The 288,358-nt window shown below is 46.8% G+C and overlaps 5 protein-coding genes, 2 long non-coding RNA genes, 1 other non-coding gene and 1 pseudogene across 14 annotated transcripts; 8 read left to right on the forward strand and 1 right to left on the reverse strand.

Moving 5' to 3' along the window:
- Positions 1–11,465: 11,465 nt before the first annotated feature.
- Positions 11,466–11,537, forward strand: TRNAT-GGU (transfer RNA threonine (anticodon GGU)). The gene has a single exon. It is a non-coding gene; the product is annotated as a tRNA-Thr (tRNA).
- A 21,925-nt stretch (positions 11,538–33,462) lies between these two features.
- On the forward strand, positions 33,463–104,350 carry LOC149330863 (phospholipid-transporting ATPase ABCA3-like). The gene is made up of 18 exons (XM_089559505.1): positions 33,463–33,657; positions 39,152–39,280; positions 40,790–40,907; positions 46,355–46,423; positions 46,957–47,111; positions 50,461–50,616; positions 54,748–54,958; positions 56,713–56,965; positions 57,927–57,979; positions 59,463–59,910; positions 66,926–67,347; positions 79,534–79,659; positions 86,222–86,410; positions 89,323–89,780; positions 92,444–92,631; positions 94,184–94,357; positions 98,255–98,474; positions 104,093–104,350. Exons 1-18 carry the CDS (start codon positions 33,463–33,465, stop codon positions 104,348–104,350), a joined length of 3,822 nt encoding a protein of 1,273 aa, XP_089415631.1.
- Positions 104,351–116,163: 11,813 nt separating this feature from the next.
- LOC149330864 (glutamate receptor ionotropic, kainate 3-like) lies at positions 116,164–122,010 on the forward strand. Its single transcript, XM_089559506.1, has 5 exons — positions 116,164–116,205; positions 117,490–117,649; positions 118,192–118,409; positions 120,459–120,745; positions 121,788–122,010. The coding sequence occupies exons 1-5, from the start codon at positions 116,164–116,166 to the stop codon at positions 122,008–122,010; spliced, it is 930 nt and encodes a 309-aa protein (XP_089415632.1).
- A 7,696-nt stretch (positions 122,011–129,706) lies between these two features.
- LOC149330865 (glutamate receptor-like) lies at positions 129,707–138,847 on the forward strand (annotated as a pseudogene).
- A 7,937-nt stretch (positions 138,848–146,784) lies between these two features.
- Positions 146,785–169,468, forward strand: LOC149330866 (neprilysin-3-like). The gene is made up of 11 exons (XM_089561562.1): positions 146,785–146,917; positions 148,331–148,396; positions 149,530–149,658; positions 155,295–155,351; positions 155,890–155,913; positions 156,948–156,977; positions 158,492–158,533; positions 158,668–158,816; positions 159,674–159,949; positions 165,391–166,598; positions 168,981–169,468. Exons 2-11 carry the CDS (start codon positions 148,333–148,335, stop codon positions 169,345–169,347), a joined length of 2,346 nt encoding a protein of 781 aa, XP_089417688.1. The 5' UTR covers positions 146,785–146,917; positions 148,331–148,332; the 3' UTR covers positions 169,348–169,468.
- Positions 169,469–201,920: 32,452 nt separating this feature from the next.
- LOC149330867 (uncharacterized) lies at positions 201,921–214,086 on the forward strand. The gene is made up of 3 exons (XM_089561563.1): positions 201,921–201,998; positions 206,849–207,133; positions 212,372–214,086. Exons 1-3 carry the CDS (start codon positions 201,921–201,923, stop codon positions 213,953–213,955), a joined length of 1,947 nt encoding a protein of 648 aa, XP_089417689.1. The 3' UTR covers positions 213,956–214,086.
- A 4,108-nt stretch (positions 214,087–218,194) lies between these two features.
- On the reverse strand, positions 218,195–220,896 carry LOC149330868 (uncharacterized). The gene is made up of 2 exons (XR_016285740.1): positions 220,718–220,896; positions 218,195–219,043 (listed from the first exon to the last, which is right to left on the reverse strand). It is a non-coding gene; the product is annotated as an uncharacterized LOC149330868 (long non-coding RNA).
- Positions 220,897–236,086: 15,190 nt separating this feature from the next.
- On the forward strand, positions 236,087–264,826 carry LOC149330869 (uncharacterized). 7 transcript variants are annotated; one of them, XM_089561565.1, is made up of 5 exons: positions 236,087–236,184; positions 248,719–248,803; positions 249,878–249,983; positions 253,245–253,339; positions 261,064–264,826. In XM_089561565.1, the coding sequence occupies exon 5, from the start codon at positions 261,133–261,135 to the stop codon at positions 264,562–264,564; it is 3,432 nt and encodes a 1,143-aa protein (XP_089417691.1). In that variant the 5' UTR covers positions 236,087–236,184; positions 248,719–248,803; positions 249,878–249,983; positions 253,245–253,339; positions 261,064–261,132; the 3' UTR covers positions 264,565–264,826. The 7 variants fall into 7 exon arrangements, with proteins under 7 accessions (XP_089417691.1, XP_089417695.1, XP_089417696.1 ...); XM_089561569.1 differs by having other exon boundaries at positions 249,937–249,983; XM_089561568.1 differs by lacking the exon at positions 236,087–236,184 and adding an exon at positions 236,206–236,475.
- A 17,856-nt stretch (positions 264,827–282,682) lies between these two features.
- LOC149330870 (uncharacterized) lies at positions 282,683–284,325 on the forward strand. The gene is made up of 2 exons (XR_016285522.1): positions 282,683–282,750; positions 282,901–284,325. It is a non-coding gene; the product is annotated as an uncharacterized LOC149330870 (long non-coding RNA).
- The last annotated feature ends 4,033 nt before the right edge of the window (positions 284,326–288,358 follow it).

The following is a 288,358-nucleotide window of genomic DNA, read 5'->3' on the forward strand; positions in this document are numbered from 1 at the left end:
CCATAGCCGTCACGGTGCCGTGGATTTCAACCCTGCAACAAAGCATTGACGACGTCAGGTTTCATACGCCGAATTTTTTATTGCGAAAGCAATACTACCCCCAAGAACGGCCTTTCGAGTAGCGGCGGCCACTTGGCACGTTTCACCTTTAGAATGACCCCTGACGTCATACCATGCTTTGTGACGTCACAGCGTGGCGTTATATGGCAGCAGTCAAGTGCGGCATCCTGGACCAAGGATCGACCACGGCGCCCAGTGACCCGTAAGGGTCAAGAACAGCAATTTATTAAAAACAATGTTTTTTCCATCCATCCATCCATACCAGGAGCGAGAGAGCGGCTACCAACTCGGGTCGTCGGGTAACGGCGGCCGCTTCGCACGGCGCGCCGCGCTCCTCCCGCTAGAGGCGCTAGTAACGTTATAGCGCTAAAGCCCCTAAACAAACTAAAAGTAGCGACATCTCCTCTCTCCTCCTTCTATGCCGGCGTTCCTTCTCTCGGCTACTCCTGGGCGCCGACGGTGGCGGCACCTAGGCCGGGAGCAGCCAGCAGACGCTCCCAACCGTCGCCTTTTGGCGCCCGGCAGACCGCGCACCCAAATGAACTTTGTGTTGCGTTTTTTGACTTGGCTTCGGTCAAAATGACATCATGAAATGAGAGATTGAGAAATCAGTTGCTGTAATAACTGCCCATACCAAAGTTGGATTGCTTTATAGAAACTTCTTGTTCTTCGATCGCTTTGACTGCGGAGCACACGTTGGAAGTGGCGCGCGCGAGCGAGTTCGCGGCACTAGAGTAACTACCATCGCTCGACGAGTGGCTTTCTCGTCGCTCGCGCTTTGGCGCGCAGCGGACCGCGCGCCCGCATGATTTTTGTTGCATTTTCTGCCTCCGATTCGGCCGCCGCATTGAGATTGTGGTGTGGGAGATACAAGGCACGAAAAAAAATATAGAGCGTGACCTTTCATAACTGAAAAAAAGAATACACAAGTGTTAACACGTCACCACTCCGCATTAAAAGCCATGAGGAGCTTTTCCAATGTCGAACTTTGGAAATGGTCTGGATCATTGCGCGCGCCCCTGCGTTAGTGATTCATTTGACACCACCTATCCAGCTCCACGCAGCGTGATTTTCGCAGGAATTCGCGGCAGCGTCGACGACCTCAACCCAAAATGTCTGAAACTGTTTTACAGAGGCCCTTGCTTGCATTCTCAAGTATTATCCACGCAGATATCGAGCATTCAAGCGACAGGTGCGTTAATGTGGCTAGGCACAGTAACGCCCGATTTCGGTTTAGAACCCTGCTTGAAAAATACGTTCAGCAATGCGCCCAACATGAAAGCTAGACCTTAATCACAAGCAGCATGAGCAGCAGGAGCTTCAACAGCAAGTACCGCACCTTTGGTGTCGAGTTCGTGAGCGAAGGAGTGCAGCTGTAACCAAACAAATACGTCTAGCGATGCGTTCAACATGAAAGCTAGACCTGCACCGCGAGCAGCATGAGCAGAGTAGGCTCAAACAGCGAGTACTGCCCCTTTAGTATCGAGTTCGTGAGCCCAGGAGTCCAGCTGCAGCAACACAAATACGGCAAGCAATGCGCGCAACATCAAGCCTGGACCTGCATAGCGAGCAACGTAAACGGCGGAGCTCAAACAACATGCGAACGAGCCCGACTGAAACCAAGCCGACACGCCGCGCAATGCGAGCAACATTAAACCTGCACTTCAGCACGGCTTTCGTACCCGCTAGCGAATGAGTCTATTTAAAATCATGCCGAACGGCATTTAGTGCGAAGAAAGACGGCAGCCGCTGGCGCTTCACACCAAATCATCCGAAAAAACAAGACTGACAATTGAAAAACGACCACTTATCTCACAAAGACGCGGATCCACAACATTATCGAAGTTTGCCCGGCCGATCCTGTGCTGACAAACCTTTCGGCGAGCCGCGTTGCTTTTTCTGAAAGGTATTACAAAAAAATCTTTTGCCACTGCCACCTCGGTTGTTGCATCTATACGCGCAACAGAAGCTCGGCATCGCCGCAACACGTAGACACCGCCAAAGATGAAAAAAAAAAAACGCTTCCCGCCAAAACTGTCGCACAGAAAGAAAATGAAGCGCGACTCCCAGCCCCGGCAATGGCGCCGGCGTCTGCTGCGGAGCCAAAAAGCGCGCGCTAACACGTGACTACTGCGCCTCGGCCAATGGGAGGCTCGATTCTCCGGCGGCGCGCCACGAGAGGAGGAGTGTCGGAAAGTTCAAAGCTTTTCGCTACTTTTGTTTCATTGAGGGGCTTTATATAGCGCGACGTCATACCAGGAGCGAGAGACGGGCTACCAACTCGGCTCGTCGGGTAACGGCGGCCACTTGGCACGGCGCACCGCGCTCCTTTCGCTAGAGGCGCTGCATATGCAGTATAAAACACCTGCTTTCGCAACCTACCAGGCTTAACCAAAGCTAAGCCCCCGCCAATTTTTTATATATTGTAGGATTTCACTATAACAATTAATATACCCGCAGATCTCCCCTCGGCAGGCTTGCATGGTTTTGCTATTAACGTTTCTTCTATCGTCACAAACGTGACCCCTTGGTTTTCTGTGGCAGTCCTGACTGCTCGGTGCGAGCAATGGAAATACTTAAAAAAAGATTTTGTACGCACTGTGAGAGTAGACCATTATATTCAATATTTACATAACAGTACACTACAATATTTTAATATTGAAATTTTTTCTCCAAGAAAGTTGTGACATGAGCCACTGAAACGATGAGTTTATTTTCAAAATCTGAAAGAAAATAGGAGGGAGGATAGACACGAAGAGACAGACAGCGCAGTCTGTCCTGTCATCACGTTCTCATATCTACGCATAGGTTTTGAAAATGAACGATTTGCACTAACTAGCAAAACCCACAGGAGAACTGAAATAATGGTCACTCCCCGCACACGGGACCTCCTTTTGAGCTAATCAATGTTTTTCACTACCACCACTAACAAACCCACAAAAAAACGTTGCTGAAAAAATGTTTTGATTTGGTTTATTGGGGTTTAACGTCCCAGAGCGACTAAGGCTATGAGGGACGCCGTAGTGAAGGGCTCCGGAAATTTCTATAACCTGGGGTTCTTTAACGTGCACTGGCATCGCACAGTACACGGGCCTCTAGAATTTCGCCTTCATCGAAATTCAGCCGCCACGGCCGGGATCGAACCCGTGTATTTCAGAAAAAAAAAAGTTTTTGTTGACATAACAAAAGGTGGCTCATACCGACACTGGGGGCACAGACCGCTATTAAAAAAGATAGTGATAATAAACAAACTAATAAATAAGAGCAGATGAAATGCACGCGGGAGTGCAACGCCATTGGTGTTCTAATTCAAGTAGGGCATGAACTGAAAAGAAAAAAAAGGATTGAATAAAAATAAACAAGATAAATTGAATTAAAGATGTAATAATTGAAACAAAATAAAATATTGGAAGGTTTAGCATGGCAGACGATGAGACTGCCGCAAGAAATTTTGAACAGCGCAACAAACAGATCTATGGCCTAACCCAAGCATGGTGGCGCCAAATGATAGCAACAGTGGGCTGTTCAAACTAAGGCCAAGATGCTCGAAGGGCTTCTCCAGCAACCTTCCTCTTAAAGAGGTGAAGCGGCGACAATAGAGCCGAAAGTGATCGATAGATTCGGGTTCACGGCAAAATGCACAGAGGAGAGATATAGCGCCCAACCAGTCCTGTGGTGATAGAAAAAAAAAAAAAAATGTGCAGCGGTGAACAGTGCCGTACGTCTCGTGCATATGCTGGAACGGAGCTCGAGCAGAAGAAGAAAGAGACGAGGCTGCTGTCGTCTCCAGGGTGTGAACGTAAGTGTGGACGATTCTATTCTTTTACAAGAAAGGCAGCTACTCCCCTTTGAGGACTCGCTCGGGACGGACGAACACCACGTGGTCATGCGGTAGCTCTGGGCTGGGATGCGTCGACACTGAGCCTTCGCGTTGGGAACAACAGAAATTCCGATTACTCGAATGGGACTCACTTTTTCGGTTCCGCTTCTTCTCTCCTTCGGTGCTAGCGCCAGAGGTTTCGCGCTGCATCAAGTTTGCACACGTAACAAGTGGAGGCGGGCTAGTTGGTGGTTGACAATGGCAACCACCAACTAGCCCGCCTGCTTTCGGTCATGTGCAATATGGTGCAGGGAAGTGGCAAAAAGAACGAATGCCGCACTAAGCACGTATACAGGTTCGGTCCCTGCAAAACTGGGCTGGTGTACAAAATACCCCTCACGTGTGGGAATTGCTACATAGGGCAAACTGGGCGTTGCCCGAATGTCAGACTTCAGGAGCATCGCGCCGCTGTTGAATCATTGGCGGGGGGGCGGGGAACTGGCAAAACATTGTCGCCATTGTAGTAATTGCACGCCCAGGTTCCTCGACACAATTGTCTTCAAAAAATTGACGACCCAGCTTAGCAGGGAAATTTTCGAAGCCTACTGCATAAAAAAAGAAAATGACCGTTGCATCAGCTCCACTTCAGTATCTTTATCAAAGAAAGAATTCAACTATCTAGATCCAAACTTGTGCCACGCGTTCCCACGTGCCTATGTTATTGGATGGTGTCGACTGTTTATCAGGTGTGATTACGATTCATGTATAAATGTGGTTTTCCTGTAGTAAACTTTAGTTGAAGTTCCGCGTTTTGTCCTGTGCTTTCCTCTCTTCGTCCTGCGTCATTCTGCGCGGTTGCAATATGCACTCCATTATCAAGTTTGCGATTACCTCCACAATTACATAATTACTACCGGCAGATTCCCTTGCTAATGGTATCCAAGATTTCCGCATTGCAAAATCTCTCACAAATTTTTTTCTTGTATCTAATTGCCTAATCTTTTCGCCCGTTTGTTTTTTGCAATTAATTATTATTTTAGTTTATTTTTCTTTCAATTTACGATTCCATCTTTAATTCCTCTGAATTTTTGCCCAAAGTTACATCATTAGCTTGGCAATCAAAGTTAAACCATTAGCTTGGCCTCAGTTTACCTTCTTTTGGCTCTCCTCACTGAACCTTGGCCTATCCCCCGTCGTGGGTATGTGCCATGCCACCAAGGCAACAACAACAACAACAACAGCCTCAAAAGGGAATAGAACAAACAACAACAACAACAGCCTCAAAAGGGAATGGAACAAACAACAACAAAAAAAACACACACACACACGCACCCCTTCTTTTACATGATTCTGTGTCGGCGTTCATCTCCGAGCTGGCAGCACCGACACATTAGAAAAGCAGCGCTCATGGTGGTGGTTCCTGAACCCCAAAGCAGATACGGGACAAAGGCCAGCCTGCCCCTCCACCTCCAGAGGTGGTCTATAATCAGGGTGAACGGGCGAGACAAGCAGATTGGAACAGGTTCTCGGAGAACTACGAACGTGATTCTGCTGCAGCAACGTTGCAGTAGCACACATGCACAAGCAAAGTTGCTTGTAATGCTGCCGCATTTTATTCTTCGGGTGACCTTAGCGTCCTCATAATTATTTTTACTAGTCCCATACTAATATTGGTCCGCCTGTACTCAGAACAACGCTGACGAGGAACCTGAGAGGTTACCTACCGGTTGAGGTGGAGGCGGACGCCAGGCACTCCCCCGAGTCCATGCGATCTCCGACATTGCAGCTGCTGCAGTGTGACGTCACAAGAGCAGCTCAGTGCTGCTGATCTGCCATAACTGAAATATACGGGGAAAAAAGCACCACTTCACTCATTACTCACGCTTCACTCTAGCTTTGAGCTTATTTGCTTGAATATTACACCATTAAGAAACATTCACAGCAATAGGCCATCCAAAAACTTCGGGCGCATTCACCTGATGTAGGTGTATCTCGGCAGTGCTCACTTATGGAGCAGAAACTTCTAGGCTAACGAAGAGGCTTGAAATGAAATTGAGGGCAGAGAAGCCAGTTACGTAAAGGGGAATGATAGGTGTGACGTAAAGGAGACGGGAAGAGAGCAGAGTGGGTAAAGGAACAAATGCCAGCTAATTATAACCTAACTGAGATTGCACACAGGAAATAGGAATGGGCAGGCCGTATAATACGTAGCCAAGATAAGCGATGGTCGATAAGGGTGACGGAATAGATTTCAGGTGAAGGCAAGCGTAGCAGGGAGCGGCAGAAGGCTACATGGGCGAATCAGATTAGGAAGTTTGCGGGAATAAAATGGCCACAGCTGGAACAGGACACGAGTAATTGGAGAGAGATTAATGCGTAAGCATTGTATGGCTATGTTTGCGGTTTCGTGTCATCACCAGCTTGTCCGCACGATTACGTGCGAACGACTGAGTTTATACGAAAAAGAACGGTACCATCGGATAGAGCATAAAAAAATCTCGTACGGGAAAATGGGGTTTGAGGTGGGTTAATTAATTATAGCCAAAATTTTTCAAAAAGTGGACGGGGCCGGAACAAAAGCGGCGCCAAATTTGAAAACTCCGGAAGTGTGGGCGGAGCCAAGACGTGGTGCCAAATTGGAAAACGAAGCGTAGCGCGAAGTTTGAGAACTTAGATGGGCAATTGATGGAACTTGATTAAATTAGTCAATTGATTGTGATATCTATAAGGTATTGATAATTGATCGGTAAGTGATCGTCAAAATAGCCACGGACGTCGATATAGTATGTGGACGTCAGAACAGCCACGGACGTCGATATAGTATGTGGTCGTCAGAACAGCCAGGGTCGTCGTATAGTACGTGGACGTCAGAACAGCCAGGGTCGTCGATATAGTACGTGGACGTCAGAACAGCCAGGGTCGTCGATATAGTATGTGGACGTCAGAACAGCCACGGACGTCGATATAGTATGTGGACGTCAGCACAGCCAGGGTCGTCGATATAGTATGTGGACGTCAGAACAGCCAGGGTCGTCGATATACTACGTGGACGTCAGAATAGCCAGGGTCGTCGATATAGTATGTGGACGTTCTGCTTTAGCATTGCTCCTGGGCGGGTCGTCGCGGTGATCTCAAAGTTTTTTGGTGAGGGGACATAGACTGATGTTGAAGGTGACCCGATGTTGTTGCCGGTTTCGCAGGACTACACGGAGAACGCTGACGTCAAACCACCGGTTGCACTAGCCACATCTGGTTGCAAGCCCCTGTCGGCAAGCGTTAGCAGCACTGGGACTCCCGTGGTAGCGCCGCAACAAAGACCCAGTGACAGCGACCAAGAGCCATGGGCAACAACGTCACCACTTTCCTGTGGCGCACCCTGTTCGTGCAAGCCGTGTGCCGGCGACCCTTCTCGACGGCGTTCGAGCTGCTGTGGGTGGTGCTCTTTTTTTACCTGTCCCTGCACGGCTCGGGCCCCCCGCAGCCGTTAAGCGAGGAGTCGGCTCCCCAGGACGTCGAAGCTCTCCTGGTTCCTGAAATGCCCCGTCATGTGCTCTTCGGACCCGCCGGAAGCGGCAACGAGAAGCTCATGCGCGCAGCCATGGCCTACATCGAGAAACACCGGAAGAACGAGAGCGAAGGAGGTTCGTTGCACCACGGTGTGGTGGTGGTGAAAAACATTTTGAATACTCAGAGAGAGTTTGGGGATCAGAAGACCCTGCTACATGGTCGGTATCCTTAGTCCGGGACACCGCACGACGAGGCCCCGTCTCGCGCCCGCTTTACTAGAGCCCTTTGGGACTCCAGTGTGCAGCAGTTGAGGAGGGCAGTCTCCCATGCCTCTCGGGTGGGGGTGGGGGAAGGTGAGGATTCTGAGTGCATGCGCACACACCATGTGAAAGATATCTCAGAACTCGACAGTGCGGGCAGCACGGTGCTGCCGTGTGTACCTCCCTATGTCGAGCCAGTCATATGACGAGCCACGCTCGTCATAAGCCGACTGTCGTTTCTGGCTCGCGACGAGTTCAGCTTATAGTGTGTATTTTAAGGCGGAAGCCTTTAATGCGTCATCGTTGTAAGCAGGAGTTGTCGACAGAAATATCACGCTTTTCAATTGGTCGAAACGGTCGTGACGTCACAGTGCGTGAATTTCAGACGGGGCCAATTGTACTTTGGCTAGTAACCAAGCAACCAGTTAAAGGGATCGTATAGGGATGTTCCAAGTAAGTGGGACTGAGTTTAGTCAATTGCTTAATTACACAATGATCCTAATTAACCCTTTTAGTCAGGCAAGATAAATAAATAAAACCGAGTAGAAAATTGGTCGAGTTCGAGAATCGAACCCCGGTCTCCGGAGTGCTAGACGAGCATGCTAACCACTCCGCCATGCCAGCTCGACGATTTGGAGTAACAAAGGCGCGTCTAGTGAATACGGTGTCTTCGTTCACTCCCATCTTCCTCCTTTCCCGTTACGGCGAGGTTTAGGTGTCCACCCAGATATGCGAGACAGACACATTTCCTTACCTCAAAAACCAATTTACCCACGAGCAAGGCGTACAACCGAACGGGTAAATTGGTTTTTGGTTCTGTGGCTCGTCCTAAGTACCTTCTTGGTTAACCTACAGATGGCAGCACGGGTACTAATGGACGATTTTGGTACCATTGTCGCAAAAAAATGTGTTCATTAGAGGTTAAAGGGACAAGAGGACAACATGAAGTCGCCCTGTATCGACAATTCGTCGTACTCTAACAACAAAGAAACTACATTGCTCGAGAACAGCGCTTTTAAGTCGAGAAGAGGCCGAAGAATTAAGTACAGGGGCCGCCATCTACGGCCGATTTCCGCAAGTAAATTTCGTGCGTCGACACAATTTTTTTGCGCTGATCCCTGAGGCTAGGATTCAGTACGGTGATCGCGGAGTCATTTTCCCTGTAGACGTGACGATGTTCAATCGAGCGACGAGAAATTTTTTGAGTAACATTTTTCGGGAATAAATGCGTCTAATGCCGCCGGACAAACGTCAGCATACCCAGAATCCTATCCTCAGTGTCCGCTTGAAACCAGCATGGTTAGCGTCCCCACTGAGAACGACGCAGTATACCGCGCCTTTCCTTTTCTCACAATTTTATCTTCTTCCTATTCCCCACTTGGGGGTGAGGATGAGCGTGTGGCTAAGTAAAGTCACGTGAACACAGAGCCGGTATACCACAAGAACTATATTTTGATTGTATCTATTTTTTACTTGTCGAGAACCTGTTTCCCGTTTACGTGGTGTCGGTGTCATTGGCGCCACACCCCAGGTGCAAAGAGTGTCACTCTCGTCAAATGGAGTGACGTCGTACATGGCGTCATTACGATACGCCATGCTGACTGGTCAGAATGAGGTTACGTCACTCATGACATCAGGACAGCGCACTACGCTATATATATATATATATATATATATATATATTGTGGGAATCCTAGCTTTCCGCCGTTGTCTTTGCGCGGCTGTGCCGGCTTCGCGCGTTGTTTCTCCTCTTTCCCTTGCTCCCGCCTCAGGCGGTCGAGAGGTGGCTGGGTGACTAATCACTGTCATTTGGCCACAGCTCCGCCCCGGCTCCCAAACGGCCTTTGCCATTGGTGCCTTTTGGCGGGGTTTCGGGACCCGCTTTGGCGGCCGCGCACCGCGCGATCGTCCGAGCGGGGCCCAGAGAGAGATCCCTCCGAGACAGCGTAAGGTGCGTACGCTACTGTTTGTCCGTGCCGGCCTTTGCCGTTCGGACCAGTGCTTACTCGAGCTCGCCCGCACGTGTCCTCTGACCTGCAGCGGCTCGAGCCTGTCCAGCGGGGTCCAGCGACCTCCGACAGGCGTACCTTGCGTTGATTGCCCACTCTCTCTCGCAACCGGCCCAACGGTCGACACGAGAGAGAGATCACAGCACTGCCGCGGGGACATTCTCCTGCAGCGGCGTGCTAGCGGCGAGCATTGCTCGAGTCGCTTCGTGCGCGCAGCGGAGCCTTGCTCCTCGCGCGCCCCCGGAACGGGGTGACTATTGAGTGTGTGTGTATCAGCTGGAGGACGACGTGAATAAACGTCTCCTTTGTGAGCTGGGAGGCCTATTTCTTTGCGGCGAATCGCTCTCCTCCCAGCGGAGGTTGAGTGCACCGCATCGGTGTCCCAGTGATGTGTGGTGACGGCTGATCGGGGCCCTTGGCTCGCGTGAAGCTCGAACCCGCGGTGGTTGGTGGCCTGTGTCCACGTAGAAACCCACAACATATATATACATGTATATATATATATATATATATATATATATATATATATATATATATATATATATATATATATATATATATATTGAGAGAAGCCAACAGCCACAGAAACCAAGGGACACACGCGATGTTGAATTTATTTATTTATTTGGTGCTGCTGTTCGATTTTGAATATTACTGCATATGTTATCGCTTAAAGCTAATTGAATAGAAAAGCAGAAGAAAACGCAACCACATGCCGCCGGTGGGATCCGGATCCCACCGGCGATATTCTAAATCGAAAAACAGCACAAAATAAATAAATTAATTAAAAATCCCCTCTTTCCCTTGGTTTCTGTGGCTGTTGGCTTCTCTCAGATTTATAACGAGCCCCTCATCCCCCTTCTCTTGTTTGCCTAATTGCTTAGCGAGGGCCTCGGTTCTGGCAGCCTTGACGCCATAGGGAGCATAAGAGGGTTCTCACGCAGCTTCCACCCTCGCCGTTCGATGACGTTCTACGTCACACCAGCGGTAACTCAGGACGTGCTACGTCCGCCGCTTAAAGGGGCTGCGAAACACTGCCTGGGGGAATACCGGCTATACTTGAGGGGGGTTCTTTTTGTCACACAGATGCTGACTTAAAAAGAATTACAGGAATCGATGCACAGGAACGGGAGTTATTCAGTGAAGAAATTTCAAAATACAAGCAAACAAAACGCTGCCCTCAACTCGATTTTGGCGGGGCTTCCCACTCCTATTTCGCTCTCCCAATGACGGCACCTGGCACAACCAATCAAAACAGCCAGCCAGAGCACGTCGCGGAAGTGTGTACTCCATGGTTGCCTGCTCTCTGTAACTCATTCTTGCTGAGACTGGCAGCGTTGTTTCCATGCCAGAGCGCCCCTGGTGGTGTATTTTTATTTTACTAGCTTTGCAGGGCTTTTATCTAAGACAAGCAAGTTGTTTTTGTTGATCTAATATAAAACGCAGACAGGTGACAAAATGTGTCTCTATTTATTCACACAGTTTGCAGTATATTTACTGTTTGTCCGGTCATCAAGCTCGCGCCAGGTGATGTCATATCCGCTGCTAAAAACCCCCCACTGTGTGGCGACACCATCAGAGCCATGAAGTTGTTTTTTGGAGGACATTAAAATATTAAAAAACGGAATGTACGCGGTATTACCGACGCTAATAGCACCATTATAACTCGCTGTATGCTTTCAACAGGCAAAACAGTTAACTAAGATTGTGTTTCTGGGCCCCTTTAAGAACGTGGGTGGCGCTGATGAACACTCAAGGTTAGGTTATTTGTAAACATAAATACCCCCGAAATCAGAAGATTTGACAGCCGTCGCCGTAGCTCAGCGGTAGAGCACCGGACGGGTAATTCGGAGGGCGTGGGTTCGGATCCCACCGGTGGCATGTGGTTGTTTTTTCTTCTGCTTTTCTAATCAATTAGCTTTAAGCGATAACATATTAAGTAATATTCTAAATCGAAAAACAGCACAAAATAAATAAAGTAATTAAAGATCCCCCCTTTCCCTTGGTTTCTGTGGCTGTTGGCTTCTCTCATATTTATAACGAGCCCCTCATTCCCCTTCCCTTGTTTGCTTAATATATATATATATATATATATATATATATATATATATATATATATTATAAAAGAAACCAAGGAGCACAGGGATTTTTTAATTAATTTATTTTTTATGCGGTGTTGATCAAGTAAGAATATTACTGAATATTTTGTCCCTTAAAGCTAATTGATTATATATATATATATATATACATATATATATATATATATATATATATATATATATATACAGATGTATATATATATATATATATAACAGGCAGCCTGATAACCTCTTGAATTATAATGCAGCGCTGCATTCAGGATTTCGCTTATTCCGGCTCTTTATTCACGCAGTCGTTTTTTTCGTTGCCATTTTCTTGTCTCCAGTTAGCGATCTGGGTTTTGCGCACTTTCTTTTTGACGTTCGTAGTACCTTACTTATTCCTGTTGCTGCCTGCGAAACCTGTCGCAAGCGTCCTACTCCTTTTCCTTCACCGCATCTCCACGTTTTTACTGTACAGATACCTGAAGACTCTGTCTGCACACATCTTCTCGTCCATTGTACGCAGTCTCTCCTCAAATGGTATTTTGCTCTGTGTTTCCCAGCTTCGTTTATTGTATTTTCATTAATCTGAAGAGAAAGCCTGTCAACTGCTATTTGGTGTCTAGTCTTTGAAGCCCTTCGATCGTTAGTACAGTACTTCTTTCCCAAAATTCAGTCCTTGCAAGGATTACACCCTTCCACAGTCCTCGTATTACTTCATACCTGCTGTATTTCTATAGGGCTCTATGCTTAATTACACCCGCACTGCTCTTTACCATCGTCTTGAGGTGTTCCTCATGGGTCTTTAAATAGTCGCTTCATTCATTAATTCAGGCCCCTACCCCCATGTGTGTACTTCTGTGCAGGAGTTGTTTCGCGCCCCTGAGGTGTTTTGCGTCCCTGTTCCAGTCTCGATATGATTAAATACCACAACGCCAGATCATTCGACACTGAATTGAATCCAGCATTTGCTGCTTGCTTCCCGCAAATTTCTGAGAGGAGTTTGACACGCTTTCGCTACCTGCAAAAAATTGGCAGTGGCTTAGCTCTGGTTAAGACTGGATACACAATCGAAAAGCTGCAGTTATGCTTTGTTTGACGTCATGGCTGTCGCAGTTCGCGCACAAATGCGCTGGGAACACCACGGTAGCGGTGTAGATTTTGAGCCCACTCCCTCGCTACCACTTCTGGGTCTTCTTTTCTTCCTTCCATGGCGAATGTCTGCGCCTCTTCTACGGCCGCCGCTCACGCGTGCGTTCTCGCAACGCCTTGCGAAGGAACCTTCTCTTGGGCCGGAGACCGCCGTCCCAACCGTCCCAAGCGGTAAACCGATGGGGAGGAGGAGAAGTAACGACGGAGCGCGCGCCGCGGCGCGCGGCCTCTTACGCCGCCGCCGCTCGAGCGTTATCGCAACGCCTTGTGATAACGCGATAAGAACGCGATAAGAATCGCTAACAGCGCCGAAGGGTAAACAGGTGGCGAGGAGGAGGAAGGGCGCGCCGCGGCGGCGCCCAGGGGTGGCCCACGCGAAGCGCGGTGGTGACGAGCCTAGTGAAGCTTTTCGCTTCAAAAGTGCCGCATCGTGCGCAGAGGGTGCACACAGAGGCGGCACCTGTAGGCGCTGAGTGCAAGCCTCTCGCCCAGTTTTAAAGCGAAATCTTTATTGGCCTAGCAAGAGCTGAGGTCACCGGGAGGCCACATTTGACCTTCAAGTGGAGGAGCGGTGGGGGCGTGTGTCACGTCACTAAGCACGTGGTTCGCCGAAGCTGCAGCCGCGCGTCTGTCGCCGCCGCTGCGCCGCCCGTAGTCGTGCCAGCTGTGGTCCCGTGACTAGACACGTGACCCCGTTCGCTTGAAAAGGCGAAGGCGGCGCTCTCGCGTGCCCGCCTGCCAGTTTCCCGCCATGGACGAAGCGAGTCGGTTGGAGCCAACGTCTTCTCGCAGGCAGCGGGTCGGGTCTGGTCATTCGGCTTTCATTGTCAACCATGCGCGGGATTTATCGCATAATCTTAGTCTCTCTCTGTCTAAACAGAAGCTAATAAAGCATAACCACGGCCCAATAAAGCTTTCGCTTGTATATGCAGGCGCAGCTGAGCTAAGGCACAGGCTTTTTTTATTGCGAAAGCAATACTACTTGCACTTTGCAGGGTGACCACCATCGTGCCGCGGCGGTGACCACCATTGACCTTCATTTGACCTTGATTGCATTAGTTGGATTAGATTGGACTGGATTGGATTGAATTGGGCTAGATTAGATTACATTAGATTAGCGTAGATTACATTGGATTGGATTCGATTGGATAGCAGTGGATTGGATTACATTGGATTAGATTGTATAACCGATGCATCACCACAAGTCTAACCACAAGCACCACCACCAGCTACACTACCAGCTATACCATGGCGTAGGTACGGATATTGCTTTCGCTATTACCGGGCTTAACCAAGCTAAGCCACAGCGATTTTTTTTGCAGAAGCCGTACGAAAAGGTCTATCTTGCTCTCTCTTTGATTAATGCTTTCGTAAACGTGCTTTGTAGGTGATATTTGTGTTAATTTTATTCCACAAAAATTTCAAACCATGATGCAGGTAGCAGCTCGTCCTCCCCACTAACAAGCGAAGATGTGATGTACATCGCGATAGACCAGGCTGACAAGGTTGCCAACTCGTGTGTACAGTACATCTACAACTTCGGATCCTTCATGAGCGACTACGAAGCCAGCCAAAGCAAGAAGGAAGGAAAAAACACCGAAGGCGTCGACAAATCCTATCAGGGCACCAAGTACCCGCTTTGCGTCGTTCTAGGCGGACAGGCCGACGGTGACGTCAACCTTACGTACACCGTCTACGCTCCAACCAGAAGGTTTATAACCATGAACCCTGCGCTGGAAAAGACGAACGACGAAGGGGTGCTAGGTGCGTGACAGCCTGGGCGCCCCTTACGGGACCCCTTTTTAATGCATTTAAGGCTTTAACCAGCCTCCGCGATTGCGTATGTTCTAACGTGTAACATCTGCAGTCACCGTACGCGCCAAACGCACAGGCCAGGTCGACCGTCCTTTGCTAGGCGGTTCCTTAATCAACCGGTGATGAAAAAACGCGGGTGAAAACCGTTCCTGTAAACGTCTGAAAACACACACACACAAAAACGAGACTTAGCATCACGCGATCCGTTAAAGGGCAGGTGCAGCACTTTTTTGAGAATTTCTCGATATTCAAGGATTCAAATCTATATAGGCTGTAGGTAAAGCATGCCAAGTGTTTTTGCACTAGCATTTAAAATAGTGACGTAATCGACATTTGAATTTTGCGCTTCTCCTCAATGCACCGGAGGAGTGCTGAAAAACTCAGCATTACGTCAGAGAAGGTATGATTTCAAATTACCGTTGTCGTCAGCCACACCCTACCCTGACTCGTTAGACGCTGCGAAACAACTCTCGGCAGGGTTCGCCTTCGGTGGCGTTGGTTTTTTTCCTTCAAAGCAGGCGTTTGTGCGTTGGAAATGTACAAATACCTTCAATGACGTCATCATGCGCCCCCCACTTGGCGTTGTGCGCTGCGGAGAAGCTTGAAGGGCGTCCTGATTTTATTCGGCGATTACTTCACAATTTCAAGTGCTAGCCCAAAAAGACTTCGCATGCTTTACCTGCAAGTTTCACGCATTCGACCCTCTTAAGCTCGTTGATTTCTAAAACCTATGCAGTTTCCCTTTAAGGTGATCAGCTTCCACGGGAACCGAGGTGCGCATACGCGGTTGTAAGTGTGCGCCCCTCGTGGTCATCTGCGCATGCGTGGGTGGTGCAGCGAGGAACCGGTTCGCAGTAGCGGGTTGCGGATAGCTCCACGCTAAGTCTCTCTCATTTAAGAACAAGCAAAAACTGTGGTTTCGAGATTCGCTAGAGACGCGGAGCATGCTGCTAGCTGTTAGAATAGAATATAATGCTGCTGTTAGAATAGACTATAATGCTTCTAGAATAGGAGGCTGCGTGCAGCCTTAGGATAGTCGTTAGAGAAGACTGTGTTTCGGGCGCTTGCAACAACTCCCACTGTGTTTGCCAGTTTGCTCCGTCGTAGGCCGCTTACGAGGCAAACGGTCGACGCTCAGATTATATTACTATAAAAGTGGTTGTACAAGGTTGTGCAAAAATCACAGGAAAGAGCAAAACTTAAATAATTTTAAAAGTAGAGGCATCAGCGCGATGCTTTTTTCGTGCACTCGCACAGAAAGACGGGATTTTTTTTAACGACGAACAATTTTATGTTTTTCGTGGAAGAGCGGCGCTGTGGCGCCATTCTACAGAGGACAAAAGTCTTTTCTAGAACACGTTCTGGGCGTGTTTTGGTTTGGACACGCGATATCTAGTGATAACATTTGATTAAAATGGCCTGGATGTGAGCGGGCATAGTTAAACTCATAGGGTTTCAGCGTCATATTTTGCCTTCCTGGTCGCAGCGGCTTTGGGAGCAGCGGAACACACAGTCCGCTCGTTCTGGACATGTGCTTTGCCCTCTGTACAAGCTACTGATACAACTCAATGGCTTAACCGCCACGTTTCGGTGGCAAACACGACTCTTCTGGCACGCAACTTTTCTGTGCATTTCTAAGGGAAACCACACCGCCCTACTGTTCTAACCTTTCTAATGCTTTTGAATCACACTGTATGTAAAAGAATCCAGGACTGCCTAACGGGTAATCCCGGTTAACATTCATAACACCAAAAAAACAAATAAAAACATGCGGACGATGGCGAGGATTCCTCTCCTTTTGTCCACGTCACTCGCTCTGTTGCCCTTAAGAAGTATACTGGCAGACCCAACGTATGCCAATGACAAGCTTAAAAATGATTACACTCATCGCTTTTAGAGCATATATTTTGTCATGATTACAGTTGCCTCACTTCTTAATACTTGCGTGCTTCATAGCTGAACGTTCACATAATTTGATGCCTTAATTCCGTCGTAGTTGTTTTCTATGTAACATAGGTGCAATTTTGTCCATGAATGCGTGCTACTATATCTAATAGTTTTTCACTGCTTATGTCACGTGCTACTTGTCTCCGGGCTGTGAAACTGACGGTATGCCTTCGTTTGGTAATACTTGAGTAAGGCAGTTTCTCGTACCTTTGACGTTTTACGTTTTGTAGCGTAAGCTACACTACGCGGGCTGGAAGGAGCTTCACGTGCCCTCTGCGCTGACCATAATGCACATGCACGGCAGCCGCGTGACGTCACGAGAGGCGCATCTGCGTCCTCACCGCCGCCGGCGCACGCGCTCCTCTCCAACGCTCCGTCGGTCGGCGCATTCCAGAGGCGTGACGTCACAGTCTGGGCAGACGCGCCGGAGCCGCGTGCGCTCGCCGCTGTGTTTACGACTGCCGCATGCGCGAGGAGGGTGCACCGTGCGTATACAATGCGCGGGACATGCGGTTGATGTAGTGCGCTCTTCATGGAGGTTAAAGAGAGTCGAGCCGCTGCCAGTCGGCGGAGGAGACTGGAAAACCTCAATTCCCCAGACACCGAGGTTGTCGCTTGGCGGTTAGTCGCTTATGCTACGTATATCCTGGCATAGCAGAGCTAAGCCACTGCGAATTTTTTTCATCAGGTGATGGCAGGACAGATACACATTTGCACTACCACTAGCTTCCGAGACTACAAAGCAACTAAAGCATACCTATCGACGGGTGCGTTGAATCCTTCCGCAGACGACTCGGTCATTGAATCACTAGATAAACGATGGCCTGATTGCTCTTTTTCAGATAAGGCTATCAAGTATCAGTATGTCATCGAGCAAGCCCATAAAGAATTGAGAAGACAAGCTGTCAATGTCGCGGGAAGCCCACTGCAGGTGAGATTATCCTGGAAGAGGGCTGACACGGGCTGGGCTGGTTGGCATTCTGGGTTTTTCACGGCGTAAGATGGTCAGCGAATTTTTGAAAATAGGCCTTTTCGGTTAGTAGAGCGCTTGTTTAGGCATAGCATTTTCAGCGATGTAGCGCATCCGAATACAGCTAAGACGTGCTAGCTAGTAGGCTGGTTAACTAACATTGAAAACCGCAGCGATGGCTCAGTGGCTATGGCGCTCGGCTGCTGACCCGAACGACACGGGTTCGATCCCAGCCGCTGCGGTCGAATTTAGATGGAGGCAAAATTCTAGAGACCCGTCTAGTGGGCAATGTAGGTGCTCGTTAAAGAACCCCAGGTGGCCGAAATTTCCGCAGCCCTTCACTACATCGTCCCTCGTAGCCTTAGTCACTTTGGGACGTTAAGCCCCCGTCAACCAAACCAAACCTTATTTATTGAGAGGCTTGTAGTCCAACTTAAGTAATATTCATATCGGTTTTTAGAATTTTGAAAAACACAGTTACCTTCGGTGCTGTGGCCCAACAAATTTCACGCCAATATACGTACAAAGCAGCCCCATGAGTGCACGTAACTCGTCGAAATATAGCGTATTCTGGAATGCGTTATTGTGGAATACTCCAAGCAATCTGTCACTACATTTCAGTTCATGGTTAAAGGTGCACTGAAGAGGAATCTGAACGTGTCTTTTTGCCGCGGGAACTCGATCTACACGTTCCGAGCTTTCTTAGAAGCTTCGATTTATTGCCCTGTGTGGTCGATTTCCCAAATTAAATCGAATTAACGTCCGGCTCGCGCCTTTTTTTTTTTAATTCTCCCCCGTACGGTGGGCGGAGTCGACCAACGCGTGGAGCGCCTTTCACCCAGTCCCGTGGCGGCTTGCCGCTCTGCCATCGGCGGAGTAATACGTAGTAGTCCGTAGTAGCAAAATAGTCCGCGCGTATTTTTATTTCTTCGGGCTTATTTTGCGGCTATATTATCTGCGAATGAAACTATTTATTCATGGAAACCTAAAAAACAAAATAAAGCGAAAGCAAAGCCTCCATGGAGCTGGCTGAAAGGCACTTCACGCGTTGGTCGACTCCGCCCACCGTACGGGGAGAATTCAAAAAATAAAGGCGTGAGCCGGACGTTAATTCGATTTAATTAGGGAAATCGGCCACACAGCTAGGGCAATAAGTCACTGTTTCTCAGAATGCTAGGAACGTGTAGATCGAGTTCCCGCGGCAAAAATACAAGTTCAGAATCCTCTTCAGTGCACCTTTAAGGCGCCAGTGTCTTAAGGCATTTCACGCGGCAGATAGAGACTGGCGAAGAGGGAGAGCTTAGAGAGGATAAATTTGAACAATGCCTGGGAAAGAAGTATGCTAATAAACTTTCAAAAAGTGGTTTTCTGTTTTGCCTCGGTAAGTGCGGTGACCAGTGGCATGAATTATATAGGCCTTTCATACCGAACGGGGAGGGCCCTACAGTGAGCGAAAGTACCTGCCACATCGAAGGGATTGATGTGGCTGTGAGGGAAAGGTGTAGGAGAGGATGTTGGAGGGTTGCAAGGTGGCGTGCGGTTGGAGTTGAAACAGTTCCGGTCCTGGCCAGCAGATGGCGACTGATGGTATGGCGGCTGGAGAGATGATCGAAGAATTGGAGCTTCTCTCCTGCCCCTTGTTTGACTTCGTGCTGCTTAGATATTCTAAACCTGGTCTCCGACTTACATGTTTTGAAAGAGTGTTTACTTCCGCACATAACCTGCCAAGCCCCTCATCTCCCTTATTCTAAGTATATGCCGACTTTTACTATAGCCGCCGCGGTGGCTCAGTGGCTATGGTGCTCGGCTGCTGGCCCGAAAGACGCGGGTTCGATCCCGGCCGCGGCGGCTGAATTTCTTTGGAGGAGAAATTCTAGAGGCCCGTGTACTGTGCGATGTCAGTGCACGTTAAAGAACCCCAGGTGGTCGAAATTTCCGGAGCCCTCCACTACGGCGTCTCTCATAGCCTTAGTCGCTTTGGGACGTTAAACCCCATTAACCAAACCAAACTTTTACTATAACACAGGGACACATAGTGGCAGCGCTAAAAGGGAATGCAGAAGCATGCGGTATATGGACACCATGAATGTCAATTAGCCCTCCTACGCACTTGTCTTTTAGCTCTGATTTAGTGTGTTACTGTGTAGCAAATGCTTGCCTAGTCCAGTTGCTTACAATATTTTTTTGTTGTTGTTATGCTTACAAAACACACCGATTTTGAATTGAAGACTAGTGGCTGTTGGAAGCGAAATGCCGGCGTCGATCAATCGCAGTAAAGTGATATTTAAAAATTTAACGGGCACCTAACTACATTACGTGTTGAGAATGCAATGGCATTAAAGTCGAAAGCTCGCTCGGCCTGCTTGTCCTTCGGCGTCATTGCTCTTCTACGCATGCCCAGAGCCTGTGCAACCGCTGATACTCCCCCTTCAGCGACACACTACCGTGGCCGTCCTTTCCACTTGCGGTCATTTTCCCTTGGGGTAGACAAACCGGGCATTGATTCTGAATCTATCCCAACCTGACACGCGGAGATGTCTAGACACGTCTGCACACAACCAAGCACGTTTGCAAACTCGGCCATGTCACGTGGTCCCATGACGTACCACAACCCGGCAACCAGTCAGCGCTCGGCTATATTTATTTATTTATTTATTTATTTCATAATACTGCAGGCCAATAGATTGACCCATGCAGGAGGGGCTATACAAGGCAGTGAAAATGACAAATACTAAGAAAATACATGGGGTTACAAACAATGAGCAGAATAACGAAATACAACGCTCAATTACTCGAGAAAATGCTTCTCAAGAGCTTTACTAAAATTTGAGGACTGGAAAATGGCCTCGGGAAGAGAGTTCCAGTCGGAAACAGTCCGTGGAAAAAAACTGTGCTTCAATGAGTCAGTCTTTGCAAAAATGGGTTCCAGCAAATGAATTCGTGAATGGTGTGTTCGGCGCGACAAGTGTTTGAGAATTACAGGGTATGTTTAGTTTATGTGTTCAAGGTTATGCATAAACAACAGACGGGAAATTTTTTTGCGTACTTCAAGTAACAAAATATGGTTGGGTTTCATTAGTGCTGTAGGTGAGTCTAACCTCCTGTATTTGTTATAAATAAACCTAACCGATTTCCTTTGCACCATCTTTATCTTGTATACGTCTTTCTTCATGAATGGATCCTATAATACCGAAGCGTACTCTAATTTGGACCTAATGAATGTTTGGTATGCAAGGAGTTTAACTACTTGGGGCATCTTTAAGCTTCCGTCTTAAGTAGCAAAGCTTAGAAAAAGACGAGGAGCAAATGTCTGCAATGTGTGAAGTCCATGTTAAGTCATGAGTTAACGTTACCCCTAAATATTTATATTGTGTAACCTCGTCCATAGTGCTGACGGTGCAGCAAGATCGGCGCATGGCGACACCTCCTTGTTCCTACCGATACCCTTTTCTCGTAGTGATGGCGCGAGACTTCTCGCTACTAAAGCCTGGCAGACGCAACGCTCTTTGTGGTGTGATCCGCGGCGTCCATACAGACCCCTCTTTCGCATTGACCCCGTTTGTGAATTCCGCATGCCCAGGAATTTAAATAGACGTGACTGTAATTGCCTGCACCGAATTCGTCTGGACGTTGCCTTCACTAAATTCTATCTTTATAAAATTGGTGTATCAAGTAGCCCTCTGTGCCCGACATGTGGTGTGCGCGAAGATATAGAACACTTGATCTGCCACTGCCAAATCTTTAATACTCATCGCAAGGCACTGTTAGGTGCTTTAGGACTTCGCCAGGACGACCCCGTGTACCTGAAGCATGTCCTTGGACCCTGGACTGATGCGACTTCGGCTGAGCGAGGGACAAAAGCTTTCTTCGTTTTTCTAAGGGACACGTTTTAGTGGACATACTTTGATAATCATTGTGTGTGTGAGAGTGCGTGAGTGTTGAGTATGTTTGATGTCACTTTTTTTTCTTCTTCTTTCACCCTCTTCTTTCATCCTCATCTGGAGTAGCATGCCAGGCCTATAACCAGGCAGACCTCTCCATTATCCATTAAAGACTCTTTCCTCCTCCTCCTCCTCCATAGACAACCTCGTCCATATGTCCATAGACAAAAATCTACTAAACGTATATGCTTATAAGTCTGTCGATTGTCTATAGACTTTATTGAGAAAAGCCTATAGGGACAGCCTATAGGCAGTCAAAAGAAATTTTGGCAAGAGGGCGCCTCTTCTAAAGAATTCTTCTTCTGGCAGATGAAAGTGGAAAACCTTACGGGTTGGGTGTTCGACGGCCTCACTGACAACTACCAGGGCACCCTGTTCTCGGCGATATACCTCGCCTTCCTTGTTCCGCTCTTGAGGAGGATCGGCGCCATCGAATACGAATTCTCCTCCGGCCTGGCGGTGAGTGCAGCTTCGGCGCTTTATGCCTACTCCGTTCGCGACCTGAGGAGAGCGTTAGAATCCAGAAAACCAGTTAAATGGGGAAAAAAATTTAGGGGGGCACTTTGTTGACCTAAAGTGCGGTGAGGCGAAAGCCTTAAGCGCGGTGGAATGCTACAGCGGCTTGGAACGCTGCCAGGGAGTCCAATGAGCGCCATCGCCCGTTCGGCTCTACGCCTTGCTCGTCGGTAAATTGGTTTTTGAGGAAAAGAAATGCATCTGTCTCGCATATCTCGGTGGACACCTGAACCTCGCCGTAAGAGAAGGGAGGAAGATGGGAGTGAACGAAGACACATGTATTCACTAGACGCGCCATTGTTTATTCCAAACCATCAAGCTGGCATGGCGGAGTGGTTAGCGTGCTCGTCTCGCACTCCGGAGATTCCCCAACTCGACCAGTTTCTTACTCAGTTTTATTTATATATGTGGTCTGACTAGAAAAGTTATTTATGCTAATTGGTTAATTAACTAATTCACTAAGCTCAGTCCCACTTACTTGGAGCATCACTATACCATCCCTTTAATTGCTTACATGGTTACTAGCCAAAGTAGTTGGCCCCTTTTGAAATTCGCGCACTGTTACGTCACGACCATTTCGACCAAGTAAAAAGCGTGACCTTTCCTGTCGATAACTGCTGCTTACAACGGTGAGGCATTAAAGGATTCCGCCTTAAAATTGGCGCACTATTGGAAACGTATTGGAAAAGACAGGTTCTACAGAGGACTACAGTGAGACCAGCCATTTGTAATATTGGGCCAATTACCTGTGCTGTTTGGGTATTTACAACATTAATTTGCTCCTCGCGGCGAGCGTTAGGAGAGTAATTTGCACTGATATCTCTGTGGAGTAAGTTTTTGAGGGACAATGTATTCCTCGATGATTCCCCGGCGTAATTGCAAATGCGTCTGCTCGGATAACTGGGATAACTTTGTTATCATAGTGTACTCTTGTTTGTTTATGTGCTGGGGACGACCTTCGGCGAAAGCGAATTTTTGCGTTCTTGGACGAGACTACAGCAGAAACGCTAGCACCTTTCCTTTCTTCATAACAACCTCTTCCTCACAATTCCCCTTTAGATATGGTCTATATAGACATTCTTCTTATAGACTCGACTGCCTGCCTCTATATATTATAGGCATTTACTTTTGTCTATTTCTAGTCTTCAGACTCTTTATAGACTTTCTGTAGACAAAAGTCTACTAAAAGTGTGTGGCCACACATCAATCTATATTCTATGGACTGTCTATAGGATTTGCATTGTCTGCAAAGCACCCTATAGGATTTTTCTACAGAAAGTCGACAGACTTACTCTATAGAGCTTCTAAAGAACCTTTTGGAAGAGTGTTGACCGGGATTGAGCTTGAGTGGTCGAGTATTACCGCTACTTTCCTCTCCCACAGAAGCCCGTGTATTAGATCTACCGACACTCCGGGCGACAGCCAACATCTACTCTTTAACTGGAGTTCCGACAAGCGACTGTCACAAATAAAAATTCTGCTGTATTTGGCTGACGCTTCAACACCTAAAATTTCTTGGGTATTGCGTACAGGCACTGAAAACCATTACCTAACGCCACAATTTAAGCATCGGCGAAGAATTTTCCGTTCCTTTGCACTACCAACTATAACTTAAGATGTCTTAAATTCCATTTACGTTTCCACGTTTCGTTTAATTTGTGAATGGGCTTCAAGTGCTGGTATTTTTCACAGGTCCAGTGGTGCTCAAAACAGAAAAAAAAAGAAAGGGGGAGGGGCTGCTAGTCTCGAATACAAGGGACTGCTGCTTCCGCAAAACTTGATGCATGTTTGTTATTTACGACAGCTTGCGCTGCCATTGTAGTGCGTTTTCTTAGGAAATCGAGGAAGGAACCAAAGCTGTTCCGCGCAAGTACTGCAAACAAAGCTCATGGAACGGGTTGTCTGTCTCATGACACGCACAACTTCCAGGCTGCGTTTTTTCCTGGAATGTGTCAGTTGGTAAGCACAACCATAGTATCGGCGATCGCACGCTTTACCCACGAACGCATAGCACCTCGTATACGTCACAAGGCATGATATATGCGTTAGAGTTGCCCGTTTCCAAGGCCTTGAAAAGTCTTGAAACACGGAGAGGTCTGGTAGGTGTGTTACGGGGTCAAGCGTGTCCAGACACTTCTAACTTCAAGTCATTGGTCCATTCCGCCCTGCCCTACCACCTGCTAGCCACCCTGGTTAGGTTAGGTGTTAGGCCGCAGCGGTGACGTAGTGGTTTGGGCATCGGCCTCACATTCGGGAGGCGAGGAGTTCAATCTTCAGTGCGACCGGGCACCCATCGGTGACAGAATGGGTTCAATCTCTCCGCTGCTCTGGCGCTCGGCTCATCTGGGGTGAAATTGGTCTTGACAACACCTTGTGTAGAAAAAAAATGCGTTGTACCGTTGCGCTCTTTGGCACAGATGCCCATGTGCAATAAAAATCACGGAAATCAGCTTAGCTGGTACAACGACTGCTTCGGACAGGCGGGGATTTCGGGTTCGATTCCAGGATGAATTTTCTTGCACTGAAGAGTTTGTGAAGCTGCATAAATTCCATCTGCAGCCACATGGCTGCGCTCACGTGGATAGAGTAACCACTCCCTTATTACTCCACCTTAGGGGATGATGAACATTTCATTATTCGCGTTACATTAACTGCCTTACTGTGTAGGCCACTCATTGAAGTTCTTTTGTACTCCAGGAACACCAGGGCATCATGGGGCTCTCGAGCGGCCAGTTCTTAGCGGGTCACTTCCTCACCGCGATTACGTTCGCCGTGATCGAAGGGGCCTCCGCCATCGCCACCATGTACCTCATCAAGCTGAAGGACTCCGAGATTTCGTACACACACGACATCGACCCCTCGCTCCTGGCAGCCACGTTCGGCATGTTCCACGTCGGCCACACGCTTTTCGCAATACTGCTCGCGTGGGTGTTTCCCGAAGGTGAGCATCGGCGTGGATGCGAGCAGAGTTCTTTAATAGTGCCAGTTACGAGACTGAGCAAAATCTAGCCAAAACTTGCTCAAAATTCGTGCGCACAAGAGCTGTAGAAATAGGAGTTACGAGAATCCAGATACGCCGGGGTGCCCATTTCTGGTACCAGATGGCGCAGCGCTCCCAGATCACATCACATCCCACGTAAACGAAGGGCAGATATACACGGAAAAGCACGAACAGGCTCTTAGGGCAAAAGGACGAAGAGACGCCGGGATAATGAAACATAGGGCATTATGGGGGTACAACAAATATGAAGTACTAAGAGGTATTTGGAAAGGAATAATGGTGCCGGGACTTACTTTCGGCAATGCGGTTCTGTGCTTAAGGGCAGAAGTTCAGTCGAGATTAGACGTAAATCAGAGAGCTGTTGGAAGATTAGCACTAGGTGCCCACGGCAAAACCACAAACGAGGCAGTACAGTGGGATATTGGCTGGGCATCGTTCGAAGCACGGGAAGCTAAGAGTAAAATACTATATGAAGAACGCCTGACGAAATTGGACGATAACAGGTGGGCAGCTAAGGTATTCAAATACTTATACATAAAGAGCGTTGACTCACAGTGGTGGAAAAGAACTAGAAAACCAACCGTAAGTATGCCGGTCATGAGGACGGAGAAAGAAAGAGCACGACAGGTAACAACGCGGAAGTTAAAAATTGGATGAATTGAATGGAAAAGAAACATAGTGTAGAACTATATCGATACTGGAAAAGGCAGATCAGGAAAGAATTTTTCTATGATAACTCAAGAGGCAGTGCCCTACTTTTTGAAGCTAGGTCAGGGTGCGTTACAACGCGCAGCTACAAAACGAAATTTAACGAAGAAGATGACACTTGTGCAGTGTGTGGTAGATCTGTGGAAACAATTGAACACCTCATAATCAAATGTGATGGTATCCATCCGGATGTCGATGCAGGCACAGTCACTCTTCCGGAGGCCCTAGGATTTAAAGATAACAATGGTCATGTAAATAAATCTGCAGTGGAAGTTAGCAAAAAGCGATTGGAGGATTGACGGCTGAAAAGCAGAGATGTGACATAAGGTTAGAAGTGTAGGAAACCGTTGGTAAAGAAGATGGCGAATTCTAATGAGAATTGACAACACAGATGAAAAAAAATAAAGAAAGAAAAGCTGAGCATGGTGGCAATTGCCACCGCCCCGTTTCAAAGGGGGCACTCCTATCCATCCATCCATCCACATCACTGGCAAGTTTTATTTATTTATTTATTTATTTATTTATTTATTTATTTATTTATTTATTTATTTATTTATTTCAGTACCCTCAGGGCCCGAGGGCATTACAGAGGGGAGTGGGGTACAATAGACAAAATGACAAAAGAACAGCAGTCACAAGTAACACAAAATGTGAACAAAAATATGGCTCGCGCAAATCAGTAGGTTACAGCAAATACAATGAAACAAATTAACAGTCATTTAACACGAAATTATGAGCAAAGAATAAAAGTAAGCATACCACGCAAACAAAAAAAAAACACGAGGAAGTTGTTGAAAATGGCAGGAAAACACTGGTGCACACATTCTGTCATGACCTTAAACAGAATTTGTGAAGGGGAAAAAAAAAACACCAGGTCTGTTTAACTACCACATAAGCTGAAAAGAATAAATGGCAGGGCGCAAAAATTACATGTACTGTGTTACCATCAAGTTCGTTAAAGCCTATTTAAACACAGAATGGTCACTTATTTCGACGACCGAAGGTGATTCCATTGTGCCGATGTGCTGGGGATGAATGAGTTGTAAAAGTGGTTTGATTGGCATGAAAGAACACCAACTTTATGACGATTATCGATCCGAGCTGAAACGTAGTTAGTACAACTCTGGCTTCCGCCGGCAATCATTTTATGCGGTAGCATATAAAGCCTTTTTCACATGCGACCGAAAACGCTAGCGAATCCTGGCGCCGCATCGCAAAAACCTCTTTTTGAGCCGTCGCAGCGGTGAGCGGCGAGGTTCCAACAAGTAGGAAACTTTCGCTGCGACGCGCCGCTCAATCGCTCATTCGCTTGCATGTGAACCATACTTTAAGAGCCGAATGTGTCCACACCCACCTACGGCGTTACACTTTGCCACCTGTCAAGGTTGGTAGACGGAAGAGCCAGCTGCGACCTGCTGGAATGTTCAGAGTGGAGAGAGAGAAATATACCCCTGTCCACAAGTATGGCATGTGGGGTCGTGCATGGCAGCTCACAATGAGGTTCTTACGCTATCGCATTGTGCCAGCTATTTGTAATTCGGTGTCCTCCATGCTTTTGCATAGAGAACAAAGTGTTTCCTTCTACAACGACTAGTTAGCAGATTTTACGGCGTCTCTGGCGTCGCAATACCGCTCCACGCTGACTGGGAAGCATACAGTGGCATCACCCATGACGTTACAGGTAGTGACGTCACGAACACTCTAACAGAGGAGACAAATAATGATAGGGTTTTAACGTAGCCAAACCGAGTAGATGTGCGAAAGCATGTGTTTAGTCTGATTGGCTCATTGTTTTGCTTTGCTGGGTCGTCGACACATATGGCGACAAAGACTCGGGTCAATGTCTGTTCGATGCTAAGCTGATCTCATCTGTTCGTGCACAGCGCGTGATAGTTTGCTGCAGTTTAACAGGAGACGTGGTCGGCTGCGGCGATAGCATAGTGCTCTCCAGCTGCAGTGGCCAGTGAAGCTGATCTGTTCGCTCCGCCGCGACTTCGCGTCCCAGTCGCAGCGATATTTATTTTATTTATTTATTCAAGGTCAAGGTCAAGGCTTCAGCGATGGCCCGGCTTTTGGAGCTTTGGTCGTGAAGTAGAGCTTTCGCTCTGAAAATTTCAGGAAAACTTCAGTTCCGCCTTAAGGGCGTGAAGCCACAGCTTTAATGGGTTTATGCGCAGAGATGCGGGATTGGTCATTCTCAACTTTACATTCATACATCCCTGGTAGTACAATCATTAACGCGACCAATCATTAGTTTAGCTGCTACCTGCCACGGGGATCAGTTCACTCACAATACGGTGGACAGGCTGTAGAGGAGCCCACGGAGGAAGGAAAACTAAGGAGAGGCCCTTCGCATTCCCAATGCATTGGCAAGAATGTGGCGGAAGTGACGTCAAAATTTAGGCTTAAAAAGTTGGGCCACTAGCAACGTTGTCGTTGTTGCTAAGAAAACTCGGGCCACTAGCAACGGCGTACGGCGTCGTTGTTGCTAGGGGCCCGAGTGTTTCTCGGTGGCGGTGGACGGGCTTTCGGCACGGTGTGTTCGGCCTTGCGTGTTAAAATCTACATGCCTGACGTTACGCACGCATCTAGGATTGCTTTTAAATGCGGCAAATAACCGCTCATTTGATATTTTGTTCGTCAAACTTGGTGTCGTTACGCGGGGCGATCGATGCATTGAAATGAATATCGCGAAAAGGTGGCCCTCCGGAACCGCGCTTCGACACGCGAAAAAGCGTTGATTGTTTTAATCAGCGAACTTTCGCACCTCACCAAACAGCACAGAAACATGAAGTCGCTCTCGGCGATGCTGAGCTGCGTTTCGAAGGCCACACGGCGTGTGTACGGTAGCCCGAGGAGGATGGTGAGCGGCGCGCAATGTCGTCTTTCTTCGCCTGGCGTCGGAAAAGGTTCACCGCACCTGTGCGCCGGTCTGCGTCTAGGTGCGTGTTTACGGGGAGGGAGGTGTAGGAGTGTAGCGGCGAGCGGCGCGGTTTTTTTTATACCTTTATTTTACGAAGCGCTTGCGAGCCGCGCGCGATCCCCGCCCCGTAGCTCGGTGGAGAAGGCAGATAGTGAGGAGAGCCGAGCCAACTTCCGGTTGCGGGGCGGCTTCACAAAAAGTGACGTCAGGGCCTCTCCTTAGTTCTTTCCTTCCTCCATGAGAGGAGACACAAGGTCACGTGGCCTAGGTGGCCCACCTAAGTCATTTCTCCGACGATTTATCGCCCACAAGACGCAGATTTTCTTTTTTTTTTGCAGCAGGGGAGCCTTAACGCTATCGCGTTGATAACAAATAAACGACATATATTAAGGCGAGAGCCTTTAATGGCTTACACTGTCGTCTGTTAACAAAGCGTGTCGCACGCGTTTAACTCAGGAACTAAAATAGATAGAAGAAAACGGTTGCTTCAGATAGAGGAGAAAAAAGTTTGATCACCGTGGATTAATTAGTTAATTAATTATAGGCTAAATTGTCGAAATTGCGTCGAAATAGCGCGGACGTCGATATAGCCACGGGAACGATGTGACGTCACATCCACCGGAAGTCGTCATGGCATAACGAAAATTGTGAAAGTATGGTCGGAAAGACGTCGGATTTGTGCCAAATTAGATGGAGAAATGTGTAATTAAGCGTAATGAACACTTAAGATCTCCGAAAGATGTATATTTGGGTATCGATATGACCACAGGAACGGTGCGACGTCACATCCACCGGAAGTCGTCACGACATAGTGTCCTCGGCTTTCGCGTCTGAACATTTTAGTTGCCAAAGTGTCCTCGCAACTTTTCACCCCCGCTAACAGCTGTTGGTGGATCTCGCTTTGCTCCGCGCCAACCATGCTGCGAGACGTCTTAGTTTCTGACGCGCTACTTGTGGCGAAGAGCACCTTGTGAGTCGGTGCTTAGACGTTGTCTCCCGCTGTCCCAGGCTGGGCGGGACAGTTGGTGGGAATCCTTGCCATGATGGTGGTCCCTGCTTTCATCGAGTGGGGACACGCACTGGCCACCGTACCGCAGTACATTCTGGCACCTAGAGCCGTCAAGCTGCGGGCGGGGGTGCTGCCGCACACTGGAACAGCCTACATCCTGAGGATCATCTTCCTCGCCAGAGACTACGAAGGTCAGTGAAGGTCCCGGAAAATATGCACGTATTCTAACCTGCGCATGCTGCCCACACTTGGCTCTTTAGCGGATCATTTTAACGAAAGGAAGTGCGCACAACTTGCTCTCTGGGTGAGTGGACGCGTAAATAGGTACGTGAGGTGATGTCAGAGATGTGGGCTGCATGCGTTAGCGCTGACAACGGTAAGTGGACTCGCGATCTTCCATTAACTGCAACCTGCCAGGGTGGCAGGGTGGGTGGGGACTTTAATGTAGATATAAAGACGAACAGGAATTTCTTACCTATATATATGCGGGAAAACATCCCGTTCCTCTCGCTCGTAACGCCTCCCACGTCTGTGGCAACCTCGCGAAAAACTTGTACAGACCTCGTCTTTGAGAACCAGGCATTGGTGCAGCAAGTCGAGCATATATTCATCTATTTCTCCGACCACAAACTTCCTTCATGATAATCAATAACTGTTAGTGGAGTGTTTCTTGAAGAAAAAATATGCGTGAAAAATATGTTGTCTGCAATTCTACTACATGTCTTGCTCGAATTCTTTGCTTCAATATATCGAAAAGCTGAAACGGCTGATGAGCTGCGCTCAAACTTCGCATTAGGAAGTAACGTAATCGTCAATATTTTAAAATTAATTTTTATTTCAGAGCAACGCTGTAAGCACAACCAATGCCACTTGGTGTTTTTTTATATAACAGCAAGTGACAGCGGTAGCGGTCATACTGGTAATATCGAAAAAAAAAACATCAACTTTTCCCTCAGTCCGTCTCACAAGTTGTTCGCAGCGAGCCAGAAGCTACGAGTTAGAATCAATACTTAACATATGCCTGTGTGAGTGACTGGCGAGCGCGTGAAAACATCACGCTAATGAAAGCCGTCACCTTGCGCTTGTAGCTTACAAGCTCCGAGCTGCAGCAGTAAGTGAAAGTGCCTACGGGACAGTGAATAGAAAGCAGTGCGGGCCTGTCGACTCGCATCTGTAAACATCGCCACCATCCCTGCAGAAAGAAAGAGGAATGAGAGGAGGAAGAGGTAACGTCAGACGTCCACAGTGGAGCAGATTCGGATACCACCAGTCTCCTGATCTACTCCGAGCGAGAGAACTTCTCACCTCTGCCTCTTGTCGTCTAAGTCCTATGTCCTGTTGATGCAGAGAACGTATGCCGTGCGATGTCTTAGAGCCCAACGTCCCCACACCCGTCGGCGGTGTGACGCTTTGCAACAATCAATCTGGCAGTTGACAAGGGTGGTACAGCCTTTGTCAAAAGTTTGGAGCCCAGGGGGTTTGCTTCTGAGCCACATTGCGTGGTTCGTAATGCATCTCCAGCGCTCTAAATTTCATGAAAGTAAGATGATTTCTGGTCCTGCCTCCTACAATGGGTAGGGCAGCCACGAATGATCCAGGAGTCCCACTACAAGGCTTAGAAGCAAACCCCCTGGGCTCTAAACTTTTGACAAAGACTGTACATGGGAGAGCCAGCTGCAACCTGCCTTCTTCCACGGCTGGTAGGGGGAAAGTGGAGGGAAGACAATCTCCCTCTGCTCTTATAAGGGACAGGAGAGAGAGAGATTAGAAGTGGCTGCCCCGGGAAGAATCCTGTCACCTGCGGAAGTTGGCACACGGAAGAGCCAGCTGCGACCTGCCACAGTTGGTTGGTGGCAAAGTCAATGGTAATTCAGTGTCCTTCACGTTTTAAGGCGAAAGCCTTTATGCCTCATCGTTGTCACCAGAAGGCTGTCAGCAGAGGTGTCACGCTTTTCGGTTGTTGTTGTTGAAAACTTTTATTGTCCAACAGATAAGGACCACACCGCCTGGGCCGCTCTCTCACCCCCCTTTACGGGGGACCAGGGTTGCCGTTGGGAATTTTTCAAAAAGAGCCAGAACTGAAGCTAAAAGTAGCCAAAAGTAGCCACGCCACCTGATCTTGGCGCCAAATTTGTAGCCAAGTAGAAAAGAACCATTATTATAAGCAACTTTTATTAGTGAACAATATATATTATCATTTTGAATCAACACAAAAGCACAGAGTAAATAAAGAGCACAGAATTTTGGGCTTCTTGCTGGGCCTTCAAGTATCAGGTACGTTGCAAATAAATAAAAGTTCAGTCCGCGTAGTTTATCTAGAGTAGATAGTGTTCTTGCCGGAGTAATTTTGGCACATTCTATTCAATCCCTCAGCAGGAACGTTAAACGATGATGCTGTTTTTTCTTGGAGTCGTAGCCCAAATTTGATTCGCAGAATCGACTGGCGTGATTTGATTTAAAAAACAAAGCAAATCCAGCTTCACTTTGTTACGGATCTCTGTTTTCGTCAAGTTCACGCAAGAGAACACGCGCTCTGCATCAGCATTAGAAATTGGAAGGGTCAAAATTTTCAGTGCTCCTTGCGCCAGGTGTTGAAAAGGGCATTCGCCGCAAGTGTAGAGAACACGCGCTCTGCATCAGCATTAGAAATTGGAAGGGCCAAAATTTCAGCCGCCGCGGTGGCTCAGTGGCTATGGTGCTCGGCTGCTGGCCCGAAAGACGCGGGTTCGATCCCGGCCGCGGCGGCTGAATTTCTTTGGAGGAGAAATTCTAGAGGCCCGTGTACTGTGCGATGTCAGTGCACGTTAAAGAACCCCAGGTGGTCGAATTTTCCGGAGCCCTCCACTACGGCGTCTCTCATAGCCTTAGTCGCTTTGGGACGTTAAACCCCATAAACCAAACCAAACCAAAACTTTCAGTGCTCCTTGCGCCAGGTGTTGAAAAGGGCATTCGCCGCAAGTGTCCTTGTACGATGCCGCTGCGTGCCAGAAAGTCAAACATGATGCGCGATAAAGTGCACCGCTAATTCTCTGCTCCTGGCGTATTTGAGACTCCAGTTCGTTGGAGGAATATATGCGTCGAGGACGCGCGCGCATCAAGGCGACCAGGACAGCAATGAGGACAGCAAAGCTTGGAAATAATTGTTCTTTTCTGTTCTTGCTTGCTATTGTATATGCAATTGCAAAAAAAATGGCTAGTAAATGCGCCAAAATAGAAGTTCAAAGTAGCCAGAAAGTAGCCAAGGAGCCAGCGTGAAATTTTCATCGCCAGACGGGGTTGAAAAGCAGCCAATTTGGCGTAAAGTAGCCACCAACGGCAACCCTGCGGGGGACGGTTGGTCTGGGTTGGTCGAAATGGTTATGACGCCAGATTGCGCGGATTCGCAGTAATGAGGTCACCCACTAGGGTGCCTCGATGCCAGCGCTGGCATCGAGGCACCCTAGTCACCCACGGATGCCTGACGCCACCTTTTGGAGCGCGCGGCAACTAATAAAATAGTTGTCATCCGCTCCGAAAGGGGGCGTAAGGCGTCCGTGGGTAACAGTCTCGCAGTCAATGCCAAACAGTGCGCCAGGGAAGGCTTTCGCCTTGCAGCATATTAGAGAGCCAATGTACCCCTGAATTTTTTTCGCCCCAGTTTTGCATATGATCGGTGGCTTTATCTTACTGTGCCCACGTAGCGGCGTTCTCGATATTGATAGCTCCATTTTCGTAACAACCGTTTTCGCTATCTGGCTCTGCGAATGGCCGACATCGCAGGACGTGCTGGATGGTCCCTGGTTGGCAAGAGGGTGCTCGAACGAGACAACGTCAGCATCTTGGAAATGTGGGCTGTGATGCTGGTATCGGACGTTGTCATGATGTTCCTGGCCTGGTACCTCTCCAAGGTTCTGCCCTGGAGCACGAACAACCCGCAGAGCCCTTTCTTCTGTCTCATGGTGAGAGGAGAAGCAAGGACTTGAAGGTGGATGCGTAAACATATTTTTTTCGGTCTTCCCGTTTATTGTCGGAGAAACACCGCTGGCCTGCAGCTACACACTGTAGCATTCTCGCAGTGTTTAGACGCACAGTTTGAGAGTTTAGTCACAAAGAAACTGAGTCAGCGACTTCATCCAAGTGTTTCGCTCACGAAATGTTAGCTGTGAAGTTTAAGAGAAACCTATTACATGCTCTGATAGCTCCAGTTAAGATAAGCAGGAGATTACATTATATTTGAATGCTCAGGTCAAACGCGCTACAGAACACGTTACCAGTTTGGATTCCCAGGTCCTGACCGTAGGAAGCACGATGGCTCCTTTCGTAGCAGCTCGACGCTATTGAGCACTCCGTGTTCCCGTTGCTCATACACTGCCCTTATTGAGGAAGATAAGATGTTATCGCTTTCTATAATGTTCATTTCCGAATACTAAGCGAACGTTTGACTTTTCACAACATTCTGTTACTGCTCCACCTCTTAGAGTTCCTATTTTATAAATTTCCTCTACAACGCACAAAAACTAAGTAATATGTTGACGCTTATAAACGCGCCAGGCTAATTTCTAGGACAAAATTCTGCCCATTGATGTACAGTCTTTGTCAAAAGTAACCAGGCTGCACGTTTTGCTTCTAGATCGTACAGTGGAGCCCTTACAGCTTCCCTGAGGCTGAAATGGTTGTTAAAGGTAAGGACTGGGGGTCTTCTTACCTTCCAACACCTTTCGGTCCGTGTCTTTTAAGCGCAGGTATATTTCAATATGGTAAACCAACTCGCCCAAGAAACCACTCTGCTACCTTTCGGTCTTTCGGAAAGCCACAAGGGCTCCACTATACAAGCTAGGAGCAATTGATGCAGCCTGGTTACTTTTGACAAATACGGTACTTAGCTATAAACTACACTTGAAAGAAGACAACGGTAACCGAAACGAAGCAACACATAGGAGAACGAGCTCAAGTACGCTAGCACTAAAACCCCTAATCTGAATTGAAGAAGCGTAGCTTCATGGGTCAGTTTGTGCATCTGAAATTACGCCAATGTTTGTCTGTCCATGGCCTCTCTCCGCGACCTTGAGTTTGCTCTGAAAGAGCAATTTGGGTCTCACCGGCCCCACCGGTGGCAGCGCCTGCCATCTCAGGGCAGCGGTGCATAGCTTAACCGATACACCGCTGTGCCAGTAGTCATATGAGGACTCCCACGGATCTATGAATGTAAAGTGTAGAATGAACAATTCTGCATACCGTATTGTGCGTTTTTATCGTAAAGACTTTCAAAAATTTTCCCGCCTCAACCACTCGCTCGTTTGCGGTGAAACTGCACACAGAGCTTGCGCAATACGGTAACTTTTGTATCGTACCAAGTTTTACAACGGTACTTACTTAGTTGAGCCGTGCATGATGCGAAATCGTAGTTGTCTGCGTAGAGATCGTCGAACCAAAACCCGCAGACGCCGTTTTTTCGCTGAAGGGCGGCAGTGGCGACATCTGTTTTCAGCAGTGAAAAGCGTCACGACAAGGCGCAGCGGCGATTTTGCAAATAATATCATCTCAAAGGTAAAGCCTCGTTAAATCAGTTGTTCTGATAATTTTTTTCGCTCAGTTAGCCGAAAAAACGGCATATTCAAACGGCACGCGTACAGCGTAGGCACGCGCTTCATGCAACGCTCACCTCGGCTACCTCGACGCCTTGTCGTGACGCTTTTCACTGCTGAAAACAGATGGCGCCACTGCCGCCCTTCAGCGAAAAAACGGCGTCTGCGGGTTTTGGTTCGACGATCTCTACGCAGACAACTACGATTTCGCATCATGCACGGCACAACTAAGTAAGTACCGTTGTAAAACTTGCTACGATACAAAAGTTACCGTATTGAGCAAGCTCTGTGCGCAGTTTCACCGCAAACGAGCGAGCGGTTGAGGCGGGAAAATTTTTTAAAGTCTTCACGATAAAAACGCACAATACGGTATATGGGCAATAACCCAATAACGCTATCGCGTCATACTCTTAAGACGTAGCTTAAGTACGATTTTGCCGGTCTTGGCCAGAAAATGCGTCGAAATAGAGCGGACGTCGATATAGCCACGGGAGCGGTGTGACGTCACATCCACCGGAAGTCGTCACGGCGTAGTGAAAATTGTCACAGAATGGTCGGAAAAACGTCGGATTTGTGTCAAATGAGATGTAAAAATGTGTAATTAAGCGTAATCAACACTTAAGATCCCCGAAAAATCTATAATTTGGGTTAAAGAATGCAGCGCGAAAAGACAGGGACAAACGAAGAAGTGGGCAGGACTGGCGCTGACTACCAACACATTTATTCAAAGAAACGAGCAGCTTTTATAAATAATGCCATCCAAGACCCACGTGACCAGATAAAGCAGATGTGTTGGTAGTCAGCGCCAGTCCTGTCCACTTCTTCGTTTGAGCTTTAAAACCGAGCCTCGGACGGAAAACGAAGTGAGAGGTAAAGTGCTAGCGCAGGTAATTTGCGAAATTTACACCGAAGCGCCCTCTGTCCCCTGGCCAAATGCAACGTCAGGGGAAGACGCCGCAACATACAAGGAGCTATAGTGGCTAAACACTACAAGAACACCAGGAAAAACCGTACAATTTTACCCCCTCATCCATCACTCAACACAGAACAAGAACACGTCATTCGTAAAGTTCAAGCTAACACTTTCCTCACCCCACTAGTGCTTCACAACTTCGAATGGCGTGAGCCAGCTCACTGCCCCGAGTCTGTCCGGTGATGAGGGCAGATACAGGACGCATTCTGTACTCACGTGACACTGCCATTACCCCTAATTATATGTCAAACGCTCCCTCTGCTTCTTAGAGACTTGGCTTCACTCGGTATCGGCAGATGATCAGCGGGCCTTAGCGGAAGAGGCGCACTTTTTCACTGGGGTTTAGCGCTGACCTCGAAGAAAGTATTTAATTAAGGATTGTATGTAGCGCTGTTAGGCAGACCACAGAGAGGGGGAGACACAACAAAGAAGAACGCTGTGTTGTGTCGTCCCCTCTCTGCGGTCTGCCTAAGAGCGCCACCTCAGTGAATGACCAACCATCCCAGCACCAAGTTCTACATGAAGAAAGGCTTTTTCCTTCTCCCCCTCCTCCTCCTCCGCCGGTTACGTATAAGTTTTAAGTCGCCTCCACGCGGCTGCTTGTCTGTTGTCTAATTTCGGGTCTGGCGTATACGTATCCGCAACCGGTTATGGCTAACCACATGTTCCCCGACCAACTAGCCCACACCAACTAGCCCAGCAAAAGGTACTGTTACACATATTCCCCGAGGCCAGGAGCGATAAATGTAATCTTTGTGGCGCTAGAGCGACCCTCGACCACATAATATGGGAATGCCCGTACTCTCCCGGGGGGACGCACAATATAGACAGTGGAGACACCTGGGAGACCCTGCTGCGCAGCTCGGACCCTGAGCTCTAGCTCCTGCTCGTCCAACTGGCTCAAGAGGCTGCTGGGACCCAAGACCTCCTAGCCTGCATCTGAGGCGGCGACACCCGCCCCCTGACCTGCGTGTCGGGGGATGGGTAGATAACCTTTTCGTTGGACATTTAAAGTTTATTCCATCCATCCATCCTCCTCCGCCCCTGAAGTCTCCCCTTCACTGCCAAGAAAAACTACTGTCGAGTACAGAACATGAAAGGCACCCAAGATACAGTAGGAATGAACTTTAAAGGAAACACACGAGCCCATGGGAATGCGGGTCCATCAGACACATGTGGCTGTGCACCAAATACTGGAAGCGCCCCCGGTTGTGTTTGTGCGCCGTTTACTTTAGAAAGCAGTATGGAAGTAATGCATGACAACGAAATTGTTTGATGCGTTTACCGGTTTTAAAAGTGGAGGCATTTCTCTTAAAGCTCTTATTGTCACTAACACTGAGGACGTTTCTTGATTAAGACGTGCTTTCAGCTCTTGCAATGGCCGAGAGCCTCCGGTCGACCAGCATCGCCATGGCCACGCGTATTATCTTTAATGCTGCTTCGACCTGTAAACCCTGCGATAACTTCCGGATTTTCAATTGATATTCGAATTCTCCCGAAATGAAATGTACCCTGCGTAAAATGGGTGGTTGTTTGTAAAGCTAACAACAACAACAAAACAGCACTGCCACCTGCTTTGTACTTAATTGATACTGTGAGCGAAGACCATGCCAAGTGTTTACTCTGAGCGAAAGCTGTCGCTGTGCTCCTGGCTGTGTTTTACCAAAGCCTTGAATACCTACAATATATGGACAACCAGGGCTACCACGGCGTTTGAAACTGGCGCACGATCACTTGCCTGACGCTGCTCACATGACGGCACACAACCGGATGTTGGCGGTATGCGTGTAGACTGGACTGTTAGCATTCGCCGTTGAGGACGTCTTAAACCAGCTTCCGCTAAAGAAACAAACAAAAATACTGACGAGTACCGAGATGAACACGGACACTAGGCTGGCGGTGTGCTTCAAAAGGGTTGAGAAGTGGCCGAGTTTGTACGAATTCATACTTTCTCTGCTGTGGCACCACAAGGACAAGGATGTAGGCGGAGTGACGACAACACTGTGCGATGTCAGTGCACGTTAAAGAACCCCTGGTGGTCGAAATTTCCGGAGCCCTTCACTACGGCGTCCCTCATAGCCTGAGTTGCTTTGGGACGTTCAACCCCAATAAACCAAACCAAACAAGTGCTCACTAACAACTGACAAAATTTATTAAAAGCATAAAATATATAGAAAAAACTAACGGTTACATGCGCAGTCCAGAACAAGGTTACAAAAGCGCCAGGCAATAATACGTGTTACAGCAGCACGAATCTTCCTGTTATCACAGTTGGATGCTCTTTCAAGGTAATCAACCTCAGCGTCAAGTAGCAACAATGATGGCGAACCGTATATTTGGTGGTTTGGTTTGGTTTATGGGGTTTAACGTCCCAAAGCGACTAAGGCTATGAGAGACGCCGTAGTGGAGGGCTCCGGAAATTTCGACCACCAGGGGTTCTTTAACGTGTACTGCCCTTCACTACGGCGTCTCTCATAGCCTCAGTCGCTTTGGGACGTTAAACCCCAATAAACCAAACCAAACATGACATCGCACAGTACACGGGCCTCTGGAATTTCTCCTCCAAAGAAGTCCAACCGCCGTAGCCGGGATCGAACCCTCGTCTTTCGGGTCAGCAGCCGAGCACCATAACCACTGAGCCACCGCTGCGGCTGAACTGTATATTTTGTGCTTTTAATAAATTTTGTCAGTTGCTAGTGAGTACTTGTATTGTCGCCACCCCGTCTACGTCCTTGTCCTTTCGGTGTGCTTGTTCGCTGTTCTCGCCTGATATGACGTGCTTCGCAGCGGTTCGATTTTGCTGCGTCGTTTTGCGCAGCCCTCGACGCCATGGCGTCCCGCGTCGTTGTGGCCCAGTGTAAAATAATTTGTTCTTGCCTCCTGTATTTCCCTTAGTCGAGCTACTGGAACCCCTCGGCGGTGGACATCACGACCAGCGTCAGTGCCGCCGAGAAGGACCCCCGCCGTTTCGAACAGCTCCCGCCAACCCGACGTCCGTTGATCGTCACGCAGGACCTCGTCAAGGTGCGCGCCTGTCGAGAAGGGAATGAAATGCATAAAGAAAAGCAATACAGAGGTCCAAGTACCACGGCGAAAGAAGCACTGGGTCATTCAAGCATTCTCGTTTGTCTGACGACCACGAACTTAAAAACATAACTCTACCCATTCGCGCTGACAACATCACGTCATGATATTAAGGCGAAAGCCTTTAATGCCTCATACTGTCGTTAGCAGACGCTGTCGGCAGCTGTGTCGACAGACGCGTCGGCAGCGGTGTCTACAGACGCGTCGGCAGATTTGTCCGCCTTTCGGCGTCACTGCTTAAAAAGAAACTGCGCCGAGGGTGGGAATCGAACCAGAGCCTTTGGCATTTGAAGCGGAGACGCTACCACTCCGCCACGAAGGCGGAAGGTTGGAGCATGAATAAAGGCGCATCTAGGGTATGCATGGGTTTCATAAATAAAATAAAAGGAATAAAGTAAAGGAAAGGAAAAATAAAAAATAATAAGAAAATAAATAAAAATAAGATATGCAAATAAAAATAAGAAAAAGGAGCAAAAATAATAATAAAAAAACAAAATATGAAAAATAAAAATAAATAAAAACAAACAGTGCGCCAGGAAACGCTTTCGCCTTGCAGCACTTTAGAGAGCCAAAGTGCCCCCTGAATTTTTGCATTGGCAGTAGCTGAAACAAGTTCACAGCTCCACTGCTGGGAATAACATCGACTGATCCGCCTTCTGCCCCGGAGCGAGCTCACAGGGTTGTGAAGTAGACGTCGTAGACAGTTTGTGGACCGAGACCAGGCGGCACCATTCCCGAAGGTTTCAGCCCTGACGAGTTTGAGCACCTGGTTAGGAACCCTACTACCGAACACAAAAAACCGGAGGTTTCGTCCGGTACATCACTTGGGTACCAGCATCCCTCATGACAGTCTTCTGCCCGGGCATATTACCATTTTAATCCCTGTTTTATACGATGCTATCCGCAGCCGCTATATGTACCTTAAGCGTGGTTTATTCTTGTACAGACTTTATACACGGTCGAATCATGATTCGTAGCCGATTCTATATGCTCACTTTTTTTGTATATGTAGGAAGCACTATAAAAAAAAACATATCCCCCCCCCCCCCTCTCCAGGAAAACAATTTATTAGAAGGCAGAATAAAAGGAATATGTCGTAATGTCACTTCCCTGCTCTTGACTACTGATTCACACTTCGTAGTTAACTGCGTCAAAATATTATTCTCATAGCAACGGTCGCGTAGCCCGTTTCTGCTCACCGTAGCAACAGAGAGCTTTAGCTTAGGGGACACGCATGAGCGTAGATTTATAAAGGACTTTCAAGTGCGTAGTGGCAGCTGGAGCATTGGCAGTTGGAGTGCCTATTTACCCCAGCGCGCGCGCCGCGGACATCCCGTAATGCACTATGCGCCTACTCTTACGTCTTCGCTAGGTCCTAGTGACAGTGAACAACGATTAACGCTGAAAGGTGTCACTCGTGGAAGTTGGGTATCATATCTTTTCTACCAGGCGTACGGCAACAAGACAGCCCTGAACGGACTGGACTTCGTGGTGTACGAGTACAATGTGACGGTACTCCTGGGCCACAACGGCGCCGGCAAGACCACACTCATGAGCATCCTTACTGGCAAGTGCCGCAGTCTATATGCGCAAGTGCAACCGAGCATAGGTAGTTTGACCACAGAGATAGCCGCAGTAGCAGTGCCGTTTTGAAAGAATGTCGTACGCCAAAAAAGGACGAAACAGGAAGGAAAAAACACAGAACAGGAAAGAGGCGCAACTTCCAACTTTAATAACAGGAAAGGAAACCAGGCGCTCTTTTATAGCTGCTGAGCTGCATGAGGGTGCGTGAACTAAAAAACAAATGCGGTGGTGGACGAGTGATAACAACACTACAACACAGCACAACAAGTCATAGGGAGGTCGCTATTACAAAAGGCATGTTGATAACTCATGCGAGCGTGAATGATAGCACAGGTTGAACGATTATGAATAAGGATAAGAACTACCTCTAAGATATTAACAATCATGAAACCGATTGAAGGAAGCAGGCGGACTTTGCAAAGGGCATCTAAACGAAACCGTCCAAAAAAGCTAGTTCACTTCTGGTGAGGAGAACAGAAGGCGTGCTAACGCAGTTGTCTTTTCTTTGATCAATATAAAAAGCCTCAATGACTTCTCTTTCGATTTTTTCTTTTGCCCTGGCTAGAAACCTGGTCTCTTGAAATTTCGGAAAACAATCCTTACACCTGCTACAATGTAAAGCTAGATTGCTTCCTGTCTTGCTTTTTAGGGTCACATTGTGCTGTCGAGCACGCTCATTGAAGCACTGTCCCGTTTGCCCCACATATACTTTGCCACACGTCAAAGGGATCTCGTATACCACATTAGTGGTACATTTTGTGAACACTGTTTGATGTTTAACAGTGCAGGCCTTTTTGACCCGCTTTCCTGACACCATCGGACATATGCTTGCCAGTTTGCAGGGGGCTGAAAAAACCAGCCGCACTCCGTGCCTGGAAGCCACTTTTTTCAAATTGTGCGAAAACCCATGCAGGTAAGGTATGACCTGCACAGGTTTGTTTCCAAATTCCCGCTTGTAGTCCGACTTCTTCATTTTTTGAAGGAGGCTTTCAGACACACTGGTGACCAGTTGCAATGGGTAACCTGCTGACATAACTCTTCTGATCTGATACTGGAAGCTTTCACTGATTTTGTGTGGACAAGAATTTTCTAGGGCCGACCTAATGCAAAGAGAAACTATTCCTCGTTTTACTAATTTAGAGTGGGCGCTATCGTAGGCTAACAGAGACTTCTTTGAGCGAGGTTGATACATCCAACAGACGTGGTTGTTGGTAAAGGAAATCTGTAAATCCAAGAACTGTATACAATCATGATCTGCCTTTTCATGCGTGAACTTCAGGGACGTTGACTTCGAGTTAAATGCGGTCAGTACGTTTTCGATATGCGAATCTGATTCACACTGGGCCGGCACATCAAGCAGAACAAGATAATCGTCAACGTATCTAAAAATGCATGAGACAGCTGTGCCGCAAAAACTGGATTCAAGTCGTCGATCAAATGAAGCCAGAAAAATTTCACACAAAACTGGAGCAACTGACGACCCTATACAGATTCCTTGCTTTTGCACAAAAAAATTTTCTTCGAAACAAACAGCTGTGGAATTAAGATAGAACACTAAGAGTTCTAAAAAGTTCTCTACTGTGAGCCCCACTTCATTTTGAAACTTTACTTCCCCGTATTCTTCCAGTTGTTCTCCAACAGCCGCGAACAAACCATCATGAGGCACAGAGTAGAAAAGGTCTTCTATGTCTATAGAAAATCCGGTAGTAGCAGCAAGCTTTCCTTCTTCTAAGACCTGCACTATTTCTCTTGAGCTTCGGACACGGTAGGGATCCCCTCCCGCTATTCTGTCCAAATGGCGTCGTAGAAATCCACTCACAGCTTTCTGCCACGTATCTCTTTCAGACACAATGCTTCGTAGAGGGCATGCCGGCTTGTGCGTTTTTCCTGAAAAGAAGATCTCAAGGTGTCCTGTCTTAGCATTCTTGACAGCCTTTCCTAATGTATCCAGGTTCATTCGGGCCAGTAGTTTCAGTGCCGCACGTTTTTGCTTCGCAGGGTTAAAGTTGACAGGCCTGAAGCTTTTCTTAATGGCTTGAGTAGCTTTTTCCTTGAAGTCACCGTTCGTCATGACGACAAAACCGCCCTCTTTGTCGGCCTCCAGTACTGTAAGTTCGGATGCTTTCATAAACTCTGCAATCCTTTTCATGGGCGGCTTTCTGGTTGGGATCGAACTAACCGATTTTTTGAGGCATTCAAATCCCTCCCCAATGGCCCGATCCTTGTCCTTGTCCTTGATATGGTTGCCTACATTACGAACCATGGCAATTAAGGCTGAGCGGTTCATCTGAGGTTCAAAGCTGTGCTTGGGTCCTTTTTCCAAGTAGGACGTGATATCGCTTGGAAGATCAACGTCGCTAAGAAAGGTAACCTGGTTCGTGCTCTTACTTGGACGTTCTTTTGGTGGAAGTGAAAGCCTCGCTGTCCGCCATAAGAACTCGGTGACTTCAGCTGCAAGCTTCTTGTAGCCTTTGAACAGGGAGTCGGCCACGAAGACGTCGGTTCCTTCATACAGCACGATGCGAAGCCAATCGTAGTAGTATCGCACCTGTCTCCAGGCTTCCGACTTTAGAACCTTGCAGACCCTCCTTGTATGGCCCCATGATGGCTCAAGAGCACCAAATAGCAGCTGGATGTCCCAAGGAACCATTCTTCGCTTCATGTAGAACGTCAAAAGTTGGGAACGGCAAGTTGTGACCGCGATAAGGTTCACACACAAAGAAGCGGCATCTTGCCTGGATTGTAGACATAGTAAAGAACCCGTAGTAGAAGAGAGATGCTGTAGTAGAACTTTTTGTCGGGTTAGTTGGTACATTGTCTTGAAAGAATGTCGTACGCCAAAAAAGGACGAAACAGGAAGGAAAAAACACAGAACAGGAAAGAGGCGCAACTTCCAACTTTAATAACAGGAAAGGAAACCAGGCGCTCTTTTATAGCTGCTGAGCTGCATGAGGGTGCGTGAACTAAAAAACAAATGCGGTGGTGGACGAGTGATAACAACACTACAACACAGCACAACAAGTCATAGGGAGGTCGCTATTACAAAAGGCATGTTGATAACTCATGCGAGCGTGAATGATAGCACAGGTTGAACGATTATGAATAAGGATAAGAACTACCTCTAAGATATTAACAATCATGAAACCGATTGAAGGAAGCAGGATTGCAGAGTTTATGAAAGCATCCGAACTTAAAGTACTGGAGGCCGACAAAGAGGGCGGTTTTGTCGTCATGATGAACGGTGACTTCAAGGAAAAAGCTACTCAAGCCATTAAGAAAAGCTTCAGGCCTGTCAACTTTAACCCTGCGAAGCAAAAACGTGCGGCACTGAAACTACTGGCCCGAATGAACCTGGATACATTAGGAAAGGCTGTCAAGAATGCTAAGACAGGACACCTTGAGATCTTCTTTTCACGAAAAACGCACAAGCCGGCATGCCCTCTACGAAGCATTGTGTCTGAAAGAGATACGTGGCAGAAAGCTGTGAGTGGATTTCTACGACGCCATTTGGACAGAATAGCGGGAGGGGATCCCTACCGTGTCCGAAGCTCAAGAGAAATAGTGCAGGTCTTAGAAGAAGGAAAGCTTGCTGCTACTACCGGATTTTCTATAGACATAGAAGACCTTTTCTACTCTGTGCCTCATGATGGTTTGTTCGCGGCTGTTAGAGAACAACTGGAAGAATACGGGGAAGTAAAGTTTCAAAATGAAGTGGGGCTCACAGTAGAGAACTTTTTAGAACTCTTAGTGTTCTATCTTAATTCCACAGCTGTTTGTTTCGAAGAAAATTTTTTTGTGCAAAAGCAAGGAATCTGTATAGGGTCGTCAGTTGCTCCAGTTTTGTGTGAAATTTTTCTGGCTTCATTTGATCGACGACTTGAATCCAGTTTTTGCGGCACAGCTGTCTCATGCATTTTTAGATACGTTGACGATTATCTTGTTCTGCTTGATGTGCCGGCCCAGTGTGAATCAGATTCGCATATCGAAAACGTACTGACCGCATTTAACTCGAAGTCAACATCCCTGAAGTTCACGCATGAAAAGGCAGATCATGATTGTATACAGTTCTTGGATTTACAGATTTCCTTTACCAACAATCACGTCTGTTGGATGTATCAACCTCGCTCAAAGAAGTCTCTGTTAGCCTACGATAGCGCCCACTCTAAATTAGTAAAACGAGGAATAGTTTCTCTTTGCATTAGGTCGGCCCTAGAAAATTCTTGTCCACACAAAATCAGTGAAAGCTTCCAGTATCAGATCAGAAGAGTTATGTCAGCAGGTTACCCATTGCAACTGGTCACCAGTGTGTCTGAAAGCCTCCTTCAAAAAATGAAGAAGCCGGACTACAAGCGGGAATTTGGAAACAAACCTGTGCAGGTCATACCTTACCTGCATGGGTTTTCGCACAATTTGAAAAAAGTGGCTTCCAGGCACGGAGTGCGGCTGGTTTTTTCAGCCCCCTGCAAACTGGCAAGCATATGTCCGATGGTGTCAGGAAAGCGGGTCAAAAAGGCCTGCACTGTTAAACATCAAACAGTGTTCACAAAATGTACCACTAATGTGGTATACGAGATCCCTTTGACGTGTGGCAAAGTATATGTGGGGCAAACGGGACAGTGCTTCAATGAGCGTGCTCGACAGCACAATGTGACCCTAAAAAGCAAGACAGGAAGCAATCTAGCTTTACATTGTAGCAGGTGTAAAGATTGTTTTCCGAAATTTCAAGAGACCAGGTTTCTAGCCAGGGCAAAAGAAAAAATCGAAATAGAAGTCATTGAGGCTTTTTATATTGATCAAAGAAAAGACAACTGCGTTAGCACGCCTTCTGTGCTCCTCACCAGAAGTGAACTAGCTTTTTTGGACGGTTTCGTTTAGATGCCCTTTGCAAAGTCCGCCTGCTTCCTTCAATCGGTTTCATGATTGTTAATATCTTAGAGGTAGTTCTTATCCTTATTCATAATCGTTCAACCTGTGCTATCATTCACGCTCGCATGAGTTATCAACATGCCTTTTGTAATAGCGACCTCCCTATGACTTGTTGTGCTGTGTTGTAGTGTTGTTATCACTCGTCCACCACCGCATTTGTTTTTTAGTTCACGCACCCTCATGCAGCTCAGCAGCTATAAAAGAGCGCCTGGTTTCCTTTCCTGTTATTAAAGTTGGAAGTTGCGCCTCTTTCCTGTTCTGTGTTTTTTCCTTCCTGTTTCGTCCTTTTTTGGCGTACGACATTCTTTCAAGACAATGTACCAACTAACCCGACAAAAAGTTCTACTAGCAGTGCCGTTAGGTGGCCAACTCTAGTAGCCGCGACGGTGTGTGCTGCTTCAGATTGTGCGCTTGATGTGAGAGATGTTATAGGTGATCAATGCGAATGGTGAGACAGACAATGCGGTAACACTAGTGTTGCCCCCCTCTCTCCCCTCCCCGCAGGGAGCAGCCGCTGCAGCTGGCAGGTTCAGACCGTGCGAGCGGGTGGCGCGAAACAGTTCGTCAATTGCAGTATGACACGCCATACCTCCTCTCCCCTCCTCACTCGCAACCCGACACCCTCTCTTTGTTTTCCCTCTTCCGATTTCCCTATCCCTCCTCCTTCCCTGAAAGTAGTGAGAGGGATTTCTTTCTCCTCTTTGCCGTCCTCCAGCCGAGGCTTCAAGACGGACGGACAGATTTTTCCGACGTGGAGGCTCTCATGCTAACGCAATAAAAAAATTTTTGCTTCCGAAGAGAGGCTGAAAGTATGGAATGCTTTACGGCTGAAGAACTGGCAGAGCCGCATTGAACCGTGTACACGCAGAGCCTCCACCACTCTAAGTTTCTGTAGTTCGACCGGCTTTGCCGTTGAGGTTCTCACGCTTCGGCCTTGGAACAAGTTTCACCTTTCAGAACTTCCCGATTCTTCTACGTCTTTGCGCAGCGCGGTGCTATTTCCAGTCTGAATAGTTGCTAATACGTTGCGCAAGCATGGAACCTTTGTGGGCGAACGACACTTTTTTTTTTCCCCTCAATTGTCTCGCACTGGCCTTGTCCTGTAGGCATGCAGGCCCCGACGAGCGGCGTGGCCCGCGTATGCGGCTTGGACGTGGCCACGCAGCGAGACGAGATTCGGAAGAAGGTCAGCTTCTGCCAGCAGACGGACATATTCTTCGAGGACCTCACCAGCATACAGAACCTGCTCTACTTCGGATCGGTGAATACAACCTCATAAGCATGAAATGCGTTTCATTGCGAAAGCAATACTACTTGCACTTTCACGAATTTGCCGTGCAGCGGCGGTGACCACCATCGTGCCGCGGCGGTGACCACCAAAGCAACACTACTCGCACTTTCACGCCTTTGCCGTGCCGCGGCGGTGACCACCATCGCGCCGCGGCGGTGACCACCATTGACCTTCATTTGACCTTGATTGCATTAGATTGAATTAGATTGGATTAGATTAGATTAGATTGCATTAGATTAGATTAGAGTAGAATACATTGGATTGGATTGGATAGGAGTGGATTGGATTGAAGTGGATTGCATTGGAATGGATTGGATTGGACTGGATGGGATTGGATTGGTTTGGATTGGATTGTATAACCGATGCATCACCACAAGTCTAACCACAAGCACCACCACCAGCTACACTACCAGCTGTACCATGGCGTAGGTACGGATATTGCTTTCGCAATTACCGGGCTTAACCAAGCTAAGCCGCAGCGAATTTTTAGCTCACGTTGTCGGCTTGCCGCGGGTAACCTTGGCGCCAGAACGGAGGGAGAACACGAGGCGAACCTAAACGAACTTCGGCGAAACTTCCAGTCATCCCCTGGTGTGTACGAGCTATACCGCCATCAGAGTGGCGCATGCTTCTTTGTAGCCCCGTGGCGGGCGAATCCAGCGCGCGGCGCAAAGAAGCCCAAATTCAGACCTGCAACCTGAGAGTTGCAGGCGACAGCAGCGCGCTCGTTGCCGTCATTACGCAATGACGACCGCAGGTCCTGTGGCGCCATCTATCAGCACGGCCAGTAAACAGCTCTAGATTGAGGCTCGGCCAGCTCGGCGCTGAAGCTGGTTTCTGTCCACATTGACGAGACGGGTATGTAATTGCGACGAGCTTAAGTTTGTCTCGGTGAGCTTTCCGGCCTGTGTCGACTCGCGGGCGCGTACGCTAGGGCATCGTTCTGCATTTCAGTGACGTCGCTTTGTGAACAGTTTAAGCCGAGCAATGGAGACGGATCACAGGAGAGCTGGCAGCGTGGCTGGATGCGTCCTGTAAAAAATGGCTGTGGCTTAGCTTGGTTAAGCCCGGTAATATCGAAAGCAATATCCGTAGCGCTGGTAGTGTAGCTGGTGGTGGTGCTTGTGGTTAGACCTGTGGTGATGCATCGGTTATACAATCCAATCCAATCTAATGCAATCAAATCCAATCCAATATGCTAATATGGTAGCTACCGGCCTCGCTACGCGACGGGCTGAAAGTGCAACTGGTATTGCTTTCGCAATAGAAGGGATCGCTCTGCGAGCTATACGTCGGAGAAGATTAATCGACTGTGTGCGACAGCGCCACGATTACGCTCCACTTTCCCGGCTCTCTCGGGAGCAAGAAGTTATTCCCCGAGACTAAAGCGAACTAGAGACACGTAATTAGCGTAATGAGGACAGACACGAGTCGAAGAGCGAAAAGTGAGGCGCTGCGCGAGCTGTCCATTGCCGCTAGGAATGTAGCGTTCGATGCTTGCAGTCTGCGTGCCGCATTCCTTTCCCAAGGCCTTCGCGGACCGCCACAAGACAAGAAAACGTGCAGTTTGCTTCCTTTTAAGGCGAAAGCCTAACGGATAACGGATCATACTGTCGTCCGTTAGCAGAGGGTATCACACCTTTGGCAGCGTTTAACCCGTGTTAGCAGCTCGAAACCAAGTTTGATGACTGTAGATTAATTAGTTAATTAATCATAGGCAAAAATGTCTAAATTGCGTCGAAATAGCGCGGACGTCGATATAGCCACGGGAAAGATGTGACGTCACCTTCACCGGAACTCGTGGCATAGTGAAAATTGACACATAATTGCCGGAGAAACGTCGGATTTGTGTCAAATTAGGTGAAAAGTGTGTAATTAAGCGTAATTAACACTTAAGATTTCCGAAAGATGTACAATTTGGGTATTGATATAGCCACGGGAACGGTGTGACGTCACATCCACAGGAAGTCGTCATGGCATAGTGTCCTCGGCTTGCGCCTCTCAACACTTTAGTTGCCAAAGTTTCCTCGCAATTATTTTTGTATGTGTGTGTGTGTGTGCACATTTTCGGTCCCTTTCCAAGATGCTTTCTTCACAAAGTGCCGTTTGATCCTATCTTTCTTGGGATGGCGTTGCGCACACCAACAAACATACACATGGTCAAACATAATTGCGCTTTTGATAAGACGGGACAAAACAGGGACGACACAAACTCTTGTGCGCAAACTGTCAACTGAAGTTTTATTGCGATGAACACACATATATAAGCTTCACGTCTTGACATAAATCACCAAAAAAAAAAAACGGAGTTAAGTAGCAGTTTTTCAATCACGTCAACAAGCATCAAAAAAAGAGATTTTGTCCCAGCTGATTGCATTACAATCGTTCACACTGATCCAAGAGTTTCCTTTTCTGTTTGGAAAGCAAAACCGAGGGGTCACTTACAAAGGTCCCTTTTCCCGATTCCATACAGTAGCCTTCCCACAGCTCCCTGATTGTCTTACCTCTGGATTTCAGCAGAACTGTTGTCTATTGGAAGTGGGGTTTGCAGCTATCGCACCTGGCGCAGCGCGCCGCCAGATTTCCAGGTGAGTTAATCTGTGGGCCAGACGGGCAGATGCCTAAATGAAAGACTAAGGGAGCACAACCGCAACTGTCGCCAGATTAACTCACCTGGAAATCTGGCGGCGCACTGCGCCAGGTACGATAGCTGCTAACCCCACTTCCAACAGACAACAGTTCTGCTGAAATCCAGAGATAAGACAATCAGGGAGCTGTGGGAAGCCTACTGCATGGAATCGGGAAAAGGGACCTTTGTAAGTGACCCCTCGGTTTTGCTTTCCAAACAGGAAAGGCAACTCTTGGATCAGTGTGAACGATTGTAATCCAATCAGCTGGGACAAAATCTCTTTTTTTTTATGCTTGTTGACGTGATTGAAAAACTGCTACTTAACTGCGTTTTTTTTTTGGTGATTTATGTTAAGACGTGAAGCTTATATATGTCTGTTCATCGCAATAAAACTTCAGTTGACGGTTTGCGCACGAGAGTTTGTGTCGTCCCTGTTTTGTCCCGTCTTTTCAAAAGCGCAATTATGTTTGACCATGTTAACTACCAACTAGCCCAATTTGAAACCCTCTTAACAAACGTACACAGGAAGGAGCAGAAGACAGAAAGAGCGCTCGTTCTGTCTTCTGCTCCTTCCTTTGTATGTTTGTTCGTGTGCGCAACGCCATCCCAAGAAAGCTATGCACCAACTTGCCCAGCAAGAAGTTCTTCTACATTGTTTGATCCTATAACGCACATTTCCGCGCGGTGCAGCTGAAGGGAGCCCGGTCCCAAGAACTGGTCGAATCCGTCAGAAACGTGCTGAGTCTTGTGAAACTGGAGGATAAGGCCCACTGCAAGCCTATGGAGCTATCCGGAGGAATGAAGCGCAGGCTGAGCATGGCCATCACCCTGGTTTCTAAACCCGAAGTGAGTCTCGTTGTGCACAGGGCTGCACCGGTCCGTTCCTCCTGCCGTCACCTAATTATACCGAAGAACGTCGCTACGTCACCTGACAGCCGCAGTGCCCATGAGCAGAACCGGCGCAGGTTGAAGCATTCCTAACAGACCTTTTAATTACTGAGCGACTTAGTTTTCACTTGCCGGAAGCACAGTAGCGCGATTTTTGACCCCAAGAACAAATTAATAATGACAAAAAAAAACTCCTAGGCGATCCTCGTGCATCATTTGAATTCGACAGCAGCTAAACATGCTTTGCAATAAGGGAGTAATTACTCGTTGACATCCACCCGAGCGCAGCCATACGGCTACAAAGGAAAGCTATACAGCTTTCTCAGAAACTTCGTAGTTAAAGAAAAATTCGTCCTGATCCGGGGTTCGAACCCGGGACCACCGCTTCGCCGGAGCAGTCGCTCTACCAACTGTGCTAACCGGGACGGCAACCTTATGGTAGGGCGTGAGCGAATTGATCAATAACTCGAAGTGGGAACTGTGTTGGTCAGATGTTTAGAGGAATCCCCCAAGGTGGAGTAGATTTGTAATAAGAGAGTAATTACTCATTGGCATCCACCAAAGCGCAGCCATACGGCTACAAAGGAAAGCTATACAGCTTTCTCGGAAACTTCGCAGTTAAAGAAAAATTCGTCCTGGTCCGGGGCACGGTGTAAGAAATATGTCAGGTGATACAGCTCACCGCGCCGTCCACACGGCGGCCGGAGAGGAAATTCAGTACCCATTTCCCTCCCACGCCACCAGATGGCGTTAGGGCCGAGGGGGCTTGGCGCCTTACGCTGTGTTCGTAGCGTGCTGCTTTAGCGCTTGCTTTTCACGTTTGTGTCTTGCTTTGTTCGTGATCATTTCACTAGTGTGGTGGTGTTTGCTGCCAAGGATTATCTCCGTCATGCGTGTAGTCAAGTGGTCTCTTTGAAGGCAAGAGAAATGGGGAAAAAGTGTTTTGCGTTAACCCGTGTTTTCTGGTCACACTATGACACGCTATTCGTTGCAGACACTAAGCATGAAGGCAAATTGAGGGTTTGTCCTAAACTCTCATACTCACATCTAAAAATACTGAAAAGATGCCGGTGAAACTAGCAACACGGCTGTTCAGCCTGAGCGTTGCCAATGGGCTAGAGTTCTATTCCAAAAGAGGTACGCCATGTCTAGATAATGTCAAGGGCGCTGTTGATTTTACTGTGAAAATGAGCAATTTATTCGATGCATTGAATCGGAAACATCAAAAGGAAGGGTTAAAACTGCACAGTCAAGATTTTGTTGTTCAGGAATCTTTTCTGAATTGGCTCAATGAATGGGAAAAAACGTGAAGGCAGAAATGTTCTGTCAAATTCAACTGCCGAGGGCTTAAGAGTGACTATTCTCTCAAGCATGCAACTTTCCAAGTACCTGTTGGAGAAATGCAATTTCAAGTATGTTTTAACTGCGAAGTTTAACCAAGATGTGCTAGAAAAATTATTCGGTATTATCCGCCAAGCAGGTGGGCAAAATGAGCACCCGTGTCTACCAACTTTCTTGCAGCTGTACAGCATGCTTTCTGTGTACAGCTTGTTGAAAACTCCAAAATATGGTTACTGCCAGGTACCGTCTTTGTCAAAATTAACCAGGCTGCATGGTTTGCTTCTAGCTCATACAGTGGAACCCTTACAGCTTCCTCGGAGCTCAAATGGCAGTTAAAGGGAAGTACTGGGGGTCTTCTTACATTGCAACAACTTTTGGTCTTTAGGAAAGCCACAAGGGCTCAACTATACAAGCTAGAAGCTAGAGGACTTTATTCACAACGAACCCAACTCAGGTAGTGTAACCGATTGTATAATTTATTATGTGACCGGGTTTCTGTGCAGGAAACTGCTGAAATGCACCGATTGCTCAGCGTGCAAAACTGGGCTAACGGCTTCTGCAAACGTGACCAGGCCTGAAGCAGCCTTAGTTTTGCAGAAAACACGAGGCGGGCTGCTATATGCAAAAGTTGCCTTATTTTCTGTCTTAAACGAAATAGAAAAACAGTTTCAGGAGCATGCTTCTGATGAGAATGTCTACGACATAACTGCATGTCGACTACATTCTAGACAATGATAACATGTCATTTCCATGCGGTGAGCATAAAGTCGACATAATGGCACAAGTCGTGCATTATTACGTAGCACTACGCATGCGTCAGTATTGAAAGCAGCTGAAATAGAATGCTGAAAACAAAACACAAAAGCTGCGCAAGCTATCGAAGCTAGTTTAAAACTGTTTTATCCTCGTTGAAATTTTGAAGTACTCTCTTTTCGTTGCATTGTCACAGAGTAAAGTATCGCCCACGGGGCCTGTTTGTTGTCATAACTGCGTAATGAATTGGTGCATTTCATGGCTTGTGTTTTCAGAGAATAAATTGAGGTGCGTTCTATATGCCTTTTAAATTCTTGCAGCTGCTTCCCTCTTTTTAAACCGAGCTCTACAAACCCCTACCTGTAGTGAAAAAGCCGTTTGTGTGCCACGAGAAAAAAATATATACACATACTACTTGTCAGTACATTTGTGGGCATCAGTATTGCATCCAATACCTCTGGTTTTAAATTCAGTAGGAATGATGACATGTTACCGAGCTATGTACACCAGTGTCTAGCTGTTCTACACACACATGGAAAGCAAAAGTGGCGATCGAAATAGCGGACGTTAGTAGACATGGCTAGCTGTGATATAATTGTTGCAGCTCGATTGTGCTTTTTTATCTACACAATGACAGGCCATGTTAGGCGTTCGTTGCCTGAGGAAAAGCGGACCACATGCCAAAAATTATCGCGGTTTCAGATGCCATCGCATCTTTAAAGTAACATCAGGTCATAACCTGGAAATCTGGCTGGCCAGTTTCGCTGAAAAGTACTATTAAAATCAAGTAAGTTCATTTCGCACAGGTGACGCATCACCAACAACGCTAGAATTGCTGATAGCATGCGTCAATATTTCTTACACCGTGGCACGCGTCACGGCGCACATTTGAAAGCATGGAGGAAGGAAAGAACATGTTTGAAAGCCTCCTGTACAGTAGCGCCATCTCACGGTGAAGCGTCGAAGTTGGTACGAGATTTCCGCGGCCGCGGAGGCGCACCCGGGACCACCGCTTCACCGGAGCTCTCTTATTACAAATCTACTCCACCTTGGGGGATTCCCCTAAACATCTGACCAAGTACAAATTAATAATAATAAAAAAGACTCCTAGGCGATCCTCGTGCATCATTTGATTGCGACAGCAGCCAAACATGCTTTATATCCCAGTTTGACACACTAAAGTTCGTTACGTTTGAGGTAGTACACTAAGGTTCGTTACATCCGTGGTAGCAAACGAAAGTTCACTATATCCGAGGGTAACACTAAAGTTTGTTATACCAGAGATAGCTCACGGAAGTTCGTTGTATCCAAGCTATACTTAGGTTTGGTATATCCGAGGTTAACACACGAAAGTTCGTTGTATATGAAGAGGAATACTAAGGTTCGCTATATCCGAAGTTAACGCAAAGTTCGTTATATCCGAGGTGTTATACTAAGGTTCGGTATGCCCGAAGTACGACACGCGCGCCCCCTGCCGCGACCACTGACAGATGGTCGCGATTTCCGCTCGCACAGACCCTTCTAATGCTGACGAAAATATTTGCAGAGCTAAGGTTACCGGCTTAGCGCATTAATCAGCGAAAGCTGCGGCAGCCGCAATTCGAAGGAGACAATAAGCAAAAAAAAAACGCTTTGATGCTAGTTGTGTGATGTCGGTGTGCTTCAACAAACCAAGTGGTCGAAGTTAACCCGAAGCCCCTCCACAGGGTTGTAGCTAGTTTAGTGTTGCGTTTTTGACATGCAAACATTGTCGCTTTGGCTTAAAATTACGTCTAAGGCCTTGCATCGTAGCGCTGTTGCGTAAGCTTCTTTGCATCCTAAGATCGACGAGTTTCATTTAGCATCGGCCCGTCATACAACTGGCGACATTGTACATATCTAAAAAAAACTGGTAATTATCTGCGGTGGAAGTCACCGCCGTGCACACGGCAAATGAATCACGAAGACCATCAGAGATTTCATGTTTGAATGGACTCAGTGCGCCGCCTGCGACAGGTGCTGATTCTGGACGAGCCGACCACGGGCATGGACCCCGAGACGCGCAGGACAGTTTGGGACGTCATGCAGAACGTGGCGAAGGAAAGAACCGTCCTGCTCTCCAGCCACGACATGGACGAGGCCGACGCCATCGGGGACCACATAATCGTCATGTCTGGCGGAAAGGTCGTCTGCAGTGGCTCCACGGCGTTCCTCAAAAAGGCCTGCGGTACGCCAAGTTGTCACGCTTGAGCAGTGGTCGATTCATTACGAAGACGTCAATGGGGTCCGCAGCGATGGCCTATTGGTTTCAGCGGCCGCCTTGTAGCGGGAAGTGCGGGGTTCGATACCCAGGGCGCCTAGGTACCCACCGGGGACGCAGTGGGTATAGGCTTTCTCCTGGCATGGTGCTCGGCTTATATGGGGCAAACTGCTTTGGAAACGGGTCTTCGACGCCACCTTGCGTGGACGAGCAATGCGTGGTGCCCCGGCGCTCTTTGGCAAAAGTTGTCCTTGGGCCATAAAAATCCACCCCAACACCACTATCATCATCAATCAACATCGTCAATCATCATCTTCGTCAATCATCATCAGCAGCAATCATCATCATCAATCATCATCTTCATCATCAAACATCATCGTCATCAACAACAACAACAATAGTCATCAAACATCATCATCATCAAGACGGCAAAAGGCCGATCCAGAGCAACTAGCTGGTTTCGCAGAGTCGTAGTTCTTTGGGCACGCCTAATGGGAACCGTATTTTTAAACGCCAATTTCATAAAGGCAACGGCGTACGGCGTATGTGCAATAACGTACGTTATTGGCAACGGCGTATGTGCAATAAACGAGGCATTGTAGTGAGATTTCGCCTATCTACAGAAGCAATTTTTTTAATCGCAATTCGGCAACGGGAGGTGCCCAAGTTCTCTTTTTTTATGTCACAAAGAGCCACCGTTAAAAACTTGAGCCATACAATGCTCTAGCAACTGTGGCAACAAAGCACACTGTGTAATATGCATCGACGCGGTGCTTGCCTCTGTGTGTGTCACGTGCGTAAACGCAGCGGTAAACCGATCATTGCCATGAATTCGGGACAGCAACCAGCCAATTCCGCTAAGTCTATATTTTATAGCGCAAGCTGTTTGCAGCGCTTTGAAAGGTAGAACTCTCTCGTCCAATTAGCGTCGAGGAAGACAACAAATAGCCCTTCAGGTATTTGTACAGTGTTGTGACTATTTCTCAAGCAATTATAGCCATGATTGAAAAGATAGTTCGGAAGGGTGTTTCGCATGTAGTACAGTAGACGTTTGATTCACTGGCCTTTTACGATTGGTCCAGATGGGCGGAGCCTTCACAGCGCCGCAAACAACTTGTGAGATGGAGAATAGCAGCGACCACGTTTTGTTCTGCAGCCAAATGGTCGTTCTTTTTCCTTATTACGTCACGGATGATGGCACAACGCTATTCAAAGCTATGCGCCACGTGGGGGCAGCCCAGGTAACCTGAAGCGTCTGTCCCGGCTTCCCTGTAATGGAGGACTTCATGCATCATGGCCCTCGCCGAAATTGTGGGGCGATTTGACGAAACGGTGTGACGTCATGAAAGGCGGGAAAATACGAAATGTTAACCAGTAACAGAACTAGTGCTTAAAACTTCACCAACTACAGAGGAATAGAATAAAGCTAGTATAGAATTACAATAGAGCTGGGATAGAATTGGGATGAATTCAGAATAGAATTGAAATAGAATCGCAATGCTTTCCCAGTACTCGCAGCTAAGTTCCATGAGTACCAGCGGTAATTCATTCCTTACGGCAAAAAAAGACAGGAAATTAAACTACTAGTTTGAGCCCGTCGGCCGTTTTTGCCGCTCGTTGCCTTCCCGCAGTGCTACTTCTCATTTACTGCTTTCACAATCAGCAGTGACTGATCGACCAAGCTTCCTTCTGGTTATGTCCCAAAATACCTATGTGTTCAGGAGTGGGCTACAAACTGACTCTGGTCAAGGTTCCAAACGTGTTCAACCTGAACGGCGTCCACGCCATGGTCAGGGAGACAGCGCCCTCTGCGGAGGTGGACGAAGACAAGCAGGAGGAAGCGGTCTTCACGCTACACACGCTAGACCACAAGCGCTTCCCGCACATGTTCGAGGCGCTGGAGGGCGCGGCCAACAGACTGGGCGTCGCCAAGATGGGGGTTACCGTGGCATCGATGAAGGACGTCTACCTCAAGTGAGTCGAGCGAACGGTGTGCGAGGGCCTGAATAGCTCAAGTCTCAGACGTCCGTTTGGTAGCTTGCCTGTCGCCTGTCCAACTCGCAGAAGCCAAGGGGATTGCAGCAGGAGGCGATGGCTGTACCAAATGTAACTCTTCTGTCAAAAGAACTTCGCTACTTAGAAGCACGTGCAAGCATTAAATTTGTTTTTCGCAGGTCGCCTCCGTGTTGCGAAGAAAGGGGTGACAGTGTTGTGCAGTAGGCAGTCAAAATGTCGTGAAGTAGGCGGTGTAACTGTTAAGAAGTAGGCGGTGGAAGTGTTGGGGTGTAGGCTGTGAAAGCGTTGCGAAGTAGGGGCGACAGTGTTCTAAAGTAGGCGGGGAAAGTGTGGTTAAGCATGCGGTGCAAATGCGAAGTAGGCGGTGGAAATGTAGCGAAGCGAAGCAGGCGGTGGAAGTTTTGCGAAGTAGGGGCGGAAGTGTTGTGAAGTAGGCGGTGGAAGTGTTGCGGAGTAGGGGCGGAAGTGTTGTGAAGTAGGCGGTGTAAGTATTGCGGAGTAGGGGTGGAAGTGTTGCGAAGTAGGCGGTGGAAGTGTTGCGAAGTAGGCGGTGGAAGTGTTGTGCAGTAGGCGTTGGAAGTATTGTAAAGTAGGTGGTGGAGGTGTTTTGAAGTAGGGGCGGGAGTGTTCCGAAGTAGGCGGTGGAAGTGTTGCGAAGTAAGGACGGAAGTGTTGCGAAGTAGGGGCGGAAGTGTTGTGAAGTAGAGGCGGAAGTGTTGTGAAGTAGGCGGTGGAAGTGTTTCCAAGTAGGGGGGCGGAAGTGTTGCGAAGTAGGGGCGGAAGTGTTGCGGAGTAGGCGGTGGAATTGTTGTGAAGTAGGCGGTGGAAGTGTTGAGAAGTAGGGGCGGAAGTGTTGTGAAGTAGGGGCAGAAGTGCTGTAAACTGAAATGCTAAGGCGCTGTCTCTCTTCGTTTTTCAGGATAAACATGGACTGGGCCCCAGGTGGAAAACAGCGTGATCAACCTGTAGATGGTAAGCCTCCTGAGACAGTGCGCTAAGGAAAAGGAAATACTTGGACTTTTCAACCTGTTACTATGAAGTGAAGAGCTTAGTGGATGATACGACCAGGTTGTACATTCTTGGGAGGCGTCATCGCAGCCCTCATTGACCCTACGGTGCAAGGCTACTCTGATAGCATTGTTTCTGATGGCATATTATTGCGATAACATTAGAAGGCTCACCAGGGGAAAAAAGCGGTGTCCGTCTGTCATAAAAATCTAAGAAAGCACATGGCAGCCCCATCTCACGAGCATGCAGCCTGTCACACGCAACGGCGGAAGATTTGAACCCACAGCTTCAATTATCATTAATGTGTCAACGAACCGAGTTATTAGATCCAATGCAAACACATTGCCTACGGGTAATGGCAATTGAGGCACATTTAACGTTTTTAATTGGCCAGCATTGTCGCTGCATAACCCGTACATGTGGGACCCTTTATAGGTCATGCTCAGCCTGCACTGCGCTCGTGTAACAACGCCTGAGCTCAATTTAAAGGTGATCGCCAGTCATGCAGAATAGCACCATCGAGAACACACTAGCCGGCACTGCTGTCGATCGGCGCCAAAAGCGCCCGTCACTGCCAGTACGCTAGCGCTCTTCCCGGCGCTCTGGTTTATGTCTTCTCCCGACAACACCTATACATAAGAAGAGAGAAAGAGTAGAGTAGGTACTTTCTCCCATAGCGCTGAACCCTTACAAAAAAGGTTTTAGACAGTCTATAAAGTATCTATAGACTTCTGTCTATAAAGTCTATAAGACTGTCTATGGACAAAAGTCTATAGGCAATACAAATGCTATAGACAGTCCATAGACAGTGTATAGATTTATGGCCATACACTTTTAGTAGACTTTTGTCTATAGACAGTCTATGAATAGAGAAAATTCAATATCTATATGAAGTCAATACAGTCAATAAGAAGTATATAGACTGTCTATTCATCATTTTTATAAAGGAATATATGGCAAACCACATTCACGTTCTCGCCAATACGAACATTAAGCAGGTCACCCATTGCCATGAGGTGCATCCAGATAGAGGTTGCGTCATTGTTTGTCACCTGATGCAAGCAGGAAATGCCGATAACTCCGCCATCCATTCGCACCAGTAATAAAGAAAACTGCGATCTCATTTTTTAGTGCGCGATGCCTTTCTGGCGTTGAAGATTGCCCTTACTCATCTTCTTCGGCCTTCCTTAGGAAAAAAAAATGAGCTAAGGTTTCGCTCTGGTTAAACCGGGCAAGTTGCGTAAGCAGCGTGGAGCCTGGTGGAGAGCGGCTGAAACGGTTGCTATGGCAACGGCGCTCCATCTGTTTGACCTCGGTGCGGCGAAAGGTCAACCGTGGCCACCGCCGGGACCTACGCGACGGCTCGAAACCTGGCGTAATATTGCTTACGCAATAAAACACAAACTCGCGAGAGAGCAACTCGGCTGCACGGACCCCCTCCCCGCAGAGAATGACATCGCCGCCGTGTGCCGGCCGATCACGAAGGAGCGGAGCCTGCGGCGTTGCTTCTACGCCCTGTGGGCCAAGCGGCTCGTCTACCTGGCGCGAAGCTGGGGTCTCCTGCTGTCCGGCTGCGTGCTTCCGCTGCTGCTGCTGCTCCTGGTGGTGAACACCCTGCCGTCGCCGTCCGGGAAGTTTATTGGCGAGGCCGAGGTGGCCAGCACGCTGCCAATCGAGCTGCGCTTGGCCACGTACTTCCCCGAGGCCACCATCATCGTCCAGGAGGCGCCGGCAGCGAAGGACGTCATCGCCGCACTTCGGGTGCTGATCGAGTCGCAAGGCTGCAGCGTCCGCATCGTCGACAACATCACCACGGAGCTGCGCAAGGAGTACCTCGCCAACTTCGGCCACTACATCCGCACGCACCCCTTTGCGATCGCCTTCGAGACCGACGCGTGAGTTCGAGGTGCCCTGGCTTTTAGTCCGATGTGCTTTGGGGAATACCCTAATGGGGAGTAGGTTTTGGTTTATGGTTTATGGGGTTTAACGTCCCAAAGCGACTCAGGCTATGAGAGACGCCGTAGTGGAGGGCTCCGGAAATTTCGACCACCTGGGGTTCTTTAACGTGCACTGACATCGCACAGTACACGGGCCTCTAGAATTTCTCCTCCAAGAAATTCTAGCCGCCGCGGCCGGGATCGAACCCGCGTCTTTTGGGTCAGCAGCCGAGCACCATAACCACTGAGCCACCGCGGCGGTGGGAGTAGGTTTTGGATAAGGGAGTAGTTGGTAATCCTGGAATGGATTCTTGGGCTTTCCGCGTACTCCGTCCAGATACTGGTTTGGTTTATTGGTATTCCAGTAATATGCGTTGTGAGGCTAGTTGGTTCATTCTCAGAATTCTTTTCTCCGCACACAAAGACGACACAATAAGACAAGGGAGACAGGACGGAGCACTCCGTCCTGTCTCCCTTGTGTTATCGTGTCGTCTTCGTTTGCGCAGAAAAGAATTTTGGTTTATTGTGCTTGACGTCCCAAAGTTACCCAGGCTATGAAAGACGCCGTATAGTGGAGGGCTCCGGATAATTTCTACCACCTGGGGTTCTTTAACATGCAGTGACACCGCACTGTACACGCGCAACTAGCATTTCGCCTCCATAGAAATGCGACCGCCGCGGCCAGGACCGAACCCGCGTCTTTCGGGTCAGCAGCCGAACGCCATAACCACTGAGCCACCACGGCGGGCCTCACTGTAACTAAAATCCATGTCAGTTTTCATAATTTGCAAAACGCGGTTACCCTCGGCGCTGTCTCCCAACAAATTGGATATTACTGATATGGATATCACCTACGGTGGGAGTTAAAAAGTCAGCTATTTAATGTTAGTTAACCAACCTACTAGTTACCACGTCCTAGCTGTATTCTGATATTTTACACCACCGACAGTGCAATGCCGAAAAAAGTGCTCTTCTTATTCAAAAAGCCTATGTTTAACCCTTTCGGCCCTGCCCCGCCGCGGTGGCTCAGTGGTTACGGCGCTCGGCTCCTGACCCGAAAGACGCGGGTTCGATCCCGGCCGCGGCGGCTGAATTTCGATGAAGGCGAAATTCTAGAGGCCCGTGTACTGTGCGATGTCAGTGCACGTTAAAGAACCCCAGGTGGTCGAAATTTCCGGAGCCCTTCACTACGGCGTCCCTCATAGCCTCAGTTGCTTTGGGACGTTATACCCCAATTAACCAAACCAAACGTTTCGGCCCTGGCGGTGTCAACTGACACCACAACACAAATACCCCGCTCGCGCCTCAGTAACAGAAATACTATTAATTTTCGTTGTTCGCACATTTCCATTGAGCTGTGCGGTCTAAGAAAGTAGCAGCAGCAGCATGGCAGGCACGAGGTGAAGAAGCCGAGGTATAGCAAATTTCTATGCTTATATTTTACTAACCATTCGGTCTTTCGCACGCAGGTTTTTAAATGTTTTGTAAAACGACTATCCAAGCTCACATCCCCGTTGTAAATATCATTCAATGCGTAAACGCTTCGCCTGAAGGAAGGAAGGGAGAACTTTATTTACACTAATGGTTTTTCCTGCGGTTTGGGGGCATCTTCAGAGACGTCTTGGTTCTACCCCCAGGAGCCTTCTCTGTCGAAGTCGTCCGCCTCTAATCAGTGGTCGGTTGCCCTCGGTCCAGGGCTCCGCTGGCCACTGCCGCCCGTTGAGCACAATTTTGACATGTGCGATCTTGACACCATCAGGGCTCAACGGTTGCCAACGGTGGCTATTGAGTGATGATAGGCGATCTTCGTAGAAGAGAATCTGCGGTGGCTATTGAGTGATGATAGGTGATCTTTGTAGAAGAGAATCTGCTAGTATTTTTGCGGATGCACTTATATTCATGAGCTTGTTGGTCTGCTGATATGGATGTTCATCGCAGCAAATGAAAGATATCCTATAATGAGCTTCCTGATGAACTGGGAAATGGAAATTTTCGCTATCTTTCAAGGTGAATGCTCGGATCGAGCTTGGGAACGACAATGCAAATCTCGGCGAACAGCAACCGCACCAAAGCAGCAGCGAGAATAAATGCAAGCCTGACCTAGCGCTTTTATTTTTTTTTTCTACCTCTCTGCCCCTCCTGTGAGCATCTACTGTGAGCTGCACGAAGCGACCGGGGTATTCGCACTGTAACTCGCGCCCCACCACTCGTGTAGCACGTGTGGCGCTCCCTCGACGTTGGAATCAATGCAGCGTGTTTGGCTGTTTTTTTTTTTTTTGAGAAAGGCTATTTGGTGTACTCATAAACCGCTTCTGCTATCTCCCAGGCCGAGAGATGTCCGCAACGCGTAAGCCTATGAATGAGAGGGAATTTCTCGTCACCTGTAGAGAGTAGCGCGCATTTGGTCAAGGAACAGACAGGACAGACTATCTTCCAGTTTATGAATTCTATAGTAAACAGCTGGTTTGAAAACAGCGCAAGCAAAATGCATTTCAATCAAATTGGTTTTTGAGGAAAGGAAATGGCGCAGTATCTGTCTCACATATCTCAGTGGAAAGAAGATCTGAGTAAAGAGAGAAAGAGGTGCCGTAGTGGAGGTCTGTAGTGCAGGACTGCGGAACACAAAAGGCACCCGTCACCTTGTGCAAGCTTAGAACTTATATATGCCGAGCTTCGCGCTACAGAAGCGCTTCATGAAGCTCGATAAAGGAGGGTGTTACAGATTTGGGGAAAGCCTTCATCTTGCCCTCCTGGAAGGCCACGCAAGTTTTGAACATGCGTCTTGTTGACGTGACGTACACAAGCTGGAACACAAGCCTGTCAGCAACAAGGATGACTGAGGTATGACACAAAACTCAAGGTAAACTGGAGAGAGCGCCGTCTTTTGTGGCAACAGCAAGATCCATCTGTCCCTCACAAAGTAAAAAGAAAGCTTATTTAGAGGTCTCCACTTTCCAAAATAAGAAGATTTTCCTTCGTTTCTTTGTTGTCGGTTGCGGTAACCAAAACAATCCCTTTAGCATTTTACTCCCATTGAGCCCTGATGTCCGATTTACCTGTAAATCAATTAATACTTTTACCATAAGATTTAACTTTTTACCGCGCGGTTAACAGTCCCTTAGGGTTTGTAAAAACATGGAGCAAAAAAATTACGACCAGAATAAAAAATCCAGGCCCGAAGCGGTTAAAACTTTTCTAGAGCCTTAGGTGAAACATCCTGTACGTTGCTACAAGGTTCCCATTCCACATTCCCTCTCCGGCACACGACCATGCTACCTCGTCTTTAACAAACTGGTGGCAGCGGTGGGATGCTGCTACCTCGTCCGTAACAAACTGGTTGGCAGCGTAGTTCCAGACATGGTTTGTATATCAGAGGTTTCGGTACATACATGAACCACTCAAGCTTATGTGGAACTGAGGCTAAGGACTCAGAACGCAAAGTGGCGGCACATCGCTTCAAAAATAGGTGGATAGACAGCTTTAGGTGTAACAGGAAGAAAAAAAATAGGATGGCAATTCCATTTTCGATAAACGTGCATCGCAAAAACTGCGCCAAGAGGATGCGTTCCATGTAGAACAAACTGACCAGTCCAGGTAATCAAGGCGAAAACTCACTGCAACTGGAAGAGGATGGCGCTATGTGTAACAAGGAGAAAAGGCAGCTAGCTGTTCCACCTACAACCAACGCACTACATGTAAAAAAAACAGAAAAAAGACATTATGGAAATTTGTGCTCCCCATAGAACAAACTGACCGATCAGTAGATGGCCAGCTTTTTTTTCGTCACCTACCAAGTTTCTGTTGACGCTGTATAGCTGTCCTTTGTAGCCATATGGCTTTGCTTGGGTGGATGGGAATTGGGAATTTCTCCTTTATTTAAATCTGTTCCACCTCGGTGATTACCAATACGTAAACAGTACTGGACTATTCTGCCGATGAGCGTCGTTTCAGACAAGATACGTAGGCGAAAGATTTTAGCCGGAACATGGTATGTGAAACCTCTCAAGCCTATGGTGCAGCTAACAGTAGAAGGTCAAGCGGCAGATCGCTAAAAAAGGAAAAATCAGGAGGACGCTTAAGCTTCGCCTTAAGAGTAGACGCGATGGCGCCTTTTCCTAATTTTTTTTTATTACTACTTGCACTTTCACGCCTTTGCCGTGCCGCGGCCGGTGACCACCATTGTGCCGCGGCCGGTGACCACCATTGACCTTTATTTGACCTTGATTGCATTAGATTGGATTAGATTTGATTACATTAGATTGGATTGGACTGGATTAGATTACATTAGATTATATTGGATTGGAGTGGATTGGATTAGATTATACAAGATTACATTAGATTACATTATATTATATTGGATTGGAGTGGAGTGGAATGGATTAGATTGGATGGAATTGGATTGAATTATATAACCGATGCATCACCACAAGTCGAACCACAAGCACCACCACCAGCTACAGTACCAGCTGAACCATGGCGTAGGTACGGATATTGCTTTCGCAATTACCGGGCTTAACCAAGCTAAGCCACAGCGAATTTTTCTTTTTCGATCATATTTATATTTGGTTTTAATTTAACGCGACACTGTTAAAGGTCCTGTTACCCCCAATATTGGCAGTGGCTTAGCTCGGCTATGCCAGGACATACGTAGCGAAAGCTACGTCGCCGTCCATACTGCCGCCTCAACTGTGGGTGGCGGCGCACGCTAGCTCTCCTTTTCAATCCTCCGACATGTTATCAGGCTTTCAACACAGCTGGCGAGGCGAGCGGAGGCGAGCGCCACAACGAGGCAAGCGGTGTTACGTCATGCCAGATGGCGCGGCGAGCGCGCGGCGTCCGCCACAAGACCTACTGAACTACAGACCTGCACATATGGCATTGCTCCAGCGCGCATGTTCTAGTTCATGCCTTTTGCCGCTAGGATAGAAACAATACGGGCGGCGTGGCGCTAATATATACCTGTTGAGAAAATGGCCTCCCCTATTATTTTGTTTTAACAGGGCAGTTTTGTCCTTTGTCCACGTAATTATTATTATTCATTTATCTATACTAGGCCGGGTGGTGCCGACGAAAAGAAAGGGGGCAAAAAAGGAAGACGTTTTTTATACTCTTCGAGACCAGAAAAAGTCGTTATTACGGTTGGTTTCATTGCTGATGTTAAGATAGCAGAGAAAAATAAAACAAACGTATTAAATAGCATGCAAAAAATGGCAAGCGATGATGATGATCATAGCAGACGAACAGGTTAACCGAGCGCCCTCAACGGCCAAAAAGCTAACGAAAGCTGGCGCATGCTGCTCCATAGGACCCCGCCATATTTGCAGGTCTGTAGTTCACTAGGTCTTGGTTCGCCAGCTGCGGCGGTTGCTAGGCAACGGCTCAAGGTCGGTCTCTGTGCCTCCTCGGAGCACCGCCACAGGGAAATCGCAAGTTCGTGGCCAATGTAGCTTACGCTACAAGAGTCTGGCATCGGTCGGAGTTTTTGGCGTTCTCGGCATTGTGAATAGAAAATAGGGTGGGTAGGCGATGGCCCAGTTGGCCACCCGCCGGAGAAACAACTTAGGTGCGCCACCTAAGTCACGTGACCTTGTGGCGTCATCACAACCTGCCCATCGGATTGTGAGCGAACTGACCACCGTGGCAGGTGGCTGTTAAAAAATGCTTTATCGCGAGAGGTTGCTCGTGGACAGCAACTTGGGTTTCACAAGCCCCACCGGTGGCAGCGCCTCCCATAGAAGGGCAGTGGTGCATCGCTTAACCGCTGCACCATTGCTCAAGGAGTGGTGTGAGTATTCCCAGGCACCTACGAATATTAAGTTGAGAATGGCCGATTCCACATATATGGGCATTAACTCATTCGCTCCATCGCGTCATATCAGTTCATAATTGTGGGTTAGAACCCCAATATGTGTTGGTGGGCGAGTTGGTTGAGGTACATCTTGAGAAAAACAGCGCTTGCAGACGAAGGACCAGAACAGCGCAGTTGTGTGTCCTTCTCGTACTGGTCCTTTGTCTGCAAGCGCTGTTTTTTTCACGAAGTAGAACTCCTATGCCTACTAATTTATTTTAATAAATTCCTTCTATATTCTGAAATACTCCAATTAGAGGAACCTCCTCGCCAATTTTGTGTCCATTTAGATCCTCCCACAAGTCGTTAGCTTCATTTTAAACTACTGGGATTTTTCCACCGCCTGACACAGGACAGCGGACGACGACGGCGCCGGGTTTTCAGCAGAACGAGCTCTTATTACTTTATTTATGCCGATCGGGGCTTTCGATATCCAAACTTTGTGAGTCTTGTGGCGAAATTGAGTCTATAGAACATTTTTTCCTCTCCTGCCGGCGGCTCGCTGCTCTCCGTAGAATTTACTTGGAGATCCCCCTCGCTCGGCTTGGGCTTCCTCTATCTATTCCGATTCTCTTATCCTTCGGGGCAAGCGCCAAGGGATATGCCCTGAAACCAGTGTGCGATTCTATTCACGATTATATAATTTCATCTGGTAGATTACTCTGCTAGAATGTGCTTTCACAACTTTTCCTTCTCCGTATTTTTTTTTGTTTTATACAAATTCTAGCTCTGCGTCCCAAAATTTTAAATATACTCCATTCCCTGTACGCCGCCGCGGTGGCTCAGTGGTTATGGTGCTCGGCTGCTGACCCGAAAGACGCGGGTTCGATTCCGGCCGCGGCGGTTGAATTTCTTTGGAGGAGAAATTCTAGAGGCCCGTGTGCTGTGCGATGTCAGTGCACGTTAAAGAACCCCAGGTGGTTGAAATTTCCGGAGCCCTCCACTACGGCGTCTCTCATAGCATTAGTCGCTTTGGGACGTTAAACCCCATAAACCAAACCATCCATTCCCTGTACATAAGTGCGTTTGTATCCGCTATGCACCCTGACCAACCCCTGCCGTGGGTATGTGCCATTCAGCCTGAGGACATCATCATTACGCTATCGCGTCGTGTCGGGTTCGCAGGGTGCGACTGATGATCAACCCGACGCGGCCATCGGCGCTCCCAATGGCGATCAACCTGGTGAACACGGCGGAGCTGCGAGCGGGCACTGGTCAGCCCCTGGAGCGCATTGACGGCACTGTCGCCTACCTCAAGCTTCCGTCGGGCGACGCCCTACTCTTCTCGTCCTTGTCGATCATGTATGGCATCGTGTACTGGCCCCTGCTGCCGGCGCTGTCCTACTCCCTGGTCTTCGCCTGCTTCGCCGCATTCCCGGTCGCCGAGCGCCTGGGTGGTGCCCGAGACGTTCAACTCATGACGGGGATCTCGGGGGCCTTCTTCGTCGCCACGCACGCCCTCTTTGACCTGCTCCACTACGTGGTCATCATGGGCCTTTGGTGCCTGACCCACTTCGTCTTCTCAGACTACCCACTCAAGACGGCCGGTCAGTCAGCTTCTGCATGTGCATTAGTCATCATCATCATCATCATCATCTGACTACTACACTGCAGGGCAAAGGCCTCTCCCATGTCTCTCCAATTAACCCTGTCCTTTGTCAGTTGCCGCCACTGTATCCCCACAAACTTCTTAATCTCGTCCGCCCACCTAACTTTCTGCCGTCCCCTGCTACGCTTGCTTTCTCTTGGAATCCACTCCGTTACCCTTAAGGACCAGCGGTTATCTTGCCTTCGCATTACATGCCCTGCCCAAGCCCATTTCTTCCTCTTGATTTCAACTAAGATGTCATTAACCCGCGTTTGTTCCCTCACCCACTCCGCCCTCTTCCGATCTCTTAGCGTTACACCTATCATTTTCCTTTCCATAGCTCGCTGCGTTGTTCGTAACTTAAGCTGAACCCTCTTTGTTAGCCTCCACGTTTCTGCCCCGTAGATGAGTACCGGTAGGATATAGCTGTTGTATACTTTTCTCTTCAGGAATAGCTACCATTCATGATCTGAGAGAACCTGCCATATGTGCTCCACCCCATTCTTATCCTTCTAGTTATTTCCCTCTCATAATCCGGATCTGCGGTCACTACCTGCCCTAAGTAGACATATTCTCTTACTACTTCCAGCACCTCGCTACCAATTGCGAACTGCTCCTCTTTTGCTAGGCTGTTGAATATTACTTTGGTTTTCTGCATGTTAATTCTTAGCCCCACCGTTCTGCTCTGCCTGTCTAAGTGATTGATCATGCTTTGCAGTTCTTGCCCTGAGTGGCTTGCCAATGTGCATTAGTAGCGGGGGCTCGTTCTAGTGTGCGGCTTTGAAGTAGATCATGCGGAAAATTTTGATTGCGTCGTTTCTGGCCTACTCCGCACCCATTCACTCGTCATTGATCACGATGCGGGATGTGATTTTATTTATTTCGTACTGCAGATCATCTTACAGATCCAAGCAGGACAAATACATATTAGATAACACAGATACACGGGCGACAAGTAAAATAAAAATAAAAACTAAAATAAAAAGGCATGCAGGATCACTATGCGCTTACATTTTATCGTGTCAGAGAATTCCACTCACTGATGGTACGCGGGAAAAAGGAAAATTTAAAAGTGTCAGTTCTAGCAAAGTGCGGGGTAAGTGAACCGGGATGATGGTGACGTGTGATGCGTGTAGCTAGATGTGATAAATAGGGTGCAGGATCAAGCGCCAGTTTGTTATTTATGAGCAAGGAAAGAAATTCTCGTCGAATATTTTTTCTTCTTACCTCAAGAGCTTGGATACGGTTAGATTTCATTAACTCAGACGGAGAATCAAAAGGTGAAGATTTAGAATAAATCTTATGGCTTTTCTTTGGATTCTTTCAATTTTCTTAATATTGGTATTAGTATAAGGATCCCACACTGCGCATGCATGTTCGAGCTTGATGAAAATGATAAAAATTAGCGTGGTAATTTTGCAAAAGCGTCAGCACCAAAAAAAAAAAACAGCACGACGAGCGTGATATAAAAAGACAACGAAAGCGCTTAGTTACAAAATTTATCAGTTAATTAGCACGTCTCGGCTGTATTATCATGTAGTGCGCCGCTGACAATGCTATGGCGAAAAAAGCGCTCTTCTAACGCAAAAAGCCTATTTTAAAAAATTGTGTAATGTCTTAAGTGAAACACCATGTATACAACAGCCATAGAGGAATATCAATAAAACATGGTGCTGGGCTAGTTGGTAATTCATATTTGGTGGGAAGACAGCGCAAAAAACGACAACCACAGGGGAGGACAATACACACAAGAACGCTACTATCAACTGATTAATTTGTCATCAAGTCACATTTATATAACCAGACAGTCACATCACATGTCACATTTTGCGGTGCCAGCTATCTTGGACTAGCAGATATGAAAGGTGCTATCACCTCTTCAGCTGTAAAAGTAGATATAGTCAGATACAGATTGCAAAAAAGGAAAAAGAAAATGAAAGAACCACGCATGACCAAAGACCAGGTAAGTAAGAAAACTGCTACAAAGATTGTTACAAGAATTCTTCAAAACAAAAAAAAAACGCGCTCCGCTGTCTACAGGCTTATAGACGGATCGCTAACGCAGTGGTCCGCCTTCTTGTCGGTATGGAACGCTTGGGCGATAGCTTTGACTATCAGGTACGCAGGCTGGTTTCCCTTGCTCGGTCTTAACGGCTGTGGCTGAAACACTCCTCAAGAAACACGGTACCCGTCAAAAGGCGGCTGCTTCTGAACGCGCGAAAGCCAAACCAGAGGTGATGCCTTATATTCATAAGGTGTCTCATAACCTGAGGAAAGTGGCCAGCAGGCACAATGTTCCGCTTGTTTTCTATGCGCCAAACAAGTTGGCTAAGCTGTGCCTGCTCTGAGGGCGAGCGCGGTTGCAAAAAGCAACATGATGAAGCATTTGTTAGATGTGCCATAGGAGTGGTTTACTTGATCCCCTTGTCCTGCGGAAAATGCTATATCGGGCAGACAGGGCGTTGCCTTAACGACCGCTTAAGGGAGCATTCTCTAAATATAATAAGACAACATAAGCTCGCCAACTTAGTGAAGCATGTTTTGGCATGCAAATGCGTACCCGGCTTCAAAGGGGCGAAGGTTCTGGGCAAGACTTTATCCACAAAAGGAAGACTTCTGCTTGAAGCGTTCCATATCGACAAGAAGGCGGACCACTGCGTTAGCGATCCGTCTATAAGCCTGTACACAGCGGAGTGCGGTTTTTTGGAAGAAATCTTGTAACAATCTTTGTAGCAGTTTTCTTACTTGCTTGGTTTGGTCATGCGTGGTTCTTTCATTTTCTTTTTCCTTGTTTGCAATCTATCTGACTATAGCTACTTTTACAGCTGAAGAGGTGTTAGCACCTTTCATATCTGTTAGTCCAAGATAGCTGGCACCGCAAAATGTGACATGTGATGTGACTGTCTGGTTAGATAAATGTGACTTGATGACAAATAAATCAGTTGATAGTAGCGTTCTTTTGTGTCTTGTCCTCCCCTGTGAATGTCGTTTTTTACGCTGTCTTCCCACCAAGTATAGAGGAATATACATTTCTTCCGTGCCCGCAAGAGCTTCAGCGCCTAGAAAACGGATCTTAAAATAATAATGTCGCTGAGGACAGTGAGAGACCCATTCAAAGTATTTAGCTCAGTTTTCTGGCTGCTGAAGCCTATACGGGCCGCTAGAAAAGAGAGCGCGCGCCTGCGACTCTTCCCTGGTGGTTGGCTTCGCCGAGCAGCACGTGTGCCACAACGCTTCACTGCATGACAGAAGTGTCTTGTGGACAATGCATACGTCATTCAGAGGGCTGCTTTGTGGGGAACGAAAATTGTTTTGCGCTTTCCTTTTCCGCCTTGGCCCCGTACGGCCATTGAGATGTCCATACTGTCGAGCACATAAAGCGCACCCGCAAAATGATTTTAGCCTTGCGACCATGCTGACAAAATTGAATTTAAAGTTATGGAGACGTGTAGGTCATCCCAAGAGTGGAATGCGGCTGCATTAGAAACAACGTTGTTGCCACATGTTTCTGTCCCAGTCAGCTCTTCCACCACATACACAATGTGATCACTCTCACCCTACTTTTATTGGCACACACATAGTTATGCGCTGAGTATACCGGGTGTCCCAGCTAAATGTAACCAAACTTTTTAAAAAGCCGAACTGTCGTAATCCAGTGCAACCAACTGAGGGTTGTTCATAGTAGCGTGGCCTAGTCTTGAGTATTAATTAATTAGTTAAGTTCAATTAGCTAACTTTTTAATTATTGATTTCAGGAAGAAAGTGTCAATGGAAAAGTTCTAGATCGCCTCGAAAAACCGCTAGTAGTGCTGTTTCCGTCAAGTTACGATTTACGTAGCTTTATTTATTGGCCTTAAAAGAAAGTTATCACGTGACCAGCTGCTCGCTCACTTATCTGTACCAATGTGCATGCAAAGTCTCATCGAGGAGAGGACTTCAGAAAAAAACGGATTTTATTCTTTAAGGCGCGTCTTGGGACGTTGAAGTGGCACAGTTGTCATGTGGAAGCTTTTTCTTATTGTGCGCGTTATGGTTAAAGGCCAGTAAAAAAACTACTATACGTAAACATTACTTTGCTGCAAATGTCTCAGTAAGCTGTTTCTTAAAGCGATCTACAACTTTTCCATTGATACTTTGTTCCTCAAGTCAATAATTAAAAGGTTAGTTAATTAAGCTCAACTAATTAGTCAACCTTGAAGAACGAAAAAAATACTGCAGACTAGGTCACGCGACTCTAAACAACCCTCATTTGGTTTCAGACGGCTAGGACATCCCGTATTTTTTAAAAGCTTGGTTACATTTAGCTGGGACACCTGGTATGTCCAATTCCTCGTCATACGTCTCTTCAGTATCTTCGGCAATATCGATGGCCCAGACGCCGTCGACACCTTCCACATAACTGGTTAAAACATGCTTGTCTCAACCTTTTCCTACTTCGCGTAAAAGGACGAGACTAGCATCCTGGTCACGCGACCACCGACTTGAACCCCTCTCTACCAATCAGCCACTTTTATAACGCGGGCGCGAAATCACGTGGTTTGAAGTGCCACGGTGTACCGTTTGCTCACAACTCGGTGGGGTAGGCTGCCGTCTCTTACGGTGGGCAGGTTGTCAAGCCGCGCTTTTTCCGGCTTTTTGCCCATGTTCCCGACGTTGTGTACACATGATGTCAAATAAATCTGTCTGTCTGTCCGTCTGTCCGTCTCTCTCTGTCTGTCTGTCTGTCTGTCTGTCTGTCTGTCTGTCTGTCTGTCTGTCTGTCTGTCTGTCTGTCTGTCTGTCTGTCCGTCTCTCTGTCTGTCCGTCTCTCTGTCTGTCCGTCTCTCTGTCTGTCCGTCTGTCTACCCGTCTGTCTGCCAGTCTGCCCGTCTGCCCGTCCGTCCGTCCGTCCGTCCGTCCGTCCGTCCGTCCGTCCGTCCGTCCGTCCGCCCGCCCGCCCGCCCGCCCGCCCGCCCGCCCGTCCGTCCGTCCGTCCGTCCGTCCGTCCGTCCGTCCGTCCGTCCGTCCGTCCGTCCGTCCGTCCGTCCGCCCGTCCGTCCGTCCGCCCGTCCGTCCGTCCGTCCGTCCGTCCGTCCGTCCGTCCGTCTGTCTGTCTGTCTGTCTGTCTGTCTTCACATACTGACGCAACACAATGACGTCATCGCCCTCTCGACCAGTGAGCAACTTTTGTCAATAAAGGGCGCGAAATCGCATGATGTGAAGTGAAAAGTGCGCGTAGAACCAGAGGGCGCTCGCAGTGGGCCGCGTGTAGCGAGGAAAACGAAGGAACCGCGAGGAGTTTCGCGGAAGAAGTTGCGAAGGCACAGCCACGTCTGCACGTCTGCTGCTGGACTCTGCTTCTCCTGGTGGTTCCGGATTGTTCTTCATTGGTGAGGCCGTTCTACGTTGGGGGGTTTTTGGCCAAGGCTTAGGCTAAGGTTAGGTTAATGTGAACCTGAGGGGGCTTTTCGCTGTGAGATGTCTTTGACCTCCCCAGGTGGAGGGTCGGCAGCTTGGTTTGCCAGCTTGCCAGCCCAAAGCCTGCCGCTTGAGTGCTTCCAGAAAAATGGCATTGAGGCAATTCCTGTGGCTCTCGTCCCAATCGGTGAGGGGGCGATCAAAATGAAAACACCCAAAGTTATTCAACAGGAACTACGATCATTGACAGCCAACTATCTTCAGATCTCTGAAGTGCGCCCATTTGGCCGCAGAGGCATTGTCTGCAAATCCTCCGATATCGCTTGTGTTGCTGACTTGCTGCAGTGCAAAATTTTCAGTACACTACCGGTAAAAGCATTCATTCCCGAGCAGCTTGCATGCGTCAAGGGCATTGTACAGTCGGGGACAAAAGTCTCCGGACCACGTGTTCCTCGAACGAAGCCGATAGCTATGCTATTATTCGGTGGCTGGAGGCCACACTTGTGGAGGTAAAAGTTAAATTTTTGTTCTTGCATCTCCACAAGTGCGGTCTCCAGCCGCTGTCTGATAGTAGAGCTATAAGCTTCGTTTGAGGAACACGTGGTCCGGAGACTTTTGTCCCCGACCGCGGTGTGGACCCAGCATCTTCCCCGCAAGAAATTCTAGAAGAATTTCAGGATGCAGGTGTTCGAGTCCTTTCGGTATATAGGTGCAGTAGAGAAGTAAACGGCTCGCGTGTTGCTACTGAATCGGTAATAACAACTTTTGCTGGCTCTTCCTGCCCTACTGAACTAAAAATCTGGCCAATTGTATACCGTGTAGACACTCTGCAACCGCGCCCACTTCAATGCACCAACTGTTGGCGGTTTGGGCATAGCGGCAAAGCATGCAAGCATGCTGCCTTGGTCTCCCAAAATCAGTTTCAAACGCTCTGCTTTATCTCGAAGCCAGTATGCCCGATTTAATTTCCCGCTTTCAAATACTCACAGTGCGAACTTTCCTCAGGTCGTTGGACCCGATGACTAATGTCAGTACTCCTATTTTTGTGTCTCAGCAGGCCTTATTTTTTTACCATCATTGGCCACGATATCAAATGCCACAAATTTCCTTAACGCAGAAACTTTTAACACCGATTGGTGTTGATCTCAGTTCTTTGCAGTGGGTTGAGGACACGCCGGCAGCAGTGGAATTCCATTTTGACCACATCTTCCCATCTCATGCGAAACATATGCCCACAAACATTTTAAACGGCATTCTTTCTGGTCATATAGCGGAATTCCCCCATCACGTGGTGCTTTCTACTGACGCCTCCGTCAGCTGCCAAAAAGCTGCAGTTGGCATCTTTTCGCAGGATTTGGCATGGAGCTATTCTGTCCGCATCCCAGATTATATCCCCATATTCTTTGCGGAATTTTTGGCTCTTGGAATGGCTCTGCACAAAATTCCGTATCATGTATCTCACGTTATCATCCTGGCTGATTGTTTGTCAGTTTTAGTCTCCCTTGAAACTTCCCAAAAAGATTTTTTGTGCCGCTTCCTGCGATTTTTTGTCCCGTCCACTTTAAAGGAGGTCCGTTTTGTCTGGGTTCCTGATCATGCAGGCATTCATTCCAACGAGGTGGCTGATTATTTAGCAAGGTCAGCTCTTGACGGGCCAGTAACGCATCCCGTCCCGAATTTCAGCCTGCTGGCGATCTCCAGGTTTCAGCGGTTCCCTTACTAAATACTACTGATTATCAGCACTTAGCGTATAAATGGAACGTCCGTTCGTGTAAAACCAGGCAGTGTGAGGTAGTAATGACGCGACTGCGGTGCAGGATTCCCAGTTTAAATTTATACCTATGCAGATGTGGGTGGTCTCCGACAAACCTATGTGACTCATGCGGGGACGTTGAATCTGTGGACCATTTCCTGCTCTACTGTCCAAAGTTCGTACTTCAGAGAAAGAATTACCTGGAGGTCCCTCTCTCCAGGTTAGGGCTCCCGTTATCTCTGCCAGTGTTGTTATCGTTCGGAGCGAGCGCCAAAGGTTTTGCATTGAGTTCAATTTGTGGGAATCTCCATGATTACATAATTGCAACTGGTAGGTTGATTTGCTAACTCCTTTAAAAGTCTCGGAGTTTTTTTTTTTTAATTATTATTCTCGCCAAAATGTTCGTTGTTATTTCACTTCAAATATTCTCCTGTCGTTTTTCATGAATACATTTTTCAAAATTCACGTTTGGCTCCGATATTTTCTCGTAATCCTATGAAAATTTCCTTATGTATACCACTATACCTTGGCCAATCCCCCCACGTGGGTATGTGCCATTATAAAGAGGTGAAGAAGAAGAAGAAGAAGAGTTTCGCAACCCGGTCAAGACGCTGCAACGTGGCATCGTCCAGGAGGCCGCGCACTCAATTTTCGGCCAAGAAACGAGCGCCAGCACAAAAATTCATAGTGCAATTTGACGTTCTCAAGTGCACTAGGCGGTAGTATTGCCACCAACAAGACGACGGCCGTAGGCACACACGAGGCGGCTATGGGGCGACTTAGAGTGGCTGGTCATGACCCATGACTAACTAGTCATGACTGGTTAATGACTAATAAGTCATGACTAACCGGTCATTACTAACCAGTCATTACTAACTAGTCATGACTGGTTAATGAGTAGTAATAAGGGAGTAATTACTCATTGACGTCCACCCGAGCGCAGCCATACGGCTACAAAGGAAAGCTATTACTAGGAAAGCTATTAGGGAAGGAAAGTAATTATTCCCTTATTACAAATCTACTCCACCTTGGGGGATTCTCCTAAAACATTTGGTCAGCACTGCTCCCTCTTAGAGCTATTGATCAATTCACTCTCGTCCTACCATAAGCTTGCCGTCCCGGTTAGCTCAATTGGTAAAGCGACTGCTCCGGTCAAGCGGTGGTCCCGGGTTCGAACCCCGAACCAGGACGAATTTTTCTTTAACTACGAAGTTTCTGAGAAAGCTGTATAGCTTTCCTTTGAGGCCGTATGGCTGCGCTCGGGTGGATGCCAATGAGTAATTACTCCCTTATTACAAATCTACTCCACCTCTGGGGATTCCCCTAAAACATTTGGCCAACACTGTTCCCTCTTGGAGTTATTGATCAATTCGCTGTCGCCCTACCATAAGCTTGCCGTCCTGGTTAGCTCCATTGGTAAAGCGACTGCTCCGGTCAAGCGGTGGTCCCGGGTTCGAACCCCGGACCAGGACGAATTTTTCTTTAACTACGAAGTTTCTGAGAAAGCTGTATAGCTTTCCTTTGTAGCCGTATGGCTGCGCTTGGGTGGGTGCCAATGAGTAATTACTCCCTTATTACAAATTTACTCCACCTTGGGGGATTCACCTACAACATTTGGTTAATGAGTAGTTAGTCACGACTAATCAGTTATGACTAACTAGTCACGATTGGTTAATGGCTAAGCAGTCATGATTGGTTAATGACTAACTAGTCATGACTGGTTAATGATTAACTAGTCATGACTGGCTAATGACTAGTTAGTCATGACTTGTTACTAGTAATGCCTAGTTACGACTTTCACTTCAGATGTAACGGACGGACGGGCAGAGTGATGGCCGCGGGTATGAGCACATAAAGGCTTTCGCCTTAAAATCACGCGTCGTATCTGACCACGGCTGGAGACAAAAGCTGCCTGCTGGCCCGGCTTGGGGCGGGATAAGTGTTCATTAAGGTCTGTGAGGTGCACGACAGAGCAGGTAATGCGCGGTGAGTATAATTTGCATGTAGAATTGGCACGGAAGTGTTCGATCTCACTTACAAATCGACAGTCAGCCCTATATGAGTAGAGAGTTTCCTTAGAGGTTCGTTATAACCTGCTGTAGGAAAGAATTTAGTTAGTAAAATCGAGACATCAAATATGTGGGCTTCTGCGGGAACTTACGAAGAGAATGGCTTTGTTTTTTTTTGTTTTTTTTTTTTTTTTTGCAGCGAAAGCTCCTATGAGCACATTTTATGGAGCTGTAAAAAGGCGCCGCCACCGGCGGACCTACTACCAGTCCCTTCTCTAGAGCGGTGGGAGGCTATACTGGCCAGCTCAGACCCGTTGACGCAAGTCCGGGCCACTGAGTGGGCTCACAAGGTCGCCAAGAGCCATGGGCTCGAAGCCACCTAGTATAATGCCCACTAGGGCTCAGTGCTGACAATAAACGTTTTCCAATCCAAATCCACTCCCGCCGTTCTTCAAGGTCACGTCGGTATGCAAAACGGCCTTGGGAGGCAGCGGTGCGCAAAATAAGAATAATGAAATAAAAATGAAAGCAACAATAAAATGAAATAAACATGTAAAAGTACAGTAATGAAATAAAAATTTAAAAATCACAAGTAAAACAGAAGAATGAAAGAAACAAAACAAAACAAAAATAAAGATAACATAGTAGGAAGCAAAAATAAATAAAATAAAATAGGAGGCGAAAAATAAAATATAAAAAGAATAAAACTAAAATTAATATAACTAAGAAACAGCTTTCGCTGTGCATTAGGGTTCGGTAGAATTGCGACGAACCTGCGTCAATTTCCGACATATCCATTATGTCGTTATAAAGTGTCTTGCTATACGGAGGTTTGTCTGTAATAACATATTGACTCGAACATGAACTATATCGGCCTCTTTACGCCGAACGCTTGCGTGGAAGTTGTAGAGGAGGTTAGCTGTACAAAAAATTCAGGGGCCCTTTGACTGTCTAAAGTGCATAGAGGCGAAAGCGTTTTCCGCAACACTTTGACTAGCTCTGTGGCACTGGTGACATCACCACTGGATAACGTCACACATAATTATTGACTAATTACTAAGTAATAACAGATTACAAATTAATAGATCATTACTAATTAATGTACTAATACTAATTACCGCCCCGCCGCGGTGGCACAGTGGTTACGGCACTCGGCTGCTGGCCCGAAAGACGCGGGTTCGATCCCGGCTGCGGCGGCTGAATTTCGATGGAGGCGAAATTCTAGAGGCCCGTGTACTGTGCGATGTCAGTGCACGTTAAAGAACCCCAGGTGGTCGAAATTTCCGGAGCCCTTCACTACGGCGTCCCTCATAGCCTCAGTCGCTTTGGGACGTTAAACCCCAATAAACCAACCAATACTAATTACCTGCTTATTAATGACGCTTAAGCTTCGCCTTTAGGAGTGGAACGCGACAGTGTGTTGTAGCGCTGCCAGGGAGTCCACGGAAAGCCACCACCCGTTCGGCAGGATGCCTTGCCCTTTGAACGCGGCGCTCTTTGAGGAAAGGTTGGTTGGTTTGGTTGGTTTCTGGGGTTTAACGTCCCAAAGCGACTAAGGCTATGAGAGACGCCGTAGTGGAGGGCTCCGGAAATTTCGACCACCTGGGGTTCTTTAACGTGCACTGACATCGCACAGTACACGGGCCTCTGGAATTTCTCCTCCAAGGAAATTCAACCGCCGCGGCCGGGATCGAACCCGCGTCTTTCGGGTCAGCAGCCGAGCACCATAACCGCTGAGCCACCGCGGCGGCACTCTTTGAGGAAAGGAATCAGTAGTTCTCTGTCATCTCGGTGGACAGCCGAACCGCACCTTATAGGAAGAGGGAGTGAAAAAAGAATGAGAAAGAGGGGCCGTAATGAAGAAAATGAAAATTGCATTTGAGGGCTGGAAGAGGAGAGAGAAAGAGAGAGAGAGAGAGACAGGAAGGCTGTCGGCTGTACGCCCGCTCCTCGCGCATGCGCAGCTCGGCCTTTCCAGAGCTCCGCGAAATGGCTCGGCGACTATTTATTTATTTGTTATTTATTTACAAGTATTGCGGTCTCAAGGAGACCAAGCAGGCGGGCATGTGTTCAACATTTTCATTTCATTAACATCAAGTGATAAGTTATTCTCTTGTGTTTGACATTGGGGGGAGCAGCAAAAAGTGAACAAAAATGAACAAGTTCGCATTTCAATTTTGCGCAATATCGACCTTCGCGTAATCAGAACAAAATGCACTTGCATGCGCTACTGTGCAGAAAAAACACAGAAAAAACACAACTGAATGAAAAGACGGGCAAATGACACAGAATATTACGTTACAAAATACATAAGTAGCGCCTGGTCAAAACTGTCAGTGGAAAAAATTTCAGCCGGCAGATCGTTCCAATGACTAACTGTACGAGGAAAAAAATAATTTTTAAATAAATTAGTGCGTGCGTGGAAAGGCAGCAAATTGTGAGCGTGACGGTGTCTTGATGGGCGTGGCAGGTATGGTTGAATGTACGGCCGTCCGTTGAATTTCAGTGGCTTATGATACATTGTGAAAAGAAATTTAAGTCGTGCTATATATCTTCGTGACTCTAAGGTAGGTATGTGGTTGTCAGCCATGAGTTGTGACGGGGAATCTGTGAACCTGAACTTGTTAAAAATGAACCTGACTGCTCGTCTCTGAACCATTTCAAGTTTACGTTTATCCTTTAGGTGAAAGGGATCCCATACTATTGCTGCGTATTCTAATTTTGGCAATATGTAAGTTCTGTAGGTTAGAAGTTTTAAATCACGAGGTGTTGTTTTCAGTTTGCGACGCAGCGTAGTTAATGACGCAGCGTGTTTTCAGTTTGTGTGTAGCGTAGTATTGCTTTCGCAGTAAAAGCGTTTTACCCGGTGCGCGTTGAGTTTCCCAAAAGCATTTGAGTTTCGATTTTCGCCACTGGGCTGCATTTGCACTGAACCGCGCTCTGAATTCTAGTGCTTAAAGCTGCGCACTTGTTTCCCTCGTTGCAGGGCACATCGCTCTGTCGTTCGCCTGCTACGCGCCTTCGGTGATTGGCTTGACCTACCTGCTGGCCGAGATGGCGGTGTCACCCGGGAAAGCCATGGCCAACACGGTGCTCGCAGTGTACGCAGGCGGTAAGGCAACTACTCGGTTAGGGTACAGTTGATGTGCCCCTCCGACATCCGCGCGAATCCCAGTAGACCGGAAGCTACTCTCTCCTCTTCTGCATTGAAAACAAAATGATTAAAAACAAAAGACAAATACGCAGTTATACTCCCTTTTAGTAGACACGAAAAACTCTTTCGCGCTGCGTACGAAATTACTCTCTCTTAGCCCAAGAAAACCTACTCCCTCGCCGTGGGCACAATATCACCCTCTAGTTACAGAAATTAAAATTCTCTCTGCCCGCAGACACGAAACTACTCTCTCGTCGCGAGCACGAAACCTCCCTTTTGTTGCAGGAATGAGATATGTCAAAATGAAACGGGGCACTGCGCCGGGAAGGGATAAGGTCACCGTCAAGCTTTTGACGAACCTGCCCTACTTGGCATACCAGTCCCTCCTCGACTACATCAATGCAATTTGGCGCGGGGACACCCCCTGCCAATCGACTGGAAAACGGCTCTGATTACTTTTGTTCCTAAAGCAGACAAACCAATTGACACAGATAACCTCCGCCCCATCTCTCTCACCTCATGTGTGGGCAAACTAATGGAGACGATGGTGCGGGATCGGTTATTTGTATATCTTGGACACAAACAAGTCTTTGCGAGCACCATGTTCGGATTCCGCCCACACAGATCCGCACAGGATGTCCTTGACCCCCTCGAATGCCCCCATAATGACCGGGTAGTACTCGCCTTGGATCTTAAAGCGGCATTTGACAATGTAACACACGAGATCATAATCACTAACCTAAGCCAGACCGACTGTGGTCTCAACACATTCCGATACATATTCCAATTTTTAATGGATCGTCAATCCTACATCCACATCCAAGATAGAGAGCATGGTCCGTACCTACTCAAAACTGGCAGCAGCATCCAGCGGAGCCCTGGACTAAGGGCAACCGACCTTTGAGCAAGATGGACGAAGCCATCTCAAAACCGCCGAATAGAACCGAATCCAGAGCTAATAAAGTTTTCACTCACTCGCTCACTTACCTACTCGGCACGCGGGGAACCCCCAAGGGGCGGTACTTTCCCCGCTGCTCTTCAGTCTGGCTATGATGCACCTGCCGGCACAGCTGGATGGGGTTGCCGGCGTGCAGCAAGCCCTGTACGCCGATGACATCAGCCTGTGGGCCATGCAGGGCAGCACGGGGGACATTGCAACCAGCCTGCAAATAGCGGCAATGATAGTGGGCCGCTACGCTCGCCGCTGCGGTCTTCAATGTTCCCCTCAAAAATCGGAATTTGTGCACCTCCGCCCCTCACAGAAGTGCACAACTAAAATCTCTCTTTCTCTTGAGAGTGGTCCCATACGCGAAACTGACGAGATACGGGTACTAGGACTCTACATGCACAAGCACAGATGGCCAGAGACTGCATTGGCAAAACTCCGTAAGGTGGGGGACCAGGTGGGCCGCATGGTCCGCCGGGTTTCCAACATTGCTCTCGCGGCCTCACATTCCAATTCAAAATACATAATCACCGACTCGCGAGGGGCCTGTCGGAACGTCGAACAAGGCTGCACTCCCTTCCTAGCCTATCCAATATATCAAAATTGCATACGGGATACGGACCCGGCACACCGTTACCTTATGTGGGCCCCTGCTCATCAGGGGTTGGCAGGAAACGAGGCAGCAGACGCAGCCGCCCGCGCGCTCTCTCACCGGGCTGTTTTCTCCTCCCCGTCAGATCAGGAACCCGATTTTAATCCGGTCTATACATTCAAAGATATTACAACCTACTATCAAGATAGTCATCGCCTTTACCCTAGCTCATGCAAAGGCATGAAGAAGGCGGATGAGTGGCTCCTTCTCCGTCTTCTCACCAATACACTGCTGTGCCCGGAAGCACTAAAACATTTTGACCCCTCCTTTACCGGCAGCTGCCCACACTGTAGTGCAGTGTCTTCTGACACCTATCACATGGTGTGGGCGTGCCCCTCCAACCCGGCTATTCCCCTTATCCCCAACCCAACCCGGGAGGACTGGGAGGCGACCCTGCTCGGCTGCCACGACTTACAGGCCCAACAAGCCTTAGTCGGGCGCGCCCGGGCGGCGGCAACCGCCACTGGGGTCCCATGCTAGGGATCTCCATCTAGTGCTTGTAAGGATCGGTCCCTTACGGGCTGATTTAAACATACCTCCGGTCCTTTCTTAATGAATGTTTTCACCACCACCACCCACTCACTGGTCGTATACCCCCCGAAATTTTTTCCAACTGTCACGCACCGCTGACCAAATCAACCACCGGCGCCGGGAGGCATTCTGGATTTTGTCACCTACAATGACCTTTTCAGACTAGAAAAGACATTTTGGCACGAACATTGCTAAATCGGCTTGGTTTTCGGGCAACGCCCATGCACCTGGAGTCACGTAACGCAAGGAGTCCCATCCTAGCATAAGCTTTCAAGGGCCTATCGATGGCAAGCGGGCTCGCCGCGGCAACTCGCGGCGGCGTCTTCGGAGCCATGTATTTCAATTCCGAAACTTAGAGGGTATGAAGTTCCCATAAACTTTTGACGCGAAAGCTGCACTGAGATTTCGAAAGTCGTGCTGTAGATTTTCAAATCGAGAACTTCAATTCATTTATTATTATGACATTTTGCATATTTTTGCAGAACTCCTCGTTTATACATGTGACCGCTGTTGCGACTAAACTTCCGGTCCAATTACTCGCAATACATGACCGGTGACAGCTGCTGCTGCGCAGTGCACTGGAACGAAGGACAGCGTCACTGAGATTTTTCACTGACCGTTGCATCTGTACAAAAATGTAAAGGTTCTTGAACAACAAATATTCATTCAAATATTTGTCCTCTACTTGCTCATTTCATGGTCTTTACGTTTTTCATATCAGCGGCATGCACTTTTTGCTCGTTTCGGACTGATATAGCCCAAGACTTCGTGTAATATTTTCTTTGCTTATTAAATAAAAAAAAAACATGAAAGCATTGGTATCAGTTATGTCTGCCACGATTTTTAAACATACGAATACATTCTTTTATTTAAAAAAGTACATATTTCACTTGTCTAGACAATGCGTAGCGTTAACTAATACACAATGACATTTTCAATGGCAATGCATTTATTATTATTCCGTTTGATCTCTCCACAAATTCTATGAGGAGGCCGCGCTGCAACTTGAGCCCCCCCCCCCCCCCCCCCCCGAACAAAAATACGCCACTGGTCGTTGCCACAGAAACTGAACGCCATCACGCGGCGGTTGTGTTTTGACATTTGACTCAGTGTTGTTTGACTGCGCAAGCATTCTCGCCAAAGAGAACTGTATACCGTATTGTGCGTTTTTATCGTAAAGACTTTCAAAATTTTTCTCTCCTCAACCGCTGGCTCGTTTGCGGTGAAACTGCACACAGAGCTTGCTTATTATGGTAGCTTTTGTATCGTAGCAAATGTTACAACGGTACTTACTTAGTTGAGCCGTGCATGATGCAAAAGCGTAAAAATCTGCGTCGAGATCGGCGAACCGAAACCCAAAACCACTGATGTCCACTAGGTGGCTGGATGCCGCATTCCCGCTTTCCGAGACGAGCGCGAGTGAAGCCACCGGAAATTGGACGGCTTGTCCCGGAAGTCGGATGTCTGCTGTGTATTTCAATGCAAAAAGTCGCGTCTTTCGCCCCTTTCGTTCTCCGTTTTTTGCGTTGTTCTCGTGTAATGTCTGCTGTTATATGAAAGGAACAAGCAAGCTGAACGCGAGAAATGTGAGCATTGTGTGCAGAACCCTGTAGGTTCGGAGAAACCGAAGAAAACAGGCATGCGGGTCTCACCCTGCCGCGGCAAAGGGGTACGTGCATTAAACACTATGTTCTTGTCTGGTTCGTGTCTTCCGATCGTGAAGGAGAAGTAGTGGAATGACGATCAGGCTAGGCCATCTTAAAACCGAATTTTCGAGCAGCAAAGAAAAGGCACAGCGCGAGAGGAACGGCTGACAAGAAAGACGAAAGCTGCAGTGCGCGTGAGAAGCGCTGTTAGAAGTGAACTGCACCAAGAACCACGAATTAAAGCCAATTCAGGCTTAACTTGCTACAATACGAAACAGTACATGACACGCTCCGTCGAAAAGGCAGTACCATGCCTTCTGGAGGCGCTAATGTGAACCAACCGAACACCGTCGACACCTCACTAGATAGTTGTCTAGCCCTCGCTCCGGTTCGGTCTAAACATAATTCGGTAAAATGGTCGCTGCAAAGTAAGCTGCCTGGTGAATGTTTCAACCTATTCTTTCTTATATTTACCGCCCATTGATAGCATAACTTGTGCTTTAGCGTGGGAACAAGCATCGCAGTAAAGAGCAGAGTTGGCGAAGTTAGGCAAACGAGACGACACCGAGCCGAGTAGACGAGGCTCCATACTTGCTGCGTGTAGCGACGTCCTGTCGTCTGCTAGTGTCGTCCCATTGCGACGCAATGGGCCCTTATTTTTGAAACGTCTTTCCCGAAGACTTCGCTGGTTTCCTCGCTCAGTTGACGGCGCAACAGGTAGGCATTGTCATGTAAAAAGACGAGAACGACGAAAAGTGGAAAAACAAAACTGGAACTGAAAAACCATGCTGAGGTCCGATTTCATGCACTGCCAAAGGCTGACTTCCGGGACAAGGCCGCTTACTTCCGGTGGCTTCACTTTCGGGCGCCCGATGCGGCATCCAGCTCCCCTAGCGGAGATCAGTGCCCAAAACACCGAGTTTTTGCTGAAGGGCGGCAGTAGCGCCATCTGTCTTCCACAACGAAATTAAACAAGAAAAACGCAGCTCTCACAGGACTTCGCGACGTCGTCCTCCGACGGTTTAGGAGAGCCACGAAAGCAGACGATATAAGCTGAATTGGATAAAGTCATTGGACGAAAAAAAGACGTCAAACAATATTCTTTTAACGGCACAGCCTCGTTAAAATAGTTGTTTCTGGTATTTTTTCCGCTCAGTTGGCCGAAAATGTTCAAAGCGCTTCAGTTGAAGCAGACGAAAAGGCCGGAACGGCGTATTCAAAGTGTCCGCGCTCCTTGCAACGCTCGCCTTGGCGCCTTGTGACGCTTTCCACTGCAGAAGACAGATGGCGCTACTGCCACCCTTGAGCAAAAAAACGATGTTTTGGGCCCAATCTCGACGCAGACGATTACGCGTTTGCATCATGCATGGCTCACCTATGTAAGTACCATTGTAAAACTTGCTACGCTACAAAAATTACCATAATACGCAAGCTCTGTGTGCAGTTTCACCGCAAACGAGCCAGCGGTTGAGGTAAGAAAAAATTTTGAAAGTCTTTACGATAAAAACGCACAATACGGTACAAGTGTAGGAGGTCCAAAAGTTCGTTCGGTGTCACTATACGCTGCGTTTCCCTTAGCTTGTCAGTATGAACCAAATTCCCCCGAGAAAGATGCCCTAGCTGATTGTGTTCCTCTCTTTCCCCCTTCGTCCTTACTCCTCTTTCCCCAAATTGCGCAACCCTGCAAGCGTCAGAACTTCTAGCTAGGCCTTGGAAGCCTGTAGCACGGCTAATCGTTTCCCTTGTCGTAAAATGAAAAAAAAAAAAAACCTGCCGTGGTGGCTCAGTGGCTACGGTGCTCGTCTACTGAGCCGGAGCTCCCGGGTTCCAACCCGCGTTTCGATCGAAGCAAAACGCAAAGTCGCCCATGTGCTATGCGATGGCACTGAACGTTAAAGATCCCCAGGTGGTCGAAATTATTCCCGACACCTCTACTACAGCATCTCTTTCTCTATTTCTTCTTTCACTCCTCCCTTCCCTTACGGCGCGGTGCAGCTGTCTACCGAGATATGAGAGACAGATACTGCGCCATTTCTTTTCCTCAAAAACCAATTTTAAAAATCAATTCAGCTCTTTCAAGCGCAGAGAGTACCACTGTTCAGTGTCCGCTTTCTCATGCTACGCGGAGGGGGCAAGCAATCACACCGGACCGGAATACGAATATGTTTTCCCAACTTCCTTGTTTGCGAATATGATGCTAAGCTAGTATTCCCACTGAGTGTATCAACAACGGATTTTCTATTTATATTAAGGCGAAAGCCTTTAATACCTCATACTGGCGTTACCAGGCGTGTCGGCAGCCGTGTCGGCAGACGTGTCGGCAGGAGTGTCGACAGATGCGTCGGCAGCCGTGTCGACAGACGCGTCGGCAGGAGTGTCGACAGACGCGTCGGCAGATTCGTCCGCCTTTCGGCGTCACTGCTTAAAAGGCTCAAGGTTCCAGCATGAATAAAGGCGCATCTAGTGAATGCATGGGCTTCATAAGTAAAATAAAAGGAGCAAAGTCAAGAAAAGGAAAATAAAAAATAAAAATAAGAAAATGAACAAAAATAAAAACGAAATAAAAATAAGATGTGAAAATAAAAATAAAAACAGTAAAATTAAGAAAAGGAGCAGAAAATAAATAAACAAAATATGAAAAATAAAAAGTAAATAAAAACAAACAGTGGCCAGGAAACGCTTTCGCCTTGCAGCACTTTAGAGAGCCAAAGTGCCCCCTGAATTTTTTTCTCTTGCCAAGCGCAGGAATGATGGCCATGGCTTCCTATGAGGCCATAAACGCCGCGGCGGAGAGCGAGAACCTGCGCTACCTGTTCCTGATATTCCCGCCGTACGCTATGATACGATGCCTGGAGAAAATCACTAAATTCGACATGGATGCGGATTTGTGTCGGCGGGCAAAGGACCTGGCGAAAGAGACGGGAGTGAGCGTAGGTGAGCGCCGTACTGTTTGTATTTTGCTTCCCCGAGAGTTTCCCATCCCAGTCACGCCCTCTTAAAGGGAAACTGAAGAAGAATCTGAACTTGTCTTTTTGCCGCGGGAACTCGATCTGCACGTTGCGAGCTTTCTTAGAAACTTCGATTTATTGCCCTGTGTGGCCGATCTCCGTAATTAAACCGAATTAACGTCCGGCTCCCGCCTATTTTTTTTTTAATTCTCCCGCGTACGGTGGGCGGAGTCGACCAACGCGTGGAGCGCCTTTCACCCAGTCCCGTGGCTCGGCTGCTGACCCGAAAGACGCGGGTTCGATCCCGGCCGCGGCGGTTGAATTTCTTTGGAGGCGAAATTCTAGAGGCCCGTGTACTGTGCGATGTCAGTGCACGTTAAAGAACCCCAGGTGGTCGAAATTTCCGGAGCCCTCCACTACGGCGTCTCTCAAAGCCTTAGTCGCTTTGGGACGTTAAACCCCATAAACCAAACAAAATGCTATATCCACCACTAAGCGGTTGTCTTTGAATTCGTTCGTCGATGGTAACTGTAACGAGAATTCTTTTTTCTTTTTGGAATCGAGCACTACAGACATGCGAGAATGAGCAATGGGTGGATCTTGCGCTGTTTACACGTGTTCGAGGCTGTAGGTGTTTCCCCCATGTAAAAATTAATTGCGGGCATATGCCAGTCACGATCGCCGTCTTCTCCGCCTCTTTATCTCGCAGCGTTTCTTTGACAACGATGAGCTACTGACTTCGCCCTGAACTACAGACTCAGAACTCTGTTGGAAAAAAAAAAAACCTTAACGAAAGAATTATGACCAAGGAAACTCCGTTTCCTTTAGGCTTTTACGTCTATTTAGGCTACCAACCGCAGCCATAACTGGATGGACATCCCATCTCCGCCTTAAGGATAATGACTCGGCACCGTTAATGGTTATTAGCTGTTTTCTTAATCAGTACCTCTTTAAGATTACACAATCTCATTGGCATAAACCAGTAGTCATGCTAGACCCCGTGATACACCGCAAGGCGCGCAAGGTCTCCCTTTAACCAAGGCGAACGAACGTTCCTTCCTAGGATGATAGAGAGAATAAAATAAAGCCTCAGTGGGCTAGCGGTAGCGTGTGTGACTCGCAACCCAGGGGTCATGGGTTCGATTCCTAAATCATTATCCTAATTTATAATGCGACAACGTTCAAGGCCACGTGTTGCAGAAAAGCTGGCGCCGTCGCCGGCGTCGCTGGCCGCGAGCATGGATGGATGGATGGATGGATGGATGGATAGGAGCGCCCCCTTTGAAACGGGGTGGTGGCAATTGCCACCATGCTCAGCTTTTCTTTATTATTTTTTTGTTTACTGTGTTGGCAATTCTCATTAAGATTATCCATCACCTTTGCCTACGGTTTCCTACAATTCTAACCTTATGCCACATCTCTGCTTTTCAGCCACCAATCCTCCAATCGCTTTTTGCTGATTTCCACTGCAGATTTATTTACATGACCATTGTTATCTTTAAACCCTAGGGCCTCAGAAAGAGTGACTGTGCCTGCATCGACATCCGGATGGATACCATCACGTTTGATTATGAGGGGTTCAATTGTTTCCACAGATCTACCACACACTGCACATGTCTCATCTTCTTCGTTAAATTTCTTTTTGTAGCTGCGCGTTCTAAGACACCCTGATCTAGCTTCAAAAAGTAGGGCACTGCCTCTTGAGTTATCATAGAAAAATTCTTTCCTGATCTGCCTTTTCCAGAATCGATATAGTTCTACGCTATGTTTCTTTTCCATTGAATTCATCCAATTTTTAACTTCCGCGTTTTTAACCTGTCGTTTAATGCTCTTTCTTTCTCCGTGGTAGCAAAAGGTTCCCAAAGGCGCCATCTAGGGGCAGACGGGCAACCTAGGTTCAGTGACCTAGTGACGTGGTTGGTACCAGCCCATTAGATTGTGAGCAAACTGTCCACTGTGGCAGGAGGCAGTTCAATTAAAGATTGATTGAGAGAGATTGTTCGGGAAGCGAAACATGGTTCGCACAAGCCCCACCGGTGGCAGCACCTGCGATCACAGGGCAGCTGCGCGTCGCTTAAGGGCTCTACCACTGCGCCAGGAGTGATCGGAGCACTCCCAGGGATCTATGAATGTCAAGTAAAGACTGACCAAATCCGCATATAGAGGCATTAACCCATTACGCCGTTGCGTCGTGTCCTTAAGGCGGATCATGCGTGTCCCCTCCAGTGTTAGTCCGAGAGCGCTAAGGCTCCCACTCACGGATTTCGCTCACCGATTTCACCCTTGCTTGTCTGAAGCTTACTCGCCCTTTTACCCTTTTATTGCTCCTCTCAAAAAAGAGGTAAAAAAACATAAAAGAAAGAGAGAGCATGCCTGGACCAGCAATGCTTTGCCAGGCTTAACGCCAGTTCAAAATAAATGAAAAATAACTAAATGTTCCAAAGAAGAAAAAAAAATTAAGCGAAAAACAGAGCATTAAAAAAAACTCATAAGAAAAGAAAACAAAAATCTCGTCATAATAAGTTAGACGCAGGCAGATAGCCAAAGCACAGCGTGCAGTCCGCGGAATAAATAATAGTAATAAAAAAACAGAGGAAAGCCAAGTCACTGCAAAGTCATTGTCACCGTAACAGTCAAAGAAAGCACTGAGCGCCGGCCACAAAATAAAAATCAGGAAAATAAAAACATAATCAAAACAAAAGAAAAAACCCGAAGTCACAATCACTCAGTCAAGGACACAGTCAGCCGAGCGTAGAACCGAAATGGAAAAACTTAGCGGACTTAGCGGATGGAGTTAGCGGACCTAATAAGCATTAAGCCTAACCACGCTAAGTCGACCGCCATTTCTTTTTTCCTTTACGATGTTTAAATTTATGACTAACTCCGCCGGATTTTCAGACACGGACATGGGCTTTTGCCACTACACCCCGCTTCTGGCCTTCGACGAAGAGAGCATCGGCATCGAACTGCTGTTCATGGTAGGCGTAGGCCTGATCCTGCTCACAGCCATGAGCTTCTTCACCTCGGGCTACTTGTTCCCGGACAGCAGCTTCGAGCCCAAGGAGACCAAGCTGGACGACGATGTGGAGGAGCAAAGGAAGCTCGTGGACAAGCTCAAGGAGAACAGGGACTTCGGGGAGCAGGCGATGGTCACCTGGAGGCTGCACAAGCGCTACGGTGAACTGCACGTCGTCAAGGGAGTCTCCCTGGCGCTACGGCCCTCCGAGTGCTTCGGTCTGCTGGGCGTCAATGGCGCCGGAAAGACGACCACGTTCCAGATGCTGGCCAAGATGACAAGTGCCTCGTACGGCGACGCCTACACGTCCAAAGCCCAGCTCAGCGGGAACACGCGTCAGGTTGGTCCGATGGGTTTAGGGGACCCTCATTAAAATCCTCTATAGACAGTCTATAGACTTCTTATAGACTCTATTGTTTTCCTATAGAATTTCTTTTTGTCTGTTTATAGTCTGTACACTGTCGACAGATAAGAAGTCTACTAAATGTGTATGTCTATAAATCTATAGATTGTCTATAGACTGTCTATAGCAATTGTATTGGTTACATCCTGTTCTCGAGGATATGTCTACAGAGTTTAGAGACTTTATAGACAGAAGCATATGAACAGTCTATAGACAGTCTAAAAAGTTTTGCAAGGGGAGACCCACAGAATAGGAACATATTTCATGTTAAGGTAGGGAGAGGGCAGCAGATGATTCTTTATAATCACAAAGTGAACAAGGTAGGGGAACATCGCAGTGTGCTTGCAAAAACGTTTCCACAAGAGGACCTCTCTTCGCCTAGGCAAGTTCTCTTGTCGAAACGTTGGCAAGCATCCTCAGGCCTTCTCCTCCCTTGTTCGCTTTGTATGTTTCAAGTTAGGGGGTATGAATCATTAGCAACCACCTGAGCGTGGCCACAAGGATACAAAGGAAGGTTAGACAGGTTCTACAGGAACTTTGCAGTGGAATATTCTTCCTATTTCGGGAATTGAACCGCGGATCCCCGCCTGCCCGGGGCAATCGGTCTACCAGCTAAGCTGACCATACAGGCTGTCTAGCAGAGCAGATGGCAGGGGGCATGTCGAATGGATCAGCAACTAAGTTAAGTATATATAAAATTGGAAGTAAAAATAATTGGAAACCACCGGAGAGAAACAATGCTGCTCTAAAAGAAGCGTATGCAGCTTTCTCAGAACCTTCGCGTTTGAAGAAAATTCATCTTGGTCTCAGATACCTTGGACTAGCACCGTTCCAGTTTCCAGCTGGTTAATTCGACCGTGTCGAACAATCTGCTAGGCGTCCTGATTGACTTAAATGGCAAAGCGACTGCCCCAGGCCGGCGTTTGTCTCACTTTCTTGTGCCGTGGATACTCTTTCACAGCGAAAGGTCTTATAGATTTAGCTTAGCCATATAGCCTTGCATCCTACCGTGAAATATAAAGCGTCAGCCGTAAAGTCTTAATTACCTAATGAATGAATTCATTTATCTATATAACACATTTGAACCCAATTTCATCACGGAAACCAACAGTCGCCGAAACCAAAGAGCATAGTGGGTGTTTTTTTTTTAATTCCTGGTGTGCATCTATGGGTGATTAACAGGGTAATCATTTTTTTAATGTTACTTGATTAGAAAGCTGAAGAAAAAACAACCACATGCCGCCGGTGGAAACCGAAACCACAACTTACGAATTTCGCATTCGGTGCTCAACTACGCAATTCAGAGGTCGTGGGTTCGGTTCCCGCTGGCGGCACGTGGCTGTTTTTCTTCTGCTTTCTAATCAAGCGTCATTAAAAAATACCATGCACACCACAACTTAATTAAAAAATACATCCCCTATGCTTTTTGGTTTCGGGTACTGTTGGCGTCCGTCATGTACGTCATAACGAGCCCCTCTTCTCCCGTCCCTTGTCTGCTCAGTCTGATTTCAGCGTGGAAGGCGGCAAAGTGAAAAAGAGAAAATTCAACCCTCTCCACGTTTAGGGAAGAGGGGAAAAGAGAGAGGGTAGGAGGGGACGGATGGCCTCGTGACTTTCGAGTTTATGGCAACAGCGGAGAAACATCCTTAGGGTCGTTCTACGGCAGAAGGCAGGGATGTATATCTATACCAAAAGTGAAACAGGTTTCGCTGATTCTTGCGCTAAGCCCGTAAGCCTAAGTCAACCATATTTTTCATTTAGCAAAAAAAAAAAAGTTATACTTCCTGATCAAACAGTTAAGAGAGCGTTCAACAAGCTATGCCACATGTGCACGTTCACTTAGTGGCTGTTTTCTTCAAAGAAATCACTAGTGTTAATTAGCAGAATGACCAACTTGGCCTCCAACAACGTATAGGCCTGCGGCAATAGAGGCGAGACGAGGCGCAAAGTGTGCGGCTGCTCTACGGCGAAGAGCTCAACACCGAACGGAACTGAGCAGCAGTTGCGGCGGGCTGCACATAGATCGGCGTCAGGTCGAACGTTCACGGGTTGTGACCCCGAGAAACGTTTTGCGCATGGCCGCTAGCACTGCGAGTCGCGAAGCGGATCGTGGAGCGGGCCCGTAGACGGGCACACTCTAAGCACAAATGCGCCTATAAGGGAGTAAAAAAAAGAGTACGTTGTCCTCTAGTGCACTCACTTTTATGAAAGAGAGTGCGCTAGAGGTCAGTTTACTCCGTTTTTGCTCCTTCCTGCTTAAAGTGTACCGCCGGAGTAAACAATGCCAGGAATTCGATAGAACGTGAACAGAAAACTGGGCAAGTTGGAACAGTTTTGTTTCTTCCACTGCGTCCTGTGTTTCGCGCTGCTTTAAGATGAATTCGCGACAAGCACTCTAATTTATTTGACTGCCACCAGATGGCGCACTCAAATATAGCGCGTTGACGTCACCCATGACGTAATAAAGAAAATGACGACCGAGTGCCTAGAAAACTGAACGTGAAGGCAGCTAGGCTTAGTGGCACTGGCCAGGCGCTGTCCTGAATTCCTGGCTATGTCTGTGGAGAGGGTTCTGGTTACACCTTCGACCTGTTTCGCAGTGGCAGTCGCAGATCAGCTACTGCTTCCAGCTGGGGGGGCTCCTGGACCGACTGAACGCGTACGAGTACCTCTACCTGGTGGGGAGGCTGCGCGGGATCAGCGACGCCGATCTGAGACCGATGGTCAACAGCCTGCTGTCCGTCGTCGACCTGAAGGAGCATGCCCACAAGGAGTGCGGGGTTTACAGGTGCGCACTGGCCTTAAAAGGCAACTGCAACACTTTTCTGAAAATTTCGCGATATTCAAGGATTCAAATCTATACAGATACTAGGTAAATCATGCCAAGTGTTTTTGCACTAGCATTTAAAATCGTGACATTATCGACGATTGAATTTTGCGCTTCTCCTCAATGCACCAGAGTAGTGCAGCGAAATTCAGCGTGACGTCACGGAAGGTATGATTTCATATTACCGCTGTCGTCGGCCACACCCTGCCCTGACTGGTTAGACGCTGCCTAACTACACTCGGCATGGTTTGATTTCAGTGGCGTTGGTTTTTTCCTTCAAAGCAGGCATGTGTACATTGGAAATGTACCGATACCTTCGATGGCGTCATCATGCGCCCCCACTTTGTGTTGTGCGCTGCGGAGAAGCTTGAAGGGCGTCCGGATTTTAATCGGCGATTACTTCACTATTTCTAGTGCTAGCCCAAAAAGACTTCGCATGCTTTACCTGCAAGTTTGACTCATTCGACCCTCTTAAGCTCTTTGATTTCTAAAACCTATGGAGTTTTCCTTTAATGATCCGGAAACTCTGCCAGAGTGTGCGCACATCATCTAAGGACGGTGCAGCAGCCACATTTTGTCTTAGCGTTTTTTTGCCGCAGTTCTGGGCAAGTCATCGTACATGGGCCTTTCGCAAGACGCTGTAGTTGCCATCTGGAGTTTGAAGTTTTCTCAAAACATAATTGTCAGGTCAAATGCTTTCCACCCGCGCCTTTCGGGACAGCAGCCGAGCGCCATAGCCACTCTGCCACCGCGGCGGCTAATGTGTAAAGAGTTCGATTGTGTACTGTGTTGTCATGTGCCGTCTATGCATCTACGATTTAGGGAACAAACCAAGGGGATCGCTCCCTCAGAGTAGTCACAAACTACCTGGAAGGTGCCCTCCCTTTCTCCTGGTTGCAACATTAGCCTGCTGCTTTGTCTAACGTGCTTAAAGGGACCGTGGAATAATTTCGAGGGGCATATTCTAGTGCAACGTGTCAGTAGACGTGGTCTTCGTATTCGAGTCGAATTTGAAAGCCCTGCGTGCACCTTATATTTTAGAATTAATTTTAAAAATCGGTGCTCGAAGTAGCTCGCGATCGATTTCGGCGACACACCGCACCGCGCGTCCCCCACCCCGATGACGTCAGTGGGCAGACGGGGCGAGCGTGAAGGCTTTTTCTTCTGCCTACTGACGTCATTGCTGTAGGGTATGCGCGGTGAGGTGTGTCGCCCTAATCGGTTGCGTGCTACTGCGAGCAGCGAATTTTAAAATTTTTTTACAGTTTATAGGGTCGACGCAGGGCTTTCAAATTTCACTCAAATATCCACAAATACCATTTCTACCAATCTGTTGCAACAGAATATGCCCATCTAAAATTATTTTAGGGTCCCTTTAAGAACTCCCCCCGCTGCGATCATCTCGCAAGAGGCATCCACAGGTGCCGCTTCCAGTGGGTGATGTTATCTCCCAGTGCTCTTTGCTTCGCGTACGGAGGACAAAACCTGTTTTGCCGCATGGCGGCGCCTGCAGCGGCGGCAATCGGCGCAAGCTGTCCATTGGCGCTGCGCTGTTGGGCCTGTCCCCGTTGGTGTTCCTGGACGAGCCGTACGCCGGCGTGGACGTGGTGTCGCGCAACAAGATCTTCCGCGCCATCTCGACCATCCAGAAGATGTCGAGCACCGCCTTCGTGCTCACCTCGCACAAGTGGGTGCCCCCTTGTTGTTATACGCGGGCGGCCAGTGACCGCGCACAACAGCGCCACAAGAACAGAGCGGCAAATGCCTTTTGAAAGGGCAGCTGCGCCACTTTTGGAGGATTCCGTGATATTCGAGGATTCAAATCTATGTATAAGCTGCAGGGGAAGCGGGCAGAGTGGGTGAGGGAACAAGCGCGGGTTAACGACATCCTGGTCGGAATCAAGAGGGAGAAATGGTCGTGGGCAGTTGGTAGCGAGATGCTGGAAGTAGTAAGAGAATATGTCTACTTAGGGCAGGTAGTGACCGCAGATCCGGATCATGAGGGGAAAATAACTAGAAGAATAAGAGTGGGGTGGAGTGCATATGGCAGGTTATCTCAGATCATGAATGGCAGTTTACCAGTATCCCTCAAGAGAAAAGTATACAACAGCTATATCTTACCCGTACTCACCTATGGGGCAGACACGTGGAGGCTAACAAAGAGGGTTCAGCTTAAGTTAAGGACAACGCAGCGAGGTATGGAAAGAAAAATGATAGGTGCAACGTTAAGAGATCGGAAGAGGGCGGAGTGGGCGAGGGAACAAACGCGGGTTAATGATATCCTAGTTGAAATCACGAGGAAGAAATGGGCTTGGGCAGGGCATGTAATGCGAAGGCCAGATAACCGCTGGTCCTTAAGGGTAACGGAGTGGATTCCAAGAGAAGGCAAACGTAGCAGGGGATGGCAGAAAGTTAGGTGGCCGGACGAGATTAAGAAGTTTGCGGGGATACAGTGGCCGCAACTGGCAAAGGACAGGGTTAATTGGAGAGACATGGGAGAGGCCTTTGCCTGCAGTGGGTGTAGTCAGGCTGATGATGATGATGATGATGAAGAGGAATCTGAACTCGCATTTTTACCGCCGGAACTCGATCTAAACGTTCCGAGCGTTCTTAGAAACTTCGAATTATTGCCCTTTGCGGCCGATTTCCCTAATTGAAATCCGATTAAACGTCCCGGCTCCCGCCTTTTTTTTTAACCCCCCCCCCACGCAGACAGTGGGAGGAGTCGACCAACCTTTCAACCAGTCACGTGGCGGCTTGCCGCTCTGCCATAGGCGGAGTGATATGTAGTCATCGGCGAAAGCAAAGACACCGCGTGTATTTTTGTTTCCGTGGGCCTAATTTGCAGCTATGTAGTCTCCGACTAATCTCTTTGTTCTCGGAAACCTAAAAAAAGAACAAAATAAAAGCGAAAGCAAAGCCGCCTCGCGACTGCCTGAAAGGCACTCCATGCGTTGGTCGACTCCTCCCACCATATGCGAGAAATTAAAAAAAAAATAGGCGGGAGCTGGATTCAATCCGATTTAAATTAGAGAAATCAGCCGCCCAGGGCAATCATTCGACGTTTCTAAGAATGCTCGAAACGTGCAGATCGAGTTCCCGCTGCAAAAAGACGAGTTTAGATTCCTCTTCAGTGCACCTTTAAGGGTAAAGAAGTGGACTCCAAGAGAAGGCATTTGCAGCAGGGTGTGGCAGAAAGTTAGGTGAGCGAATGAGATTAAGAAGTTTGCGGGTATACCGCGGACGCAGCTTGCAAAGGACAGGGTTAATTGGAGAGACATAGGAGAGGCCTTTGCCCTGAAGTGGGCGTAGTCAGGCTGGTGATGATGATGATGAAGCTGTAGGCAAAGCATGCCAAGTGTTTTTGCGCTAGCATTTAAAACACTGACGTAATCGACGATTAAATTTTAGACTTCAGCTCAAAACACCAGAGGTGGACCGGGAAACTCGGTGTGACGTCACGTATGGTAGGATTTCAAATTTCAGCAGGCATCAACCACAATCTGCCGTACCTCGTTGGATGCTGCCAAACAACTCTCGGCGCGCTTTGCCTTTGGTGGCACTGGTTTTTTTCCTTCGATGCAAGCATTTATGCGTTGGAAATGTGCCGGTACTTTCGTTGACGCTATAATGCGCGCCCCCACTTGGCGCTGCGCGCTGCGGAGAAGCTCGAAGGCCGCTGCGATTTTAATTGGCAATTACTACAACATATCAAATGCTGTCCCAAAAGGACTTCGCATGCATTACCTGCATGTTTCACACTTTCGATTCCTTTGAGCTCGTCGACTTCTAAGACTTTTGCAGTTACCCTTTAAAGAAACCCCGGGGGTCGGAAACCTTTATATGCACCATTGTCCAGGCAATAGAGGTGAGAGCGCCAATACTTCCCATAGCGGCCGTAGGGAAGTGAACTGGAGCGCCATATCATCGTCGTGACAACGGTATTCAGCTGAAAAAAAAATTATCCCGAAGCGGGATTCGAACCACCACCGGCGAAAATAGAGCACCTTCGAAACCCAATGCCTCAAACCACTTCCGTGGGCAGCAATCACACAATTTCAAGAATAAGTGGTCTTCCAGTCACCAGCTGTGCTGATGCAGTTGAAACCGAACCTAACCAAAGTTTCCTGCCCCTGAAAAGGCCTCCTACAAGCGACGTCAACCTGTTATCTAAGTTAGCGGTTAACCACCTTACCCCTAACGGCCACCACCTATTATGCCACGCTAGAAGGTGCAAGGCGATTGATTGCGGCGTCATGAGAATAGGTCGGCAACTTTGGCTGATGATTCTCCTTTGAGGGTAGTTTTAGTAGCTGCTTTAGTAAGCTGTCGCTGACTGCGTTTAAACTACTGCATAGTTGTAAGCACATTGACATACTTCACCATGGAAAGGAGGTTGCTTTTGCGATCACATGGATATGGGATCAGTTGCATCTAAACAGCGTCTCCAGCTATCATCCGTTTTTGTTTCAGTAATTATTAGGACGTTTCAAATACATCCTGCCCATCGTTACCTATTGCAACTCATTAACAATTTTTTGCAAGTTACCAAAGCAGGGTACTAAAACATGACTTCCTGACTTTTTAGCATTCCTGCGCTTCGCTCATTAAAGTTTATTTCTCTGGGGTTAAGCTGCGATGCAATTACGTTTTGAAATTAGTATTAAATTATTTATTCTTAGACACATTGTAGCAGTGACTGAATACGACCAAATAAGGGCGGAATTTCCCAAGTTCCCTCTTCCGCAGAATGCTCTTAAGGGCTGCCCTTTCGTATGTACTCTGGCAACCGGGCGTTTTGAAGGAACCCGTTCATAGGCGTCCGTCAACGAACGACTCATTGGAGAGTTTTAGCCGTGGGCAGTTCAGCGACCCTGGGGGCCATTTGCGCATGTGCAGACAGTCACCCGAGGAAGGGAATCTCGCGAGCAGGTCGTGGATAGCGCTATGCTAAAACTCTATATTGTCTAAAGCGGCTGCAAACGCGCATTGCACCTCGTCCTTGTTGCCAGCACTATTACCATGCAGTCCTATGCTTGCACCTGCTCCAAGGCCGACGTGGATGCCACCACACGGGCTGGCCGGCAGCACACCCTGCCGGGCAACAGTGCCCCCGCTCAGCAGGTGTTGGTGGAAATTGCGTACGCTGTTTGCCCCTATAGAGATCTGCGCTGCAAACATACTCATAGAAAGCCTCGAGGAGCTAAGAACCCTTGATTGCATTCTTCATTAAAATTACGGTTTCGTCTTCGTACCATCGGAGGCTAAAAGTAACAGACCCCCCCCCCCCCCCCCCCCCCCCGCCTGTTAGTTCCGACCCGTGCCACTGTGCATATAGGGGCGCCACCTGACAAAGCACTTCTGACGTCGAAACGGGCCCAATGCGCCGGTCTCCACACCAGAAGTGTTATGTCAGGTGGCGCCCCCACGCAGAGTGGCAAGAGTCGGAACTTGGATGAAGGGGGAAGGGTTACTTTTGCCCCCGACGGTATACTCGAAATGGCCGAGGCACCGACTTGAAAGGGGGAAAATACGTGTTCTTACGGACGCGCGTCAGCGCCATCGTCTGCGCCTCGCCTCGCAGCATGGAGGAGTGCGAGTTCTCCTGCGACCGTCTCACCATCATGGCGGCGGGGGAGATGATGTGCCTGGGCACGCTGCAGCACCTGCGCGAGAAGTTCGGCCAGGGCTACCGACTCGAGCTGGCGATGAGACACGACAAGGCCGCCGCCGCGGACGCCCAGCGAGTCACGCAGGCCGTGCAGCAGCAGTTCCCGGGGGCTACAGTCACTGAGGAACACGAGGTATGTCCGCCGCATTCACTCTACGCGCTCGACCACTAGCGCCGGAACTGGGCAAGCTGGTGTACGATTAGACATAACTTCACAGCGAAAGCAGGAGAACACCAGGAGAAGAAGAACGCAGGAATACGCTGGACTAACAAAAGAGTTTTCATGGACACACAGCCAACCTGCGTCACCAAAACACGCATGTGTATCAGGCGCGCTAAAGAAACAACACAGCTGTGGAGAGTCACCGAAGATTAGATAAATGTTTTGTCGTTTGCCAGAACTTGAACATCCAATCATCGGTGACTCGCCACATCTGTTGTTTTTTTTTTTTAGCGCGTTTGATACGCATGCGTGTGTTTGTCACTTAGGTTGGCCGTTTCTCGATTAAACCTCAGTTGTTAGTCCAGCGTTATCCTGCGTTCTTCTTCTCCTGGTGTTCTCGTACTTTCGCAGGTGAAGTTATGTCTGATACACACCAACTAGCGCACGTGGTTGCCTTGTAGGGAACAGGGCATGACCGCACTAGATGACGCAGGCAGTGAGCTGCACGACCGCACTAGATGGGACAGGCACGAAGTTAGAACTGATGGTTTATTAAAAAAAAATTCGGCAGACACACTTAAGACTGTTTACGTGTCCCTGGGTGCATTGTTTACGCGTAGTGTTTGCACATGCATTAACGTTCTTTAATACATGCTTATGTGTATGACACCACCCGGGATGCTGTACGACGAACGAGTGCATCACACTTTTGATGCGAATGTCTGGAAAGACATACAATTGAAGGTGTATATATCGCCGATTCAAAACCCTGTCGCAAGCTACCCTCCACCTTGACTAGCCCAAGTAAGCTGTATGCAACGATAAATCAAATGACGCCACCTGGAACGCTGTACGAAAAATGGCTGCGTCACAATTTTGGTACGAATGCCACCGCATCAATGGCGCCACATGGAGGTCGGCCAGTGGGGGGTATATGACAAAATGTGTAGCATTGTCTGAAGGGGCGGTGCTCGGCGGCTTGCTGTGTGCGTCATACGTCCGCTTCATGACGACGACTTTTTTCTTGTCATCGCTGGGATTGTCTCTACCTTCTGCGAGTACACACACTGACACGGACACGCCACCGTCTTTTCTCTGAATGGAACTAGTATTTCTTTCGCGTTAAAGAAGACTAGACATACAGACACGCAGAAAGAGAAAGTAAAACAAACAGAAATGGCACTGATACGCAGTTGGAAGCAATTCACGTGGCGGTGACCACAAAAGCCATGAAAACAGTCGTCCTACGAGCAACTAAAACATAAGGTTAACCTTACTAATTCAACCCGCACCAGCAAATTCCTCAAACTAGGCGTACATAACATCCTGGCAGAACTAATTGAAGCCCACCTCAAGGGGCAATGCTGTCGCCTATCTCGAACACCTACCGGACAGAATCTTCTGAAAAGACTCAAAATAACCCTCGACGACCAAATTTCGGTTCATCATAACATTTCTCTAGACCTTGCAAAAAATATTTATATTACACCTCTGCCCAGAAACACCCATCCTGAGAGTGGCAAAGATCGTCGCACAGCTCTGGCAACAGCCCCACATAAGCACTACGCTAGCGATCCAGCAGTCACATACGTAGATGCTGCAGAATATTCTACCACCTCAGCCTATGCTATCGCGGTACTTAACCGCGATCACAACCCTTGCTCAGCTCTAACTCTCAATCGCGTTCAACATCCCGTCGAGGCTGAAGAAGCTGCTAATAGCCCTGGCCGTTACTCAAACAAATGCAACATACATATTCTCGGATTCTAAACCAGTCATACGAAATTTCGCCAAACAACGGGTTCACACGCCAGCACATCCGTGTGCTGAACAGTGTTGTACCACCGAGTCGGCTCATCACACTCATCTTGGTTTCTGCGCATTGCGGACACCCGGGGAATACGACTGCATACAATCACGCCCGAGGACTCGTCGACGGGGCGGTGGACGGCCTCCCCTCGTTCCGCAGTGCTAGGGAACGCATGACGACGTACCATGAAGTCACGCTTCGGGGTTCCTGACTAGTTTACTCCCCTCCCTATAAATCGCCAAATAAGGCAGAGCAAGTCGTTTGGCGACGGATTCAGACAGACACTTTTCCGAACCCTTACCTGTATTCCCTCATGCACCCAGGGGACTATCATCCGTCCTGCAAATTATGCCAACACCCTAAGGCGGACGTTCATCACATACTTAGTTAGGGCTTGCCCTAATACTCCAACTCCCCCTTTTCTGAGACTCGACGACTAGTAGAGATGGGAGGCCGTGCTCCACAGCTCACAGCCGGAGGTTCAGCTCTGGGTGGTGACCTGGGCCACAGAGGTCGCCAGGGCCCATGGGCTCATGGCGACCTGTGATGATTTTTAACGATACAACTGACCGGGTGCTTACAATACAAGGCCACGAAATACCCAAAGTGGCCGAATACAAATACCTCGGGATATGGCTAAACGAAGGGCAGATATACACGGAAAAGCACGAACAGGCTCTTAGGGCAAAATGACGGAGAGACGCCGGGATAATGAAACATAGGGCATTATGGGGGTACAACAAATATGAAGTACTAAGAGGTATTTGGAAAGGAATAATGGTGCCGGGACTTACTTTCGGCAATGCGGTTCTGTGCTTAAGGGCAGAAGTTCAGTCGAGATTAGACGTAAATCATAGAGCTGTTGGAAGATTAGCACTAGGTGCCCACGGCAAAGCCACAAACGAGGTAGTACAAGGGGATATGGGCTGGGCACCGTTCGAAGCACGGGAAGCTAGGCGTAAAATACTATATGAAGAAGGCCTGAGGAAATTGGACAATAACAGGTGGGCAGCTAAGGTATCTAAATATTTATACAGAATGAGCGTTGACTCACAGTGGCGGAAAAGAACTAGAAAACTAACCAGTAAGTATGCAGGTCATGAGGACGGAGAAAGAAAGAACATTAAACGACAGGTTAAAAACGCAGAAGTTAAAAATTGGATGAATTCAATGGAAAAGAAACATAGTGTAGAACTATATCGATATTGGAAAAGGCAGATCAGGAAAGAATTTTTCTATGATAACTCAAGAGGCAGTGCCCTGCTTTTTGAAGCTAGCTCAGGGTGTCTTAGAACGCGCAGCTACATAAAGAAATTTAACGAAGAAGATAACACAAGTGCTGTGTGTGGCAGATCTGTGGAAACAATTGAACACCTCATAATGAAATGTGATGGTATCCATCCGGATGTCGATGCAGGCGCAGTCACTCTTCCTGAGGACCTAGGGTTTAAAGATAACAATAGTCATGTAAACAAATCTGCAGTGGAAGTTAGCAAAAAGCGATTGGAGGATTGGTGGCTGAAAAGCAGAGATGTGGCATAAGGTTAGAATTGTAGGAAACTGTAGGTACAGATGATGGCGATTCTTAATGAGAATTGCCAACACAGTAAGCAAAAAAATAATAAATAAAGAAAAGCTGAGCATGGTGGCAATTGCCACCACCCCGTTTCAAAGGGGGCGCTCCTATCCATCCATCCATCCATCCATCCATCCTGGCCACCTAGCGCGACCGCGAGGGCCCACCTGTTCCTGCAACCCCCTTATCCTTACCCCCACCCTCACTGGCTTCCTTTTATGGGTTGCTTAATAAAAGTTTTTTCCTCCTCCTCCTCACCTTACAAGCCAAGCAAGCCCCCATTAAATTGCAAGAGTGCAATTTTTTCATAAGTTCTACACTCATCCGTTCACAATTATGTTATCAGCCTCTCAACCGCATCTTCAGCCCCCCGAGCACCGAGAAAGCTGACTGCCTTCCTCCTGCCCGGAAATGTGTGCATCCGTGGTCATTTTTTGTTTCGCACTGAAAGTGACTGGAATGACTTGCTGAACGTCGTCGTGCTTCAGTTTGGCTTATCGTCCTTGAGAGAAATCATTGAAAGCGTAAGCTGCTGGGAAGCCCATCATTCATTTAATACCCGTTTAATGGGGCTTTTCGGCACGAATAACTAATTGGTAAGGGTGCGATAGTTAGTCGTTGAAGAAAACACACGAAAAGGCGAGACCCACATATGGATTCAGGCATTGATTTTGTCTCGCTTGAATGTGCGCGGCCTCATAGTTCCGGGGCCTAGTGAGGATGTGGCTAACCCAGTGTTGTTTGGCAGCATTGAACGACGCACGGCAGGGTGTGGTTGACGGCAACGGAAATTTGAAGTCTCACCGTCTGGGACGTCATGCCAAGCTTCTCCGCAATTCTTTAGTGCTGTGAGGAGAAGCCTAACATTTAATAGTCGATTACGGAAAATCTCGGCGCGCTTCACCTACAGCTTATATAGATTTGAATCCTTCAACATCGCGGAGTTTCCGAAAAATTTTGCAGCTGTACAAAAGCTTTTGCTGCTTCAACTTCCCAAGAGGCGTCTCAGAGGACAGAATTCACTTGTCTCTTAAGTGCTGTCCCCGACGGTGTTTTACAGGCGCACTGGGCGAGAGATTACGCCATCTGCTGTCGAGTGGTAGCTTCCTTTTAAAGCTGGTAAATAAATCTGCGTAAAGGTGGCCCTGGTGCGAATATTTCAGCCAGCTCTTTCTAAGGGCGATCTACAACTTCTGAATATACTCTTTGTTCCTGAAACCAATATTTAGAAAGTTAGTTAGTCTTAACAAATTAATTAACTTAGGAGAACGGAAAAGTGCCGCAGACTAAGCCTCGCTACTCACTTATCTCAGTTAGTGCCACCGGGTTAGGAGACTCCGTCTTTTTTAAAAGCTTGGTTAGTTTTAGCTCATACACCTGGTACGGTTTCAGATTGTTCTCGCCGTTTCTTTAGTTTGTACTGGTTTTTCAAGCTAGCCTGACCCAACCTAAAGTTGGTGTCAAATGAGCAAGCTCCTGTGCCCATGTCAAGCTGACGTATAGTTCCTGTCCTTTTTGAGCAGTGTCTCGTCACTGTTAAAGGTTTAAACTGCCACCGGCGGAATGTTTCAGCTGTACTTATGGTGCGTGAAATATAGGAGCGCCCCCTTTGAAACGGGATGGTGGCAATTGCCACCATGCCCGTTTTTTTTCTTTATTTTTGTTTAACTGCGTCCTAGATTGCTATTAAAGTTCGCCATTTTCTTAAGTTCGCTATTTTATTTAAATACGTTTTCCTACACTTCTAACCTTAAGTCACCTTTCTTAAAATCACTTGCTGGGTGAGTTGGTACTTCATGCTTTCATTCACACAGCGCAAAGACGAACACATACAGTCTTTGTCAAAAGTAACCTGGCTGCATGGTTTTCTTCTAGCTCGTACAGTGGAGCCCTTACAGCTTCCCTGAAGCTGAAATGGCTGTTAAAAGTAAGGACTGAGGGTCTTCTCACCTTCCAACAACTTTTGATATTTAGGAAAGTCACAAGGGCTCCACTATACAAGCTAGAAGCAAACCATGCAGCCTGGTTACTTTTGACAAAGACTGTACAAGAGGGGAGACACCACACTCTGCCTTTGAGCCACCAATCTTCCAATCGCTTTTTGCTAACTTCCCCCGCAGATTTATTCCATCGCAAATTACGGGCTAACGATCCCAGCGCCGCCTGGCTGAACGTGCACATAAGCGTGTCTATTGTTCGCAGAACGTGCGGGGCTACCACCTGACCGAGCGCATGCCGTGGAGTGAGCTGTTCCGCAGGCTGAACCGCCTGGAGGAAGAGTTGGCACTGCAGCACGCCATCGTGGGAGAGAACACGCTGGAGCAGATCTTCCTGCAGTTCGCCAAGGAGCAGGAGAAGCCCAAGGGCGCCACCCCTCAGCGGCAGCTGGTGACTGCCGTGCCCTCCCGGCCCGAAGCTGCGCCTCAACCCGCGCCCCCTGCCCCAGCCGTCGCTTCCTGATAGTGGAGGTCCCCGCGGGTGCTTCGCCATGGCCCCCGAGATTATCCGACAGTGCTTGTGATCTCAGAGGCCATGGCTTCGCTGCCGTCGCTTCCTAGGCCCCCGTGGGTGCTTCGCCATGGCCTCCGAGATTACCCGCCGGGGTGGTGATCTCTGAAGCCATGGCATCGCTCTTCGTGATTTTGTGTGCTTGCTCGTGCATCGGAAAGCTAGACTGGCTGCTGTGACTCCCGCGGCAGGCATCGGCCTCCGAATAAAGGACGCGCTAACCTTCCACGCGCTGTATCATAGTAAAACATCATTTTCCCGGTCGCATATTTTACCACCGCCTTATACCTCACATGCCTCGCGCCAACCAGGCTAACCCTATTTTTGTCCGCGTGGGAAAGCCTCTAATCTTGTCAATAGAACAACCGAGCGAGTAACCCTGCGGGACTGCCATTATAACACAGTCTATTGGATAAAACGCGTTCAGTTAAAAAAATCGAAAATTGGTTTCTTAGGAAAGGAAATGGCGCTGTAATTGTTTCACATCCCAGACTCGACCCATTCTAAGCCCCCATAGATTATCGTTTATTACGAAGGAGGTGTATAACTCCGCATGCCTCAATTGCCAGAAATTAGCAACCCAAGATCAGATACTATGGGGATGTGACCACCTCATATGACCGTGCCTGCTCCCCTCCGACCCCGACGATCAGGAACTCGAATTCACTCCAGCTTACTCGTTTAAAGACATTTCTTTATCAATCTGGCCATAGTCTTTATCCCCGCCCGTGTAAAGGTCTCTCAAAGGCGGAGGAGCGGCTTCTGCTTCGCCTATATACAAATACTTTGCTGTGCCCGGCAGCTCTAAAACACTTTGACCCTTCTTTCTCTGGCAGCTGTCCGCACTGTGCGGAGAAGTCTTCGGACATCTACCACATGGTGTGGGCCTGCCCCTCCAACCCTGCTATCCCCCCTCACCCCAACCCAACCCGGGAGGACTGGGAGGCGACCCTGCTCGGCTGCTCTGACCTGCAGGCCCAACGGGCCCTGGTCGCGCGAGCCTGGGCAGCGGCCGACGCCACTGGGGTCCCGAACTAGGGACCTCCACCTAGTACTTGTGAGGGCTGGCCCCCTTTGGGTCAGCTCATACCTCACCTCCCGAAGTTTATCTGTAAATAAATGTTTTCCACCACCACCACCCACCGAAGTGAGCTGGATCAACTGCTGCTGAAGCAGGCGAAAACACAAGAAGCTCTTGTTAACGGGGTCTTGGAGGTATAACCCCTGCATGGGAGTCACATTGAGGTGCAGTCACCCGCGACCAACAAATCACTGGCAATAAAGTTGTCTCTCTCTCTCTCTCTCTCTCGGTGGACACCTGAACGGCGCCGCAAGCGAATGAATGAAGGAAGGAGTGAAATAAGAAAGGGAGAAAGAGGTGCCGTAGTGGAGGTCTCCGGAATGATTTCGACCACCTCGGGATCTTTAAAGTGCAATGACATCGCACAGCACAAGAACGCATTTTGTGTTTCGTGTGCATCGAAACGGCTCAATAGCCGAGCGCTCTAACCACTGAGCCACCGCAGCGGGTATTTCAATTTTCAGCTTTTACTTCCGTACATTCCTGTGGGCACTAACCCTACCTTACACATTGTTATGCCGGGAAACCCGCCCGGATTCCAGTTCTTCAGGACGCAAAATTTCTCCTGCGAACGTCCCTTTGACACGCCACAGTGCTGCGCCGCAAGGCAATGGCGCCCTAACGCTCTCTTGACAAGCCACGGTGCTGCGCCGCAAGACAAAGGCGTCCTAAGGAGAAACATCGGCGAGCAACATGCCCAAACATGCAGCAAGCTGCGACAGAGCGAGGCGCCGGTTTCCCTTTCCCCCGGATGTCACCACCCTCAGCAGGGTTGCCAGGTTTGGCTACTTTGCGCCAAATTGGCTACTTTTTGGACCCCTTGGCGACAAAAATTTGAATTTGGCTACTTGGCTACTTTTTGGCTACATATGAATTCGAAGTGAGGACTGAATAATAGACCTATTTTTTCGCCAATGGTCCCAGTGCATCTTTGCTGGAGTGCGTTACGTAACTCTATTATTCCACGGTGCCTGCCCTGTTGATAAAAATGTACCTGTAATCATCTCCTAGACATAAAATACTTCTCGCTCCTGTCTTCACTTAATGCTCGCAAGACTTGTTCTCCCAGCCGAGACTCCGAAACTCTGGCTCTGCTATGCAATGCGGATATGTAGCTTCCTTAGAACTAGCAATAAGAAATGTCATATCTCTAGTCACTGAATGCACCTCAGGTAAACAGGGAAGTGTCTTGCTACTTATCTGATACACCTGTGTGCTCAATTGGCAACTGGTTCAAAGCGAGTTGATCAGCCGCACATGCCTGCCAGCCCGACAGCCACTTGTATGATGCTGAGAATTGCAGTCCTGATTGAAATTTTTCAAGGCACATGGTTTTTTTTAGCCGATTAGTGGCGAGCGGGGAAGACCAAAAAGTTTTGAAACGTGATGACGAAGGATCTTCGTATCGCATATAGCGATATAGAGCTGGGGAGCCATAAGTGGCTGAAAAGCAACCCATTTGACCTGAAAAACTTTGGCCAAGGCCGCGTGCTTTCTATGCCTTCAATACATATGAACTGTACGTGGCACGCGGCGATCAGTCTGTTTTGCAATATAAAGCTGAAAAAAAGATCGCAGGAGAAAAACCGAACAAGAAATAGGCGCATATGAAATCATGCCCTTGTTTACAGAACAGTGAAAAAATTTCATAAAAGAAAGCCATGCATGCCATATTTAATGGGAATGCAAATTGTTATGAAAGTGGCTTAGGAACCCAAATTATTTCACCTCTGCAGAGAAGGAAAACTCTTCTGGTTACTTTCCCACACTTTCACTCCCTTTGAAATTCCTCGCGTGTTTCCGTTGTCCTGTCCCATGATGTTCATGTATTTCCTTTCATTTGATTTGATGCTTTTATACTTTAGTTATTCGCATCCAGTGTTAACCTGCATTCGGCAAGAATTACAAATTTTTTGTGCTGCTTTTCTGCCACTTTGGCGCTTTTTTGGCTACTTTTGACACTCCGGCGGCACGTTGGCTACTTTTTGGCTACTTTTGCGATTTTTGTGGCGCTTTTTTGAGTTTAGGACCTGGCAACCCTGACCCTCAGCACAATTTGAAGCGGGTTGCCAACGCGGTCGCTGGTTGAACCTCTCGGACCGCCGTCAAGTGCTGCCTTTGGATTGGACCGTTTTGAGTGACAAAAACCGTTTCTCAGGCTTTCTAAGCCTCACCGCTGCCGCTTGGAGGAGGAGACCGGCCCACCGTGAGTCGAGTGCTGCTCACCAGTGGAGTCGGATAGTGTGACGCGTTGAGTCTCGCCGGTCGTCGCTGTGCGAGAACAGTCGCGTTGTGTAGCTCTCGGCCCCCGTGCCGATGTTGTTCTATACTACGCCCTGTATATAGTGTATAAAGCGTTTTTCTTAGTCTCACCGACGCCTGTGCCGCCGCGGTGGCTCAGTGGTTATGGTGCTCGGCTGCTGACCCAAAAGACTCGAGTTCGATCCCGGCCGCGGCGGCTGGAATTTCTTTGGAGGAGAAATTCTAGAGGCCCGTGTACTGTGCGATGTCAGTGCATGTTAAAGAACCCCAGGTGGTCGAAATTTCCGGAGCCATCCACTACGGCGTCTCTCATAGCCTGAGTCGCTTTGGGACGTTAAACCCCACAAACCACAACCGCCTGACTCGGAGTCTTCGCTACCGCCAGGAGAGCTGGCAGCGCAGTCACGAAACGGGTGGCGAGCGCTACGGGAGCAGCTCTATGGCACAACACCCAGTCGACTCATCCGGCGACAGAAGCTCCACATCTTGCTTACAACACAGATCATCATCATCATCAGCCTGACTACACCCACTGCAGGGCAAAGGCCTCTCCCATGCCTCTCCAATTAACCCTGTCCTTCGCCAGTTGCCGCCACTGTATCCCCGCAAACTTCTTAATCTCATCCGCCCACCTAACTTTCTGCCGTCCCCTGCTACGTTTGCTTTCTCTTGGAATCCACTCCGTTACCCTTAAGGACCAGCGGTTACCTTGGCTTCGCATTACATGCCCTGCCCAAGCCCATTTCTTCCTCTTGATTTCAACTAAGATGTCATTAACACGCGTTTGTTCCCTCACCCACACAGATCGGCGTTGGTGTATTGTAAATTTAAAAAAAAAAAAATAAAATTTAAATTTAATTTTGAATATGGTTATTCCAGAAAAGTTCAGCCTACTGTAAATGAGCTGGCACTTTACATCTTTTGTCTTGTATTTCTTTAACTGTCTTTCTTTCAACTGTCGGACAAGCGCTTGTCTTGTCGTCTATGTTAACACATCTTTGTCCCCGTATCTTTTTTTTAATAGGAACTTTATTGCGCCAACAAGAGATACGCATAAACGCCGTCCATTATGCGCTGCCACTTTCCAAGATGAATCACCGACTAGCCGCACCAAGATATTGATTATACCTTCTTGCGCTACGGGGATGAAATCATTGCAAATCGCCCCAGTGGTTGCAATGCAGTCAATCCAATATTCATGATCGCAGAGAGCTGCTCTGAGATTGGTGCAGGATTGTGGTGTCTATTTCACGATGGCCGTAAGAAGCTTCCATTAGCTCACTGCAGCGAGAGACAACATCTGTCTGAACACGTGTTCGGAATGCTTCGATTCAAGCACGCCGCGCAGGGCGGACCACTGTCATCAACCGGTTTTTAATGGTCGTCAGAACTTGAACAGTCAGACGCGGAGCGTATACGGAGTTAACCGCTGATCACCGAACTCGCAATCACCAGAGGCATCATCGCAGCTCGGATGCCCAGTGGTGCCATCTATCGCATTCTGTCATCACTTCATTTCCTTCTCAAAGTTGAAAAAGAGGACATGGAAGCAATTTATTTCCCTTTCTTAAAGGGGAAAGAGGGGAGGAGGGAAGAGAATAACGGTGACATGCTTCATACATCACTCCATTCGTTCTTTCTCATTCAGGAATCAAATACAAAAACATCAAGAAATATGAAAAGATGGATAGGAATCCAAAGAAAGGAAAAAATGCTGCTACTAAAGGGGAAGCACGAAAACACTGCGCAGCATGAAAGGCGCATTTGAGGTACACGTGACTCAAACGACTGCTATTGACAGCTAATGTTATGACTACTCCTAACGTGACTATAGACGGTCATTTTTTTCCTACTGACAAGATGCCTAACGTACTGCATTTTCGTTTACCATTCTCCAGTTGATAACATCTGGTGCTTTGCCTTTTTGCAGGCCATCTCTCTTGCTCAAAGCCGTAAGCGACCCAGGCTTTGCGCAAAACATTACGCCAAACGACACAAATGAAAAAGAATAGCCGTGCAGTGCTCCATTTGTACGAAATGAATAGGTCGACCTGCTTAATCTCTACAGCAAAAACTGCTCTACACAGAGGTTGCTTTCAGTCTTGCTGCGTTGTTCGTTGCCTCGAATCTTATCGGTCACTTCCGCAAAGTACAATAACACGTGTTTTCGATATTCGCGATTCATTTGACTGAATACCTTTCACTTACGCTGTTCCCGAGGGTCCGCAGTCGAACCGAACCAGATAATCGCGATGACTTGGGCGCAGCAATTCTAGATCCTGAAGGTCAGTCTTTTAGCGCAAAATTGAAATTATTTCCATTATCACAGCAACGATTTCGAGGAAAAGACACCAACACGTTTCCATATTCAGTAGATTGATTAGATTCAGCCCAGAAGAAAAAAAAAGAAAAATAAGTTATTCGTATGCCACGTGGAGCATAGCCGATCGAATCCGCTTCACCGGGGACATAATGCAAAAGAAATAAAACGCGCGATGACAACTCCATTCATTACACAAAGAAAGTACCGATTTTATATCGAGCCCTGTCCCACTCCACCTCAACTGCTACATAGCGCTCATCAAAAGGGCAACTAAGGCTTGGACATGCGCTTTAAAAAAATAAAAATAAAAGTGTCTTTCTCCCTCTCTCGCTGTCCCGATTGGCCTCGCCAGTGACCGATATACGAGAGACGAGAGATCTACATCAGATTATTATATATATTTTTTTATTTAGTCGAAAGCAACTGGTTACTGAACTTAGAGAAGCGTATAGACATAGATGTGAGAGTATAGATATAGTAGAACAGAAAGATATGCGTGTTGAGCTTGAAATACAGTAGACAAATCAAATATTAGACATAACACTTCCCATATAACTGCGCGCAGGTCCAGCGCACTTGTATAATTCAGCGCGACGATCGTGCTTGGCTCGGTCTGCGCACAGAAATAAGACATTTCACGTAGAAATAAGACATTTCACAACATCCTCCTCCGCAAGAGTTCCAGCCCTGTTCAGCAGTTGCGTGAACGTGCACTAATCGGGAGTAGCCGCCACAGGTGATGTTCTTTCCAAGAGTCGATGCACCGGCTAACGCCACCACTGACCAGGGCTACCTTCGCGTCGTCTACCAGAACGTGAGTACCTCGTTTATAACAAAATGCGACTACTGACCCCGAACGAAATCTGCGGTCCGTTCCAAGGATGAAGATTGGGTCCTTTCTGCAGCTACTGAAACAGGTTCTACTTTATTTTCAAATGCATGCGGTACTGGATTGATATTTACTGCTCTACATTCATCTAGCTGCGATGCACACGTTAGTCAGGTTTCGTTATAACGACGTCTGTACAAACTGTTCTGATGAATTGCTTGTGCCATAAAATTTACGAGAGGTAGATCAGACGGACTGGATTCCAAGAGAAGGCAAGCGTAGCAGGGGGCGCCAGAAAGTTAGGTGGGCCGATCAGATGAGAAATGCTACGGGGATCAGGTGATCGCAGTTGCCAAAGGACAGGGTTAATTCGAGAGACATAGCAGAGGATTTGTCCTGCAGTTGATGTAGTCAGGCTAATGATCATAATGAGATAAGGCTGATTGTCTAAACACTGGGTTCATTTCGTCATCGAAGCGTGTTACAAAGCCGAGGAAAGGAGAGACAAGGTCGGAAAATAATGTTTCTGCACAGGGCAATTTGACATCTATGGCAAGCAGCTGTTTTGGTTTTCACATCCCATCCCAGATGTTCCCGTTCATCGAGGCCTCGCAAGATGCTCGCGGCCACCACCTGTCCGGACCGGTGGCCGAGATGCTGGCGCTCATCGCCCAAGGACTGAGCGTCAAGTAAGACGGGACAGCCACCGTGGCACTCTGCGAACACCCGACTAAAACCTGATAGAGGTTCTGCCTTTCAAAACTAGCGAATGTTCGACGAGTCAGGCGCCACGTGGCACAGCTAGAAAACTACTCAGCGGTTTTTGGAGGGGGATGTTTTTAAGGACGTTTGCAGATAGAGTACCTACATATCCCTTGTAATCTAGAGTATTACATTCATTCTTTTCCAGTTCTTTTATTCCTTCGTCATGGGCTCAATGTAAGCCAATCCATGCTTTCACAAGGATCGGTCAGGCGATGGATCCTGGCGACTGCGGGGAAATGCTCTCTCAACAGGAAGGAGTGAATAGGCAGTAAGCTGTCTACTAGAGCACTCACTTTAATAAAAGTGAAAGCGCTAGAGAACAGCTTACTCCTTTTTTCACTCCCATGTAGCCGTATTCGTGCTGAGCGAAATAACCTCAGCTATCAGTATTCATTAAGTTCCACACCACTCTCCGAAACAGAATCATACAGGTATCTTGGAATCATCATAAACAACAAACTAACCTGGTGTGAGCACGTTGAAAAAATTTGTACAGACGCTTCCAAAATGCTTGGGATTATCAGACGATCCCTTGCTTTTTCACCACATTCTGTCCGACAGCTCGCCTACGTAACATTCATCCGTTCCAAACTCGAATATGCCTCGTCGATCTGGAATCCCCATCAAAAATATCTAATCGATCAGCTTGAAGCCATCCAAAATCGCGCGGCCCGTTTTATCACATCGCAGTACGGCAGACAACACAGTGTAACTCTTAACAAGGCATCCCTTGATCTGCAACCCCTGGCACTCCGGCGTAAAATTTCACAGCTCTGTTTGTTTCACAAATTGTACTACACCTTCCCACAGCTAAGAAACTCTGTATTGCACCCGCCGCTTCGCACCTCACGACGACTTTTTAACTCTTTAAGTCTGCAGCGCATTCACGGCTCCACAAACTCATTTAATAAATCTTTTTTACCTAGCTCCATTACACTGTGGAATGACTTACCCGATTTCATAGTTATTGAAACAGAACCCATTAAATTCAGGCAGTTATTATCATCACATTTCAAGGGCTGAGTTATTTTGTCGTGTTTTTGAGTTTGTGCATGTGTTTTTTTGTTTTTTTTTCTTATCTCAAGTTGTTCTTGAGCTGCTGTGTCTTTCTCATGTTAATATTTTGATAATGTTAATGTTGACCATGTGCCCTGTACTTTGTATTTCTTGTTGATTTTACTGACCACTGATTATGAAACGACCTTTCCCCCCCCCCCCCCTTATGTAATGCCCTAAGCCAAGGGCCCTTAAGGGTAAATAAATGATGAAATGATGATGATGAAGAGTGTAGGATCTAACAATATTGCAAGAAAGGAATGGGACCTGATAAAAAAAATCCTGCGTCATAGCGGCCTTCCACTATCCCTCCATCATCCCTCCAACATCGCGACCATGGTGCGCCATGCCTGTTCACTCCTGAAGAAAGGACCACATTCGAGCTACCGCACTTAAGATGGCCGCTTAGTAGCAGAAGCCTGATGGAGATGACCATAATTTTATCTTAACCGTTTCAAACAGCCATTATATTCTACTATCCACAAATATCTGAGAATTTATTTTGTTCTACTCTGCAGAAAAATCGTTAAATATCTGTGTGTGTGTATATCTGGAACCGCCTATTTCACAAACATAACATAAATGGCTTAAAAGCTTCATGGAATCACGCCCGCTGCAAACTTCCACCGTCACGGAACTGCGGCCGCATTCCTCAGAAGAAGACATTTATTTCCAAATAAACATTTCTTTTATCATCTACAGCTGCGTCCGCAAGGAAAACTCAGCTGCAGTGTACTTTAATTAAAATTTCCACCGCGTGAAAGAAGGTTGCAGCAACAGACTGCACTTCGTAGGCGGAAGGTAGAACTTCAGGGCGTCAATCTTTATTTCCTGTTTCTGAAAGCGATTCTTTCTTCTAGGCTCTAAATAAACCTGCCATTCTGACCAGCAGCAATTTCAAATGCAGCCGGCATCACTGACTTCGAGAAAGCAGCCCTAGACACCTCAAAAAAAGTTGGAGAAGTAGCGTGCACAAACGCCGCGCCGCAAAGGGTTAAATTACTTCGAGATCCATGAAGCTTAGCGTGAAGCAAAGTGGAGACACCTTTCGCCAGCTTGCACACACTAAACATACAAGAGTAAAGAAAGCTTTCCTCTAGCGCGCATCCTTTTATAAAATGATGAACGCTAGAGGACAACTTTACTTCCCTGTTACTCCCAGATAGGCGTATTCGTGCGTTCAGAGTGCAGACAGACAGAGTCAGTCAAATGTTTTAGGGGAATCCCCCAAGGTGGAGCAGATTTGTAAAAAGGGAGTAATTACTCATTGACGTCCACCCAAGCGCAGCCATGCGGCTACAAAGGAAGGCTGTACAGCTTTCTCAGAAACTTCGCAGTTAAAGAAAAATTCGTCCTGGTCCGGGGTTAGAAACCGGGACCACCGCTTTACCGGAGCAGTCGCTCTACCAATTGAGCTCACCGCGGTGGTCCCGGGTTTCGAACCCCGGACCAGGACGAATTTTTCTTTAACTGCGAAGTTTCTGAGAAAGCTGTACAGCTTTCCTTTGTAGCCGCATGGCTGCGCTTGGGTGGACGTCAATGAGTAATTACTGCCTTATTACAGACAGAGTCAGCCACCCACTTTTAGGGCGCTTAGGGAAAAACCAGCACTGGCTGTGTTTATTTCTTTGTTTCCGTCATTAAAGGTGAGTTGTCTCTGAATAAGGCCCCTTTGTCCGCACAACTGCATCCAACACTAACTGAACATCTTTAAATGAAAGGTCTGGGCAGAGACCTGTCAAAGTGGGTTACAGAACTAGACGAAACAAATTAGTACGTCGAATGTCTCTCACTAAAATTTTTCACACGCTTTAGCCTTAGGACGTCTGGAATTTTCAGTTATGGGAACTGGACCGAATTCGTATCAGCTAGGTAGAGTAGCCAGGATCGAGATATCCATTACATTTTCAATGTTATAAAACTACAATTGCGCCGCGTATCCTAATTTTCACCCAAGTTGAATGCATTTTGGTTCAGTTTTTTTTATGCCTTTCCGAATTCAATACTCAACACTCCTTTCAACGGCTGTGTGGCTCAAAGTAAAAATAAAACTGCCTTTTTTAATGAACAAGAGTAATTCATTTACAGCTACATAAAGAAGTGTGCTTCCTGTGAGGACTCAGCGAGAACTAGGCTACCACGCGCTTCTATGCGCACTGCCCTATGTAGCAGCTCAAAACTTTCACACCTGCGCACTATTGCTTCGATGCCCAGGCCCGTGTTGTCTGTCCCCCGCGACGGTCAGTGGGGCTACAACGTCAACGGAAGCTTCACCGGAGCCATCGGAATGTTGCAGAGGAAGGTTCGTGAACGTGCACCACTGAGTGCGACTCCTAGTCCTTTCATTCGCGCCACTCATGGCGGAAGTAAAAAATCCCAAATGTGAGATTAGCGTAAATCAAAAAGCTACCTTTCACGGATGGCAAATGTGCAGTTTCGCCAAAACAGGGCATTGTTTAAGGATAAAACAGCATAAACTCCAAGTACACTGGCAGACCACCAGACGTTTTTCCGCGCTACAAACAGTAGCGACTTTGTAAAAAGCAAGTTGGTTCACTGCGCTTCGAGGATCGTTTGTAAGAAATCACGAGAGTCAGCCGATGATAAACAAGACACTTTGTGCCTTTTTATACTTGTGCCTTGTTATACTAACAACGGGACAACCCTAGGTGGTCGAAATTTCCGGAGCCTTTCACTACGACGTCCCTCATAGCCTGAGTCGCTTTGGGACCTTAAACCCCCATAAACATAAACCTAAAACGACAAGGCGCTGAGCGCAAGCTAATAAATAGAGTTTATTCGGAGCACGTGCAGCAAACAACCGCGCGCCGGCAAAACACACAATAAAAAACAAAATTCTAGAACGCAAAATAAAAAAAAAAACTTTAACGTCTGTGCGCTGGGTGTCATTGTTTTGCCCCGCCAGCCATCGTTTGCGTGTTTCGGTCATGTTCAGCAGATAGCCTTGATTTGGTGTATCTGGCCTCTCACTTTTTTATTTCAATAAGTACGAGTCGCTGCGGCACTTTGTGAGTGAGTGAAAAACTTTACTAAGCTCTAGATTTGATTTTCATCTGCGGCTGTCAGATGGCTTTATCCATCTGCTTGTGCAAAGGTCGGCTGCCCTTAGTCCAGGGCTCCGCTGGAAGCTGCTGCGGCACTTAAAACATTTAAGTCTTAAATATTTCGCTTCTCAGATGTGGGCACGGGTAACCCCCGAGAACCGCCCTAATTCTTCGCTCAGACAGAGCATGCGCGTGTCCGTAGGAGGCGGACCTGTTCATCGGCCCCGCTGGTCTGATCGCCGAGCGCCTGGAGGCAGCGAACTGCTACCCCTACGTGTTCGGCTACTCCACCATACTGGCGCCGCACCCGCGCAAGCTGATCGACCCCTTCAGCTTCGTCAACGCTTTTCAGGCAGAGGTAAGCGTGCTACCGACAAAACAGCCATGCCTCTATGCGTGGATTGGTCGGCACAGATCATGGGACAGGTAGACTGCGAGTAACAAGATTCACCAATATTTGTTTAGGAAACGATGCGGAAGTTTCAACGAGAACATAAAGAAATCCCCATAGATACGTATAGTTTTCATCAATGATCGGTACGTATAATGTCTTGTTCCCATTGTTTAGTATACCACCCAACCACTAAATTCTGCTCCCACGACATTCGTCAGTTGGGCGTTTCTAAAAAGAAATGAAAATAATATCGCAAAGCTCACACCGTCTGAAGCACAACAGTCTTCTGCTCGCATGACGGGGAGGAGCTATTCCTATCGCAAAACCACGACACTTGCACACTGAGAAGTATAAATTACCTTTTTCCTCTCCTTGAGGATTGTGGCGGAGTCAGTTTTCGTAATTTAAGACGGCTTGATATTAAAAGGAATTCTCTGGAATTCTGTAGGACTTACTTTCATAGCAACTTCATGAACGTTAGTTCCCTCTGCTGTTCTGTTGCTTTGCAAATACTTTGCGAGGAAGCACTTCACCACCCTGACTCTGCGGACGAACTTGAAGTACTGTATGGGTCACACTTAGAGGGAACATGGCAACGCGTGTCCGTCGCGCTATGCGAAGCGGTGCCGACAGCCGGTGAGAATCAGTGGAAAAGGCGCATGCACAGTGAGCATGACAAGGTGCTCTTTCCGCGCATGCGCCTATATAGTGCAGCCAAACCTCGCCGACTCTAGGCGACAGCGCTTGGGGTTCACGAAGCGTGGCGTCCACGCGGCGTCGTGCTCTCTCTAAGTATGACGCATACTATACTGCACGCTGGAGGTGAAGTACAAGCCGGCACGAAGCAACAGCTCTTGACAATGATATCTTCCATCTCTATTTATGTATATTATGCTGTAAACGAGGCAGATCACAAATACAGACTCGAAAACAGAGTTGGTGCCGCTGAAAGTCTGACAACAACATTCTCGGACAGAAATTTTGAAAAATTAAAAATTTTAAGATACTGTCTTGAAAATATTGAAGGTAATGGTCCATTCTTATTATATGTAGCTAAATCTTTATTTTAGAGCGTTTCCATCGATCGTAGCGATCAGTTAACACTGCCATAGGAAACCAATGGGGGACGCTTTTGACGATAGCGAAATATTAATAGAAAAAAAAAACACGCAAGAACGCAGTCGGGTGACCTGCGGATATACTGATTGTTACAGTGAAGTCTTACGTTATATCAACAAACTGCGTTCATAAACGGTTTGCCGTTCAGAAATGCTTTTGTCGAGAATTGTTGGGTATGTGCCGATTTCGCCACCCAGGTGTGGGTGGTGATATTCCTGAGCTGGTGTCTGGTGGCCCTCGTGTCCACGTTGGGAGAGTCCCTGCTCTCGACTCTCCCGCCTGGTTCCGGCTCTAGGCTGGGACTCGCAGGCTACTGGAACCGCCTCTGGGTTTACCTGCAGTTCATGTTGCCCCAAGGTATCTACCCCGAAACAATTCAATTCACGGCTGACCAACATGCGCGGATGAACATGAACATGATGGACATGCGCGTATGCCACTGTGCACCGCGAAACGACCACTTATTCCGCATAAAAAAAATAATGCGTTGGAAACATCAACTATTTGTGTTCGCGTGACAGAAGGAGCTCTTTTGCGCAGGAAGCATTGTACTGGCACAGGTTTGCAGAATGACAGTTGTGATAACCATGGCTGCGACGTAGTAGGGAAGTAATGGGCATTGCGCCCACCGATTACGCCAAACTGCTCTCCTGGAAAAACATCTTGGCTTCGATATGGCTAGCTAAACGCACCGTTCACTCGGAATACTAGGGTCATTTTCTGTGTTTTCTCGTCGCAGTTGACCTGTTGACCTTTCAACTCCTAAATTGATGACATTTCCATCATTTCTCTATTCCCTGCCTCCTTTAACCTTGCTATGGACATTCCAGCCCTTGCTGATGTCCTGGAAGTGATTTCAACTTTTGACCACGTACACGATGACACACTAATCATCGCAGGTTGCAACAAGCAGACGTCGAACGAATTCGGCCGTGTCCTGCTGGGCTTCTGGTTCCTGGCAATGTTGGTGCTTATGTCGAGCCTCGGGGGAGAGCTAAAGGGCAGTCTCCTGGTCAGGGACCTGGAGGACCACGTGGACTCGGTGGACGACCTGCTGCGATTCCCGGCGCTGCGCATTGCAGCTGAGAAGGGCAGCGCCCTGGAACGCTTTTTTAATGTGAGTATCCGCAGCAATATGGTTCAGTGGCTGTGACCTTGAGGTTTCGAACACAAGGTCGTGGCCTCAAATCCCGGTCGAGGCGCTCATATTTAGATGGAGACGAAATGCAGAAACGCCCGTCCTTTCACCTCTCCCCCGGCGCGCTTCGAGTGTCTACATTGAGAGCGACAGTTACTCTGCTGTTCATATCGTGACAACAATTATTGTCAGCACACTGTGACCGCAAACGCTTCCACCTTTACGGACTGCGCATCTTCTAATAATCGCACCGACTGAAATCGTATGCCTTAGACTTCCAAAATGACAGTTCAACTGGCCTGAAAACAAAAAGACAAGACTTCATAGGCACGGCCTTATGGCTTTCCTTGGACAGTTCAATCATGGGGTGCTATGTGCAACCACTGGCGTGGGCAGCCTCGCTGCGAAGTCGACAGCACTGTAAAGAAAATAATCGCTCTCTGACCATGATCTTTACTTTTTGTATGCAAAATTTGATCGGGTGAGCCTTATAGTGTGAACAGAAAGTTCTGATAAGTTTCACTCTGTCTTATATGCACGCATCTCTGCCATTTCAGGAAAGATTGTCAACTACAACATCTGCTACACTCTGTCATGACGTGATCATTTGAATTTGTTACTTCTGTCTTTTTTTTCGTCTTGTTCTACTTTTTTTCTCTTCTATATTTTATATTTTCTCTATTTTTCTGTATTTCTATGTTCCATCTATATTTATATTCATTCTATATTTATATTCATGTTTGACTGCTGAACACCCCTGTACCACCTCCCCCCCCCCCCCCTTATGTAATGTCCCTAACGGGACCCTTAAGGGTTAATAAATGATGATGATGATGATGATGAAACCGTGATACTTTACCGGCACGGACGAGGTCTCCCTTCTTCGAACTTACACTGCTACGTATCTACCCTACCATAACATGATAAAAAATAGGAGGGGCACTTAAACTCCGCCTTAAGGGTACGACGCCATAGCGTAAATGGGTTATTGCCCACATATGCGGGATTGGCGATTCTCGACTTCACATTCATAGATCCCCGGGAGTCCTCTTACCACTTCTGGCGCAGTGGTGCAGCGGTTAAGCAATGCCCTGCGATGGCATGTCCTGCCACCGATAGGGCTTGCGCGACCTATAGGTTGCTCTTCTCGAGCAACCTCTCGCGACCAGTAATTGCCCCCTGTACCGATGACCACTTAACTCCCAATCCAGCGGGCAGATTGAGACGTCACAAGGTCATGTGACCTAGATCGCCCACCTAGGTTGCTTTTGTGGGGATTTTTGGCTCACAACTCGGACAACGACGCCGGTTTTTCTGCGGAACATAAGCCTTAACATTTTCGCGTTCAAATGGTCAATGTGTGCAGGAGTATCAGTCCTCTACGCTATACTTGAAGTAATAGTAACAGCTGAAGTATTAGTAACGAACTTTTTCTATCCCAGATTCTGTTGGTGACATATCTGGGCAGAGCCCTTAGGTGTAGGGCTACATCAGCGGCAGCTGTCCTGCAGGCCCGGTTGATCAGCTATTGCAGTTCAGAGAGCAGCTTCCAATATTGAGAGGTTGGGGTCTGGAATCGGTGTTAAGTCAGAAGGGTTAGGAGCCTCAGTTCACTAGCCAGAGAAGCCTGGGATTCCCTTTTTCAAGGCTAGCGGAGGTAGGCTCCCCTCCTACCCCTAGTTCAATTTCTTTGCGTTGTATGTTGTCCCTACTTTTTTTGGTCGTGTCCGCCAACACTTTCGTCCGCCCTGAAAAGCAACACCTTCAACTTTACGGAAAGTAGCGGGGCCATTTTGTAAACGACTGTGTCGAAACTGTGACTGCATGTCTTTTCACAAGCGCAAGACACAAGCACAAGGCACAAGCGCGATTTTGTCTCTCTTTTCTACTCTCTGTCCCATTTTTTTCGCGCTCTGTTACGGTGAAAATATCTTCAGCTTCGTTTAGTTTTCGGACACTTAAGTATACCACGTGACTGAACATGCGCGCAGGAGTGCACGTCGCTGCATATTCACCACACCTGTGCAGAGACCGGAGCACCCGACGTTCCGCAGCCTCCTGCCCCGGCTGGAGCCGGTCAAGGGTTCGATGACGTCACCGCAAGCTGCCGCATCCATACTGGACCTGGTCGAGGCCCGCACTCACGTGTTCGTCGTGCCGTTGACGTACCTCAAGGGGCTGCTCAACGCGCGCTACGGTGCTCGCCAAGGACGCTGCCGCTTCCACGTGGTGCGCAGTCCTCTGTCCCTCACATCGGTCGGCATGTTCCACCGCAAGGACCTGCCGGCAGAAGTGCGAGAAGCTATAGAGAAGAGGTACTGCTGCAAGTCGTCGACATTAACGAGGGAACTCGCATGGTATTGCATTCGTTGTAGATGCGCAAATGAAAATTAAAGGGGACACTTATGCTCCGCCTTAAGGGCATTACGTGATAGCGTAACGGGTTAATGCCCATATATATGCAGAATTGGTCTTTCTTGACTTAACATTCACAGATCTCTGGGAGTCCTCATACCATTCCTGGAGCAGTGGGCCAGCGGCTAAGCGGTGCGCCACTGTCCTATGATGGAATGGCAGGTGCTACCACCAGTGGAATTAGTGCGATCGATGTTTTCCTGAGGAAACTTGAGCGACCAATAATTTGTTTAACCGACACCTGCCTGCCAGGTTGTATGGGTACGTCCTGTTTTATGGGTACCATCAAGTGTCAACACACACTTACAAGAAAGAGAGAGAGACGGGGTTTCGCTCACTGGGGCAAGTAAGGTTTACGCATTAATATTCTACAGCAGCAGTAATTACGCTAAATCCGGATGTCGAGCATACGTTAAGAATTCGCCAGAATGCGAAGGAACAAAGAAAAGGCTCCTAACCGAGCAGTCGATTTTCCCATTGCCACATGCCCTTCCATAACTTTAGTCCTTACCTACAAAGTTAGACTGGAACGCAACTGGTCTTAATAATCATTGGCAAAAAACTTTCTTCGCCTGTATTATCAAGCACTGCCTATCTGAACACATACGCACAGGAATTTACCCTGAAAAACCTTTCTGAAGTCACGTGTTCACTGAACTGGTGCGAATGTACTATTACATAAGCGTGAAAAATAAACGCAAACAATCCGGCGCCCTAACCTGACTCCGGCAAAGCTTCCACACAGTGGCCGATGACCTGCGGCCAACGCCAATAGTGAAAGAAACCCAAGAGAGGCAGAACTATTTCACTGACACATTTCGGTAGTTCTTTACGCTGCATTTGCATAGGGCACGCGAACATTAGTGTTCGGTTACATTCGGTCCTCACAGTTTTTTCAGCTCTTCCAGGGTGTTGACGTCATCTGCCTCTTCTCCTACCCAGGGCCCGCTACATGATCGACAGCCACATCTTCGAGCGCATGATCGACACCAGAGTGATCAACTACACGCGCTGCCTGCAAGAGGAAGAGGACCACGTAGACGCACTCGGCATCCAAGACGTGCACGGGGTGTTCTACCTCTACCTGGCCGGTGTCTGCGCCTCCCTGATGGGCCTCGGTGCCGAGTGGGCCTGCTACACTAGGCGGCGAAGCTCGAGGGCCTGAGTCAAGAAGAGCTCGGCGCAAGGAGACGCCGTGGAGAATAAAATTTTATTTCTGCGGAACTTTCTTTGCAACCTCTGCCCGACACATGAAGACCACAGCGGCCATCTGTGCAAAGCCCTAGGCTTGGTTGGCTGCTGTATGTTGATCCTGAATGCTGCAGATACGGTATGCAGGACTCAGATGCATAACAAGTCACTCTCACGTAGGCAGCCAAATTTAAGTGTCGAGTTTCTCTCATTAGACTGAATCCTGTAACGCTACGCTGGTCAACTTGAATAAGAGGTCAGCTTGGTTCACGACGATGTTCAACAACGATATGGTTCACATAAATATGATGTTTGAGCGAAATATTTCGCATTCGCTTAGCGGTGGCATATTATGATGATCATGACTTGGATGATAAAAAGAAGAGTCTTTCTAATGAGTCGAGCCCGACCGAACCCACAAAGAGAATGAATTCATTAACAACCGCCGTACTGTGCGGTATAATTATTTGTCTCTTGATTTAAAACTACAGTCCATTTATTCTGTCTCTTGTCATTGGTCGCTGTTCCAGCTGACGTAGGCCTTGGAATAAAACGTCATGTTGGTCATGACATAAGCACGCCCATGATGCCAGTCGCTTACAAAAGCGGAATAAAATTTATAAACGCCTTCCGCTCCCATGCCGCAGGGACGGGCTGGCGACAACGCCCACGAACGACGCGTTTGGCACGCCTGGCCAGCCCTTTTTCGTGCCCCCCCCCCCCCCCCGCCCCCACCGCTCCTCCACTTGAAGGTCAAATGTGGCCTCCCGGTGGCCTTGGCTCCTGCTAGGCCAGTGAACGTTTCGCTTAAAAAAAAAAAAGAAGAAACGGTAACTGGACAGATTGTAAGCTGCCTTTTCCTTTACTGTACTCTCATATGCTACTCCATTCTGCCACTGTATTCTACAATGCTTATCCGATAATGTTCGCTGCAGGCCTTTTTTGAAGTACAGTCTTTGTCAAAAGTAACCAGGCTGCTTGGTTTGCTTCTAGCTCGTACAATGGAGCCCTTACAGCTTCCCTGAAATTGAAATGGTCATTAAAGGTAAGGACTGGGGGCCTTCTTACCTTCCAATAACTTTTGATCTTTAGGAAAGTCATAAGGGCTCCATATAGAAGCTTGAAGCAAAACATGCAGCCTGGTTACTTTTAACAAAGACGGTACGTTAATTAGCCCACTGTTGCCGCGTTATGACTGTCTTTTTTCATGGCTATGGCTTTACTTTTTTATCATTTCAAAATGGGCATTAAAGCTTTCATGTGCAGTATTTGTCGCTGCTGTTGTCGTGCCATTTCTATCGTAACACATGAATGAAACAACCCAACTCCTAAATGGCGCGCTCGGCACTCCACAGATGAAAATGAAAGAATCACGCATCGTCTTGGCCGTCATTTAGAGCATGACAGCTCTGGTCACGTCACCCAGCACCAAGTAACGCATGACGTCATTGCAAGGCGCCTTGGTAACGCGTCCCGCGGTCTGGTTGGAACAAAGTGACGCCACCACTGCAAATAGCACTGGCTAAACCTGGCGTTGACCAAATAATAAGGAGAATCCCAAAAGGTGGAGTAGATTTTTTAATAAGGGAGTAATTACTCATTGACGTTCACCCAAGCGCAGCCATACAGCTACAAAGGAAAGCTGTACAGCTTTCTCAGAAACTTCGTAGTTAAAGAAAAATTCGTCCTGGTCTGGGGTTCGAACCAGGGACCACCGCTTCACCGGAGCAGTCGCTGCTCCACCGGGACCACCGCTTCACCGACTGCTCCAGTGAAGCGGTGGTCCCGGGTTCGAGCCCCAGACCAGGACGAATTTTTCTTTAACTACGAAGTTTCTGAGAAAGTTGTACAGCTTTCCTTTGTAGCTGTATGGCTGCGCTTGGGTGGACGTCAATGAGTAATTACTCTCTTATTAAATAAACCTGTCGTCGCACGCCGGTAATTATCTCGTGAGTTTCTTTTTTCTTCTGTTCATGCATTCAGTAAATCCCTATTAAACTTTCAGCACCCTTTTCGGCCTATACGACGCAGAAAATTCCTCTTCCACGCTACAGCTGAAAGCTGGAAACCTCGCTAAGTTTCGCTGCAACTTTTTCCTCCCCGGACACTTACGCCAGACAGCTGCCTAGCCCTCTTAGAAGCGTTACCGCGCCTCTCGCTCAAGCACGGGGCATCAAGACTTCTGGGCTGAAAGGAGCATGGCTATAAATAATTTCTGAACTTAACACGAGTAAGCTAGCTGCTGAGAATTTATTTTGCTACTCGGAATCCTTTTCTCGCGTCTATATTATTCGCTAATTCCTCCTTTTTATCCCTTGTCTTCTAACTACTCCCTACTTAACAGAATAATCATACGTAAGCCGTAATAGACAATCTGAGTTAGAACGGCAAGCTGGGTGAGTCTCGGAAGTTCACTCCTGTAGGGGATTTCGCAGCCTAAAAAGAAAGGTGTTCGCGTTTTCCAGTGCACTAGTTGATCGAGTCAGCTCTGTGCATAGCACGTTTTAAAGAACGCGCTGAAAAACTAAAACGTAGTAGGAAACGTTGCAGTAAATGCTAGTCGGAACGAACGTTTTGCAATACTTTGTAAACCCCAGGAAATGCTTTGTTTCGTGCGAGCTGCTATAAAAAAAAAAAAGAAGTTTCGTTTCAATTTTGACTGGGCAGCCTGGTTCTTGTTTAATTGGCGAAACTATCAGCCTGGCTGCTTGCGTGACTGTCAGGTGAAATAAATTAATTCAGTGGTGAATTCAGCACTGCCTTAATTGCGTTCACCTCCTCATGACTTCAAGTTTTGAGGGCTGTCTAGATAAAAGCAGCAAAATTGTGAGGCAGCGCGCGCTGCCATAGGTAGACAGCTATGACGTCAAAACGTTAGGGGCTGACTCTCGTTAGACCAATGAAGAGAGACTCGGCGTCTCGCCCTATTTTTCGTGCGCAATTACACTTCTCTTCTTTCTCTGTGTTTGTTTGTTTCCGCTGGATGGAGCGCCTGTCTCAACACAACCGAAGTCGGAAGAGAAGGTAAACCGAAAGTAAGAACGTGTCGAAACCTTCTCTCTTTTACGGCCAGCGCAAAAAAAGCAAGAACAAGTCCTTGGGCAGAAAGAAAGAGATAAGCTCAGTAAGCACCTTTCGAAGCGCATATTTAATGATCATTCATCTCAAGGTTTTTCAAACGATCAGTAAACGACCGCTATGACATGAACTTCGTCGGGCAGAAAACAAAAGGCGCATTTCGTAACTTATCGGTGGCCATCGCTTCCATGATGAAGTCTGAAAACCAATACGTTTCCCGAGGTGAAAGGCATACGTTTTCATTAGGTAATAATGATCGCACGGTAGGCAATGCCAAGAATGTAATGGAGCGAATTGCAAGTAGCAGCACCCTTCATCAGCGGACAGAGCAGTCATTAAAACTCGCCGTCTGCATAAAACCTATCGTTCCTGCCCCTCCCATAGAGTGAATTAAGACTCATCGGTGTGCGAAGTAGATGAAAACGCGAACTTATTGTTTTTCCCCCTTGCTGAAGGTAGAACAATTGATTGGAAGACTCTTTTGCATAAGTACTTTCTAGTTACTGATCAGACAAGAACAGCCAAAAAATAAGCCTATAATAGAACCGAAAACAAAAAGGACGCTGAAAGGCAGGCTCCTTCAAGGACGTAAATGACGTGAGAAAGCGTTTGAAGCGTTCAGCAACGTATCACGTGACGTATTCAACTCAATGTTTCAGCTCTCACTTTTAGCAGACTTATGTACCACAAAACATCCTTTTTTTTTTTAGTATGGCCTGTGCGTCATATCACAAAGGGGGCAGTAGGGAAGCCAACCACGTACCTTTCCACTCAACCCTTTCTTGTTTCTTGGTTCTCTAATGTGTTACTGGGGTGCGTTGATTCATAACTACATGCACGCGGTGACATCTGAAATATTAGCTATTGCAGCCACGCATGCAGAATGCAAGCTTGTTAGAAGAAGAGGTAGCCTTGCAGTCAATAAACTTACTTCCTGCAGTTTTTCACACCAGATAATGACCTGCATGTATAACGACCTTCATTTGTCATTCGCCAAACTGAAGTCTGCAAACGAACTGTACGGCAGTAATGGCTTCGGAGGATATTGGATAGGTATGGGTGGTTTGGAAGAACGAAAAGGAGCCAAAATTAACTACTCAAGCATTAAGAATGAGCCTTATACGAGTAGAGGGCGCCTAATTTGGCTAAAAGCAAGAATTTATGGTCTGGAGACACACCAACTACAAAAAAAAAAAACATCTAGACGTGTTTATTTAAAGCGCTTGTTTGTGCCTCTGGATCGTTGCTATAATGATCTCAAAGTGGGCAGATTTGAACGGAGATATCTGCCCACCGAAACCACTTCCCAGGTTTCATAGCAGCTTCGAGTAAACTTAGCCCTTGTTTGAGCCAAGAAACACAGGCAGCATTTCTTGCAGTAGAAGGACGAAAGTAGGTGCATTTAGACTTTTATGCTACGCCTGGTCGGAGGTGGCGCGTGAGTTTGGTATAGAGTAGGTGGAGTGGCGCCCTGTCAAAGCCCTACTGCGACAACCTTCACGTCAGCTTCAGAACATCAAGGCCAGTCGAAGATGTTCTTCCCAAAAGTTGACGCACCGGCTAACGCAAGCACGGAGCAGGGATACCTTCGAGTCGTCTACCAAAACGTGAGGAAGTGACCTAATTCTTTCACGACCACTACATATTAGGCACATAAAAGGTGGGAAAAAAATTGGAGAGGACACTTAGAGCATGACGCGATAGCGCAGTGGGTTAGACTTACCATTCGGAGCAGTTTGACACCTTTGATTGTATTTCGTTTTCAGTTGTTTCAATTATTTAATGGATCAATTGCACACTCAAATTTTTCTTAATTAGCATAACCAAGCTTTGAGTTTGCATTCTGATCATTGCCACACCTTTGAATCACCCTTTTTATTTCTTTTTACTTTTTGTTTCTGTAATTAATCAATTAATTACAATTATTTCATTAACTGTTCATCGCTTATCACAGACACTAATAAAGCAGCAATCACTAGAAGCACAAATGACTATGATACGTTTTTTTTTTTTTTTTGCACAGCCCCCGATTATTTCCCACACGCGGTGACCACTACTACTACGCCGACGGCTTCTCGACTGACAATTTCAATAACTTGTCGGTTTGTTAGAAAATTATAGACATCTTTATCCTCTGGCTGCTGATAAGACTATGTTCTGCTAATAGACCACTTTATGAGCACGATTAGGCTCTCCAATCATTGATGTTAGTGGTGATGGCGCGCTGTCCGTATGGCTGCCAAACATAGTGAGGTAATTGCAGTCTAGGACACCGCTAAAATCACAGTAGATTTATTGTCAGTGTTACGTATCAGTTAGAAGACGTTACTCCTCAAGTTGGTTTAAATATTGGTGTAACAAGCCAATAGTACTAATAAGTATGCAGCAGTTCACACTTCCAGGATATCGTCACGGGGTGATGACAACGCCGAGGACAATGGACAAGCAGATAACACGGCAGAGCAATGAACTCTGTAGTGTACGCAAGTATTTTGATTACTGTTTCTCTTGAAATACGTTTATTTTACATTTGGTATGAAACAATTTTCCGTACTAAACAATGATATACTTTGTTGTTGCTGCTGATCCTTCACATCGTGACTGCCGTGGCCATTACACAAGTGCTTACACGTGCTCAAACCACCCACTCCTGCCGCCCTTTATCTGTCACCATCCTACATTGTGTTTTTTCATGCGTCTCTTCCTGCAGTAAACAACTGGCTGACGTCCAACAGTTCCCTTATGTGTTCCTTATTGCACATCTTCTTCTTTACCTAGTGCAAAGTGTCAAAGCAATCTCTGGCGGTATGCGCGCGCGCAAGTGCTCATGGGACGGAGTATTGTGAGCATCTAGACTGGGAAGTTGTTGCCAGAAGAGTGTTCTTTGTTTTAAACCCCGTTATTTTGCCACGATAAACTTAATTCAGCGGTGTTTTAGCTACTACTAGTGCAGAATAGCTACCAGTGTATATCGGCGGTGTCTCTGTTGAGGCGATCGGAGCAGGCACGCTCCTTGTCTCTTCACAACCTGCGCCCCAGTGCGAATACTCCTCGCAAGCTTAGCAAGATGTCGGGTGAAGATGTGAGGAAGAACAAAAAATGCGAACCCATTTAGGCTAACTTGGTCGACCTGCAGCTATTTGACGCTACCTCACTATCCAAGCTAAGCACTTGAGTTGGCTTTGTTACAAATATACACTTTAGACGATAGAGCACGCTTTACAGGCACACTACAAACGGGATTTTGTTAAGTGCTAAGCACTCGAACCTAGAGCGAAGGTTTCTAGATATGTTTCAATATCTTCTAACTGAAATCTTTCGTAATGCTTTCATTCCTTGAACAAACTTCCAAACTTAAAAATCTTGTATGTTGAATATGCTAGCTGTCTAGACTCGTTGTGTAAAAATTCATTCTGAACAAACGGCTACCCAACGTGTCGAATTCGTATTGATTTAGCAATGCACGACTCTACTCGGTGAATTGTAAACAAAGAGAACAAGCAAAACAGTGATAGACAGAAACACTCCACCATATAGACTGCGACAATGTCGTTGCTTTGTTTCGCTCTATTTTGTTCCTACGTAGTCGGTGTTCCTTTCCTTCTGCGGGTAGTCCCTAGCATTAGGAGAGAGAGAGACTCTTTAATGAAATACAGAGAATTTGGCCGGCGTTTAAAAATCGCTGGCATGCTATATACTCTGCGGCGCGTAAGGGCCATCAACATAGGAGATACATTTTAACTTTTTTCACGAAATCTGATGCGTCCCAAATGGCTAAAAGTTTTGCTTTCGAAGAAACGTATCGGCTTTGGAGTTTGCCGACACATCAGTACCAATTTCTTCACTCAATCGACCCACATCTTAGATCAAGACTCTCACCCAGAATTCCTCAACATCTGGAAATACTTTATCACCGGCTTCGTCTGAAAGCTGCATATACAAACGGCTTGCGATACCGTTTTGGACAAATGAACAGTCCTCATTGTGACAACTGTGCCTCAATAGAAAAGGTGGAACATATCCTACTTGAGTGCCCTGCGTATGCTAACGAGCGTGCGTACTATGAACATTGCATGCAGAAGCTCTGCCCAGTGCCCCTAACAATGGAAAAGTTTTAGGTCCCTTAGCCTGCCCTAGGCAACAGAGACTTGCAATGAAATTTCTATTTACATATTTAAGAGACATTGGACATATCGATAAGCTTTAAATTCACTTGCACGTTACCTTCATGCATTCTTCATGCAGTGAACTTCGTCACCCATTTGTCGGACTATGCACTCCATCATTCCACACGTTACATCAATACTCGCCGTTGCACCCTTAGTACCCATTTCATGGCCGCATTTTATCTCCGTTTTCTTTTTACCTCTTCCACACTGCTCTCATTCTGTCTTTATCTCCCAAATTCCCTAGCATTAGGTTTAAGTATGTAACACCTCCCCTGTGGAAACAACAGTAGCAAGAAATAAAAACGCAACCCATATCATAACACACACCAAAGCGCACAGCCTTTTGACCAAGAGCATTAACTCGAGAAGTGCAGCAGCAGTTGTCAAGCACGTTCCCTCTTGTATCGCGCATGCTTTGCCCAGATGTTTCCATTTATCGAGGCCTATCAGGACGATCACGGCCACCATCTGTCTGGACCGGTGGCCGAGATCTTGGCACTCATCGCCCGAGGACTTAATGTCACGTAAGTTTCCGTGCTGACGTGAGCTGACATTTACCCTTTGGCTGGCACGATTTGTCCTCAGGTGAACTTGCGCTAATACACTCGATCGCTCACCCTTCCCCTTATTGTTTAGCATCATCATGAATTCCAGCCGCTTAGCGGTGGTCAGGAATTGGGCATCAAGGAATGTGCATGAACGAAAAATCCACTCTTTGAAATAAAAAATCAGTGGTTTAAGCGTTCAAGTGTTTCCAGAAGATAATCTTTGGGACGTTCTTCTTACATCTGGAGGACACAGTAGTTCTTCCTTAGGGCATATAGCGTAGAGCTAAGAATGCGGCTATTTTCAGTATTTTTTTTTTGTTATGCCACCAGTGCTGTCGCCAGGTGTTTCTCACCAGCCAAGAAGTCTAAAAGAAGCTTTTCCTTGCAGCTAACCGCATCCATGTGTAAATGTTCTGCTTAAAGTAAGCCGTTGCTATGATACTGTTCGATTTTTGTAGCGTGTTTCGTGCTTGAGGTATCTGAATGCAAGTCGTTTACGCAAGGTCATCCTTACAACTCCCTATATACAAGTGTGATGAGACGGGATGTGAGGGGAGGCGGTATGGGCAGGGGGAAAGCGCATCAATGTACACTCAGCCCACTCCTCAGAAGGTGACCGCACTCTGCATAGTTTTCCTTCTCTCAAGGTTTTGCGAGATTGTTGCTCCATTTATTTATTTTTCTACTCGGACACGAAAACAATTTGAGGTTTCTTCAATGGCCCTGGCACGGTATCTAATGCGAGAACGCAGAGTGGACTAGGAAAAAAGGGTGTACACAGGGCACCACGTTAAAACATGTGATGTTCATTTAGCACAGTGTAAAAAAAAAACGCACATGAATGACCTAGATGCATAAGTTGAAAGTTGGTTCAGCGCAAAAAACAAACACAAAGAAAGGGAACGACACAAACAGAGCGCTTCTTTGTGTTCGTCTTTTGCGCTGAACCAAGTTTTAACTATATCCTACCAACTAGCCCAGCACGAAGTTTTGTTATAGATGCATAAGAACTGCAATAATTTTTTTCTTGTGTCTTCCTTTGCTATCTCTTTAGTGTTTCTGTACAAGTTACCAATCCCGGATGATTCAACGAGTGCCATTTACCCTAAACACCTTCTTTAGTTGCAGTTTCTTTACTTCTCCTTCAGCTTTAACACTGTGACTGTAACTAGAAAAATGTCTATTGCATCTTGTGCGTGAATCTCCAACTTATTCCTAGATGGCGCTCACGTCACAACACTGTCATCATTATTACGTGTAGTAGTTCGTCATAAAGTCATTCTTTTCTGTTCTGCCTTCGTGCTGGTCGCACGCCGGTTGCCCGCGTCGTCGCCGGCTAGTGGCCCGACGACGACGCGATGCAACCCCTACATTTTGCCGGCGAGTATGACGAGGAAGAGTAACTTGTTTTCTACGACACAATGCTACACTCATGGTAATGACAGTATGACTACATGTAGCGTCTTATAATGACAAGTGCGACATTCACTCGCAAGATATAAGAAAGTTTTTGTTTTTTCATTTAAGGGTTTCTCTCTAACTTAGGAGGGTAGATGTGTAGGCCAGTTGGTGTGTCGTCAGTTGGTGTGTCGTTGCCCTGTGTCGTCTTCTTTCCCTGTCCCGTCTCCGCTGCGGTGTTTAGCTCCTTCAGGTTTCTCTCTAGATATGGCGCATTTAATGAAGCAGCGCGTCTGCGGCAAACAAGATATAATATACTTGAACACTTTAAAGTATTTTAGTGCGTTAGCACTAGTAGGCCAATTTCGGGATTTTGGGCATACGTACGTCCCTGAAGCCTGCTTCATGGTAAGCCTCAGGACATGTGAAGTTCCACATCGAGAACTTTGAGGTAATAATAAATAATAAATAAACAAAGGCGGCCCACCTGCCCATCGTGTTGTGGGCAACCTGCAAGGTGTGTACACTTGGCAGGCCTGCGCGAAGTCCAGGGGAAAGGTTACACCTGGATGAAGGCTTTTAAGGTAAAGGCCTTCAGTGTAAAGGTCTTTAGATGAAATATCTTTGTGATAAAGACCTTTGGTTTATTGGAGTTTTACGTCCCAGAGCAACCCAGGCTATGAAGGACGCCGTAGTGAAGGGCTCTGGAAATTTCGACCACCTGGGGTTCTTTAACGTGCACTGACATCGCACAGCACACGGGCCTCTAGAATTTCGTCTTCATCGAAATTTGGCCGTCGCGGCCGGGATCAAACCTGCGTCGTTCGGGCCAGCAGCTGTGCGCAATAACCACTGAGCCACCACGGCGAGTGGTACAGACCTTTAGGTCGAGGGTTTTTAGGTCAAATGCCATTAGGATAAAGGCCTTTTGGTAAAAGCATTTAAGACGAAGGCCTTCATGGTAAATGTCTTCCGGGTAAAAGCTTTTAGGTAGAATGCATTCAGGCCAAAAATCTCTATGGTAAAGGCCTATAAGATCAAACGCCTTCAGGATGTAATAACCTTAAGTGCCCACTATAACAACTACACGATATTTCGCGCTTAGCCATGCTAAACCATCTGCTAATTTTTTTGTTGTTATTGCTGTTGAAAACAGGCCGGTGTTGTCTGTCCCCCGCGATGGCCAGTGGGGCTACAAGGTGAACGGAAGCTTCACCGGAGCCATCGGAATGCTGCAGAGAAAGGTTTGTAAACGTGCACTTCTTAATGAGCATGTCGATTCTATTCCGGTACATTCTTTCGATCCTCCAGGGTTGTCGACTCTTCGCTGCCAGGCGGAAAATGGTAGAAGCTCGATGTTACTCGACCTCCCTGCACCGTTTACCGACGCGTTAACTCGCTTCACTGCCATGTAACCTTACAAATTACGCCCATCTGTTTTTTTTTTTTTTTCAGAAAGTTTTTTTGTTTCCTTTGTGCAGAAAAGCCATGTACACGTACAAAGAAGTCTGCAATAACTGCAGCAGGAGCTGTGTTCAGAAAGGAAAAGCTCCAAGAACTTTCAGTTTTAAAAGAGTGCCAATGGCAAACACGTATCACACACAATTACTTGCAGGCATTAACAGGACACGAGCAGCTGCCTATGATCACAAATGCACAACGTATTGTGCGCGTCTTGTCTAGGACATAAAGACTTCGCCTTGCGCTAGTCAGCTCTCGATCTGTGTTCGGCATCTATTTCTGAGCTCATGTGTTTTGTTACAAGTACATTTGCCGATGTTTCTGATCGTTTGGGTAGATATGTAAATTAACATTTTCTAAACAGAGGCTGGCACAGAAGCAATGATCCACCTGCGCCCATCAGTCTTCTTCAGGCACCGTGCAGACACGGTGCGATTGAGCAGCCCACCTATACTTAGCACACAGTGTTCCACGCACTCAGGTACTATTAAAAGTTATCTTGCCTAGGAACGCCTCAAGCAGCAGCGGGACTGGATGCAACTTTGATAAGCTCCGAATGATAATTACACCACACACACGGACCGCTCTTGGTGTGTTACTGAGCGCTTTTTTTTTGTGCGATTTCAATTAAACCTTGCCTGCCCAAAAACCAAGCCTCCAGAGTCACCCAGAAAAATCCTGATTGGCTGACAGACAGTGACACCATCACCGTTGAGTTTGCGAGAAAGGTTGGTAGTTTGACGTCCTGAAGTTTTTCGAAGTAATACGATATTTGCAGTTACCTTTTAGTGTCGCAGTATAGAGTACTAATAGACAACCTACAATCCGTGTAAAGTCGCGCCCCAGGCCTGAGACTCAGGTCATCAAGCACATAAGTGGATTTGGCTCGGTAATGGCCGTGATCCTTTTCACCGACAATCTGTGGTGAGAGAGGAGTATTAGTGGCGATTATGATGATTAATCCTGGCATATCAACTGTCACGTACTAAAAGCCTAGACCACGGTGATTATTTCATACACAGAAAGAGGAGGTATCCTATCAATCGTTATTGGTGTCTCGCAGGAAGTGGATCTGTTCATCGGCCCGGCTGGTCTGATCGCTGAGAGACTGGAGGCGTCCAACTTCTACCCTTACGTGTTCGGATACTCTACCATTCTGGCGCCTCACCCTCGCAAAGCCGTGGACCCCTTCAGCTTCGTCAACGCTTTCCAGGAAAAGGTTGAAAACGCGAAGCCTTTGGTTGTTTTGCTACGGCAACTCTTTTGTTAGCACTGAACAAAACTGAATTATGGTGAAGAAAATGCAGGGACGAAGGAGCTGGTTCCAAAGAGCCTTCAGCACATTGTGTTAGACAAAATTTTTCTCTTCAATGTTTGCTGCTAGGCTTTACCTGGCTCTTAGGGTCAGTGGGAAAATAACGACAGCTGACCTTTAGCTCAGCTCTGCGGAACCAGACTCAGCTCTAAGGTGAGCATACATATGAATCCCGTTGAGTGCATTGCTGCCCAGTTCTTCGATGGATCCTTTCATGCACACTGTCACATTCGACGCTTATTTCACCTGATTCCCATCTTTCTACGCGCTCCAACGTATGGATAATCCCCGACACCATGAGTCGGCAATTTTGCAGCACCGTTCATGCCTGTAAGCCAAGGCTTTTGCTGCAAATTGAACTGCATCTCTGGAAAATGCTCTGTGAATGCGTTACAGCGCATTTACATTTCACTGAATATGAAATGTTGCGTGGAAGGCTAACCCTCAACCGCGTTGACGGCCAGCAAAATAGTAGCCAAGTCTGTAGATGCATTATTTGCAGCACTGCTTCTGCCGGTGGCTCGCATGCGCCTTAAGTGTGAGAACCACGGCGGAGACAAGGAAGGAAGATAGGATACTTTACAACGCAGCACGAATTGAGCAAAGGGCCAGGGGGGGGGGGGGGGGGGGGGCAAGGGCTAATAGCCTAGGCAACGTTTCGGCATGAGGACTTGTCTTCGTAAGGGGCCAGAGTAAGGCAAGTCTCATGGCCGAAACTTTGCCAAGCGTACTTAGGCCCACCCTCAGCCCTCATTCACTTTGGTTTGGGTTGCCAATGTGAAAGAAGAGGTTCTGGTATGGCCAGGAAGTCTGAGACCCAGTTGAACGCGCATTCTCCTCTCTTTCAGGTCTGGTTGGCGATCTTCCTCAGCTGGTTTCTGGTGGCCCTCGTGTCGACGCTTGGCGAGTCTCTCCTATCGGTGCTCTCCTCGGGTGCTGGTGCCGCCGCTGGGCTAGGTGATTACTGGGACCATCTGTGGACGTACCTGCAGTTCATGCTTCCTCAAGGTACGCGGCTGCCAGTCCAGTCCTTCAGCCCGCAAACATGACTAGTTATAAGGAGGGTAAGCAGTTACACTGGACCACTACAAATTCGCAATCGCAGGTTGCAACAAGCAGACGCCGGGCGAGTTCGGCCGTGTCCTGCTGGGCTTCTGGTTCCTGGCCATGTTGGTGCTTATGTCGAGCCTCGGGGGAGAGCTAAAGGGGAGTCTCCTGGTCAGGGACCTCGAGGACCACGTGGACTCGGTGGACGACCTGCTGCGATTCCCGACGCTGCGCATCGCAGCCGAGAAGGGCAGTGTCCACGAACGCTTCTTCAACGTGAGGATTCGGTTGTAGCGCTGCGCAGATGACTTGCGTAATTTCAAGAACTGCATATAGCTAAGCTCGAGAAAAGGTATTTACGTTATTGACTGCCTAGACGCTAGATGTGGAACCATCTACAATATGTGCCTCTATACTACTACCACATTACCAATAGCGTTTTTGATGGTCCCGTGGTCAGGGAAGGATCTCGTTGTGTAGTCCGCTTAACAGCGGTTATGCCCGATGCATAAAATAAGAAAAAAATCATTTCACCGGTGCTTAAGAACCATTTAGATTTTAAAAAGCGAAAAAAAAACATGCACCGGCATGTGTACGGTTTGTGTTGCTCAAACAGAAATCATCCATCTTCTATTCCTGAAATACTGGTGATAAAGGATCACCGTATTTCGTTCCCTGCTTCGCAAGTCCAGTCTAACCTCGTTATAGCAAAACGGTTTATAGTGAAATAATGGATACAACGAAGGAACGCCGATTCCCCTTGGAAGGTCGGCTAACACGGGCTATAACGAAGATACGGATATAACGAAGTAATCGTGGGGTCCCTTCAACTTCGTTGTAACGATGTTCAACTGCAGTATATTCTCTTAATTGCGGTTACAATAGTGGAGGACTCTCTCAAAAATAATATACTGCTGTAGTTGCTACGAACTGCACCTACATCGGTAGAGTCCTTGTTTGAAAGAAACTATAAAATTGGTAAATTGGTTTTTGATGAAAGGAAATGACGAGTGTCTGTCTCACATATCTCGGCGGACACCTGAACCGCACCGTGAGGGAAGGTAGGAAGATGTGAGTGAAAGAAGAAAGCGAGAAAGAGGTGCCGTTGTGGAGGGCTCCGGAATGATTTTGACCACCTGGGGATCCTTAAAAGTGCACTGAAATCGCACAGCACACGGGCGCCTTTTGCGTTCCGTCTCCACCGAAACGCGGCCGCCGCGGTCGGGTTCGAACCCGGGTACTCTGGCTCGGTAGACTAGCACCTTACCACTGAGCCACCGCGGCGGGTAAGAATCAGCATTCAGGAAGGCTTCAATATTGGCAGGGCAGAACACTTGGTGACTATATCCGGACGTAGTTATGCAGTAGGTTATCGGCATTGCTAAAGAAACGCCATAACAGCTGTCCTGTAGTTCGTTGCATTGAGTATCTTTCTTTTTCAGCGCCCAGAACACCCTACGTTCCGGAGCCTGCTTCCCCGGTTGCAGCCAGTACGGGTTCCCTGACGTCCCCGGAAGTGGCGGCGTCAATACTGGACATGGTCGAGGCTCGCACTCATGTGTTCGTCCTGCATTGACCTACCTCAAGGGACTACTTAACACGCGCTTCAGTCAACGCCAAGGGGGGATGCCGCTTCCATGTGGTGCGCAATCCGCTGTCTCTCACCTCGGTCGGCATGTTCCACCGCAAGGACTGCCGCCGATGTACGAGAGGCCATCGAGAAGAGGTACCATGTCCCAGAGATCATTGTGCTAACACTGAAGGTGTATGATGCTTCTCATTTTCTGAAACATTCAGTGAGAAAGCGAGTGCCTTTTGCACCACACTTAAGCAGCTACTGGAAAAAAAAGTAAGTCGAAGTCGGAGTGGTTAAGCAAGCAAGCCTCCGGATTGGCCACCCGGCACTTGGGGAGGGGGTGAAAAGGAAGAAGAAGGATATAGGAGTGTTCGTGAGAGGTTAACGGAAAAAATACAGGCTAAACTAGGCTCCAGCTTAGTTAAAACATTCAGCGATGGCCGTCAATGGTCGATGTCGATGTGAGTCTTCTCTACATCAACGTTCAACCTCACCAGCGAGAGCCCGACGAGTGTCTTCCGCATCAACCCCAGTACTGCACCTGCTGTGGGCTCGGCACCCCGTTTCTAGCAAAGCGCCCCCCCCCCCCCCCCCCCCCCCCCGGCGCGTTTTACTTCGCCCTAGCAATGGCTGAGCGATGACTGCACGAAACTCCCTCCTCGCCTCTCAGCGAATCTTCCTACTTTCTTCCTTTCTACTGCTTTTCCTGCCGCTTTGGATTAAGTTAATTTTCTAGTTTTGTTTCATTTCTCTCTCTTTCGAGTTGAAGTGCAGTGGCCGCTATGTTGGAGAGTTGTTGGTGCAGCCACTAGCCGGTAGGCCGAGATGAGAAAATGTCGTGGTGAGCGATACCTCTGCACGCAGTGTCGAGGGCACTGATATTTTTTATACAAGACGTGAAACTTTCCAGATTACGCACTTGCATATAATGGCTATCAATTCGACACCTTGTGGAATCTTTCGCGCCAAAGACCTTCGAGGCGACCTACCCTATAGTACGCAGTTTGTATACGAAGATAATTCGTTTTGAAGTATATCTACGGAACACGACAAGGCTGCACATAGCCATATACATAAAACAAACCTCAAAGCTTCTTCTACTTAACAGTGCGCAGGGACAGGAAAAAGTCGGGAAACACACAGACACAGCACTGACTGACAACTGAGGAATTTACTGCTTTGCTTGCAATAAATACAGAAAGTATCGTCTAAAAATACAAAGAAAGCCATGGAATCGTCATTTTGTCACTTCTGTCGTCATTGCTTGCTCAGATAACCCATTTCTTTTTTCGTCAATGTTAGTGATGGCGTGCTAACGCAGGTGGAACGATTCTTCTGAATGATGAACGCTTCGTATATTTCTCGCATGAGCTTTAGGGGGTATCTTCTCAGAATCTTGCAGCGTTGAAAGTGTGGAATGCATTCACAGTCCGACACGTGTCCCGCTAGCTTGCTGCCATATCCTTTTTCGATGTTGCCGACGTGTTCCATGAGACGTATGTTGATGCACCGTCCTGACTGCCCAACATATGACGCCCCGCATGACAATGGGATCTTATAAACTACATCACTGTCGCATTCGGTGAATTTGTCTTTGTGCTTTGTTTTACAACGTGCTGTTTTTTCAGCGCCTTGGTTGACCATTCTGCACAACTTGGATAATTTGCTGGGCGCATTGAAAACTAACGTCACACCAACTAAGTCCACACCATGCGCCCAGCATCGAAACGCGAATCCAAATCTCCCATTGAAACACGCTGGTCGGTTTCGCGCAGCAAAAAACTTGCTCCGGATAGCTGACCAAAATATTCCCTAAAGCATATAGCTAAGCTGAGCGGGTGCGCCCCGTATGGAATGGCCAAGGATGCTGCTGCTTTATAGACCGTAGACAAATCTTATGACCTTTTTTGCTTTTCTCTGCACCAATGTTTCCCCCTCTCCTACCCAGGGCCCGCTACATGATCGACAGCCACATCTTCGAGCGCATGATCGACACCAGAGTGATCAACTACACGCGCTGCCTGCAAGAGGAAGAGGACCACGTAAACGCACTCGGCATCCAAGACGTGCACGGGGTATTCTACCTCTACCTGGCTGGTGTCTGCGCCTCCCTGATGGGCCTCGGTGCCGAGTGGTTCTGCTACGTCCTGGCGGCTCGGAAGAGGGAGAGCCGAAAAATAATACGATTATTCGTGGCCCCTGCAACTAGGATGATGTAGTTGTTCAGTGCCCTTTGCAGCCCTGTTTGCTACATCACTCAACTTCACCTAGCCCTCGAAGCAACCAGCACATCGTAGACAACTATGCGTGCAAGTAATGATGGATCTATTTGTCGTCCCTGTTTTTCTGTCAGTACAACTCAAGCTGCCTTGATATTGTTACGGGGCAGTAGGCGGTCGCAGCAGGTAGAACCACACAAGGCAGAAGCACAAAGAACGGAAGTAACACAACACATAGACCGCCGCGAAGGATTTGGCCAGCGAGCACGCATGCAACGCACACTACTTCGTCCGCATTGTCGCCGTTCAATGGGTTCGTATATGAGGAACGCCCACGGCACCTGGCTTTAGAAAGAATAAAGGTACTTAGATGCTGCAACAAGAAGGAACGGAGCTGAACGCCGAAAAACTGACTCGACTGTGCGTTGCCTGTGCATAAAACAGAACCACGTTACCCTCACAATGTGTCATTATTTTACGAGCTTGTGACACAGTATATGTTTTAAATCTTGGGCCCCTTGCTTGTAAGAACAGTGTACACATCGTGCTGTACTTCGGGAGTTACACTTCTTTTTCTTCTTGATTTGACGCTGTACTTTTTTGGCAATTTCATTCTGTCTTATCACGTCACAATTGAAAATCGAAATTTTGTACACACTGCTCCGCATTGAACGCGCGCCTTAGAAAGCTTCGTTCAACTAAACCGGTGAATTTTACGAGCTCAAATTTCGCATAGGAATGACATTTGGTCGGCAGCCAAATTTTTTCGGGGTACTGGCCGGAATCGATCAGAAGGAGTTGGATATTTGCATCATCTGCGCAGACGACGAAACAAAACAAGCCACTCTCTCAGCAGTTTCACCGGTGGCGTCATCTCATTTGTCGGCTGTGGATATTAGGCGAACGAGATGGCGGGGGGGGGGGGGGGGGGTGCTGTGTGCGAGAGGGTTGAAGACTTCTTCAACTGCTTTATCAATGATCCCAAAAACTTAATTTGGTCAAAACTGCACGAAATTTGGAGACCTTCGTGAAAAAGCAACCTTATAATACGGCCAACCTCCCAAAACATTGCAACAATTGTCAAAACTGTACTCCCCTGTTCAGCAATGTGAAAGTCATCGGCTGAGGCAAAACACAGCTTTAGGTTTAGGTTTATGGAGGTTTAACGTCCCAAAGCGACTAAGGCTATGAGAGACGCCGTAGTGAAGGGCTCCGGAAATTTCGACCACCTAGGGTTCTTTAACGTGCACTGACATCGCACAGTACACGGGCCTCCAGAATTTCTCCCCCAAAGAAATTCGACCGCCGCGGCCGGGATCTCGGAAGCTTTTAAAATAAAGAAGTTCGTCACTGGTTGCGTCATCGATACACCAGTAAAATTTTCTTCTAAAGAATACCGATTCATGAATGGGACATAGTCCCAGTCTACATAGTCTCCACGTGCAAGATAGCAGTATTTTTTATCACTGACCTTTCAACTTTTTTTTTTTTTGGCTTTCTTCTTCATCGGCGTTGCCTGCTCACGCGCATGTGCGCCATGCTGTAGTCCTGATCAAGTAAAAATCTTCAGCTGTGTCTCCAGCGTCGTCCGTGTGATTTCCTTCTCTTTTGTACGTGTCCTGCTATGCTGGTTTCTCTACCCAGTACCATGTACCACCACGCCCAAGATGCTCCGATCCTGCATTCTAGCGTCTTCATACCTCAGCAAAACACTGCTCCCCACTCCTTGCCGAATCTCGGTTTAGAGCTGACGGGGAACGTAGCGCCATGTGGCGACCCCATGGCGTTCTGCGCACGCGCATCGCCGCCTCGCTTCCGCGGGGCATACATACGCGCTGATTGGTCCCGACGCGGCAGGTGCGCACGCAGCTGACGGGAAAGTGGCGCCGTCTGGCGACCCCATGGCGTTCTGCGCATGCGAAGCTGCACCTCGCTCCCGCGGGGCATACATACGCGCTGATTGGCCCGACGCGGTAGGCGCGCACGCAGCTGACGTGAAAGTGGCGCCATCTGGCGACCCCATGGCGTTCTGCGCACGCGCATCGGCGCCTCGCTCCCGCGGGGCATACATACGCGCTGATTGGTCCCGACGCGGCAGGCGCGCACGCAGCTGACGGGAAAGTGGCGCCATCTTGGGGCCCCAATGGCGTTCTGCGCACGCGCAGCTGCGCCCCACGGAAGCGGATCACGGTAGCGGATCGCGCTGTCTTATGACTCTCTCCTCTTTCCCTTCTAGAAATCGGGGCTCGGCCTGTGCATTAATTCCTTCATTCATTTTCGCCTCAACTGCATTAGCAGAAACCACGGCCGCTCGATGCAAAGCGCATGTATCTAGCGGCCGTGCAGAAACACGGCCACTGCGCTCGCAGGGAAGACGACGAAGCGACACGCTAGTTCCCGCGAGGCGGCACTGTGAAGAAGTAGAAGGAGCAGATTTTTTGCGACGAGGGTTGTCGACTCCGGTGTTCCGCTTTCGCACAGTGAGGCCACTCACAAATCGGTCGCCAACCACGACGAATGTCCACTGCGGATCTCACGAAGCCCAAGAAGCGCTCGAAGAAGAATGCGGCGCGCAAGAGAAAGAAGACCTCCAAGCCCGCGACCCGTGAGTGACCGCTGGGAGCCAGCTTCGGCCTCATGTTCTATGCCCGCCGCAAACTTCCGTGTGGCTAAGCAGATTAGTAATTATCGCAAAGGTAGCAGATTTGCTCTACTAATCTAGATGCAAGCTCGACAACATCCGCGTTCCATATCTCGCTTTTCGTAGGAAGTGGATTTTGCGCCGGCAGCCATGCAGGAATGAAAATGAAAAAGCGCCGCCGCGGTGGCTCAGTGGTTATGGTGCTCGGCTGCTGACCCGAAAGACGAGGGTTCGATCCCGGCCGCGGCGGTTGAATTTCTTTAGAGGAGAAATTCTAGAAGCCCGTGTACTGTGCGATGTCAGTGCACGTTAAAGAACCCTAGGTGGTCGAAATTTCCGGAGCCCTTCACTACGGCGTCTCTCATAGCCTAAGTCGCTTTGGGACACATAAACCAAACCAAACCGAAAAAGAGCGTTAGTGCTGAATACATGGATGGTGAGGACAAATTTCGGTTGGCCTCTATCGACAGACTATCTCATTTTAATTAAAAAGACACCACTCTGACCGAAAATGGTTATTTTATAAGCTTAGAAATGGCTCAAAGCTGAAATACGAGTATATAAACGCTTGCGGATTTCGCGAGTAAACTTCGCGTGCATCGACACAATTTTCTTTTTGCCGATCACAGAGGCTAGGCTACAGCGCCATTCACTTCAAGCTGTGATCACGGAGTCTTTTGGGGGTAGACATGACGAGGTCTGGATCGAGTGACAATAAAAGTTTTAAATGCAACTTCCACAAAAATAAATGCGTACTTTGTTTAGACGTTGAAACTCCGAAAGAGACGTAGAAGCGATTTTCATTGAAAGCAGATTCGCTGGAGTGGTCCCAAATGTCGACCTTTAAATCACAGCGATCATTGACTGAGTCGCTAAAAGTCACTGAAGTGCTGGGGCTGTGAATAGACAAAACAGGTTCGTTTATTTCGACTACGGGATCATGTCGGTTCCATACTAGTTCTGATTTCTTAAACTTGCACTGTCGACTTTTATCAGTTGTCATAATTTTCTATTTCATCGCACATCATGTTCATCGGGAACACCTTGTGCCATCGAAACTATTTTACAGTTAGTGCAAAGATACGGCACCACTCTTAAACATGCTGGTGTGTGTATGGCAATAAAGTGTACTCGTGGTGATGCCAACAAAAAAATCACAGGCCTAAATTCGTATGCTTGTTCGCTGAGCCTCTTTTTGTTCTTTGCTATTCGGTGACCCTCACCTTTTATGTTTTCTGAGGCCCAGTTCTGAGCAAAAATGCTTTCGCGACAGTCTCTTGTCGTGTCTCCTTCGCGTTTGGTGACCCTCATTAGCTGTTACATTTGCGCGACGAATATGCTCGGCGACAACTTTTTTTTGGCAATGAAGGGAGAGTATGTAGACCGAATCGTCCGAAACTGTGTTAAGGACTTCTTGCTGGCCAGTTTGTGCATGGCTATTGTTAGGAACCCGTTGCGCGGACAAAAGGACGAACACAGGAAAGACGATGAAGACGGAAAGAGCGCAAACTATGGACTGATTTTATCCGCATCATTGCTCCTAATATAGGCAGTCCACACATGTGCCTAAAAAAGAGGAGGGTTAAAGCGAGAGAGAGGGCAAATCAAGCCTAGGCACAAATCAACCAAATGCGCGCAGAAAGTTGCACGGCTGATTCGCAACAGGGAAGGAGCAAATCTGCCGGCTCATTGCATCGCATGCAAAGGTTGTGAGCGCCGGCTCAATAGAATCAAGATTATATACAGGAGTAGAGTAAAGACAAAGTAGGCCGTGAGCTTCTGGAAGCTTACTACATCAAGTTAAAGGGCGAGGAGTGTATTAGTGATACATCAGTTACGCTGTATAATGCGGAAAAACTTTGTGAGCGCATTTTGTTGATTTGTGCCCAGGCTTGATTTGCTCTCTATGTGGTCACCCTGCATAGATAATTGTTTCCACAAATTTTATCATTGACAATGTAAAGTACTTAATTTTAACATCTTCGAAAGGTAACCAAATAATGGAAGTTCACTTTACTGTAGGGTTCATGTTGGCATTAAGAGTTGGCCCGTCAGGATGAAAAGCTTACTCTTTTGAGGTTAAGAGAGTTCAATTTACAACAAGTATTCGGCTATCCTAGCGAAAAATTAAAGATATTGTTAGCTGAGTTGATTTCGCAAATGCCGTTCAATTTTAAACATCAGACAGTAAAATTTTCATGCCGACAGCTGGTCAGTATACCACAAAGATGATATTTCAACCCAGCTTTTCATTTGGCACTCACTCAATGTAGAGGCAAATTGTTTTCCTGGCGTTGATAGTGAGGCACGTAGGTCTTTCACCATTGTCTTCATTTTTAATTTGTGACGCTATTATAGGTCGTAACGCCGTACCCGACAGTTTAGTGGCTTAAACTACTAGCTCGCCTGGGTTCAAACTCCGCGGCATCCGTTCTCCCCTTCTTCCCGTTTTGTACATGTTACAAGCAGTTTCAAGCTATTGTCTTTAGCTTTTAGTGTGCGTCCTAATCTAAGCTCGAACGCAATGAGAATAAAGTGCTATAATGTAAAATAAGATGTCTCCATATGTAAAGTGACATTTTCCGCCTCCTCCCTGGACTGCCCGATTTACATGCACGGATATGACTACCGGAGATTTTTTTTTTCTTTCAGTACATGTGGTTGCTATCCATTTTTTAAACACCGCCGCCCCAGCCGGTATCACATGAGTCGAAGCGCATTTTCTGCTGTGTCCCTAAAATTGACCAATCACGGCCGTTGCTCAAAGCACAACTGCCTAGAATCTTAATAGAAACCCTTTGCTGCGCTTAACTAAAGTTTAAGAAGTTGCAGGCTCTTTTGCATCAACCGCTTAGGAACGCGCCTTCGCGTAGTGTTGCCTTCATTGTAGAGCACGAACAAACAGCGCGTTGTTCACGAAACATTACCGCAGCAACAGACGTGACACAGATAAGAAACGCGAGCACTATACACGGGCACCTTATCTTGTCAACTTCTCTACCTTGTTCTTGTTGGTTTAGGTTGGTTGGTTTATGGGTGTTTAACGTCGCAAAGCGACTCAGGCTATGAGAGACGCCGTAGTGGAGGGCTCCGGAAATTTCGACCACCTGGGGTTCTTTCACGTGCACTGACATAGCACAGTACACAGGCCTCTGGAATTACGCCTCCATCGAAATTCGACCTTCGAAGCCGGGATCGAACCCGCGTCCTTCGGGTCAGAAGCCGAGCACCATAACCACTGAGCCACCGCGGCAGCTCCCTTCTTTCTTGTCTGCTGCTATAGAGCGAATTATGAATTAAGAAACAAAAACAAGTTTGTACTTTGTAAAACTCATGCAATACATTTGGTACGTTTACATGAACTCGAGGGAAGTGGAGTGGAGTCTACTTTTTAAAGGCAAGTGAAAAAAAAAAAACCTTGACGGTGACAGCAGAAAACTATTCACGCTTTTTCTTCTCAAAAATCGCTCTTTCTCTTGAATTTTGACCCTTCGTAGAGTTCATGTATACGGCGTTAATGAAATCTTCTTGAGAGTTCAGTCAATCGGTACGCCTCTGAACAAGGAACATTTTTAATGCATTCAGTGTTGCTTTCCTTTCATTTTCTTGCAGCCCAACAAGAGCTGGAAACACGTAAGATCCAACACTCTGTTCGTAGAGTACCTGACACGCGCCTGTTGTAACAAGTGCGCTTGACTCAAACTGAGTGACAAGCGTCGCATCTTCAGAGCAATGGCGCAAACAGGACAAGGGACCAAGAACGAGTAGACACGCACAGCTTGGCCCCTTGTCCTGTTTGCGCTACTGCTCCGAAGTATGAACCAACAAGCCCGAATTTTAATGTTGTTAAAGCGTCGCATAATTATAAATATGCGAGCAAGGCACGGCTGTCCTCAAATGCCAACAGAGGCGTTAACGATAATCTTTTTGTGCTTTTTTCTGTTTTGCAGCGCCTGCAGACCCAGAAACACGTGAGATTACTTTCTTGCATCATAAGCAGCATGAAGGTTTTCATGCGCTTCCTGGTATATGACTAGTAAAATCAGTACCAGTTTACCGAGAAAAAAAAGTACTGGCACAATACAACCAAATAGGTTGATGTTGCAACCGTCCCTTCAACTCATTCAACACTGAAAATAGCAAAGATGTAAGCACTGTTGATTTTCGTAGCGTTATCCGCACTCGAATGCGAATGCCGTCCAACACTGACGTGCAGTGTTACTGTAGGTAGTGGTCTGAAAAACTTGTGTTAACGGTCACTACCGCTTTGTTGACGTGCGAAGACTAGTGAGGGCTCCTAGAAAAAAACTATTCCTTCAACGATTAGTCTGCGCGACTGCGCAGTAGCCAATGGAGACACTGAGTATTTGCGGACCTACTATTATCTCACAACAGAGTCGCCTGATTGTGAAACACGTAAGTATTTGAGACTCTTTTCCGTGCCCTCAATTTGGCCATGACGTAGTGAAAACTAAAAATGCTTAAAGGAACACTGACGACGTTAATTCGAATAGGCTTATATCGGTCGATTACCGCACTCTAGTGAGATTCAACTCAACAACGAAGCGGCAAATGCTCCTCAAAGGAAGCTCTCCAGCCAGTGGCGTGGACCGATTGCCATGAAGTCGCGGTTAACCCAGTTAATCCGTGGTTTGTCGCCTATTTCATGCCAGCCCATTGCGAAATCTTGCTAGCAGGTACAAGAGGATTAACCGGGCCTAATGAAAACCGGTCGACGCCGTTGACTGGAAGGCCTCCTCTGAGGAGCATTTTCCGCTGCTCTCTTGAGTTGCATCTGACGTCATCTTCCATGAATACGGAGCTGCCATTAGCTGGAAATGGCAAAAAAAAATTTGAATACAGGGCTTGTCACCATCGGCCGTTTTCGCAAGCGAAATGCGATGCGTCAAGGCAGATTCCTCACACGCATCCCGGAAGCTAGGTTACACCTCTATTGAAAAACGGTGATCACGGTGTCCATTTGACGTACCGAGTTTATATCGAGGGGTGGGAGAATTTTAAGTTGGATGTTCTAATCAATAAATTCGTTTTTTTTTTCTTGCCTGAAAGCATCAGCGTACCCAGAAAGAGGCATAAAAACAATTTTCACTAAGATCAAAATTTTATGAACACGTCCTCAGTGACCCTTTAAGCTGGAAATTATATATGGGGGCAAAGGCTGGACTCCTCTCACGAGGTGACAAGCAAAAGGCTGCCGTAGAGAACAGACGGGAAAAAAACTCCCGTCAGCCTCCTCCGAAGAGGCAGTCATTCTTGGGCCGAAAAGCCAACCGACGAATCCTTTGCCAGCGTTGCTCTTGCGTGCATGCAAAGAAAGCCGCTTTCTCAAACTTGTACGATGTGAAGTAACGCGAAGTTTTTGGTTACTGTGCTTTCCACCATAGCAGCAAGTTCAGGATTCACGTCACGTAAGTATTCCACCTACTGCGCAATAATTGTGCGCTTACTTGACGAAGAGGTTATTTAGACGACAGGACTGACGCCTCTTGTCCCACATGTATTCCACAGTCATGGGCCAACTAGCCTGCTAAAAAGTCTTCCTTCAGGAGAATTTTACTGGAGTTTTATTTATTTGCTAATCAAATTCATTTGGTTGTATAGTATGCCGACGCTGCCTTTACACATGCGAGCAGAAGAAAACTGAAAACACCACTAGTTTATCTAAACGCGGAAAACAGGGTACTTGCAACGTCTCTCGTAGGAATATATGGGTGTTATATAATTGTGTTGGTGTAAGCCACAACAGTTTTGTCCATAAGTCGAATGTAGCGAGGGGTGGGGTGAATTGGGCTTGCTTGCACACATTTTAAGTGAAATGACTGCAAGGTTTTTTGTTTTGTTTTTTCGTGAGGAAGCGAAGGATCATAGCTTAAGCTTTATGACCTTGCAGCTCGAGTTTCTTCCTGTTGTCCATTTTTGTCAACCCAGGGTAGAATTTGTAAGAAAAATTCTTCCGGTTCTAGTCAAAGAGCTACAATATCAGAGCCTCACGAATAAATATGTACGCAACAGAATGGTGCGCAACTTACTTTGTATGGTTTGCACGTAGCTATTTTAACTAGTTTATTAATTACCTCTTGTTTCTGTGAGCGACAAGTCAATTTATTCGAACATTAAAGTGCGCTTCCAATAAACGATACTGAGCATCAGACAGAAGTGGTGCCCACAGTAGGCAATTTGCTATTATCTGGCTGAATTCTGGGGCTCTTAATAAAACACCCACCAGTCAATTTTACAATTAACTTTGCAAAATGAAAATAACTTTTAGATAATTGAGTAATTAATTTTTCCGTTAGGCAATTAACTATTACAAAAAAAACGCACTACGGTTGCCACTGTGTAAAGCGAGATGCAACAATGGCTGTTTTCGATGGTGAATACAATTTGGGTTGGAGAAACCTTATTGATCTAAAAGACCAATGGGGCGGTATGAATGGCTCCCTAACGGAGGGCCACTTTTCCCACCCAGTCCGCAAACTTGGCTTGCGGGTTCTTGCCAGGCTCCCTCATTTATTCAACTTATTACTTGTCTACCTTTTTGGTAGAGGGCGTCTCACATCGCCACGCAGTAACTCATGACGACACCCTGTTCGTACTACTCAGCCTGGCGCGTTGCAGTTGCGTCATATGTGACGCCACTACAAGCTGACCTATCGTCGTGCTGCGGAGTTGCACCGACACCGGAGAACTCTGAAACGTGCCTTCATAAGCCGTCGCTATGAATCATAATCCTCCCAGGCCCAGCCGCATTTGGTTGCGTCAGTGCCGCTACGGCACTGATGACGACGTGTGAAAGTAATGTTCTCATTCTCGCACTGCAGCCATGCTCAACCCCGAAATCAGCGCCGACGAGCAGGTCCGCTCGCCTGAGGAGCCCGAGACTGTGGGTGAGCTGACCTTGTTGTTTCAGTGCAAGAAAAGTTGGCAAAAACACCTAATAACCTCATGTGTTGGCATTGCGGTAGCATTAGATGCTGTTGATGCCTTTACCGGAAGTGACATCTCTCCAGGTCTGGTGACGTCACTTCTCCCCAGCCAATGGGAATTGTCCGCCCTGTTGACGTCACTTTTCTCCAGCCAATGGAAATTTCTCGTTCTGGTGACGTCACTTCCCTCCAACCAATGAGCGAATTTCGTAACCAATGATACCTTTTTCCAATGAAGACTTAATGATATCGCATTGAAAACGCTTCGGCTAGCATGTCGTTCAGAAGAGTCCACTTTGCTTTGCTGCGAAGTCATGATATCATAGTCGCTTGAGGCTGCACCCAAATGTCTGTGTGCCGCTTTTCAGAGTTCAGATAGCGGGAGCACTTGAGCGTGTGGTGTCGAGGCCAGAGCAGCGCCAGCTACGGGTTCCCCCAGCAGACAGCGTCCCCGTACAGTGCGACAGGGCCTACACTCCTTACAGTCACTGGATAAGTTTTTAGAGCACCGCGTTCCTTTCCACTGCGCCGCCAGGATTTGAACGTATACAAGCATACGCCTAGTGTTTCTAAAACAGCAGACATGATAATTAGAAGAGACTTTCCATAGGGCGGCGGGCCTCTAGAGCCTCTGGGCTTTCCTCGTGGAACAGTCTATATGCAGAAGGTGCTGCTTCAACTAGTTACAAAAATTGGTTCCCTGTTTTATCTGAGTGTCCGTCCACACTATCTACGAAGCTGTGCCTACTACGCAGAAGTTTAATTTATTACTTATTATAACGACGTTTTAAGGCGGATAAGCACGGAAGCGATTTCAGTGCAGCGAACATCCGGCAGGGGCAATCATGAAGCTTCCAGATCAGGTAGCACGGAAATGAGGATCGTGGTACTCATCAGTGACCTTAATACTCCCATACTCTAGAGCCATTCTACCATACTCTGTGCCGCAAGCAGAACCACACGCCTCAGTGTTCCCGGTATGTGTGGTCCACTCTGTACATCTGCGCGTGACGCCATGTGTACGCACCTTAAGCTACGTCACCACCCTCCAAGCCTGACCAAAAGCGTAGTGCTGCCATATTGCGGCATTCCAGGCGACAAAGTGAAAACGCCGGACAGCGAGGGGGCCAAAGACATCGCCAAGGATGTCGCCAGGAGTGATACCACCATCGTGCCAGAGAAGAACGCGCGCAGCCGAGCCGAGCCAGAAAACAAGCCGCAAGGTAAACCCTCCTTTTGTCACTCCCTTCGCCACAGCAGCACCGCGCAGCATGATACTCTCTGAGCGCTAGAGGCGTCCAGGCGAATGACGGTCTCTTTACTTCATTATTCCAATAGGACAGCCATGACAACAAAATCACGGAAGGTGCATGCATAGATGTTGTGAAGGTATAGGATGCGCAATCAAAGGACGAACCACGAAGAAAGACACAGAGACACACACAAGCGTGGTTCTTCGTGGTTCGTCCTTTGATTGCGCATCCTATACCTTCACAACATCATGTACCAACTAGGCCCAACCCAAGTTTTATTGGTGCATGCATAGAGCTATGTGAAGTGAAAGGTTAATCATTTGTTTCAAATTACGCACAATGCAATGATATGAAGATATAAGCCCGACCACAGGGATTCGAACCGAGGTCCTTCGGCCGGTGCGTGCGCCGCGTTACTTATCCAGGTGACATATACAAAGAATAGCTTGGGGCAACCGAAAAGGAAATAAAAATAATATGCCCCCGCCTGCACCACGTTCGTACAAAAGGCTTAACCCAAATCAAAAATAAAAGAATAGGCCCGTAGACAAATTGTAATTTCACCACCCGTAGGTGGAAAAGTAAATGAAAAGGGAAAAGCTACTATAGCGACCCACAGCCGGGGGAGCGGGCTCGGGGAGACTCCCCTGATCTCCCCTGGGAAGTAGCGGAAGGGAAGGGCAGATGGATGGGAAAAGTGGTTGTAGGGAATGGGTTTGGACAAAGGTTGGGAATGGGGACAGCGAGGTTTTTGTTCAGATCCTTCGATTGTCTCGACTCCATTGCTGGCCTGCCTGGCCAGGGCAAGGAGAGCATCGAGATTGCCCAATGGTGCGGCCCCACTCACGGGATGCCCGATCACCCACCATACGAAACGGGCTCCGACCGTCGGAGACAGGAAAACCTAACACGGGGTCAGTAGCTACCCGGGGCTCCTCCAAGACACTAGGAAGCTTTTCCAACCTGCCGTCTACTCGCCGTCGAGTGCTTTTCGCGGTTTTTTAGACACCGGAAGTATGTGTGATGTGGTCCGGCCAGTAGAGGCTTAGGTCTTCAGCCTAATGGCCCCCGGCCCTCAGCGTCATGACCTAACACCTCCGCGGAGACCCAGGTGACATATACAGTCGGACTCAGTGTAACCTTTATCGCTTAGACTCAAGTCCATCTCGCGTTGCACAGCAATTGCATGTGCAATAACATACACACTGCAAAAAATATATATATATCTATGCTTTCGGCTGACTACTAGACATAGAAATGCTAACGAACAGCCTGCTTTCACTGCTGTTAAACGGATAGCTCCGACCACATCTAACGTGTGTGTTTCGCACAGTGTGTGATTGCACACACAAACTTTTCTCTACCACGGCCTCGGATGATTATTGAGGGGCCGCATTGTATACGATTCCTGGACACTGTCAACGTACCAGTCGGTGCTTTCTTTCCCCGGAAAAGACTCACCGGAATCTTTCTGGCAAATTTATTTATGAATCCATTTTGTCTTCATACTCTAAAGGCCAAGGCCACCTCCGAATGTAGACGACGTATAAAAAATTCCTGACAGGTTTTATATTATATGTGTTTGTGTGTGCAATCACGTCGGCAGGGTGGTAGCAATTGGATGGGGGGGGAGGGGGGGGGGGGCGCTGTTCATGTCATTTACTTATATATTAAATACATTTTTAATACATGTCCAAGTATTCAAAAACGGCGGTCTATTCGGCCAAAATTCGCGGTTTTGGTCAATAACGTAAAGTGTGTACAAAACTTCCGAGATTTCTGAACGCATAGACGCATGCCAGAAAATTAAACAAATGCAGTAACAAATCTATACAGGCTGAGAGGTAAACAAGCGAAAAAAGGAATTCTCGTGAAAAGATAACAGCGAAAAATGACGGCTTCTCTTATTGGCCTCTTCCAGATGGCGCTGCCATCAATAAAACTCCGCTAAGTGGCCTCTGAGATTATACTTTACCTTAGTAGTTCCTACAGCACAACCAAAGCTGCGATGAGTGCAGAAGCGACGTTCAACGCTGCGGAATGTAGTGCCAGTATAAATAAGCATATGGGCATGTGGTCATCGCGCTTTAAAGTGCGCATGCGCCGAACGTTATTTACAATTCAGCTTTAAAGTAGACACGCGGTACGTGCAGAATTTCCCGAGTTTAGAGCGTGTGCCTTTTGCGTGCGCCAAAAGTTACGTTTCTAAACTGGCGACGCGGTTCGAAGCAGTATTCCTCGCTTCGGAGATAATTCGTCGTTGTTTCTGGGTTTTTCAGTACGTTCAGTGGCAATAAATGGGGCATCAGGCTTTCGTTTTGTCTCACCTCACATAAAGCGAAACCTATGAAACATAAGCCTACTTCATTTTTTTTTTAATTTCGAGCGGTAATTGTGCCGCTGCCCGGCCTAAAAGAGAATGTCAATTAGGGACTCCAGATTTTTTTCTCGAGTGGGGAGGGGGGGGGGGGGGGGGGTTGCGTGCAAGAATTCCAGTTTGTTTAGTTATTCATTTTATTGCAGGTTTTATTTAAACCTTTTATGCAATTCTATCTAGCCTTTTATTACATTTTTTATATTATACAGTACAAAAATGTATTTGTTAATGCATATAAAGCTTAATTGAAATGGGCAGCTTTAAAAAGGTTCACACGCGAGGAGGGATGACCATTTTAAAACAAAAAGTTTGCGCATAGTGTGTTAAAATTCTACTAATCATGCTCATGAACAGGGGCCGTTAACCAACGACGGCATGGTTGATTTAGTTGACTAAAATTAAACGCGTTACGACTGGCTAACTAGTAACAAGTGAAGGCGGGCTAGTTGGTTGTTGACAATGGAGTGCATATTGCAACCGCGCAGAACGACGCAGGACGAAGAGAGAAAAGCACAGAACAAGACGCGGAACTTCAACTAAAGTTTACTACAGGAAAACCACATTTATACAGGAACTGTAATCACACCTGATAAACAGCCGAAAACATCAAATAACACAGGCACGTGGGCGCGTGTGACACAGGTTAGCATCTAGATAGTTTAACTCTTTCTTAGATAAAGATACTGAAGTGGAGCTGATGCACCGGTCATTTTCTTTTTTTATGCAGTAGGCTTCGAAGATTTCCCTGCTAAGCAGGGTCGTCAATTTTTTTATGACAATTGTATCGCGAAACCTGGGTGTGCAATTACTACAATGGTGACAATGTTTAATCATTGGCGGGGGGCTGTTGAATCATTGGCGGGGGGCGGGGAACTGGCAAAACATTGTCGCCATTGTAGTAATTGCACCCCCAGGTTCCGCGACACAATTGTCACAAAAAAATTGACGACCCAGCTTATCAGGGAAATCTTCGAAGCCTACTGCATAAAAAAAGAAAATGACCGGTGCATCAGCTCCACTTCAGTATCTTTATCTAAGGAAGAGTTAAACTATCTGGACGCTAACTTGTGCCACACGCGCCCACGTGCCTGTGTTATTTGATGGTTTCGGCTGTTTACCAGGTGTGATTACGGTTCCTGTATAAATGTGGTTTTCCTGTAGTAAACTTTAGTTGAAGTTCCGTGTCTTGTCCTGTGCTTTCCTCTCTTCGTCCTGCGTCGTTTTGCGCAGTTGCAATATGCACTCCATGGCCAACTAGCTCAGCATAGTTCTTCACATCAATAACGTCCTAAAATTGATTCGTTTGTCAGACATCCTATTTGCGTGCGAGCAGTTGAAGCAGTTGGAGATTAATGGGTGCGCTGCCCCACTGGAGAAATCTGCTGTCCCGCTTCCCAAGCCCGCTGCTCTAGAGCCCCTGACAAAGGGTCTCCATTCTAAAACCAGATAGCGCCACTAGGCCTAAGTCATTATTGCGTTTCCGTTTGCATATGTGGCAAACAGCGTAACGTGCCGCAGAATGTTCATTATTGTACGTCAGCATATATGCGCTATTCTAGAGCTACCTAATGTTCCTTCAGTATGCGATAAGCAGACAGCGTTTATTTATAGTCTTTTGAAACCATGTATACCTATGCCGCGAGTAGACAAGCAGACTACGAGGCACGGAGGAACGCGTTTAACGCACTTTCGATTGGCTGAGGAGATCTCTAACTTCCATCTCTAACTTAAAAGGCTGCTTTCAGCCGGCTTCCCCTGCGAGGTCATCTCAGCTGTGGCCGAGAACCTTCTTCGGAAGGTAAAAAAAGGAAACCGCGCCAACGAGGAGCGTTTGCCACGAAGAAAGACTACGGTCGTCCCGTATATACACAAGGTGGCCCACAACGTAAAAAAAGTGGCAAATAGGCATGGCGTCCCTGTGGTGTTTTCGGCGCCACGCAAGCTCGTCGGGTTGTGCCCAAGGATCAGCGCGAAAGGCGCTTGACGAAGAGCATGCGAGATAAAGCATGCGGCACAATTTGTCAAATGCGCCACGGGCGTTGTATATCTGATTCCGCTCAAGTGTGGTCGCGTGTATGTGGGCCAGACAGGACGCTGCGTGAATGAACGCGCAGGGGATCTTCAGCGTTCAATTAGGAACAGAGAAGGAGCAAATTTGCCTGCTCATTGCATTGCATGCAACGGTTGTGAGCCACTGCTAAAAAGTATCAGAATTCTGGGCAGGAGCAAGGACAAAGTTTCCCGTGAACTTCTAGAGGCATATCACATCAAGGCAAGAGGTGATAACTGTGTGAGTGACACCTCTGTTTCATTGTACAACGGGGAAAAGAATTTTTTGGAGCGTTATTGATGGATTGTCGAGCAGGGTTGATTTGCCTCCTTACCCCCTCCTTCCCCTCTTTGTAGGCACGTGTGCACACTGCCTATAAAGCGGCACTGAATCGAATAAACACCAGTTGATAGTTGGCGCTCTTTCAGTCTCTCTCGTGTTTTTTCCTGTGTGTGTCTTTTGTGCGCAATTCCTACCTACAACAGTACGCACCAACTCGCCCAACAAGATGTTATTCTTAACTTCCATACTGCGGCAAGGAACTCATGAAATGGAGTATAGACGCTTTTAATGCTTCCCAAATGGTATGATCTAGGAGATCTGAAATGAACGGCCCGGGGGAAACAAGATAGTGCACACTAGCGCTCTTCTGCTGGGTGAGTTTGTGCATGTTCTCCGCGTGATAAGCACGTGGGGGTCAACGCAATACCGACGACACACTACCGCTAGTGGTGTCTTGTGTCGTGTTTTTTGTCTCTCGCGCCTTTCACAGTACGCTCGGCTGCTGAACTAAAAGACGCGGGTTTGATCCCGGCGGCGGCGGTCGAATTTCGATGGAGGCGAAATTGTAAAGGTCGGTGTACTGTGCGGTGTCAGTGCACGTTAAAGAACCCCGGGTGGTCGAAATTTCCGGAGCTCTTCACTACGGCGTCCCTGATAGCCTAAGCCGCTTTGGGACGTTATTTCCTCCTTAAAACATAAACCTTTCACACTGAGAACATTCACAGAACAGCCCATTATTCTGAAATTTTGGGTGACGGATTGCAAAAAGTAAGCTGAATAGGGGGATTTAACTAAATTACACTCGTGATAGCTTTGCGGGAGACGCTGCTAGCGATAAGATTGCGCCCATTAACCTATCTCTAATTCTATGTTTTATCTTCATCTTCCTTTCCGCAGAAGAGCGTACCCAGTCCAGCGTGGGTGTCGTCTCGCCGGGACAGTACGAGCCTGCTCGTAAGTCTGCACTCCTGTGCTGTTGCAGTGCGCGGCTCAGTTAATTAACTGCATTTACCTTCTCTCTCTTATTCTCTGCTTAAAGGATAGGATTTTCTCTGACGCGAAATCACATGGCAGAGTTTTCTAAAATTATACACGTTCCTTCGCAGTTTCTCAAGTTCCCCGAAATTTTACACACATTCGCTGCAATGCAGTTTAACCTCGTTGTAACGAAGTTGAAGGTGTCCGGTAATTACTTCGTTACAGCCGTAGCTTCGTTACAGCCCGTGTTGACCGAGCTCCCAAGGGGAGTCGTCATTTCTTCGTTATATCCATTACTTCCTTATAAAACGTTTCGTCATAAACAGGATCGGTTGTATCTTGATTATCTCTCATTCTGTTGGATAGACGTTCTACGATGTAAAATTTTGGCTCTGGTAGAAGAGAGAAACTCAAACTCAAATTCCTATATTTTGCATTTTCACTGCAGCTCTCTAGCCAAAGTCAGCAGTTTTAAAATTGTACTTCAATGCATATATTTTTTCTCATTTTCCAGTTGTGGCACTGCTTTCCATGGGAGGTGAGTCAATGATGCGCTTGGTGAATTTCGTAGTGTTTTCAGAAATGTCCCAAACAAACGAGAAAAACTTAAAATGACCCCTGTTTACGAGATGCGTGGCTATTTCACTATTTAGGCTACGCCTTTTAACTGCGCCTCTAATTGCGCACCCTATTTCGCTCTTTGTCACAAACCAGCTCAAGCTGCTATTTTGAAACAAGTAGAAAAAGGTTCAGAAGTTTGTTTCTGCTTTATTTTACTGATACCCGCATTCAGTTTGGTACAATCTTCCAGCATAAGTAGGTAGCTATATATTAAAACTCGATTGTTGCAAACGCCGATACGGAGCAGGAAACCCCGTATACGTCATAGATGTCTACTCCTGTGCCTCTCTTTTTCTGACCTTGTTTTGGCTAATCTTCGTTATTCGCAAAAGATAACTTCACATGGAATTCATGTAATGAAATAAAACAAACACAGCCAGAACCACATCACATCTTCATGCCGGCCAGAAAGCCACTAAGTAAACAGAATAAAGATTATATTTTCGCAAGTGTTATGTAAAAAGGTTCAACCGTTGGAACCTTTTCGTTGTCAACTATGCTGCGTCCGGCAAGAGCTAAGGAACACTCACTCAGGAAGCAGTGCACTGGGGACCACATGCTTATTTTATGCGAAGCATACTAGCCGCACAACCGAGCTCTTCCTTGCTCCGTCGCCCGCGACCTTGTAGCTACCACTTGACCTACATCGGCGCACCACGTGATATGACGTCACAACAGCTGTGAAAGCTGGGGCTCAACTCGTGCGCTCGCTTGCGGACGCGCAGCCTCCACCGGCGGCCTAACTCCCGCTCCTTCCGCTAGGGGCGCTGACGTCACAACAGCTGTGAAAGCTAGGGCTCAACTCGTGCGCTCGCTTGCGGACGCGCAGCTTCCGCCGGCGGTATGCTTCGCATCCTAGGCTTAACCATAAGCTAAACCAGGCCATTTTTTTTTTAATTCAATGACAAGAGCAGGGGCTCGATACATTCATATCCTTATTTTACACTGCAGGAAAAACAGTGGAATTGATTTCCCCAGAACGTAAGTATGTGCGTACGGAGGAGGTTATACACAGCAGCGACTACGTGCAGCAGCTAAATGTCTGGCATTGCGTCTTCGCCAAGATATCTTATGCTCGAAGATGTTGTGCAGCAAAATGCACAGACGACACAGGAACAATGAAACGCAAAACGTACGAGCGCCACTGGCAAGTGCGGAATGAAAATAAACGAGCTCTTCGGCAAAACTACCACCTCTTTCACGTCTTTCATCGCCAGGTGTCAATTGAAGGTACGAATAATCGTTTCAAGGGGCTTACTGTAGAGAAAGGCAAATACTCATGTTGTAGTCATTCTTCAATGTCTGGTGATGTTGGCTGCTAGTTGCGCTCAAGTGTTTCGATTCTGGTTCTTGTTCGCCTGTCTGCGTCCTCAGTGTCTAATGTTGGGCAAGGTCTTGAAGCTTCAAAAGTCACTCCCGCTAGACTGCGTTCAACCATTCTTATACCAATGGTTGAAGGTCCGCGCAGTTACTGAGCCATTAACTTTCGCTACGATGTCGACGGAGCGAAATTGAACAATGCTCACGCGTAGCACAACGATGCCCAAGAAGGTCACTTTTCGCTTCGTATGTATTTGCGTGTGCCTCAGCGTGCTCTGGTTGCTGTCCTTAAAGCGGTACTGCTAGTCCTGTGTGGCCACCTTGCCTGTTGTCTCAATATGTCGCCATGCATAGTGGTGTCCGCGTATGCTCGAACTGCCTGTTCTTCTCGTCGATTAAACAGTGCAGAAGGGACAAGGACAAAAAATAAACACGAGAACAGTGCTGACATTACAAATGTTTTCATGCCGCATGGATCTCTTCGTACGTGTGTTTTCTGCGCTCTTTTGTCCGCTATAAACTACCAACAAGCCTGGAATTCAACCTAGCTGTATTTCCTACCTGGAGTCCATTGTCTTCAAGTCCCAACCCTTGAGGGCCTAAAGGTTTGACAAACGGTCAGAAGCGCCGGGCTCAAGAATGAGTGGCCATTAAATAACCACTGCTTGTTTTTCTTGCCCGCAAGAATTCGAAAACACTCACTTCGAGCATGTCACGAAAAAAAAAAGTTAAACAAAAGGGTTCATGGTTATGCCTGAGTGGCTGCTTATTGTTTGCTGCCACTCGTGGCTTGTCGCTATAGCTTAAGAATATACACCGCATAAGACGAGGGAAGCAGGAGTGAGACGAACGCATATGCTGCGTCCTTAGGCTATTTCTTTTTCCCCTGCATATTTCGGTAGTGCTAACCAACGTATGCCGTTTCGCCACCCTGCGTCTGCAGATCCCGACGCGCTAGCAGCGATGAAGGAAGGGAGTAGTCTCGGATGCAGCTAGACCGAGCAGTAAACAAAGGGCGTTGCAGGGCCCCTAGAAGCAAGCGATGCTCCGAAAGAAAGTAATCTTTCCTAACAGAAGTCCCGTGAGGGACGTCTACCAAAGTTAGGTGGATGTATGCGCCTGCAGTATCTGCGATAAAAGCCTTGACCTTTATCCCCCCCTCACTTACTCTGCAGGACGAAGAAGCTCTGGCGGACAACAACACTATAGGTCAGACGGTACGTCAACCAGAACTGCACTGCTTTGGCTGCGAATGGTTCTGTTGGTGCTGCTTTTTTTAGCTTTGCCTGCCAGCGCTGTCAGTTCCGAAATTGCGCAGCTACAGAATCTTTCTACACCGCGTAATACGTAGATGCTGCCCTCGTGTTCCGGCGTCAGTCGGTGCTGCTGATCGTGGCCGCGTCGGCAGTGTGCTCTATCATCCTCACACTGGTGGTCATCAAGCTCCTGCACACCGATGACATGATCGACCTCGCCTGTGTCAGCAACGCGTGCCGCCAGGTGCCTCCACAGTCGCAGTACAGGCAGCTCCATCGCGCGGCCGCTTTTTGCATCAGCCAGCTGATGGCGCTGGTAGCTTCACAACCGAGGGGCTTTACACAATCGCGAATGCATGGCACCGTTCCTTCTTCAGCCTCAGTGTAACTTAGTGGGCATAGCTGCTGTTCGCCGGTTGGCTGCATTTTAATGTACAGGAAATACTGAAAGCTCTAGTCCATTACGATATCAGTTCAGGTTAAGAACCTCTTGCGGTCAAAATTTGTCAGGGCTCTTATCACTTACCTCAGGGCATGGATAAGGAGCAGCTGTGAACTTTGTCTTCGAAATCACCGAACCACATCAGTGGTTGCCGTCCTTGTCGCCTTCTCTCCTCATGCTACTGCGAAACCGTCAACCATCAACAATGCTGTTGATTTTATGCTGACTACTGTAACCTGATAAGAGCTCTGCTATATGTATTTTTTCCCTTTGTTATCTGTATTTCCTGTATTTTCTTTTTTTTTTGCGTGTGTGTGAAAACAACCAAACCCCTGCATTGCTGTCAAAGGGGGCGCCCGTGGCCTTGTCAAGCTGTCAAACGGCAGCTTTTACGGGTCCCCGCCATCATCTGTACCATGGTGGCAAAATAAAATTTGAATTTGAATTTGAATTTGAAACCAGTGTCAAACCAACTGGACCAACAGCATGTTCTACTCAAGTGTTTCTCCTGTCATCATAATCTTTCATGGTTTCGTTTTATCATATTGAGGGGTAGCTTTCGCTCAAGGGTCAGTACACCGACATCATGGCGAACTTCACGAAACTTTGTGAGACTGAGGTATAGGGATGCTGGATCTCGTTCCACGCGCCTTCGCCAGGTGGCGGCATACTTGGAGAGCGTGGTGGACCCCAGCGTGAACCCGTGCGACGACTTCTACCGACACGTTTGCGGCCGCTGGCAGCGGATGTCCCCGCCGCCGCGCTCCTTCATGGCGGACGTCGCGCACAACTTCAGCGAGGCCCGCCACGCGGCGCTCGTGCGAGAGCGCCAGGGCGGTGTGGCCGAACGAGCAGCCTCGCTCCTTTACCGCTCCTGCCTGGACTTCTACGGACCTCCGCCCGACCTCGAAGCAGTAGCGGCTTCGCTGTTCAAGGTAAACGCTGCAGTACAGTGCGCGTCCGCCATATGTAGAGCGCTCTAAAGGTGCCCTATGAAGCCAACAAAACGAGGTCAGACCACATCTGCCCGGGGCTGAATTACAATACTGGACAGTCGATCTAGTTGGTTCTGCATTTTAGAGACAACAACGCAAACAGACAAGTAACAGTTAAAGAAACGATGGTGGAACAGCGCCGTGTCTTTCATCTTCAATCGTCTGTTTGTGCTCTCATTATAATAAAGACAAAGTTCTATTGGAAGTAAATCTTCGCGGATCTACAAACAAGGTAGGCACAAGCAGAAGCAGACGCAAGGGCAGCAACAGCAAAAGAAGAAGAGCGGCGGCGTTAAGGTGAGCTGGGGAGACGGCCCTCCCAAATCACTCTTTGCTCCGCACTCGAACACAAACAACACACAAACCGCACGCGAGAAACAGCTAGCGGAGGAAAATAAGACACTTAAACGTGAACTTGAGCAGCTTAGGAAGCAGCTAAGCGAGGTTATCAGAGAACTACGTGAATCGAGGACAGGCTATGCACCGCCTAGGACTCAGACCCCACCGCCTAGGGCGATGGAGACGGGGCAACAACACCACGAGGGAGGGACCTCCAACGATGAGCTTAAAACCTTCATGATGAACATGCAGAGGCAGATGCAAGAGCAGATGCAGCAGTTAAAAAGCGAAATGCAGCAGGGACAACAAAAGTTTGCCCTGTTAGAACAGAATGTCAGGACGCACATCAAGAGCCAAAACACACAGAATAACCAATGATGCTAGAGACAGACTACTTAACGAACGCAGGTTCGGCACAGAAACCCCCAACGCAAACAATGGTAACCCATCATGGCAGAACGCCTCCAACAATTAGAGATGTGGCAGTGGAACTGCAGGGGGTACAGGCAAAAACAAGGCCTCCTGCAGCAATTCATCTCTGCCAGAGGAACCCCACCAGACGTAATTATGCTACAGGAAACAAACTGCACCCCTACGCTTAGGGGCTACACGTGTCAGGAAAATGGCCGTACGGCAACTCTCATTAGCAAACAAGTAGTAGCCATAGCACATAACGAAATAGAGGACACCCGGATCGAACACGTGATCACGGAGATAATCCCCAAAAAGAAAGCACGATCTAAAAGCACTTATATTATAAACCTATACAGCCCGCCCAGACAGAAAGATGGGGACTTTATTAGGCTCTTTACGGAGGCGAAAAAGTTAGCGGGGAACAACACCCTAGTAATAGCAGGTGATTTCAACGCCAAGAGCCCGAGGTGGGGCTACAATAAAGACGACAAGAAGGGACGTGGCATTTGCGCTGCAGCAGAACAGGCAGAGTGCGAATTGCTAACCGACGAACACCACCCAACTAGAAAGGGGAACAGCGTCAGTCCAGACACGTGCCCTGACTTAGCCTTCGTAAGGGGCGCCAGACAAGCAGAATGGGAGAACCTGCTCGAGAACCTTGGAAGCGACCACCACATAATAAGGATCAGCACAACCGCAAACAATATCAAGCGGAAAATAGGCAAGGTCCGCCTAACGGACTGGGACGCCTTCAGAGCACACTGCAAGCAGATCAAGGGCGACATTGTAACTGCGGAGGAGTGGAGCCAGCAACTCAGACAGATCCAAGAACTCTATACTAAAGAGGTGGATAGAACCGAACAAACTCCGGAGGTGGACAAGCGGCTCCTCAAGCTATGGGAGGCGAGACGCGGGCTCACCAAGCATTGGAAAAGACAGAAGTTCAATAGGAAGCTAAAGATTAAAATAGCCGAAATAACTAAACAAGCGGAGGAGTATGCAACGCAGCTGGCTAGGCAAGGATGGCAGCAATTCAGCAACGCGCTGAACGGCACCCTCAGCACGGCCAGGACGTGGCAGATCCTCAAGTCCCTCATGGACCCGAGCAAGAACAAATCAGAAAGCGGCAAATCGATTCAGAGGCTGGTGCACCAGTACACGGGCACGGACGAACAGCTACTCGAGGAAGTCCGGGTCAAATGCTACGGCAGAGACCAGGTCGAAAGCTACCAAGAAGAGTACCAGGGCGAAGAGAATCCAACCATGGATCGGCCCATAACGAGAGAGGAAGTCGTCGAGGCGATCAGGTCGGCAACAAAAAACACAGCAGCGGGAGCGGACAGAATCAAGAACTCGCTCATAAGAAACCTCAGAGATGGAGCCATAGATCAGCTCACAGCCTACTTCAACAAGCTCTGGCAAGAAGGAACAGTGCCGGCCGAGTGGAAACACGCGGTAGTGGTAATGATCCCGAAGCCAGGCAAGAAACTCCAGGTCGAGAACCTCAGGCCGATCTCCCTCAAGTCGTGCCTGGGCAAGATGTACGAGAAAGTAATCACAAAAAGGATCCAGTCGCACCTAGAGAAGAACCAACTGTACCCAGACAGCATGTACGGGTTCAGAGCCCACCTGTCTACGCAGGACGTACTACTCCAACTCAAGGAGGAAGTACTCGAGAAAATGCCGAGAAGTGGCGAAAACGTTGTCATGGCCCTCGACATAAAGGGAGCCTTCGACAACGTGAGCCACGCCGCCATCATGGAAGGCATCAACAACACCAACTGCGGGGGAAGAACCCACGACTACATCAGGGCCTTCCTGAGCGACAGAACAGCGACCGTGGGACTAGGCGAGCTGAGAAGCGACGTCTTCACCACGCCTTGCAAAAGAACACCCCAAAGCTCCGTGATATCGCCCGTCCTGTTCAATATGGCGATGATCGGGCTAGCAAGACGACTCAAGGAAATCCCGGGCATCCAAAACGCGATATATGCCGACGACATCACGGTGTGGGTCACCCAAGGATCGTTAGGGGAGAAGCAAGACAGACTACAAGAAGCTGCGACCTGCGTAGAGACCTACGTCAGGGAGAGAGGCCTCAGATGTTCGACGGAGAAGTCGGAAATCATCAGGATCGGAAGAAATCCTACCAAAGCCTCGCTGGAAGTAGTTCTAGAGGGGCAACTGATCCAAGAACAGAACATGGTACGAATCCTAGGCATGTGGCTGCAGAGCAGCCGAAAATGCAGCCATACCATCAGCCTGTTGAGAAGAGCCGCGGAGCAGGTTGGCAGAATGATCAGTAGAGTCTCTCAGAGAAGGTACGGGATGAAAGAAGAAGATACCCTCAAACTCGTCAACAGCCTAATCGTTAGCAAAGTTATGTACTCCTTGCCCTACCACGCAACAACAAAGGCGAAGCGAGAGCAAGCCGACTGTATTCTCAGGAAGGCATACAAGATTGCTCTACACCTGCCCAGAAACGCATCAAACGAGAAGCTACTCCAACTCGGAATCAGCAATACCTTCGATGAGCTTGCCGAGGCTCAATTGGGGGCACAACTCATCAGACTCAGAGGCTCCTCTACGGGAAGGGCGCTCCTGAGAAGGTTGGGTCGGAACACGTGCGGACTGGTAGACAGATACGCGGACGTACCGGACGACCTTAGAAAGACCTTTAATGTAGGACCCCTGCCTAAAAACATGGATCCTAACCTACACGAGGACAGACGAAAAGCAAGGACCGAGCAGATAGAAAGGAGGCTAGGCCGATCAGAGAACACAGTCTATACGGACGCCTCCATGTACGTACATGCAGGGAAGCGCTTAGCCGCTACGGTGGTAGTTAATAGCACAGGAGACATGGCCACATGCGCCTCAGTGGAGGTCGTGGGCATAACGGAGGCCGAGGAAATTGCCGTCGCGCTGGCGGTAGCAGAAGGCTATAGGAAAGGCCGATCCCTAAACATCTTAACAGACTCGAAAGACACGTGTAAAAACTATACGAAGGGCAGAATTAGCGGCATGGCCCTCAGGATAATCAGTGGGGCAGCAGCCTCTGCTGAGAAGACACCCATACAACACATAATCTGGGTCCCAGGCCACGCAGGCGTAGCGGGGAACGAAAAAGCAGACAGCCTAGCTCGAGGGCTTACATACCGAGCAGGCATGTCAGATGTTCTGGAGCTTCAGCTACTAGCATGCGAGGGGGGATACACAGAGACATTACAACTATACAGGGGGACTAGATTCAAGTACCCACCACCACACAAAGCCCTCACGAGGGAGGAAGCAGTCGGCTGGCGTAGGCTACAAACAAACTCCTTCCCCAACTTGTACATCTATAACGTCACCAACACAATACAGAGCAAACTGCTCCTGGTGCGGCGACACACCCACACTATACCACATCACATGGGAGTGCGAACGAAATAAAGCATTCCACCAACACGAATTCCCGAGTGCGGAGCAATGGGAGAGCCGGCTCACCAGCAGCGAGCTCGCGGCCCAAAGGGCCTTAGTGCGGCACGCTACTGATGCAGCGCGACTCAGTGGAGCCCAGGACTAGGGGCCCAACCTTGCTGAAGAGAAGCCTCAAGTCGCCGGCGCCACGAAAGACGACGGAGGCTTCGAATCCGCGAATCTCTTAAAAGATCTCAATAAAAATTTTCTACTACTACTACCTCCAATCTGCTATAATCACACACAACACATGAATGAAGCGGGAAATTTTTTCAAGGTACCGTCTTCACCCAATGGCATCTATACATAGTGTCTTGATATCGTGGTTAAAAGCACTGAACCTGCAAACGTAGCCTGTTAGCGGTTGCGGTAGGTTTAACGCGGTGAAGAGCGACGTTGTGACAATAGGTCGATCTTGAGTGACATTAGCCGCTTCGTTCTTGGGTATTGTCTATACTATAATGGGATCCTAATTTTGCCTTTATTTTTAGCACACCGTCCGAGTGCTCCACACCAGACTGATGCGCACTGTGCACTGATCATGGCAATGCGTTTAGCGCAGCGACAAGACACTTTCACATAAATGTCCTGTCGCTGAAGGCGATATACCTATCCTTGTGGTGGTCCTGTACTGGGGTGTGAAGCCTTGCGCCAACGAAATGTCGGCCAGTCCAGAAATTTAGTAGACAAGGGCGGATTCCAGAAACAGACAAAATCTCGCGGGTTTGAACTGGTGACGACGGAGTGATAAGTGATCTAGAGAATTTTAGCTCAAAAGAGCGCCTTAGATTAAAAAAACAAAACAAAAAGTGAAACCGGAGGGAACGGCATCCTAGCTGCCTTCATAAAGAAGAAAAATGCTTGGGCAGAACAGATAATGAGCAGCAGACATACAGACCTGTTCGAGCGACAGGGTGGATGCCAAGGGAAGAGAAACGAGGGAGGAGAAACGAATTCGAGATTGTTCGGGGCTCCGGCAAGGCGATTACGAATTTGCGGAGCAAGTTGGCAATTATCGCGGATTGTCTTTGCGCTCCAGTTTACATAAACATGATGATGATGAGGAGGGTGGAAATTAGCGACTATGGAAGAAGCCTCAGACAAATTGTTTCCCGCTGGCTACCTGGCGGAGAGCTTATGCTAAAAAGTGTTCGGCATTCTTCCAGGAACTGGGCATATCCACGCAAACCTGGATGAAAGAGACTGCTCCAGAGGCGTTCTTCGCAGACATTCTTCGCCTTTCCTTCGTCTACCGCTTCCATTCGCTCTTCAAGATCGCTTCCTGGACAACAAGGAACGAGACCCACTACGTCGTGGACAGGCAGCCCTCTTTCGAGCAGCGCACTGGCGCAGACCACGCTAACACAGACACCCTGAAGCAGTTCCTCCGGAGCGTATTGGTTGCTGTAGCACGCGGAAACGTGACCGGCAGCGTGCTTGAGCAGGTTACCATCCTGGACAGCGAGAGATCGCAAGACATTCCGACAGAGCCACCTAGACAAGGAAAGTTCGAAGAACTCCCCTGCGGAAGCTTGTCCGGGCAGACGTGGGTCGACGTCTTGGCGCAGCTCCGAGCCTCGCCAGACAGCGCTTCTATAGAAGCGCGTCAGTTTGGCGCCGTCTGCAAAGACCTGACGCTCGTCCTCGTCGAGACGACTTCGGCAGCGAGGCCTCTGTACTTGATGGCTCTACTCTTGGCGCACGTCGTGAGGTACGACGACGAACTTTCAGAGCCGGAAGGTGGCCTCTGGGCGCTATGCCTCAAGGAGACGGCCACGGTTTTCGGGAGCGCCTGGCTTCCTCTGCTCACACGGCTGCTTTCAGTGTCCGAAGAGTCGCAGCGGGAAATAGACGGCTACTTTGGCTCCATGCAGAAGGGAGCCAAGGAGCAGGTCCTTTCTAGAGACTGGATGACGCGCGAAGAGAGGATGGCCTTGGCGAACAAGCTGGACGCGGTCGGGATGGCATTGTTTCCGTCCGGAACCACCTTGGGCGACCAGTGGGAGCTCTGCTTCCAGCGGAATGCCAGCCTGGTCCTGACGACCACGGACTTCATCAGGAACAAGGTGGTCCTGCAGACCAGGAACGACGATGGCGTCTCTTGCGAGCACACACTCGACGCCGACTGGACTCGCCACCAGGACTTGCTCCAGGGCACGTCCCTGGTCGTTGAAGGCGAGACGACGACACTGATTGTACCGCACGCTTTCGGCGTACCCCCTCTGTTCTATCCAGGTCTGGTGGAGAAATACATCAACCTAGCCGTTCTTGGAATCGCGATGGCGCATCATATTCTCGGAGTCACCGCTGCGGCTCAGTTCAACGACAGTGCTGACACCAGCGGTTATCCGTGGAGCAAGGAGACGTTGTCTAGGTATTTGAAAATTTGCAACATGCATGGCACATTCAACATGCACCACAAAAGGTATCCATTATAAAACTTCAGATGTATACCTGCATCTCATAAGCATAGATGGCGTACTCAAGAAAGGACCAACGTACAAAAGCCTAGGCGCGTGCATTAGTGGCCAAGAGGCGAAAATGGAGTTTTCAGTCACTACAAGCGGCGCTTCCGGACGCCGTAAAGCCCAAAGAAAGCCCCTCATGTAGCGGTCGCCCCAAGGAACCAAGCTCACAGCGAGCTTGCGTTCCTCAGTGCATAATCTTTCCTTAGTGTAACGCTAACAGCTGCGTGAGCCTCCTATTACCCGCTTCTGTCATTGAGAGAAGGTACGAGAAAATCACTGTACTCGAACTACACGTCATGTGCTTCGAGTACTAAGCAGCGCTGGTCGTCCAGACAGTGTGACGCCAACAAGGTACTCCAGGTTGGAATGGATGAGAGGAGTTAGGGGGGCTACTCAGCTCTGAGGAAGATAGTGCTCCAAATTAGCGTATCACGATTAATCAGGCTACTTTTTGTATTCTTGCCTAAATGTATCGTACGTCACAGCTGATGGGTGACTGGAACTCAGTCAAGCCGCAGTTAAGGACCTTTTTCCTCAGTCACCGTTTTTCTCTGGACATGTATGCGGTGATTTGATTGATTGATTGATTGATTGATTGATTGATTGATTGATTGATTGATTGATTGATTGATTGATTGATTGATTGATTGATTGATTGATTGATTGATTGATTGATTGATTGATTGATTGATGTGTATAAGGTAATCCCATGAGGTGGTGCAGATTTCATATGCTAGTCAATACATCAAATCACTGACGTTTTGTTTGCCTTCATATTGTTACGCGGCGGCCAGCCGAAGAATGAGACGTGGTGAACCATGGCTATGAGATGATTTAATGGCCGCTGGCCTAGCGCGGGCGCTCCGTCCCGCGCCACTGCCAGCTTCGTCTTCGTCACACTACCCGGGGCCTCCGAGCGATCGTCCCGATCGGTGACGAACAGACGGCGAAATGGCGATGGTCTTGAGTGAAGGATCGAACATGTGTAGAAGATGGTGCAGTGCTGGCCGCCACGATGAGAAAGATGAGAGAATGAGTCCCGGTCCACGAAGCATCCGGGCCGTAGGATGCCAGGAGCTGACGGCCGAGGTCTCTGGACGCACCGAACGGCAGAGGCAGGGGGACGGTGTCTTCACGTTTGGGTCAGTGGGGTCTTGGGTCCGTCGGGTCTTGGGTCCGTCGGGTCTTGGGTCCGTCGGGTCTTGTGTCCGTCGGGTCTTGGGTCCGTCGGGTCTTGGGTCCGTCGGGTCTTGGGTCCGTCGGGTCTTGGGTCCGTCGGGTCTTGGGTCGTCGTGTAGTGTGGTCCGGGCGGGGGACGGGGCTGGGGTGAGCTTCGAGGTCGGTTCAGGTCGGGCGGGCTGGGGCACGGCCGTGCGGCGCTGACCAGGTACTCACGGCCGACGTCCACGGCAGGCCCAGGACGCCGAAGCTCCGTGACCAGGATGGCGATGAAGGGACCCCAGCACCTCACACCAAATGTTACGCGGCGGCCAGCCGAAGAATGAGACGTGGTGAACCATGGCTATGAGATGATTTAATGGCCGCTGGCCTAGCGCGGGCGCTCCGTCCCGCGCCACTGCCAGCTTCGTCTTCGTCACAATATAAAGCCTAATCATGGTAATTAATTTTTAGCGCAAGCCTGAAAGCAGCCGCGCAGCTAGAAAGAAAAGCTATCAGCTGTCTTAGAAACTTGGCAGTTGAGGCAGAATTCGTCCTGATCCGGGTACCCGTACTAGCGTATTCCCAGGGTTCACAGGATTGTGTTAGAATTAGGATTAGATTAGCTCATAATGTAAGGGGCGGATGGAGCAAGAGCTAGGTTTGGTTGATGCGGAGCTTCCCAAAAATGTTAGCCTTGGTGATGCTGAGTTTAGAGTGAGTTTAGACAGCGTCCGAAATAAGCTACAGAATTGTCTGTTGTGTGTATTATGCGTGTTTATGCGTTTGTAGAGCAGAGCCTCGTCACAGGTTGGAGGGTGTGACCAGGAAACTGAAGGTGACCAGATGACAGCACCGCTGAGAGGCTAGTTGGCCAGCTCACTGCCTGCGATCGTAGCATTGCCAGGTAACCCCCATAACTGAAACCGTGGCATGGGAGGGGGCACAGGCAACTTCAGGGGTGGACGTCGTGGATTCTTCCAGGGAGTGGGATTTTGAAGGAAGCGAATGACATCCATGGAGTGCAAGATTAGAATGTGTGTCAATGTGGGGAGTATATAATGGAGTGGACGATAGGGATCAGCGCAAGAATCTATCGAGGGTTGACAGTTTTCTCTCTTATGGTCCAGGTACAAGCAGATACAGAAGTGCTACACTAGCCTGTCCCCCGCGTTCCACGGGCAGTTGCTGGACTCCCAGTTCGACGTGGCCTTTCTGGCGCCGGACGCCTTCGAGCTGAGCTATTCGGAGAAGTCCCGGCTGGACCCGCCCTCCGTGGTTGCCTCGCCCCCACGGGTTCGCGCCACGAGCGCCCTCTTCTTCAAGCGCGCCTGTCTTCCGCTCTGCAAGGCGCGCGACGTCCCCGGCGAGCAGGACGAGGTCACGCTGCACGCCGCCTGTCTGCTGGGCGTCTCCAACGTGCCGCGCTTCTTCGAGGTCTTCGAGTGCCAGGACAGCGACCGTATGGAGTCCATACGGGAATGCTTGGGGAACTGATGAGGACTCTGCCTTTGCCGCAGCCCTATTCATTTTCTTATTATTCACTGCCAGGTTCCGAACATAATTAGTACATGAGCAGTGGGGCTTACAAGGAATTCGATGAACAGAACAAGAGCAATGGGGCTTACAAGGAATTCGATGAACAGAACATAAACATCCAAAAGAGTTCATCTGCGAAACACAGAACAATAGCAATGCAGCTCGTACTGATGCCAAAAAGAAAAGGAGAAGGAACTAGAACAAAGACAAAGGTCGTAACCCCCCCCCCCCCACCTCCTCTCATTCCCTTCTTCGCCAGAATGGCAGTCCCATGCTTTTAGATGTGCCGCGCACACTATTAGAGGTTAACGTCGGGTACACATTTTTTATTGTATTTCTGTTATCCTGCATCGCAATACTATGCTTTATTTATTTGTTCTGCCGCATGCTGCAATTTTACGCCATCATGTTGACCGCTCCCGTCTCAACGCCCTGTTGACAAGCGTGCAAATATAATTTTACTCGGCTGGAATCTTCAGAATACTTTCGGGCGAAGCATTCCACCACGATAACGAAGTTTATTTGGTAGCACTACTGAAGAGTAAGTCAGCAAATGTAATAACTATCAGCGATATGTAAGCCGCTCACAATTATTTTCTTCTGTGATTTTGCAAAGGCTTCATAACTGCCTGCTCTGATGAAATTGCTGTCCTCTTCGCCGCGCTATTTTTGGCCTCGAACTCTGGATGACTTCAACGTGTTTTCATAAATGCGTGAATTTGTTCAGCGGAATTGTCATTCTGTCTTACGAATTAGGTAAGCTAGGCCGCACGTGTCATAAATCCGCAGTTTGATATGAGTGCGGCTTATATTATAAAGTGGCCACATTTGTTTAAAATTTCTAAAGTTCAGCACGGACCTGAAACGTCAGACGAGGCATCACATATTCCGACAGGAAACGCGACTTGTGAAAGCGTCCAAAGGATTCGATGAGTTCTGGCATCTTCGCAAGGACCTGAAAGGTTGTCGAATTTAGAGCAAGAAAACACAAAACACTGGGAAAGGCGATCTGTCTATTGTACCAGCATGCTACTAGTTTTTGTTATCCCGTTCTCACTGAATTGTTATCGAAGTGTCCCTGCTGCCTGCCTTTTCTCATCTGCCTAAAAAACCAAGTCGACGAAACTGAACTCTTGGACTGCTGCAATGTGCCAGGCTGAAATGCTTGCGGTGTGTGAACTGATATCGTGTGAGCACCGCTCATATCGCGCAGAACTGCAGCTATGTTCTTGCTTTTAGTCGGAAGTACGTGCGGGCAAATCTTCATTTGCCCTGTGATATCCGCACCGCGTTTATGGCATCGCTCAGATACGTGAAAACACTGCTGCCATCGATTTGTGGAAGCTATGGAAGACATTAGCAACGAAGTGTCACGGGGACCTCTAGGTTTTCGCATGCTGTGTGTACATGACTGTGACGACGTGCGCAAGGCCAACCCATGTATCGGCGTGTCAAAACTTCGTGTTATTAATAAACGATGGTCACTGAACTTTTTCTCATTCATCACTGCCCGGAGGCTTGTGTTTCTCGTCATTGTAACAAACGCCTTTTACAGCGACTACCATCATTATCAGCCTGACTACGCGCACTACAGGGCAAAGGCCTCTCCCATGTCTCTCCAAATAACCCTGTCCCTTGCCATTTGCGGCCACCGTATTCCCGCAAACTTCATGATCTCCCCCGCCCACCTAACTTCCTGTCGGCCCCTGCTACGCTTGCCTTCTCTTGGAATCCACTCCGTTACCCTTAAGGTCCAGCGGTTATCTTGCCTTCGTATTACATGCCCTGCCCAAGCCCACTTCCTCCTCTTGATTTCGACTAGGATGTCATTAACCCGCGTTTGTTCTCTCACCCACTCTGTCCGCTTCTATGATACAGTACTCTTCGATTCTATTCGGTTCCTAGCATCCGCCATTTAGGCTCACTGAGTGCAGTGAGTGAGGCATGCGGCCACGATGAAGTGAAAAAAGAGAAGTAAAAAATTTGAATGAGATTGTATCACCCTTCGTTCTCCGTAGTAGGGTTTGCGGATACCTTCGCGACTACATTACTGCAACTGGAAAGTTCCCTTGTAAACTCTATTCAAATTTCTTCCGCAGCCTCAAAAGTCTTATTTTTATCTCTTTATTGACTTCTTCGTTCTTGACAATTGTTTTATTTTTATTTTTCTTCAATTATCCTTTTCTAGCTTCCGTTCATTTCACATTCTACATTTCGGCCTCATGCCTCTCTTTTCCATGCAATCGCCTATGCGATTTTCCCTGGCCAATCCCTCGCGTGGTCGCGTGCCATGTCTGCAGAGATCGAGAAAAAGAAGATTGCGCTTGGCGCGTTTCGAAATTGCGCAGTTGATCAGCGAAGCGCCAGCCTGGCGCGTGACTCAGAACAGCCGCTCGCAAGCGTTGTTCGTTGACTAAATTCACCTAGCCTGCGCCTGCCGGCCAGCCTACTTCTCAGCTCAGCGATCCGTCCCATCTGTCCCGGTGAGTTAGCCTAGCCATGGTTCTTTTTGAAACTGGTGTTTCTGTCCCGTTGTCGCTCTTTCCTTGCGACATAGACAAGCAGTGTGTTTGACTTAGATGAATTGGCTATAGGCTTCCGATGGTCCTTGACCGAAGGGATGCTTGTACCAGTGTTGTGCTTCTTCCCCTGTAAGCTGGTGAATGCGCTCTGTTTTTCAAAGGACGAGACTACTGTGCCTGCAGCCGACCAAATAGCACGCAGGATATTTTGCCTGCAGTTTGCCCCTCCTGCCTGATTGTTGTTGTGGTCTTCAAGAAGATAATGGCGCGTACCCACTGCGGAATAGCTGTGTGCGGTCACGGCACACAGCTAATGAAATGACACTGCCCGAATTCTCATTTTCCAGCTGTTTTGCCGGCGGAATGCCATGTGCAAGAAGCTGTTGGCAGCCGGCAATCAAACCTAACCCAAACAATCTCTGCCTACAGGCGACGCACTCCCAGGGGAAAGAAATATTGATTAGTCCTGTTTTCGCTTTCCATACATAAAAACAAAAAAATCCTTTCAGAGGCGATGGGGGGGGGGGGGGGGGGGGGGGGGGGGCTGTGCACATGAAGTGACTAGAACGAGCCGCCAAGTTGACACTGTCGGCATTCTGCTTCTCAGCCTATCTTCGCCGGCTGCCGGCAATATAGCCAACTCCTTTTTACCAGAACATCCGGACGTTGCCTTCTCTGTGAACATCCCTTCAATTCTGGCCAAAAGCATTTTTGAGCAGTAAATCATTTATGAACGCAATTTTTTCATGTTATGTAATATTTCACTCTATCCGCAGATCACCCGAGGGCAGTCTCGCATTTTTTATTCTCTATTAACGCTTTTGCTATCGTCAAAAACGACCCCCTTTGGTTTTCTGTGGGGAGTCTGAACTGTTTGATGCGATCGATGGAAACACTTTAAAAGAGTTTGCTGTATATCAGAAGAATGTACCATTACCTTCAATGTTTCCATAGCAGTGTTTTGCAATTTTTCAATTTTCAAAATTTTTGTCCCAGATTGTTGGGCAGGCTTTCAGTGCTTGCAGACACCGATGGGAAGAAAAAAGTATAACTTTTTTTACCACCATCGCACAAAATACAGTCTTATTGCCACATTCACGATCACGCACACCCAGGGAGACATACAACACACAGACAGTCTTATTGCCACATTCACGATCACGCACACCCAGGGAGACATACAGCACACAGACACAATCTGCAGTGAACTCCATGTGCACGAAATAAGGGGCTTTAGAAGAACTTTTTGTTGGGCTAGATGGTTCATGTTGTAAGAAAAGAACTGTAGCGCCACCAAGACGTACACAAGAGAGGACCACACAGGACTCTTGTGTACGTCTTGGTTGCGCTACAGTTCTTTTCTTAAGAAATAAAGGGCGACGCAACGAGGCAGCGCGGTGAAGATTGCCGTTGTTCGCTCAGTGAGGAAACGCGACGTCATTGCCAAAAGTAACCGAGCAGAGGTGGTTTGTTTTTTAGAAGGGTAGCGAAGCACTTATGGCAGCCCTTGAGCACCGATTCTTTGTAAAGTAAGGTTAGCCCGTGCCCTCACGTTTTGACACATTTCGGTCTTTATGGGTGCCGTAAAGGCTTCGTTATATGGTTGAGAAGCAAAAACCTGTTGCTCGGTTAGTTTTGGCAAAGGAGGTACACCAGCTGAGATTTGCTTTCGTTCTGTGCCTGCACATTCCGGCTTTCAGTAAACACTTCCGTAATCTGCCACTTCGATTTGCTTGTAAGTGAGCGAACTATGAGACCGAGCATATGCACCGCGAGTGATTGAGCACCCATCGCTGAAGCGCAGCGTCACTGGGATCGAGGCTCTCGTACCCGGCTTGACGCGCACCACGCCCGTAGACGGCTTCAAATGTTGTTATCCCTCCACTACCGACAAACAGATTGTCATCTTTTTTTCTGTTTTAATTTTGCCGGTCTGCCTCACAGCCGCGGCAAGAGGAATATTTTCTCAACCGCGGCAGTGCAGCGGCTATGACCAAGCCGACGGTATTGCTGGGGCGAACACAAGTCACTAGTGTGGAGAAATGTGACAAACCGGAAACAGCTCCTGGGGTCTGCTTGGCTAATAACCGTGAGACTTCCGGGCGACCAGCCAAACTTTTTGAATGGGATAGAATCTATGTTGTGTCACAAAAAAATGTCCAGCTTCTCTGTAGCGAAATTTCCTCACTGATCCCTGACTGACGGAAAATGGTATAAGGTGGATTAGTGGAGATTAATGAGTGGATTAAGGTAAATTAACGATCGTATTAGGATAATCCCATGTGATAATCCAATGGAAAGTGCTCGAGCATTCTAGAAGGTGATGAATGATGCATACCAGATAAGGGCAACGGAACCGGTTCTAACCGGAGTTTTCACACGAAAAATCGCAAGAGCCTTAGACACTCACTTTAGACACCATTTCAGGCAACCTCAATGCTTTTTCTTCCTTAAGAACGCAGTTAAGAAGGCACCAAGTACAATACATCAAGCGACGGGCCATTTGGTCCTTGGCGCAACATTTCGGATACATGAGGCTCAGCCTTCTCAAGTACGCCCCCACTGCCACTCAGCTCCTTCCGGTCCTCTTTTCCACGCGTCGCGGTAGAGGACGCTAGTAAGTTTTCTTACAAAGCACATTAAGACTGCTGCCTTCCTTGTTCAACATCGTACGCGCCCTTTCTATGCCATAAACAGTTATATCGCAAAATTCCTAGAGTCTCGTACTGCAACGTCCACTGTGGGAACGTGAAGACGAATGAATGAGTTCGAAGACACGTGCAAATAAGATATTAGCTAAATGCTGAAGCATCTCACTGGCAACTCGAACTATGTTTCAGTTTCAGTTTTCAGTTTCAGTTTCAGTTTATTTCCCACAACAAGTACAGGGCATGTACGAGGTGTGGCGGGGGTGACGGGATAAAAGCTGCGTCAAGGGCAGCTTGACTGGCCCCGTCTCCCCAAACAACATGGCAGCAAGCACGACAGTTCAGAAGGACATAAAATATATATGATGGGGAGAATAACAAGGAACAAATGGAAAAAAATATACGAACAAGATAAGTGCAAAAACAGTGAATGAGTGCATTAGTTAAAAAATACAATCAAATCTTACAGTATAGATTAGTTAATAATGTCGAATAATTTTTTCTTGGTTAGAACCCGCAGCTGCTCTTCCGTTAGCTTATATTTGTTTAGTGTGCCTGGCAGCCTGTTTCGAAGCATCTGGAGACCGTAGTTAGTACGTGATCGCGGAACGTGCCAGTGTTCATGGTGGCGGGTGGAGCGAGATATGTTAATCTGCAAGTTTGCAACGGCTCGTAATGTTGTTATATTTTTATGGATTTCAGATTTCAAAGATGCCAGCAACTGGCGCTCATAAAGCGTGGAAATTTTAGTAATCTTGTATTTAAGGAATAGGTCGGAAGTGTGGGCATTATATGGAGAGTTTGAAATGGCTCTAACTGCATTTTTTTGTAATGTAACCAATCTATTTAGTGATTTCTTGGTGCCAGTACCCCAAACAAGATGACAATATAAGAGATGAGGTGCAAAAAGCGTGTTATAGAGCATTAGTTTTTGGGGGACAGGTAAAAAATGTACTTTTCTCAATATACCTAATGCTTTGCACAGTTTAGTTTGTATGTTTTCGGTGTGAAAATCCCATAGCATGTTTTCATCAAAAACGACACCCAGGGATTTTGCTGATGAAGAAAATTCTATTTCAGTGCTATCGAACTTCAGTGGATTAATGCGAACATTTGTTTGTTTAGCTTGAAAGAGAACTGCTTTTGTTTTGGAACAGTTTATTTTTAGGCTATTAGCGCTTGACCATTTACATAGTTTGTCCAAGAATAGGTTGGCGGATTTGACAAGGTCATTTGGATTGCTTCCTGTAAAAAATGTACTGGTGTCGTCGGCGTATATAACATAATTTATGGTGCTATCTAGAGATACAAGGTCATTGATGTAAGCATTGAAAAACAGTGGGCCGAGAATACTCCCCTGAGGTACGCCATGCTTATTTTTTTGTAATGAGGACATTTCATTTCCTATACATATTGCTTGATGTCGATTTGTCAAGTAACTTTGAACCAAATTAAAAGAAATACCACGAACACCATAGCAAGACAGTTTGTCTAGTAGGATATTATGATTGATTCTGTCAAAAGCCTTGGAGAAATCCACAAATAGTCCTAGTGTTAGTAGCTTCCTTTCAATATTATCTAAAATTAATTCTTTTTGGTGAAGTATAGCTGTCTCAGTAGATCTACCTGTCCGGAAGCCATATTGCGATGATGTAATAACAGAGTTAGCATCAAATAAACCAGTGAGTCTTATAAAGATGATTTTCTCGAGTGGTTTTGAAAATATTGGTAATATTGATATTGGCCTATAATTTCCTAAGTTATCTTTTTCTCCACTTTTGTACACTACTGTCACTTTAGCAGTCTTTAGTTGCTCTGGAAATACATCGGTATACAAAACTAGGTTGTAAATATGGGTTAGGTATGGGGCAATAAGGTCAATGACAAAGCTAACCGGCTGCATTTTTATTCCATCTATATCCTCGCATTTGCTTCTCTTCAAAGCATGGAATAAATTCAGGACTTCACTCTCGTCAGTAGGATTCAAAAAAACGGAATGTTCTAATGGGGCAGATAGATATCGCTGGGCGTCGGTGTTGTAAGGACTTTCAACTAATGAGAGAAAATAATCATTGAATTTTTCTGCTAGTGCTTTTCCCTCGTACTGTTGGCCATCGATTTTTAGTTCCAAAGTTCTTGTCTGATGCCTGGAAGGCAGAATTGAACTGAGTTTCTTCCATGCTTGTCTAGAATCCGTAATTCCGTCAAAGAGATGTGCATAATAGTCGCGTTTTGCACGCTTCAAACACTTATTTAACAAGTTCCGGTATTTTCTAAAATCTTCTAGAACTTCAGGGTCACGACTCTCAAGAAAATTGTGATACATCCTTGTTTTAACCTTTATCATTTTTAGTAATTTATTAGTCATCCAGGGCTTTCGTGCACGTTTGGGTTTCTTTACTACTTTATATGTCATCATCATCATCATCATCAGCAGCAGCAGCCTGACTACGCCCACTGCGGGGCAATGGCCTCTCCCACATCTCTCCAATTAAACCCTGTCCTTTGCAGCTGCGGCCACCCTCTCTCCGCAGACTTCTTAATCACATCCGCCCAACTAACTTTTTGCAGCCCCCTGCTAGGCTTGCCTTCTCTTGGAATCCAGTCCGTTACTCTTAAAGGGCAACTGCAGCACTTTTTAGAGAATTTCGCGATATTCAAGGATTCAAATCGATATAGCCTGTAAGTAAAGCATTCTAAGTGTTTTTGCACTAGCATTTAAAATAGTGACGTAATCAACGATTTAATTTTACGCTTCTCCTCAATGCGCCGGAGGATGCAGAGAAATTCAGCGGGACGTCACGGAAGGCATGATTTCAAATTAGTGCTGTCGTCAGCCACACCCTGCCCTGACTCGTTAGACGCTCCCAAACAACTCTCGGCAGGGTTTGCCTTCGGTGTCCTTGGTTTTTTCCTTCAAAGCAAGCGTTTATGCGTTGGAAATGTACCGATACCTTCGATGACGTCGTCATGCGCCCCCCTCTTGGCGTTGTGCGCTGCGGAGAAGCTTGAGGGGCGTCCAGATTTTAATCGGCGATTGCTTCGCTATTTCAAGTGATAGCCCAAAAAGACTTCGCAAGCTTTACCTGAAAGTCTGACACGTTCGACCCTCTTAAGCTCTTGATTTCTAAAACCTATGCAGTTTCCCTTTAAAGACCATCGGTTATCTTGCCTTCGCATTACATGCCCTGCCCACACTCATTTATTCCTCTTGATTTCGACTATGATGTCATTCACCAGCGTTTGTTACCTCACCTTCTTCCCAGCGCTCCCACTTCCTGTCTCCCAACGTCACACCTAACATTTTCCTTCCGTAGCTGGCTGCGCAGTAAATGCTTCACGCATGCAAATGTTTCGCTTTATCATTCATCTGAGATCAGTTGTTTGTTGAACAGTAGAGATAATGCCAGATGCCATCAGATGAATTAATTAAGCCTTCAGAGATATGCAGTATTTTACCAAAAGAGAGAAAGGCAAATAGAGGCTATTCTTGTTCGTGGTATTGAATCACCAACATGGAGTGTATTGTCAGTACGTAGTAGCCGTATTAATTAACATAACATAAAAAATCAAACTTGAGTCTAAGTTATTCATTAGCTCTTTGCTAAGTGGGGCCTACGGGGGAGAAAGTCTTTCACCAATATGCTTTAACAAGAGCTGTTGTCGGGCTAGTTGGTGATTGTCTACATAAGCCATGTTATATTGCGCTAAAACTACGACACATCAGAGAAGAACACAAGCACAGGACGAGCGCAACCTGTGCTTGTGTTCTTCTCTAATGCGTCGTAGTTTTAGCGCAATATAACACGGCTTATGTAGATCTTTCACCAAAGGGAGAAAATTTTCGCACCCAGATTTTTAATAAGTCTCCCATACATGCTGGGTCTGCTTTAATCAGTCACAAATTCAGAACTCTTTTTCAGCTCCTTACCGCGTTCATCACCGTCGTGAATTAAAGTAACAAGTCATGGCCGAAGGTAAGTACTGCTCACCTCAAAGAACTTATCTTTAGGGTTCGTTTCACGCTTCATTTCAAGTGCACCAGGTGTAACAGAAGGAGACGCGCGAGCCAAAGATCCACGTTTCGAATAAAGCGAGCAGAAGGTGTTTGGAAGAACGCGCGCATGCGCAGACAGTACCACGATTAGGCCTGTTCAAAGCACGTCTGCTTGTCTCAAAAAGCACGCGCTTATGTGTTCTCTTTAGTACTGTACCTCGCTGCATGGTCGATAGACGTGCCTTCAAACACGCTAAACCGCGAATAACGTGCCTGAGAGCCTGGTATGACGCAAACACGCCGAACAGGACCGAGGCTGGCTACCGGTTTTCAGTCCCGATGCTTCTGTGGCTGACCCGAGAGACGCCGAGAGGTTTTACGCTTTCCACACACAAAAAAAAAAAGTACGCACAACTGGGAGCCCATCATTCAGCTTATGCAGCTTGGCGTTGGACACGCGATTCACCATGTGTAGGCCATGCCTCCGCCCTCCGAACATGTACTGCAGTAACCAAATCTATTTTTTTTTCCTCTTTTCTAGAACCAAAGGACGTCTCTGCTCCAAAGGAGCTAGCCGAAGCACAGCGTAAGACAACTCCCCCGATACAACTTTCTTTTTTTCATTGCGTCCGCTTTATTTAAAATCAAAAAAAGATTTCCATTGCACAATATAAAGGGGCGGGCAAAAATAAAAACCTAAATAAAAATAACGAGGAAAACAAATTGTGGCAAATGCACCATTGGATAACAGTGAACAAAAATTTGGTGAGGTATAACTCTTCCCAACCTAGTTTCTATACAGCGCGAAAGCTCTGGCTGCTTCGCAAGTCTAGCTTGTCGTTGCTCCTCAGTTTCAGCGGCACGTTTAGCTCGTGTTTGCTGCAATACACCTTCTCATCATCATCATCGTCAGCCCGACTAGGCCCACTGCAGGGCAAAGGCCTCTCCCATGTCTCTCCAATTAACCCTGTCCTTTGCAAGTCGCAGCCACCGCATCCCCGCAAACTTCTTAATCTCATCCGCCCACTTGACTTTCTGCCACCCCCTGCTACGCTTGCCTTCTCTTGGAATCCACTCCGTTACCCTTAAGGACCAGCGGTTATCTTGCCTTCGCATTACATGCTCTGCTCGAATCCATTTCTTCCTCTTGATTTTGACTAGAATTTCATTAACCCGTGTTTGTTCCCTCACCCACTCCGCCCGCTTCCGACCTCTTAAAGTTACACCTATAATTTTTCTTCCCATAGCTCGCTGCGTTGTCCTTAACTTAAGCTGAACCCTCTTTGTTAGCCTCCACGCTTCTGTGAGTACCGGTAAGATTCAGTTGTTGTATACTTTCATCTTGAGGGATATTCGTAAACTGACATTCATGACCTGAGAGAACCTGCCAAATGCGCTCCACTCCATTCTTATTCTTCTAGTTATTTCGCTCTCATGATCCGGATCAGCGGTCACTACCTGCCCTAAGTAGGCATTCTCTTAATACTTCCAGAACCTCGCTACCAAATGCGAACTGCTGTTCCTTTGCTAGACTGTTTAACATTACTTTGGTTTTCTGCATGTAAATTTTTATACATCGCTTTGTGAACCCTTTTTCAGCTACCGAGGCGACGGAACCGGAGCGCAAAGCATCGGAACCTGATCTGTCGAGTGAGTGTTGTCTCTACAATGCATGCCAAAGTGCAAAATTAAGGTAGTATAAAACCCCTTTGATTCGGACCTGAAGGGACCAACAAAATGAATGCATTAACCGAGTGATGAATTAGGGGGGCATCGAACAGGTAAAAGGTAGACAAGATGGCACACATCATCACGGGAAAACGCTTAGAGCAAGGTCGGCGATGTGCGCTCAACGGAACCAAAGAAGGAAATAGCTGAGCACAACACAAAAACAGGGGCGCTACCTTCAGACAGAAGAGCACCACAGCTATGGTACCGCACACAAATGTCACCTCGTCAGTGCACTGCACTTTAAAAGGCAACTGCATAGGGTTTAGAAATCGACGTGCTTAGTATATGGTGACGTAATAGCCGATTAAAATCGCGACGCCATTCAAGCTTCTCCGCAGCGCACATCGACAAGTGTGGAGCGCATGATGATATCAACGACAGTGCCGGTACATTTCCAACACATCAACCAGGTGGTCGAAATTTCCGGAGCCCTCCACTACGGCGTCTCCCATAGCTTGAGTCGCTTTGGGACGTTAAACCCCATAAACCAAACCAAACCATTTCCAGCACATAAATGCTTGCTTTGAAGGCAACAAAAAAATCTTCAACAAAGACAAAGCCCGCCTAGAGCTGTTTGGCAGCATCCAATGAGGCACGGCAGGTTGTCGTTGATAGCAGAAGTACTTTGAAATCTCACCTTCCGTGACGTCAAACCAAGCTTCTCCGCACTCTTCTGGTGCTTTAAAGAGAAGCCTAAAGTTTAATCGTCGATTAATAAACTATTTTAAATGCGAACGCAGAAACACTTCACATGCTTTACCTACAGCTTATATAGATTTGAATCCTTGAATATAGCAGAATTCTCAAATAGTGCCGCAGTCGCCCTTTAAATGACCTTCAGGAAAGAGTTGTCCAGCGGGACACGGGCGACTTACCTGGGAACTTCAGCGGGTTCCACGAATCGTTTTCTTTGTTACGAGAATGAGGTACTCTCGGGTTTATGTGCCTAAAGCCAACTGCGATTTTCTCCGAGGGCTACCGCAAACTCGGCAAGAAAACGTGGTGGTGGTAATCGTTCCGCGAAGGAATGACACGAGGCTGATTTTCAGAGGTTGATTTTCACTGATCATCTTTCCAGCATCCAAGACATCTGAATCGAAACGCAGGGCTTCAAAAACATCTGAGCCTGACCTTTCCAGTGAGTATCGCCGTCCTGTTTGCATACCGTTCTTGGGACCATTCCAGATGCGGTGAAACATGCGGAAATTAAGCTATTTTGGAGCCGCACATCCGCCCATAGATACTCCAAGCCTGCGGTCGCTCGAGCGTGCACCGATGCTGCGGTGGGTCTTGAGGCGCAACCAGCTAAAAGAACACTCCTTAATCTCACTTCCACATAAACCTTCGAGGTTCCACATAATACCCAGTTAAAACCTCTGTTTCCCTTATTGTATCTACCGAGGCCTTGTTTCCGCTTGAAGCTGTAAAAGTGTGTTCCACACTGTTACAGCTTCAAGGTGCACTGAAGAGGAATCTGAACTCGTCTTTTTGCCGCGGGAACTCAATCCGCACGTTCCGAGCATTCTTAGAAACTTCGATTTATTGCCCTGTGTGGCTGATTTTCCTAATTAAATCGAATTAACGTCCGGCTCCCGCCTTTTTTTTTTTTTAATTCTCCCTCGTACGGTGGGCGGAGTCGACCAACGCGTGGAGTGCCTTTCAGCCAGTCCCGCGGCGGCTTGCCGCTCGTCCATCGGCGGAGTAATACGTAGTAGTCCGTAGAAGCAAATAGTCCGCGCGTATTTTTATTTCTGCGGGCTTATTTTGTGGCTATATTATCTGCTAATGAAACTATTTATTCACGGAAACCTAAAAACCAAAATAAAGCGAAAGCAAAGCCTCCACGGAGCTGGCTGCAAGGCACTCCACGCGTTGGTCGACTCCGCCCACCGTACGAGGGAGAATTCAAAAATAAAGGTGGGAGCCGGACGTTAATTCGATTTAATTAGGAAAATCAGCCACACAGGGCAATAAGTCGCAGTTTCTAAGAATGCTAGGAACGTGCAGATCGAGTTCCCGCGGCAAAAAGACAAGTTCAGATTCCCCTTCAGTGCACCTTTAAGTGTGTTCCACACTTTTACAGTGTGTGGAACACACTTTTACAGTGTGTGGAACACACTTTTACAGAAGAGCAGCTTGGGCTTCTTGGTGATCCATCTCGAAGTAACAGCGCAAAAAACATAGACAGGACACATAGAATAAGAAGACACCACCCCAGCGCTCGTGGTGTCTTCTTATTTTATGTGTCCTATGTTTTCTTCTCTTCGCCCCTAGTTGTACCTCGAACGCGTCATGAAGTAACCGGAATCCGTATTCTACGTAATTATTTAATGAAAAACATCGAACAGATTGTTCTAGTAATAGTAACGTGTTCCAAGTAAGTTCCGCTTAAAATGCAACAGAGAAGCTGTAAAAGTGTCTCGAAGTAACAGCGCAAAAAAGGTTGGTTGGTTTATAGGGTTTAACGTCCCAAAGCGACTAAGGCTATGAGAGACGCCGTAGTGGAGGGCTCCGGAAATTTCGACCACCTGGGGTTCTTTAACATGCACTGACATCGCACAGTACACGGGCCTCTAGAATTTCTCCTCCAAAGAAATTCAACCGCCGGGGCTGGGATCGAACCCACGTCGCTCGGCTGCTGTCCCGAGAGACGTGGGTTCGATCCCAGCCGCGGCGGTTGAATTTCTTTGGAGGAGAAATTCTAGAGGCCCGTGTACTGTGCGATGTCAGTGCATGTTAAAGAACCCCAGGTGGTCGAAATTTCCGGAGCCCTCCACTACGGCGTCTCTCATAGCCTTAGTCGCTTTGGGACGTTAAACCCTATAAACCAACCAACCTTTTTTGCGCTGTTACTTCGAGACACTTTTACAGCTTCTCTGTTGCATTTTAAGCGGAACTTACTTGGAACACGTTACTATTACTAGAACAATCTGTTCGATGTTTTTCATTAAATAATTACGTAGAATACGGATTCTGGTTACTTCATGACGCGTTCGAGGTACAACTAGGGGCGAAGAGAAGAAGGCCAACGCCGCAAGGGGACTTCTGCCGTTGGGCACGTGACCAGTGGGCACGTGACATCTGAGAGCCAATGGCCTGAACGTCGGTTGAATATCGAACCTCTGGATTTTCCTTCGAGTCCTGAGAACGTATCTCTCACCGCTCGTTGTGCAGCCCTAGCTTCGCCTCCGCTGGCGGCGGCGGTTCTGCCTTCGCTCGCGTTGCATTTCAAGGCGGAAGCCTTTAATGCCTCATCGTTGTAAGCAGCAGTTGTCGACAGAAATGTCACGCTTTTCAATTGGTCGAAACGGTCGTGACGTCCAAAGCGCGAATTTTAAACAGGGACAATTGTAGTTTGGCTAGTAACCATGCAACTAATTAAAGGGATAGTATAGTGATGCCCCACGTATGTGGAACTGCGTTTAGTTAATTGCTTAATTAACTAATTAAACTAATTAAGCTTTCTGTCAGACCAGATAAATAAATAAAACCGAGTTGGAAATTGGTCGAGTTGAGGAATCGAACCAGGGTCTTAAGAGTGCGAGACGAGCCCGCTAACCACTCCGCCATGCCAGCTCGATGGTTTGTAATGAACAAATGCGCGTCTAGTGAATAGGGCGTCTTCGCTCACTCCCATCTTCCTCCCTTCCCTTACGGCGAGGTTCAGGTGTCCACCGAGATATGCGATACAGATACATTTCCTTTTCTCAAAAACCAATTCGCCGACGAGCAAGGCGTAGAGCCGAAGGGGGGAATAGCGTTTTGTGGACTCCCTGGCAGCGTTGCAAGACGCTGTCACGTTCCGCTCTTGGAGGCGAAGCTTAACGTCTTAACCGCACATCAGTGACACAGGCAGCAACACCGCGCTTAAGGATTTCGCCTCACTGCACTTTAGGTCAACAAGGTGCCCCTCTGACTTTTTTTCGCACTTGGATTCAAGAGAGTGCTTCGTTGAGCGAGTAGGTCAATCATGGTCAAGAAATGGTACTGCGCATATGCAAACAAAGTCGAGAAGAGTATACAACAAGCGCACGTACACGAATCTACGCTTGTTGCGTACCCTTCCAGTCCTTGTTTGTACCTACGCAGTACCTTTGTCTTGGATTCCCTTAAAATCACGTCAAGTTCTGCGCCCTGGGTTATACCCACTGCTGCTGGATTGCTAATTCGCCTTATCTGCTCTGCAAGGGCTGCCACGCCTGCCGCCGCCGCTAGTCATCTCGACGATTCTGTTCCTTTCGATGCGCTGCATTTCTTCCGCTGTCCACTCTTGATTTTCTTTACTAGCACTATGCACAATTTTCCAGTCCATGGGACCTCCCGTTCGTTCTTTCTTCTTTCCTTCGTTTATCTTCTTTTTCTCCTCTTTTCGCTTTTGAGAGAGTACCGGCGGAAGGAGGGCGATATCAGGCCTATTCGCTGCGCCGAAACGAACACAACTTCATTTTATATTGTTCTATATTAGTTCTATATTAGTATGGGGCAGAAACGTGGAATCTAACAAAGAGGCTTCAGCTTAAGTTAACAACAACGCAGCGAGCTATGGAAAGGAAAATGATAGGTGTAACGCTAAGAGATCGGAAGAGGGCGGAGTGGGTGAGGGAACAAACGCGGGTTAACGATATCCTAGTCGAAATCAAGAGGAAGAAATGGGCTTGGGCAGGGCATGTAATGCGAAGGCAAGATAACCGCTGGTCCTAAATAAAGGGTAACGGAGTGGATTCCAAGAGAAAGCAAACGTAGCAGGGGACGGCAGAAAGTAAGGTGGGCGGATGAGATTAAGAAGTTTGCGGGGATACAGTGGCGGCAACTGGCAAAGGACAGGGTTAATTGGAGAGACATGGGAGAGGCCTTTGCCCTGCAGTGGGTGTAGTCAGGCTGATGATGATGATGATATTAATTAGACTAGCGTTAACGAAGTCAGCTTCTTTCCTGTTAGCCCCACGTCCGGCGTTCGCGTGTATTTCAATTTCAAGTATCCGCATCCTATGTGGAGTGCCTTCCATAGCGTGACTGAAAATAAAACGGCGCCTTTCGTCGGCTTCCACGAACTAAATAATCGATATGGCATTCACGAGTGCGTCGTCGATGATATAAACACATAGAATACAAACAGAGGTGGAATACCACGTGACTTATCACGTGTGCCTTAGCACCTTCCGGTACATATGCCAGAAACGCTGATAAAGACAGCTTGGTGATAAGACCCCCACCCCCTAACCCTTCGCATTTCGTCGTATCCCACGAGAGCAGAATTCTTCAGTCCCCAGAGAAGGGTATTAATATTTATGCACGTAATGTAGATATCGTCAAGCGCCGCAGCATTGCCGAGGAGAGTGGGGAAACTGCAGTGAAAGGGCAATAAAGGACGCACTGCGCAGTACACAGTGCTCTGCCTAAACAGTAACTATACAGGAAAGGAACTTGTGCCATTAAAGAGGAAACTGATACTCGGGTCGGGGAAAATCTTACGATAGGAACTACAAAAAAAAAAGTCACGTCGAGGCCTCACGAAAACTATGCAGTAAAAAATAAAAAAAAAACGAAATGTGCAACATCTAAGGACAAAACTCAAAGATGGCGCCTCAAAACTACACGAAGTAAGACGTGGATAAGAAGAAAAAAAGAATGGCAACACGCGTCAAATTAAAATATTGAAGCAACATGTTTAGCTGGTACTGTGACAAGCATTCTTATAGAAGGCGGATGAAAACCTGAACAGTCAGGCGTATAGGCTGCGGCAGTGAGAAAGTGGTTCCAGTTTTTGTTTATTTTTTTCAAATCCGAAGAAGCTGCAATCTGTGGAACTCGTCGAAGTTAAAAAATGTGCTCTCAGTTGTTTGTTTAAATAAAGAGAGATTGCGACTGTTTGGAACGAGATCGAATGGTAATTATTTAAAGCGCGTTCTGATTCTCTCTTGCAGAGTCCAGGCAATCGAGGAAGAGGTCCAGCTCCTGTAAGCGAGTTCACAATTAATATACTGTCACAACGCCATTTTTTCAAACATATTTCCCTGATCCATTTTCCAGCCTTTCTACCGTTGGTAGTGGCGGTTTGTGATGTCATAACAAGCATGAAACAAGCAATGTCATTCGCCGAATCCGGCATTGAATATGTGCTGAAAAATTGCGAACCAAAGCAAAAAAAAATGGCTTCAAATATGGCTTCAAACTTCCTTCCCATACCCACCTTTCCTGGTGATGGCGATAATAATATGGCTCTTTCTTTTGGAACGGGCGGTCATGGGTGATGATAATTTATTGACTGTTCCCTTTGTAGCGTGTGTGTCGCCAGTTGTGGACAATCGAGTTACTGGATAAAACTAATTTAGTGACTAGCGGCTCTAGCGGACATGCGCAACTAACGCTCTGTCGGCCACCAGTGGCGAACACCGCGCAACTCAACGGGGATATTTTAGACATGCAATTTCTAGAAAACTAGAGAGTCCCGAGAGATTATACCATGGACATGGTGATTATCATGATCGTCCCCTCCTCGTCGCTGCAAAATCCGACTTATGAAATGTATCCTGCCCTCGAACCAACTATTTCCCTACGGCCATCTAAAATCAATGAGGTGTACCAAATATACCAAACTCCCGTGGAAATTGAATGTTAAGCACCGCATACAGTGTCCACATTTCCTGAGCTTTGTTTTTCCGCCTCATCTCTCGTTTTCGCTTCCATTTCAGCACACCTTGGAACAGAAAAGTCGGAGAAAGATGGTGAGGCGCCATTTCGAAGCGCTTCTTGCCAACTTCATGCGCGCTTTTTGTCGGCGATATAATTAACGTTCCTGGAACGCGAGCAAAAGTGAATCTTCACTCTCAGCTACTCGTACCTTTCAGAAACAAAGACGTCCAGGAAAAGTAAGCACGTTGGTATCACCAACATTAGCAGTCATGGTATTTTGTTCGTAAATCTTGGAGTTCCTTATGCTTCTTGGGGAAAAACACACCGCACTCCTAAGACATGGACGAAGAAAGACAAGACGGTAAAGCGCTGTTCAACTGATTATTTTATTGTGGAGCTATACGAGGTCTGTTAGAAAAGTATCCGACCTTTGGCCGTAGAAAAAAAACTTGCATAACTGGAATGTTGCAAACCTAGTCACCTTCAAAGTAGTCTACTTGGGACTCCACACACTTCTCTCAGTGGTGCTGCCATTGTGCGAAGTATTCCGAAAAGGCCCCTTTCGGAATGTAGTTTAGCTCAGCTGTCGTTGCAGCCATAATATTCTTCCTTGTCTGAAATCGCGCTCCTTTCAATGGCCTTTTAATTTTGGGAACCAGCCAGAAGTCGCAGGGGCCATATCAGGACAGTAAGGAGTCTGTTGAACTACAGGAGTCTGGTTTTTCGCCAAAAAATTTGAATCGAGTGCGAGGAATGTGCAGGAGCATTGTCGCGATGGGTGCGCCAATTTCCTGTTGACCTCAGCTCCGGGTTCTTGCGCCGAACAGCATCACGTAGGCAACGGAGGACATCCCTGTAGTACTCTTTGGTCATTGTTTGACCCTGTGGAGTGCATACTCGTGGTCTGCCACACAGAGGGTGTCAAAGAAAGCAGTCAGCATCACTTTCACATTGCTGCGCACTTGGCGGGCAAGTCTTGGTGACGTGGAATGTTTCCACTGTGACGACTGGGATCTGATTTCCGGGTCGTACCTGTACACCCAATACTCGTCACCAGTGATTATGATGTTGATGAAGTCGGGGTCACTGTTTGCGGAATCCAGCATGTCCTGTGAGACTTCAACACGAAGCTGATTTTGCTCCACCGTGAGCAGCTTCGGCACGAATTTCGCCGCAACTCTCTCCATGGCCAAATCTTCGGTGATAATGGAATGTGCGGAGAAATTGCTCATGTCCACCTCTTCCTCAATTTCTCGGATAGTCACGCGACAGTCCCGCATCACCATAGCGTTCAGTTCGGCAATGACCTGGTCATTTTGGCATGTTGATGGCCGATTGGAGCGTGGCTCGTTCTCCACCGATGTGCGGCCATCTTGAAAACAATTGTAACACTGCTTAATCTTTGTGCTGCTCATAGCATCGTCACCGAAAGCCGTCTGAACATTTTGAATGGTTCCCACTTGGCTTTCGCCAAGTTTATGGCAAAATTTGATGCAGTAGCGCTGCTCCTTTCACTCCGCCATTTTCCTTGCAATAAAAAACCGATGAGAGCACTGCGCACTGCCTCACTCAAATGCTGCGTCCCAGCGACTGACGCTATCGGCAGGCGGGAAAAAATTCGTGCATGCGCATGAAGGTTCAAGGTCACCTGATGCAAGCGCGCTTGTTTCATATCCATCAGATGTTCGCAAAAAAAAATAAAGTCGGATACTTTTCTAACAGACCTCGTATATATATATATATATATATATATATATATATATATATATATATATATATATATATATATATATGTTTGTAAAGTGGGCGGGAAGACATGGGTAACAGCTGCTGAGTGTGCACGCGACCGAAAGATAACATACTAAAATTGAAAAGACACATGAGGGCAAGGGTGACCCTTGGAGGCAACAAAAAATGAAAACTAGACATGATAAACAAGACAAGTGGAGGGGCGATTAAAAGGATGACGCGAACAGGCAGTACAAGAGAAACAAAAGAACACTAGGAGATGACAACAAGTGAACAAAATGCGCTAAAAGGCCAAAAAGACCATAAAAAATAGGAAATTTTTTTAAAGGCGATAAAAGAACCAAAACTGGCGTTAAAAGCAGAAGAAAGAAAACAACCTTGTCCAAAAGGTAAAAAAAGGCTAACGGACGTATTTCGGAATCCAACACATTAAAGATACTCTGTGCCTGGCTCAACGATACAGCGCTGTATCGTCTTGTCTTTCTTCGTCCGTGTCTTAGGAGTGCATGTTTTTCCCCCAAGATGAACTACCAACTAGCCCGCTCTTCCACCCTTGCAAGTTGCTTATGCTTCCTACTCGGTCTTAATATATCTTCGGCGATTACCGTCTACGTTCCACAAACGTGAGAGAGACGGTAAGCATGCATTTATTAAGCTACATTCCCGAGGAACATGTATCGTACTGCATCAAAATAAGTCATTTTATTTCTGTGCTTGCAACCGTTTAATCAAGTTGTTGGTGTTCTGAACATTGAAAAAGGAATCAGAGATATGATGTTTCGCGTTCGTAACCAAACGAAACGGACCAAAAAAGGCAGTTGTAAATTGGCATGATCATGCTGATGGCTCAGTGTGCTCAAGAGTTACGCGTAGAGGTGATGTATTAAGACGCTGGCACTGATTCTGAATAAAAATGCCTGCTTCTGCCAATAGTAGTACGTGCAGGCGTCACTGCTAATTGTATTCCACTCCTAATTCCTCCGGAACAAATTGATTTTTTTTTACAACTATTTTCACTGGCAACGGACTGTGCCCAGCTCAGCAGTCTCCGACGCTTCATCTCCTCACTTACGTTTGTCCAATATACATCACACGCGTTAGCACCAGTAGTTAGACCCGCCTTTAGGCAGTTCAGCACGTCCGACAACCAGCTTCGCTTAGGCAAAACTCTGAAAAGTTCCTTTCCTTCAAACGCTTCCTTACCTGAGTAAGCTTTCATGCTTCCTACCGCGAATTATGCACGGAGAAAGCAAGCGTGTTCCGAAACCTCCCCACACCTGTCCTCGCCAAAGGAACAGATGCCGCACGTCTAGGTTCATTCCCCCCCCCCCCCCATAACTATTAAGCGAACAATTTCAATTAACAAGAGAAAGGAAGTATATTGAACAGTTTTTAAATTGAAGCTCCAATGCACAAACGCATGGACGCTTTCATCAAATGTCGTTTACTCAGCCTGTACAAAGGAGCGCAAAACTTGATGTCGTATAGCAACATAGAACGTTGGAGTCTATGGTCGGAAAAAACTCTGCAGTGAAGCTCTGCCCACACTCAGGACTTCCACACACCACTCCTCCGTGACAAAAAATTTAGTTCACTGTAACAGATTTTCTTGTAACGTAAGCAGAAAGCTAATCACAAGACGAATTTATAAGCTCAAGGGTTTTGATGCGTCTGGCTTGTTTCATAGGGGCACACATTAAAAGGCTCATTCCGTTTACTTTGTAAAGAAAACACACTGTTGTGCTAGCTTGCGCATTTTTATTAACTACGAAGGCTTTCGGTAACACGAAGACACAAAACTGAAGTCGCGGAATCTGCTCGTCCCTCGTTCCGCGGAAACCTCCACGGCTCATAAACTCTAATAATAATTTCAACAGCGCATGCTACACAAGTGCTACACACACGTGTAGTGGTTGGCGCCTTTCTCAAATAAAGTTGCAGTTCAGGGCTCGTGTGTGTGTCTCATCGTCTTGTGTCCTTGTGTAGCATGCGCTGTTGAAGTTATTATGAATGATCAACTAGCCCGTGAGCTCACCCTGTTCGATCTCTTTGTTTCATCTGACACTCTGCCTGCATTCACAACGTCTTCCTTGCTGCGAGCTCATACAGAAATAGCTTTAATCACAGTGTGGGACTTTACTTTATCTGCGCCGTGACAGTTGCGCACAAAAAGAACGTATGGCAAGGGCAAATTAATTGTAAATCATGATTACCCTTGCAGACACGAAGTCATCCAGGAAGAGTGACCGCCGCTCGAGTAAGCGCGCTGGTACCCATCGTGTAGGGGCGAAACATTTAAGGAGGTGTCTTCACGTCACCTTTCTTTGAACCGGAAGTGAGGGCTCTCTCTTGTAAATCAGCTGCTCATCAGGGAATCGTCGATACAACTCAAGAATGAAGCGGCATTTCCCCGTCAAAGGATCTCCCTTCCAGCCAATGGCGTCGGCCGATTCTCGTGACCCTGCTAGTGTGACAATGCAGGTAGTGGGAGATGAAAGTGGATAGTCCCCTCTCTCCATGGTCAGGGATAGTCCCTTTAACAAAACTTCTGTTTGGGCTAGATGGTGCATAGCTTATATTGAAAATAATTAAAGCGCACAGGAACACGCACACAAGAGGAGGAACACACAGGACAGGCGCTAACTTCATCTGATTTATTCGCAGGTAAGAGAGCGAAAATATATACATAGAAAGAGACATGCGCAGTAAAGAAACATATCGTCATATCACAATGCGTGCTCAAGGTACTGTATTCTGCCTGCAAAAGATTAACTGACGTGCCACTCACACAGTCATGCCCCCTCTTCCTGATGTGAAAGGTTTCTAATAATTCACGTGCCGTCTTATCACCACCTCTGCCAATTATCTTTATCTCCTTCAGCCGCGGCTCGCACGCTCTGCAGTTCGCACAATGGTCTGCCAAATGTGTCCCTCCACCCCTTAATGCCCGCAAATGTTCCCACGCCCGGTCATTGATACACCGCCAAGTCTGGCCTATGTAAGCCCTACCGCAGGTGAAAGGTAAGAGAGTGCGAGCCGCGGCTGAAGGAGATAAAGATACTCGGCAGAGGTGGTGAACAGACGGCACGTGAATTATTAGAAGCCTTTCACATCAGGAAGAGGGGGCATGACTGTGTGAGTGGCACGTCAGTTAATCTTTTGCAGGCAGAATACAGATACCTTGAGCACGCATTGTGATATGACGATCTGTTTCTTTACTGCGCATGTCTCTTTTTATGTATATATTTTCGCTCTCTTACCTGCGAATAAATCAGATGAAGGTAGCGCCTGTCCTGTGTGTTCCTCCTCTTGTGTGCGTGTTCCTGTGCGCTTGAATTCTTTTCAATATAAGGTATAGTCCCTTCCCTGCATTGCCACGCTAGCAGGTTCATGAAAATCAGCCGACGCTATTAGCTGGAAAGGGGTCCTTGGATAGGGAAACGCCGCTTCATTCTTGAGTTGTATCACTGCTACTGCAATGCCCGAGCAAGCGTCGAGCAGTTCATGCCGGCAGCTACTGCGGATAATCTCTCCCACCTCGGACTGCCCAACGGTCGAGCTTGCGTCATTGCCATGACTACGGGCCAAACAACGCCTGTTTACATGGCTTCCGGCGCGCTTTCTGCAATGCTACTCGGATTGATGGGGCTTCTTCTATGCTAACGCAATAGCATTGCTGGTTGTCGTCACTCCAGAAACTCGCTGATACCCGGTCTCACGAAATTCCCTGATTTGTCGGAGAGTTCACATGACTTTGTGACATCACCAAAACCTGCCAACCGTGGCAGGTGGCAAACTGGACATAAAACTGTGAGCCTGCCCACCGTAGCAGGTGGCAATGATTTCTCGAGAGTGGTCACATGGCCCTGTGACGTCATCACAACCTGCCCACCGGGTTGTGAGCAACATAGTTTGTAGACAGCAACCTAGACAGAATCACAATCAAAAATCACAAAAAAATGCGATATATGTAAATGTGGGCACCATCACAGTATCGCGGATGCCTGTTACTACACGCAGCAGTCCGAGTATGGCGGTTGATGAACCGACAGTTGTAAAGAAACTGACGCAGACAAGCACAGCAGTTGCAGAAACACTGAGACAAATGTGAAATGTAATGCTATCGTATTCCACTCTTAAGGTGATTCAAGCGTGCCCATAGTTATTTTCTTGCCCCAGCAATGCCCAAGCCTCTTTAGCATCTGGCGCCTTTCTTGTTCTCCCCCTTGTTCTTGTTCTCCCTTGAACTTGTTCTTCCTTCAGCTTCTTCTCTATTCAGCTTGTTCTCCCTTCAGCTTGTTTTCCCTTGAGCTTGTTTTCCCTTGAGCTTGTTTTCCCTTGAGCTTGTTTTTCCTTGAGCTTGTTTTTCCTTGAGCTTGTTTTTCCTTGAGCTTGTTTTCCCTTGAGCTTGTTTTCCCTTGAGCTTGTTTTCCCTTGAGCTTGTTTTCCCTTGAGCTTGTTTTTCCTTGAGCTTGTTCTGTCTTGAGCTTGTTCTCCCTTCAGCTTGTTTTCCCTTGAGCTTGTTCTCCCTTGAGCTTGTTCTCCCTTGAGCTTGTTTTTCCTTGAGCTTGTTTTTCCTTGAGCTTGTTCTGTCTTGAGCTTGTTCTCCCTTCAGCTTGTTCTCCCTTGAGCTTGCTCTCCCTTGAGGTTGTCTCCCCCCCACCGCGAGATCCAGTGGCCGTAACCCGTTTTAATTTACTTAATCACGTAGCAAGGTCACGTGACACATTGTCATCGGTCACGTGACCCTTTAGTTAAAATCCCCCTTCAATATAAAGCTCGTGCTGCAACTAGTGGCGCATTACGTGAACGGTTCTTAAACTTTTTTTCTTCTGTACTGCTTATTTATGCATTTGACGGTCGTCTGCGTTTCAGGTCACTCGTCGCCCGATAAGGGTGCCAAGGAAGGTGAGGTTGCATTCACGAGTTCTACTCGCAGAGGTTCTACTAGCGTTAACGAGTAAACTGATTAGGCATCTAGAAGGTAGCTAGCTAGTAAGTCGATCGGTAAGTTATAGTGCCCCAAACTGCTCATGCTGTGATATTAAATGAAGTTGAATCACAAAGTGCGCAGATTAATATTTCGCAGGCTGCCTTGAAAGATCGGTTTCTGATTCACAGTTGCTTATTCCTTGGCTTAGCACAGCCTAGCATCATGTTCAAAAAATGAGAGGCATAAGAGAAAAGAAAGTTCGGAGGTGGGTTTTGGCTCCTTCACACCACAAAATTTCGAGGGCACTTTAGCAACTAAAGTGCTGAGAGGCGAAAGCCGAGGACACTGTCCCGTGACGACTTCCGGTAGATGTGACGTCACACCGTTCCCGTGGCTTTATCGATACCCAAATTATACATCTTACGGGGATCTTAAGTGTTAATTACGCTTAATTACACATTTTCCCATCTAATTTGACACAAATCCGACGTTTTTCTGACTGTTCTGTGAAAATTTTCACTACGCCGTGACGACTTCCGGTGGATGTGACATCACACCGTTCCCCTGGCTATATCGACGTCCGCGCTATTTCGACGCAATTTCGACTTTTTTGCCTATAATTAATTCACTACTTAATCAACAGTCATCCAAACTTGGCTTCTAGATTCATTTTTTCCTCCTCTGTCTGAAGCAACCATTGGTTTTCTTCTATATTTTTTTAGTTCCCGAGTTAAACGCGTGCGACACGCTTTGCTAACGGACGACAGTATGAGCCATTAAAGGCTTTCACCTTAAAAGAAAAAAAAACCTAAACCGCAAGATTGTTGTTCACTGACCTCCAGCGAAAGACGGCTTTCCACCGGCACGGGTAGCACTGTTGTAAGCAACACTGACAAAGAGCGACTGCACTTTAGGCGGCGTCGTAGTCACGACTTTGGCACCCGGCACCTGCATTCGATGCGTTTCTATAAAATGACAATCTGTTCCAGATGCAGAAGCTTCCGAAAAGCAAGAAAAAGACGGTAAGCTTGAGCTCTTGAGAAGGATTAGCGCAGCCAGGCTGACACATCCCTGCACCACCACCCCGCCACTTCATATTATTATGCAGGTACTGCAGGCCCAGAGAAGGAAGTGGCAGCAGCGGGAGGTTCCGGTAAGATCCTTTCCAACACCTGACACCAGAAGCTTATGACGAAGCAAACTTTCCGCGGACAAGAAAGCTTGCTTCGTATACTTCATGTTCCAAAACCAGTTATTTCATCTCTACATCATATTTGTGCATTATAAAAGCCGTCGCCCGAAAAAGCGCGTCATTCTTCAAGCCACTTATCACCAAGCATGCCATCGGACTATCCTCTGCATACGATTTTTGCCTTTGGCCTGTACTTCATACTATGTAAATTTTGCCTTTTTTTTTCACCCACCCCCTCTATAACACCCTGGAGTCCTGTGGGTGCTGTAAAAAATGTAAATAAATAAAAGCAAAGAAATCAACGACCTTAGCCGCTGTTTGAACATTTTACGCGCTGTGCATGCTATTGAACGCGCATCATTCGCCTGCAGTATTGCGGTCATGCAGAGCGGTTTTGGGCCAATTCGTTCGGGCTCCCTTTTCTCCTGTCCAGTCAAATTATAACGAAAACTTTGAACTTTTCTTTTAAAAATCGCGATTCTGCAACCACGACCAACTAGCTCGTCCTGATCAAACTCGCAAGCCACCTCTTAGGAAAAGATGGGAAAATGTTTCCGATGCTCAGAACGGCGGGATGTGTTCGCATGTTTTGAGCACCACGCCACAGCTATAATTAAAAGTCCGGGAGAGCTGCTCAGACCCAGTCAGGCTGCAAGCTCAAAAAAAACGTGGTCCTCTTTGAGTTTGCCCAGACTACTCTCGCATCCTGTCACAGATCACGACTCAATTCAATCGGCTATTTTCCAGAAATATTCTGATGCGCATCACCTGGGCTAAACGCTGCTAGTGTCAGCCTGACGAGGCCCAGGGCCCAGTACGCTGCAAGGCGCAGAGCATACCATACAAAGTAATCAAACACAAATATAAAAGTTCGTGAAAGCATAAATATATATCAAGTATGTATACGTGCCAAATTTCGTTCGAACTAGGTCGCGTATACAGTTTTGTAGTATTGTAGCAATCTGATATAACAGATATATGACTATTAAACTAAATACCTAGAAAGTTGAATAACGTGAGTAAAATACAAGGTACCCAATCAGTGGCGCACGCACACGCACGCACAAACACATGTGCATAGCATGCGATTGTAGAAGCCACATTAAGGAGTGAAAAAAGGTTAATAAAGGAATCAAAATATACACCACTAAATCTACAGGGCCGGCGTCGGCCGCAAACCCTGGAATGTGTCGTCGGTGCAGATTTTTTTTTTTCGCCTGTATGGGCCCTCGGCACTTTTCAAGCTGTCAGAAAACAGCTTTTTTGCCTGGCGGCCTTCACCTTCAACCTAGAGTTGAAAATAAACGAGCTGTACTGAATTAAACCGAAAGAGGTCCTTCTGGCTCATGGAAGGGCCAGAAAGGGTTGACTTGCATGAAAATTCCGTCCATTACAGGCTGTCGACGTTTGGGCTCAGAAAGGGTGAGGGTGGGAGTGGTTTCAGGTCGATACGCCAGTTTCATCGCTGAACGTTGCAACCGTCTCCCAAGAAAGTGCTATTAAAAATTACGGAAAGCGCGCTGTGAGGCACGCTGTGACACATTCAAGAGGTACTGGCTGACGCTGGCTACCGTTGAACCGGATCATGCGCGTAGAATAGTCGTTTAAGAAAGTCGTCTGTAGCATATGTGCAATCACTAAATTACTTTGCGATAGTAAGTACAGCAAAACTGCCGTTTAAAGTCATTCAGTAATACTTCACGTAATGAAACTTCGCACATGGTGACACACGGCGCAAAAAGACGAGGAACCAGAGTAAGAAACACTTGTCCTGTGTCTTTTTTACTCTGGTTCCTCGTCTTTTTGCGCTGTGTGTCACCATGAATCTTTACCAACTCGCCCAGGTGAACGTCTTGCTAAACTTCACACAGGTTTATCATCTGACTATATTGTTAAAGTTATATGTTACCACTGCTCTCTTTCTGGTTGGTTTGGTTTATTGGTGTTTAACGTCCCGAGGCAACTCAGGTTATGAGGGACGCCGTAGTGAAGGGCTCCGGAGATTTCGACCACCTGGGGATCTTTAACGTGCACTGGCATCGCACAGTACACAGGCCTCTAGAATTTCTCCTCCAAAGAAATTCAACCGCCGCGGCCGGGATCGAACCCGCGTCTTTCGGGTCAGCAGCCGAGCGCCGTAACCACTGAGCCACCGCGGCGGGGGCTCTCTTTCTAGCCACAAGTTAAGAAAAGGGGCAACAAAAATTTCCGAACTCCTCCAACCATGCAGTGACACTGTTGTGCGGTCCCCCGTCACTCGTTGATCGAACACAAGGAAGAAAGGATACATTGATTAGTCTTTTTGCTCTCTGAAGCGGAATATCTGGCCAGACACATCTTGCATGCGAACTCATTCATTCTTTTCTAGGGCACAGCCTAAATTCTAAACCACTTATAATTGTGGCTTCACAAGTGTACTTGCATTAAGAGCCGGGAGTGCTACATGCTGTTGTTGCTAAGTCGCCGCGACGCTACGCTAGACGCCAGGCCGAGACGCTATGCGCTTAGTGCTGCATAGCCGAGACGTTTGCACTTCCGAGAGACAGACAGTTCACCGAGGGAGCTGGGATAGGAAGGCGTTTATCGGTAACCGGCCAGCGCTTTTAAGCGGTAGCCGAAGGAGAGAGACGGGGGGGGGGGGGGGGGGGGGGGAGGGGTGCACGCCTATCATACGCACGTGCCGAGCGGACGAAGTTGATACACGATGGTCTGGCGTGATAACCATACAGCATACAGTGATAACGACACGAAAAAAATGCGCTCAATTCTCGTACATTCTCTTTCCGCTGTTATACCACGACTACTAAAGCGATTCATACAGAGTTAAAACTGCACATACTCTAAATTCGCAAATATGTAGCGTATTTTGCGCTTAACTTATCAGCTTCCCATAATCTGCAGCTGCCGGCAAGGAAGACTTGTCTCCGATTGCGCCATCGCAGCGTAAGTATACGCCCAATGGTTTCAAAAAAAGACGCATTTTGTTTCTAGGCCAAAGCACATTTTCAGGGAAGGCGATGAAGATTCTGCGGATAAACGATATGTGTCCCAGTGAGGGATTTGAAGCACTTCGTCCCCGCCGCTATTGCATGGCGAAGGCCTCTCTCCCAATGATTCCCGATCAACCCTGTCCTGCGCGTACCGCGATAGCCATATCCCAGAGAAGACTGCAATATAGCCTAACTACCTTACTTCCTGCTACTCCCTAGTTACTTTTGGTTTGGTTTGGTTTATGGGGTTTAACGTCCCAAAGCGACTAAGGCTGTGAGAGACGCCGTAGTGGAGGGCTCCGGAAATTTCGACCACCTGGGGTTCTTTAACGTGCACTGACATCGCACAGTACACGGGCCTCTAGAATTTCTCCTCCAAAGAAATTCTAGCCGCCTAAGCGTGTTAGCATTAGAACTAGCGTAATCGCAAAAGAAGTGTTCCGCGCTGGCGTGCGAAGCCTCGGTGGAGAGAATGAAATCCCTTCTTCACTAGTGAAGAGGAGGGAGGAGAGGGTAGGGTGTGAGAGGAGTAGGGTGTGAATGATGTGAACGATTAAACTTCAACTTGTAACCCAATATTGTCTGTAAAGCTTCTTGCACGTGCCGACAGATAGAGAGAACCTATGGAAAATCACAACTGGCGTTAACAGCGTTTTGATTTCCTGCGCAGCCTTCAAAGCCAACACGACATCGGAAACGTCTCCCTTACCGCCCACAGCCAACGCCGGCAGCGGCGGAACTGGTAAGTGCGTGCGCAACGTCTGTCCGCAACGGAGGCCTTCGTGTTTCTCGACAGCTGCGTATACGATGCCAGCTGAACTATACTACAGTATAGTCCCCTTTCGGGGAAAAAGCCAGAGTCTGCGACTCCGAGTGGAGCCTCCCTCTTCACCGCACCTAGCGAAGCGGAGCGGGCCGGGGCACTTTGATTCCGAACCCCGAAGGCGCCTCCTCCTTAGCACTCTCTGCACTCTGAACAGGAATACATCTTATAAGAGAGTAACCTCTCCACTAGCGCAATCCCTTTTATGTAAGCTGCCCTCTACTGAACTCCCTTAATAAAACGGAGTGGGTTAAAGGAGGATAGTTTACTCCCCCTTTACTCCTTTCTGTCTACGGGGCGGTGGGTGCACCTCCGGCACCCGCCATTAAGTATACACCTCCAACCTTCGAGCCTGCACCGACCACACATTCACGGACCACACATTCACCGACCTCCACCCATCAAAAGCCCAAGCTGCAGGGGAACTAAAGCGATCAATGTAAAAGTGAAATGTACTACAATCAATAGCGCAAACGTAGATTTGTCGCATCACACTTCATGATCGCCTGTCCAATTTTTTAAAGCTAACCTTGTGGCTCACAAGGAGACTCGCCGGCAGTCTTCATCATAATTACCCAGCCGTCAACTCGTGGCCGAAGAGCCGCAGTCTAGCAATGCGTGGGTTTCTTGCCGACTGCGAAGGCCAGGGCTAGTGAGGGTTATTTTGTCCCATGTTACGAGCTACGGTTTTGTTACTAGTTTCAAATTTCTCAAAGTCCGCATGACACACAGCTGCCATGCTGGTTGGGGCACGCTGTATTGTGACGGTGTTACAAGGGACAATAAGTACAGCGTCCCTTTAAAGGGGCTCTGAAAGGGACTCTAATGAAGTTGCGGTATGCCTGGGATGTTAAAGCCTTCCGCTTAATGAGTACTTTCCAGCAAGATTTTTTTTAATGCACTTTGAGTTATCTGTAGTCAAAATTTGAATGTCAGCGTCTTCGCGCCTTTCTTTCTCCTCCCATCACTTTGTTACGCTAGAAGGTCGGCGCTCCTCCGCCGGCTCCACCTCCGGGGGCGGAGCTTCCTGACCCGCCAGAGCTACGATGCTTATTGGCCGCGGGCATGGTAGCTGCCTGAAGTCTGAAAGAACCTAACGAATAGCCATCTCTCAACTTGTATATGAAGTTGCGAGCGACGGAGAAGGGTGTCAGCATGAAAAAGTCGCCGGGAAGAGCTCGCCAGCTTTCAGAGCCCCTTTAAACACGCCATCTTCCACAGCAAGCTTAGAGCCTGCGAGTTTTTAGAACTAAGCACGAAATCCGATGTTACCAAAAAAGGAGTGGCTTTAGGAAACCATAGAGCATGGATTATTTCAGAAAACAATACACTCCGTCTAGACACGTATCCAAGAGGGGGGGGGGGGGGGGGGGGGGTGATCTCTGTGCCTTCAATTCTCAATTACCTTAGCAGTGTTTTTGTTCACTTGGCATCTCCCAGAACCAACTTCCTCCGCTCAATATCAGAAATTACTTTGGTGCCCCTCCCGAAAAAAAAAAACTGGTTACGTGCCTGACTCCGCCCATAAACATCTCGCTGTATCTCTGTCCAATTTACATGTAATGTGCGCCGCCGGCTCCAGACAATGTAAGCGTCTCCATCAGCGCCCTGCTATACTACACTAATCGACAACTGTTCCAGGCAGTGGGGCGAAGGCTACAGAGCCGACACACGCCTTCTCTTCCAATGCAGCGGAATATAGGATCCGAGTGCAGTTAATAATAGTACTCTCTTAAAACATAGTTACTCGTAACACTCGTCATTTAAGGGCTCCTTCTAACATAACAGCACATTTTCGACGTCAGGCAGTCGCAGCGAAAAAAAAATTTGGTGGCAAGAAGGGTTATACGAAGCATCCATAGATGGCGCCACCTTACTGTCGGAACGACGTAACTGTTGCAGCGAGTTACGCGCTGGGCTGGGCTGTCCTGAGGCTGAACCACGGTGTGGGCTGAACTGTTGATGTGCGACATAGTTATAGTCGCTCCGCCCCTGTACCTCCCTATGTGTGTGTGCGTGTGTTCTTAAGCGGTATATACTGTGTTAAAACGCGAGAGTTCTTCCTCTGGTTGGAAGATGCTGTCATCACGAGTAGTTCCGAGCTCCTTATTCTATCAGGTGCCGCTAGAGGACGTAATTGTCACTGGAATGTCGCATTGTCTATCCAGATGTCGATATAAGCACAGACACTATATTAGCTCTATGCCGAGGCCCTAGGGTTTACAGACGCCGAAGGTAATGTAAATGCATGTGCGGAGAACTCTAGCAAAAAAAAACGATTGGGGGGTTGGTGGCTTAAATTTGTGGCAGTGACATAAAGCTACGAGTTCAGGATTCAAGATTGGTACAGCGTAGAAGTCAACAGAATTTGAATTTAAGAAAGGGAGAATTTCCAGGTAGTGCTATAAGTGCGTCACATTAGGCAGAGAACTATAGGAAAAAAAATAGCCAGCGTAGTGGTATTTGCCACCATCGCGTTTCTAAAGGACGCTCCTAACATCCATCCATCTATTTATCCGGACACGCCCGCCCATCACTTTTGTTTCAAATGGATCCATACATCCAGCCTTGTTAAAATGTTGCAGTGGTTAGGTATATGTGCATAGCAACACTAGCCATGACTTATCTCAAGGTCGTTTCAAGGTCATTCGGAGTCACTCGCTCTTCCACCCTATCCATTTTAGTTACGCCGGCTGCTGATCAGGTGCTCGAGTAAATATTACAGAAATTCCCACTGGTTTGCACGACGGGCGACCATCTTTTCCTCGCTTTTGTTTTCGTTTTTTGTGAATAAGCCACCAAGAAGCAGCGTCCAGGAATGGTTTAGGTCATTGTCAACCTTTTCGAAGATTTGGGCATTAAAGGTAGCAGAGAAAACGGGGGGAAAAAGTTCCATTGTCAGTATTGAAAGAAATATGCTGGACTAATGACGTAAAATTAGGTGAAACATGTAATAAAAGTAGAATGACAACACCTAGTTTCGCCCTAAATTGAGAAAAAAAAATGGCAGGTTCTCTGTTGCGCGGAAACACTGATTCTGAGGTTGAAGAAATTTTTTTTTAAAAAGGTAGGAATAGATAGATGTACTCGGTGGTACCTGCCATAACCGCGTCTCTTTCAGAGGGAAAGCTCACGTCATCTATCCATGTGTCCTCGCTGCGCGGTCAGCACGAATGCTCGACTTGGTCCTGCTGTTCGCTTAACGACATCGTGAAATCCGCAATGATTGTTTCCTGCAGATGGAAAGGAGCTCCTCAAGGAGCGACTGGTCCTGGCTGGCGTCGTGTTCTGCTTTGTGTGCATCGTCGCCATCATGCTGTTCATGGAGACCTTCAGCCCTAAAAAAAAAGTCATCTCGGACCTCCCCTGCATCGGCCAGGAATGCCAAGAGGTAACGCGGTCAGCGATGGCGTCGAACTCGAAAAAAACCACGAAGACGATTACGTCACTTTAAAGGGACAGTGAGGAGAGCTCTATTATTTTCTTTTTAAAGCAAGATCCGATAGTTCGGCATTTCATGGCCTTGTTGCCACTTGGCCGGCAGCGAAAGATACATTTATTTCTAAGAATCTTGGATTCGAAGTTGAAAAAGTTTTTCCCGCCGCTCTGATTCAAACTTGGGATTCTCTTATGACGACACAGGACTAAGTGACGCGAAACATGACGTGCACATGACGTAACGCAGACTCCGTGACCATGTACCACGTGACAATCGCTGCGGTGTCCCCCGCTTAGACTTTGGTCAGACAATCGACCGACCGAAGCGAGACTGTGCTAAACACGAGTATACTCGTAGGTTGGTTGGTTTACGGGGGTTTAACGCCCCAAAGCGACTCAGGCTATGAGAGACGCCGTAGTGAAGGGCTCCGGAAAATTTCGACCTGCTGGGGGTCGAAATTTGACCGAAGAGAGACTGTGCTAAACACGAGTATAGACCAGATTTTTTTACCCTCGCACGCAGGCTGCGGACGCGCGCCTACTCTCGACGCCAGTCGCCATCTGTCGGCGCGCGCGGCCCGAGGGACTGCGGGTCGCGCCGGCGCCGCGCATAGAACGCATGTTTACGTGTTCGCTTCTGCCGTTTTGTGCTCCATCAGCTAACGTATGAGGGTGTGTGCTGTGCGTCACTACTCACATTTGCCCTCTTCCAGACAGTGCTGCGGTTATCTTGTGCGCAGTTACTCGTTAACGTGACATCCGAGGGTAGTCGACCAGGTAGTGTACGGACTGGAAACCGGCACTTCGAAGCAGATTTCTGCGCTGTCGTGTCGTTTGTTGTCGCCTTTTACGTGCGATATCATCTATGATAATATTATGCATCAGAATGTAGATCTATTGACTTGACTCAGTGGAGTAGTAACTGGATAGGCGAGCTGCAGACTGAAGGTTGTCCCGACGAAGCGCGTGTTTTCGATCACCAGTACGTGTTCAGCATCCTTGCGCTGAGCTTGCTCTTGTTCCCATTAAACACATTTCATGCACAGGATTGTAAGCACGACCGCTACCGATTTCAGCTGCTTTTTCCGCACGCATGTCAGAGGTATCTGGGGGGTAAAGGTTTATCTATAGTATCTTTCTGCTGTTGGTATCTACCTTAGCTTGGTTTGGTTTATTAAGTTTTTACGTCCCAAAGCTACTCAGGCTATGAGGGACGCCGTAGTGAAGGGCTCCGAAAATTTCGACCACTTGGGGTTCTTTAACGTGCACTGACATCGCACAGTACACGGGCCTCTAGAATTTCGCCTCCATCGAAATTCGGCCGCCGCGGCCGGGATCGAACCCGCGTCTTTTGGGCCAGAGCCGAGAGCCGTCAGCACTGAGCCACCGCAGCGGTGCGGTATCTACCTTATTCATATGAAAATACTATGCGCGATTTCATTACATTTTCCACACTTAGCCAAACGCCTACGCAACGCTCTCACACGCGGCGACAGCTCCTGAATAAAATAACGCGACTTCGGACCTCAGAATTAGTGAAAGCTGGATAAGCTGCTCATATCTATTCAAGCTTTTATAAATTAAGCGGAAGTACGTTTTTATGCACCAGGTTGCATAAAGCATGACAAAATTTGTTTTCTGTTGGCGCTGCGACTCAGTTGAGCTTACAGCGGTAATTTGTTGATAAACTGGCGCGGCGACAAGAAAGCCATTTGTGGAAGGGGGGGGGGGGGGGGGGCTTTATGGCCGGCAGGAAGGAATAAGAGTGCATGGGAATTGGAACTGCATACTAGCCGCACACCTAATTCTTAATATTGAATAAAAAGTTTCTTTGCGGTGGAGCACCAAGAGGGAATTCGATTAAGCACGAGCGCGTTCTAAGCGCCGGCACAATTAACCTGAATGTCAAACTAAATGTAATTAAAACGCGTCAATGTTATCGCTTTGATAACGTAAATACTTCCTGCAACACAGCCACGCAGCGGAAGTATGCTCGACAATGTTTTTTTAGCGCCCGAAGCGCGGCTATATGCAGGCGCGGCCGCGGAACTGCCGCAGCCCCGCAGTCCCCAAAGAAACGCCCGCACCGCGGCGCGCCAGTCGGTGCAAAATGGCCGCGCCCAGGAGAGGCTCAAAAATCTGGTCTATACTCGTAGGTTGGTTGGTTTAGGGGGGTTTAACGCCCCAAAGCGACTCAGGCTATGAGAGACGCCGTAGTGGAGGGCTCCGGAAAATTTCGACCTGCTGGGGATCGAAATTTGACCGAAGAGAGACTGTGCTAAACACGAGTATACTCGTAGGTTGGCTGGTTTACGGGGGTTTAACGCCCCAAAGCGACTCAGGCTATGAGAGACGCCGTAGTGAAGGGCTCCGGAAAATTTCGACCTGCTGGGGGTCGAAATTTGACCGAAGAGAGACTGTGCTAAACACGAGTATACTCGTAGGTTGGTTGGTTTACGGGGGTTTAACGCCCCAAAGCGACTCAGGCTATGAGAGACGCCGTAGTGGAGGGCTCCGGAAATTTCGACCACCTGGGGTTCTTTAGCGTGCACTGACATCGCACAGTACACGGGCCTCTAGAATTTCGCCTCCATAGAAATTAGACCGCCGCGAACCCGGATCGAAACCGCGTAGACCATTTGTGGTGCTACCTTGGTGCTGCACCACTAGACCTTTGATCTTTAACCGTGACCTTTCAGGTAGTCGGTAGAGGGCGGTAAGCCACGTGGTAATCGCGTGGTGTCATGTGATTCGATTTACAGTTGTGACGCCAGGGTATGGGATATATAAACCAGAGCTGAGCGCTCTACTTTCGATACGTGAAAACTCGGTTCAGCAGAGTTGAACCACTTGTATTTTTTCTTACAATTTCATGCGTAATGTGCAACTTCAAAGTAGAGATTATTTCCGCGATCTTTCGGGCGCTTACTTGATAAGACGCGGCATCGCTATGTTGCTATTTTTTTTTTTGGCTCGGGACACTTGGTAATAAATTCCGCACATCCGTGCAAGAAATCAACCGCTAGTATTTTGCGCTGTAAAGCTAAGAAATTATCTTGCTTAGCGCCTGAACATGCGATTTAGGTTGAAAAATATTCAATTTCCATGGAAACAAAAATGGTGCGTCAAAGGGTAAAATTCATCAGCATGGTCATGGCACTATTCAAGGGTCACGACGCCCGCTAAATTTTCAAAATTCCATCTCTCGCGAAGCAGCGTAATAAGAACTGGTGGAGCCGCCCCTGAATAACTGACCGAAGCGGAACTTCCATCCGAGCAACCAGAATTTTTTGGTATTTCTGACACCAAATAATAAGGGAGAATTTCTAAAAAGACGAAGTTTTTAGTTGAGCAGCGAAATTTTTGCCCCCACTTATTGAATGCCTTGGTTCACTGCTTGCCTTGGACTAGTATGACGGAAAACTTTATTTTCCGGGATTTCCCTTAAGTGAGTCACTTTGCATCTCGGATATTTCTTTAAGCAGAACCTAAGTTCACATTTAACCACAAGGCAATATTTATATTCCAACGGATATTGTGAATGAAGACGAGGTGAACGAAGTGTCTCTGTGATATGCGTTTTCTGGGCTTAGGTACGCTGTGCGGTCTCTGTGCTCTCGGCCAGTGCGCTGTGCCCGGGTCGTTCTAGCGTATTTCTCGCCTTTGCACGTAATGATATTTATGTGAGGATTCTTGACGGGACGTCTTAACCCCCGCTGACTGCAGTCCTTTTCTGACTGCCAAGGAAGTGTTTTTTTTTTTCGGTCAGCCAGGGACCTCTCAGTTTGCGGGACAAGAACTTCGGTTTGAGGCTTGCTGACACCATTCCTGTAGCTTTCAAGAATGATTCAACATTTAGTTTAGGACTAAACACAATCCCTGTTTTATATTGTCACACTCCACCCTCACAGAACATTTCATAATAGTCTACTAATACTAATAGAGAGAGAGAGAGAAAGCAACGGGAACTGCTTCGATAGCTTGAGGAGGCCAGTCGCATAATGTCACGCTGTCCTGAGTTTGTTTTAATGCGATACCATTAAAAGCCTAGTCGAGGAAAAGATGCGCCGTCGATCACATGATTCCCAAGACAGGAAGTGACGGCACCAGACCGGAAGTGACAATTATGCGTTTCGATGTATCTTCGTTGAGTCGCCACCTCTAGACACCATCGGGGAAACATCCAACCACCAGCCAGAGGACCCGAATAGACAGATATATGATTGTGTACAGACGTGTCCGCAAACAAAACTATGGAAACTCAATTTAAGGGCAGCAACAGCGCCTAGTCCGATCGCATTAGAAACTCACATTATAATTACGTGTCTCAGTTACTTTTTTTTTCCTTTCCTCTAATAAGGAGTAATTACTCGTTGACATCCACCCGCGAGCGCAGCCATACGGCGACAAAGGAAAGCTATAAAGCTTTCTGAGAAACTTCGTAGTTAAAGAAAAATTCGTCCTGGTCACCGGAAATTCGAACCCGGGACCACCGCTTCCCCGGAGCAGTCGCTCTACCAATTGAGCTAACCGGGACGGCAAGCTTATGGTAGGGCGAGAGCGAATTGATCACTAACTCGAAGCGGGAACTTTGTCGGTCAAATGTTCAAAGGGGAATTCCCCATGGTGGACTAGATTTCTAATAAGGAGTAATTATTCCACCATGAGGGATTCCCCTAGAACATCTGACCAAAAAAGTTCCTTTCCTCTATACCACTCAGCTTGTGCTTGCCGCTCTCAGTCTGGAATCGTCCTTTCGTCAATAAAATCCACCATTGCCACAATCAACACCGCTCGTTGCAGGTAGTGCAACTCACCGAATCCATGATGGACCACAGCGTGAATCCCTGCACGGACTTCTACCGACACGTGTGCGGACTGTGGATCAAGAACACCAACCGGCCGTCCTCGTTCATGGCCGACGTGACGCGCAACTTCTCGGTCGTACGCCACGAGGCGATCAGCCAGAACCAGGGCGAGGTCGAGCACGCCGAAGTGCGCAGGAGCGCTTCGGTCTTCTACAACTCCTGCCTCGCCTTCGCGGGGAAGAGCGCCGACCTCAAGGCCACCACGGAGGAGCTCTTCGAGGTGCAGTACTCGGCCCCATGGAGGAAAAAAAATGGGCTGGCTTAGATAATGGTTAAGCCTAGGATGCGAAGCATACCGCCGGCGGAGGCTGCGCGTCCGCAAGCGAGCGCACGAGTTGAGCCCCAGCTTTCACAGCTGTTGTGACGTCAGCGCCCCTAGCGGAAGGAGCGGGAGTGAGGCCGCCGGTGGAGGCTGCGCGTCCGCAAGCGAGCGCACGAGTTGAGCCCCAGCTTTCGCAGCTGTTGTGACGTCATATCACGTGGTGCGCCGATGTAGATCAAGTGGTAGCTACGCGGCCGCGCGCGGCGCAGCAAGGACGAGCTCGGTTGTGCGGCTAGTATGCTTCGCATACAAAACTGAGGGAGCGCGACGCCAAGCGGCCAGCCTTCGCAAGCCAAATGCTCGGGAAGCCGCTCCCCCCCCCCCCCCCGTTTTTCTCTCACCCAGTCAGTCCCTTTTGTTTTGGTGCTGGTATGTTTTAGTGCGCGCGTCTGCGGGGCCCGTGGCGCCTACAGAAAGGAGGTTGATCTACAGTCAGTTTGCCGCGCTGGTCCGCGCATGCGCAGCGGGTCTAGATATCACCGCACGCTATCACGTGATGTGATCACGGGAGACCGACTCTCTCCTTTTTACCATAGAGTTTCTTACTATTACCTAGAGGGAAAGCTGGCAGCGCTGCACTTCAGCCACCATGGACGCTCAAAGCATCATGGGGCGGTGAGCTACTTGTTGCGAGACAGTCGTAGTTTTTTGGGAACACGGAGTGGCACTACTAAAACGTTTCATTCCGAAAACGTTGTTCGTGTGTGCGCAGACGACTTTCTCGCGAACGTAGTGTGCAAAAGCCATAGTAGTAAAAACGCATAGAGACACGACGCCAATAAAAGGTTTCGCTTTTCCAAAATGCCATTAAAAATCTCTTAAAGTACAACATTTTTTTAACATTTTTGTTTCTAAAAATGCGCCTGTTAATTACGAAATATTACCTTTTGTAGTGTTCATTACTTGGCCAATAGGAAAGCTAGCTATCTCATATTTTGGGCAAACTTTGCATTTACATGCTTTTCTGCTCGTTTGTTGCAATTTACAGGCAGGATATTGAATGTTAGGAAATTCGTAGTCATCTAACAGCTTTATTTTTCTATTATTTTTTGGTCAAAAATTGTATTTCTGCAGTCGGTAGCTCACCGCCCCATGATGCTTTGAGCGCCCATGGTGGCTAAAGTGGTCTCGAGGGGCCTCCATGCAAACTCCCATAGACGGGTTGTCAGCTTTCCCTCTAGGTAATAGTAAGAAACTCTATGCCTTTTTACAGACGGGGCCCGTGGCGTCTACAGAAAGGAGGTTGATCTTGTCAGTTTTCCGCGCTGGTCCGCGAATGCGCAGCGGGACTAGATATCACCGCACGCTATCACGTGATGTGATCAAGGGAGAAAGACTCTCCTTTTTACTATATTTTTACTTTTTATGACTACGCTTCAAGGCTGTCGCCGGACGATCCCTCAGTTTTCTTTCCTCCATGTTCAGCCCCCACAAGCATTTCATTGCACCGAGTCGTGAAACTCGATTCAGGTTTAGGCTTAGGTTTATGGGGGTTTAAAGAACTATAGACACCAAATTTTCACTTGCGTGTTTTCTTCTTTCGGACGATGCGTTAGAGATTTGTATACATGGAGCACCCTGTGGTGTTCGCCTATGCCCGCTAAATAATTTATTATTGAATTTCTTCTTCATGCGTTTTCGGTTTCATCAGCCGAACGATGGCTGTGACGTTAGCCGATGTTTAGGTCACTTGAGCCGTGAAAAAAACGGCTATGCATTGCTGATACGTCGTTTTTTTTTGTTATTCAGTCCTGAAGCAGGCTGGCTTAAGTCCTGTAGTGAATTAAAGCTACGCATATTTGCTTTTAAGTGATTCAATCTACCTAAGCACCAACCACATGTTACAGCCATAGTTCTGTTGGTGAAACCGAAACAGCATGAGAAGAAATTAAATTATGAATTATTTAGTGGTTGTAGACGAATACCTTGAGGTGAACCAAGTATTCTAATGTCTAACGCATCACTTTAAAAAAAGAAAACGTGCAAATAAAATTAGGTGTCTATGCTTCTTTAAATGAAATGTTTATTTCAGCACGTGCAGAGAGGTTTTTTTTACTCCAGTGGATAGTTGCTCAGAACCGATGGTCTAAAAGACACCAACAACTGCTTTTAAAAGCCCGACACAGCCTCAACAGCCGACAAACCCACTGTCTCTTCCTTTGGAGCTGCAAGCGATTTTAAACGCCATAGCAGCTTTACCTGACGACCCTCCTTACAACCAGGTGCACCTATGTACTCATTCACAAGAAGGTCTGAAGCATCTAAAGAAAGTCCGTGGTATCCCTTAGGTTTCCCAGACCATACATGCTGCTTGTCAATCTTACCCGGCGCCTATACTCATCCACTGGGCTCAAGCTCGCACACATGTCCATAGCATCGCACCTGACATGATATCTCGTTCGACTGACGTTCCACAAACTCCACCTGCCTCTTTGCCACCAGATCCACTTCTGACACAACAAACATCTTCAGCCACCTCAGGCAGCGTACACGTGCTCTTATTCCCCCGTGTACGTACCCCCTTCCCCCCAAACTATCACGGGTGGAGGAGGTCTCTCTGAGGCGGCTGCAGGTCGGAGTGGCTCTTACGCCTGCAGTTCGCAACCAGTGGCAAAGTGACAAGATTCCTGCGCCGCAAAAATGCCCTCACTGCGAAGCACCCGCTTCCGACACCAATGTCCACTACCCACTGTGGACATGCCCAGGAACTTCGCTGGTGCGCGCTCGTGTTCTTCAAGAGGCAGGCCTGTCTTCAAACAATGACTCAATTTGCGTTTGTGGCTAACGAAAAACATTTACGCCCGAAGCTTATGCGACTTTTTGCACACAACCGGGCTTCATGATTTTTTGTAACCTATTATACCGTTCGTTACTAACATCACGTTTTATGCCGTGCGGCACACTTTGCGCCACAAATAAATAAATAAAAGACACCAACAATGACAAAAATTACTCATATTAGAGGCTCGAAACAAGTGAATATTAGTCACATTTGTGGGACAAACATATTTCGATAAAAAAGCGACCCACGGAGGTCAATAGTACTGAGTGGCCAGACCTCAGCGGGTGCGTTTTCGCGATGACGGGTAAATGTGAACTAAAACGAAGTGTAGCTCAAAGAAACTCTTAACGAAATATGCACGTCCCACAAGAGCACCGAATGTACTACTTGTGTTGCTGAATCAGACGGGAAGCTACTGAGCTTCTGATATGCGTTATTTTCGTCATTTGTTTTCTTTATTTACATTGCTGGTTCTAATAAGTATCCACAAGAGCCACAATCAGATCTGCGCGTACAGAGTTTTTCATTTCATTTAAATGCTGCAGAAGCAGCAGCCCTCGTTTTAGTGCAGTAGTTTTTCCCAGACACATCATGCAAGCAGGCAAGTCGAACAAAAGTGCTTTTAATGCACCACATTTTTTGCTCACTGCCCCCTTGCCAATAACAATTCCTATTAACAATGCATAGCATTGAAACACAAATGCATTAATCTTTCTAATGAGCTAAAGCTTATTTTACGTAAAACTTGGCTGTCTTAACGTGCAGATTAGAGCGTGCCAAACAGAGCAGTCATGTTCGATCTAAGGGTGTTACACTCACGGGTTACCTTGCTACTCAACTCTTCTTACACGGCCAGATTCGTTCATTAATAACAACACCGCCGATGCCGCCTACACGCCAGACATCATCCGTAAATAACTTACCGGCCCTCGCTGGCATCATGGGACAGAGTAGATTGAGACCCTAGGTTAGGACTCTCGCGCACCACTAATGTACCAACGTAGACGTCGCGTAGTGCCTGTACTTTGATCTGGACCACCTAGTAACATGCTCGACTTCCTCAAACGACGCCATCCCGTCGCCAAGTTCGATATTCCCACCGAGGGCGAGGAATTTCGTGAATTACCAGATCCGGATCTAACGGCATCTGGGAAGATATTTGTAGATATGCTAAGTGGCCTCTACAAAGCAGCGTAGGGCGTGGCTCGACGACACAAGACGTCTCCCCATGTACAGTATTGTGCGTTTTTATCGTAAAGACTTTCAAAATTTTTCTTACCTCAACCGCTGGCTCGTTTGCAGTGAAACTGCACACAGAGCTTGCGTATTATAGTAACTTTTGTATCGTAGCAAGTTTTACAAAGGTACTTACTTAGTTGAGTCGTGCTTGATGCAAAAGCGTAATCGTCTGCGTCGAGATCGGCGAACCGAAACCCTAAACTCCGAGTTTTTGCTGAAGGGCGGCAGTAGCGCCATCTGTCTTCTGCAGTGAAAAGCATCACAAGGCGCCAAGGCGAGCGTTGCAAGGAGCGCGGGCCCTTTGAATACGCCGTTCCGGCCTGTTCGTCTACTTCAACTGAAGCGCTTCGAACATTTTCGGGCAACTTGGCGGAAAAAATGCCAGAAACAACTATTTTAACGAGGCTGTGCCATTAAAAGAATATTGTTTGACGTCTTCTTTTTTTCGTCCAATGACTTTATCCGATTCAGCTTATATCGTCTGCTTTCGTGGCTCTCTCCTAAAGCGTCGGAGGACGACGTCGCGAAGTCCTGAGCTGTGTTTTTCTTGTTTAATTTCGTTGTGGAAGACAGATGGCGTTACTGCCGCCCTTCAGCAAAAACTCGGTGTTTTGGGTTTCGGTTCGCCGATCTCGACGCAGACGATTACGCATCATGCACGGCTCAACTAAGTAAGTATCACTGTAAAACTTGCTACGATACAAAAGTTACCATAATACGCAAGCTCTGTGTGTAGTTTCACCGCAAACGAGCCAGCGGTTGAGGTAAGAAAATTTTTGAGTCTTTACGATAAAAACGCACAATACTGTTTACGAATGGTCCCTACTTTTCCCTTCCTTCATAACCCAATTCCCCAACAAAACGGCTTTGATCTTCCCTTTCTAAACAAACAGTTAATTCATTCATATCATAAGCGGGTGGGCCACAGCGGTCGAGCACGTATTGCGAAAAATGGCCGATGGTCACGCACGGGTGTGACCCCAGCCTTACTTGAGGCTACTCAGCCAGATTATTGAATAAAAAGGCAAGGCTATCGAACTGGACCGCCAGTTTCACTATTCCTCCTTTACAGCAAAACATCATGTTTAATACAGTGCGTTACCGTTCTCTTCCAGGCTTTAAACATTTCAGTCACGCATTGGCTCAAGATGACAGACCCAAAGCAGCTCTTTGACCATATAGTCCATCTTTCGCTGGTTAACCGTTTTCACGTCCTAATCGACGTCAGCATTCTTCACTCGGGAGAAGAGATGACCTTGCAAGTATACAGAATTCCCGCGTTGCACACTTTGGTCAGGGAGGTCTACCACGCAAGCCTTGCCAAATACTTGGGCCAAGTGGTGAAGGCCATCGGCAAAGACGATGCCACCGAAGCCGTCGTCAAGGAGGTTGTCGCCTTGGACAAGAAACGCGCGGAAAAGCTACCCGAGGGAGGTGACACACACCTGAGCCTGACTGAGATTCAGTGCCAGAATTTCCCGGGAAAGACGTGGAGGGATGCGCTTGAGAAGGACGTCTCCCTTCCGGAAAACATCATGGTGACAGCCACGGTTGCTGGCTCCATATGCAACGACCTGAACGCAGTCCTGGCGGACACCAAGACAGCAGCCAGGCCGCTCTATATTCTGGCCCAAGTCGCGGCACACGTTTTGACGTACGACTACGAACTGTCCGAAAACCGAGAAGCAAGCGCCGTAAGAGATGTCTGCTTCCGCGCAACGGCATCAGCGTTCGAAGACGTCTGGCCAAACTTCCTCAGTGGCTTTCTGTTCATCAACAGCTGGATAGAAGAGGTCGTGAGCGCTTACATGAGTTACATAATTAAGGGCATAAAGAGCCGAGTAAACAACTGGACCTGGATGGCCGATGGGGACAGAGGGGCCACGATCGAAAAGCTGGACAAGATCCAGTTCACTCGATTCTATGGCCACGGCATGTCGAAGGAGGCGATACAATGCATTAGCGGTAGGCAGGTAACCGACACATCGTTCGTGTCCAACATGGTTCACCTAAAATATCGCGACATCAGCAACTGCACGTTCCTGACCGTGAGCAGGAGCGAGGCGCTCGTCAGGCAGATGCTGCTAGGAAACGAGCTCGCTGTGGACCGCTCCAGCCTGATGGTCACACTGCCGCCCATGTTCGTCGTTCCCCCCATGTACTACCGGCAGGTGGAAGACGACAAGTTCATCAACATCGCGGTGCTGGGAACACAGTTCGCCCGCAAGGTTGTGTCCCTCGTGGACAGGAGCAGCTCGTTCCAAACCACGGCAGGCGTCACCAAAAACGCCACCAGCACCTGGAGCAAGGGCACGTCGGCCAACTACTCCGCGTTCCAGGAGTGCTACAACACCAAGTCGGCGCATCTGCACGAGAAGCTAAACGGCGACCAGTTTGACGACGCGTTCAGCGTCATGGAGTCGATGCACATAGCGTTCGAAGGAAAGCGAGACTACGAACGCGACTACGTGAAAAGGAGCGCCAACCGAATGCGCGCCTCGAACGCTATACTTTACAAGCGTGCCTGTCTCTCGCTGTGCACAGCCCGGGGCGCAGCGCAGGACGCCAACACGCTCGACTACGCGACAGCCTACGCAGCTTGCATGTTCGGAGCGGCCAACGCGCCCCATTTCGCCGAGACGTTTGGCTGCACGCCAGAAGAGACGATGCCATCCATCGGCAGCTGCTACACGGGTTAGGGTGCTTCGAATTGCAGAGGGCTTTTCAGCGCTCTTCTATTGTTGTTATTAATAATGTCTTTCGGCTTCAGGCCAGATCACTGTGCATATTCAATCGTTCGACTGCACGAATTGCAGGCTTGATGCTTGTTTTTCTCGAAATCACCCGAAAGTAGATACATTCAATTTAAGTTGAGCTGTAATTGTAATTAACCTACAAAATTTTAATCTGAATAACTATTAAAATTTAAGAGGCCATATAACTAGCATTTTATATCAAATGACACAGAAGCTTCCGTAAAGCATTTCACCCGTTTTCTGTCAAGGTGGATTTGGCTAGTCTAAAAACATTATCCAGCTGTTCATGAATCCTCAGTAGTTCATCACTACAATGTGTAGTTGGTACCTCGCAACACGTAGAAGGAAAATGTTGAAGCTGTATGTGCTTTACATACAAAGTTCAGCAGCCTGGCTTTACAGCACTACTATTTTCACAGCAGCATAAATGATAAATTTAGCAATTTTTGCCAAGATGCTGCACACACATGGCTGGGTAAATGTCCCTGCCTGGCCCTTGCAAACTGAAAACATTTGCGGTGCGTTAATGCACCAGTTTATTTGCTGCATTTGACTCCTTACATGTACTTTCCTTAGGCATATCTCACACAGGAGAATGCTGCAACATCAAATGTTCTTGGCGACATTTTTAGGGTCTCTGTGCAAATTAATTTATGCGACTGTTTCAGCTTCATGTAGCTTCTTCTTTACATATCTCTTAAATGTTGCTGCATTTTACCTTCTTGCCTATTTACAGGAACACAGTAAAAAAGTTCCATACTGAACAAATTTATTTTGTAGGTGTGTCAGCTACACACAACAAGCACATGACCAATTCGAGCAGCTCTATACCACTTTTGTTGACAATCTGAGAGGCAGAAAATTTAAAGTATCTGTTGCAAGGTACTAGCCCAGACATATCTTCAAGGATTTCTGTTGCTTTTTACTGAAAGACTCCACTCCATATCCGACAAAGAAAAAGTTGTCTGAGGCAGATATTTGTGAAGTGTCACATTTCTATTTTCATTGCTATTAACAGTTTCATGTAAAACAATTTTTTGGAAAAATTAATGGAAAGTGCATGTTTACAGCTGCAGGAATTACATAAATAAACACAAAAAGTTTTTCCTTTCCAAATATCAGCCTTCTCAACACTTGATAGAGCAATTTTAGAAATCTCTGCCAGCTAGTTGAAGATCTGCCTCACATTGTTCACTAAGGCAGGCAGCAGAACAGTCTTTCTTGAACCAAGAATAAAATATTTTTGAATTTCCAGCCTAGCATTTGGGATAAATTTACCAAGCTTAGCAAGTCATCATAAAAATATGCTTTCAATTACTTTTCTGCAGATCAGCCCTCATGGGAAGGGAAACTTGAAATCAATAATTTTTAACACTTTGTGGCAAAATAAAATACTCTAAAACAAAAGTCATTTCACTCACACTTCTGCAAAAATCCCACAGAAGTTCCATTACTTGCAGAAACGTGCCACATAGAATAAGGCAAAAGATGCATAAACAGAAAGTGTATATCCCATTGATATGTGGTGGCTCAGCGGTTATGGTGCTCGGCTGCTGACCCAAAAGACGCGGGTTCGATCCCGGCCGCGGCGGCTAGAATTTCTTTGGAGGAGAAATTCTAGAGGCCCGTGTGCTGTGCGTTGTCAGTGCACGTTAAAGAACCCCAGGTGGTCGAAATTTCCGGAGCCCTCCACTACGGCGTCTCTCATAGCCTCAGTCGCTTTGGGACGTTAAACCCCATAAACCAAACCTAAACCAAACCATTTTACCTTATTTTTCATGGTGATTTATAAACTCATCAAAAAAACACGTCCCTCAGAACAAGGAATTTAACCCAAAGGGCTGACAGCATAATAGCAGCACAACATCCAACACAGCAAAAGTGTAATTTTTAGCCAAAGCACTGCACAAAGAATTTCTCTGCAATCTCAACAACGAATAACTACATACATTAGCTTCTTACATGCGGGACATTATTGTGAGCACTAGTAATTCATACAAGTTAAAAAATATAGCCCAAGAAAGGACAGACAAGCTATTGAAGCTACTGCATGATGGTGGTGCACTGCTTGAGCTACGAGCCACACTAATTGGGAAGCATCTTTGTCCGGAGCCCTCCACTACGGCGTCTCTCATAGCCTTAGTCGCTTTGGGACGTTAAACCCCATAAACCAAACCAAACCAACTTTCACTTTGCTTAAAAAAAACTTTATCCATGTTTTATACCGCTGTCACACTAGCAACTTTACACACAGCAACTTTAATGTCATTCGAACCTCATGGCATTTGATGCATCGAATGTCTTTCAGTGCTACACAGAAAAAAAAATGTCATTCAAAAATGATGGCGTTGGCGATCAGTGAAAAAAAAATAGTACAACTGAAAGACATCAGCACGCATAAAAGATGTTTGAAATTGTTGTGCAGTGTTTCAAAAGCGGCTGAGAACAGTATTATAACCTTAAAATATTACTTCCAGCCATTCTGCTCCAGTTTAGCCATCAAAAGCCAAGCCAAGTATAAAGTCAACCACAAATCCGATAAATGTAAACACAAAATGGCTGATATGGTGGCACGCGGAGCATGAAAATGACTTCCAAAAGGTGAACTGCTCAGTTACACCTTTAAGTACCTTTCAGCTTAATGAACATGGCACGCCAACCAGCAAGAAACATGCAACCCAAAATGACCAACGGTTGCGGGAAAGACTCTGCTTCACACTCGGCCGCTGCTGTTGGCCGCTGCCGAGACCGAGAGTAATAGCCATCCACGACAGCCTCTAGTGTGAACATAATCACACCAACATTAACTTTTTTTAGCAGAACTAAATAAATACAGTTTCTAAGTTTGGCAGTATGCACATTATTTTTTCACGTCGCTTGTTTCTGCTCTGTATCTGGTGTCCAGAGTATGCATTCGGTTCCAGATCGAATGCGAATGAGTTCCCCAAACTCATTCAATGGCGAATTTCATTCGAACCTAATGACATTACATGTTCCCGTGTAGCAGTCAATTAATGACATTAGGTGCTAATGTCATTCAATTAGAATGACATTAAATTTGCTAGTGTAGCAGGGGTATTATCCTACCCTGCAATTTCCACTGTAAAACTTGCTATAAGTGCTGTGGTAAAATCAGCTGAATCCACTTTGGCTTCACACAAATTCTTAAAGCTCAATTGCAGTATCTAACACATCAGTCCCCACTACTAAGCAATCATGTGATGCTGCCATGAATCAAATTCCCCGCTTTTCACTAAAATCATTAAAATTTCAAGAATGCAGATACCACATGCTCTACATTAAACTTTTTCAAAACTTTTTTTAAATCTGAAAATGTTTTATGCCATATACAAACAGTGACCAACATAACAAACATGAAGCCTGCAAATAAAACTGGATTCAAATCTACTAAAGGGCAAAAGACAGCAGCACAATGTTCAAATTACTTCACTTCTCTGGGCTTCCACAGTTCCACAATGAAGTCTCAAACGGTGATGACAGCATTCGTAGTCATTATATGATGGATAGATGATAGGAGCATCCCCTTTGAAACAAGGTTGTGGCGGGGGCCACCAGACTTTTATTTCCCTTTAAATTTATCTAAATTTCCAGGCAGTATCGAGAAATTCTCTTTTCCAAAAAGGAAAAAGAAATTGTATTTTAGCCTATCCAAATTTTGAATCCAGAACTTGCATCTTTCCATTCTTCCAATCGTTTTTTACTAACAACTACCACAGATTCATTCACATGATCATCTCTAAACCCTAGGACCTCAAAGATAGCGACCGCATCTATGTTGACATCTGAATGGATGCTGCCACATTCTAGTAAAGTATGTTCAATTGCTTCCATGGATTTAGCACACACACAAGTGCAATCAGCCTTGTTAAATTTCTTATGTGCTACCTCACCCAACCCTACCAACCACACTAATATGCATTCACAGCGTATTCCACAAACAGGCCACCAAGCCTGGTGGTGGTGGAACATTACGCATCTAGCCACCCATCAAAACATGTAGTTAACAATAAGCTGCACCATGTTCATCCTGGCCCCATTTATCATGGCATATTCATATGTTAAAAACTGTAAATTGCTATATGGTCCCGCCATCGTCATTCAGGCCTGTCTAACACGGCAAGAATCTTTTTTGTTGAGTTACCCAGCAGCAACAACGAAATAATAACACGGTTTTAGCTCCAAGACGTACTACACACAAGAAAAAAGACATCACAGGCACTAACGCAACTGTTTAACGATGTGAAAGTGATCGACATATATATGCTCCCAAAAACCTTGCACATGCGTACATGGAAACAAGAAAATGGAAGGAAAAAGTCTTGTCACAGTAGGCATGCAAGGAACTTCTCAGCTTCACAGACAAATGCAGATGTGTTGCTGACAAAGTTGAACCCGCATTTTTTATGTAAAAGGCTTCCAAAGTTTCACGAGCTGTTTATTGTTTGTCTCTGCCCAGAATCCTCACATCGCAGAACGGTGGTATACAATTAGTGCAAGCCCTGCAGTGTTCAACAAGACACTCACCTTCATTTTCTATATTTTGTGCATGTTCCCCAAGTCGGTCCTTTACGCAATGCTCCATCTGGCCAATGGATGATTTTCAGTGACACATCTGTTTTTCTCTATGAAGCTGAGAAGAAACTCCTTACACGTCGAGTGTGATAAAACCTTTGCTTGCACGGTTTGTTGTTTTGTACGCATGTGCATGCACAAGAGTTCTGGGTGAGTATATATGGTGATCATTTTCACCTCATTAAACAGTTGTAAGTGCCTGTGTAGTCTTCTTTCTTGTGTGTGGTAGATCTTGGCACTAAAATTTTTTTATTCAGTGTGACAACCAACTAGCCCAACACCTAAAAAAACTTTTAACAAGGAGACGTGCATGCATCACAGCATGCTTAGCTCTAACTTCGATATGATCTGTTTTCATTATGGAAGTAGCACAGCCTCTTCCAAAGGCATATTCGTGCCTTCTACAGACTATCCAAGCAGCCCTTCTTCATGGAATCCCTGCAAGGAAGAGTGACAGTGTCACAAATGCAGGTTAAATGCTACAAACATTTACAAAACTGCCTAAGGGGTCACAACAAAAAGAAAGTGGTACATCAGAACAGAGTTCCGAAAAATGGAACCTGTGTAGGTCAAAAAGTGACGAGTGCTTGATAAAAACGTTCGTCATGCCTCTTAACACATGCAATTAACCAAAGAATGTTCTCTGAAATTTACACAAAGATCATAATGGAGCCAACTGCTGACAGGGCAACACCACAGCTGTGACACAGCCTAACACTGCTCTCCAAGCAAAGGCCATGCCTAAGACGGCATAATCAACTGCAACGGCACACCAGCAATCAGAAACACTACCAACAGGTAGGTGCTGCAGAAAAAGGCTGTATGGATAATTTCTAACGAACCTTACGATGCACACACAAAACCTATATTTGATGACCTGAGATTACAACCACTACCAAACCTGCTCAGCACACTTTTATTGAATTGTCATCATGCATGTTGCAAAAATAATGGCCCTTTCTCAGAAAACTTGCAGCCCTGGCTCCACATGCAAAAACATACAGCACACGAGTAGTGAGATTTGGAAGATTCCCTACACCCGTACTATTGTCACGTGGTTGTCCACATGATCCTGCGGCACAGTGCAAAATACACATGGTATATCCCAATGATTTGCTGAAAACATGCACTTCTTTCAATAACCAGAGTAAAAACATAGCATTGCTGTCTTCGCAATGTATACGTTTTGTAAACTCGAAAAAGTAGGCTGCACAACTAGCAAAACAGCTGATGGCAGATCTACACCAACAAACAGTGCCAATGCACCCAAAACAGAACTATTTAAACATCGAATCTTTTTTTCCCAGTATGTTTAGGCTAGTTTAAAAAGGAAGACATATTTTATGTTCTCTTATTTATTTGCAAACAAGAAAAAAGTGCAGCAAACGAACCCTGCCTTAATCCGCGCTTCATTTGAACAGTGAATTTGTGTAGTTAGGGCCATTTTAAAGTACGTCCTAGTGCCCGCAAAAGAACACTGTTAGGTGGTCATTTTCTTTCGTAATCGAGGCGCTTTTAAAGTGAAAAATCAAAAAATCACTTTTTTTTTTTCAATTCTGCCTATCATTCTCCCTAAAGCATTGTTACTAGCTCAAGACGCTATCGCCTGGCTACTGAGAAAGCGTTACTTTACACTCGTGTACAGCAAGCGTTTGCACATTGAAATGTGATGCATATAATGTGTAGCTAACAGTAAGATACTAAGAGTAAAAAATGTGTGGTCCCACACTGCCTAGCGACGAACATGGCTTCCTCAAAGACGCTCCATGAAAAATTGAAAATTCCTAGCGATTAGATTCCACACAAATCCAAGTAATTATCACTGAGTTGTGGTCGCCTGAGTCGATTACAGGTGCGGCGTCAGAGCCCCACGGCAGCTTGCACGCAGTTCCACACGTACGACAAAAATATTTTCTGAAAATTTTGGATCGCGCAAGGTCCATCTAGACACACGGACGTTTTTGTGGGCCTGTGAGAATGCTGCAAAGCATAACGTCTACTAGATGTAAGCGTGCGTCATCAGTTATCACAAAGAGAAATGCAGAGTGTCAACACAGAACAAAATCGGAAGAGTTTAGGATGAACACTTACTGGTTAGCAAACATTACTCACCGTTTCACTTCAGCAGAGCTCATCGCTTTGACTCATTCGTACGCAGTGCCGCTGGCGCAGACAAGTGACACGGAAACACCGCTTCACTGCACCATGCATTCAATGCATTCACGGGCACTCCGTGGAAGCGTACCATGCCGACAAGCAACACGCACACACGCACGTGCATCACGATGTGCAAATGACGATGGGCTTGGCTCCCTGGCTCTCCTGACTCGACTACGTCACTACGCGAAGGAGACAAGTAGCCGCTCACTACTTGCCGTATTTACGGGATAAAAACAAAAAAAAATACTTGCTTCTATATTTTACAATGTTTTTATTTGTTTAGTTTTGTATTTTGTTTGTGTAGCTTTAAAAGCGGTGACGATCAACGATGCTGACCATGATGCTGACACACCGACGACGGCACGGAGGGAACAGCATTTTGGGTACAGTACCATGGGCACAGCGCGAGCCTCCGAAATGTACAAATTATAGCGACAATCTTGGAGGCAGAAAAACAACTGCCTTAAAACTGAGAAGTACGTTGACTGTGATGCCAGTTGCTGAACAACATTACTACAGCGCTTAAATACCTATCCCGCGATGTCCAATGTTTGTTTTAATAGTATTTTGACTGTATGGTTTCAGTTGGTTAAACTGCTCAGGACTGCGCCAAACATGGGAGAAAAAAAAACGGTAATTGAGCGTCACTAAACAGCCAAAGTTATATTATAAAATCCCTCACAAATGTTCACAAATCAATAAAGCACGCACAAAAAAAGTTCATTTAGGAGTAATGTTCTGTCCCGTAGGAAACCGGATGCAAAAAGCCCGTAGGTCGTATCAAGCCAAACCAATCTTCATTCGCTTACGCTAGGGACAGCCTAGGTAAAATCTAGGGACAACACATCCGCTTCTTCCGCGTATGACTTAACCTATGACGGGAAAAACGCGACTTTACCCACCCGTGCAGCGACTCTAATTCATTTTACCAGCACGAACCGTTGCAGCCGTTGCCTTGGGCGCTTCCGTGGTTGTCATGACTAGTGCGCATTTGGTATAGAAGAATGTGTTATACGTTTGTGATCGCCACGTCGGGCCCGTTTCGGCATTGTTCGGCGCACATCATGAATCCATCGATAGCGGCGGCTGGGGCGTTATTGGTGAGGCAGCAGTACGGGACGGTAGTTCGTATACCGTTGTGTATTCACGATGGTAAAAATTGATAGAAATGTTTTCGCAGACGCAAAGAAAAAAAAGGGAAGAAAAAGTACCGGCCCACTCGTCTCAAGCGTTCTAGGCGTGCTGACTTAGCAGCGGACGGCACGGTTTTCGGCGAGCTGTCGTTGTGAACCATCACTTGACAGCGTCATAGCTGCTCACGATGCAGTTACAGGATTTGGTAACGTAGATGAGCCGGCACAACATGGGCACCGATGCAGTGTTGCATGTTAACTGAAAAAAAAAATCTACTGATGCGGAATATGGTAGAATGTGCATTGAGGATACCGGATTATGCTGTAAGATAACCTCACATTTTCATGTTCCGACTGGGTGGATTGGGTTAGGCTACTGAGCCCAAAGATGTTGGATAGTATCCCGGCCGGGGTGGCCGCATTTCGATAGAGAGAAAATGCAAAAACGCTTGCGATGATGCACAATTCAACCCATCTGACCTAGATTAATCCGGAGCCCTTCGCTATGGTGTCTCTTATAGCCCCATGCGCAGCTTTGATTCAAAATATCTGCCTTTCAGGTCGTGTACGTGTAGACGGACTTGTACGAAAGTTCCGAATTGGTTTATGGGACAATTACCAGTTGATTCCAGCAGGAACCAACTGGGAACAAGTTTCAGCAGTTAAGACTTTTCACCTGCAATTCTAGTAATCACATTTTAAATGCGAACTGTGCGTGCGTTTCATTCTATACATTCAGTGCACGGCAAAAAGGTATCACATATATGTTATATATGTACAAAAAATTCGGAGGCCTTGGGTTCGGATACTACAGGCGGCATGGTTGTTTTTTTTCTGCTTTATAATTACTTTCGTTTAAACGACAGATTAATCATGATTATCCTCAAAAGAGCCTTCTACTACATGGTTAGTACTTCAGAGCCTTGTAGCGAAACTTTTACACCTTTAAAGTATATGGTGAGAACGAGGGTCTTCTTCACACTGCTCAAATTGCTTCAGCTCCCTCACGATAGCTGAAACCATGTCACGTGGAGTGTCATGTCATGTGGACTGCCAAGGATTTTTAAACTCTAATCTGAGCTTAATATTTTCACGCACTGCAAAAGAATGTTGCTGAAATTGTGTTGTATTTTGACAAAGAATATATTTGGCTGAAAATAAGTCAGGGGCATGACAAAAAGAAAACAAGCACCAGGGGCTCTCTCCTACATACTAGTCCACCAATGTGGTTAACGATGACCTATAGTGCTCTGTATACTTCAGTACCACAGCAGCAAAGTAGACAAAAAAGCACTTAAAAGCGCTGCCGTGCCAACAGCAGCTCACATGGGAATAAATAGGTTAGACTAGTGCCAAATATGGCCCAGAAGAGCAACCCACGAAACACAAAAAGTGCTAGAAGAGGTCTAAAACATATCTACACCAAGTTGTTTTGAAGTCTTGATGAAGTATAGCTAAGATTTTATTTAAACTCATAGTTTTTCAGCGCAACGGCACACAGCCAAAGAAAAGTCGTCTTATGTCGTCCTTCTTCTCTTCCTGCTTCTTTTCTTTGGCCGTGTGCCGTTGCGCTGAAAACTATGAGTTTAAATAAAGTGTACCAACTAGCCCAAGAACTAACTCTTCTAAGATTTTATATAGCCGTCCGATATCCTGAAGACCTCCTGTAGCGTAGGCTAATGCAACGCTATCTGTCGACATAAGAGGTTAACCCGGATGTCTTGTAGACTTCTAGGTGATACCTAGATTAGCTTTATAGATGTGTTTTCGCCATTTTGTATCCGTGGAAATGTAACACTATTAAACGAAAGGCATTTTATGAAGAGTTCATGCTTAATTTCTCACAAGCAGTAAGAACTGTCATGAAAATACAAACTTCATGCATGATAGGGAGAAAATGTGTACTGAGGGCATGTGAGAAAACTTGTTGCAGCCCAATGGGCATCGAAACACCCTTGTACGTCCTTTGGATGTTCAGAATGTCTACAGGACGTCTAAGGGAGGTTCAGTGCCCATGGGGTGCGCTGTCTTTTGCCTGTCTTCTGTGACATTTGGCCTGTTGTGTATGAACTAAAGGCTCATTCGCTCTGAGAAGTCTATGTACCAGGTAATTAGTGCAAGAAGTTACAAAGAAGTTTCTTTTGCAGCAAAATTGGGCATATCAAGAGTACAAAAGAAACTGTAGCGCCATCTCGTGCAGTTGCCTGGTGCCTAAACCTCCGCTAAGCGCAAATACGCATTTAATTTGCTCCCTCACCCACTCTGCCCGCTTCCAGTCTCTTAACGTTACACCTATCATTTTTCTTTCCGTAGCTCGCTGCGTTGCCTTTAACGTAAGCTGAACCCATTCCGTTAGCCTCCACGTTTCCGCCCCATAGTTGAGTACCGGTAAGATAACTGTTGTAAAATTTTCTCTTGAGGGATATTGGTAAACTGCTATTCATGGTCTGTAAGAATCTGCCATAAGCGTTCCACCCTATTCTTATTTTTCTAGTTATATCCCTCTCATGGTCCGGATCAGCGGTCACTGCCTGCCCTAAGTAGACGTATTTCCTTCTACTTCCGGCACCTCGTTACCAATTGCGAACTGCCGTTCCCTTGCTAGACTGTTGAACCTTACATTGGTTTTCTGCATGTTAATTTTTAGACACACCCTCTACTCTGCCTGTCTAACTCATTGATCATGCTTTGCAGTTCATGTGCTGAGTGACTTAGCACGGCAATGTCAACAGCGAATCGCAGATTACTTAGGTACTGATCCTTAACTCTTACCCCAACTCTTCCCAATCGAGGCCTCGGAGCATCCCCTGTAAACAGGCGGTGAATAGCATTGGCGAGATCGTGTCTCCCTGACTGGCACCCTTTCTTATTGGAAGTTTGTAGCTGGCTTCATGGAAGACTATATGGTAGCTCCGCAATCGTTGTAGATATCTACCAGTATTTTCACACCCTGATTAAGCAATGCCTGCATGACTGCTGAGGTTTCCACTGAGTCAAATGCTTTCTCGTAATCAAATAAGGCTATATAAAGAGAGGTTTATTATATTCTTCGCACTTCTCTATCACCTGACTGATGGTGTTAATATGGGCGATTGTCGAGTATCATTTACGAAAGCCTACCTGATCATTCGGTTGACTGAAGTCTAAGGCTGCCCTGATTCTATTAGCGATTACCTTAGTAAATACCTTGTAGGCAACGGACAGTAAGCTGATCGGTCTGTAAGTTTTCAAGTCCTTGATGTCTCCTTTGTGTTGAATTACAGTCTTATAATTGCTTACCCGGTGAATGGGAATTACTTGTTGCGACATATGCTTCGAATGCCTTATGCACTAATCTAAAGGAACAAAATGAGTGATCAGCAAAAAGTATGGGGCATCTACAGGGTCTTGAATATTTGGGGGCCGGGTTTTAAAAAATTCCTGTGCAAAATATACTACCCCATTCGAGATGAAATAACATTCACAAAGTAGCAAAATGTGGTCTACATTATCTGATAAGTGATTCAACATCGGTAGTTGCCTAGATTTTCTGGAATGGATGGAAAACTGCTCTCGGCGGCGTGCACAATTTTCGCAAAAGTGAGTCGAGAAGCTGCGTTGACATGGTGCGCCATCTGTCGAGCAGACGATCTGCACCTTCGAAGCAAGCGCGCCAACGTCCTTGCCGGAGATGGCGGTTGCCTCGCCGCTCGACAGATGGCGCACCATGTCAACGCAGCTTCTCGACTCGCTTTTGCGAAAATTCTGCACGCCGTCGAGAGCAGTTTTCTGTCCATTCCGGAAAATCTAGTCAACTACCATTGTTGAATCACTTATCAGATAACGTAGACCACATTTTGCTACTTTGTGAACGTTATTTCAGCTCGAATGGGGCAGTAGATTTTACATAGGAATTTTTTAAAACCCGGCCCCCAAATATTCAAGACCCTGTATATTCATTTAAGCGCAATATTTAGGCCTAAAATCAACCACGTTTATCGACTGTCTAAAATGGAAACCCTGCTGCTTATGCACCTGTATAACTATGTTGCTCCGCAAAATATTTTGGTTGCGATATAATGAAATACCGAAAAACTTGTGCCTCAAATGGTTATTCAGTATTGCTAATCATACGACAAGGTTTTTACGTAGTATCTTATGGTTCCATTAGGAGACCGAATTTGCTGCAGAATTTGGTACTCTTGTCACCAAGTTAATAATAAAAACTCATTAATAACGTTAAGGTCTTGGCTTAAAGACCTCGCTCTACAGTGCTATTACAGGTATCTTTTCTTACGACTTATTACATACACATTTCATTCCAACGAAACCAGATGTTGCTACTTCAGCCATCATATCGTGTCAAAACGGACCGCGCGCCTCTTAGTCTAGAAGACACCTCGGTTCAGAGACTTCACTGACTTCCAAGCCTCTGTGTATCATGCTTAAAATTTTCCACATATTCTGAATGCTAATATTCTAACCCCTATTCATCGTGGAACCATCGGGTGAAAATAACAATGAAAATAAGTATATGCTATTAATATTCTCATTTCTCTCCAGGGGGGCTAATTACACGAGAAATTTAATCATAAAATACACGCTAAAAAATTCAAAATTTACCAAAAGGTAAGTAACCAGACTTTAAAGACAGATTATAAACTCCCTTGCTGACGTGGAATAAGCCGTGTCACTGGGTCGTGTACCAAATGGTGAAATGGTTGTTCAAGAAACTTTCGCCAAATAATTTTTGTGATTCCTATCGACATCTCATCACCATAGAGTTTCTTACTAGAAGCTCTATGCTCATCACAGTGACCTCTCGTGTGCATAAAGCCTTCTATTTATGCACAGTATAGAAATGGGAGCTTGGAATGCTGGCTGTAGCACCGAAATGTTCACATGTCCAGGTCACGAAAATGGGACCTTTACAGGGTTGTCCAGGGCACAGCGTTACTGATACGCTTTCAAGGTGGTCAATTTTCACGGCATTTTGCATTGATGTAACGTTGGAAAAACCTTCGTGGATATCTAATATCAATCAATATATCAATCAATTTCTTCTCGCATGCAAAGCACAGCGAAAAAAGGTAAGTGAAGAAAAAGGCGCTTCGTTGCGGCTTGATTGAGCTCCAGTCACCATCAGCAGCGACGAACGGTGCATAGGTTTGGTTTTGTTGGGGTTTAACGTCCCAAAGCGACTCAGGCTATGAGGAACGCCGTAGTGAAGGGCTCCGGAAATTTCGACCACCTGGGGTACTTTAACGTACACTGACAACGCACAGTACACGGGCCTCTAGAATTTCGCCTTCATCGAAATTCAGCCGCCGCAGCCGGGATCGAACCCGCCTATTTCGGGCCAGCAGCCGAGTGGAACGGTACATATGTAAGTGAATACAACTGTTAGTTTGGAACTCGGTGGCAAGAAAAATGACACGCAAAATACGCAGGAAAAAGGTGTACGTCATCAGTAGGGCCCGGAAATTTAGGCATTTGCCTAAACATGCCTATAAATGCCTAAACGGGGGATTTTTGCACTTGCCTGCCTTTTTGTCATTTTTTAGAAAATACTACCTATTTAACCGCACTTTTTGCCTATAAATGCCTAAATCCGGCACTTTGGTCCTCGGTGCCGTTTTTAGATTTTGAGACATCTATATATGTATGGTGAAAGGCGCGCGCCGATGCACGCACAAAAGGCGCGGGTCTCGCCGAACGTTTTTCTCGAATTGTAACTTGAACGTTGTGTAACGAAGTGTTCATCTCGAAGAGTAGCAAGAGGCGAGTTTGAAAAGAGACCTGACATACATTAGTGCAAACTTCTCAAAAATGACGGAAAGGATGACTAAGTTGGAAAAGGCTGTACTCTCAATAGATGAATCATTGCAGGCAGTGGCAGAAGTACCAGAAGCACTTCGGGGACTGGAAAGAAAGGGCGCTACTGCCTCTACGAAGATGCAACAATTGGTAGAAAAAAATAGATTCCCAGAAACAATTTCCCAAATCAGAGACTTTCTGCGCGGAGACGATAAGGCCGCATCACCTGAAGGCCTAAGCCTTTATCAACTGTCATGTTTTAGGTTCGCGCCACTAAGTTCATGTAATGTCAAAAGAAGCCTTTTAAAGTAGAAAGCTATGCTTAGCGAAAATCGAAGGAGCTTCAAGTTCTAAAACCTGAGAATGCGCTTTATTGCTTCAGTTGAGGACTGCGTACGCTCCGTGCCTGACTTACAAATCTTGTACTTATGAATAAAGAGTATTATTCAAAGCGCCTATTTTTGCTTTATAGCGCCTATTTAAATATTTTTTAGAGCCTAGATGCCTGCCTATTTCGGGGTTCTTTAGTGCCTAAATTTCCGGGCCCTAGGACATCAGCAATGCGGGAATCAGAAAACAGTAATGGTATAATACATCAATACATCATGTAGTGGTGGTAGCGGATGGCCCTGATGTGAACAGTTCGGTAATATGTTGGTGGGATATTTAGATTATATCAATTTGTGGTGCATCTCAGTCATTTAGTATTGTTGGTAACGTATGTTGAGTCATCACTGCGCCTCAATTCGTCTGTGATGGTGGAACCAGCCAAGGTGATTGATTACAGAAGTACAATCGCACCTCATTATAACGAAATGATTTACAACGAAATAAAAATGAATGACAATTCCCCTTGGGAGCTCGGTAAAGACGGGCTATAACGAAGATACAGCTATAACGAAGTAAATCGCCGGACCCCGGCAACTTCGTTATAATGAGGTTCAAATATTTATTGTACATCACGGAAGCCAACAGTAACCGAAATCAAGGAGCATAAGGGATTTATGTTTTTTAATAGTTTGTGGTGTTCATGGATGGGAACCTAATAGCGTAATTATTTTTTAGAAATAATTGATTAGAAAGCAGAAGAAAAAATTGTATTTGAGGAAAGGAAATTACGCAGCAACTGTCTCACATATCTCGGTGGACACCTGTCAAAAGCGTGACACCTCTGCTGACAAGCTTCTGCTAATAACCTTCTGCCGACAACGATGAGGCATTAAAGGCTTTCGCCTTAAAAAACAACCACATGCCGCTGGTGGGATCCGAACTCACGACCTCCGAATTAAGTTCCCACTGATGAATCCCCGAATTATTTTTAAAAAATACATCCCCTATGCTCCTTGATTTTGGTGACTATTCTCTTCCGTCATCTAAGTCATAGAAAGCACCTCTTTTCCCTTCCCTTGTCTTTTCAACTGTAGTAGTTACTCAAACGTTTTTTTTAGCCGGGCTAAATCTAAATTTAAATCTAAGGTACCTTTAAAGGCTCTTCTGTAAGTGCAAAATAATAGGTTATCAATAGGCTAGATTCAACCTCCCCATCATAACAGCCTTCCCACTTCACGACCTCCTCCGTTCACCGGCCCTTTCTCCTCGGAGTGAGACCCTATTTAAACCTCGCCTATGATGAACGCTTTGCCCGGACGAAGACAAGTCCTCCTGTCGAAATTTTGGCAAGCACCCTGGGACTTTCGCCTGCCTTGTTCACTTTTTGAGTAGCAAAAAAACATGGAGAGTGGCGAAGGCTAGGAAGGAACAGCAAAGGTGATAAGTATTTGGCATGGCATTAAGTCAGGTCTCGTCAAGCAGATGGAATGAGCGGCGCGAAGCGAGCAACGCTGCTCATTCGCAGATTCGCAACACTCTCCGCACCTTCTCCCTCGTAAATCGACGGCCCTTGCCCGTGGAAATAGCGCTGCATGTGAAATACATTAATCAATGTCGTGGCCGGACGAACGAAGCTGTTGCCAAGATTTGTGGGGTTTTAAACCTCGCCTGTGATGAACGCTTTGCCTGAACGAAGCAAAGACCTCCTGTCGAAATGTTGCCAAGCACCCTGGGACTTTCGCCTGCCTTGTTCACTTTTTGAGTAGCAAAAAAACATGGAGAGTGGCGAAGGCTAGGAAGGAACAGAAAAGGTGATCAGCTTTTGGCATGGCATTAAGTCCGGTCTCGTCAAGCAGATGGAATGAGCGGCGCGAAGCGAGCAACGCTGCTTATTCGCAGCACTCTCCGCACCTTCTCCCTCCTAAATCGACGGCCCTTGCCCGTGGAAATAGTGTTGCATGTGAAATCCATTAATCAATATCGTGGCCGGACGAACCGAGCTGTTGCCAAGATTTGTGGGGCCCGTCCCCACGTGCGCCTCTATTAAGTTTTCTCTCTCATTCTCAGAGACCTAATTTTAGGTGCGTATTTTCTTCTCTGTAATAATGCATAAAACATTAGAATACATAAATTGTAATGCGGTGTTTGCCGACAACCACTAAATAATTCATAAATGATAATTTATCTCCTGCTGCTTTCGTTTCGTTTTCAATATGGCGATGGCTGTGACACGAAAGGTGCATTTAGGTCACATGAGGAACGAAAAAATGTCATACAATCACTGATATGTAGTTTTAATTCACTGCAGCGTTCAAGCCAGCCTATTTTAAAAGCTGCAAGCACAACAAGTGACGTGTCGGTGGTGATTTGCAGTTTTTGCCCTGTCTCGCGTGACCTAGACACACCCTACACGTGGCAGCCATCGTGAGGTTGATGAAACCGAAACTGAAAAAAGCATCAAGAAGAAGTGCATTTTTAAATTAACTAGCGGTCATAGACGAATACCACATGGTGATCCTTGCGCTTTAATATCTAAACATCATATGAAAGAGGAAAACACGGAAGCAATAAAGAAAGAAACCGAAGGACGGAAAGAGAGGGAGGTTAACAAGGCGATGCCCAGCAGGCTTCCCTACACGTGGGGAGAGGAAGAAAGGGAAAAAAAAATAAAAAAGAGCGGCTACAGAATGAGTTTTTCAAGTGTGCATCGACCACTATGACAAGGGACAGAAGGCGCACACTTAAAGGATAAAGTTTATAGACGGGAACATGACCCCGAGTCTTTTGGGAACCTCAGGAGGGTTTTCACCGCTTTCCTTTGTGAGGAAGGCTTTGTCCAAGGCCCTAGAATCTTGGATTCTAATATAGGACGGGAGTCCAAGCGGCGGAGAGTAGTAGCTAGGAAGGAGCGTTCTCGTTCAAAGCGAGGCCAGTCACAGAGTAGGTGCCCAATCGTTTCATCTCAAGGAAAACTTTAAAGGAGCATTGTTAAAGAACTACAAATTTTTTGTTTGCGTGTTTTATGTTTCATATGACGCGTTAGACAGAATATATAGATCACCACGTGGTATTCATCTAAGGCAACTAGACGTACATTATTATTTCTCCTTGATGCAGTTTCGGTTTCGTTTTCATAAACTCAAGGATGGCTGTGATGTGTAGTTGATGTTTAGGTGGCGCAATGCTTTTAAAAACCGGCAATATAACTGGTGACCGGCGTTTGTTGTCACTCCAGTTCTTGAACCAAACTGGCTGAACTGCTGTATAATTAAAACTACGCATTACTGATTGGGCTGCGTTTTTTTGTGCCTTACGTAACGTAAACCCGAACTACACCTCGCAGCAATCGGTTAGGTAATAAAACCGAAACCGAAACAATGTCAGGAGAAAAATTCAACTCTAAATTTAGGGCGGTGACCTATGTATTCTAACGTCTAACGCATCAACTAAAAGAAGAAAGCACGCAATTAAAATTGAGTGCATATAGTCATTTGATCCTCTATTCATACAATGTGCACTCGGCTGCTGACCCGAAAGACGCGGGTTCGACCCCGGCCGCGGCAGTCGAATTCCTATGGAGGCGAAATTCTAGAAGCACGTGTACTGTGCGATGTCAGTGCACGTTAAATAACCCCAGGTTATCGAAATTTCCAGAGCCCTTCGCTTTGGGACGCTAAAACCGATAAGCTAACTAAACTAAAACCCCACACAGCCGTCATGGCTCAAACACTTCAAAAGCTTGGAAACTGGGGAGTACTAGCTGTGTAAGGCATCACCTGTACCCTGATGCGATAAAATGCACTCTTGAAGGTTACTTCTAATGCACATGGATGAAAAGTTGCAATGGATTGCTAGCAGCTAACCCTAGAGTCCACAGACGGCACTTTTATCCAAACGTTAAATATGAGATCTGCGAAGATTCCGGTCCAGAGTCCAGCAGTCGGAGCAATTTGAAACGCTACGCAAAGAGTACACTCATGGCATTACAGACCACTTAACTATGCAGGTTATTGCTGGCAGATCATATGCCACATACAGCGCTGCACAAAGAGTACACTCATGGCATTACAGACCACCTAACTATGCAGGTTATTGCTGGCAGATCATATGCCACATACAGCTAGCCGCCACGGTGGCTCAGTGGTTATGGTGCTCGGCTGCTGACCCGAAAGAAGCGGGTTCGATCCCGGTCGCGGCGGTTGAATTTCTTTGGAGGAGAAATTCTAGAGGCCCGTGTGCTGTGCGATGTCAGTGCACGTTCAAGAACCCCAGGTGGTCGAAATTTCCGGAGCCCTTCACTACGGCGTCCCTCATAGCCTGAGTTGCTTTGGGACGATAAACCCCAATAAACCAAACCAAACCAACCTGGTCACCACGCAGCGACATAGTACAAACAGAGTAAGTAGCGTTTTGGTTTGGTTTATGAGGCTATGAAGGACGCCGTAGTGAAGGGTTCGGCAAATCTCGGCAACCTGGGTGCTTTACCCTGCATTGACATCACACAGTACACGGGCCACTAAAATTTCGCCTCCATCGAAATTCGACCCCCGCGGCCGTAATCGAACCCGCGTCTTTAGGGTCAGCAGCCGAGCGCCCTAACAACTGAGCTACTGCGGCGCCTAAGTAACGTTTTTCAGGATTGGATGGCATCTGTAAAATTGAGCATATATAGTAGCGCTGCACAGCGGCGAGTCTTAAAACTGTCTCTGGCAGTGGTCTCTGCAGAATACTTATTTATGCGGGCCTTTCCAGTTTTCATGGCTGGCCCAAACGAAGAACTGTGTACACTACATGGCCGCATTTAAGTTGCTGCACGCCACCCGATGTCACATCCTCGATCGGACATCTGGAACCATGCCGGCGCCGCACGCTAACATGCGATACATTTAACGGACATTGCCATCTTACAAATAAATTTTTAAGCTTCAAAGACGGCATACCTTGCCAGATTGTGTTCAGGGGGATACTTTTAATATTTAACTTCAAGTAATCTTTCAAACTAAGTTCTCGACTTTTTATTCCTCCTTTCTTGCTGTCGCTCCTCTCTATACTTCTCCTCACTATCCTCTCCCTTTCCCTTTCATTTCCGCCGGCTGCAGCTCGGGTGCTTAAGATATTAGATAGCAATTGCCGCGGCTGGCAACACTCTTTTGCTTCACTTTTTTATTTTTAAATAAACCACTACCACCACTTTTTATTCCTCGTACTAACCACGACAGCCGGGCTACAATGAACGTGAAACGCAAAATGCACCCATGTGCTGTACGATGTCAGTGCACTTTAAAGATCCCCAGGGGTCGAAATTACTCCGGAGCCCTCCACTAAGGCACCCCTTTCTCTCTTCTTTCGCTCCCACATTCGCTCACGGCGTGGTTGCGGTGTCCTGCGAGTAGTGAGACACTTACTGCGCCGTTTCCTTCCTTCAAAAAACTCTAAGTAAGAGATGTGGTAGCGTTACTTAAACCTGTTTGATAAGTAAGGTCTACTTTGTTACTTCTAATTATGATACCTATTTTGACACGTTTTTGGTAGACTCGTCTGCCACTGCTGAGAATTGGTTCTTTCAAGACATTTCGAACTTAATAGATCAACATATCGATTGAATCGAGTGATGCATCGGCAGTTTCCATTAGTATGTTACAAGGGCTGCAAGTAGAGGCTATTTGATTCTTCAACATAATACAAAGAAGCATCCAAATTCTAATATTCAAAACACAACAGACATGCAGAAGAACAATATGCGATCCTCACAGAAATGTACGTCTACAGTCGGATACAGCTTAACCCTACAGTGAAGCTCCGCCCACATCCAGGACTACCGCCCAGAATTCCTCCACGGCGAAAAAGCAGTCCGTCGTTGAAACTTTCCTTGTTACTTAAACAAGAAGCTTGTCACAAAAAAAAAACTTATAAGCTCTAGAATATCTGGCTTGTTTATTTTAGTCAGACATCAAAACGTTAATGTCGTTTACTGCTGTGAACGGCTTGCGAAGTAATACAATACGCCCTTGACCATGGCCCAGGGTTAGCAGCTGCTATTTTTAAATTTGTAGCCGACTATAACTTATGCCACCCTTTAATAACACAATTTCACCGCTTCATGGGCATCTGGTGCTCATTCCCAGGCTTCTGGCAAGGGCTCAAGGTTTCTATTAGCTACGTTTTCCAGCAGCTACCTTAGCTTTGCTTAGCGTCGTACCATCCGCATCGAGCTATTTTTGTCGTCGCCAGATAGAGGGGGTTCGACCTCGATCACGTGACCAATATGTGCATGCAGCCCGAGCCTCGTGGTGCCTTTACCATCATCGGGTGAGGCGCGTGGTGGCAACAAGACGTCGCCAAATGCCTCGAAATACCCTCAAGAATCATCCTGTAATTCGCGAAGTATACAGTCGCTTCGATCGCACTTGGCTAGTTATGTTTTCTACCGACTGCAAATTTCGACGTCATGAAGGACAAGCAATTCGCCCTCTATAGCGAATCAGGGGCAGCTCTCTCGAAACCATACCACGAAGCACGTGCAGTGATCAGGAGTACATTAGGCGGTGCAATGTAGAAGCACGCATTTTTCTGACCGCAAAGGAGGCATATAACCAGGATGCAAGGAACGGAAACGGAATCGAGCAAATGAAGCATATGGGCAAGCGCAATTATAGGCATTCTTGTCATTTTTTAACTATGAGCCCACCACAGCAGAAACCATAAACAAAATCGTTGTATACTGCGCCATCATTTCGGTAACCCGAGAACACCGACCACTCGCGATATCATTCGGTAAACGCCAGACATTAGGTTTTCCCTGTAAGCAGACAATATATTCAGTGTGTGTGTGCGAGTCGACGTGGCCTTGAAATCGCCGTCTATGTTGCCTCTTATAATAACGGCTACAGGCTTTAGAAGCAGGCACCCAAGTTAAAAAAATGAAATACTGTCAGTATTTAGCAAGGCTTAGGCAAGGCTTGGCCTGCCTGAAGACTCACCAGTGCTAAAAACAGCATAATATAGTATGTGATTTAATTTTGATTCACGCAATATATAAAACAATCCCAGCGCACGCCACAATATCAAAATGAGAAAAATATGGTTCCTCCTAAGTATATATTACTAAATAGGTGACGAAGAATTCTGAATGCTCCCTTGACTCCTTCAACAAAACAAAGCCAACTTTATCTGTGCCTATGCACCGTGCCTGCGCCATGCGTGTGTCTGCCGCCGTGCCTGTATCAACCGATCAGGCTGCTCGCCAGGCAGAAAAATGGCGTTAGTAAACCAAGTCGCTTGTAAACGGCTTAAGGCTGGCTCACATGCAAGCGAGAATACTGCGAATCCTGCCTCCGCGGCGGGAAAACCTGCGTTGAGTCGTCGCTGTGATTAGCGGCGAGGCGACTCAAAACATGTTTTCCCGCCGCGGCGACTGCTAGAAAACTACTAGAAAGAACTACTAGAAAACTGTGAGCGATCGCCCTGACGACACCATCGACACGACGATTCCCCACAACTACAGTGGTTACAACTATGTTACAACTTCGCCACACACGCCTGATGCATGCTTCAAAACACAGGCAACAATGACTGGCGACCTTTGTGGCTAGACTGCTTCGAACTTCACATCTTAATTTGGGAGAAAGTTGCATTTTACCCAAGTCAAGTGGTTAGGAATGTTGAATGATGAACTTTATTGATTAAATCCGAATTTTTTTTTCTGCCGCAGAACAGAAATTCAGTGCAGGCAGAACATGGCATATTCCACTTCTTTATAGTTGTAGATGTATGTCACCTAGCGAAATGAAATGCAGAACAGCTACACATTTAACGAAAAAAATTACTTAAAATTATGTTAAAAGCCCACCTTTCACAATGCATATTTTAATATTACGCATATTTATGTCTACGAATGTGTATGCACATCCGCAAATTTGAAAACTGGTAAACGCAGTGAGACCGTTAGGGGTTTATATGATTTAATATCTGGAGAGCTGTAATAATCTTAACATAATCAGAAGAACAACATTATACATTTTATTACCCTGATTTACAGCGGTAGCGCCATCAGCAACAACAACCAAAGAGCGCCAGAGGTCACTGCAGCTTTCGAAGTTAGTCCTAACGGGCGTCAAGTGCTGTGGTACGGAGAAGTCGATTCTTGAAAGCCTGTAGCAGGTACGTTATTTTGCTTGTTTAGATGGACATTTCTGCGGGGACACGCTTTCTTTTGTTCCTTGCGACTGTTTCGTTTTCGGAGGCTGCTGCAATCAAAGCGGCGCCGTGAAAACGGAAGTCCCATCAAGGCTGATAACATTGCGCTAAGCCTTTGTGTGCGTTTGAAATTTCATCCTAGCCGAACATGGCCGAGAGGCTCTGTTGGCGCTGCCTAGCGCGGCGGAGTGTTTTTAAACATGCAGCTTTTATTTGATCCGGTCTGAGCCACTTTTTGGTGGACAGCACAGTCAGGTTTGGCGAAAACAGAGCTGTGGTGTAATGTTGGTCGTCGTGATGTTCGACTGTGGTTGCGCGGCATAATTACGTGTGTCATTACAACGCCACGGCGCGCAGCATTCTGCGGAAGAACAATATGCCACGTCCTTCTGATAATCGGTTTTCTTTATTGCGGATGCGCTTATGGAGTGCCCATGTCTGCCTTGAAAATGTGAGTGCGCTCTTGCTGTTTGGTTGAACACGTTTATGGTAATGATTCTTCATTACCAGGCGTTAATGTACCCGGAAGTGTCGTTAGCATCTTTGCCCCCTTTGGTTTGTTGTCGCGCTTTGACAGCTTTTGGCAGAAATAAAAGGGCGTCATTGTTCATTTCTGTGCGCTGCATGAGGAATGGCGATCAATTTTTTGTTTCCAGCAAGACAGTGTAAATCAGTTGCGGGGTGCTTATAGCGTTAAGTAATGACTTTCTAGCGCGCTGTTATGCAGAGTATTGCAGCCGTATTTCGTTGCCATAGTGGCAAATCTTTGTGGACCGGAAGTTGAGACGCGGATCGCCAGCCAATCGACGCTCCGCGGCTGTGGCGCCCCCATGTCTGTTGAATGTCGGCGGCCATTGTGGTCGCGTCATTTTTATTCTGAAGCCTTGCGTGCAATAATGCGTTTGTGCATACGCGTACAGCTTCGAAACTTCACCCTTTTGCAGTGGAAATAAAAAACCATATGTCCTTTCTACTGATTAAACTACATGTCCATACACTCATTATGTAGCACAGTACTTGAGGATATGTCACCAAGATGTATACTTTAAGAGCTGCACCAGAAGTTTTTGTCTTTTTCACATACATAGGCTACTTCTTGCTGCCGGCTTTTACAAAAGCAACACTCATTAGACCTGAAGTGCCCCCGTTTCCCCCCCCCCCCCCCCCACCCACAGAACAGAAGATATTCCTGGCCTCCCCTCAGTGTCATGTAGTTTTATAGAATGCATTTTTTTTTTCAAGGCTGTATTCTTGTCACATGTTGGTTGTGGCTGATGGTGGATACCCATTCATTTTTGGTTATTATTGCATAATACCCAATCTCTTCTTAGTTTTGCACTTCAGGCATGTTTTACAGAAGGAAGAGGTAAACTGGAAGGCAATTTCAAAATTTACCTTTGTGTTAACACATTTTGCCATGCAAGGTTTTTGGGGTTTATTGCAGAAACTAACACTTGTTCTAAGCCTATTTTCGAGAGAGTAACAGTACTTGCTTGTGGTGTCATTCTTTTGCAACCCCTGACACCCATGGTGTAGGTCTACTTTTTACTTAAGAATGAATTTGAACACTACCTGTCAGAGCCAAGCGTAGTACAGCTTTAATCCTGATGTGTTGTTAGAATTGGATCAAATAATTTTTTTCTGATGGCAGTGCCTTTCAGCAATGTACATTGTTGTGAATTCTGAATGACAGCTCTGATGTTGAAGCAATATTTCTGTAGTTAGGGTAAGTGCAAAGACCATAAAGATCTAGCATAGGCATAGGGCTATGAGAGGCCCCATAGTGGGGGACTCCGGATTAGTGTCGACCATGTGGTGTTGTGTAATATGCACTTACAGTGCACAGCACTTGAGTGTTTTTGCATTTCATCTCCATTAAGTGCAGCCATCGCAGTTGGTATTCGATTTTGTGTCCATAGGTACAGCTGGCAAACTCTAGTCGCTAGGCCAACACGTCAGGACATGGAGAGATAAAAAGGGGAATTGTTCTAGTAAGCATATTTTGGTACAGCTTGACTTTTTCAGCCTAATTCCCGGTGAAAATAAAGTGCGTTTAATGTTGCAGAACAAAGCAAGTGGTTCCTTCTATTTCTTTATTTGAAATTACCAAAAAACCCTGAATTGTGAAATGGTCTGACACAATTTATTTCAACAAGAATTTCAATGGACAAAATAGTGTGCAATCCTTACATCTTAAAGGGAAGAAGAAAGTCCTAAAAGAATAAACACCATATTTAGGGTTCTTGCTTCGATGTTTTTTTAGCAAATTAAGTGCACTGTTTCTTTTTTAACTGTTTTGATGTGGATTGACAATATGTTTTGACGCTGTGTTTGTCTGGCACTGATTCAGTGTTTGAAGATCTTTGACTTTAGATAGCTAATTATGTATGGTTGTGCTTGTGCAGTCAGACAGATTTTATTTCTGCTTTTTAAATTCTTTAACTGGAAGCAGCAGCATCTGCTCTGATACCGATCTTGTGAAGTTTGTGATGTTTTCTTGATTAAGCTTAGAACCACTGATTGTCCGAGTTTTTATTTCCCATCTTTTGACAGTTAATTTTGTCAGTCATCTGTTATGTTTACAAGCTTGTTAGATTGAATAGTGTGGTTTCTCAGGCCAGCTCCAACACCTCACGAAATGAATCGGAAAGAGTGTGCTAATGGAACAAAAAATGTGGACATGGCTACATTATTCATATGTCGAATATTTAAATTGTACTTAAATTCATACCGTTTTCTACAAGTCAGCCTAGCCTGTTTGCCTACTGTCTAGTGTCTTAGCTATTTCTTGTTCTGGAGTATTTGTGAATTTTTTTGCTTTTTTTACTTTTATTCAGTTGCCTTCTATTATTAATGTATTGAATGCCTTCACTGCAACCAGAAAAAAAATGAATGTGCAATAAAGTTGACTGTGCCATTTACCACACGCTCAGGTTGAATTTTTGAAATTTGAGATATTGTCTCATTGCCCGCCGCCTGTTGTAGACACACTGATCATTGTTAGAATATGTTCAGAGCACCACGGATACGGTGAAAAAGGAGTAGTATGTTTTTTTGAAGTACTGTAGTGACACACTCAGACAACAAATAGGAGGTAAATTTGGGCATTGCACTAATGTATTATGCTCCTAAATTTGATTTTATTGTTTTTGGGTCCAATAAAGAAAGGGCATTGCATTATCCAAACAGTTGTACTTTATCAATAATAAACCAAAACAAAGCCAGAATGGCAGGATTTTGTTTATACTGCACGGAGTAGTGAAATGCTGGTACTGTTTTCTGTAGCTTTGTACGTAAAAATAGCATTTGAGCCCTTCAATGATGCATGACTGTATTGACACTTGAGACTGACTGAGTGATAGTACATGATCAGGAATTCTTTCAATTCATGCTGCAAGGAATATCAGTAGCCGTTACATACTGCCTTGCTCAAAGTTGGCCACGTACATAGCCCAGCTGTGATAGCAAAGAAATGCCTTGTGCTTTACGTTTCAGTTTGCACACACAGAGAGCAAAATGATTCTCTTTTACTAAGAGGCCAGTGCAAGTACCCATGAGCCTTTTAAAGCTGATGAACCTGTGGTCTGCCCAAAGGGAAGTTCACTTCAATCATAACATGAATATATAGCATACATAAGTGCTTGTGGCACTGAAGGCAATTTGTGAGCATTTGATGATGAGAGTGCAGGCAGTAATTTTCATCCACCGCTGGCACTGTGTAAGGCCTGTTAAAAGCTTATAATGAGAATTAACATGGGTCATGTAAGGCATCAGATCTGATTTGTTAGGTCTGGCACTCTCCAAAGAAAATACCTCCTAAAAGCTGGTTCACATGCAAGCGACTGAGTGAACTGAGTATGAGCCGTGCGTCGCAGTGAAAATTTTCCTCTTTGTTGGAACCTCATTGCTCTGGCTGCTCGAGCCACCATGGCAGCACAAATCGCGAGTGTTTTGTCTTGCATGTGAAACAGGCTTTAAATAAAACTTACTTCATTCTATACGAATGTATTATTCTGCGCTGTTTCGTTTTTGTGTCTCTCTGCCTTCAATAGATGAGGTGCTTTTCAGACTCTTAAGAATTTCCATTGGGCTGATGGTGTGCTATTCATTTTATGTTATCTGCACGGCTGTATGTTATTATGTCATTCTGTGCCATACCTTTATTCTGTTGGCTATGCTATTCATTTGGTTATGCTAAGTTGTGCACAGTCTAGTGCACAGGTTAGTCCTGCTACATGCTCTGAACACAGTGAAGGAGCAGTGCACTTAAGGCTTGCATACAGCGGGCCACTTCGGGGAGTGCGTCAGGACTAGTCATTCAACTTAAGAATGGAGATATAAAATGCCATACACTGCTGCTTTAGTGCTCATAAGCATACAATGCTTAATAACATTGCTTGCCTTGCTGCCATTGGCTTACTGTCACCTTAAGTGTGTAGAGTTTGGCTCTTTTATATTAGAAGCCGCCGCGGTGGCTTAGTGATTATGGCACTCGGCTGCTGACCCGAAAGATGGGGGTTCGATCTTGGCCGCGCCAGTCGAATTTCGATGGAGGCGAAATTCTAGAGGCCCGTGTACTGTGCGGTGGCAGTGAACAGTAAACAACTCCAGGTGGTCAAAGTTTCCAGAGCCCTTCACTGTGGCATCCGTCATAGCCCAAGTCTCTTTGGGACATTAATCCTCCATAAACCATAAAACCAAACCTTTTATATTTACAATAGTGGCTATAAATTTTATTTATAGTCATTTTTATTTTATTTATTTTAGCCACATTTTCTTTTATTTAGCTTTTTATTTATTTATAAATTTAAATTTTCAAAAAGACTAAACCTTTTTTATTGTGCTCTTAATAGTTTAGTGCATGTGAGAAAAAAGCGGTACATAAACGGAACAAGAACACGCATAAGCCGTGATAAACATAGTAGAGATGTCCAAATAGAGAAATTTCACAAGGACTGTTTCAAATATTCCCTTTTTTCCTGTAACAGCGTCCGAATGGAATGGGCTGCCAAACGGAAGCTGTAAATGCACAATCTCGAGAACAGTTTTCCGTCCGTCTTGCTAAACATATAAAGCAGTAAAGTATATAAAGGGAATCTTTTATTACCTGCCATTTTTCACCTGTATTTTATGACTATACTTTATTAACACTGTTTTATTGTTTCAACTGTATTGACTGCATCTTGTTCCTGCTGGTCTGCGTATGCCACATGTTTGATGTGTCCACTCTTATCTTGGTCCAGGTTGGACTGATAGTATGTACAAATAAAAATAAGTAAATAAATAATAACGTTATCAATATGTTTCATTGGACAGCTTCCATTTTTAGGCTTAGCAATTGATTCTAGCCATGTTGCCCCTCACTATGCCAGTTTATTCCTTAAGCTTTTTGACATTCATAAAATGTGAAAATTGGCTTTTGTTACATATGTGATAACATTGTTGCTTGGCTTTGGCTTTCTTTGCACCACATGTGTAATTATATAGTATAGTACAATGTGTTGACATTCATGTATTATAGGGAGTGTACATATATGTGTTCACTGGTGGATAAAACACCATACAAAAGCTGATATACAGTTGAATTTTGAATTGGCTTGAGCTGGCTGCAGTCTTGGATGTCTTGATTTTGCAGTTCTCCTATTACATGCATGTCAACTGGCTTACAGTGAGATTTTAAAAAGCGGATATTTATATATATTTATTATTCGATAAAATTGCAGGCCATATAAGCATTCACTGCATGTCATGCCAATAAATCATGACATGCAATATATAAATATATATATATATATATATATATATATATATATATATATACGAGGGGGTACCCAAAAGAAACCGGACTAAATTTTTTGGTCGGCAAAGCTTCTGTGGTACCGCGTTTTGCCACTAGGAACGCATAGAACGAGCATTCCAGAGTCAGTAAGCCGAGTGCCGTCGTTGAAGGAGGTCAGACTAGTTTAGGCAGAGTTTTAGAGTGACGACTGTTTTGTGTGAATGTCGTTTTTGTAATGGCTGATTTTCGTGAACAGCGTGCGCCGGTGAAATTCTGATTTTTGCTCGGAAAAAGTTGAATGGAAACTCTTTAAATATTAAGAAAGACGTTCAAGGACGATGCTATGGGGACAACTCAAGTGTTCCTGAATCGAATCCTGAATCAAACCAACAATCATGCCAATGGAAAACTTCAAATGCATCTCGCCTCAAGAAAGCTCGTCAGGTGAAACCAAACCTCAAAACAATGCTGATATGTTTTTTCGAAGTGAGAGGAGTCGTCCATTGAGAATTTGTTCCGCAGGGTCAGACAGTTAGCCAGGCTTTCTAATTGGATGTTTTGAAAAGATTCGGAAACAGTGTGCGGTGGAAGCGGCCAGATTTGTGGCGGTCGGGTGACTGGTTTTTCCATCATGGAAATGCCCCTGCTCACACAGCCCTGCCTGTACGAAAATTTCTAACCAAAAATGGCATGACCCCTATTCCTCAACCCTCATACTCTCCCGACCTTGCCCCGTGCTACTTTCTTTGTTTCCTAGAATGAAAAAATAGGTGAATGGAAAGCGTTTCGCTGATGTTGCTGAGGTGAAGAAAAAAACGACGGAGGCGCTGTCAAGCATCACAAAAGATGAATTTAAACAATGTTTTGAAAAATGGAATGAAAGATTCGACAATCGTATCATTGCAAGTGGGGAATACTTTGAAGGAGATTGAAGGTCTGTGCTTAAAATGTGAACAAATAAGTTCAAACAAAAATAAGTCCGGTTTCTTTTGGGTACCCCCTCGTATATATATATATATATATATATATATATATATATATATGGGCCCTGAAAAGTGCCCATTTAATTTGTAACGACTGACTGTACAGGAAACCAGTCTTCCATAAGTAGTTAGATTCATTGCTCCCACAATGAAGTGGACAAAGAAAAAGGGAGGTTGAGGCATGCGTGTATTTAGGGGCTTGGGGAATGCACAAAGCACTCCGAGGAACTCAAGACTTCTGCTGAACCCACTTTGAGAACCATTGCTCTCTGGATTTGTCTGTAGTTTATTTTTGTGGGTAACTCAATACTAGAGACAGTGCTTGTTGTTCACCTACCAATGATTTTCATACCTAGAGGGCAGCTGCTTCCTTGTGTGGAATGTTATGGGAGAAATGACCGTTTTTGATAGGTCTGAGCCAAAATTTCTACCTCCAAAATATTTGAGGTGTACAAAAAAGAAATTTACATGAAAATGATGGCAATAAAACCTACTTTCTGACTAAATTTACTTCACACATATACTTGTAGTGAATATTGCGAAAAAAATCTGCTCACAGAAATGTTGACAATAAAGAAAAACATTTATTTTCAAGAAAATCTCTTGGAGAAACTAAAAACATTCTGGAAAATATAAAATGTTTTCAATTTGTTATAAATTATCTGCAAAAAGATTGAAATTAAACTAAAAAAATTTCTTCAAGCTAGAAATTTTTTTCTGACACTGCATGAAAAAGGCCATTTTGAAAGTCCTTGATATAAATTCTTCACACCGAGCAAACAATTTTCAAAGTAAAATGCAATGTTTCAAACTATAGCTTGATAAGTTTGCTTTTCGACATTATGAGTTTGAAAAAAAATTTCAGAAACATCACAAGTGTATCCTCCATTCCATTTGTGGTGATCTACTCACATAAAATTATGAAAGGTAAGGCAGTGTTATCTCATTACAGCGAATAGGTAAAAAAGTGTAAAATGGCTCGATATAGTGCCAAAATTTATATTATAAAATATCTCCAAAAACTCGCGCTGGAGAAGCCAAACTAAATCAGGGAAAGAACATTGACTGGGAGAGACCTTCTCTGCAGTTTTAGCACCGTTTCAACATTGCAGAGGCCGCAAAAAGCCGAGCGGCAAGCATTAGCTAGGTTGGCTTCTCTAAGCACTGCAGCACCTGGTTGGTGATAGGTCAAACGCCAGCTAGGGTGGCTTCCTCGCATTAAACAGTGTTGCATAAAAAAATTGGACACCAGGACGAAAGCTATCATGGTTTTCACCACCTCCACTTTGTGGCAGTTGATGTGAGCAGAAAATGGCTGCTGTAAAGCTACAACAGCCAGCCATGTTGCTGGTTTCAAGGCGCTATCTACAGGTGCGAGAAGTGCATATGGGTGGTGATCGCCTGGCTACCAGCTGTTCTCGCTGCTATATCTTCTGTGGTGCTGTTGGCAAAAGTGAGATAAAGTGTGAACCATGGTGCTAACTCTTGCCGCAGCACCACTAGGCACCCGTGTAGTGAGGCAAATCCTGCCGCCTGCCATGTGAGCGGGCAAAGTTTGGCACTCGGCAGTTCGATATATCCGTTTTATGGGAAACCGAATTCGATAAGTAAAGTAAGAAATGCACGTGTCTATTGAAAATATTCAGGAACAGTTTGATATAGCCAATAATTCATAATATTCGTGCACATTATTAAAAGGTTTTACTTTAAATTGCCTGAAAATGCACTACAATGTTTTGGGTTTAAAGGAAACTATTTCAGAAGATGTTTTGGACGATTTAGGGCCAGTTGGAAGACATCCACAGCTTTCGCGAACAACTTACGGCTATTACGAAGTGTAAATCAGGCCAGTGCCTTAACTTCAACCGGCCCTGAGTCGATTTTTTTAGGCGGCTATAGATGGAAGTAAATCACAACCATGCGATGTTGAGACACTAGTGAAACCAGACATATCATTCATGACATTAGTGCGATGCGTAAACCAGCTCTGCGAGCGAACAAAACAAACAAAGCGGAAAACGAAGTTTACGTTCGGCCCGGTGCCCATGTTTCATGCTGAGGTTACGCAGTTTCTTCGTCAGAATCTAATCTCGACAGTGAAATGTCAGCAGGGTCACTGCTGCTAGAAGCATAAAAAAAATTGTGCTGTAGTTGTAGCAGCATTGTATGAAACGGAATTTTTTCGAGCGTGCACTGTCTCTGTGGCTGACGTGGTCCCGCGAGCGCACTGCGCCGGAACCTCAACTGCAAGGATGTTTCAAAAACTGCCGCCTTGCGGGAAAAATGAAAACTACACAAGGAGTGAAAGTCTGATATTCACTGACCGATATTCACCACTTGTGGGTTTGGCCGGCACTGAAACCAGCAAGAGTTCGGCACTTGGCAGCAGCGGGTCACCCGCCGAACAACCCATCCTGATATACGAGGGGGTACTCAAAAGAAACCGGACTAAATTTTTTGGTCGGCAAAGCTTCTTTGGTACCGCGTTTTGCCACTAGGAGCGCATAGAACGAACATTCCAGAGTCAGTAAGCCGAGTGCCGTCGTTGAAGGAGGTCAGACTAGTTTAGGCAGAGTTTTAGAGTGACGACTGTTTTGTGTGAATGTCGTTTTTGCAATGGCTGATTTTCGTGAACAGTGTGCGCCGGTGAAATTCTGATTTTTGCTCGGAAAAAGTTGAATGGAAACTCTTGAAATATTAAGAAAGACGTACAAGGACGATGCTATGGGGACAACTCAAGTGTTCCTGAATCGAATCCTGAATCAAAGCAACAATCATGCCAATGGAAAACATCAAATTCACCTCGCCTCAAGAAAGCTCGTCAGGTGAAACCAAACCTCAAAACAATGCTGATTTGTTTTTTCGACGTGAGAGGAGTCGTCCATTGAGAATTTGTTCCGCAGGGTCAGAGAGTTAGCCAGGCTTTCTACTTGGATGTTTTTAAAAGATTGGGCAACAGTGTGCGGTGGAAGCGGTCAGATTTGTGGCGGTCGGGTGACTGGTTTTTCCATCATGGCAATGCCCCTGCTCACACAGCCCTGTCTCTACGACAATTTTGGACCAAAAATGGCATGACCCGTATTCCTCAACCCTCATACTCTCCCGACCTTGCCCCGTGCTACTGTCTTTGTTTCCTAGAATGAAAAAATAGGTGAATGCAAAGCGTTTCGCTGATGTTGCTGAGGTGAAGAAAAAAACGACGGAGGCGCTGTCAAGCGTCACAAAAGATGAATTTAAACAATGTTTTGAAAAATGGAATGAGAGATTCAACAAGCGTATCATTGCAAGTGGGGAATACTTTGAAGGAGATTGAAGGTCTGTGCCTAAAATGTGAACAAATAAGTTCAAACAAAAATAAGTCCGGTTTCTTTTGGGTACCCCCTCGTATTGATTGCTTGGATGTAGCGGCCACATCACTGCACCCTCCTTGCCTTCCGCCCGCCTTTTCTCATTTAACACCCCTTCCCCCCCCCCATTTTTTTTGTCTTCGCAACTCCCTTTTGCCTTGAGGCAGTAAATAATATTATTAGAAAAAAGTCGAGTGTCTATAATACAAAAAACAAGGTAGCACAACAAATCCTCAGTGGTTTCGCTAGCACTGAAATCGCCGTTTGCATCCGTTGATCACCGGTGACCAACGCAAAGTGATGTGGTAATGGTTGGTTGGTTGGTTGATGGGGTTTAATGTCCCAAAGCGACTAAGGCTATGAGAGACGCCGTAGTGGAGGGCTCCGGAAATTTCAACCACCTGGGGTTCTGTAACGTGCACTGACATCGCACAATACACGGGCCTCTAGAATTTCTGCTCCAAAGAAATTCAACCGCCGCGGCCGGGATCGAACCCGCATCTTTCGGGTCAGCAGCCCAGCACCATAACCACTGAGCCACCACGGCGGCGGTGTGGTAATGAAATAGTGGAGCTCTGTAACATCAATGGTTAGAAGCATATCGGTTACGCTGCTGCTCACATGGCATGCTTGTGAGCTGAATGTTGTGAGGGAGAACTCTGTTCGCACTACTTCCTGGAAACATATTTTTTAAATTGTACCTTTCTAGTATCGTGTGCCATGTAAAAGCTATATGCCTCCACATGAGTGTTCCAAATACTACTTTTGAGATTCACTCTTTATGCAAAGGCACATAGTGCATAGCTGCACTACAGAAATGCCTCTTATTTCAATGAACTTGGAGGTGACAAAAATTCTTTCCATTGGTGAACAGTCTCTAGAAAATCTGTGGACTGTCTAGTGAAATTTGTGTGAGTGAAGAAGTGCCATATGCCTAAGCAAGAAGCCAGACTAAAACAGCTAGTGGTTTGAGGAACAAAAAGTAGACTAGAAAATTTAAGCCACTCATGTTTACCAAAATTATTTTATACGAAGAAAGAAAAACTCGGTTTCCAACTTTGTAGAAGTGTTTATTTTTATATTGAAAGCTTGAGGCTGCATATATAATTGTGGGTTCATCAATGAAGGTACAAGAGTGAAACAAAAGCTATGGTTGCTGATTTGAAAGTAGCACTCACTAGTTTTTGGATAGAAGTAAAGCAAATTAGCTTAAAAAATAAGTGACAAGTCTACTTCAGTTCTGCAATCCTTACTTTTAACACCTCAGGCTCCTCCTCTGTGAAACAAGGTGCCGTTTTTGGAAAAACCACTGTAGAGAGAAGCAGTTTTTTGTTGCAGCTCATTGCTTCTTTGATGCCGGAGGCATATGTAACTATGGCTGAGAGGTTGGAAAGCGAGGGTGATTGTCGTTATGCCATCGGTTTGTGCAGAAATTTGCCCTCTGTTTCTTTTTTTCTTCTGTAACAGCTTATCCTTTATCAGCTGCTGGTAGCAGCAGCACTCATACCCTGCTATACAGGGTGTTTCACCTAAGACTTTCTGCAATTTTTAAAAATAAGCTATTTGAATTAGATGCGCGCTTTTTCTGGCATAGCATTGTCAGCAGTGTAGTACATCATAATGCAGCTAAGACGTGCTAACTTGCAGGCTTGTTAACCAATATTTAATAGTTAACTTTTAAACTATTACCGTTGGGCTCCTTAATTATTGAGAGGCATGTCGAGAGGCATGTAAGTAATATCCATATCCGTTTTTAGAATTTCGAGAACGCGGTTATCCTCGGCGCTGTGGCCCAACAAATTTCGCCTACATCGCGCCAAAATACATGCGGTTTGAGAAGCTTGCAGGCAAAGCAACCTCTCCAGTGAACCTAACTCGTCGAAATAGCCAAAATTTGTTGGGCCACAGCGCCGAGGATAACCGCGTTCTCGAAATTCTATAAACAGATATGGACATTACTTACGGTGTGCTACATGCCTCTCAATAATTAAGGAGCCCAATGGTAATAGTTTAAAAGTTAACTATTAAATATTGGTTAACAAGCCTGCTAGTTAGCACGTCTTAGCTGCATTATGATGTACTACAGCACTGACAATGCAATCCCAGAAAAAGTGGGCATCTAATTCAAATAGCTTATTTTTAAAAATTGCAGAAAGTCTTAGGTGAAACACCCTGTATACTGTACATATGCTTCTTCGAGGAATGGGTCCTGGTGTTGCTCATTGTTACATAGTTGACTACTTTTCACTACTGGAGACATCGATTAGGATTTTGTTCTATGTGAGTGGAATGAAAAGTCGGGTAGTATGCAGTGGGTGTAGTCAGGTTGTGGTGATGAGTATGCAAGGTGGAGAAAGACTCGTTTTTTCAACCCTCTTATTTCTTGCAGGGCTCTTGGCAATTTATCTGCTCCCGTGGCGACATTGGAGGGGTAATCACGACTTTGCGGCTTCGTTAGTTCCAGTGCATGTCCAGTAAGTAGTATCATAATCTACTAGTTTTGCCGTGGATCGCTAAGTGAATTTAGAGTTTAGTATGCTTTGGTGTAAAGAGAAGCACACCTGAGGATCAGGCAGACCTACAAACCGCAAACATGTCACCAACGCGCCTTTAACATGGAGAAAACTTGCTTAATTTTAAAGCTGCGCAATCAAGTTTATTTTTGTATCTCATTGAGCTCAAAGTCAAGTTATGTTTTTAAATGTAAAAGTCATTAGCTGTGCTTTCTGTTAATACTAATTACCCTTGTGCTGTAGAAATCTTATTGTTGTCGTCATGAGTGTCCTATTCCCCAGCACTGCACTCCTGTGTTTTGTAAGCTGTCGTTCCGCTTTCGCTTACCTGTTGTAAGGAAGCCACATGTGAGACATGTTGGACGACTACTGCTCATTCTTCATAAAGATGTGAAGATAATGTGCATAGCTGCAGTTTTGCATAGGTAGCCCTTTTTCTTTCATAGTTGTTCACTAAAAATCGTTTAAACTGTTGAGTTTGCGCGGTTATTTTGAGTATTTCTTTGACTCTGAGACAAATGGATGACAGTTTAGCACATATTTTTATTCTTTGTTTGGGCCACTCTTTGTATTAGCAGGTACTGGTTTATTTGATCTGTTGTCTCTTAAGTGCTGGTTTTAAATTAGTCATGCCTCTACGATTCTATCACACATAATTTTATGTCCTGTTCATGTTTAGTTTTTTTTTCAATTGGCGAAAAAATAGCGCCAAACCATGCAAACTTCAGAAAAGAATGAAGATGAGACACAGCGCCTGTTTCTCATCTTCATTCTTTCTTGTGATATGCATGGTTTGGCGCTATTTTTTCACCAATTCAAGTATGCATCAAGTAGCCAAAAAGAGGTGCTAATTCATGTTTCAGTGCTGTCATGGTGAATCTTGTTCTGTGTCTAGCTGCGTGATTACTGCCACAGCTGCCGGGCATTGCCACACAGGCTTAGTCATGCCCGCATGTATACATTTGTGACTGGATTGAATAAAACTATTAATATTAATGACACCAATGTTGTTCTGGTTCTCCTGCTTTTCTACAGCGACTTGTGCACTAGCGTTGAGGCTGCTCTCCGTGGCTGGGTGGCGGTTGTGGTTTCAGGCATTGAAGAACGCGTGGCCCTGCCTTGTGGTGCCCACCTGTGTGCTGTAAGTACACCATACCTGGAATTTTAGGCTTGTGGATAAGTCTAAGTTGGAATAGGGGTCATTTTGAAGGAAAAGCTAAAGATGTAGGCATGATACGATCCCACAAACCAAACACCTCTCAGAGACGTCTCAGAGACGTCTAGATGTCTCTGAGACGTCTCTGAGAGGTTTTTGGTTTGCTGGGTCGATGCATTCTGGTCAGCTACTTCCCTGTGGTGGAGGAAAGAGAAAATGTGAGGAGAGGATGATGTTGGTGATAAATATATGATGTTGGTGTAATGCCTCTGTCGAATTTATGGGTTAGTGTGCAGATTATTTAGCAGTGCCTGATATATATTGTGAGCGATGTAGACTCTAGATTCCTTTGAACTGGGGTTTTATTAGGGGCATTCTGCACTGGGCTACGGTGGCGAAAAGCACCATGTTGTGGTCGGTTGAAAGAGCAGACTGAGAATACAGGGAGTTGATAATGTAACTCGGTTTCGTGAGGTCCAGGGATGCTCAAAGTCTGCATTAGAGAATGAGGTGAGAATGGTAGGAAAAATTGCGCCTGTTGCATTGCGACAGCTGTCACCTAGGTGATACTTTACTGCACTATGTCAATTTCCCTCTTTCTCTAGCTAAATTATTTTCTTCTGTCTGGCATCAATTACCCTATTTCCGTTTACTTATTTCCACTTTCTGAAAACAGATTGCCCCAAGCTCTTCTTAAACCCCTGAGCATATGTTCAAAACTCTGTGATAGCTTTGTGTACAGGAAGTTGAAGGGCCTTACAAAAGATAAACATACGTTCTGTTCTTTTCCTACCTTGCACACAGCAATAGTAAATATCGACTGATGCGTGTAATTATTGCCGGTAGCATTTCGTAGCCAAACACAATTCTGTAGCCCTGAAAAGAAAGCAGTTCCATTTTCAATGGGCATGTGCCACAAAACCCAGCAAACCCAGACTCCAAATTTTCAAAAAATTATTTCCCTTTTAATTTTTTTCTTCAGCTTTTGTACAGAGCTGTAGTGTGGGATAGTCTACTACCTTCTGCAAATGTTGTGTATTTTCTGAGTCATATTCTCTGCTTCATGATTGCCCAGTCATGTTTTTGTTTACTTCCTTCTGTAAATGTGTATTTTCTGAAGCATATTCTCTGCTTCATGATTACCCAGCCATGTTTTTGTTTACTACCTTCTGTAAATGTGTATTTTCTGAAGCATATTCTCTGCTTCATGATTACCCAGCCATGTTTTTGTTTACTACCTTCTGTAAATGTGTATTTTCTGAAGCATATTCTCTGCTTCATGATTACCCAGTCATGTTTTTGTTTACTACTTTCTGTAAATGTGTATTTTCTGAAGCATATTCTCTGCTTCATGATTGCCCAGTCATGTTTTTGTTTACTATTTTCTGTAAATGTGTATTTTCTGAAGCATATTGTGATGAAGACAAAGCTGGCAGTGGCGCGGGACGGAGCGCCCGCGCTAGGCCAGCGGCCATTAAATCATCTCGTAGCTATCGTTCACCACGTCTCATTCTTCGGCTGGCCGCCACGTTACATTTGGTGTGAGGTGCTGGGGTCCCTTCATCGCCATCCTGGTCCCGGAGCTTCGGTGTCCTGCGCCTGCCGTGGACGTCGGCCCTGGGTGCCTGGTCCGCGCCGCCCGGCCATGCCCCAGCCCGCCCGACCTGAACCGACCTCGACGCTCACCCCAGTCCCGTCCACCGCCCGGACCACAAGACACGACGACCCAAGACCCCACCGACCCGAGACCCCACTGACCCGAGACCCAAGACCCACACGTGAAGACACCGCCCCCCTGCCCCTGCCGTCCGGTGCGCCCACGGACCTCAGCCGTCAGCTCCTGGCACCCTCCGGCCCGGATGCTACGTGGACCGGGACTCATTCTCTCATCTTTCTCATCGTGGCGGCGCCAGCACTGCACCATCTTCTACGTATTGTTCGATCCTTCACTCAAGACCATCGCCATTTCGCCGTCTGTTCGTCACCGATCGGGACGATCGCTCGGAGGCCCCGGGTAGTGTGACAAAGACGGCAGTGGCGCGGGACGGAGCGCCCGCGCTAGGCCAGCGGCCATTAAATCATCTCATAGCCATCGTTCACCACGTCTCATTCTTCGGCTGGCCGCCACGTAACAATATTCTCTGCTTCATGATTACCCAGTCATGTTTTCATTTACTACCTTCTGCAGATAAATAGTTTCTGAATCATGTTCTCTGCTTCATGATCACTCTTGATATGCCGTCAACTATAGACAAGCGCTCTATATTTATAGAATACTCTCTCTTGTTTGATTTTACTTTTCTGAGCTCTGTGAGCACTGCATTCACTGCCTGTCCAAGGCCGCTGTTTTGGGCTTCAGAGATTTTAGGTGGCTGCCTTTGCATCCTTAGCTCCTTGTAGCAGAGGTCATGTCGTGTCAAGTTGATGTCGTGTGGCTGTGCGCTATGTGACTTTGAACAAGACCCCTTTATCGCTCAAAGACCTTTAAATCTTGCCTGTGAAAGGGGTACAGATAATGTGGATTGGTGTGACATAACTATGGGCAGGGCACATTCTGTTCATTTTAAACTGTGAGTTGTTATTAACAGCTTAGTATAGTGGCAGATGTTTCTTCTTGGGTGTGCTGTTATAAATTATGTTCTTGTAATTTTGTATGTATACCATGTTTCTTACCACCCTGATGATTTTTTTTAAGAAGTTTAATTAAAAGTAGTCTGGTGTATTGCACCCTTTATTGTGCCGAGTAGAAAATGCAAAATAATGTCGGGGCCAACAATCAACTTTTTTTCAAGGTCAGAAAAAAGTTGTTAGCCTTTAGCTCAGGCAACAGCTTGATGGTTCTTTTATCACATTTGCCTCGCTGGCAACTTCAAGCAGACATAAGTAGCACATATCAGGGTAGAAAGCTCCTAAAGGGAGACGCCGGACAAGTTGCCTCTGGACATGTTGAAATCAAGATTGTGAGTAAGGACCATGGGCATCTGTCCTTTAAAAGTGACATTAGCTTTTCTTCTAGGCATCATCGCCTGACACATGCTGACACATATAGAATGTGATATTGTGTCTCGGGCAGCCATGGCAACTGTAGGTGCATTTGGTTAGAGAAACACAGTGAGTGGTCTGCCTGGATGGGATAGTAGAAAGCTAAAGGCAGCATTTGTGAAAGGAGTAAGCTATGAACATGCAGAAAAAAAGTTTTTTATTGTGTTCACACAAAGTTTTGTTCTTGCATTCTGTTTGTTTCAGGCTTTCTGCAAGTTTAACTGATGCCCAGAATGTTCGTGTTTGGTGCTGTAGCTGCCACGGTGGTGTCGACCGTGTGACCACATCTAGATCTGCTGGTAAGCCCCCCCCCCCCCCCATTTTATTCTTTGCCTAGTTGTGCAGAGGCTAATTGGGCAGCTCTGATATTTTGCGCTTGTGCAGCACAAAACTGCAGTCACTGTGGGTTGAAAAGGAACAAAGCTTGGAAACGGAGTGAAAAAAAAAAAAAAGCACAGCTTGTTTGGTAACTACAAGTGGAATCTTGAACTTTTTTCCCTCTTTTGTAGAATGAAATTGGCATATGATAAAATGGGCGAATATGAAATGGGCATATCAGATAGCGTACGCTAAAAAAATAGCTTGCCTCATGGTGTACGTCCACCAAACACTTTTCAAATCGAGCCTTACTGTACACTCGCATTATGTGCGCCATTTCTCGGGTTCAGAATGTGTGGCTTTGGCGTTCGCTAAATTATTGTTTCCAAAATGGCTCCGCCCTTCGAAGCAGGATCTCTCATTTTAAACTGAATTCGTCGTTGTTGTTGCCGTTTTCAGTACATCCATTGGCCATAAATGGGGCGCCAGGCTTTCACCTCGTCTCATCTCGCCTATTGGTTTGTTGACAAAGCATCAGTTTGTTGACAGAAATTCTTCTCATACTAAAAATCAGCTACTTTGGTGAGTTTTTTCTTGTACCCAGTGGGCAGTAAGCTAATGGAAATATTCAGAACTTTGATATTGCCTTTCTAATCGATGAAGATATTGTTTGCAATTTAAACATCATCATCATCATCAACCTGACTATGCCCACTGCAGGGCAAAGGCCTCTCCCATGTCTCTCCAATTAACCCTGCAACAGTTTGAGCTACGTCAAAGACACTGTGTTACGGTATGCACGCTTTTCAAGCTCTGCAGTTTGTCCTTTTTCTTGCGATCGACAGGCAGTGGATCCCAACCAGCGAGTTTTCTTCTCTCCATTGTTCACAAGGATTTCCTTACTTCCTTAGTTACAATCAAAATTTCTGTATATTTGGTGTTAATATTCCCAGGTGTAGCTCCATGTTTGGCGTGACTACTGCACAGTTCAGTAAAGAACTCTTCTGTCATCCTAGCTATCTTGTCCTTCAAGGGAAACTTAAGTGATTTTATGACTGCACTCAGTCAGTTTTTGATTGATGTTGCCGAGCTGTTTCGCGTCAAAGTATGCGAGGCCTTTTTTAAAAGTACTCAAACAATAATTTTAAATAAGTGTAAAGCTTTGAACCTAAACCCAAACTCCCAGACACAGCCCGAAGGGCTCCTTTGTGGGACATCTGTGATGACGCTGCTCTTGGAAAGAGAGTTGCATTTGTGCACTGCCATGCCGCGCCAGAAGTGAATCAACAGCAATGCAGCATGTACAAAGACCGACTTCGAATCCACGGTTCATTCTCCATGTCCTGGGACAGTGCAAATGTCGACTCCGTAGACGTCTTAGTATAACCTTACTGACTTGCTGTTTACACATGGCCTAGTCCAAAATAAAGGAGGCCTGATCAAGGTGATTCTGGGCAAGTGCAGCACATTGTTCCTTTCCCTTTCTTCAGCTTTTCTCATAGCTTGTCTTATGTCCAGCACTGGCATTGCTAGGGCAGTTTTCTTTCTCACCTGTTTCACAGCATGACCCGGGAGTATGGTGGCTATCTTCAAAATTATTTCGCAGGAAAACTAAACGGTTTTTTACCGTGTCGTCTTGACTTTGAGGAGAACTTATAGTACGAATTTTGTTGACATCTATGCACATCAACAAATCGCCGGAGTTTACCATCGTTGTCTGTGTCGTCTCGTTCGCATGTCCCTCGGCATAGGAATACTCAAAGCAAAAAAGATTTCTGCCTGGTCTCTACCATTCGGCTAAGGCCACTTAGGCTGTGAATTTAAACCGGAGGCCCTTACTCTGAGTGCGAGTGTGATGCAGAGTCTAGTTCCCTTCGCCCAGTATTCATTGGCATTTGAGGCTGTTTGTGTTATATGCGGCACACACTGTACCTTTCCATAACATGAACATGATCATCATGATGTCAGGCGTGGTGTCATCATTAAACTGCCTAATTTTTTGCGGCAGAAAATTTTAAATTCGACAAAGTGAGAGCAAAGAATCCGTAATATTCCACAGGGTGTTAATGTAAGTGGCTAACGCGGGTTTTAACACAGTGCAGCTAGATTGAATGCGTCTGAATTCAGTTTCCAGTGCAAACCTGTCTGGAGCCAGGGTTGCTTAGCCTCATCTGATATGTGGCAGCTCTGACCTGTGCCTTGCAGTTACTTGGGTCTGGGGGTCAAATGTTTTGTTGGTCTGGTCACGTGGGCTGCCTTACTCACACCTGAGTGGCATATCCTGTTCTGGTGAAGAATTTGTTCCTCAGAGAGCCCTTATTATGTGCTTGCACCCTGACTACCAAGACTAGTTTCTAAGAGCAGTTTGGCTGGACCTCACGCCAGTGAAAATGAATAGAAACAAAGTTATTTGGCTATCGTTTAGGTACATATTAAAGACGTTTAATATACTGATTCGCTGACATGATAGTTTTGTTTCTGTTATGTTTTTCCTGCTGCTTTCAGGGTCTAATATCATCCTGTAATTGATGTGCATGTATCCTTGACACGTGTGCTTGCAACTTAAGCATGCTTGAAAGGCAGAGTCTTGCTGGAAGTGTTTTACTCAGAAAAACCCACTTCCCTTTCGGCACTCTGTAGTTTGACCCATTTGACTCTTTGTAGGAGTGCTTAAAAGACAAGATTGTCCTCGCTACCTGAGCATTTGGTGTCTCTTTGTCGTTCTGTAGCTTCAGAATGGTTTGCACACAACAGGCAGACCTGCAAGCTTGCGTAACACAGCTGCATGATTTTGTTTTCTCAGAGACGTAGCAGTACAGTAAATGAATGGACAAATGGGTGGATAGATGCGGGCACCCCCTTTGAAACAAGGTGGTAGTAGTTTCTCCCGTTATCTTTATTTAGCAATGTACAGGTGGATGTTAAGAGCGTCTCCCTTGAAATGGGATGCTGGCGGCTGCCACCATGCTCTGTATAGCAACTTCTGGCTTAGGAGCACTGCCTGACGGCAAAGAAAAGACATTATGATAACGGACAGTAATATGTACTGATAGGTGCTGCCTGTTGAGAAGATTGTGAGAATTTACGGGGTTGCAGCGGCGCACCAGCACAATAGGTCCAGCATGGCAGGCTTCTCCAACCGAACAGCCCATGCCGTGCTTGCGCACCAAGCATGCGCCGTTCAACTTTGTTTCCTTCTTTTGCCAGCTGAGAACGCTGATCTAAGCGCCTCTGCTTTACAGCATCGCTTTGCACTACAGGGCCCCACAGCACTACAGGGCAGGGATGAGGATGCCTCGGCGGCAGGCAGGTCAGCAGATATCCCAGCAACATCCGAGGGGAGCTCCTGGGGAGGTGTCTCCATGTATGTGGGTTTGAGGAGATCCAAGGAGTCTACCTCTTCACGGCCGTCCAGCAGGATAGTCACTGACTTTGTCGTCTTGTTGAGTACGCGGTACGGGCCATTGTATGAGGGGGTAAAAGGCGCCTTTACAGTGTCTCACCTTAGCAAAACATCCGTCGAGGACGTAAGGTCTGGGTGCACGAAGACCTGACGGTCGGATGATCGAGGCGGGACTGGGCGCAAGTGTTGAATGCAGTCCTGAAGGCATTGAAGGTACTGCAGGGGCTGGGACGAGGGAGCCAAAGGAACGAACAAGTCTCCGGGAAGCCGCAGGGGTGCACTGAAGATCAGTTCGGCCGCTGAACAGCCAAGGTCACTACGAAGAACAGCGCGTAGGCCAAGAAGCACAATAGGAAGGTGGTCAGCCCAGTGCTCGCGTTCCAGGCGAGCAGTGAGGGCAGTCATGAGCTGACAATGGAGCCGCTCGACCATGCCGTTAAAACAGGGATGGTATGCTGTGGTGCGGCAGTGTTTAGTGCCGAGCAGACGGGTGAGGGAAGTGAAGAGGGTGCATTCGAACTGGCGGCTGCAATCCGCGGTAATAATGCTGGGGCAGCCGAAGCGGGAAACCCATGCTGAAACGAAGGCTTTGGCAACTGTTCCCGGAGTAATGTCCGGTATGGGCACTGCTTCTGGCCAACGAGTGAAGCGGTCGATCTTGGTCAGAACTTACCGGCAGCCACGAGAGGGAGGTAGCGGTACAACCAAGTCCACATGAACGTGGTCAAAGTGACAACCAGGTAGCAGGAAAGACTGGGGTGGAGTCTTTGTATGACGGGTCACTTTGGCAGACTGGCAAGCAAGGCACGAGCGGGCCCACTGGCGAACGTCAGTGTTAATGTTCAGCCAGACGTACCACCGGGTAATGAGGCGCTGTGTGGCTCTGATGCTGGAATGGCAGATGTCTTGAAGTGAATGGAAAATGGCACGACAAAAGGCCTCCGGGATGAATGGCCGCGATAGAGCCAATGACATGTCGCATCAGAGCAATCCGTGCACCAGCGGATGAGGCATGATCTGCAGATGGAGGGCACGGGGTTGGTTACTCAGGGCTTTTGAAGCTCAGGGTCTTCTAGCTGTGCCCGGGCCAGACATTCCCAGTCCACAGCAGATGTAGACACGCTGATGGAGGTAATACGAGAAAGTGCTCAGCTGCCTCATTGTCGATGCCTTTCATGTTCCGGATATCTGTTGGGAACTCCGATACGTAGGCGATCTGACGAAGTTCGCGGGCGACATACTTGGAAGAGTTGGTACGGAACACATACACCAGAGGCTTATGATCTGTTAGAACGTAAAATGGCTGGCCTTCCAAGAAGTGGTTGTAATGCTGGATGGTGGAGTAGATGGCGAGCAGCTCACAGCCAAATACGCTGTAGCGAGTCCCGGCAGGTTGGAGCTTCCAAGATAAGAAACCCAGTGGGTGCCACTCAGAGTCGATTTTCTGCTGGAGAACAGCACCAATGGCCGTGCTGGAAGCATCCACCACGATGCGAGTGGGTGCCGAAGTCCTAGGGAGGATGAGAAGGATCGCATCGGCGAGAGCTTGTTTTGCAGCCGTGAAGCAGCCTGAGCTTCGGGAGACCAGGAAATTGCGGAGGAGGTGGATTTGATTGCGCAAAGAAGGTCGGTCAGGGGATGAAGAAGGCTGGCGCTGTGCGGGATAAAGCGCCAGGAAAAATTCACTAGGCCCCGGAACTCGTGGAGCTTGCGTGGGTAGTCGGTACTGGGAAGTCTTTAACAACTTTGACGTGAGAAGGCAATGGACAAATGCCCTGCGCCGAGATGGGGTGGCCCAGGAAGTCGAGCTCAGAAGAGCCAAAGATACATTTCTGGGCATCGACGACCAAGCCAAATTCTTGGAGGCAATGAAAGGGTTCTCTCGGAGGTGACGCTCGTGATCTTGGGGAGTACGACTCGTGACGAGGATGTCGTCGATGTAGGCAAATACAGCCGGGAGTCCGCGCGTCACTTCAGCAATGAATCTTTGGAAAGTTTGAGCTGCGTTGCGTAGCCCAAAGGGCATGCGCATGTACTCCACATGCCGAAGGGTGTAGTGATAGCTGTCTTCGGGGTATCAACCGGTTCAACGGGGATTTGATGGTACGCTCTGGCAAGGTCCACTTTACTAAAGATCTTGCATCACTCCAGATGTCCAGTGAAGTCTGGGATGTGTGGAAGGGGACAGCTGTCGTGGACAGTGTGAGCGTTGAGAGCCCTGTAGTCGCCGCACGGACGCCAGTCACCCGGTTCTTTCTTGGGCACCAGATGGAGCGGTCAGGCCCAAGTGCTGGACGAAGGGCGAGTAACACCCAAGTGGAGCATGTGGTCGAATTCCCGTTTAGTAATCACTAGATGCTCACCGAAAAGGCGGCGCAGATGAGCTGCAACAGGTGGAGCACGCGTGACAGTGTGGTGAGTTATACCATGCTTGGGTGGCTGGTGAAGATTGCAAGCTTCCTCGTGACCTCGGGAAAGTCTGCGAGGACTTGGGTGTGCGGGCATGATAGGATCAGCGATCAGCTCACTCAGCTGGGTCGATCAGCTAGCTGGGTGAGGCGGTCAAGAGTCAAGTCTCTCGCAGCAGCCAAGACAAGGCGGGTAGACTGTGGCAAATGCTGCAGGAAGAGCTCTCTGAACAGTGCGTCGTTCGAGTTGGCGTTGTTTTCGCCCAGGAGCTGCCGCATGCTAGTGAGTAGCTGGGAGGGGTGGCGGTCTCCAGGCTCTTTGCAGGTGAGCAGTTGCTGGAGGCACGCAGTCTCAGACACTATGGCGCGGTCCAGAATGCACTGCTTAAGTCGCTGGTACGGAGTATCGCCCAAGGGTCTAACGGTGACATCCGCCACCTCTTGAGCCACCTCAGGAGGCAGGTTGGAAAGTGACAAAACCGAGATGCCTCCGAGGTGATGTGGTGCAGATGGAAGATGGCTTCTACCTAGGCGAACCAGATCTGCGGATGCTTGGGCCAGAATGTCGGCAGGCGGAGCTGTATAGCTGCGACGTCCCGTGGGCGCAAGGTAGCGTCAGGTGGAGGGTCGCCTGAGGGCGGTAGGTTGCTGGGGTCGGTCATTCCATAGGCTGGAGTCACCTTTGTAGAGAATTTACAGGGTTGCAGCGGAGCACCAGAACAAGAGGTCCAGCATGGCAGGCTTCTCGAACCGAACAGCCCGTGCCGTGCTTGTGCACTGAGCATGCACTGTTCAACTTTATTTTCTTCATGATGAAGTTTAGCGCCAAAAACGAGGACTAAGTAGGAGAGAAGACACAACACGAGCGCTTTTTCGCAACTAAAACCTTAATGGAAGAACACATGACATATATACCCATCTCGTGAAGTAAATCAAAAAGAAGAAACATACATGATATCGTCAAGATAAACCTTAGAGGGCGATACATCTGAAGAGTGCTGAGGGTGCAAAATGTACACAAAAGGTGCAAAAACAGGAAACTTCATGGTCACAATCACAATCACGAAGAGCAAACGAAAATACCCAAAAAACCCAAAAAAGGGGGGGGGGGGGGAAGAAAATGATATTAATTCCACGTGTGATCCAGGTATGCCAGCTCTTTTGCTGTTCATCATGAATAAGATTCAACTCGCCCAACTTTCCACCTTACTACTTTATTTTCTTCTTTTGCCGGCTGGGAACGCCGATCATAGCACCTACGCTGTACAGCATCGCTGTGCACTACAGACTCTTAATTAAGTACCTTCATCTTGGAAGTTAGACACCAGCTTGCAACAATATCCTGCAACCTCAGAGGGACTAGGAAGTACACAAAATTGTCTCTGCATTTGGGAAAACTGTTAGCTTTTTTTTTTTTAAGTGATCCTGTTAGCCTGCTCGGGCTGCTGTCAGACTCCAAAGAGTTTACTAGTAACGAAGCTAGGTTATAGGCTCACAAGCACCATTTGGTTTGTGTCCTCAGTGTTTGTTGCCCTGAGACAGTAGAGTTCTATGGAACTGGCAGTGGCTCGCAATGGAATGGTGCCTAAAATATCCTAAACCCGTGCCCCACAAAAGCAAATTTATATCTGTTGTTGGATATGTTAATTTATTTTATTATTCAGTGCTTACTATCTTGAAATATGCTGTGACCTGATTCTTAACCCATCACGCAATATCCACAGCAAAAAGAAAGACTGCCATAGGCAGTAAGTGGAGGGTTCCGTACTTATTCTTGTCCACGTTGTCTGTCAGCCACGTACCCATTGCACTGTGAATCTGACTTGATGCCTATTGGTTCTGTGTGTCTAAAGTTATGCTTTTTGCCCTAAAGATGTATGACTTGTGTTTGCAGGCTAGAACTGACCATCGTGGGTGAAGTGGATGGCCCTTTGACTCTTCAAACATTGAAGTTGAGCTCAGGATGTCGAATTTGGGTCATAAAGTGCCACAGGTAGTGAGTGTGGAGCCGTTGAAGCCTGTCTCTATAGCCCAAAAAAGACCAGACGGAAAGTTGACTCTCTTGCCACCTCCGAAAATGGCAACAGTGCTTCTTCCACGGCCACCGTCAGCATCTGCTGCTTCTTCTTTGACATTAGATAAAACTGCAGCAGCAGGAAGCTGGTGTCCAACCTCTGGAGAGCCATGGTCAAGAAGTTCGTGGCCATCAAACTCGGTGGTTCCCATCAAACTGTGGCGCAACCCACATTCGGTGCTGAACGACGCACCCACACTACCTGCTACTGTCATGCCTTCTTCCTCACCTTCCCAAAGCACTGCCCGACAGCCAGAAGGGAAGCGTGTGGTCGAGGTTTCCCCCAAGTCAGCCACAGCGTCGACCAGTGATGCAAGTGCCACCAGGGCCTCCTCAGATGCCGTTCTTGTCGTGAAGAAGACACAGAATGGTAGAACAATCATCTCGGCCCAAGGAGTGCTGGGCAGCAGCTGCATTAAGCCTCCGCAGTATGTTGTCACTCATGCTGGCGTATCATCGACACAGGCACCTGCAGTCGCATCCACGTTGTCTGATAGAGCCATGGTAAGGGTTGCTGTGAACCCTTCTAAACCAGGTTTGAGAGGAGCTCGCATTGTCTTTTCAGAGCAAGCAAAAGTGGGTGTCCCACTTGCAAAGCTTCAGAGCAGTGCAAAAGATGGTAGCAGTGTAGCCACCACAGGCAACACGACCAGCAGCTCACTGCAGGGCAAACACCCTCCAGCAGTGGTCCATGTCAGTTCTTCTACTCCTTGCCGCAGTACAGTCGGAAAACTTTTGGACAACCTGCATACTGCACCACAACCAAGCATGCCTAATGATCCACCCAGCAGTCGTAGTGTAGTCTCAGCCTCAGCGAAACCGGGCAACAATGCTGTACTTGTATTGAAGAAGGAACAGTGTGACAAGGCAGTAAATGTGGCGCAACCACAGGCATCTCGGAAGCAGGAAGATGACGGCTATGGCATTAAGATTTTAAGTGTTTGCAGTCTTGCAAAAGAAGAGAAAGGTCAGGCCCTTCCAGAACAAGTACCGCAAGTTGCAGCAGGGAGCGATGGAGGCAGCACAAGTACGGGAACTACCAGCAACAAGACTCGTGAGACATGGCATGAGAAAGATGGCAGTGCCAAGAAAGCACCAGAACTGAAAGAGACCCCGGTCGCTACAAGCAGCCCACGTGCAAGGGAAAATGAGCCGGAAAACGACACCATTGAGCTGTGTTCATTTCAGACAAAAAGGGGAAACTCTGTAATTGGATCACAGATAGTATTCAAGCCAGCTCCTTCTGCAGGCCATGTGAGCAGAAGTGCCGTGCCTTGTTCCAAGTCGGATAAACTGAAGGAGGCCATTAAGTTGTTTGAGGAGTCCGTGCTTCAGGACACTGACTTATTCTCTGAAGGAGAGAAAAACATACTGACGTCCTTGTTTCGGCGTGTCAAAAATGACACATCAACTGCAGAATCAGAAGCAGCAGACAATGGTCAAGGCATGCTGCCGCTGCACCCCAGCAAGGTTGCCATTAAAGTAGAGCCTACGTCTCCAGAGAGACATTCAGATGACTCAGTGTTCAGTGCTCAGCAAGATGAAAGGCTGGAAAACTTGGCCACTCAGCATCAGATGAAGCCACTGCAAAGCACTGGAAAGGTTGCCATTAAGACAGAACCTGCTTCTTCAGAGGAACCTGCTTGTGGCTCAGGACCTGATCCATTGAAAAAAGAAGAGTCGGCTACACAGGCTGCAAAACCAGAACAGAGACCAGTTCGTCGCATTGTCATAACGTCAGACGAGGTTCCGATGATTACTTCTGACCAAGTGAAGGCTGGAATTGAAACATTCTTGGTTGAGAACAACATCTCAAGCAATTTTGCCGTAGACGAGGTCATCAAACTACACTGGGATGGAAGAGATATAAGCACGCTTCATTACCGGGATGCCGACAGGGATCGATCACTATCACCACACCCACCGCCAGATGTGCCTGTTCCTCAAAAAATCAAGCCTAACATCCTTCGGTGCAACAAACAACCTTCACCTACCACCGGTGCCAGTAACGAATCATCTGGCACTGCTACTGTCCTGACAGGTGAACAAACTGGTTCTGGTGCCACACCTTCGAAGCCCGACACACTTCCAGAACAGCCTAAGGTTTCCACCAGTGGGCCAACAATGCCATGTAGCTACAGGGCGGTCAGAGTAAAATGTGTCACAGATAGTGACAAGGTCATCTTGGCGCCATTGGGACCAGCGCCAACCACTAAAGGCAGCATTTCGGCAGAAAAGCAGCTGTGCTTCATGCCACGTGCAATTCGGTACATTAATAAAACAGGTGAAGTCGTCGAGAAAGCCCTGAAACCAGGACAACAGGTAGTACCTGTTGTGGCACCCGTTGTCACAAAGACGGTACCTATTCAAAAGCCAGCCACCTCCTTGACGTCTCCCGCTGTTCCTGTGGTATCCTCAGGTTCGCTGAGGCAGACAACCACTAAGAGCTTCACTCTCCAACCACAACCCGTGAAGTCCATGCCGACCGTGGCAGAGATTCCCTGTGTGCCTGTGACAGTTTCGCGCGTGGTGCATGCGAACCCAGAGTCCCGTGACCTGAAGCCTCGGGGTTCAGATGCCAGCTTTCCACAGGGCTTGAGGGGCTCGGTCAAAATGCCCCAAGCTTCTTCGCAAAGGCCGCTGTACCCTACTGCATGCGATGACGACACGGCGAGGATCTTGGAACCCGAAGTGCTCCTCGAGGTGTCCAACAAGGTCATCCAAGTCCAGCCGATTAAGAAACCGGGGTTTGACACCTCTTCCTCTTCTTCTTCCACTTCAAGCTGCTGCAGCGAGGATTGGGTCCCCACAACCCAGGTGCGCGGGAAGCCGAAACAAAGCCGCAAGCGAACTTCACAAAGGGTGTCCGTTCAGCGGGAGTACAGATCACGCAAGCGCCGGCGACGGGGAAAGAAACAGAATCCTGCACCACCCCCAGATACCAAGTCTTCGAAGACTGCAAATGACGAAGTGAATGTCGACATTCTCTCCTCAAACTGCATTGATAGACCTTGTGTTGTGAGCATGTACCACCTGAATGACCGCCTCATGACGAAGGGCTTTGTGAACCTGGCCTCCGTAAAGCACAAGGAACTCTTTGCATTGGCACGAACGCCGGAGGTAAAGCTGGCGCCTGACAGGGTGGTCTCAGTGGTCAAACTAAACACGTGCCAAACTGAGCCGCCTGAAGCAGGGGCCATAAAACATGTCTCGGAATGTTTGCCGCAAGAAATGGAGACAGACAGTCTGGAGTCCTTACTCAGGGAGCAGATAAATAATCTGGTCCAGTTGCGTAGGAAATATAAGCACCCCAGCTCTTAGCACATGTCGCTGAGTCGATTTGGTGTACTAGATGCACAAGACTGCATTTGTGTTTCTCAGCCTTCTCTAAGTCATAGTCAAGACCAAGGCCCAGTTCACTGGCTGAGTCCACTGCTCGGTGAGTTTTCGCGTATAATGTGAGCCACCCTCTAGAACCACTGGGTGTGGTTCTTTGTTGTATTAAATCATCTTTGACAGTTAATACATTCTGTACATATTTTACAGTGTGTGGATTGTTCCTAATAAAGCATTCAGCTGTGTTTGTTTTGTGAATGTGGCTATATTTTCCCTTCTATTTTTTTTGATAACCAGCATCTTGCTACATGTTAAATATTTTAACGGTTTTTGTGGATGTTTTGTTTTATCGAATAAAAGTTTTCTCTTGCTAACTCTTCGGTTGCAGGGGGTCCTATGTTCGGATGGCCCACATCTAGGCTGTTTTAGCTTACCCATTTACTAGTTAGAGCATATGAGCATAGTTGGAGTGCATTATATAAGTACTATTTGCTGTTCATGAATACAAGTAACCCTCATTGTGTTGCATACATTGTGTCTGGGTGGTCATGCTTTTTAAAAGGTTGCCTTCCATCAATGTAACGCATTTCATGGAGACTAAGAGCCACCTTTTATCATCTCTTTTTGTAAAGGGGCTACGCAGACCAGAACTAAAGGCACATGCGTAGACCGGACGACCGTTCTAGTGTTGTCTTGCATTAGCATCAGCTTCTTATTACTCTGTGCATAGTGAAGACATTTGGAAAGCAGGAAGTAGTGACCCATGTGCCATCACTGACACAGATGCAACAATAACAGCCTTGTAAATAGCAGCATTAGCAAATGCAAGTTACTGCTTGGGAGGCCTTCATTCAATAACGTTAGCATTGTCATTTCAGTTGTTCAGTCGAACATTGTCATAGTGAACAGGTCAAAAATAACTTAATTTGATGTAGCTGAAATTTGCAATATAAAATTTTATGTCAAAAACGCATGCCAGAGCAGCACAATGTAGTAAGTAAAGCGACAGCTGCTTGGACAATCCTCTAGAGAAACGGGGAACCTTTTCCAATGTTTTAGCTCCGTCTCGAAGCCACTCGCAGTGATTTTGGTGGCCGCACAAAAGTTGAGCACATCAAAATCTGTTTTGTTTCTCTGGAGCATTTTCAAGCACCCAAAGTGGCTTGCCGTGCACCCACTGAGGTGTCTTCCCTGCTTTACAGCTGTGTCGATTGGAAAATGATACATCAAATTGAAGTCTGTTGCAGTTTTAATCACCTTCATAACGGGTGACATGAGCGCAGGATGGTAATGGTCATCTGTATCAGGAATGCTGCGGGTTTATTCCTGCTGCCTTAAAGTCGTTGCTACTATTCGAAGCAGCAGCGATGGCGTAGAGGTAGAGCATCCGCCTTGCATGCAAGAGGACCGGGGTTTGAATCCCGGTGCCAAGCAATTTTCCACTGAGTTTTAAAAAAAAACGCGTGTCGATGGAATAGCATAATCAGGCCTGGAGTGCGTCCTGTTCTCGGTGACCAGGACCGACAACTCACTTCCTCACCAGAACAGGATTTGGCCACCCTGGTGTAGTACTTTGCTGCAACCTTCTATGATCAAACGAATTAACCCTCGGCCCTCAGTCCCCAGCAGCTGACCAAGGCAGCGGTCAGACCTGTGACGCAGCGGAGGGTGCTAAGAATCTCTGGCTCCAGACAGGCCGCCATTGGAAACTGAACCTGGCAATGTTTAACACAAGAACCTTATCCAGAGAGGCTAGCTTAGCAGTGCTGTTGAAGGAATTAGCAGGTAATGGTATGTCATAGGGCTTAGTGAGGTTAGGAAGACGGATGAGGCGTACACAGTACTAAAGGGCGGGCACATACTTTGCTACGGGGATTAGCAGATAGACGAAAACTAGGTGTGGGATTCCTCATAAATCAGGATATAGCTGGCAACATCGAGGAGTTTTACAGTATTAATAAACGAGAGGATGACAGCTATCGTAATTAGGCTTAATAAGAGGTACAAGCTGACGGTAGTGCAGGCCTACATGCCTACATCAATCCATGATGACCAGATAGTTGAAAGCTTCTATGAAGACGTGGAATTGGTAAAAACCAAAGTAAAATCACAGTACACTGTACTGATGGGCGACTTCAAGGCGAAGGTAGGCATGAAACAAGCTGCAGACCAGGTGGTAGGTGACTATGGCATAGGTTATAGGAGTAGCAGGGGAGAGTTATTGGTTGGTTGGTTTATGGGGTTTAACGTCCCAAAGCGACTAAGGCTATGAGAGACGCTGTAGTGGAGGGCTACGGAAATTTCGACCACCTGGGGTTCTTTAACGTGTTAGGTTAGGTTAGGTTAGGACTAATTTACAGGTCATGAATACCTTCTTTCGCAAACAGGAAGTGGATGTGGAAGAGCCCCAATGGTGAGACTAAAAATGAAATAAGACTTCATACTGTGCGCTCACCCTGGCATCGTAGATGATGTGGAGGTCCTCGGAAAGGTCCGTTGTAGTGACCACAGAATGGTAAGGTCTCGTATTAGCTTAGATTTGAAGAGGGAACGAAGGAAACTAGTGAAGCGGAAGGCTATGAGTTAGCATTAAGAGGGAAGGTAGAGGAATTCAGGATGTCGCTGCAGAACAGATTTTCCGCTTTAACTGAAGAAGACGACCGTACGTGTTGAAACAATGAATGATAATCTCCCAGCTATTGTTATAGAGTGCGCCGCAGAAGTAGGTGGTAGGATAGTTGGACAGGATACCGGCAAGCTGTCTCAAGAGACTAAAAATCTGATTACGAAACGCCAAAGCATGAGGATGTCAATCTCCACAGACAGGATAAAACTAGCAGAGCTATCGAAGCTAATAAATAAGCGCAAGGTAGCCGACATAAGAAAGTTTAATGTGGAGAAAATCGAGCATGCTCTAAAGAGCGGAAATAGCCTAAAAGCGGTCAAGAGGAGACTATAGGCACAGGTAAAAACCAGATGTATGCATTAAGAGACAAAGAGGGCAATGTCATTAGCAATATGGATAAGATAGTTAAAGTAGACAAAGAGTTCTACACAAATCTATACAGTAGCAAATGTAATCAACTTAGAGAGGCAGTAGAGCACAGCAATAGGACATCCCACCGGTAACGAAGGAGGAAGTGAAGAAAGCGTTAGGAGCAATGCAAAGGGGGAAAACAGCTGGTGAGGATCAGGTAACAGCAGATTTGTTGAAGGACGGCGGAGAGATTGTGCTAGAAAAACTAGCCACCCTTTATACGCAATGCCTTGTGACCTCGAGAGTACCAGAAGCTTGGAAGAACGCTTGCATTATCTTAATTCATAAGAAAGGAGACTTCAAGAACTTGAAGAATTACAGACTGATCAGCTTATTGTCCGTTGCCTACAAGGTATTTACTAAGGTAATCGTTAATAGAGTCAGGAAAGCCTCAGACTTCAATCAACCAAATGATCAGGCAGGCTATCGTAAAGGATACTTGCCAGTAGACCATATTTACACTATCAATCAGGGGCTAGAGAAATGTGCAAAGTATTACCAACCCCTCTATTTAGCCTTCATTGAATACAAGAAAGCATTTGACTCATTGGAAACCTAAGCTGTCATGCAGGCATTGTGGAATCAGGGTGTAGAAGAGTGTTATGTGAAAATATTGGAAGATATTTATAAGGATTGCACAGGTACCATAGTTATCCACAAAGTCAGCAATAAAATTCCAATATGGAAGGGTGTCAGGCAGGGAGACCCGATCTCGCCAATGCTATTCATCGCCTGCTTACAGGAGAGATTCCGAGGTATGAAATGGGAAGAGTTGGGGATAAGAGTTAATGCATAATACCTGAGTAAATCTGCTATTCGCTGATGACATTGCCTTGCTAAGCCACGTAGGACAAGAACTGCAAAGCATGATCAATGAGTTAGGCAGGCAAAGCAGAACAGTGAGGCTAAAAATTAACATGCAGAAAACCAAAGTAATGTTCAACAGCCTAGCAAAAGAGGAACAGTTCGCAATTGGTAGCGAGGTGCTGGAAGTAGTAAGAGAATATTGTCACGTTCGCGTATAATACAGCCGTACAAGAAACCACCAACATGACACCCTTTAGCCTCGTTTATGGCCGTCAGGTGACGACAACACTCGATGCCGTGCTGCCCCATGACGAAGACCACCCAAATGACGACGTTGCATCCTTCTTACAACGCGCCGAAGCTGCCCGCCAACTCGCACGGCTTCGCATTCACGATCAACAGGGCCAGGACGCGCAAAGCTACAACCTACGGAGACGGCTTGTTGAATACCTCCCGGGTGACCTCGTCTGGGTTTGGTCCCCAATCCGACGACGCGGCCTAAGTGAAAAGCTCTTGCGCCACTATTTCAGTCCTTACCGAATTGTGCGATGCCTTGGAGCCCTGAATCATGAAGTCGTCCCTCACGAGCCTCAACAATCTCGACGCCACCCCTGCCCCGAGGTGGCGTTGGCGTCAATATGTCTACTTAGAGCAAGTAGTGACCGCTGATCTGGATCATGAGAGGGAAATAACTAGAATAAGTATGGGGTGGAGCATATATGGCACGTTCTCTCAGATCATGAATGGCAGTTAACCAAGATCCCTCCACAGAAAAGTATACAACAGCTGTATCTTACCGGTACTTACCTATGGGGCAGAAACATGGAGGCTAACAAAGAGGGTTCAGCTTAAGTTAAGGACAACGCAGTGAGCTATGGAAAGAAAAACAATAGGTGCAACGTTAAAAGATCGGAAGTGGGCGCAGTGGGTGAGGGAACAAACGCGGCTTATGACATCGTAGTTGAAATCAAGAGGAAGAAATGGGCTTGGGCAGGGCATGTAATGCGAAGGCAAGATAACCGCTGGTCCTTTAGGGTAACAGAGTGGATTCCAAGATAAGGCAAACGTAGCAGGGGGAGGCAGAAGGCTAGGTGGGCGGATGAGATTAAAAAGTTTGCGGGGATACGGGGGCCGCAACTGGCAAATGACAGGGTTAATTGGAGAGACATGGGAGAGGCCTTTGCCCTGCAGTGGGCGTAGTCAGGCTGATGATGATGATGATAAAGTTTATTCGAAAACAGCACTCTCGCTGTTGATGATTGTCCAGAATGGCTACTGCTAATGCCAGCCATGCGATTACCCGCATGGCTCCTCCTCGCCATCTTATTTCCTTGCTGCCCCATCCGAATGTGCCCTGTCTGTGCTTCATGGGTAAGTACAATCATAAGTTGTAGGTAGAAGCATGGCCATACAAAGTCGCATCACCGAGCTCTAGATCTGCTGTGGACAGGCTCCGATCTGCTGTGGACAGGCTCCCAGAGGAAGGCCGGTTAGTCCTAACGATGCTGAAGGTGGTCGTGGATGCCATTCGCACACTGCTGCAGACAGTGCACGCTTCCATTGTTTGATGCATGCTCTAGGTGCTGGGCGTGCTCGATCCAGTGCTTTGAGAAGTTCAATAAAAACTATGACTTGCCAGCTTCTCTGTATTCTCAGTGACCTGACTTAGTTTAAACACGAGAGAATAAAGGCCGCCATGCAGACGACCTGTTTTTGTCTGTATTATAAGCAGTGACTGCAATGCTTTTTAGGACTTACTGTGGAAAGTTCCGTGGTGAATGTCCAGGGTGGTGGAGGGAGGGCGAGGGGAGGAATGTGGCAGTCTCTGTAAGGGTGTGTGAATATTCAGAAATTGGAATAGCGAACCGAATATTCTCTTAATTTGATTATTCTTCCAAATCCTATAGTGTACATTGAAAAATTATTCGAAAGTAATCAAATATATGCTCTCAACTTTTCGAATAGCAAGTTTATTTTTCAAAATGAGCCAAATCCGGAAATCGGAACCAAGTCATATATTGCTGGAATGGAAAGCTCCTTTATAGATCTAAAAAAAAGTCATGGAAACAAAAGTTTCCCAGTAATGCCTTAAGAATGTGTGCGCAAATCATAAGTCAAATCAAAAATGAGCTGGATCCACTCGTGAGAACGAAGCCTTCTTGGTCAACTTCAGCCTCGTAGGTTGGACTGTTTCTGGCATGGTTTAATTTATTATGTGAAGCATATTACTAGAGCTACACTACAGCCCGTCGAGCGCGGCGGTGGAGCTACCACCGTGACAACGTACATGACGTCACAGCAGAGGAGAGATGGGCTGCCTGCTCGCGCGGTCGGCCACGGCGGTGGAGGCTCCACATCAGAGGCGCTGCCTGCTGCTGCTGGGGGTACATCAATACAGTCTATAGGGAATGGTGGCGGTGGTGGAATAACTAAGGGTGTTTCCAATGTACTTTCTAAGGGTGCCAAGAATGCTGTTGTAGCCGGTGCTGGGGCAGCGGTTGTACACTCTGCATTGAATTCACCGATGATCCCGTATATAGCTGCCACGGCAATCCTTGCTACACTTGTAGTGGTTGTATTAAAATGACCAAGTATTCAACCAAGGAAAGCCATGTATTACCAAGCCTAGCCATCAATATGCTTCGCATCTGACTAGGCTTAACCTTAGCTAAGCCTCAGCCATTTTTTCCCACCCCAGCACTACTTTCTCATCCAAAAGGATATGATGAGAACAGTGGAAGATATGAAAGCAGAACATAATGATGGGATCATTAGCCCAGTCTCCAATGAAGCAAAGGTGCCTCTCTGTTACAGGGAACTTTAAAGCGTTTAGTTGGCAGTGGCTTACTCAATTCGTTATTGCAAGTGAAGAAAATTGGAGGGGACACTTTAGCTCTGCCTTAAGGGTATGACGCAAAAACTTCAATAGGTTAATGCCCACATATGCAGAACTGGCCATTCTCTAACATTCATAAATCCCTGGGAGTCCTTGTGCCACGTCTGACGCAGCGGTTAAGTGATGCGGCACTGCGATCAGTGGGGCTTGAGCGACCAAGGTTGTTCTTTCCGAGTGACCAATCATTAATTTAACTGCCATAGTGCGTAGTTTGCTCAGAATCCAGTGGGCAAGTTGTGATGACTCCACAAGGTATATGCGACTTAGGTGTCCCACCTGCCTCGCTAGGTAGCATCAAAACATTTTTGTTTTGGTCAAGCATTGTTTGAATGTTCTTGAAAACTGGTTTTTGAGGAAAGGAAATGGCGCAGTAATTATATGCCACATCTCAGTGGACACCTGCTTTGCACTATAGGTGAAGGAGGAAGTTGTTTGGTGTGAGCTCATCTTTTTTTCATACTTTTTTTGTCATGTTGGAAAAAAACATTGGAATAACCTTATCTCAACATTAATTAAATATTTAAACATGACTAACATTCTCGAAATTGGTAAAGCAACCCTGCACCAGCATGCAGGACTGCTAGTTAGCAGGTACACAATTCAATGAATGCTTTGCAAGAGCCCAAACTTCAGCCTCGCAAAACAGCACATGAAACTTGTATACACTCAACTCCGAAAGGATGCAGTTGAGTCAAGCTTATATATACTCGTATATATACACACACACAGGGTATCACATAAAATTTTACACAGTTTTAAAAAATAGGTTTTTTGAGTTAGAATAGCGCTTTTTTTGCCATAGCAGCAGTGTAGTACATCAGAATACAGCTAAGACACGCTAACTAGCAGGCTGGTGAACTAAAATTGAATAGTTAGCTTTTTAACTATTATTGTTAAGCTCCTTAACTATTGAGAGGCTGTAGTCCACTGTAAGTAATACCCGCATCAGTTTTTAGAATTTCAAAAACTTGTTTACCCTTAATTGGCATTATGGCCTAATAAATTCTGGCTATTTTGATGAATTGCATGCACTGGAAAGGTTACTTTGCCTGCAAGCTTCTCGAAAGTGCATGTATCTTCGCATGATGTAGCCAAAATTTGTTCAGCCACAGCACCGAGGGTAACCGCACTTTCCAAATTCTAAAAACTGATATTGATATTACTTACCATGGACTACACACTTGTCAGTAATTAAGGAACCTAACATTAATAATTAAAAAGTTAACTATTCAATATTAGTTAACCAGCCTGCTAGCTAGCACGTATTGGCTGTATTCTGATGTACAACACTCCTGACAACACTATGCCGAAAAAAGCCCTATTCTAACTCGAAAAGCCTCTGTTTAAAAATTGTGTAAAGTCCAAGTTTACACTTATGTAAAGTGTAAAGAGGAGTGTCCCATGCGTGACAGTGGCGCGTGGGCATTAAATGACGTTTTCTAAGAAAATAATGGGGCTGTGCACGAAATCTATGGTGGGCACAGTCTACAAGATTTAGTTGCAAAGTACTGCTAGTTGAAATTATTTGTTCACTGTTAGAATAGTGGGAAAAGTTATTGGACCCATGGGCGTGAAATATATTTAGTGTTGTTTTTAGTTATGATTGAAACATTATAATAATGTTTAGAAACCCATACTGAAACAATGTTTACTTGGAACGTTAAACAAATGGTTAAGATAAAAAATATAAGATTATTTGTTAATTTTTAACATTATAGTAACACTTAGAAGTCAGCATTCAATTATGTTTACCTTCAATGTTAAATTAATGTTTTAGATACAGCACATAATGTTATATGTTAATTTTAATGTTAACGTAGTGTTTCATTATAACAAAACGTTACTGCAACTGAAATTTAATATTTTTGTAGCATTATTCTGAAGTTCGTTGCTACATGGGTAGGTTGCTTCTTTGAGGATTTTTTTGTGGATTTTTTGCTCACGGTCAATGACGGTGACGTTGGATTTTCTGCGACACGAACTCCTTAGCCCTGTCGCGTGAAAAGGCAATTTTGACCAACACTGATCTATGACGTAAGCAAGATGCGATGGCGCTGCAGTTTCCAGCTGGGACAACTGGGGTAAAACTTGCGGGTGAAATCCGAGGTAGCACCAAACATCAGAATAGTTTTATAAAAATGTTATGTAAGTTGCAGTAATGTTAAATGTTGCATTGTAACTTTACATTAACAGTAAGTTATATAGGAAACGTTACTTTCACGTTCTAAACAAGCATTGTTTTAATATAATCTTCTAAACTTTATTATAATGTTAGAGTCGCAACTATAAAACAACATTAAATATATTTCGAACACGGATTTCCAGACCTTTTCTCACTGTTTGTAGAGTAAAGATGTTTTTCAGCTAACAGTACTTTGTAACCACATCTCTTAGATAGTGCTCGCCATAGATTGCATGAAGAGCCCCATTATTTTGTCACAAAACTTTAGTTATTACTCATTTGACACTATCATGAGACATCCCACAGTAGTGAGTATATAAGCTTCAGCATGATATCTGTGAAGGAGAGTGAATAAGAGTTGCATGTTGTGCTGTAGTGTAGTGGAGAAGGTGTCACTCTTGTTGGTTCTTGCAAAGCGTTGTAAGTTGTGTGCCATCACCACTGGCAGGCCTGCATGCTTGTGGAGGGCTGCTTCACCATTTTCGAGAAAGTTCCATTTATGTTGTTTCCATGTTTCATGAATGTTCAGGGAAGGTTATTCTAACATTTACGTGTAACATTACAAAAAAGGACATTAAGTACACTGAAATAACATTTGAGCATAGCAAAAATGTAACATTATCGCAATGTTTTGGTGCTACCTGGGGTAGGCTTAGCACCCATAGGGATACATGGAAGCAATAGTTTTCAAAACAGCTTTTTGATTTCACAGTGCACCCATATATATGATGTTGTCTCTTCGTGAAGAACAACCAAGTTCATCCTGGAAGTTCTTCCTAGTATGATGCGTTGTTTCGAAGGTGATGTATTTTTGAAAACATCGCTTAGGGTGATTCTTGGCTGGGGATAAAAGGAACGGGAGCATGGCCCACTAATACACAAGCAAGCAAAATTTTCTGGAATACTTTTACCATTCCACAGAGCACCCATGGAGGCAGCTGTTGGTGAGTTCTTTGAAAAAGTGGAGTGTGATAAGTATGCTACACCATTTCGATGCTATCTTTTTCAAATGACACGACAAATGTGTGTTTTTAAGCTGAACATACCCCCAAAAGGCACTCTATTTGTTGGGTGTTCTCCCAAATCGCACAAGCTTCTCGCATAGTCTGACATGCTGCCGCTTGCGCCGAATTTTCATCACATCACATCACTTTAATTTCCTTGAAGACCCATAATGGGTGGGCTTTACGAAGTACAGGCGTTCACAGCAGTCATGAATGTTGCAGGGCAGGTGGTGGCAGCGATATCGTGGGGAAGGCCGTTTCAGTCAGCTGCTACTCGACAAAAAAATGAATTGGAGAAAACAGTAGTACGGGCATGTGGGTGCAAAACTTGAAGAGGGTGACTGATGCAATGGGATCTACGCGGTGGAGGTGTGCAGATGTAGGGTTCTTGTCTGAGTGGTGAATAAAAAAATTTGTGAAATAAGACGAGATTGGCAGTGCGATGGCGAGCAGAAAGATTAGACAGATCTGATTGCAATTTTAGAGATGATATGCTAACGCCGTATGAATACGAGGAATGAATGAATCTGGTGGCTCTGTTCTGCACAGCTTCGAGGGCGTTTGTTAAATATGCTTGATGAGGGTTCCAGATGGCCGATGCGAATTCCAGTTAAGTTTTGATGAGTGAAATGTATGCTTGTAGTCTTACATGTTGAGGGGCATCCTGCTGGTGACATTTCAAGAAGCCAAGTGTTTTATTAGCTGATGATAGGTTAGTCACATGCAAACGCCAGGATAAATCATTAGAAATGGTGATACCTAAGTATTTACACGACTGGACGAGGTCGACAGAGAAGTTAGAAATTGTGTACTGGAAAACAAAAGGATTTCGGCGGCAGTGAAAAGAGATATACTAACGTTTGTTAGGGTTGAGTGTCATCAACCACTGTAAACACCAATTTTGCACATGGTTTAGGTCTGCATGTAAGGATTCTTGGTCAGAAGGGTTAGTGACTGAACGATAAATAATGCAGTCATCAGCAAACAGACGGATATGACAAGATACATGCTGGGGTAGGTCGTTAATGTAAATAAGGAATAACAAAAAAGGACCGAGGACGGAGCCCTGCGGGACGCCGGAGGTTACTGGAAGTGGGTGGGAGGGCTGATTATTAATGAAGACAGACTGAGAACGATGCGTGAGTAATTCTTTAATCCACGCGATGATGTTTAGATCTAGGTTCAGCTGATTGAGTTTGAGGAGCAAGCGTTGATAAGGTGCTTTATCGAATGCCTTAGCAAAGTCTAGGATTATGGCATCAGTTTGTAGGTTATTGTAAAGGTTGGTGTGAATGTCATGAAGAAAAACGGCTAGTTGAGTTTCCCAGGAAAAACCTTTCCGAAATCCATGCTGGGACGGATGGAAGAAGTGACTGAAATCTAAGAATTGTATGATTTGGCTGTAAATGACATGTTCCATTAATTTGCAGGGTGCACTTGTTAATGAAATGGGGTGATAATTAAGAGGTGAATCAATAGTATCTGTTTTGTGGATGGGAACGACCTTCCCCACTTTCCAGTCGTCAGGTATGGTTCCTTCAGACAATGATTGCGTAAACAGTGCACAAAGGATACTAGAGCAAGCTAGTTTAGCGTTCTTTAAAATTTTTGAGTTTATATCATCTATGCCGGTAGCGGATGAGTTCTTTATTTTAATAATTATGCATGAAATTCCGCTATTGTTGAAAGTTATGGGTTCCATGGCTGTGTGATAACAAGTGGTAATATAGAACAAGGCAGTTTGGATTCGTCAGTAAAAAGGACGAAAAGCAGTGTTAAATGCGTTTGCACATTTGGTATCAGTCATTCTAACACCAGCATTGTTAGTGAGGGTGATAGCGCACGTTTCCTTTGAGTTTATCACTTTCCAGAATTTTTGGGGGTTATCGACTATCATTTTTGGTAGGTCTACTTCGTGGAAGGAGCGCATAGCTTTACAATCGCGGCCAAGTACAAGTGTTCAACTTCATGGTATTTTACCCACGCATTTGGGCTTCCTTGTCGCTTCGCTGTACGAAATACGCGTTTTTTCTTATTTTCGAGTATTTTTAGTGTTTTGGTGAACCACGGCTTCTGATTACGCTTCCTAAAACTGCACGTCGGGATATATTTACTAGTTACTTCAGGTATTTTATGTTTGAAGAGTGTCCAGTTTTCATTTACACTTCTGATATGAAGGGAGGTTTCGAACATTGACAAGAAGTTATTTATTTCATTGCTGATTGCTTCGTAGTTTTCCTTGTCGTAGGGCCTAACAGTTTTCCGAGAAGGTTTTTTTAACACAGGTGTAAAGCTGAAAGGGGCATGAATTACTTTATGGTCGCTGATTTCACGGAGGTACGTAAGGGATTCTAAGCTATCTGGATGAGTGGTCAGTATGAGGTCTATAGTGTTAGCTGCTTCTCCTGCGACACGTGTAGGTTCTGATACCAATTGGGTCAAATAAAAATTAACACAGACACCAAGAAATTCTCTCGACTCTTCCTGACTGACCATGGGCTGAGGTTGATTACTGCAGTCCATATTGGGGTAGTTGAAATCCCCAAATAGGAAGATATGTGCCTTAGGGTGCTTTAAAAACAGTTGATTTAGGATGTTGTGAAGCATGCGAGGAAAGTCGGGACTACTTCAAGGTGGTCTATAGCACACCTCAATTAGAAGTGTCAGAGGTGAAGCATGGCACATTTCCATCTCACTAATGCAGTCGGTAAAACTCTCTTTTTGTATTAATACCCATTGCCTGATCTTAGGGTGACTGCTTGACCGAACTTTGTTATGCTACTTGTGCTTTATGTATTTGTGCAAAGGGCCGGGGCCCTTGTCAGGTGCTTTGTCATCTTTAACCTCGGCCCGCTCAGGCTGTCTCCAAGCAAAGAATACAGATAGATGGAAAGAAATAAGGAAAGAAAATAAAGAGAGAAAGTACTATTGTCAAACTTCTGCGAAGAAAAAGTTACCGCAATGTGCAAGCTATGTCCCCGCCGGCGCATGCACCGTTAAGTGGTGCGATTTGATGGACGTCACTGTTTGCTCTCCGTAGACACGTGATTTTCGAATTGCGCAAGAAATAGTCGAAGTTCATTGAGACACGGCAGCGAGAGTAATCATGTTTTCGAAATTCTAAAAAAAAACTGACATGGATATCACGGTGGGCTACAAGACTGTCAATAAATAAGCAGGCCAATAGAATACAGAGTGAGGTATAAGGAGGAGACTCCTTCCGCACCACTAATGTGTCACAGGGAAACAGTAATAGTTAAAAAATGAGCATGCGATATTGGTTAACTAGCCTTCTAGGTATCTCGCCTTAGCTATATTCTAATCAGTGTTGTCGGTAACGCGTTACAAGTAAAAGCGTTACCGGTAACGTGTTACATTTTTCAGTAACTTAGTAACGGACTCGTTACCATTTCGGAACTGTAATGGGTAATGTACTTACATTAACATTTTTCGGTAACGTGAGGTGTCACGTTACTAGTTACTTTTTATTTCAATTGTCCCCCTCCAACTCTTTTTCAGAAAAAAAAAACGCCGGAAATGATGCTGCAAATAAACAAAATCTACGGGTACTCCGAAGACCCTTGTTGCGGCTCGCATGCATTCCAGAAAACACCTGCCCTTGACGACGCACTCAACTAAAAAAAAGCACGAACATGCATTCACAAACTTGTTTTCACCCCAAACCACTCACACACGCAACTCTCTAAAGAGTGGACGCATGCCGAACCACCAATGGACCATTGGCACAAATCTGTAAGTCAGTTTCTCCGTAAGCTTGTTTTCCAACCAAAAGGTCTCGCTCCCAGGCGACACTCTCGCATTCTTTGTGGAAGCAGTTCCCTCTTGTGAGTAAACTCAGGAATGTCGCCAGTTTACTTGAAGATGGCCCCAATAGAGCCACCGAAAGAGTACAATGGTACAGCACAAAAAAGGGGATTGCAGTCAACTGGCTGTATCATCAAAGTAGAGGAAAAAGAAGGAAATGGGCCTTTGTTCCTTTGCCGGCAGTAATGAGCTACCTCATACTAAACTTTCTAAAAATTTTATGCTCAACAACACTGCCGCTCCAACTAACTTTCTCCCTACATAGTCATACCCCCCCACCTTTCTCCCCTAGTGCAGAAGCACACCAGAATTACTGTAAATTTGATGAGTTCAGCTATGTTTTCTTTGTGAAGTTGGAATTATGTGAAATATGAGCTTTATAAAAATGCTATCTTGAGTTCTTACAGCGAAGACACACTGATTAAAATTTATGGGCATGGAGTAACAGCAAAGTAACGTGCGATACTTTTTTTTGGTAATGGTAACGCATTACCTTTTTTTGTAAGTAACGTAGGGCAGTAACGCGTTCTTTTTTTTTTAGCGTAACGAGTAACGTATTTAGTTATTTTTTTGGTAACGTCTACAACACTGATTCTAATGCACTACAACGCTGATAACGCTATGCCGAAAAATCGCTCTTCTTGCTCAGTCTATTTTTAGAAATTGCAGGAAGTTGTAAGTGAAACACCCTTTATATAGCTGTTACAGGAAACCGTAGGTGAAGATAAATTCGTCCTGGTTCGGGTAACTGAATAGGTACTCCCTTATTTGAGATCTAGTCGACCTTGGGGTATTTGCCTAAATGTGTTGGACTAACCTCTACAACACAATCTAAATGTCTTGAGATGGGAAAGCTGATGAAAAAATTCACAGAACAGTTGTAAGTCAGTGACGCGAAGGTGCAGCGTTATATGTACGTGTGAGAGTAGGAAGGAATGCCAGAAAACGCGTCGGAAGTGATTTCTCTGTTTGTGTGAGATTTACGTGAAAAAGAATGATTGTGTGTGATAGAGATTAATAATGTGAGGATGATGCACGTCAAAATTTGGTCGATGTGCAGTAATTAGTTAGAGCCAAGAATGTCAAATGTTAAATAGTATCAACGTTGATACAGTGCGAGCATGTGAAAACAGTGCTAGACGTCAAAATTGCAGGAGAAAATGCAACCACGTGAGAGAAGATGATAAAATGTTGTTGCGCACCAAATTTGATCGATCTGGAGTAATTAATTAATTAGAGGCCAAAACGTAATTTAGACATCAAAATAGCCCTGGACGTGCATACAGTGCGAGGATGTGAAAACAGCGGTAGACATCAAAATTGGAAGAAGTAAAAAGAGAGGCAAACAGTCAAAAGAGAAAAAGAGGCAAACAATTTTAAGTGCAGCAAAGAGAGGCGACGAGTGTGAAGGAGGCATCAGTGCTTTCGCATTCTTCCATTGCGGGTCGCTGAAGTGATCTCTTGAAGTTTTTTCGCGAAATGATAGTGGCCAGTTGTGATTGCTGAAGTTTATGTGGTTTGTTTTTAAGGTGTTTATGTCTATGTTGATGATCTTGACTAATTTTCTCGATCTAGTAATCCATGCAATTACACAGAATCTATCCAGGATCTGCGCTGTATAGATTCTTGGAAAAAGTTCGTCCCTCCACCTTCTGCATTCTTCAACTCATAGCGGCTCATGTCACCCATACTCCAGTTAGCCTCCACACCGACACAAACTGCAGCGTCAACCTCAATTCACAGCCGTAACTACCTTCTCTCAAAGTGCATCTTCGATGCCGCATTCAACTGTCATCATTCATTGGATAAAGTCCAACTGCTTCAGAGACAGGATGGCTCTCACTATGTCTTAAAACAGTTAAATTGACGGAGACTGTCCCGAGAGTGGCTGACATTCAACTACGTTTATTCCAGAAATTTACATGCGTATATACCTGGCGTGATGAACGACAGATGGAAAAGAGCAGGCACAATGCGCAAGAAGGAAAGAAAATATAGGTATCGGCTAGACTGCTTCAAAGTGTGAAGGAGAAATGAAGGACCGGGTGCTGCTGCAGACCTGTGTCCTCCAACCCTCTCCATGGACGTCTTTGATTAACCGTCACACCTCCTCCTCTCCAGATTCCACTCCGTGGCCTTAAAATGACACTACCAAACTGAATTACACTTTAATGCCCCTTTTCATGGCACGACACATCATGAACATTTCTTTACATCCACCATTATTGCACACTTAGTCTTCTTTGTACTGCTTTAAAATTGGCTCCCTTGCACAGTTGGTCTTGTATTCCCCGCCTGAGCTCCAGCATACATCGACATTCCTTTCGGAAGAGTTGCAACTGGCGCGCAGGCGCCGCTCTGCTATGTCTGCACCTCTTCTCAGCATCACTTCCCTCCTCACTCTCCACATTCCACGGTAGCAACCCACTGGGTTGTTTCCTCGGCAGCTACCCTCAGGTTGCGCAATGCTACCAAATGTCCTGAGGACGTCCTCAAAAGATAGAAACGTCCTCACGCTTTCTTACTGCGTCTTTAGGACGTCCTGAGGACGCTGCCTAGTCGAGGGTTCCAGAAATGTCATCTCGAGGACTTGATGAGGAGCCAGTTACAAACAGACCCTTTTTGTTGACTGCGGTTGTTCGTACTGCTGTAAGTAATTATTGCGGTAATTGAAGCGCGGTAATTATTGCGCTAACTAAAGCGCACAGGTGAATTCTTGACAAATTTGTGTTTGCTTGCTTAAATCTACCGCGGTGCTAAACCTCCCGTTTTTTCCCTTTTATGAGAAAGAGCGCAACGGCATCGAGTTGGGCAGTGCTGTGTGCTACCGTGAAGATTTACCGCCCGCTCAGCAACGTGTGAACATGCACGTGGCAGCGCATGGTCAGCAGGCGCAAGCAGGCGGGCGCGTTGCTTTTTGTATGCTTTTTGTACACGAACGCGCGAGCAGCGGAAGCGCGCACTGAGGTTCCGGAAACGACATTATTTCCTTTCAGTTTTTGTTTTGCAGTAATCGAGAATTGGTCGCGCATACTGTCTGTAGCATTGTATTTGTATTATCAGTAAGTTAGAAAACTGTTACACTTTCGAACCTCTTCGGATCTGTCGGTTACCACGGCATCTTTGGGGGAGCCACGAGCGAGCGCCTTATGCCACCGCCACCTTTCAATCGGTCAAGTCCAGTCACTCCAAGCCAAGCCAAGAAGTCGCAAAAAAAGTCATGGAAGCGACGGCGATATCATAACTATAGTGTACTAATTCTAGTACACTATAATCATAACTGTAGTGTACTAGAATATGGGGTAGTGTGTTCAGAGAGGACTCGCGGCTGTCGCTGTTGATGTCGAAAGCCACGAGACGGCGCCACCAGAGCATGGGCTGTCACTGCATGCACTCCTCCCGATACGCGGCGGTGTGTTCTGTACATCGCACAGAGTATTTTTGGTCCTTTCAAAAGCCAACACTTCAATAACGTGTCCTGTAAATGTTTGTCATTGTCCATGCACGACAAATAAAATTAAATGCGATAGGACAAGTCGCACACGGAAGAAAAAAAAAGAGCAGTGACTAGCAGACGGCCGCAAAACAGCCAAAATTGCGGAAAAGCAGCTCCAAATTCTTTTCCGATTGCTGCATTGTGTACAGGCGCAGAGAACTTACAGCGGGTACTGCTGCCGAGGAAAGTTTGAACACAAGGGTAATGAACAAACTATTGTGCATACTGCAGCGAGCAGGAAACGCGACCTCAAAATCGTGACCAATTCATGATCAGACGGCCGCGGTGGCATTCTTATGAACATCGTCTGATTTTCGCATGCAGTTTTTCCTTTTCGCCCTGCCTATCGCGACTGTTTGATGCCCTGACAAAAAAATGACCAGTAGCTCGGGTTATTGGGAAGCAAAGTCGGCACGGCGTCAACTCTAGTTTCCCGCGTGGTATGCGGACTCCTCCGTTTATAACGTGAACGTAATCTCTGAGAATGCACGATGGCTCGAAGTGCAGTTTTCATACCGAGTACGTTTCATCCAGCCTCTTGTCTTTCCGGTGCAAATTCCGCTCCCAGATCTTCCTGCGGGCTTCATCTTTTGGAACAGCGAAAGCGACGGCTGCTCACCCTTAGTCGAAGTGAAGACGGCCAGCGGCAATTATAGCACGAGAAAGGGATCACATGAAAAACTTTCTGTGGGCCGCGTACCACGCAACCGCGTCAATGCACGCGTACGCGTCACTGACTAGCAGACGACAACGAAAAGAGCGCCTTTTCCCGACCGCCCATGCTACAGCAGCGCCGCCGCACTTTCGACGCGAGCCGCGACACGCCAATGCATGGTGAGCGGCGGCGCCTACCCCACTACCCCACTACCCCACTACCCCACACTACCCCATATTCTAGTACACTATATCATAACGGCGACAAAGGTGAGTTGCCATGGTGAGATGGATGACGTTCTGTCTTAAATTTGTTTTGAAAGGACTTGCGAACTTAGCAGTCACCACGATAGGCAAAACTGCTTGTCGCTTGCGCTTGTTCCTATGGCATTCGCGTTTTTTTTTTTGTTTTTGTTACAGATGACACCGCGTAAGTCACACCGCCAGACAAGGCGCTGATCGGCAGTCCCGCCGGGAGAGGAAACCGTGTTGACTCCTGCCTTCAGCTGCTGAACTTGGAGCGAAATGAATTACCAGCAAGGCCATCCACTTCGCGTCAACTGGAGCCCCCTGCAGCGTGCGTTGTGCGTAGAACCCCTACATCGCGCGAGCCTGGTGCGAAGAAGAGGCGCTTGTCACGCGATCTTGGGGCAGGCAGTGGAGAAGTGGCGTGTGGTTTAGAAGAACGTCAATTTGGGCTAGATGGTACATTATTTGAGACAGAAATAGTAATATCGCTGCAATAAGACGTACACAAGTAGACTGACAAGGACAGCGCATGTCCTATGTCAGTCTTCTTGTATACGTCTTATTGCAGCGCTATTACCATTTCTGTCTCAAAGTGGCTTGTGGTGTGTCATCGCACAGTTACAAGCACTGTGGTGTCGAGGCAGCCTGCTCGTTATGCTCCGACAGTGATGATGAATCGGCGTGGGGTTGGGAAGCTGCGGAAGGTATTCCCGGCGTGGACGGTGTTGAAGGAGGTATGCCTCCTGCACTCAACTCCAACGACAGCAGGCTTCTGAACTGTGTGCACGGCACTTCCACGGAGGGCGGCGTAGGTGATGCTGATGACATCGCATAATTCAGGCAGAATTCTGATTTGGACAGTGCAATCACAATCATCGCACGCCGCGGTGACATAGCTGTTGAAAGTCATGGTGCAGAGAGACTGCGCAAACCGCATTTGAAAGAAGTCCGTGCTCACAGCAATAGTAAGTTGTACTGCAACTGCTGTTTGAGCAAAAGCAATAGCATGTTGCTGCTGTATACCGCAAGTATCCAGGAAATATCTTGAAAGCATTGAGAGATATATGCCACTTTTCACCAAAACTGCTGCCCCTGTCTCTTTATATATTCTCACTCGAAGATGTTAATACAAAATGAAATGCGATTAAGTACAGTTATCACATCTACTAAGACTGTAAATGAAAAGTTCTGTTTATTCTGGGGTCAGATCATTTGATTTAACAAATTGCATGAAAGGAGAGGGGTATCTTTCCAGGTGAGATTGGTTCTTTAACTTGTTTGTGCTTACTGTAGGAACTCAATTATTATGTGCATGTATACAGCATAAAAATAATTCTGGCTTTACTAAACAAGAATTCAAGATGCTATTAAAGGCATTATTTATTTTTAATTGTGGAAACGCTTTTCACATATACAGTAAAATACAATGAGCATAAGCTGCTAATGTTGTCCTGGAGGGATATTGCTTTTACCAAGATTGATTCTTTTATGTCAAGACACCGAGATGCACCAAGCTGAAGAATCGGAATTTTCTCACTGAAGCACAAAATGAGCATTGCAGTTAAGTGTAAACAAATAAATTTTTGTGCAGTATTATTTTTGTGTGTTCTTCCTGCTAGCATTTCTATACTAACTGAACTGATGCATTACGTGCATTCTACTGAGGTTGCTCAATCACCCATCATGATGCTCTTCTCTTCCCCAGCGCAGAGTAACAGGCCAGATATTCAACTTTCTGGCTGACCTGTCTGTCTTTCCAAGCAATAAACTCATCTGTCTGACGTTGCATATTTCAGCCAGTTTATTGAGGACAGCATTTAGACCTGATCTTTTCTGGCACTTGGTAAGCTAGAACTTGCTGCCAGTTTCTTGCATTGCACAGTTCATATGCATGTGGAAATTACAGCTTGGCTGTAGCTTCCAAGTGTTGCACTATATTAGCTGTCTACAGTAGGAGCTGTTGTTCTTGTTCTAGTGGTAGGTGTAGCTGTACATGTAATGGAGCTTAAATATGAGGCACAGTTCACTAAGCTGAGTATGAACTGCAACGAGGCCATCAATGTAGTGTCCTCAATATGTACTAAATTACTCCTTTGTTGCCCTTGTAAGGACATCCTGAGCATGTCCGAAATTCAGACTAATGTCCTGAAAATGCTCTACAAAAGACCTAGGGTGCCCTTTTGAGGATGTTCTCAAAACGTACTGGGGGCGGACAAAACGACTTGAGACCCTTTTTTAAGATCATTGAAGGACGTCCTGAGGACAACCAAACATCCCAGTGGAGGCATCCTGAGGACATTTTCAGGATGCCTCAGCATTGCTACACCTGCGTGAGAAGCCCCTCCGTCCAGAGTAGCCACCGTCTGGGTTATTCCCGTGGTAGCCACCTTCCGGCCACTTCCTCACAAGTGGAGAAGGGATTTTCCTCCCCCCCTTTCCCACCTGCCAAACCGTGGCAGGTAGCAGGTGAAGTCTTTAGAGTACAATGGGCACATATGTTTTGCATGGTGGTTCTAATGTACTCGCATTAAAAAAACTTTATTAGGTAGCACCTCACGCAATTGCTCCGGGCACACTTTTAATATCCCAGGTCCCACGAGCAACTTGCATAACAGCGACCTACAGAGTATACAGTTCCCAGAAGCCTAAGGATAGAGTTCCCTTGCACAGCAGCCAACCTATTTACTCAGTGAGCGCTTTTCTTCGAACGCTGCCGCTTGCGGACACTGCGTTACAGATTCATGCTAGGCCGTTTTTGCTGCAGCGATGGAGTCATTGACCTGCCCTTCGATTATCAGATGCTCGAGTCGTTTAGTACGGAGGTCCGTACCGGGTCGATTGCTCATCAGCGCGTAGTGGCCGTGTATATTTCAGAGGCACCCTTTGCTGTCTGCCTTTATAACACGCGCGCTATATCTATACGGCCACGTGTGCGGAAGTGAGCAGGAGCTGCCTGACACACGTGCTCTTTATTTCCAGTGGGTGGCAAGGAGGGAGCCCGGCTCTCGAGGTATGCGACACACTTAACCGTAGCTCCGCGAGTAACCTATCGGCGGGTACAGTGACGAGAGGGCTAGCCCCTTACGGAGCCATCGAAATGCCCACTCTCGGTAATAGCCCAATGAAGGTTCACTTTCAAAGACGCCCATATATCGTCCTAACGGAACAAGATGGCACCCGTCACCGAATACGTACTGGGGCCGCTGGCAGGCTCTTTTGAGATGCGTACCCGCTCATTTCCAGCGAGAACAAAGAGCGCTGGTCATCGCGTCTGGTTCAGGCTGTAGCCGCAGAGGGCGCCACATTCCCAGGCGCCTCAATGCAGCGTTCTTCTACAGGGTGGGGACATATGGCCATTTCGGAAAACGGGTTCATTCGTCCACACCAAAATAGTTTTACAGAAACTAGCATTTCCCCCTTTTTGAGGCATGATAGCACCCACTAATACTTCGGCACACTAGTATCAAATTAAAGGTTAGAACCTTTCTCTCACTGTAGTGGTCGACATAATTCTTGTGATCCAAAAGGCTCAGTGGTTAGGGCGCTAGGTGAATGATCCAAAGTACCCAGTTGAACCCGGCCGCGGCGGCCACGTTTCGATGGAGGTGAGAAGCAGATGGCGTCTAGCTGTGTGCTGTGTGATATCAGTCCACATTAAAGATCCCCTGGCGGCCGAAATTATTCTAGGCCATGAAGGCCTGCAAGGGAACGAGGAAACGATCTAGCACGAGCTCTCACCAACTGGGCGGATCCACACCCCTACCTGGAACACATCAGGCCAGAACTAAGGAGATTCCCACCTCCCCGACGGCCAACATTTTTCGACGGACGTCCGATCAATGTCTGTACGTCCGAAGCCGAATCCGGACATCCGAAGGAAAAACGAGTCAAATTCGAAGACGGACATCCGAATCCGTATGTCCGGTGGGCTTACGGGGGGCGTCCTTCTTCGGACCGATTTTGAATTGCGGGCAGAATGGAAAAATCATTTTGCCAGTCGGCACTACAGCTAAACCGGTATGTCTGGTTGCTGGAGGAGGCGGGGAGGGTTAGAGAGAGCTTCCCAGTGAGAACTCTTATTAATAGAAGCTCGAATTAGCTCGGCGGCCTCTAGTCTCGTTCTTGTGCTTTGCACCACTCGTTTGCGTCTGAGAAACTTATCTATATTGAGGCTGCAAGAGCAGAACAATTGTGTCTGCACTGCATTCTTTAGCACAGCTACTTTTCGGCACGTTCCGCAATGGCGCTGCTTGTTAAGCAAAGCCTTCTTTTCGTCTAAGCGAGCAACCTTCCATATGGAGACACAAATCTTATAGAAAAGAATCTGCGGCGCTCCACGCGTTCAATAAATCCACCGCGTGGACGTAACCTTCCCGGCGGTCTAACATTGTGTGGAGGTTTCACTGTGGGCGCTGTGCTGGATACTAAACATCATAGGCCTCTCCACTGACATCTCCTTTCTGCCCCACTCCAGCCATGCAGGCGGTGCTTAGCCTTTTGGCAGGTTATTCAGAACTTCGCGTAGCACGTGACTGACATCTATGCAGACATACAGCTACCACCCAAACCGCCCGCCAGATGGATGCATGTGGACGCGTCTCAGCATCGAGCCTTAGTTTATGCCAAAAGGTGAATTCACGCAATAAAGAAAAAGCGAGCCTTGAATAACGCCAACGATTGATCTTGGAATAGTGTCCCATTTTTCTAGAGCGCTTTCATTTCGGTCCACCATTTTTGTTTGCTTTTATCAGATTTTTGCTAGACTTGAACTGGCTTGAATCTTGGATCTTGTATTGCTTTTAACTGAAGAAAAAAAATGCCATCTAGTTGTTACCCCCGTTAAAGTATAATTTTGAACACTTCACAAGCACACTTTTAAACTTTTTATATTTATATTCTTGATAGTAAAAGAAAATGCCGGCGTAAAAGAAACAAAGGGCAACAGCGGCGTCATTATTTTAGCCAAAACTAGCCAAACCTGAAAGCGAGCCACGTTGACGTAAACAGCAAATATGGCCGACGTTCTTTGAGGGCATTTTGAGGTGGTGTGCTTATGAGCTCAATATGCAGGTCTTTTATGCGAAGCATACTACTTTAGCTACCACTTCAGCCCTTCACCGTGGTTATGCGCCTCCAAATCACGTGATACATGACGTCACACCACGTGACACGATGACGTCACGACAGTAGAGAAACGGGGGCCCACCTCGCGCCGTCGCTGTGGTTGTGCGCCTCCAAATCACGTGATACATGACGTCACACCACGTGACACGATGACGTCACGACAGTGGAGAAACGGGGGCCCACCTCGCGCCGTCGCTGTGGTTGTGCGCCTCCAAATCACGTGATACATGACGTCACACCACGTGACACGATGACGTCACGACAGTGGAGAAACGGGGGCCCACCTCGCGCCGTCGCTGTGGTTGTGCGCCTCCAAATTACGCGACACGATGATGCTTCGCATTCTCCAGGCTTAACCAAGTTAAGCCTCAGCCATTTTTTCCGTCCTCAAGCGCTGTTCGCCGACGGTGTGGCTGTGGAGATCGACGAATGAGTATCTCGCGCATCTGCAGGTGACATCTGTTTTCGCAAAAAACATTGGACAGCAAGAGAAAGAAGCAATTTG

Source organism: Amblyomma mixtum, chromosome 9 (assembly GCF_055824585.1).
Source record: "Amblyomma mixtum isolate Tamu chromosome 9, ASM5582458v1, whole genome shotgun sequence".
NCBI lineage: Eukaryota > Metazoa > Arthropoda > Arachnida > Ixodida > Ixodidae > Amblyomma > Amblyomma mixtum.

What these genes read in the sequence shown, in the direction of transcription:
- LOC149330863 (XM_089559505.1), top strand. Translation starts at nt 33,463, where the DNA reads ATGGCCGACATCGCAGGACGTGCTGGATGGTCCCTGGTTGGCAAGAGG. An exon ending in ACCTGCTCTACTTCGGATCG is followed by an intron (nt 47,112 to 50,460) that starts GTGAATACAACC and finishes CGCGCGGTGCAG; the next exon opens with CTGAAGGGAGCCCGGTCCCA. An exon ending in ATGAAGGACGTCTACCTCAA is followed by an intron (nt 56,966 to 57,926) that starts GTGAGTCGAGCG and finishes TTCGTTTTTCAG; the next exon opens with GATAAACATGGACTGGGCCC.
- LOC149330864 (XM_089559506.1), top strand. Translation starts at nt 116,164, where the DNA reads ATGCCTCTATGCGTGGATTGGTCGGCACAGATCATGGGACAG. An exon ending in GCAGTTCATGTTGCCCCAAG is followed by an intron (nt 117,650 to 118,191) that starts GTATCTACCCCG and finishes TAATCATCGCAG; the next exon opens with GTTGCAACAAGCAGACGTCG. An exon ending in CCCTGGAACGCTTTTTTAAT is followed by an intron (nt 118,410 to 120,458) that starts GTGAGTATCCGC and finishes ACACCTGTGCAG; the next exon opens with AGACCGGAGCACCCGACGTT.
- LOC149330866 (XM_089561562.1), top strand. Translation starts at nt 148,333, where the DNA reads ATGCTCAACCCCGAAATCAGCGCCGACGAGCAGGTCCGCTCGCCTGAG. An exon ending in GCCAGAAAACAAGCCGCAAG is followed by an intron (nt 149,659 to 155,294) that starts GTAAACCCTCCT and finishes TCCTTTCCGCAG; the next exon opens with AAGAGCGTACCCAGTCCAGC. An exon ending in GGCACTGCTTTCCATGGGAG is followed by an intron (nt 155,914 to 156,947) that starts GTGAGTCAATGA and finishes TTTACACTGCAG; the next exon opens with GAAAAACAGTGGAATTGATT.
- LOC149330867 (XM_089561563.1), top strand. Translation starts at nt 201,921, where the DNA reads ATGCTGTTCATGGAGACCTTCAGCCCTAAAAAAAAAGTCATCTCGGAC. An exon ending in TCGGCCAGGAATGCCAAGAG is followed by an intron (nt 201,999 to 206,848) that starts GTAACGCGGTCA and finishes CGCTCGTTGCAG; the next exon opens with GTAGTGCAACTCACCGAATC. An exon ending in CCACGGAGGAGCTCTTCGAG is followed by an intron (nt 207,134 to 212,371) that starts GTGCAGTACTCG and finishes GTTCTCTTCCAG; the next exon opens with GCTTTAAACATTTCAGTCAC.
- LOC149330869 (XM_089561565.1), top strand. Translation starts at nt 261,133, where the DNA reads ATGTCGAATTTGGGTCATAAAGTGCCACAGGTAGTGAGTGTGGAGCCG.